Source organism: Microtus oregoni, unplaced genomic scaffold (genome assembly GCF_018167655.1).
Source record: "Microtus oregoni isolate MIOR12 unplaced genomic scaffold, Mior012 000050F_009, whole genome shotgun sequence".
Taxonomy (NCBI): domain Eukaryota; kingdom Metazoa; phylum Chordata; class Mammalia; order Rodentia; family Cricetidae; genus Microtus; species Microtus oregoni.
The window spans coordinates 1-247180 of record NW_024543233.1 but is presented as its reverse complement, the minus strand read 5'-3'; the positions used below and the strand labels follow the sequence as shown (position 1 = coordinate 247180).

The window sequence follows — 247180 nt, the reverse complement described above, 5'->3', positions numbered from 1 at the left end:
AGGTCTTAAGGATTTCCTCTGTGTGCAATGGAATAATTATGCAATAACACCCAGTTCCCCAAACCTAGGAGTAGAGATTCATGTCAACAGTCTTCAGCCTTCCTGAAGAGCCATCACTACCACACAGAGGAGGACACAGACAACGAACAGTTATGGAAGGCCTGATTGTCCCCTATAATTCACTTGTGTCGCTCCCTGCCTCAGAAGCTTCAAGACTGAAAGAGAGGTAGAGCCATGTGTCCCTTTGGCCTTCAGAAAAAGGCAAGGGGTGTGGGTGATGGCACACAGCTGTCATCTCAGTCCCTGGAAAGTGGAGGCAGGGGAATTACTGTAACTCTGAGCTGGGGCTACCTGGTGAGTTTTAGGCCTGCTTGGCCTACTTGATGAGACCTGGGCCCAATAAAGAAGAAGGAGGAGGGAGAGGAGGAAGAAGTAGGAAAAGGTAAGGGTCAAGCATGGTGAGGAAAGCCTGGACTATCAGCACTGTAGAAGGTGAAGTAGGTAGATGGTGGATCGCAGGCCAACCTGGGCCATACTAACTCAGAGGCAGCTGTGTGTGTGTGTGTGTGTGTGTGTGTGTGTGTGTGTGTGTGTGTGTGTAGTGTGAGCAGGCCAACCTGGGCCATACTAACTCAGAGGCAGCTGTGTGTGTGTGTGTGTGTGTGTGTGTGTGTGTGTGTAGTGTGAGCAGGCCAGAGGCTCTTCAGTACTTCCTCTCAAGGGCTCCTCCTTCTTTACCTCACCTACCTCCAATTTCCCCTGCAGGGTCTACAGCTTCGATCTGTCTAACCTTCCCATGCACGTAGGAAATGGGAGACTAGGGCAATGTTACAAAGGACTGGAGACACTGAGATTTCAAGAAGGCATTTGCCCTGCCCCTGGTCAGGGCCCTTTCTGGTGTCAGGCCTAGCTATGGAAGTTTGTCACCTGATCCTGTCTTTCCAGTGAGCAAGAATTACTCAGGAAGAACCCAACCCCCGCCCCTCCCTTGAATGCTGAACATTCTGTTTTTTTTGCCCTTAGGAAGAAACTGGTAAATAACTACATTCTCTTCTGCCAGTTGCACTCCCCTCCCCCGCCTTCTTTACAAAATCAAGGAACTGGGTCATGTTACATAAGTCTGTGTGGTTTTGATGGGGCTGAACATCAAGCTTCAAATTGTTGTCCCACACACATGTTGGAGCAGAGCCCCTGTTCCCCCGGTTAGCATGAAGGGAAGCTGCTGAGTTCCAAAGTCTGGGGAGTTGTTTTTCCATACACTTCAGGCCAGTTTAACCCATGTGACCGACTTGTGGCTCTTCTAGAAAGGCATTAAGCCCTTCAGAGAAGTTACAACTCGCCTAGACAGGCACCCCATGGTGGGATGGGCAGGGGAACTTCCCAGAATCTGCCCTCAAAGCATCAAGGCCAAAGTCCTCCTCCTTTAGAGTCAGCCATTCCGCCAAGCATTTGTTCAGCGGACAAAGCCTTAGAAATCTTGCATAGGTGGCTCACAGACAGCTGAGAACTCCTGAACTTGTGTGGCTTCACCCTAGTGGAGAGAGGCAGGCAGACAAAAACAGAAACCAGTAAGCACAGCAGCAAGGCTGGGAGGGAGGAAGCGGCCTCCCCAAGATCACACAGCCTAGGTCTTGTGATGGCCAATGTCTTTTTCTTTGGTCACTGAACATGTTCTATGGACTGAACATTTAGCATCAGGCCCTGAAGCCAGTGAGTAACAGTCAAAGAACCAGGTATGGTGGCACACAGCTGGAGTTAGAGCACAGAAAAGGCAGAGGCAGGAACATTGGGGTTTCCAGGCTACATAGTTAGACTCTGATTTATTTTCTTTCTTTCTTTCTTTCTTTCTTTCTTTCTTTCTTTCTTTCCTTTTTAGTTTTTTTTTTTTTTTTTTTTTTTTTTTTTTTTTTTGAGACAGGGTTTCTCTGTAGCTTTGGAGCCTGTCCCGGAACTCGCTCTGTAGACCAGTCTGGCCTGGAACTCAGAGATCCGCCTGTCTCTGCCTCCCAACTGCTGGGATTAAAGGTGTGCACCACCACCACGTGACGAGACCCTGTTTGTCAGAAAGACAAATATTTCTGTTCTTGCAAAACTATAATATAATCAAGGAGGCAAACTGTATAAAGACACACATACACACAGAGAGGTGGAGTCCTGGTCCAGCATGTAAAAAAGCTATGTGGCTCAGTGGGTAAGTGTACTTGCTGCTCATGCATGAGGACCTGAGTTTGGGTCCCCAGAGCTCATATAAAAAAGCAGGCCATGGCCATGTGCCATCCTATAAGCCCAGCCCTGTGGGGTGCCCAGACAGGAGAATCACACGCTGGTGCTTGCTGGCCAGCCAGTCTCCTGAAAACAAAAAAAAACAGTAAGGTTCGGTGAGAAAGCCTGTCTCCAGGGAGTCAGTCAGAGGGTGCTAGAGCAAGACGTCAGAGTTTCTCTTCTGGTTTCTCTAGGCGCATGCCTGTGTGCATGCCTGCATGTGCTCACCCGTCCCCCAATACGGACACACAAAGCCTCCGTACAGTCCTAACAAATGAAAGGCTATACAAGCTACAGCTTTAACACACGCACACACACCCTCCTCCTCTTCTTTCTCCGTCTCCTCCTCCTATTCATTTGTGCTTTGAGACAGGGTCCTGCACACCCCCAGGCCAGACTCTGATTGCAGCGGAAGATAACCTTAAAGTCATGATCCCTCTGTGATAGGCAGTCTTACAAATAACTGTCACCAACCTACTTAGTCAACAATACTCTTAAAATTCACAGGGAAGACGACCTTCCAAGCTTTAAAGAATGACAACTTTCCCAGAACAACAACAAAAAAACCCTTTTCAGAGACCAGTGCCAGGTCAGAAAACCCTGGGCTGGAATTGACAAATTGCCGGAGGCTGTGGTCAAGCTCGAGAGTTCGACATTCCCACATTCCCGTGCAACCCTGCCCAGAGCAGCAGCAGGCGTTTGTTTTACCTCCAGGAGCTCCATCAGCTCCCAGCTGACATCAGAAATGCCCTAGCCTGGCTTCTGGAAGGGGGGGGGGGGGAGGGAGGGGAGAAAAGAAAACATTCTGAAATACGCCAGAGCATTCCGTTCTTCTTTTAAAGGCCTTAGGAAAAACAATTCTACTAGAACTTAACCTGCTGACGTGACATCAGAGCCTGAGCAACCTTGGGGAAAGACACACTCAACTCCAGCTCTCTGGAGCCTCCCACATAGATGGGGGGAATGTGTGAAGGATGTGGGGGGGGGAAGAATGGGGGTGGGAGAGATAGCCAGCTCCCCGACTCCTCCAGACCTTTTGCCCTGCCAGATGGGCACAGGGATTGAGAGACACCAGGAAAAGTCACAGTTGAAGAGCCGAGGACAACGCCTGCCCCCAAGGTCAAGGAACATTGCAGGAGAGAGCAGAAAGACTGTAAGAGCTAGAGGATCGAGCCGGGCGGTGGTGGCGCACGCCTTTAATCCCAGCACTTGGGAGGCAGAGGCAGGCGGATCTTTGTGAGTTCGAGACCAGCCTGGTCTACAAGAGCTAGTTCCAGGACAGGCTCCAAAACCACAGAGAAACCCTGTTTCGAAAAACAAACAAACAAACAAACAAAAAAAGCCAGAGGATCAGGGAGTTTGCTACGAGAGCGTGTCTCTTCCTAAAGTCAGAAGCCGCATCCATGAAGTCTCATTCAACGTGGCTGCCAAATGTGAGCTGAAGAAGAGTGGTACCAAGGTTGGGCTGCCTCTGTAGCCAGCGCTGTGCGCACAGATTGCTGCGGTGATGACTTGTCAGATGGAACTGCAGACACAGAATCTGTGGACGAAATAGTTGACACATTACACTCCATTCGAATTCAAACCTTCCAGGCATGATGGTGCATGTCTACCTCCTCGGAACTGGAGAGTTCAGGGCCAGCCTAGGATACAGAGTGAGTTCCAGCCCATTTCATTTGCACGGTGAAAACTTGTCTTGAACATGGACAGAGATGTAGGGTGAGGTCAGGAAGGAAAAGAAGGAGGGAGAGGTGTGGAGGTGAAAGACCCCAGTGGTGGGCAGTCTTTCAGGCTGAGGAGACCCTCCCAAGGAACAGCGAGTCACTCTTCGGATGCAAATAGCAAGAGGCTTTATTCAGTACACAGGTACCTGGGGCGACTTAGTCTCTCGGAAGACAAGCGCGCCTGCAGACTGGGGGAAGGTCTTTTTATAGGAAAGAGGGCAGCAGAAGCAGATTACAGAAGCAAATGCATTGTTAGTGGTCAGTTGGAATGGGGCAAGGGGCACAGGTGGTTTTTCCTTTCCCAGCACAGATGTATGGGAACAGATATCCTGTTAATTGATGTCCTGTCCGAATCTATGGATATAAAGATCCTGTTTTGCAGCCAGGGACCCTGACCTTACTCTGCACTTACAGTCGTTCGTCAAAAGCTTTGTGAAATGACGTTACAGCAGCTAAGCTGGGATCTTTCATAGGGGGAGTTGTCTCTTCTGTGAATTACTGATATTCTAAGTTGGGCACATGTGCTGACTATAGGCATCCTGTTTCCCTAAGCAAACGGGATGTTCTCATTAGAGCAGGCCAGCTGCGGGTTCCTTATTGCTTGGGGCCAGATGGCTGACCGGCTGACCGCAGATATCTTGCCTGGCTTCTCCGCCCTTGTTCTCAAGTCGAACTTCCCCGCTCTAATGTTACTTGTGTTGCTCCAAAGTTTAAGCCTGGCATTGCTGCTGCTTAGCTGTTTGTCTATACTGCGGGGGTCTTTCAGAGGGATACTGAGGGGGAGAGAGAGAGAGAATATCAGCAAAAGGAAAGATACAGAACAACACCCTCCCCCCAAAGGTACAGAACACAATGCATTCTTAGGGAATTGCAAATTAAAAAAAGAATGAGACACCTAGTATTATGGCCATAATCTAAACTTTACAAACATCGGGAGCTGGGAAAGATGTGGAGGTAAAGGAAGTTTGATTCTTCAGTGACTGGGAATGCAAAATGATAAAAAGACATTGAAAGAGTTGTGAAATCGAGTTTATCACAGGATCCAACAATAATACTCTTTAGTATTTACCTAGATGATTTGTAAACGTAGACCCATACAAAAAGACCTTGTACGTGTTTATAACAGTTTCATTCATCAATGCCCAAACCCGGAAGCAACCATGATGGCCTTGGGTAGATGAACGGACAAATAAGTGGTGGGGAATTCTGTTAGCGGATTCTTTTTCAGGTCTAAGAAGCTGTTGAGACCATGAGAAGACAGAGCAGCAAGCAGCTCTTGACCTCTTTGAGAATGGAATGACCTTTTCACAGGAGTCACATATCTGATATCTTGCATATCAAATATTTACATTACAATCCATAACAGTAGCAAAATGACATTTATGAAATAACAATAAAAATAATTTTATAGTTGTGGGGGGTCACTGCAACATGAGGAACGGTATTAAAGGGACGCAGCATTAAGAAGGCTGAAGCTTTATAGGAAGGCTGAGAACCACTGACCTAGAGGAGCTTTAAGTGCGCTATGTGGAAGAAGCCAAAGTAAAAAGGTCACAAACTGAATTATCCTAGTTATGGGACACTATGGTTTCCTTGGAACTTCAGAGCTGGTAATAGTATGCAGGATTTCTAGGAGCTGGTGGAAAGGAGAGCGACTAGGCACAATACAGAGGATTTGATGGACAATGAAAGCCTTCAGGGTTGTATTGCCATGGAACACACACAGCTCAACATTGGCTCATACCCACAGGACACACACACCAAATTTGAGCCCCATGGCAAGCTGTGGCCTTTGGGTGATGAGAGTGTCTCAGTGCAGGCTCGTCAGTGTTGATGCATGTTCCCCTCCGGTAGGGAGTGTCAACAGGCAGTCATGGAGAGAGGCTACAAAAGCGTGACAATGGTATATAAGACAACTTTCTCTACTCTTAGTTACCTTTGCTGTGAGCTTAACACTGCTATAAAATGTAATAGGAGTTCGTTAACCTTTTCAGAAAAGTACAAAGTTGGAGTTTTCAGGTACCTACAGGCCATCTGCCTACTACACTTAGTAGGCAGCGAGAGCAGCCAAGGCTCGGTAAGTGGAAGGAGCTCGCCCAGAACAAATACAGCAAGTTCAATGCAGACGCAGGGTTCGAGTCACACCATGGAGCCTCTCTGTTCTATAGTCGTCAGACCGCCAAAGACCGAGAGTCAGCCCATTGTTTTCTGGTAGACAGTGATTAGTGCACGCTCTTATGAAGTCAAAAGTCAGAACAAACAATGGGAGGCTTGGCAGCACACATCTGTAATCCCAGCACTTGAAAGGTTGAGGCGGGATGATCTAGGGTTCTAGGTGAGCCTGGGCTACAAAACAGAACTATCTCGGAAACAAAACAGAGCAAATCCACAAGCGAGCCACAGCAACCCACAAACTCCAAGCTGTTGGGAATGCTAGGCCTAATTTATGACTCAAGTTCTTCTAACCCTTCAGGGCTGGAGGTGGCCTCAGAGAGCAGAATCAGGAAAGGAGCCCAAGGCCTTTCTTTCCTGGAGGCCTGTTGTTGTTGTTGGCCCTTTTGCTCTCAACTGAAGGCCAGAACAGGACACACATTAAGTAAACTCTTCATAAGGTTGTAGTTATTCACTGCAAGATTCAGGGTTTTTCTTTGTGTGTGTGTGTGGGGGGGTGTTGTTGTTGTTGTTATCATTGTTTGTTTCTTTGGCAGAATCTCTTGGCATACAACCAAGACTAGCCTGACCTTTCAGCTCCTCCTGTTCCCACTTTCCAAACGCTGTGGTTATAGCTATAAGCCAATATATTCTCTGGGTTCCTAAAAAATAGTTTAATTAACATATCATTCTACACATAAGTGGAAGGCAGTATAACATCACAATAAATGTCAGTGTATGCATAAATGATATTGGTCTTAGCATTTCCCTGTGATGAAAATGTGCAAAATCTTCTCTAGGGCCAGGCCTGATAGCACATGAAAGGGACTACAGCTCAAGACCTGTCGGACTACAGCTCAAGACCTGTCGGACTACAGAGGAAATTCAAGACCAGTCTAGGCATTTTTTTGGCACCCTTTCTCAACTTTAAACAACTTTAAACTTTCCTCATTCTGAAATCTACAATGACCCAGAACACTTTTACTTATGTTCAAGATGCAAGCCACCAGGCTCTCCTGTCTGACCACAGTGGTCACAGGAGCCCCCTCCTGAACTTCTCGGCTGTCCCCCTCACCCGGTGCAATCCACACCACACACTTCCAGTCAGAGGAAGTGCTGCCACATGACCTGGCTTGGATCTCCCCTATGGCTTCTCATCTCCAGTGAACCTTACAGCCTGGATCACTGCCTTACAGAATGTCCAGGCCTCGGTCATGTCTGTCCCCTCCGGTGACTCTTCCACAAAAGCCCCCTCCCACGCAATGCCCGGGTCATCTTATATGCCAAGCTGTTCCACTTCTGGGCCTTTGCTCATAATTGTTCCACCTGCCAGTAAGAAGCTCTCCATTAAGGTCAGCCAACCTGGTGATAGCATACTCATCTTTCAAGACAGCAATAGAAAACTTTCCCAACTCCTCGGCTGAATTAGCTATTCCCTTCAGCAGACCATAGAAATCAACACCAGGAATGCCTCTGCAGTGCCTATTATGTCTGGTTTTCTGTCTTTGTGTAGGTAACCAAGTCTATTAGTTTCTGGGTTTATTCTTTTGTTTCTTTCTGCATAAATGAATGGATGTAAATATATGTGTGTATATATATATATACTGTATATTTATATACATCCATACATACATATACATATAATTTTTACTTCTTAGGCAAGAAGGAACATTGCATCGACACACTTTCTGCACTTGTCTTTGCTTTTGCGATGTTAGCTTTAGAACCCTGGGCCTCCTGCACATGCTAAACAAGTACTCTACCACTGTGCTATACCCCGGCCCCATACTTCTTATTTTATTAGCTATATATCCTAGCTGGATGGGGTGGTTCACACATAAAACAAGCACTTGAGAAGCTTGAGACAGGAGGGTTGCGGGTTCTAGGCTTGGACTACCTAGCAAGAACCTATCTCAACAAAGAACAAGTCAAGAAGTCACAGGGAGGATCTGCATTATTTTCACAGCTGCACAGTACTCCGCCATGGGCGTGCTGTGGTCTGTACAGTAATAACTGTTTTGTCTGTAGACATTAAGACGTTTTTATAGTGTTGGGAATGGAAGCCAGGGCCTTAGGAATTCAAGGCAAATACCACCTGAACTACCTCTCCAGCCCGTTTCTAATATTTTGCCACCACAAGCAGCACTGCAATAAATACATTTGCACACATGCATTTCCAGACTTATTGGAGAGAGATTCCTAGAAATGGAATCAGTGAGTCAAAAGATAAATGCACAGATGATCTTGTGAGCTAGTGTCAAATCCCCCTCCGAAGGGCTGAATCAATGTTCTTTCCCCCCAGCACTATGGGAGAATCACCTCAGATATTTTGAGAAGAGGTTTTCTTAGAATGTCAGCCACCTCCACTTCCCAGGCTGCCCCGTCTGTACAGCTGGTCTACAGGAGTGGCCCAGAGAGCCTCTGTGTGCGCAGCCCTGCCCCGCGAGCACTTATCTCTAGCGTTTCACAAGAACCACGGACAAAACCAAGTTTCTAAATTTCTAGGAGCACATTTGCATAGTTTGTCTTTTTCATTCCTTGTTTGGGAAAAACAAAGATAAAACAAATTATAGTGCCTTGAAGTGAGCAAGATAATCCTCCGAAGTCCATTAGCTTGGGAAACATGGAAAGAAGTACAAGGGAAATATACTGCCGTTCCACACTCAACAAGTACCAATTTGCTTGCTTCAAAGGTCCTCATAAGATCGAGCACCCATCTTATAAATAAATAAACCATTCTATTGAGAAATATAATAAAGTCATTTACTGTGCTTCAGGGATTACACAGCGCTTTCACACACATATTATCTCATTTGATCCCTACAGTGGAAACATCTACACAGGACCAATTGCACTGCTGACCAATCTTTGATGTATATTAAATAGTTTGTGGGTTTTAAGTATGATATGTCTACCCAGACTTCAAAGGGTTAACTAACGCCGAACTGGAAACAACCCGGACTTATTAAAGGCACACTGTTGGAGGAGCTTGGGAGCAGGAAGTGGTCAGGAAGCCAAGTGGGCCCCAGGCTCAAATTTCCCTGACCAGGAGCCTCAGACAAATGCAGGTGGAAAGCCCCAACTGCACTGGCTCCTTCCCCATTAATTGAGGCATTTCATAAACAGATTGCATCGTTCTCCAGAAACGAGGCAAGTTAATCATTTCCCTGGATCGAGAGTTCCAAGAGGCCCTTGTGGCTTTATGTGGACCTTCAAAAGAACTTCATGTAGACAGAGTCTGTGAAACTTTTTATATGTGTCTATTAAATATTCACTAGGCTCCCCTGCTCTCATTAATCTCTTTAGAGAAGAGAACCAAGAACTCATCCAAGATGTGTCAGGCATTGAAGAACCCAAGGAGGCATCGCGGGCCACCTTTCTGCCAACTTCCCAGCTGTCCCTGCTTCTCTTTAGATGCCTCCAACCCTCCCCCCCACCTCCACCAGCCTGGCAGCAGATCGCCACCACCAGGAGAGAGCTTTGAAAGAAGCCTTCTCCCAACACCCAGTTCGTGGCCTTGATGTGTCACTCCAAAGTCTGAGACAGCAGACATGGGGTCATTTTTCTCCGGTAGGCCCAGCTTGTCAAGATATCAAGAATAATGTGGACAACATAAAATCTCTAAAGACACCACTTAGGGAAGAAATTAACGGTAGGAGGTGCTGGGATAGACATAACTGGGTCCAAATCCTGCTTCTGTCTTTTATAAGCTATGTGTCCATGGGTAAATCACAGTTACCTTGCTATACAGTATTGCTTTGGGCAATTACCTCTGTAATCCCAGAACTTGGGAGGCAGAGATGGAAGGATTGTAGTGACTGTGTTGTAGGCCTGGCCTGAGCTACATGGTTACAGGCCAGTCTGGTCTACAAAGTGAGACCCTGTCCCCAAAAATAAGTTCTTGCCACTGGGTCATCGACGGTATGCAACTCAAAATAGCTGCTGTGGAGAATAAATACGCCCTTTAAATGTTTTTGTTTTTTTAAGTAAAATGTGGAATGAGGAATTAGGTCAGGGGTGGAGAAGTGATCTAGATGTCCAAGATGTTTGATTCCCTACCACCACAAAAACAAACAAAAAAACTGTAAAAATGTTTAGCCTGATATTGGTGTATAGACTATTGGTATGTCACACCTAAAAGTGGCTTCAGAAAGCATTTACTCACAATTTTTATTTAGAGAATAGTAAAAAGATTTCCCCACCATCTGCAATCCACCTCGTTTCTCCCTCAAACCAAAGAACTGTTCTCGAAAAGCAGGTGGGTGGGTGGCAAGGAAGGCCTGAATGCTGGCGCCTAGGTTTGAGAGGTACCACCAGCCTGTTTTGCTGGCGCAGCCTAAGTGGGTAGTAACGTCCACTTGAAAGTGAAGCCCGAGCCTCGTGGGAGAAACGCTTCTAAGGTCATTTTGCGACTCAGGCACAACCAAGATGATTTCAGGTAAACCTTGGCTGAAAATCATTTGATGTTTATTTCTCCCTAATTGCTCCTCGGCCTGATCTCCACCCCCTCCCCCGCCAAAGAACACTCCTCCCAAGCGTCTAGAGAGGCAGTGTTCATCCTCTTTGGGGTGCTAGCGGAGTTCCAGTGGTATCCGTCCACATCTCTACAAAGTGAGCTGGTGAAGGGAAGAAACTTCTCTTCTGAGCTCACATAGCAGAGGGAAGTTCTGAGGCGATCCCCCCCCCCCACCACCGCTAGCCCCCCTCCAAGGAGGGTGACAAGTGAGGGAGGGGCCAGAAAGAAGCAACCAGGGTGCTGAGCCTCCTGTGGCTGGCGGGCTCCTGAAGTGGTGTGTCAAACAGTAGCCAATCCTATTGCAGCTCGGGTTTCCGGGCCCCGCCCCACCTGACCTCACGTGGCCCTGCATGAGGTTTCTGTTTGCTTGCTTTGGGACCCAGGGAGCACTGGGAGTTCTGCCCAGCTCAGCACTTCGTTAGACTCCAGAGGCAGGAAGGAACTGGCCCGCCCTTTAAGAACGGAGCTCCTGTCTGAGCAACCGCCAGACTAAACAGGGCTGGGATGTAACTGAGGGCTGATGCTGGCTAACTTCACGGCACCCATTCGCCCATATGCCGTGAAGGACAAAGCACTTGGAAGAATGGATACCAGAGTCCCTTTTCCTCCCTGTCTGGGCATCTCTGCTTCCAGAACTCTCTGCGTGTCCCACAATGCACTAGTGAATTTCATCCTACCACAACCCACTTGGCTTTCTTTGCTTAGTTCTCAGTTAACTTCTCTCTTAACGGGAGACTAGAACCAGAAGTGGGATGACCTTAGGCCAGTCACTCCCTATTTCTGGGCTTCAATTTCCTTCTCCGCAAAATGTGTGGGCTGAACCGTGTCTGCTTCCATTCTTGGCTCCCGTCAACCCAGTACCAACCAACAGAGCAGTCAGGCTATATTGCTCCACCCTCCTCCCAAGTAAAAACTCTCTCAGTCTGCAATTTGAAAAAAAGTCTCCCAGGACTGATCCACACAGTTCTTGTCTCTAGCTGGCTATCTACTGTCACCTCCTACCTCTCATTCCCTTGCAGTCAAGAAAGCTTAGGAGGGCATATCAAGCTTTGAAAGCACTCAGATGGAACACGAGTCATTCTCAAGCCAAGGGTAAAAGACTTTGACCCCATCTTTTCTTCCAGAGAGATGGAGTGCATACTGTTCAGCCACACCTTATCTCTTCGACAAGGGTCAAGCTAGCAACTGCCTAAGGTCCTGATGGTTCTTCTCTCCTGAGGCTGACTGGCCTATTTAACCCCTGGTCATGCCTGTGGTCTCAGCTCTAATCACTTTCTTAGATCCTTGGATAAACCCTTCTTGCGGCCCCTCTTTAATGCCCCAGGCAAAGGCCTCCTGTCAATTTATACTTTCCCTGGACATTGCCCTGCTTCTCACAGCTGCAATTGTTTAACATCTGCCTCTCTTGCTAAGCTGTAAGCAGTGTTAGTGTGAGTACATGAGTCACATGTGTCTTGTCCGTGTGTTTTGTTGAGGCACGGGGGAGGGAGGACAGAGGCAGATATGGCCCTGAATAGGTCTGTAATCCAGGCTGGCCTCAGATCTTATCTACAGCCAAAACTGGCCTTGGGTGCTTGATCCCTCTGCCTTCACAGTCCACAAGCTGGGAGTCCAGGCACGTGTCACCGAGCCTAGCTCATTTTTCAGTATTTATCTTTGGTACTTCGTGGAGTGCCTAAAATGAATGGAATGGTGTAGTGAATAAATTAGTGAATGACGAACCTTGCCAACTCAGGTAGCCTACTGTGCCAGCCCCACAGTGCCTGCTTTGGTTGTAGCAGGTCACTGTGTTCCCACTTCTCTGGGCCTATGGTGTGGTGTCAGGCAAGCCAGAAGGACATATCTGGCCTTGCAAGAAACTCTAAAAACCAAGTGTAAAGGTCTATGGTTTATGTTAGTCCCACATTATGCTAATTTTCATGATTTCCTGAGTCAATTCATTCAATAGCTACTGGCTACCTATGGTGGACCTGGCTCTGTCTTAGATGCTGTTAGTCTGACAGCTTTAGTCTTCCCAGACTTCTGAGCATCTCAAACACTGACATATAAATGAACAATTCCTAAATGAGACAGATTGTGAGAAGTGTCCAGGACAGAGGAAAGAGAATTTGAGAATTGACTGTCCTATGGAAATTTAACGAGGGAAAGAGGAGGGGCAGAAAATTGTGCAAGAGGGTAATCTGATTAGTGGCAGGACAGAAAAATCAGCAAGAGGGGAAGATGCCTGTGTCGGGGATCATTTCAGGACAAGCTATCTGTCCACCAGTGGCCAGCAGGACTTGCGTGCTGGAGTGTCAAACCACAAACACCCTTAATGCACCAGAACAGAACCTGCATTACTGGACACCAGAATCACCCAGAGAGCCTTCCCCTTTCCCAGATTCTTACTCAGAAGTTCAGATGTGGGCTCACTGCGTGTGTTATCTATCTGCATTCCTTGGGGTTCAGAGACAGATGGTTTAAAGGGAACACTTGGAGGCCCACTGGTGTTGTGGGTTGGCTGATCTATGTGGGAACCAGTGGAAGCCCAGGACTTTAGTGGGTTCAGAGAATTTACATTGCATCACTGATTGATGCCGTGTGTGGCTGAGTCTAAGGAGAGGGTGGGATTGGGGTGAGTGCAGAGTCTGTGAGAAGGTGAAGGTTAAATGGGGTAAGAGAAGAATGCTGAGCCCAAGACAACAGTCTTCTAGATTCTGGTGACGATTCATTCTCAGGTGGTCTCCTCCATGCCTAGACATGTATGGGATGCCAGAATTACTTGCTCTCTCATTTGACCTTCTACCTATCTGTGGACTCCCGCTCCTTCCATCCTGCCCTCTGCTTTAGTGCTCCTTCCGTCCTGCCCTCTGCTTTAGTGCTGACTTTCTTATTCTTTTTTAAAATTTAATAATTAAGTAGATTTTAGGTGCATAGAAGTTTTGCCTGTTTGTATCCTTAGCATGCCTGGTACCCACAGAAGCCAGAAGATCCCCTGGAACTAGAGTTATAGACAGTTGTGTGCGAACCTTCTTGTGGACAGGGAATTGAACCCCAGGTCTTCTGGAAAAGCAGCTACTACTGTTACACACTGAGCTATCATTCTGACCCCTCGCTCTCCCACTCTTTTTTTTTTTTTTTTAATATTTTTTTACAGTTTATTTAACTTTATTTTATGTGCATTGGTGTGAAGGTGTCAGATCCCCTGCAACTGGATCTTCAGACAGTTGTGAGCTGCCATGTGGGTGCTGGGAATTGAACCCGGGTCCTCTGGAAGAGCAGTCAGTGCTCTTAACCACTGAGCCATCTCTCCAGCCCCTCTCCCACTCTTAATGCAGAATTTGCTCAGTTAAAATCCTTGGACAGCTTCATTTTCCATCCAAACACCTGTTCAAGACCCTTCATCCTCAACTATGCTCTTGAACTTTCCATCGTGTGCCCCTTCTTGCCCACAGGCTGGCGTCCCCTCACTGGAATACCTGTCTGCTCAGCCTCATCCGCTCTGCTCTATTCTCCACATCCAACTCCTCAGCATTCTGTGCTGCCCACCACTTCCATTCTCTACAGGTCCTTTGGCCCCTGCACGCGCTCTCCTCCACATCCACTGCACACTACATTGTAACTTGTCACTTTGGTGTCCTAACTGGCCTCAGACTCAGAAGACTCAGTCTAGAAACTTCCCAAAAGGAAGTTCACAGTCTTATGAGAGGGAAACAGCACAATCGAGCAAGCTACATTTACTGAAGTTCTGTTATGTAATGCCAGGAGTGGAGAATAAAAGGGAGGAAGCGTGGCTCCTATGCTCTTTGAACTTGCAGTCTAGCCAAGAAGACACAAACACACAGGTTGAAATGCAAAACGTTGCATGATTAAATAAAGTCAGGTGTCAATATTCCAGGAAAGGAAGAGAATGAGTAACTGTCACTCAGATGTCTACAGAAAGCATCATGCAGGAGTAACTGGAGGGTGGAGAGACAGGGAGAGTGTGCACAAGATTGGGAAATATACCATCCAAAACTGGCCTAAGTAGCATCTCAGGACAGAGGGGAGGATGCTACATGTGTGATGGTTAATCTTCATTGTCAATTTGACTAGATTTAGAATCACTATGGAAATACACCTCTGGGTATGTCTGTGAGAGGATCTCCAAGAAAGTTTAGTGGAGAAGGAAGACCTATCTTGACTGTGTGGAGCATCATTCCCTGGACCAGAGTCCTGGAATGAATGAAAAGGAGAAAGCAATCATCTTTCTTTGTTTCCTGGCTGAGGACACAAAGTGACTAGTCCCCTCATGTTACCACCGCCATGCCTTCCCTGCCATGATGGTCTATAGGCTCTCAAACCATGATGCAAACTGAATCCTCCCTCCATCAACTAGCTTCTTGTCAGGCATTTGGGCCATGCGACAAGAACATGTGACGAAACCGTGACAAGAGTAAGTAATACAGATGGTTTGGAAGAAGCGGAGCTTAGGGGCTCCAGAGTCACTTTGGATGCTAATGATGTCATCCAATAGAGGGACTGGATGCTAAGCTTTAACTAAGGTTCTATCAGCAGAAAAGCTATGATGCATGGCAGAAATATAGTGGGGAACAACATGGGATACAATGCCAGAGGTACATTTACACTAAAGAAACTTTCTTTTTTTTTTAACCTGGTATCTTTACGGTGGTAGAAAGCAAGGTTAACTGTGAACATTCTGAGCCTTACACTCCAATGTCTATCTTGTGTCCTGGGGTGATGAGAAGCCACTGAAAGGTTTTCACTGTGAGACTGCCTGGCTCACACATACCTTGCAAGCAGATGATGGCTCAGGTAGTATGGAGGGGTCTATAAAGTTTTGGGGAGAAAAGCTGGAGGCTGTGAGGCTAGGCAAGAGGATGGGCAATAGAATTATGGTAGAGGCAGAAATGCATTCCAAATCGGCTGAGGCTACCTTCAAGGGGATTTCATGTGAGGAGCAGAAGGAATAGAGGGGCTACCTGCTGGAAAACAGCCCCCAAGAAGAGCTGAGGAAGCACCCAGTGACAGTGCCATGGCCTCCTGCTACCCAAAGGAAGAAGGCCAGGCTTAGGTGGAAGTGTTTGAGCAGCTGCCATAGCAGAAGCCCGCCCAGGCTTTCCCTTGGCCTGTGGGTTCTGCACACTTCCCTTTTCCCCTGGGCTCCGGCACCAGTCCAGAGCACACAGTGTTCTCCTGAGCAGATGTCAATGTTCTGGTCGGGGTGAATCATTGTCCCTGGCTAGAAGGGCCAGGCCAGATCCAAGGCAATCTCAAAGAACACTCCAAAGGCATCCTGTGGGAATCTGAAGAGAAAGGTTTGCATGGGAGAAAACAGCAGGTGTCAAAACAGTGCTGGCCTTTTATAGAGAGCTCTCCGGCACAGTCCATGGACTGTCGCCCTCCCTGTCTCAGGCCTGGCTGTCATGAGTCCCTAGCACACCCTTCTAGCTCAAACATCATCCTAGGGGCTGTGGAAGTCAAGAAGGCAGGAACCTCTTCTGTGCGCTGATTTCCTGAGCTCTAGCATGGCTGTTCCAACTAGCCTCAAGCCCCATCACTAGCCCATGACCCTCTGTGTTGCACAGGGCTGGGGCTACACATGGATTTGTCAAAGACAGGAGGCTGAGAACAGCAAAGGCTTCTCATCATAGGTTGCATTGGTGAGACACGATCCTTCCCAAAACTGTTTCTGCATTTCTTCAGGATCTCTTGCACCCAGTGGTCTTTCTCAAGACCTATAATGGAGTTGCTAGCACCTTCCTTGGTACCTCTGAAGCTATACAGTGAAGAAGCTACCTAAGATTATGTTTCAAACTTATGTGAGTTCTAGGCTTCATTGGCTGTGGCCCTCAAACAAGCTACCCAACCTCTCTGAGCCAGAATTTCCACTACCCAAGAATAACGCGGTGCTAATGAAGATATTTAAGAGAGTTAAATGAGATCACTCGCATTAAGCACCTGGCCTTGCATCTGACACTTAGTAAGCCTTTAATAAGTGTTAGCTATTAAAATTATCCCCACTTTAATCCTTCATTGATTCTTTTTCCCAAGGTCCCAACTCAGACCAACCTCATTTGGCCATTGTTGCCAGGCTACAACCCTCCCCCCCCCAATTCTTTTATGAGGCTCCCAGTTCTTGCTTGACAGATGGTGGCTCTCCTGGAGTCTTTCACCCTAACCCAGAGCCACTGGCCCCGCACACTTTGCCTTTCCTATCTGGTGCCACTGTCTTAGAGGAAGCCAGAGCCAGAAGGCAAAGGGCAGAGGCCAAGATCAAGCTGGCAAGGCTGGGTGGGGCTACAGGGGTGCTGCCTTTGTCCTGTCAATGAGTTTTCCTTGTGGGAAGGCAGCCACAGAAGGACTAGAACTTTCTGCGAACGTTCAACTCTGACCCAGTTCAAAGTTGGACTGCTCCGGGGTCACTGGTCCTCTCTCCACCGGGCTCTTTGGCCTCTTGTGTGAAAGGAACAAGAAACTCAAAGATCACCGTCTTCATAGACCTCCGCATAGACTGTCACCCTGCAGAGGTTCCTACAGACACACATGTGCCCCAATTTGCACCAAACCCCGAAGAGGCAAGAGACAAAGACAGTCTTGCAAGGGCAAAGGGTCTTGGGTGGAGGCATTTGTTTGCTTTCCAAACTTAACACTAGGTTCTGGCACTTGCCACTGAACTTCAGAGGAATTATCAAAAGCGAGTGTGAAAATATCCCTGGTGTTAAATCCATTAGGACACCTTCGGTTTAACTGGAGCTTCCTTCCTCGGCTGTTACTGCACCTTCGAGGCAGACTCATTAGCTGCTTTCGAAGCTCAAGGAAAAGGGAGAAGCCAAAAGAGTAAAGGGAAAGACACAAATAGCTGCGTCCAAGGCGTCTTCAACAGAGAAAACAGTCGACCGAGAAAATGAGAGAGACCCTATGTTTACAAAAACATCTGGGTGGCGGCAGCGCACTTTCAAAGCCAGGTTGGGCGGGGGGGGGGGGGGGGGGGGGGGGGGGGGAGCCTTTCCATTGGCCCTGCCCAGCTGTCTCGCTCCCACTGGGTACGAAATGTTCTTTCTTTTTGTGGTTGTAACCTCTTTTCCCTTGGAATGACTTGCCCACGTCTGGACCTCAGTCAGGGCTGCTTGCTCCCAGACACTCTCACGCAATAATACATTACCCAGGTGTCCTTGCTGCAAGCTCTACTCCCACGCCCTGCCCACTCTCTTCCCCTCCCTCGGGCCTCTGAAAAGTGACTGCTGTGGTTGGTTCTTGGTTCTTGGTGACTTCCTAGCTCAGCGCTGCCCCTCCCTGATGACCAGCAGCACATGACTCCCCACGAGGTTCAGTGGCTAGCAGGGAGGCCGAAGGCATGTGGCTCTCCACGTGGTTGCCAGACAGGGCGGGCAGGGCAAGCTCTGGGGGGCCCGCCCAGCCTGCAGCTCCTGGATAGTTCTAGATGGCTGGATTGGGGAAGAGAGGCAGCAGGGAGGACTGAAGTGCCCAAGATTTGTCCAAATGTGTTTAACATGCCCCCACTCAAAGATTCCCAAGGAAACAAAACAAGCTCCATTAATAATGGACTTGGAGAACAGGGGAGGAAGGGCCTAAACCCAGAATGTCAGAAATAGGATGTATAGCGGCATTGGGCGGGGAGCCTCGCAGGGGCAGCCAGGGTTGTGGAAGCCAAGCTGAGAGCTTTGGAGCCTCCCTGGATCAAATGCCTTCCACCCAGGCTGGGGCTGGGGAGGTGGGGAGCAGAAAGTGGGTAGTTCCCTAACTTTGCTACAAAGTAAGCTCATTCGGTCGCTCTGTAGGCAACAGTGTGCAGAACCTCCAGCATGCCAGTGAGAGTTCTTTAGGTCTGAGTCTGGGCCCTCAGCTCCCAAACAAGCCTGGCTCAAGACACTCCCATCCCCAATATGTCAATTAAAAAGACAAGTAATAGCGAAAATCAGATGGTGAAGATTATTTTCACTGACCACACTGGGAAAAGGAGTAAATAAAGACGACTTCTCAAACGTGTTGCGTTCTGCATGCAATAGATATATACATAGCTAAGTAGTCGGCAAAGGCGTGTGCTGTAAGGCCATTACTGACCCATTAATGTCTGGGCTCCAGTTTCTCCCGAGAAAGGAAGTCTTCCCAAGTTGTCAGAACAGTGCAAAATCTCTTCCTAGGAGGCAAGTTCCTCCTTGGGACGGCTGCCATCAGGGCTTCAGCAAATCTCTTCCCCTAGCAGGACATCCTGGGGAAACTATAATTCTTTGGGGCTCAATATTTCAGTAGCCTGGTAGCCAGAGAAAGGAACAGTGTCTGTTTTTTAAACTGTCTTCTGCCAGAATGCTAGAGCCTTGAATGCAAACAGACGTGCTGGGTGATTGACGGGAGCACGTGGGGGGGGGGGGGTTGTAGTTAGACAAAGGATTTATACGGGAGCACGTGGGGGGGGTTGTAGTTAGACAAAGGATTGATTTTTAAAGTGCCCAGGTGGTTTGAATGTGCAGCAAAAGTAGAAACCAGCCCTGCCTGCACACCAGCGCCCTGCACCACACCTGAGAGCTCAGGAGAAAGGCAGGGTCTCCCTTGCACGCATAGTGTGCCTGAGGCCCTGGATACTTTCGCTAACACAGGGGAAAGGCAAGGCTCCAGGGCCTGGTCAGATCTGCTGAATCAGCACCTGCCTTTAAAACCAACAAGACGCAAAAACAGTTTTATTAAGATATAACGTCACATACCTTAAGTTTCATCTTTGAGAATTACATTTCTACAGTGTTTAGCCTATCTACAGTGTGTGCAGCCAGTACTTCCAGCATTTTCCATTTTACCCCTCTAGAAAAAAAAAAGTCTCATTAGCAGTTGCTCCCCATTTCCGCCCACCCCTCAGCCAGGCACTCACTATCATACTTCCTGTTCCAACGGGTTTGTCTCCTTGGCTCATTTGCACCTACATGCAAGGCAGTTCAGCAACACAGACCCACCTCAGTCTCTTCCTGTACCCAATGTCCAGTGGACGTGAGAGTCTGGCATTACAAGATTTTCTGTTTTTTTTTTTTTCAAGAGAAGTTTTAAACATGGATTTTTTTGTGCAAAACTCTTACAGATGGCTAGATAGTGTGAAGGTCTCAATGGGACACATCAGGCTGGCCTCAGATGGACAAAGCTCCTGTTTCAGTCTTCCTAATGCTGGGCCTCCAGGCATGTACCACTAGAGACTTTGCGAGGAAAGCCCAGGCCCTAGCAGGACCAACAAGCTGGGCATCCTCCTCCTACTGAAAGGCCCACTAAAGAGACAAGTAACGGCGAAAATCAGAGGCAGGAGGTTTATTTAATGTAGGCAAAACAGGAAGAGGACCAAATAAAGTGGTCCATCTGGTGATTCTGCAAGTCTGTCTTCAGGGTCCTGACAAGATGTTAGGTTTCCAGTAGAGGGCAAAAGGGACTAATCGCCAAAGAGTCCCCAGCCAGGCGTGGTCCTGCCCACCCCTGACCCATAGCTATCTAGGCTCCAGTGTCTCTTGCAAGATGGTCTGACAAGGTGTAGCTACTCTGTGAACTCTCTTCTTTCCTCCTCTGGCTGCCACCAGGCCCCAAACTTTCCTGTCTCTAGAATGTCTCCTCTTGTGCCAGGGCCGTTACAAAATCTTCCACTTTTTAAAAGGTAGCCAACTAGTTCAAATTTTGGGGACACGCTGTTCAAGCCAAACAAACCTGCCTGAGGGCTAGTTTCGGCCTCTTCAGTGGCAGTTGGCAAGTTCTGATGGTCACTGGGTTCCCTCCAGTGCCCACAGTACACAGCCATAGTCTGTGGCCTTGTTCTGGCTGCCACAGACGTGGGGAAAGGACCACTTGGCAACCTCCTTCCTAAAATCCTCTCTTGTCTTATTTCTCTCTCCTCCCAAAAGACACACATTTGTTGAGGACCTACTATGAACTTGGTGCTTTATGTTTTTGGAATCATGCAAATGTTAATAAGAATAATTATGGGTCCAGGCATGGTGGCACACAGCTTTAAAAATGCCAGCACTAAGGAGGCGGGGGATGGGGGGGTCTCTGGGGATGGGGATGGTCCAAGGCCAGCCTGATCTATAGCGAGTTCTAGATGAGTCAGAGTTACATAGTGAGACCCTGTCTTAAGAAACCAACACCTAGCTGGGCAATGATGGCGCACGCCTTTAATTCCAGCACTCGGGAGGCAGAGGCAGGCAGATCTCTGTGAGTTTGAGTCCAGCCTGGTCTACAGAGCGAGTTCCAGGACAGGCTCCAAAGCTACAGAGAAACCCTGTCTCAAAAAAAAAATAAATAAATAAATAAAGAAAGAAAGAAAGAAAGAAAGAAAGAAAGAAACAAATAAACATCTAGCTGGGCAGTAGTGGCTCACGCCTTTAATCCCAGCACTTGGGAGGCAGAGGCAGGAGGATCTCAGTGAGTTTGAGGCCAGCCTGGTCTACAAAGTGAGTTCCAGGACAGCCAGGACTGTTACACAGAGAAACTCTGTCTTGAAAAAAAAACAACAACAAAACATTTATCTGGGCAGAAGTGGTAGAGGTAGGTAGATCTATGAGTTTAAGGCCAGCATGGTCTAAACAGTAAGTTCCAGGACAACCAGGGCTACACAGAGAAACCCCATCTCAAAAAACCAAACCAAACCAAAACCAACCTCAATATCACAGTAAGATCCATTATGATTTTGTTTTGCTTTTTGAAGACAGGGTTCTCTTTGTAGCCCTGGCTGTCCTGGAACTAGCTCTGCAGATCAGCCCAGCCTCGAACTCACAGAGATCCTCCTGCCACTGCTCCCTGAGTGCTGGGATGAAAGGCCTGCACCCCCCACTGTCCAAGCCTCATCCCAGTTTTAAAGACAAAGAAACTAAAGCTCAGAGTAGTTAATATTCCTGACATTGCGCCGTCTCTAAGTGACAGAGACCTAACTCTTTTTGCCTTTCCACATTGCCTCCTCCAGTCTTTACGGGGGCCATGTCTTTCCACCTCTTCCTGATCTTAACCTTGTCTGTTTTCCCCAGAGTCTGCACACAGCTCTCTCATCAAGACTAAACGGTCACCAAACACAATCTCCTCAAATCTGGGCCTGACGGTGGCTCTCAAACCCCAGGCTTGTTTCCCCACAAGTACACTCAAGCTTGTCAAATATGTGGCCTGATATTTACTGTGGAAAATGTGGTCTGCATCAGTGAACTGTGCTCTGTTTTGAAGCCGCTTCCTATCCAGTTGTGGCGGGCGCTCTCGCGATGTGGTGTTTCCCCTGTTTGTGTTGAGCTAGCTTATGTTGTTAGGGTCCAGCACTAACAAATCTCTTGCATTCGTCCCCACTGAATTTCATTCTGGTTTCACAGGATCTCCCTCTGACCCATCCAACTGGAAGTTTCTCCTATCTCTTGTGGGTTTGGCCCCCTCCCAGCCTTCTCTCATCTCCAAGTCACATTGGGATTAGAGAAACTGTTTCTACCCTCCCCTAAGGTCCCAGCTGGTGCCCTGTCTTCACTGCTCTGGAAATCCTGCTTACGCCTCCTGGGAGATGATGGGGGTGAGGGAAGAGAGGCAGACTCTATTCCCCTACTTTGGGGTTATTGGCAAACCTGGCTGTACCTCAGGGTGTCCCCTACACAATGGCTTAGGCTGGAAGCTCTCCTAGGCCAGCCCCAGAGCCAATCTGGTCCCAGGAGGGTGTCAGAGGACCATGAACCTCTTCCCCAATCAGAGGCATCTCTGGTCCTAGCCGACCCTTTGGCAGACTGTCCTTTGGCTAAGTCCTAGCCCTTTGGGATATCCCATTGTTTGAATACTAAGGAATCCCAAGCCGGTTGCTAGGCACAGCTCTCAAACAATGCAGTGTGACAGTTCCCCAGTCGGCCCCAGGGCCTCCCCAAGCCACAAGGGTGTGGTTTGTAGTCTGGGTACATTCTGTACCCTAGTCCGGGGGCGGGTTTGTGGTTGGGTTGCTGGTGCTGTGCAGTGCAGCCCCGCCCATGCTTTTCCTCGCCAGCCACAAAAACAAGCTTAGACACTGAGCTGGGAGGAATTGAAACAGAACGTGTTACTGTACAGCTGGTACCTGAGGCTCCAAGGAGGAGCCACACCTTCCCCTCCCCTCCCCTCCCCTGAGGTGTGCCATGAGTCAAAGGTCAAGTGTGCCAAAAGCTCGCTGGTGCTGGCTCTTTCCCTGCTTTCCCTCGCCTTCTTGCATGGCTACCTGAAGCCACAGGATGTGGCTCAAGGGTGAGGGTGCCTGGCGGTCAATCCCCCGCCCCCCTATGCACACAAGTTCCGAATATGGCTTTCCTTTCTGTTCCAGTATTCAGTGTCTCCTCTGCTAGTTTTTCTTGCCTTAGTGCTTCCATAGTTCCTGCCTCACTAGGACCAACCAGTACCTAACTGAGGGCCCAGAGGGCACTGGGTACTTGGAGCTTTCAGTCATCGCGACAACTTTACCACTTTATGGGAGGGGGCATTCCTAGCTGACACATTTCATACTCCTACGTGCAGGCACTGAGGTTGGCACTTTAGATATCTTTTTAAAACTGCACAATTCTTAGATTAAAAAAAGATTTATTCATTGTATGTGTATGAGTGTTTTGCCTGCATGAATGTATGTATACCATGTGTGTGCCTGGTACCTACGGAGAACAGTAGAGGGTCCCATGGATCCAGGGGTCCTTGACTTCCCTAGAACTAGAGCTACATTTGATGGGTTGTAAACTACCTTGTAGGTGCTGGGATTGAACTGGGATCCTCTAAAGAGCAGCAAATGCTCTTAACTGCTGAGCCATCTGCCCAGCCCTTAGATGTTTTTTTTTTGGAGACAGGGTCTTACATAGCCTGGGCTAGCCGCACACTTCCTATGTAGTTAAGAATAACCCGGCCTGATTCTCCCCCCAAGTCTTGGAATTGCAGGCATGCACACACACACATGCATCCCCACCCCTGGCCCAGTCTATGCGGTAGGATTGAATGCAGAACTTGTACGCTAGGCAGACACTCTATCAACTGGGCTGCATTCAAAGCTCCCAGTATTTTGGTTTTGTTTTTCTTGAGATGGGGTCTCAAGTATCCCAGGCTAGCCTTGAACTCACTATGTAGCTCAAGATGACTTTGACATTCTGATCCTCCTGCATCTACCTACCCAGTGCTGGGATTCCTTCTGTGCACCACCAGATCCAGCTTAGGCTACACGGGGGCTGAAGCCATACATGTACTTTGTACACGCTAAGGAAACGACCAACTGGGTTACATCCACAAACCCTGCTTTTAGGTTCCTGAGGCAGAATTTTGCTGTGTGGCCTCGGTTGGCCTCGAACTCCTGGCAACTCTCATATCTCGCCTCCTGAGCACTGTGACTATGAGCTGGGCCTGTTTGACAGCTCTTAAAACAATTTTTTTGAGATGGTCCTCTCTCCTGCTGGAACGGTTATTAACCCTACTCTTAAGACAAGGGAACTGAGAGAGCTAGAGACACATTAAATACTGTGCACAAGGCCATTCGCTATCATATCGGAGAATCAGAATTTGAACGTGTCTGTTGCTCACGTACAGGACCTTTCCTTCACTTCGGAACCACCTCTTTATCCCTCAGGCCACAGGTAAGGGCACAAAAGCTCCTCTCTGCAAAGCTCTCTGGACAATACAGAGCATTGAGCCCCAGAGAGGAGCGCACTCACTGGAGGAGCTAGGAGTAAATTTGCTCTTTTGCAGGGATTCCCCCAGGACTCCCTGGGAGCTCGACCACACCCAACAGCTTAAGCTAAAATGGTTGACTGTACTTTGAGTCAGGCTAGGTTGTGGGCTCACGCAGGGACCAGGCGGCCGCCCGGAGACTGGGGAGAGGTGGGGGGGGGGGGGGGGGGAGGAAATTCACTGTCCCAGAGCTCTCTTGCGCCCTCTTCAGGCAATATCTGATTATTGCCATTCTTGTCCAAGTCAAAATTTCTGCTGTGGCAGGCTGAGTCTCTGAACTTAAAAGCACACCTGTTCTGTGAACCAGGCTGCTGTTGAACGATTTTGTTTGTTTTTGTTTTAGTCAGTTGTTAGGCTATGTTAAGTGCATAACTCAGGGGCACTGAGCAGTGTACCGTCTGCATCCATGCATTCAACCAGTCTCTGAAAATACCCAGAACTACATCTGTACTGAACATATGCAGACTTTCTGCATTATTCCCTAAAAAATACAGTAGAATGTCTATGTAGATATCATTGACATTGTAATATGTATCATACATAATCTATGGAAGGTTTTTAAAGCCCACAAAAGAATGGGCATAGGTTTGTTTGTTTGCTTGCTTGCTTTAGAGACAGGGACTCTCTACATAGCCCTGGATGTCCCGGAACTTGATATATAGACCAGGCTGGCCTCAAACTCACAGACTTACAGAGATCCTCCTGCTTCCGCCTCCTGAGAGCTAAGATTAAAGACATGTACCCCTATAGCTAGGTTTATATGGAAGTGCCATGCGAGTGTATAAGAATTGAGCATCCTCAAGTGCTTGAAATTCTGGAACAATTTCAAGTAGAAATCCTGAGTGATTAAGACATGCTCCCATAGTCAACGCCACTATTACAACCATCCATCATTAGAACTTTTCTTGCAAACCTATAACTATGATACTAAATGCTATTTTCCTACAGCCCCCCCATCCCTTATAATTGCTACTCTATTTTCTGTCCCTGTGGTTCTGACAACTGTAGATATGATGTGTTACTGGAATCATGCAGTATTTCCCTTGATGTCTGGTTTATGTTATGTCTTCATGGCTCATCCATGTTGCTCGTGTATGAAAACTGCATTCCTTTCAAAGGCTGAGCAATATGTCACACATAGTTATACTGCATGTCCTGCATGGTCATACTACATGTCCTTCCATCTGTCAGTGAACTTTTGGACTGTTTCCATTTTGGGGCGATTGCGAGAAGAACTGGTATATAAGCCTATGGCTAAGTGTCTGATTTCAATTCTTTCAGACAGAGCCCTAGGAATGCATGGTGGAGTTACTCACTTATTCCCTGAAGCAGCCTAGCAGCTCGACTCTCACCGTTTTCTACTGGACAGCTGGCCTTGTTTTCACTACCACGGTACCATTGTTCCACAGAGGGCATAGATGGTGTACGTAGGTAGCTTTGCCCTTCCTTCACTCCCCATTGCCAGTGATCCCCAGAATCAACTGACCAGTGAGCATCTCTGGGCTACATTATTTATGCTTCTGCCTTGTACTTTCTGGTCATATCCTCTCCCTTACAGATCCTGGCATACCTGTTGCTGTCATTGCTGGCTCTCCAATGGACCAGGGTTAATGGGAGCGAGTGTGCAGCCATGATGGTAGACATGGACTCTGGAGCTAGACTGTCGGGACCTGAATCCTGACTCTCTTCTCATGCAAGACCAGACAAGTCCACTTGATTTGGTCAGGCCTCAGGATCCCCACTGGTAAAATGAGAATGATAATCACGATACCTACCCTAAGTAGTTATGAGGACTAAGTGACAAGCACAGTGACATGAATTAAGGGGCTGGTGCAGGGTAAACTCTAAAGAAATGGGAATGGGCATCTTAAGCTCTCCTTCAGCTCACAAGCCCCAAGGCGGTGATCTGAGGAGCTGTCTCAGAAGAATTCCAGGGAGGGCTAGTGTTCAATACATGGGATCACTTCTCTACTGGTTACCCCAGTACTGATGGCCTTCCTAGGACAACACCTCTCCCACAGGAGAGTGAAAAGCTCTGGTTAAGCTAGCGTAAATAGCACAAAGAGCATAGGGCATGGTCTCGTCCCTCACATAGTCTACAGCACACTGCACTACAGTGCGCTCAATAACCTGGTGGTCTTGTTGGGCTCCCATTAAGGGGCCCAACTTGACTCCAGAAAGTTGCCAACAGTAGCTGGCTCTAAGAAACCTCACTTTCTGCTCAGGAACCTGTCACAGAGGGGATACATTGTTTATGCCGGGCACAGTGTATTTCACGCTTATCTTTGCAGATAGCCGTATCTAGTGCGTGTGTCCTGTTGGTTAAAATACCATATTAATAGGGTCTATTAATAGTGTCAAGACCATCTCGCTACAGTCTTACTGGGCTATTCTCCAAGCATTGATTGGGCACCTGTTACAAACCAGGCTCTGTGGTACATAGAGATAATCAAAATAAAATGGCTGCCCTTGAGGCATCGGGACCAAGATAACGAATGAGATATTCCGCAGGCTCTGAGAGTTTGAAGAAGTTCCCTACTCCATTCCCCACCTTCACCCCCCCCCCCCCCACAAACCCACCAATCCTCCTGGAGAAGGCAAGGAAGACTTTCAATGCTGTTTTGACTTTTATGGTCATGATCTGGGACTGAGGCGTGACAGGGAGGGAACAGGAAGTTTATGGATTAATGGCTAAAGCTGGTGTCCAGGATTTGGGGGAGATGCCACTGGACGGCTACAGCTGAAGCTTCAGGAGCTGAGTGAGGTGGCTTCGCAGACACCATGCAGCCAAGAAGGGAGGCCCAAAGCATGAGAAAAGCCCCCCCGGCGGCGGTGGTGCTTGCTCTGTTTTCTAAGCGTCTGAAATGGATCTTGCAGTTTTTCAGCTGCGCGCCCCTCCCCCCAACCAAAGCACTCAAGTTTTACAGACAGAGCTGCCTCTGTGGAAGTCTTCCCGCAGCAGCCAGCAGTGAGAGCCAGGGAGGAGGCAAGCCGGGGCCAAGGAGCTGAGCAGACAAGGCTGCCGGAGCTGTACCTCTCTCCAAGTAGAAACGCTTCAGCTTTTGTCTGTGTCTATAAATTTGGCTTGGTGTTTGGAAACACTAAAAATTAAGCCAGGTGGTGGTGGTGCACATCTTTAATCCCAGTACTCAAAAGGCAGAGGCAGGCAGATCTCTGTGAGTTCCAGGCCAGCCTGGTCTACAGAGTGAGTTCCAGGACAGCCAGGGCTGTTACACACTTTGTCTTGAAAACAAAAAACAAAACACACACACACACACACACACACACACACACACACACACACACCACTACACCTAAAAAAATCTATTATTTAAAACACCCTACCCTCAAATAGGTTTGAAAATGGATATTTTGTTGGGGATATAGTTAAATAGTAGAGCACATGGCCTGCATTCCTGAAGCCCTGGGTTCAATCTGCAAAAGAAAATAAACTCAGAAAATGGCTGTAGTAAACAATAAATGCACACTAAAGGATTTGGGGAGGGGGAAGAACTGACATTATTATGGGGTATATGACCAATAGATGAAGATTTAAGAGGGACTGAAGTGTTGTTGCAGCATTTAAGAATACTGTTGCTCGTACAGAGAGGCTGGGTTTGATTCCCAGGACCCACGGGACAGCTCACAATGGTCTGTAACTCTGCAGTTCCAGGCATCTGACACTTTCTTCTGACCACTGCCAGCACCAAGCACACAGACGGTGCCCGTGTATACATGTAGGCAGTGTTTAGAAAACAGAAACATCTAGACTTCTTAATGAAGGAGACAGAGCAGTAACAGACAATGAGGTAGGAACACTAGGATCCTGCCTAAATTTGGTGGCGCAGATCTGTAATCTCAGCTACTTGTAAAGCTGACCCAGAAGAACCACAAATTCAAGGTCAGGCTGAACTACACAGTAAGACTCTATCTTACAATTTTACTTTACTTTTTTAACCTTTGATTTCATTAGCCAACATTTAAACATTTTATTTTGTTTCTTACATTTATTTTGTCCGTGCGTGGACACGTGTATGGAGCTCAAGAGCATGATGGCGTCTGGGAGTTGGTTCTGTCCTTTCACCTTATCAGGTGTGGTTCAGCAGGTTGGTCCCAGGACCTGTGTGTACCTGGCAAGTACCCTTTACGCTGTGCTATACCCCAGCCCCATCGAAATATTTTCAAAGCTAGTGTGGTCTTATGGACCTATAGTTTAATAGCTTTGTAGTGACTAGGGCTGCTGCTTGCTCTCCTCCCCCTCCACCCTTTCCTTGTCCCTTCCTTCACCTTCTTTTGAGATGGGGTTTCACGTAGTCTAGGCTGGGGAGCTGGGGGAGAGTTCTGGCTTGGATTAACTCTGCATTGTGGATGATCTTTCGTCCTAGTTTCTGAAGTGGCTGGCGTCTGTAGCCTTTGACATGGATGTCTGTGATCCTAAATAGCTTCACTGGGCGGGGGCAAGGGCAAGGGTTAAAGTTATTTGGAGACAGAGGCAGCTGGGTGAGAAATGAGACACCAAGCCGAGAGCTGTCCTTCCTCTCCCATCGGTGACCTTTTCCCATCCACACCACGGGGAGATATTTCCCATCTCATACCCGAACCTAATCCCTGTCCTGGACCAGTGACATCACTCACAAGACCTACTTCTCCTGTTTCTGCACTTTGCTGTGCTAATAAAGAGTTTGTTCTTAAAATCATAATCATGTTTTTTACCGCAGCGTAGTACTCTAGCGTGTATATATTCCATACTTTCTTCATCCATTCTTCCATTGAAGGGCATCTATGTTGTTTCCAGGTTCTGGCTATTACAAATAATACTGCTATGAACATAGTTGAACAAATGCTTTTGTCATTTGATAAAGCATCTCTTGGGTATATTCCCAAGAGTGGTATTGCTGGGTCCAGGGGTAAGTTGATCCCGAATTTCCTGAGAAACCGAAACACTGACTTCCACAGTGGTTGCACAAGATTGCATTCCCACCAGCAATGGATGAGGGTACCCGTTCCTCCACAGCCTCTCCAGCAAAGGTTATCCTTGGTGTTTTTGACTTTAGCCATTCTGACAGGTGTAAGATGATATCTCAAAGTTGTTTTGATTTGCATTTCCCTGATTGCTAAGGAAGTTGAACACGACCTTAAGTGTCTTTTGGCCATTTGAACTTCTTCTGTTGAGAATTCTCTGTTCAGTTCAGTGCCCCATTTTTTAATTGGGTTAATTAGCATTTTAAAGTCTAGTTTCTTGAGTCCTCTATATATTTTGGAGATCAGACCTTTGTCTGTTGTGGGGTTGGTGAAAATCTTCTCCCAGTCAGTAGGTTGCCTTTACTACGCTGCGGTAAAAAACAATGACTTCTCGAATTTTGCATGCAAATGGATGGAAATAGAAAACACTATCCTGAGTGAGGTGTCCCAGACCCAAAAAGATGAATATGGGATGTACTCACTCATAATATGGTTTCTAGCCATAAATAAGGACCACGGAGTCTACAAGAGGTGAACCTAAAGAAGCTAAGTAAGAAGGTGAACCCAAGGAAAAGCATATAGTTGTCCTCTTGGCTAAGGGAAGTAGACCAAATTTCCGGGGAGAAAATGGGATCTTGGGGATGGGGTGGGATGGGGGTAAAGGGAGATGGGGAGAGAAAAGGTAGAAGGGAAGGAGGGGGGACCTGGGAAACAGGAGAATTGGGATAAAGGAAAGGTGGATAGGGGAGCATGGAACCACAATTCTTAGTTAAGGGAGCCAGTTTAGGGTGGGCAAGAGACTTGACCCTAGAGGGGCTCCCTAGTGCCCAAGATGAGGTTCCCAGTTAGTTCCTTGGGCAGCTGAGGATTGGGAACCTGAAATGACTCTATCCTAGAGCAATACTGACGAATATCTTGCATATCATCATAGAATCTTCATCTGGTGATGGATAGAGATAGAGACAGAGACCCACACTGGAGCACTGGACTGAGCTCCCAAGGTCCCAAGGAGGAGCAGAAGGAGGGAGAACATGAGCAAAGAATTCGGGACCACGAGGCGTGCATCCACCCACTGAGACAGTGGAGCTGATCTACGGGGAGCTCACCAAGGCCAGCTGGACTGTGACCAAAAAAGCATGGGATAAAACCGGACTCTCTGAACATGGCGAACAATGAGGGCTGATGAGACACCAAGGACAATGGCAGGGGGTTTTGATCCTACTTAATGTGCTGGCTTTGTGGGAGCCTAGCCAGTTTGGATGTTCACCTTCCTAGATATGGACGGAGGGGGGAGGACCTAGGACTTACCACAGGGCAGGGAACCCGGACTGCTCTGTGGACTGGAGAGGGAGGGGGGGGGGGAGAGGAGTGGGGGGAGCGGGAGAAGGGTGGGAGGAGGGGGAGAAGGGTGGGAGGAGGGGAAGGGAAATGGGAGGCTGGGAGGAGGTGGAAACTTGTTTTTTTGTTTATGTTTTTTTTTCTTCTTTTCGCAATAAAAAAAATTAAAAAAAAAATCATAATCATGTTTATTGTATAAAATAGTAGGGGTTTTGTTGATTTGTTTTTGTTTTTCTAAACAGTGTTTCCTCTGTGTAGCCCTCCCTGAGTGTCCTCAAACTCACTCTGTAGACCATATTGGCTTTAAACATAAAGATTCTATGGCTGCCTCTGCCTCCTGAGTTCTGGGATTAAAGATGTGCACCACCACTGCCCAGCTTGCTTTAAACAAAAAAAAAACTTAGGTTTGAGGAACTGAACTCAGGTCCTTGAGCTTACAAGGCCAGTGCTTTACTGACTGAGCTATCTTTCCAGCCAGCTTTCCTGATGATAGTCATTCTGATCAGAGTAAGGCAGGACTTCAATGTAGTTCTGGTTCACACTTCCCTGATGAAAAAGGGTGTTGAGTATTTTCAGGTTTCATGTACATACTAAATTCTGCATGTCTGAAAGGTGTTTGCATTCAAAAATAGATTTTTTTTTTGTTGTTTGTTTTTTTAAGATAGGGTTTCACTGTTTAGCTCTGGCTGTCCTGGAACTCACTTTGTAGACCAGGTTGGCCTCAAACTCACAGAGCTTCACCTGCCTCTGACTCCTAAGTGTTGGGATTAAAGGCGTGTGCCACCACCGCCCAGCCATTTTTTTTTTTGAACCAGATAGAATCACCCGTGTAGCCCAGGTTTGGCTTGAACTTGTTATTTAGCCCAGGGTTATCTTGAACTCCTGATCCTCCTCCCTTCACCTCCTGAGTGCTGAAATTACAGGTGCATGCTACCAGGCCCAGCAAAACATATCAATTTAAAATCAAAATTCAGCTTCGTGAAATGGCACGTGTGCCTGATGATATGAGTTTGATCCCCAGAACCCCACATGGTGGAAGGAGAGAACCAATCCTATAAATTCTCTTCTGATCTCCACATGCATGAGTTGGTATACACCACACACACACACACACACACACACACACACACACACACACACACACACTCTATTCCTGCCATGTCAGCATTAAGGAGACCGAGGCAGGAGGATTATGGGGAGTTTTGAGGGCAACCTCAGCTACAGAGCAGGTACAAAGCCAACCAGAGCTGAGTAGCAAGATCTTGTTTCAAACAAAAAAGTCATTCTGAGGAAAAGGCAAGTGCTGTCCTCTAACTGCTGAGCATGGTCATCTCTAATGAGGCTCGTGGCAGGAGATTAACAGTAAAACAGTGAAAAGGCTTCATTGTGAGCCGTCCCACCTGCTGTCACTGCTGCAGTTGGCACCTCGGAAGGACAGAGCAAACAGCTAAGTAGCCGGCCTATCGGAGCCTCTGGCTGGGCTTTCCTTAAACTTCTTACAAAGGTCAACTTGGATTTGGATCCAAGAACATTGCTACCAGCTTGGAAATTTCTAACTGTGCAAGGCTCCCTTCTATGGTCAAGAAGCAGAATCGTCCAACTGCCTGGTCTTGCAAGTGGATGGGGCTAAGGGGCTCACTCTCTCACACCAGGGCCCAGGCAGGAATGGCTAGAGGCCATAAAGAAACGAGAGGGAATACTGGACTTGGCCTGGCATGCTGCAATCCCAGCACACGGCAGGCAGAATCAAGAGGATCAGGTGGTCGTCTTTGATTACACAGAGAGTTTAAGAGCAGCCTGGCTAGACGAGACCCTGTCTCAAAACCAAACAGAATTATGTAGAGTTCATAAACTGTCAAAAGCAGAAGGGCCCATAGAGGTCCTCTTGCTTTTATTTTCATTTTTTTATTGGTTTTTTTTTTTTCAAGACAGGGTCTTTCTGAGTAGCCCTGGCTGTCCTGAACCTCGCTCTGTAGACCAGGCTGGTGTTTTCGTTTGTTTGTTTAATGAATCAGAAACCTGAGGCCTAGGAACAGAAAGGAATTAATGGATATTGCCTTGCTGCTTAGTGTCAGGTTAGGATAGACAGAAATCCCAATTTTCCCATAGGATCTTCATGCTCTTTTCTTTGCCTTTTTGGTCTTTCTAACTTTAAGGGACGGTTTCCCTGGTACACAGCTCCTTTCAGTCATTCATCACCATTTGGGTGCTGTTTTGCAGAGATTCTTGTTGTGAAATTCAGACTGACCTGGAACTTGGGATCCTCCTGCCTCAACCTTTTGAGAGCTGGCATATTTAAATGCATATGCATTAGAAATCGAATAAAAAAAAGAATTCATCTCATCAGCATCCGTGGAGGCCTGGCCCAGACTGACATGCCCTGCGTGCCTGGCTGCGAGCTGTAACCTTCAATCCTGGGTGGATGGTAAATGATCCTAATGGGACGGGGGCTGGAGTTACGGCTCAGCAGTCAAGAGCACTAGCTGTTCTTCCAGCAGACCTTGGTTCAATGCCCAGCACCCACATGGTAACTCATAACCATCCATAACTCCACTTCCAGGGCATCTGACACTCTCTTCTGACCTCTGTGGGCACTAGGCTCGCACATGGTACATAGACACACATGCACCCAAACACCTCATATGCATAAAAGAAATAAAAATCTTTAAAATTCTTTAAAAGGGTTATCCTAATATAGATCCAAGTCCCAGAATTTCTGTTCTAGAATGATGACGGCAAGCACAATTGTGTACAGTGAGTGTGGAAGTGAGTACAGGGGCGGGGAGGGGACAGTGACAAACCTAATTTTCCCACCTAAGCTGCAAAGCAGTGAAGGACAATGGAGATAAAGTTTGGAGGGGGGGGATGTCCTAGCTAAGCAAACAAGAGGGGCGTGTGGAGAAACTGCTAGAAAGGGACGGTGGGGGTTAAGGGAGGGGAGCAGGGATGCTGGAGGCAGTGAGTGAACAGCCAGGCAGTCATTTCAATATCCCAACCTCGTCGCCTTCCATAAAGGAGCTCAGATACCTTATAAGGACACACAAGATATGTTAAGACGGTATAAATTCAAGGTCAGCAAAACAGGAGGTGGACTGGGAGCACGGGCAATCACAAGGCTCCAAAGGCATACCATGCTGCCACAAAGGGTGGGCCCAAAAGGTGGCTTTAAGCTCTGTAGCAGCCAACAGGAAAGGGGAAACCTTGCTGTTACACAATTCACAATGTCCAGGAGATAAAAAACAAGCTAATTGCTCAGAAGGGCAACTGTTTTCAGTGCTAAGATCAGACAGGAATTCCTCCCAGGGGCCTCTGAGAGGATGCTGTGGGATACAATGCACAACATCCTTGACGACATCCTTCCAATAGCGGTAGCAACAAGTTTCAAAGGACTGTTTTCATATGGACCCCAGGATCAACTGCTGGTCAGTAGCCCAGTAAAACCAGGCTGTTAGAAGCTAAAAATAGCATATGAAGGTACGGAACAAGGAATCTAGTGCTCACAGGGGTGGGGGAAGGTTATATATAGGCATACGCATGCATGGAAGGTCTCTGCTAGAATAAATTGGAGGGAGAGGAAGTGGATAACTGTGGCCTGGGACAAGAGAGAGAGAGAGAAACTTCCTTTTTATCCCATCATACCAGTTCCTACTGCCTGGATTTTCATTAACCATGGTTTATTTGTTTTAATGAAAACATTGACTAATTGCTAAAATAATAATGGCATTGAGGTTTTGGAAGGTCAGAGAGTTTCATTCCTGGGCTGAAGGCACGGTGAGGGTGTCCAAACATTAGCTTTAATGTTCAAGTAAGGAAAGGGAAGTGACATGCCTCTGGTCTCAACACTCAGGACACCAAGCACGAGGAGATGATTGTGTATTCAAAATGAGTCGGGACTGCATGGGGAGATTCTTGTCGAGTAAGCAGAGGCGAGGAGAGAGGGAGAGGGAGAAAGAGAGAGATGAGAGAGAGAGAGAGAGAGAGAGAGAGAGAGAGAGAGAGAGAGAGAGAGAGAGAGAGAGAGACATTCGGTGTCCCAGTGCCATGGCCCACATCTGCAATATCTGTGATTCAGAAGTTCCAAGGAAAGATCTGGGTAGAGAGAGGCAGGAGAGGAAATTGAGATTAGAATATAGTGTATGAATTTTCAATAAAAACGATGTTTCAGGTAAGCCTGGGCTACAATAAGAAAGAAGAAAAATAACATTTATTGAGCAACTCCTGGGTATCAAGGGCCTTTTTTTCATGTGTTTTATCTCATTTACTTCACATAATCATCCTGTCAGAGACATCTTCCTTGGAGAAGACACATGAGTTTGGACTGCCTTTTTTGTTCCCATAATTGATGTTTAGGATAGATGAACAAGAGGGAACAAAACACGTATCGGCAGAAAATTTTTAAAAGCAGCCATCAGGGTGCGGGGAAGGGGTGCCCAGGACCTACCCACTTGATGCTGCGTCCAGAAAACGTCTTACAGTTTCCTTGCCCAGGCTTGGGGTGGTGACAATTTGCTAGACTTCAATCTCAGGATCCAGATTAATTTAAAATTAGAACAACCCAGTGAAAACCGGGATATCCGGTTAAAGGCATCTCAGAAAAACAAACAAACAAACAAACAGCAAAGAAAATGTTAGTATCGGTGTTGCCTGGCCTTGCTTCTTAAAAGCCACCTCCATACAAGGCAATTTTTCTGGAACCTGGTGCGGGTGAGAGTCCCTATCCTCATATCCTGGCCAGGGTGGAAACAGGTTTGACACTCAGTCCTCGCCGGCCTGGGTGAGTTGGGGCCGTTTTTCTTTGTGGTATTTGGCTGCAGTAGAGCAGTGGTGTTGAGAAGCGTTCTGTCTTGCCAGGCTGCCTCTCTCCTGGTCCCTTGCCTAGAGAAGCTGGATTCTGTTTGGCGTTCTTCTTCTGTGCCCACTGGCATATCTGGCAACCTGTCTGGCACCTGGGCCAGAATATATGAGGCAGAAAGAAAAGCTGGGGTGCCCACGTACTGAGGTCCTGTAGTCCCTAGTCAGCCTTCCTTTTTTTCCTTTAAGACAATAACATTTAAAAATACAGTGTTCAGTGTCGTTCTCTTTAAGTCCTGTGCCTTTATTTTCTGAACCTAGCAACGCTAACCAGGATCCCGATTACTAGCTGAGGTAAGGAAAACACTTTAGGGATTTTAGATGAATCTTCAACCACAAAGAGGGGAACAATAAGAACGTTCTGTCCAACCTCCATTGTCCTTTTTTTCCCTAAACAGAATTAAGCTGACCAGTCAATTTTCTTGCCCAGTTCTGTTAAAGTTTTACTGCGCTCCTAGAGCCTTGGCTAACTTCCCTTTTTGAGTGTTTGCCAGGACATTGAGTTTGTGCTAATGAGGCCCTCTGCTGTCTGCAGAGAGTAGGGCAACTCCATAAAAGCCTGGGCTGGAAGATTTTTCTCTGCAGGGGAACAAGTTAATGAATTATGTCCAATTATTAGAGTAGATGACTCCTAAAGTTAGGTGACTTCTAATGTCCTACTGCTGCTCAATTTCCAAACACTATTTCCATTCTCCTCACAGAAGTGTCGAGTGACACAGTTTGAAAATAAACATAGCAACATAGCCAGAAGGCGGTGGTGCACACCTTTAATCCCAGCACTCGGGAGTCAGAGGCAGGCCCGCCAGCCTGGTTTACAAGAGCTAGTTTCAGGACGGGCTCCAAAATTACAGAGAAACCCTGTCTCGAAAAACAATCAAACAATCAAAAAACAAAATAAAACAAAAAACCAGAAAACATGATTTCAAATTGCAATTTGGATATTAAGTGACAAGCTCTCCCTTTAACACCCAAATTGGGATACTGAGGGCCACATTGAGACCTCACTGAAACGTGACTGGGCATGGTAGCCAATACTATTTAAACTGGAGGAAGGCAGTGGTAGCTGCTACTGTCAAATCTCTGAAGGCCCTGATAAGGACACCAAGATTCAACTGCCCTTCCATCCAAGCTTCCTTCCACCCGCCCACTCGTTGCCAACCTTCCGAACAGAGTTATCGTTGATATTGCCTCCTCGTTGTTTCCGACGAGGGAGTACAGAACAGAACAGAACTAACACTTACCATGGGCAAGGAATCTTACTAGGTACTCCACGTTACAACATTTACAACAGTCCTAAGAACGGCACAAATGGCAAAATCTTTCATCAGCTCAAAGTCAGCTTCCATAGCGGGTGCTGTCCCAAGTGATTCACCTCGGCAGTTGCATCTTAACCTTACAACCCTGGAAAGGTCCTCCTCCCCCACCTCAGGTTTCCAGTATCAGCCTTGGGCTTGCAAAGCAAATGCTTTTACCTGCAGAGCTATTCTGCTTGCCTGCCGCTGTAGTCTTAGCGTGTGTGTGTGTGTACTTATGTTTAATACGCCTGTGCGCGCTTACTCAGGCTTCTTATATCCTTTTACTGAAGCTTCTTTGTGGGGAGCTCTTATCTAAGTCTTGCCATTTAGCTGGCTTTCTCTGTTTCAGTACAGGAAGTAGGAGCCGGAGCACCTCCGTATTGCCGCCCTTTGGGGATAGAAGTGTAGATTCCCACCTACCCTCACTGCCAGTGACATTGGAAGCCTCCTCCTTACTGCTAGATGGGATAAGAACTCCATGACTAGGCTTCCCTTGACACCTCCAGAGGGGAGGGAGGAGGAGCTGTTCATTGCTGTCCCCCACATGGCCTCCATTGGCATAAAAGGGTGGGGAGGGTACTGGCCTTATTCCTGGTGGGTGATAGCAAAAGCCAGAATGCTCCACTTGATCATTCGGTGTTATCCCAGTGAGGGAAGGAAAGAGTCGCCTTATTACTGACGGATGGAGCTGGAATTCTACAATTTCTAATTTCCGTTGTAAAGCTGGAGAGAGACCCTCATCATTATAGTCTGGAAAAGGCTGAACTCTGTTCTCCCATTAGCCTCTACTGGTAGAGTAAGGCTATAGCTTTTACCTGTTCATCTACAGTAGAATAAGCAACATCTAAAATTCTTCACACGAGCACGGTGATACATGTGTATGCATAGCATTTACATAACAATTGAAAAGTGTTTAGGATCAGGAATGATGCCTTAGCAGTTAAGAACACTCCCTGCTCTTCCGGAGGACCCATGTTTGGTGTCTAGTACCTCTTTTGGGTAGCACACAACCAGCTAAAATTCTAACTCCACTGGATCTGATGTCCTCTTCTGGTCTCAGAGGGTACCTGCATACATCAGACACACACACACACACACACGTCTACAATAGACAAAGATAATACGAATATATATTTTTTGCTTGTGTGTATGCCTGTGTGAACGTATTGGGTCTCCTGAAACTGAGGTTACAAATAGTGTGAGCTGCCATGTGGGTGCTGGGAATTGAGCCTAAGTCCTCTGAAAGAGCAGCCAGTGCTCTTAACTGCTGAGCCATTTCTCCAGCCCCCAACAACTATTTTTTAAACTAAGAGAGAGAAAAAACAAGAGTTGAAAAGTATCTTGTTGAGTTTGACAGTTATATTAAAAGAAATGAATAGGAAACAAATAAAAGTCTGAATCCAGATGAGCTGAGGATGTAGCTTGCTCAGTAAACTGCTTGCATAGCATACATAAAGGAACTAGGTTGGAGCCCCAGTACCATGTAAATTGGTCAAGGTAGTGCCCACCTGCAATACCAAAACATGAAAATCAGAAAAAGAACACACACTGACCCCTAGGCATGGTGAGATGTGTCTGTAATCACAACACTCAGCCAGTGGAGGCAGGAGGATCAGAAATGCAAAATAATCCTCTGCTACTTCACAAGTTCAAGGTCATCCTTGGCTACAAAATACCTTGTTTCAGAATACAAAACAAAGTCAAACAACCTAAATTACAATGAAATATGACTACACTGTTGTCAGAATAGTTGCAACAAACACCAGGCAGTGGTAGTGCACACCTTTAGTCCCAGCACTTGGGAGGCAGAGACAGGCAGATCTTGTGAGTTAGAGGCCAGCCTGGTCTACAGAGTTCCAGGACAGGCTCCATAGCTACACAGAGAAACCCTTTCTTAAAAAATAAATACAATTAGTGACAACACCAAACAGAGCAGCTCCAGACAATCAGGCTGGGTGACAAGGCCAGTCCAGAGCTGGGGATGTAGCACAGTTTCATGAGCAAATCCCTGAATTCAGTCCCTACCATTAATAAGAGACAAAAAATAAAGCCATCTCCCAAAGGCTTTGTGCTGTGTGATTCGATTCCAATGGCAATATCTAGAAATCAAGACTCACTATTGTTAGGAGTTAAAGAAGGGGCGGGGGTGGCTCTAAAGAGCAAGACTGGAGCCCTTGTTCTGTATCTTTTTGTTATTGTTTTGCTATTTGTTTTTTTAGACAGAGAATCTGTGTGTAACAGCCTGGCTGTCCTGGAATTCACTCTGTAGACCAGGCTGGCCTAGAACACACAGAGATCCACCGCCACTGCCTCCCAAGTGCCAGGATCAAAGATGTGTGCCACCACTGCCCTGCTCTGCATGCCTTTTTTTTAAATATTTTTTTTGTTTGTATTTCAAAACAGGGTTTCTTTGTATAATAGTCTTGGTTGTCCTGGAACTTGATCTGTAGACCAGGCTGGCCTTAAACTGCCTGACTCTGCCTCCAAAGTAGTGGGATTAAAGGTGTGTGCCACCACCGCCTGACTTTTTTTTTCTTCTTCTTCAGTTTTTCGAGACAGGGTTTCTCTGTAGCTTTGGTTCCTGTTCTGGAACTAGCTCTTGTAGACCAGGCTGGCCTCGAACTCACAGAGATCTGCCTGCCTCTGCCTCCCAAGTGCTGGGATTAAAGGCGTGCGCCACCACCGCCCGGCTTAAATAATTATTTTATATCTGTTTTCCTGCATGTACATACATGTGTGCCACATGTATGCCTGGTGCCCACAGAGGCTAGAAGAGGGTGCTGGATCCCCTGGAACTGGAGTTAGAAATGGTTGTGAGTCACTTAATGTGTGTGCTAGAAATCAAGCACACACTCTTCCTCTGGAAGAGCAGCCGGTGCTCTTAACCGCTGAGCCACCACCTCTCTGGCTTAAGTAACCTGTATTTTGCTTGTGTCAGTTACATAGAGTACAATAATTCATCAGAGGTTACCGTCTAGCCCCAAGACTCAACCAATGAGACTACATGAAATCAAAGTTTCAGTTGCCTGGCATGGTATACACATCTATACACATCTATAATCCCAGCACTTGGGAGACCCAGGCAGGAGGATCTCTATGAGTAAGAGGTAGAAAAATCTACTAAAACACATTTTGTTCAAAAATGCCATAAGGATATATAGTACCTTGAATGGTAGTTTTAAAAATAGATTAAAATGTAAAAAGAAACATTAGAAATAATACCACTACGGGTTGTACATCTAAAGTATTAACTTTCCCTAGGGGGATGTGAATATCTGCTTAGCCCATATAGAGAATACAGCCGACCAAAGAACAGTCTATTGTAGTAACCTAGCATGACGAGTCAATGCGCCTAATTAATATTGCTTATAGGAGCGTGGGCTACCTACAGGAAGTCATATGACCAATTTAAGATGATGAAGCTACCATAGAACCCCCCCCCCCCCCAAAGCTCATTAAGTGCTTAACTAACTTGGGGGATGGGTAGAGCCTCCTTGAGCTAGGGTAGTGCTTTGTGAAGCTCTCCTTCTCTCCAAGCTCCTCAGAAGCCCTCCCTCCTGCTAGGAGGGAATTAGTAAAAGGGGCCATCCTTGCGAGGGTGTTTTGTGGCTAATCCCAGCTGCTTTAAATTCGGGAAAGCAAGAGCTAGGGCATTCCTGGAGAACAGAGTTTCACAATGTTAAAGGGATACCTACATTCCCATGTTTATTGCCTCACTGTTCACAATAGCCAAGATAGGGAGTCAACTGAGAATTTTATTAGCGGATGAATTGTAAAAAAAAAAAAAAAGTTTGGTTTGTGAATGAAACGAAGACATGGTTTTATTGTAGATTGAGGGAGAGTACAGCCAGAGGCATCTGGAAGGATCCATATTGAACTGGTGCGTGAGAGGAGGGGAACGAGAGCATGAACACACAAAGAAAGGAGCCAAGGACCAAGAGAGTAAAGAAAGTCAGGAGAACCAAGAAAGCACCTACTGAATGGCAGGTTTTTATAGGAGAGAAGCCAGGGAAGGGAAGCCCAGTCCCCGGGCCTGAGAAGTTTAGGGTCAAGGGAGCTGGGGTGGATCAGGGTAGAGTGCGCTTTGGTATGCTAATAGGCACCAGTTAGTCATTTGCCTTGAATTCTTTTGGGACTTGACAGTATGTATAAAATAATAAAATATGATTCAACTATAAAAACAATGAAATTCTGTTATTTTCAGCAATAGATAGAACTAACATTGTGAAATAAGTCAGGCCCAGAAAGACAAATACCACATTTTCTTTCTTTCTTTTTTTTTTAAATATTTATTTATTATGTATACAATATTCTGTCTGTGTGTATGCCTGAAGGCCAGAAGAGGGCACCAGACCTCTTTACAGATGGTTGTGAACCACCATGTGGTTGCTGGGAATTGAACTCAGGACCTTTGGAAGAGCAGGCAATGCTCTTAGCCACTGAGCCATCTCTCCAGCCACCAAATACCACATTTTCTGTGGAAATTAAAATCTTCATTTTAAAGAATAGTGAATCAGCAGGCATGATGGTTCCTGCCTGGGATTGCAAGCTACTTCAGAAGCTGATACAGGAGAATTGTTAGTTTCAGGCAAACCTGCACTATATAGTAAAGGCTAGGTCAGCCTGGGTTACATGACAGGAACCTGTATCAGAAAAAAAAAGAGATAGAGAGAAAGCCAGCAGGAATTTAAACCCTGTAAGTCTCAAATGTAAGGACTTGAGGTGCACAGGAAGATGTTGGGCCACGCCTTTAATCCCCACATTAGGGAGGCAGAGGCTGGCAGAACTCAGTGAGTTCAAGGCCAGCCTGGTGCTGGGCGGTGGTGGGGGCACACCTTTAATCCCAGCACTTGGGAGGCAGATGCAGGAGGATCTCTGGGAGTTCGAGACCAGCCTGGTCTACAAGAGCTAGTTCCAGGACAGGCTTCAAAACCACAGAGAAACCCTGTCTCGAAAAAAACAAAAACAAGGCCAGCCTGGTCTACAGAGTGAGTTCAAGGCCAGCCAGGGCTACACAGAGAAACTCTGTTTTGAAAAACAAAACAAAACAAAAAAGATGAGCAGGAGGAGGTGGTGGAATCAGTGGCTGTTTGGAAAGGTGTGGCTGAGGGTAGAAAGAGGGATTTACAAGGGAGCAGCAGGAACTTCTATTGTTCTGAAGCACAGTCATTCACCGACTATTTTTAAAGAGCTACTAGAGGAATTTAAATGTTCCCAGCACTAAGGCTCCGGTGGCAGATGTGTGAATTACCCCCTTGGACTATTTCACAGCCTATCTTACCTGATAAATATGCATGACGCTTCTGTGTCAGTCAGCGAAAGGGAAGAGTGCCTCCCGTTTGCACTGACTTCCTGTTTATTCCCAGTCGGTTCCTGGTGGCACCTTCTAAGTGTGGCTCTTGACTCTGTCAAACTGTTACTTTAGATTATCATCCACTTCCTTGCTGTTGCAGTGGCCTCTACCGTTCATGGCTCCCACATACACTGAAATTATCTCTGTGATGGGGCGGCAGCTTTTGAGAAAGACTTCTTTCCTAGTCACCTTTCCCAAAGTTTCTGCGACACTGTTAGGTCTAACGTTTTGAAAGAAACACAATTTTTCCCTTAGGGCCTTCTTCATTGGCATCTGTTTCTCTCTCTCTTTTAAATTAAATGTCTCATACCTCAATTTTTACCTTATACACTTAATATATGTATTTAAGCCTGTACCCCAGATTCCCTTGGTTCTACAACTTCCCTGTCCTTTCCAGACAGTCCTTCTCGAAGCCAGCTATAGTTGCAAACACTGTAACATTTGGGACGTAGAGGCAGGAGAATGAGTTCAAATGCGTTCCCAGCTACATAGTGTGTTTCAGGGCAGCCTGGGTTACATGAGACGCTGTCCTTAAAAAGGCACAAACAGGGTAGGAATGACAGCTCAGTGGTTAAGCACACTGGCTCCCTTTTCAGCAGCACTGGCTTTGATTCCCAGAACCCAAATGGTGGCTCACAAACATCTGTAACTCTACTTCCAGGGGATCTGATGCCCTCTTCTAGCCTCCGAAGGTACCATGTGATGCACATACACAGACATACAAGCAAGATACATATATGCATAAAAGTGAATATAGAAATGAAAATAAGCACCCAGGGAGAAAAGGTAAAAACAAACAAAAATGATAATCCCTGAAGATACTTAAGGTGGCCTCACTCAGTTGCTCAACTTCACCTTCATGAGGATCTGCAGAAGCTATCCAGGCAAAAATGCTCAAACATCCCAACACACAAATACATAGGTTTGCTATCTTTTCTCTCTTATCCTTGTTTTTTTTTTTTAAATAAATTTTATCATGATCAGACTCTAAGTCACAGTCCTCTTGCCTTAGTTTCCCAAGTGCTAGGATTTCAGGCATACAGCACCAGGCTAGCTAGCTACAGGTTTTACATCCTGTTTCAATCAGTATCTGACTGAAGATGGGCAGAGACCAGCTGAACTGCGGGAAGAGGCAAGGACTAGTCATATTGCCTGGAAAAGACACTGCAACCCCTTGAGCTGCCTGTAGGCTGTGCAGTGTGCTCCAGAGTTCTAGATTTCATGCACCATGATCCATGTTGGGGTGGACTTTTGTGACGCAGCCATCTTTTAGCCATTTCTGCTCCCATAAGTAACTCCTGACTCATATTATTGTAGGTAACCCCAATAAAACTCATTGACTCACCAAGTTGGATTTTGGTATATCCTTAACTTGGTCTGTCCTCGGTCCTCTATCTTGGACGAGTAGGTTTTTCATGTCTCTACAGGAATAGTATCACACAATAGCCAACAAGATGGCTCAGCAGGCAAAAGCACTTGCTATTCATGCCTGGTGATCTGGGTTTAAGCCCCCAAACCCATGCGTGTTTGCTAGTTTTATGCCAATTGGACGCCAAACTAGAATCACTTTAGAAGAGGGAACCTCAGGGGCTGGACAGATGGCTCAGCAGGCGAGAGCACTTTTTCAGAGGACCCAGGATCAGTTCCTAGCGCCCACATGGTGGCTCTCATCCATCTGTAACTTCAGTTCCGGAGGATTTGACCTTTGTGGGCACCAAGTGTGTATGGGATTCACACGGACACATGCAAGTAAACTCTCATACCTCATAAAAACAATAAAAAAGAGGGAACCTCAATCAAAAAAATACCCCTTGATTGAGCTGTGGGCAAGCCTGTAGTGTATTTTCTTAATTAATGTCTGATGTGGAAGGGCCCAGCTTGCTGGGGATGGTGCCACCCCTGGGCAGGTGGTCCTGGATCGTGTAAGAACGGAGGCTAAGCAAATCACAAGGAGCAAGCCAGTAAGCAGCACTCCTCTGCTGCCTCTGCTTTGCTTCCTACCCTGACTTCCCTCAGTGATGAACAAACTGAAACAAACCACAAGTCATTCTTGACGTGTATCACAGCAATAGAACCCCTGAGGCACCCTGGGAAAGTGGAAGGTGAAAACATACAGACTCCACAAGGTTGTTTTTTGTCGTGCACACTCCCCCCCCCATGCACATACACACAATAATAAGAACCAGATAAGGGGGGCTGGAGAGATGGTTCAGCGATTAAGAGCATCGGTGGGGTGGTTGCTCCTCCAGAAGTTCTGAGTTCAGTTCCCAGCAACCACATGGTGGCTCACAACCATTTATAGCAGGATCCTGATCTGGCATGCAGGCTTACATGCAGATAGAGTACTCGTATAGCTAAAATAAATAAATCTTTAAAAATAAATAAATATTTCTTTAATTCAAAGACAGTGCTCATAGCACTATGTAATTTGAGAGAAAAAAAGGGGGGGTGTTTGCAGGGTGAGACAGAAAGGCAATATTAACTGGGGAATCTCCAGAGCTGAGGGATGCTTCTCCCAATGGCAAATAAGCAAGGTTTACAGGTGAAGCCCAAGGCTTAGGGAAGGTGGAGAACCATACAAGGAATGCCAGCTGAAGAGCGAGACAAAGGCGCTCAGCAATGAAGCAGAGCGCAGAAGGGATCAGTGCTGACAAAAGTGCTAGGTGCTGGAAGACTGAAGCAGGAGGATTGCGTTCAAGACTGTATTGAAAAGAAAAAAATGTGTCCAGGAAGTCTTTCCTGATTGCTAAGCCTTAGGAGTGGGATTCCAGAGTTCGCATAGCACCTTGTGTAAGAAATCTCATTGTGTTTCTTATCACAGCAAGCCCTAATTATCCATTTCCCTATTTGTAAACAACAGCTTCCTAAACCGTGGGTCTCGACTCCACATGAGGTCATGTGATTAAATGCCGGCGTTGTAAAGTCAGGCAGCAGTTGGTTACTGAAGGAGCCACAACTCAAAATGAATTCCAAACCAAGCGCCCAGGGAGCCTAAGGTATTCCTGGTGGCACGCCTCTGCTGCATTCTGTACTCTTACTGTCATCTTGGCTCTAAACATACAAGTGCATTTCCCACTGCCGTGCGTGCCATCGTGCTGCACAATGCTGACAGACATTGCCTGAACCATTCTGACTCACACCCGAGATGACCATGAGATGAACTGCAGCGCTTTTAGTCTACAAAGTTTTCTGCTCTTACAGAAATCCATGGTTTAAATATGGAAAAGAGGCCGGGCGGTGGTGGCGCACGCCTTTAATCCCAGCACTCGGGAGGCAGACGGATCTCTGTGAGTTCGAGACCAGTCTGGTCTACAAGAGCTAGTTCCAGGACAGGCTCCAAAACCACAGAGAAACCCTGTCTCGAAAAACCAAAAAAAAAAAAAAAAATATCGAAAAGAGGGTTTTAATAATTTACTCATTTAATAATAATCCTCATTCCTTAGAATGTTAAGTATCATATTGGGGTATCTTTGGATTGTATTGGTCCTAATACTTCATTTTTTAGAAATTCCTGTTTTGAGGCTGGATAGATGGCTTATCAATTAGGTAGGATCAGAGTCTGATCTTCCAGGTGTGAGGTTCAATATCCATCTATGTAACTTCAGTGCCAGGGGACCTAATGTGCTCTTCCGGTCTCAGATTGCACCAGGCATGCACATGGTACAAATGTGTGTGTGTAGGCAAGTCATACATGTAAAATAAAAAAATTTAAAAATTTAAAATCACTAATGAGTTTTACAAAAATTGTTTAAAAAATTGGCTTGGAATTAGGACAAAATTTCAAGCAACCTCTGAAAGGGCCCTAAGCATAGTTCTGCCATTTTATACTCCACATTTCTCTGAAGTGGTGTGGTCAGCGTGACTAGTATATAATCTAGACATCAGTCACTCCTGAAACACCTTAAGGATACCCTACACCTGTAGCATCAAATATTCAGTCAAAATTTAATTCTTCATGTAAAATAAACAAGCAATCCACCTCATCAGAACTCAAATGTTCTTTCATCTTTAATATCACATGCAGTCCAAAGAAATTTTGAAATAAATTTGACCTAGTCTCATTTGTACACTTGTTTATTCACCTATATACCAAAATATTTGGTCGCCTAAAAATATTTCTCAGGGGCCACCAGTGCAAGATTAAGCAGCCTGCTGTTAAGTCACCCCATCTACCATTCTGCTCGGTGGGGAAAATCCTGGCATAAGCGCATCTCTCCATCCTCACTAGAGAAACTTATTGGAGCCATAGTGAGTAAACACAGAAACCCACACCTGATCAACATACAAAAATTGAGAGATTATCTATAGATTACTCAGCCCTATGTAGGGATTACATTTTGTTTTTTGGTTTTTTTTTTCAAGACAGTCAAACTCACAAAGATCCACCCACCTCTACCTCTTGAGTGCTGGGATTAAAGGTGTGCACCACCACCGCCTGGTCAATAGGGATTACAGATTACACCTTCCCCCAAAGCCTCTGGGATCGATCTTCACAGTAGAGGGAGACAGAAAGACTCCAGGCAGAAGTAACGGGTAACTTCAAGGAAACAGTGCTTTCTAGACACAACTGGCAGTTGCATACATGAACTCACGGTGACTGTGACACTGTGCACAGGTCCTGTATGAGCTCAGGCAGGACAGACAAACATCCCAGCATAGTGAGGGGAGCAATGGGCATGAGATCCTGCTACTAGCAGAGGCGCTATTGGCATTTTATGGCTGCTGGGAACAAGAGTGAATTTTCCTTAATGGTTGTTGGGAGCTGTGAACCCCAGATCCTGAATTTCTTGTAAACAACTGGTTTTCCTACAGCTGCTCTGAGCATGAGAACCTCAGGAGTTCCTGATGGCAGGAGAGTGGTTTCTGGTGGGTTTGGCTGGGGTGTGGCTATCAGTTAAGGATCCCTATATAAACTGCCCCTGAACACAATAAAGGGGACATTCTTGGGGCATTCCTGTTTCAAGGATGACCTGTCTCTGTGTGTCTTTCAATCTCCAGCCCCTTGTCCGGTTCACTAACTGTATGGTGGCTCATAGAGCGCAGACAGGTGTGGTGTGCCGCATGGTGTGACCTTTGGTACGTCAATCACACTCCCGGACAGGCCCCACTCAAGAGTAGTTTGGGAATGCAAAGTGTTGCTTGATAGTGGACATGAATTACTTGTAACTAATATATTCCTAACTCTAACACAACCACTAAAAAAGTCTTAAAAGAAATACAATTAAAGTTGGGTAGTGGTGGCGCATGCCTTTAATCCCAGCGCTCAGGGAGACAGAGGCAGGCAGATCTCTGAATTCAAGGCCAGCCTGCTCTTCAGAGAGAGTTCTAGGACAGCCAGAGATACAGAGAAACCCTGTCTCAAAAAACCAAAAAGAAAAAAGAAAGAAATACAGTTAAGGGCTGAAAAGATGGCACAGAGTTTAAGAGCACTGGCTGCTTTTTCTGAGGTCAAGTTCAATTCCCAGCAACCACATGGTAGCTCACAACACAGCCATCTATGATGAAATCTGGTGCCTTCTTCTGGCATACAGGCATACACAGGCAGAACACTGTACATAATAAATAAATCCTAAAAAAATTACAAGAAGTCAGGCAGGCACAGGTGGATCTCTGAGTTCGAGGCTGGCCTAATCTACATAGTGAGTTCCAGGACAGCCAGGGCTATGCAGAGAGACCCTGTCTAAACCACCCTCTTCCAGAAAAAGAAAACGAAGATGGGTAGGTAATGGAGTGAGAGCAGAGAGGGTGGATTTGGGGGAGGGGCGCATGTGATTGAAAGATGTTGTATAAAACTCAAAATAGTAATTAAAATATTATTTTGAAAGTAGAAGCTTCCTGGAGACTAAAGGTACCTCAGACTCTGGAGCCCTGTTGCACCCACATGTGCTTTCTCAGCCAACACAAAGCCTGTTTGTCACAATACACTGAGCTCCTCACATGGGGGATGCACATTCACTAGTCTGCCCATAGGATGTGAACTGGGCACTGTGTTGTTACCATGGCTACTGGGGTGCCTGGAAAGCTGACAGGTGCTTAGGCTATCTCACATCCTACTGCTAAGAGCCTCCAGCCATCTCCAAGCAGTCTCTTCCTTCTCTAGAGCCTCTACTTTGCTCCCCCTAGTGGCAGCTGTGCAGCAGTGACAGGCTTTGTGAGTCTGGTTGCAGGAAAGAACGTGACTACTCATTAGGGGCATATTCTCTGCCAGGAGGCAGAGCAGCAGCCAGTCCAGGGAAAGGAATTAGCTGTAGGGCAGCTCCCCTGCCTGGACGGAGATAGGAGTCCTCACCCAGTGTATCATTAGAGGACTTTTCTCTAGATCTTGAAGAAGGTGAGCAGCATGACTACTTTTGGCCTCCCGCATGCAGGCGATGTAAAACCTCTGCCCAATATACTGCTTACATTAAAGCCCTGAGTCAAACAGCAAGATGTGAGTGAATTCTTGGCAAGCACAAGGTGCATGGGGGAAGTGTCTTGGTCACTGTTCTATTGCTGTGAAGAGACAACATGATCAAGGTAATTCCTATAAAAGAAAGCATTTGGGTCTTGCTTACAGTTTCAGAATCTTAGGCCACTGTCATCATCATGGTAGAGAGCATGGCAGCAGGCAGGGGTGGTGCTGGAAAAGAAAATGCTTCAGTCAGGTGTGGTGGTACATAGCTGTGACTTTAGCGTCCGGCAGCTGTAGGACTATCAAGATACTAAAGCTACATAGCAAGCTTTAGGCCAGCCTATGCTCCGAGACCCTATCGCAAAACGAAACAATAAAAATGGAAAGGAGCTAGGTACGTATGGCAGACAAATGGGTAGAGGATGTGGTAAATATACATAAAGGGGTATTGTTCAGTTATAGTAAAAACAGGAGACCCTGCCGTAGCATGGACCTAGAGGACAGTATAGAAGTGGAGAAAGATACATACAGATAGATCATTTATGTGTGGACTCTAAAATGAAAATACCCAGAGGCAGAGAATAAAACAGTTTGCTGGGGATAGGGTAATGGGGAGGAAATGAGATGAGGTTAAAAGATATAAAGCATGGGCTGGCAAAACAGCTCAAATACAGGCACTTCATGCCAAGCCCGATCACCTGAGCTCAATCCCCAGGACCTACAGAGTAGAAGGACCTGTCTCCTGCAGATTGGTATGTATTCCTGCCCTGCTACTATATAAATGTAATTTTTTTTTTAATTTTTTGAGACAGGGTTTCGCTGTAATTTTAGAGCCTGTCCTGGAACTAACTCTTGTAGACCAGGCTGGCCTCGAACTCAGAGATCCACCTGCCTCTGCCTCCCGAGTGCTGGGATTAAAGGCGTGAGCCACCACCACCTGGCTATAAATGTAATTTTAAAACAAGGTATATAATATTTGTATGGCTGGGCAGCAGTGGCGCACGCCTTTAACCCCAGAACTCAGGGGGCAGAGGCAGGCGGATCTCCGTGAGTTAAAAGCCAGTCTGGTCTACAGAGTGAGTTCCAGGACAGTCAGGGCTACACAGAGAAACCCTGTCTCAAAAACGTCAAAAGAAAAAAGAAAATATTTGCCTGAGTTAGTGGCTCGTCCCAAGCACTAAGCAAAAACAGGTCCTGGGATTCAGGCCGAAGATTTTATGGGCACAAGAAAGCTTGGGAGCAGGCACCTGTATCTGGTGAGCTATCTTGTCAGCCCTAAAAGATCATCTTTAGCCTGGTCTACAAAGGCTAATTCCAGGGCAGCCTCTAAGGCTACAGAGAAAGCTTGTCTCAAAAAACCAAACCAAACAACCAACCAAACAAACAAAAAAAGATGGAAAACTACTGAAGCGTGTGTATCCCAAACAGATTCTAAAAAGATTTACCTTAACAAGATTCCGTTGAGTATCATGCTTTTTACCTGACATGGACAGTGGAATAGAGGGTGGCTTAGCCATTAAGATGCTTACTGCTCTTGGAACCCGCAACTCCCAACTCCAGGTGATCTGATGCCCTCTGTGGCCTCCAAGGGTACCTGTTTCTAAGTAAGCAAACTTTTACATACAAATACACATAAATGCTATCTAAAGTCAACTGTGGTGGCACAGGCCTTTAATCCCACTACTCAGGAGGGATCCACAGAGGCAGGCAGATCAACAAAGAGCACTTGTTTGAAGAAGCTGTGTCCAGGGCCAGGGTGACACTGAGTTGCAAGAAGCAGGGCCAGCAGTTGGGAGACACTAGTGAAATCCTAACAGGTACAAGACTGGTCAACTCTTGGCTTGTAAATGGAACAGGGATTTAACTTGAGGGTGTGTGCCTGCATGTAGCTGTTTTGTCTCCCATTTCAATTTACAAGAGGTCAGGGGAGATGACTAAGGTGGCTTCTTACCACAGATGGTGCCCTGAAGGACTCCAAAGACACATGGCCCTCTTGTACCCAGACCTCTTTAGGTCCTATTGTGTGCGGGTTGCAAAAAGCCTGGGGGCAATTAAAGTGAGTCTTTCAGAACAGCAAGCTCTCCCTTGTCATTTACTTATTTTTCATTTTGTGGAAAGCACCTATCACTAGATTCTCTTCTGAAGGACAATAGAGATGTTTTTCAAAAACTCAATTCCAGGTTTTTCATAATAACCTTCAGTTTTAAGAGTCATGTACTATGAATTGTCCCTAACACTTTTAGTCGGAAAACCCCTTTTTTTCTAAGATGCTCACTATGTGGCCCGAGATACACTTGACTCATATTCATGGTGACCTCCTTGCTCCAGTCTCAAGACCAGGCATGCACTACACCCTTGTCTCCAGCAGAAAACCCTTCTCCAGATGTGGAAAGTGGAGACGGGCTCATCCAGTCTTATGGAAGCATTGGCTTGACAAGCTGTCAAAAAACCTTAGAGGGCCAGTCAGATGGCCCAGCCTCCAGAGCCTGATGACATAGTTTGATGCCCAGGACCCACATGCTAGAAAAGTCCACTCATCAGAAAGTATCATTAAAAACAAAACAGACTAAAATATTCACTGTTGGGAGCCAAGTATGGACGCATGTTTAATGCCAGCACTCAAGAAGCAGACCTCCAAGTTTGCAACTAGCCTGTCCCAGGCCAGCCAGGGTTACACAGTGAGACCTTGCCTCAAACACGATGACACAACCCTCCTCCCACCACTCAATGGTTGCTGGGTCTGGTTCCATGATTTAGTGCCTATAGGCACCTGCTGCAGATGATGCCCGAGAGCCAAATGGTTTAAAAATTCCTCCAAGTTGTTCTGTGATCGCCACATTCAGACTAAATAAATGCATTTTTAAAATAAATGGGAAAAAAACATGAGTGGCACCCGCCTTTAATCCCAGCATTCATGAGGTAGAGGCAGGAAGACCTCGATTAGAGGCCAGATAGGTGACTCTATCTCAAAAATAAATAAAACACAACAAACCAATGTTTAAGACATTAGAGGTTCTCCCACTGTAGGCGTTTGCTTATGGCACTTTCCTTAATGTCACAGGCAGTTGCCTTGCTCTAGGTATAGTTCAAAGTTAAAGAATGACCTCAAAGCCTCACCCTAGCTATTAGAGTTCCAGTCTGGGTCTTAGAGTGAAACCCAGAAATAAAACAACTTTAAGTTGTGTCACATGAGACCTAATGCTACTGCACAATCCTGCCTTGGGCTTAACCATCCTTTTGCCCTGCATAGCCACACTATATATGCTAACTAACAGCCTATTAGTCTTTAGTTATCACATCAGCTGTCCATTACTTCACTTAATGACCCCAAGGCACAATAGTGATGCTGACAATTTTATTAATGGAGCTATAATTGCTCAGTTTTGTTGTTGTCTTACAGTGCATAGCTTATAGACAAAACTATCACAGGTACGCCTGTATAGGAAAAACCTGCTATATAATATGGTTATATAATACCTAATGGTTCCAGGTAGCCAATATGGTTCTTACAATATTATTATCTATAGATAAGTAACTACTGTATTCTGAAATGATGAACCTTGACGCACTGATTCAATCCTTCAGGAAGTAGCATAATTAGCTCCCTCAGCTTCTTCCAGAAAAAAAAAAAATCATAGCTTACTCTAATCCCTCTGGAATCACTTTTGTGAAAAGTTTAACTGTATTACAGCTATCCCCATAATCAACGGAAGCATAATAAAATAAAAACACGATCCAGGTTTAAAAGAACAAAAGACCTACCTAGGCAGTGATGGCACAGGACTCGGGAGGTAGAGGCGGGCAGATCTCTGAATTTCAGGCTAGCCTGGTCTAGAGGAGTTCCAGGACAGCTAGGGTTACACAGAGAAATCCTGTCTCAGAAAGGAGCATTCTCCAACTCTAAAATCACTAAGAATGTCAAAGAAAACACACATTCTTATGTAGTCACACACAAAGAAACCCACTTAAAAATCTTGGAATGCATCATAATTTATGTTGAAATTGTACATGCTTACAATCACAAGTTTACTTTGAAGGGCTGAACTTAAATGCCAAACACTGATGTAGGAGGCAAAATTGGTTCAAAAGGAATAAGAATTTGGATCCCCAGGAATAAGTGGCAGAAACCCAGAGGCATTATGCATCATATAGTTTAGATACACCGCACAGAATTAGATTGCTTCTAATTCTCAGCAAACTTCAAATATCTTAAAGTCTTTCCATTGTTGCTTTGCTTAAAATGTCTTGGAAAAAAATAAGAGATACATTGGACAGGGAGACACCAAAGACAAACTTTCTGCAGAGAAATCAGTAGATGTGACACAGACCAAGTTGCATACATTACAGACATTTTATTAAGTTCTCAACAAGAGACTATATATATATAACACCAAATTGTTTAGCAGAAATCTGTTCAATTGAGAGACCAAATGGATTCAAGGAAGATGAAAATTAAATACTTAAATTAATCAAAGGCACTAAGACACCACCTCAAAGCTACTGCCACAGTGGTAATAGGCTAGGGAAGACTACACTACAGCAAGGTATCTAACGAGAAAGTTAGCAGCTACATAGCAAGAAGCAAGTCTCTTTACACAAGATTATGGTACAAGTACAATGATCACTGAGTCCAAGATATTTTTGGCTAGGAAAAGGTCAAAATGGCTGAAGGTAAAGCCAAAAGGAAAGGAACAGGTATAGAGAATTCAAGCTATAGAGTTAAACAGATAGCAATGGATCAGGCTTCTTCCTCCCAAAGGTTAATTACTGCATTGAGCTACTGCCCCTGCCTAACAGGGTGCTCAACTACTGGAACTATGTTTAAGGATGCTCAGGGCTCTTGCTATAGTTTAGCACAAAACTCTGAAAATGTATCACATATGGGCTGACTTTGTTGCTATGAAGAAAAACCCCAAAGCATTCCCGAGAAATAGAGTATGAGCTCTGTCAATTATGTCCTATGGACCTTGTGGAATATTCTCAATAGTCTATACATCTTTCAGCAGCTGACCTCTAGTTAAAGCTGCAAGGCTCACAAAATAAACAAGCAAGTCAGGATGAAACAACACAAGTAGGACATCCTAGCAGTTAACCACAATCTGTCTTTTTCCAATTTAGGCTAAATTCTAATGTAGCTAATATGGGATGTAAACATCTACACTGGAGCAAGCTGGGTCTTCCGCTGAACTCAAATACCAAGAAATGTGAGGGATGGGGTTGGTTTATTTTCAAAAAGCTTCAGAAGTTATTCTGTTATAAAGGAACATGGCTGAACAGGTAGGAGACAGATTCACCATTGTGGGTTCTTCTGATGGCTTCTGCAAGGATCATGGAGATGTCAATCACCTACAAAGGCAAGAAATGTACCAGGTTAGTATGCAGGGACAGAGTTTGCTGGTCCATCTGCAGCCTAGAAAGCACCCTTACTAAGAATCTAGCACTCGGGCCTTCCTTTTTCACTATAATTACTTAGAAAGAGTTAAGATGCTAGTAATAATGGGACAAATACAAGATCATCAAGACATTGACGCTGTATATGTAGTCCAGGTATGAGTGTATAGCACCTGAAGAGATAGCAATCAAGAGCACTCAATATTCTTCTAGAAGATTAGAGTTCAATTCTCAATACAATCTGTGTAGCTTAAAACCACCTGTAACTCTAGCTCCAGGGAATCTGATGCCCTCTTTTAGTCCTCTGTAATAACCTGCACAAACAATAAATGAATGAATGAATAAAATTAGCCAGGCAGTGGTGTGACATGCCTTTAATCCCAGCACTCAGGAGGCAGAGGCAGGCAGATATCTGTGAGTTTGAGGCCAGCCTGGATTACACAGTGAGTTCTAGGACAGCCATGGCTTCATAGAGAAATGTTGTCTTGAAAAACAAAACAAAAATCCAAAACAGAAAACACTAACAAGAATGAATATGCCTGTAATCATAGTATTTGGGAGGCTGGGGCAAGAGAACTGCAATGAGTCTTAGGTCGCCCCAGTCAACAATGTGCTCTGTTTAAAAAAAGCAAAAAACAAAATTCAAAGATGCTGGAGAGATGGCTCATTTTTTTAAAAAAGAGTGCTTAAGAGCGTTTGCAGAGGACCTGAGTGCTCAGAGGGAAGCTCAAAACCCACCTTTAGCTCCAGGCCCAGGGATTCAATGTCATCTTAAGCCTCTGAAAGTCACATAAGCAAACACAGACAAACTAAAAAATGTAAAAAAGTACACAATGCTGGGTGCAGTCAGATACACCCTTGATCCTAGCACTCGGGAGGCATAGGTAGGTAGACCTTACCTTAAAAAAAACACAAAACAAAACAACAAACAAAAACAAAGAAGGAAGCCAGGCCCTTAGCTTCTTGGGAGACTGAAGCAAAAATGATTTCAAATCGAGGCCTGCCTGGGCTACAGAGTGAATTCAAGGCCAGTCTGGGCAACTTAATGAGAGTATACCTTAAAAAAGTCCAAAGAAAGTAGGGCTCTGGGTCCATTCTCAATGCCAAAAGAAAAAAGAACAGAGGATGGCTTCAGAAATCCAGTGGCTTAGTCCTCACCTACAGGAGCAAGACTCTGGGTTCCATTCCCAGAACAAACAATAACAGATAAACCCAAAGAACTTAAGCTTCACTATTCACACATCTGACCTAACATGCTACTACCTGCAAAGCACTAAAGGAAATTTCTTCTGGATTAACCCCATTCACCTGTATTTTGGAGCAGTGTTTCATCTTATCCTCCTGAGGTATGGTATTGGTGACTACTACTGCTTCAAAGCATGCGTTGTTGATACGGGAAATGGCTGGGCCAGAAAAGATTCCATGAGTCAGGATAGCATAAACTCTGGTAGCTCCAGCTGAGAGAAGTCTAGAGGAAAAAAGCTGATTAATCTGACATGCAACTACAGAATCCAAATTCTAAAGAAGAATACTAGTCTGTCATAGCAGAACAGTAGCTTAAGTAGTTTAAGCACAAACTTATCTTTTACAGGTCTGGAATCTGACAAGGTAGGTTTCATTTTGAAACAATTTTTGCCCAGGTTGATAGTATGTACCATTTTGTGGGTTCACATAAAACACATGTAAGGATAGTATAGCAAGCATTTTCTTCTAATAAGGTCACTAATTATAACATGAGGATCCTATTCCCAAGATCTCATTATTTAAGCCTAAGTGCCACCCCCAACGGTAATCTGCAAAACCACACCTAGGGCAAGAAGTTAACATATTAATTTTAGGGGGACACATACTGGCCATATCAAGGAGAGAAGTCTGCACTAAGCCTTATTATATCAGCAGAACTTACAAAATTTCCAGGGGTAATCTGCGTTCTTTTCCTTTTTGGCTGGTAAAAAGAGAAATGTCCTTCAATGTTATCTGGAAAACTACACGATAAAGATATGGTACCACAAGACTGAGAATCTATGACCCTGAAAATAAGCTTAACCAGGAATATTCGCATTTGACTGTGCTTGCTGCCCAGCCTGCTGACCTGAATTTGATCCCTGGGACCCTCAGGGCAGAAGAAGAGAACCATTCCTAAAGTTGTCCTCTGACTTCTACATGCTTGCCATGGCATGTGCATGTATACACACATACAAAATGAATAAATATATGTAAAGGACATGTATGGATTTCTAACTCATCAAAACAAAAGTCAACAGTGTATAATAATGTAAATATAATTAATGTTGCTGATTGGATGGTTAAAGGGCAAATTTAGCATCTAGAAGTTGTTTTGACTATGCTTGAATTTAATGACTTTAGGTTTTATAATGGCAAACATAATATATTTTCAGTAAAAACTAGATGTGGAATTTGGACCTTTCCGTGATCTAGCAACATGTGATCCAAATACTGACTCACCACAGCTCCCAGTCAGCCACGTCATAAGGGAAACAACCCAATCTGTGGTAGATTATATTACTAAGAAAGGACTTTGGAAGATAGTTTATGTGATAGACTTGACTTTTGATAGTAAGGATATACTTAATATAAAAGCAGTGTCTCTTTATAAAAACTAAAAATCTGAAATAAGGAATACTTATTCACCTGTATGTATTAAAAGCTAACATGATCAAAATATCCCAAAGCTATTTACCCGCTCAGTTGTATTTCAAAAGAAAATCAGCAAAGCAGTAGTTAGCTTCTTCCTTCAACTACTAGCACAACGCCCTGCACTCACTTGTCAGCGGCATGACAGATTGTACCACAAGTGTCAGCCATGTCATCCACAAGGATAGCCACCCTATCCTTCACATCTCCTACTAGCACCATGCGGTCCACTTCATTGGCCTTCTTCCGTTCCTTGTGAATCAAGGCAAAATCCACATTCAATCGGTCTGCAATGGAGGTCACTCTGTAAGATAGAGGTCCAGAGTTAATGATGCATATGTGGCTTCCAATGCCGGAAGTGTAGTTCAGTGGTAGACCGCTCTGTCTAGCATGCGTGAGGCCCTGGGTTCCATTTCTCTTATCCACTTATAGAAAATATTTTTTTTCCTAGTGGAGAATAGTCCTTGAAACTAAAACAGATCCCAGAGCTAAAAGAAAGCAACAATCATTGACATCTGAAAAAACAAGCATTACAAACTGGATTTTATGGATTAATGCCTCTGTAATATCAATGGCAGTATAGGAATATCAAACTTGGGGGCTGGAGAGATGGCTCAGTGGTTAAGAGCATTGCCTGCTCTTCCAAAGGTCCTGAGCTCAATTCCCAGCAACCACATGGTGGCTCACAACCATCTGTAAAGAGGTCTGGCGCCCTCTTCTGGCCTTCAGGCATACAGACAGAATATTGTATACATAATAAATAAATTTAAAAAAAAAAGGAATATCAAACTTATACCATTCATTCTGGGGATGGGGTAGACATACCCTTCACCAATCCTGGGAAGCAGTATATGCAAGGTACATTAGTTTAACAGATTGAAGGCAGAAGGAAAGAGAGACCTTATTAGCTAGTGCAGGAGTACATAGATTGTCCCAATCCCATCATGGAAGACTTGTGATTCTAGAAACAAACAGTGATACGTGAATCTGAAGCTAGGAGTGGAGCAGTGTCCACCCTTTCAATGCATGTCCATACACTCATCTCTCCCATGATGGTGATGAAACACCACCAATGGTAAATAGCAACTTTACCTGGTCACCAAGCTTGGTATTCCTTCTACAAGTACTAGAAAGAAAATTAAACCAATTAACCAGACAAACAGGGCATGTTACTACAGCCCAAATCTTAAAGATAATATAAGCCACATTAAAAGCCTGGTTAGAAGACACTGACAACGAGATACAACACATTCACTCAAGGAGAAAGTCACTCAGTGCAAATGACAATAGGCTACCCTACCCCTATGATGTGTGCCCACACACCAGTGTGTAATCGTTGTCACAAAGAAAAGACTCATGCTTCAGACTTAGTGTTTTTAAATGTAATATTGATCAAACTTTAGAACTATGCCCTATTTCTTTTGTGAACAGAATTTTTGCTGAACAGGTCAAGAACCTCTGACCATAAGAGGTTTGAACCATAACTCTAGGCAATGCTTCTACCTGGATCTAAAGGACCCATACCTTGTGCTCTCTATTACTACTGCTTAGGCATGTAACAGAGGTAACTAATTTACTTAGAATTATGACATCCAAGAAAAATGCACGACCAGTCATCTCAAGTGTTCCGAACTGTTCATGCTTATTACTGGCCAACACATTCAGTCTCCAACAAAGCAGAAAAGAGTTGGGAAAGTAACATGTACACCCTTGAGTGGAGAGCTACTGTGAAAATTACAACCACACTGGTACCCTTACCTACTCTCCAACCCTGCCAAGACAGAAGTGAGCAACACTCAACTGGAAAATCCTCCATCACTATGAGGTAATTAGAATAAAGAATTACAAACTAATATCAAACTTTAAAAAACCTGTTTGATTATTTCAAATTAATTATTTTCTAAGTTCCTAAGAAAGATGTGAAGATGATGCTTAAGAAGTTAAGATGAAGTGTGACCTGCCTATATAGGGATGTCTTTATACTGTCACCTGAATAAACAACTCAAGTTCCCAGTTTATCAATTCCACTGAAGTTACTGAGATTAAAGAGATGGTTGAGAAAGATTTGAACTTTTTGAATTTTTCATGATTTGTTTCACTTTTGGCAAGTTCTAACTTAGTTTTTTCTACTCACCTGAGCCCTGTAGTCCTTCACTCTACTTCCACAATAAGAATATGGGCCATATTTTTATAAGGAATCCACTAAGGAAATCAAGGCTCTCAGTTTACATTATTTGAGCTATAACTGCTAATCCTTGGCAATAAGTTGGATTAAAAAATTTAGGGTCCCGGCTTTAAATGGCCTAACCAACAGCTTTGTAAACCTTACTTACCCATCAATATGGAATTTAAGAATAAACTGATTGCACATAAAATGTCCTATCCTTCCTGATAAAGTTACAGCAGTGTTAACTCTGCAGTGCCAAGTTACTGATGTTAATGTAACAGTCATGGCAATGACTACTTAGGACCCTGTCTATCCTGCCTTCCAAATGACTCAAGCTAGCATAGAGTGGAAACTATATCCAACCCATGTCCTAGCTGCTGGCATATCCAATCTGAAGTTGTGAAAAGGGCACGTCGATGGGAGAACCCCATCATAAGGGACATTACCATCTGAAAGATTTTAGCAGCACATTATTTTTGAAGAATAGTATCACAAACATACCTCTTGGCTCCACCAGCATCAGGTGAGACAATAGTACAGTTTCTCCACTCAGATATATTCTCCCTTATCCACTTTAAGACAGCTGGCTCTGCATATAAATTGTCCACTGGGATATCAAAAAAGCCCTGGAAAAAGAAGCTGGGTCAAGTTTAGCTTATTTATTTCATTTTCTTCTCTTCCATTTATGAAAGGCTAATATAAAGAAAGTGGATTCACAGATAGGTTTCATCTAAGGTACTTGCTGTCAAGTCTGATTGATGGCCTGAGGATTTTGCTCCCTGGGACTCACAGGGGAGAACTGACTACTAAAAGTTCTACATACACATGCTTCCAACACATGTACATCCAAGAACAGAAATCAATCAATCAATGCAATAATTTAAAAAAAGGCTGGTGAGATGGCTGAGCAGGAAAGGAGCCCAAGTCTGATCGTGAGAACCTACTTGGTACAAGTTCTGTAAGTTGTTCTCTTACCTCCACATGCAACACAGCGTGCGTGCATCCGTGTACATATACATGCACGCACACAAAATTTTAAAAGGAACGATTAAGTTCATGGAAAATACCTTACTACAATATTCAAAGTATTGGGAAGGTTAAAAATAGTCCCCTTTCTAGGCAAGATCAGCAATATCAGGCCTTAGCTAACTCACACCTAATCACAGGAACAAAAATGAGCCCTGTAAACAGTCAAGTTCAGCCAAGGTCTATGGATTGCCAAGCCAGTATGTTCAGACTCACAATTTATATACACTGTTTTATGCCACTTGGCGTTTGTGCTGGCCAAACTGATGAAGCAGTATGGTATATATATTTTTGGTAGCAACTACTTATAGTGAATGATTATACAGAATAACCAGAAATCAGGAGATAGGTATTTTAATTCTCGTTGATACAAACCAGTTGTATTTCTCCTCAATTATTTTTTTTTATAGGATGAGTATACACTCCTGTCTCATGCACCTCCTTGTATTGCCAGAAGACTCAAATGGTAAGTGCCGAGAGTTTATACTTTTTGTTTGTTTTGTTTTGTTTTTCGAGACAGGGTTTCTCTGTAGCTTTGGAGCCTTTCCTGGCACTAGCTCTTGTAGACCAGGCTGGCCTCAGACTCACAGAGATCTGCTGTCTCTTCCTCCCAAGTGCTGGGATTAAATGTGTTACCACCACCCGGCTGAGAGTTTATACTTTCAAACAGGGTTTATGCTACAGCACAGGCTGGTTTGGAATTCAGTTTCCCTGGCTGGACCTCCAGGAGCTAAGATTATAGATATGTACCACCATTCGTAGCAGAAAGCTTCTTTAGATAGCATAAAATAAATGTGGTGATTGATTTCTCTTGCTCTGGGTTTCTATGAAAAATCTTTAATGCCTGTAGCTCTAATTTAAGACTGATTACTCAAGGGGAATAATCTTCATAATAGCTACCATTGTATCAGCTACACCAGTTTTCAGCCAAGTATATCAGAATTAATATTTTAAAACCATAACAATGAACATATATTATGCTCAGAAGTAACCTGTCCAAGGTTATGAAGTTAATGTGCTAGTATGTCTAAGAAGCATCCAGACTAGTTGTAATCCTAAAGCCTATGCCCTAGCCATAATACTAAACTGTCTTACTAACTTCTAGCTTCAGCTTCCAGTCTCTAGAATGCAGATGTGCACCACCATGCCTGGCTCTCCTCCCACCTTTCTAACTTTCAGTACTTAGCTTCCTTCCACTGGTACCTGAATTTGAGATGCATGTAGATCCATGGTGATAATATGATCCGCTCCTGCGACAGATAGCATATTTGCAACAAGCTTAGCTGAGATGGGAGCCCGGCTCTGAATAGAAGTAAAGAAAAAAAGAAAAAAGAAAAGCCAAGATGAAAGCAGTTCATTTGCTTGAGAAACATTTACCAAGTACCTATATTGTAAAGACATCAAATCACCAAGAAACTCACGCAGAATGGCCGTTGATCTTTTTCTAAACTGGCTTAGAAGTCTTGACCCTGCTGCCTCAGTCTTTTGAGTGCTGGGATTACAGGCATATACCATTTCTGGATGTTTCCTCACCCAACCGTTTTTTTCTGAGGTTTCTCCCTCTACCCCCATTTTTTCGAGATAGGGGTTTCTCTGCATAGCCCTGGCTGTCCTAGAACTGGCTCTGTAGACTAGGAAGGCCTCAAACTCGGATATCTACCTACCTTTGCCTGGCAAGGGATAGGATTAACCTGATAATAGGTTACCAGGGCACCCATTGCCTTTAATCCCAGTACTTGGGAGGCAGAGGTAGGTGGGTCTGTGAGTTCAAGGACAGCCTGGTGAACAAACAAAGTTCCAGGACAGGTTCCAAAGCTACTTAGAGAAACCCTACCTCGAAAAACCAAAATAGAAAAAGATATATAGGTTAGTAGCCGAGCACTTAAAAGCGTTTGTCAACACCACCTGGCTGTTGATTAGTCTTAACAACAATGAATAACTGTCAGCTGAATGAAAGTTAAAATGACTTAAATAAAATATACAGTATAAATTATATGCCTGTGAGTTCCGGGACAGGCTCCAAAGCTACACAGAAAACCCTGTCTCAAAAAAAAAATCATTTTTAAATGCTCTGATATAACTGATAGCAATGTTCCTCTTTACACGATTCCATTGGTCGACTTCTCTGTTTTTATGCCAGTACCACACTGTTTTCATCACTGTAGCTCTGTAATAGAGTTTGAAGTCAGGGATGGTAATGCCTCCAGAAGATCCTTTATTGTATAGGATTGTTTTGGCTATCCTGGGTTTTTTGTTTTTCCATATAAAGTTGATTATTGTCCTCTCAAGATCTGTGAAGAATTTTGATGGGACCTTGATGGGGATTGCATTGAATCTATAAATTGCCTTTGGTAGAATTGCCATTTTTACTATGTTGATCCTAACAATCCAAGAGCAAGGGAGGTCCCTATGTTAAAAAGATTCTGAAGCCAGGTGGTGGCAGTGCACACCTTTAATCCCAGTACTCACAAAACAGGCAGGCAGACCTCTGTGAGTTCCAGGCCAGTCTGGTCTACAGAGTGAGTTCCAGGACAGCTAGGGCTGTTACACAGAGAAACACTGTCTCAAAAAAAAAAAAAAAAAAAAAAAAAAAAAAAAACAAGATCTGAACTGAAGGTACAGCTCAGTGGTAGAACGCTAGCCTAGCATTTAGCTCTAAGTTTGATTACCAACACTATTTTTAAAAAAATCCATTCATACCTTATCCTTTTTATCCTGGCGGGCATAAGGGAAACATGGGATGACTGCAGTAACCCGGCTTGCTGAAGCAATCTTGCAAGCATTAATCATGATTAAAAGTTCCATTAGATTGTCATTTATCTCACCACACCCACTCTGAACAATGTAGACATCCTCTCCACGTACACTTTCTCCAATTTCCACACTAAAATAGAAAAAGAGAATGAGCATAAACAATAGATGTCACAGCATCAATATTCAGGCATGCTATGCATGCTTTATCGCTCCATGCTTCAGACCTAAGGGAGCACTATAACCAGAAGCAGCTCATTGCCCAGCTCATTCCTGTTCACTATACAAAAACATTCTGAGCTTATGAATGAGACACAGCACGAAAAAAAGGAACTTTAAAGTAGAAAGTTGACTTATAGAAGCAATTGCTCATATGGAAAAGCAAAAAACCCCAGGATAGCCAAAACAATCCTGTACAATAAAAGAACTTCTGGAGGCATCACAATCCCTGACTTCAAACTCTATACAGAGCTACAGTACTGAAAACAGCCTGGTATTGGCATAAGAATGGCACTGAATAGAAGACCCAGAAATCAATCCACATATCTTCAAACACCTGATCTTTATTATTTATTTAATTAATTTATTAATTTATTTATTTATTATGTATAAAATATTCTGTCTGCGTGCATGCCTGAAGAGGGCACCAGACTTCATTACAGATGGTTGTGAGCCACCATTTGGTTGCTGGGAATTGAACTCAGGACCTTTGGAAGAGCAGGCAATGCTCTTAACCTCTGAGCCATCTCTCCAGCCCTCCCTCCCCCTGAACACTTAATCTTTGATAAAGAAGCAAAAAATATCAAATGGAAAAAAGAAAGCATATTTAATAAGTGGTGCTAGCATAACTGGTTATCAACATGCAGAAGAATGAAAACAGATCTATCACCATGCACAAAACTCAAGTCCAGATGGATCAAAGACCTCAACATAAAGCCAGCCACACTGAACCTCATAGAAGAGAAAGTGGAAAGCACACTTAAACGCATTGGCACAGGAGACTACTTCCTAAATATAACCCCAGTAGCACAAACATTGAGAGAAACAATTAATAAATGTGACTTCCTGAAACTGAAAAGCTTCTGTAAAGCAAAGGATGTGGTCAACAAGACAAAAAAACCAACAGCCTACAGAATGGGAAAAGATCTTCACTAACCCCACATCAGACAGAGGTCTGATCTCCAAAATATACAAAGAACAAGAAATTAGACACCAAAAGATCACATAATCCAATAAAAAAAATGAAGTACAGACCTAAACAGAGAACTCTCAACAGAGGAATCTAAAATGGCTGAAAGACACTTAAGGAAATGTTCAATATCCTTAGTCATCAGAGAAATGCAAATCAAAACAACTCTGAGATTCCATCTTACACCTGTAAGAATGGCCAAAATCAAAAACACTGAAGACAACTTATGCTGGAGAGGTTGTGGGGAAAAGGGAACACTTCTGCATTGCTGGTGGGAATGCAAGCTGGTACAATCCCTTTGGATGTCAGTGTGGCAATTTCTCAGAAAATTAGGAAACAACCTTCCTCAAGATCCAGTAATACCACTTTGGGATATATATCCAAAGGATGCTCACTTGTGCCACAAGGACATGTGCTCAACTATGTTCATAGCAGCTTTGTTTGTCATAGCCAGAACCTGGAAACAACTTAAATGTCCCTCGATCGAAGAATGGATAAAAAAAATGTGGTACATTTACACAATGAAGTACTACTCAGCAGAAAAAAATAACGACAGCTTGAATTTTGCAGGAAAATGGATGGAGCTAAAAAACATTATTTTGAGTGAGGTAATCCAGACACAGAAAGACAATTATCACATGTACTCACTCAGAGGTGATTTTTAAACATAAAGCAAAGAAAACCAACCTACAAACCACAGTCCCAGAGAACTTAGACAACAATGCGGATACTAAGAGAGACTACATAGATATAATCTACATAGGAAGTAGAAAATAAAAAAAGACAAGATCTCCTGAGTAAATTGGGAGCATGGGGACCTTGGGGGAGGATTGAAGGGGAAAGGGAGAGGCAGGGAGGGGAGCAGAGAAAAATGTAGAGGTCAATAAATATCAATAAAAAATAAAAAAGCAACTGCACCATATAACTTCATATGGTGGCCATCAGATATGGTATCAAATGTGTTCTCAATGGTGACTACTCTAGTACTGATGCTGTATAGAGAAGACAGCATCTTCCCTACCATAGCGACAGTTCAAACATAAATTACTCATGCTAAAACTAAGGTACTCTACTAGGAATATGCAATAGTGAATGAAACAGATGCAGGCCCTGATCTCATTCTGTGCTAACTACTCTGACCTAAGTAGAAAGTCTTGTTTAATAAGAACTGCAAAGTGGTCTGGAGGGATGAGTTAGTCTTTAAGAACATGAATTGCTCTTCCAGGGGACATGACTTCAGAGGGTTCACAATCACCTCTAACTCCAACTCCAGGGGTTCTGACACCTTTGGACAGACACCTGTACTAATATGTACATACTCTTACACAAACACACTTGATTACACAAAATAAATATTGGGGCTGAAGAGACTGAGTTCAGTTCCTAGCACCATGTCAGATGGCTTGCAACCAGCTGTTACTCCAGCTCCAGTGGGAACTATATACATGTAGTGTGCATATACACATACAGGCAAACATTCACATACAAAATAAAAATCTTTGTAAAGATAAATATTTTTTGAAAAATCCAAAAGTACACTACTCTATTAAGTAGACTATATTTTACAAAAGAATGAAAAAGTTATGCTGATCCTTGGTTTCCTACCAATAAAAACATCTAAAAATAAAGGGGAGGGAGGGATGCTCAATAGGTAAAGTGCTTGTGTGTGACTCTCATGATCCAAGTTCAATCCCTGGAATCCATGTAAAAGGGGAGTAAGAGAAACCAATTTCACAAAGTTGTCCTCTGTGTATGTGTGAACACACAAATAACAAACAAAAACCTTATAATTAAAAATGACAAAACCAGGCTAGTGTTGGTGGTGTGTACCTACAATTCCAGGGCGAAGGACATCAAGGAAGGGTAATGGTGATTTTAAAGGCAGGATAGTTACATAAAAAGAAAGAGACCCTGTCTAAAAAATAATAAAAGGCGCTGGCGAGATGGCTCAGAGGATAAAAAGCACTAGCTGCTCTTCCAGAGGTCCTGAGTTCAATTCCCAGCAACCACATGGTGGCTCATAACCATCTGTAATGAGATCTGGTGCTGTCTTCTGTCCCACAGGAATACATGCAGGCAGAATATTGTATATATAATAAAATTAAAAAAATAAAAAAAAATTTAAAGACTTAAGAGAAAAAGGAAGAAACATCAACAAAACCAAAAGCTAGTTTATATGATAAAAATCAATATCTATTGATAAACCTCTAAGATGGCCAACAGAAACAACTGTGTAGGTAGGGAGGTGGGGAGGATCATCATATGGAAAAATTAAATAAAAAATTAGGCAACTAATACTAAGCTTAATCCGCGAGAGAATTAATGCTAATTTTACAATCTTCCAGAAACAGATAAGAAAACAGGTTCCAATTCAATTTTATCGAGGCCAGCATTACTCAGATACTAAAACCAGATAAAGTCAATATAAAAAGAAAACCATTGAAAGACAGGAGGAGAAAAATAGATGTAGTCATGACAGAGCAAATAGAAAAGACCCTTTTATATATCTTGATGTTTATCTGTGTCAATATACTGATTGTTACAATATACCATAGCTTTACAAGAAACTAAAGTTGGCATAAAGAATTATATCCAGAAAGTTATAAAACAGAGTAAAAAATGTATTGCATATTTTCTCAAATCTACAATTAATACAAAATTCATTTTTGTGACACTGGGAATAAAACTCATTATTTTGTACATGATAGACAAGTGATCCACCACTGAATTATACTCTCTGCTCGCAAAATTCAAATTTATTTTGATTTTTTTTGAGACAAGGAAGGGCTCATGTAATTCAGGATGGCCTGCAATTTATTACAGAGCTGAGAATGACTTCAAACTTCTGAGTCTCCTGCCACCACCTCCAAACGCAGCATCATGCCTGTTGGTTCAAAATTCAGTCCAAAGCCACAGAGAAACCCTGTCTCAAAAAACCAAAAAACCAAAAAAACAAAATTCAGTCTTGAATTGGTGCACACCTATAATCAAGACACTCTGCTGAGAGCAGCTTAGGACAGACAGTGAGCTCCAGGTTAGTCTGGGCCACAGTTTGTGATACTGTCTCCAAACAACTAACTAAAATAACTAGTAAAAATAACTGTGCATCATTCTACCTGTGGATATCACGTAACCACTACTGCATCTCTCAATTAAGGCTGAGTTAAGAGACGCATAAGAAAATGAAGGTTCTTCTGTGGTCAGTCAGAAGAAGCTACTTAAACTGTGTATTTTCTGAGAAGCTATGGAATGCTGTGAGGGAACTTGGGAGAGTTCCAATTTCTGCAGTTAGCCTGAAAAATGCCCAGCTCAGAGTCAGATTTAAGGGTATTTAGTGAAAAGTAATGAAAGCCAAGGCTACATAGTCTGTCTCAAAAAAGGGAGAATAGTTCACCTCCAAGTATTTTCTCCCTAGCTTGTCACCTATAGTCTTTATACTCCTTGGATATATCTTTTTTCCTGCTTCCTAGCCTCTATACTTCTTCCTGATATCTGGAATGTTCTTAAGTATAAATAAATTACCCACTAGGCAGTGGTGGTAGCACATGCATTTAATCCTAGTACTCGGGAGGCAGAGGCAGGTAGATCTGAGTTCCAGGACAGCCAGGACTACAGAAAAATCCTGTCTGGGAGGGGAAAAAACACATACCCATTTTTTAGGTCAGCAATTTACCTTTCCTGGTAGTTTTTTATTAACCATTTGGAACCACTAAGAGAACAGAGCTAAGGATGTAGCTCAATTGGTAGGGTACTGTTTCCCCAGTATTCAGAAGTCTTGGTGTAGATCTGACCTAGGTGTGGGTGCAGCCTTAAATTCCAGGGTGAGGCAGGAACATCAGGCTATATAAGGAATTTGAAGTTAAGCGGCTAAGAGAGGTTGATCTTGCAGAGGACCCAGGTTCTGTTCCCGGCGCCCACATGGTGGCTCCCAACCATCTCTAAAAACAGTTCTAGGAACCTAGCGCCCTCTTCTGGCCTCTGTAGGCATGTTGGGAATAACGTGGTGCACAGGCATACATGCAGGCAAACCACTCATATGAAAAATAAAATATAAGAAAAAAAAAGGTAACATAAAACTATCAATTACTTATTCTCAATAGATCTTATTTGCATTCTGGATCAAATATAAATATAGCTGGGTAGGACGACACATACCAGTAAGCAAAAACACATACCAGTAAGCAAATATAAATTTAGCTGGGTAGGACGACACATACCAGTAAGCAAAAAACTCTGGAAGCTGCAACAGGAGGACCGAGTTAGAGACCAGCCTAGGATACAAATTAAAGATCCTATGTGAAATAGAAAGCAACAACAAAACCGTGGGCCAGTGAGACGGCTCCAGCAGGTGATGATATCTGCTGCAGAGCCTGACAACCTGAGTTCAATTCCCTAAACCCCTGTGCAAGAAAAGAACTGACTCCATTGCACCCCTCAATAAATAAATAAAATGTAATAAAGAACTGTTAGGTGCGAGCAAGGTAGTCCAGCTCATAAAGGTGCTTGCCAGAAGCCTGATCACTCGAGTTCCATTCCTGAAATCCACATGGTAAAGGAAAGCATAGACATTCCAAAGTTGTCTTCTGACCCTCACACTTAGAAACAATAAATATGTAAATTTTTATTTTTAAAAACCATACATTTATAACAGAACTGAACACTGACTAGTTCTTCAATATTTAGGAATTAGTATTTTTTAATGTGTGCATATAGTGTGTGTGTGTGTGTGTGTGTGTGTGAGAGAGAGAGAGAGAGAGAGAGAGAGAGAGAGAGAGAGAGAGAGTTGTGTTTAGGTCAGAGGACAACTTTGGGCATTGGTCCTCACCTTCCACCTTGAGACAGTCTTTTAGTTGTATATAGGGCTGGCTAGTCTGCAAGCTTCCAGGGGTTCCTGTCTCTACCTCCCATCTTCCCAAAGGAACACTTGTGGGTGCATGCAGCTTTAAGTGGGCTCTGGGGATTCAAACTCAAGCCATGTGTTTATTTTGAGGGTTCTACCACAAAAAGTTAAATAGGGGCTGGAAAGATGGCTCAGTGGTTCTTAACAAGAATCTGAAATGGTTTTCAACATTCAGTCCATCACCTGTAACTCCAGTTTTAGGAAATCAGACACTCCCCCCCACACACACACTTTTAAAAAAGGTAAAGTGGTGCCGGGCGGTGGTGGCGCACGCCTTTAATCCCAGCACTTGGGAGGCAGAGACAGGCAGAACTCTGAGTTCAAGGCCAGCCTGGTGCTGGGCGGTGGTGGCGCACGCCTTTAATCCCAGCACTCGGGAGGCAGAGGCAGGCAGATCTCTGTGAGTTCGAGACCAGCCTGGTCTACAAGAGCTAGTTCCAGGACAGGCTCCAAAACCACAGAGAAACCCTGTCTCGAAAAACCAAAAAAAAAAAAAAAGAAAAAGAAAAAAAAGGTTAAAGTGATTCTTCCAGTTATTTTCACCGTTCTGGCTAGTCTCTTAAAAACACACTGTTATCTTATTAATAACTAAATTCTGAAAATATTCTTTTAAGTTCACATAGGTCAGAGAGGTCCAAGGAGGCCTTTCTACAAGAACTACTTGCATGTGTTCCAAATACAGCACTCACTCACTGACCTCGTGTTTATGGTCATTGAGCACTTCAAATGTGGCTAAGACAGCATTTAAGGGGCTAAGGCAAGAGGATCCATAAAGGTCATCCTGGGCTACAAGGAATTTTGAATTAGTTTAGATTACCTGCGGCTTTGAAAACAAAACAAAGCAACCAGGTTGACCAAGAACCCTGAGATCAGCCAGCTTTAGCCGCTAGAGTATTGGAATTAAAGGTGTGGTCTTTACTCTCACTTCCTTGAGAGATTAGATTGCCTGATAAAATGCTTTAGTTCTGTGGCCCAGAGGCATTCTAGACCAAGTATTTCCAACAATTGAGCAACTTCACGGCTAATCCAGTCCACCACTCCTCTCGCACATCTCCCCTCTTAGACCCAGATCTCCATTCTCCTGGGAGCAAGAAGCTGGGTGCACTGATTTCCAACTATGTGTGGTATCAGAGGTCTACCTATGGTTGTTTCAGTAAAGGAATACCATGCGCTCCACACATTCACTTACTACTGTCAGGTTGTTTGATTAGGAGTTAGAGAACAAACAATTTCACAACTGACCCTAGACAGTCTGCTAGGCTTAAATGAGTCTTCAAAAGCATTAAAAGCTGCAAACATGAACCAATACAAAAAAAAAAAAAACCTGCTCAAAATTATTACATTTTTCATGCTATTCTTTATCACTGTGTAAATGACCCATCCATAAAACCTTTGGGAGTTTCTATATGGAAGTCTCTAGAGAGCTGTAAGAAAATAAAAACGTGTTACTTATGCCTCTATCCCTTCATCTGCCAGAAGCCAAGAATACAGATAAAGTAAATCTAAACAAACTTTACCAATTATTGGCAAAATTACTATAGTACTTGGTTCTACAAAACTTAAAACCAAAAAATACTTAAAATATCTATTTTAACAAACTTCTCACTTTTGTAACTACAGAATATACTTCAAATTTTTTACTGGGGTAGGGAGTGGAGCTGAGGAGGAACAGGGTTTACTATGTAGCTTAGGCTGGCCTGGAACTACCTCTACCTCTGTAGATCAGACCTGCCTGCCTCTGCCTCTAGAGTGTTAGGTGTGTGCCACTATTGCCTGGTTTCAAATTCTTTCTTTAAAGCAGATGGGTTATTAATTATGAAACCTCATAATCTAGACTTTTCCGGGAGAGAAAACATTTCCTTTGTCAAAATAAAGTCCAGCCTTTTGTACAATATATGCCAACAATAAGGGAAAGGGCAAAGATTTCCAAACAAGAATAATTATTGCCAGTTTAAACATCTAAAAATACATGACAAATATAATAGCATCATTAGAGGTTAGTCCTTAAGATTTGTGTTCTAGGGAAAGTGACAGTTGGGGCTGGAGAGATGGCTCAGTGGTTAAGAGCATTGCCTGCTCTTTCAAAGGTCCTGAGTTCAATTCCCAGCAACCACATGGTGGCTCACAACCATCTGTAATGAGGCCTGGTGCCCTCTTCTGGCCTGCAGGGGTACGTGTAGGCAGAACATTGTATACATAATAAATAAATAAATAAATAAATAAATAAATATTAAAAAAAAAAAGAGTCCTTAACTGAGTATAGTGGAGGGAGGGAGGGAGGGAGGGAGGGAGGGAGAGAGAGAAAGAGAGAAAGAGAGAGAGAGAAACTAAGTTAAGAGTCCCTGCTGTTTTGTTCTTCTAGAAGACCCAATGTCCCATCAGGTGGTACCCATAACTCCAATTCCAGAGCATCTGGTGCCCTCTTCTGGAATCTGCAAGTGCCCAAACATGTGACACATGCCCCCCCCAACACACAAACTTACACATAAATAAGATAAAATCTTTTTAAAAATTATGTTCTAGCCTGGTGTGGTGTCCAACACCTTTAATCCCAGCACTTGGGTGGGAGGCAGAGGCAGGTTGATCTCTGTGAGTTTGAGGCCAGCCTGGTCTACAGAGTGAGTTCCAGGACAGCCAAAACTACAGAGAAACCTTATCTCAAAAAGCCAAAACCTAAAACAAAAAACGTTCTGAGGTCAGGCGTGACGGTGCAGGCTTGTTAATTGGACCGAGAAAGCCAAGACCAGCATGGTCTACATAGCAAGTTCTAGCCAGCCAGGTGTGCTCCAGGCTCCCCCACCCACATAAAAAAAAAACCACTTAGCAACTCAACACCCAACCTCCACTAACATTTTTGCTTAATAACCAACATTTCAGCCATTTTTCAAAGGCAAACTTAAAGCTAAACCATATTCAGGGCTGGAGAGTCAGTTCAGTGGTTAAGAGCACAGGCTGCTCTAGCGGAGGATTCCCAGATCCCACATGGCACTTTACAGCCATCTGTGACCCAGTCCCAGGGATTGTAGTGACATTTCATTTGTATTTGAATAAACAAAGCTCGCTTGAAGATCAGAGAGTAAAACAGCCCCACTGGTCAGCCTTACAGACCAGAGAGCAGTAACACACACCTTTAATCCCAGTAGCCACACCAGTTGCCATAGAAAGCGGGCGGTATTCGCCTTTATTCCCAGCCCTAGAGAGGATTATAATATGGGAACAGACAGCTCTCAGTCTCATTCTGAGATTCTTGAAGGTAAGAGTGACTGGTTGCTTTGAACCCCAATTTCTCTGAGTTTTTATTAATCGTGCTTCCCACGTTGTGTCAAATGAAGTACGATAAAGACTCAGAGATAGATATTGGGGTTCAACCTGAAGACCAGAAAAGCAAAGCAGTCAGCCACTGGCTCTTACCTCGATCTCAGTCCAACACTGAGTTTTCCTGGAAACTGTGTCTGAGAGGTGTTTCCTCCCATTTCTTCAGGCATTTATTTATTAAAATAAAAGGGAAATGCCACTACAAGGGATCTAACCACTCTCCTGACTTTAGCAAGCACCAGGCATGCAATGCCAGACATATCTGCAGGCAAAACACCCACACACATAAACTAATAAAACAACAACCTAAACGCCTTGTTCAAGCTGCTTTATCAAAATCAGGCAGTAGAAAACTGTGTTCTCTCTTCTCCCATGACCACCAACCCAAATCTAATCTCAGGTTCTGCAGTATGCAGCGGGCTAAGGATTAATACAAGGACAAAACAGTCATTTCTTTTCTGAAAACAGAGGAAGACTCAATAACCAAAAGGGTAAAGAAAACCTCTAAAATGAAAAACACTTTTACCCCCTAACTAAACTATCGTTCTCAAAGTCTGAAGCTGTTTTCTTGAGGCCCAGGAATAATACTGGTCAGAGGTAACAAGCAGCTTGCACTCCTCTTTTGACTAAGGTATTTATTGCCTGGTTACAGATGCTTGTGTTTGCACTAACATTTGCATCACAATTAATAGCCTACTAATCCAGGGGCAGCCATCCGTTACAGATGAACTTTTAGCTAGGTCTAAAAAAAAAAAAAAATTAGGCCGGGCGGTGGTGGTGGTGGCGCATGCCTTTAATCCCAGCACTCGGGAAGCAGAGGTAGGTGAATCTCTGTGAGTTCGAGGCCAGCCTGGTCTACAAGAGCTAGTTCCAGGACAACCTCTAAAGCTACAGAGAAACCTGTCTCGAAAAAACCAAATAAATAAATAAATAAATAAATAAATAAATAAATAAAAAATAAAGCTATAGCCAGGCGGTGGGGGCGCACGCCTTTAATCCCAGCACTAGAGAGGCAGGTGGATCTCTGCCTGGTCTATAAGAGCCAGTTCCAGGGAAAGCTCCAAAGCTACAAAGAAACCCTATTTGAAAAAACAAAAAAAGTTATATTTGGAAATCACTTTGAAGATACAAAACATTCATTAAAAAACAAATCTTATGTAAATTAACTGATGATTTTTTTTTAAAAAAAAATGACCCCTAACAGATGATGTAAGATTGTAGACTGTAGGGGTAGTGATGGCTTCTGCCAGTAATCCCATTACTAAGTAGGCAAAGAGGCAAGACCTGCAGGGGATTCCCCCTCAAAAAGCACCCTAAAAACAAAATCCAAAAAACTCAATGAAAAAAGAATTATGGCCTGTGCTCTTATCTACTGTGGGAAAACAAAACAAAACAAAAAAACAGCGCAGGAGACCTAGAACGTTCCACAGACGGCTGGAACAGGCACTGAAGTAGGTAACCTCTCACATGGTCCAAAAGTGCACGTGGACCATGAAATTGGGGCTAGAGAGCGAGTTTTGTTAGTAATTAATATTTGAAAGAGGATCTCACTATGTGGTCCGACGAGTCCAGAATTAGCCTCAAGCTTGTGGCTGGCCATCCTCCTCCTTCTGCCCAGTGGTGTGATTACAAATTACAGGTGCGTGACACTATGCACACCAGCGCTGGGCGAGGAGTTTTAAGGCAAAGCATCGAAAAAAAACCGAAAAAAAACCCTCAAATTTCAATTCACGTGTAAGTCGTTCCTACATCCCCACGCAAGTAACACCGAGAAGAGGTGTGCCCATAGCAGCATTGGGAAAAGTCAAAAATTCCAATTCCACAATTTAGCTTTCCCCAAGACTTTCGGGATGTCTCAGGATGAGATGCTGAAGATCAAGGATGCTGAGCTAAAGCACCACTTCATCCTACCGCCTCGATTTAAGTTAAGGATGGTTCCGATTCCGCGACAGACAGATTGCGAAGATAGGAAAAGCCGACGCTTGATAATCGAAGGGAAATGGTAACATGTTCGCATACTCAGAATACCAAACCAGAACGCTCCATTTCGAATCAAAAAAGCTTTCCGACTCTAGGAGAAAGACCACGAGGGGGCTATCAGAACGCGGTAGGTTCTCCGATGTGTACCAGTCAAAGCGCCCCAAAGCGGACCGAATCCAGCCTAGTGGTTCCACAATGAAGAGACAAGCCACGTGTCCCCATGGCTGAAACTAAGCGTCGGTACCCCTCCAGGAGCTCCGGGGAGGCCATTACCAGCCCCAGTTAGATCCTCCATCCCCAACCTTCAAATGTAGCATCTACTCCTGCCCCCTCCATCTTGGTTCCACCTAACCGCGCGGCGAGGATAAACGCGACCCTCCGACGACGAGGTAAAATAACGGAACAGCTCACGGGGCAAGCTAACCTCAGCAGCTCCCTTCTGCCTTCCCTCAGCGCCCCCGAACTCCCGCGGCAGCTCCATCCCCCAAGGTCCCGCCACCCGGGCAGGTGAGGTGCACTCGGGATGCCAATTTCGTCCTTACCAGGTCTCCTGGTTGCTGAATTTCTTAGTCACCACCTTGCCTAGCTCCAGGCCCAGGCGGTCAGCAATTTTCTGGGATAAGTCCTGGTGGGAGCTCCCGCTGAAGATTTTGATATTCGGCATATTGGGCAACTACACGGACGCGCTCTTGCTCAGTGGTTGCTGCCGCTGCGGAGACTGGACGCTTAGTCAGCCGGTAGCCTTAACACCTAGCGCACCGCGTTCCTACTCCGCCATCTTACATTCCCGCCCAGCGCGCGACTCTAATTATTGAGTGCCAAGGGGGCGGGATCACAAAGGAAGTGTCCCACCCATCCTTTCAGGATTGGCTGATCCAGAATGAGGGGCGGAGTCTTCCGGTAACGTTGCCGCCCAACTACTCCCTCTGACAATTGGATAGAAGGCTTGAAAGGGCAGAGGCTAAGAAGTAGCCCCGCCTCCTGCTAGCACCGTGTTAGGGCAATGCTAGCTGGAAAGCGTGGAGCAGGTTCTCTGGGTGTGAAAAGCTGTAGGTGGAGGAATTTTACAGACCCTTAGGGCTAGATCTCCGCCCCCCTAAAATGGGAAATCATCCTTATTGTTTCTTTTGTTTCAGATCAAAAAACCAAACCCATCCCATGCATTTTCCTTTAAATATATCTGTCTTAGCGGGATGGTAGTCCTGTGAGTGTGCAGGTTTCTGATCCGGATTTTTATCTCGTTGTAAGTATGGGGTTAAATTAAAGCACGTTTACATCACAAAGACAGCCTTAACGCAGGCGCATACCACCCAAAGGACTTGTGTACCGGCTCTAATTACCAAGTGTGGTTTTTACCTGAAGGGCAAGTCCCAGGGTAAAGTGACTGCAGACAACTCAGCTTGGAACAATGCAGGAGAAAGTTGCATTTTCTTTCTGAGGCTGGAGTCTAGTATGTTTAGTCAGAGAAGGAGTGTGGCTTTTCCCTAATATATAGGTGATAAAATTCTGGTTACCTAATGCTTGGAAGAAGAAAAATTAAAATATTATCCATGAAGAGCCCCGACAGAATCAGCAAAGCATTTAGGTCTGTTTGCCACAATGACTAGGTAGTGTTACTAATGTGACCTTTTGCACACTTTTATTACTTCTATGATGATAACTTGCTAACTGGACCAAAGCAAACTTTATTTTATTTTTTAATTAATTTTTTAATTTTATGTACATTGGCATGAGGGCTTCAGATACCCTGGAACTGATTTTTAAACTCCATTTTCATATTCCAGCCACAAAATAGATATAAAAGAAAAATCAACACAGTTTTAGAATCAAAAATGTCATTACTAAGCTAGTGGTGGTGGCACACACCTTTAATCTTAGCGCTCTAAAGGTAGAGGCAGGTAGATCTATCAGTTCTAAGTCAGTCCTGTCTACAAAGTGAGTTCAGGGAAACCAGAGATATATAGTGAGACCCTGTGTCAAAACAAAAACAATAAACAAAATAACGACTACCAGGTATGGTGGTACATGCTTATAATCTTAACACTGAGGAGACTAGGGCCGGAGGATCCCCAAGACAGCCAGGTACACATAATGAAACTCTGGTCTGGGCAGTGGTGGCACACACCTTTAATCCCAGCACTCAGGAGGCAGAGACAGGTGGATCTCTGTGAGTTCGAGGCCAGCCTGGTCTACAGAATTCCAGGACAGCTAGGGCTAGCTACAAAGAGAAACCCCCCCTTTTCTTGATAAATAGATAAATAAGGTAAATTAGGTAAAATATGCTCTCTGACCTTTAGAGATGGCTAGACATGGATAGATTAGCATCAGAGAACGGACAATGTGTGTGAGTGTGTGGACAGAGGATGCTAAGTGAAGCATGAGTGTGTGTTTGATTTTTGGTTTTAAGATAGGATCTTTTCTATTACAGTCTGGCTTCTAACTTGTATGATCTTGAACTTCTCCTACCTCCATCTCCCTGGTGTGGGATTACAGAAATGCACCAGCATGCCTGGTTTGTGTTATGCTGGTGATCAAGAACAGGACTTCATGCATGCTAAACAAGCCCTTTACAAATGGAGCTACATTCCCAAGTTAGTTTTCTTTTGTTTTGAGACAGGTTTTTTTTTTTTTGGTTGGTTTTTTTCTTTCTTCCTTTTTTTTTTTTTTTTTTTTTGGTTTTTTGAGACAGGGTTTCTCAGGAGCTATGGAATCAGTCCTGGAACTCCCTCTGTAGACCAGACTGGCCTGGAACTCACAGAGATATGCTTGCCTCTGCCTCCCGAGTACTGGGATTAAAGGCGTGCACCACCACTTGAGACAGGTTTTTGACATATAACCCTGGCTGGTCTGGTAATTGCTGTGCCATTTAGGCTGTCCTAGAATTTGAGGCAGTTCTCCTTTGCCAGACTTCCAACCAAGTACCTTACCTTCTCATCTAGCAGAAATGAGACTTTTTGTTTTTAAGATAGGGTTTCTCCTTGTAGCCTTGGCTGTCCTGGAACTCTTTCTGTAGACCAGGATGGCCTCAAACTCAGAGATCCACCTGCCTCTGCCTCCAGAGTGCTGGGATTAAAGGTGTGCACCACAACCAGTGGGCACAGAAATGAGTTCTTGAGAGCTGGGCACAGTGGAATTACCAGCACTGATGTGTTGGGCAGACCTTTGTGAGATCAAGGCCAGCCTGGCCTAATGAGTTCCAGTATAGCTTGGGCTACATAGAGAGCCCCCTGCTCTTTCTATGCATATTATTGCTCTTAAAACCATAAAACTGTCTACCTTTAGGGCTGAAGAGATAGCTCAGCAGTTAAGAACAAGTACTGCTCTTGCAGAGTACCCAAGTTCGATTCTCAGCACTTGCATTTAGGTTGCTTACAACTGCTCTTCCCTCCAAGGGCATCTGTATTCATATGACACACTGAAAACTAATAAAAGCAAATCTTCTAAAGAGAGAACAAGAGAGAAGTGAGGTTTTGAAAAGTATGACTGGGTCATATGTAAGTTATGGTGGGTTCTGTAAATTTAACATAATTCAGAAGAAATGTTCTGATTGCCTATATAACAGGCCCTCTGGAGGGTTGGCACATAAAGAAGGAACAACATGCACTCCTTTTCTCCTGGAAGGCACAAGACACACACAAAAAGCTTAATAGCCTGGTGTGGTGGCATACCTCCATAACCCCAGCCCAGCACTTAGAGGTTGAGAAACAAAATCAAACTGAGGGTCTAGAGAGGATTTTACGAGAAATGGGTTCCACGAGACCCAAGCTGGTATCCTTAGAGGAAATTAAAACAAAAATCAATCAAACAAACAAACAGAAAAAATAAATCAAAGGAGAGGCTTAGCAAAGGGAACGTGTGAAGTGGGAGAGGGTGAAGGAGGGTATGTGGAGAGCTCAGGCGAGAAGAGCAGCAAGAAGCTTGTATGACCACTCATGTATGCTGTGCTTCCTGTTACTGAATCCAGTGTAGTCTCAAAACTGAGCATGGTGGCCCATATCTGTAATCCCACCTCTGTAGGCAAGAGGATTATGAGTTCCAGGCCAGGCTGGGCTATATATAGTAGTGAAACCCTGTGTCAGAAGGAACGGAAGGAGGGGAGGATCAGAAGAGGGAGTGAAGAAGAATAGAGCAGCACCAAACATGTTAGGTGTGGTGCATGCTTCTACTCCCAGACACTGCTGGATCATGAGGACAAGGCTATTTTTGACTTCTAGCAAGTTCGATATCTGCTTGAGTTACATGGGACCTTGTCTCACAAAAGAAAAAGGGCCAGTGAGATGGCCCAGCAATTGAAAATGTTTGCCAGGAATATCTAATAGTCTTAATTTTATCTCTAGAGCCCAGGGTGGAACTTCCAAAAATTGTCCTCTGACCCTCATACCCACACAGTCCTACACACAAATTCTGTGTCTAGGCATAGGTGTGGGCCTGCCTGTGGAGGAGACAGTGGATCCTCCTGGAGCTAGAATGACCGGCAGTTGTTAGCTGCCCAATGTGGGTTCTGAGAATGGAACTCTGGTCCTTCCTTGCAAAAGTACTCTTTAGATCTAACCCATCTCTCTCTAGTCCTTAAAATTAAAAGTTAAAAAAAACAATTAAGAAAACACAGATATAGGTGTTATAAAAGATGTAACTTGCAAGCAGGATTAATGTCCAGGATGATTTGATATCAAGCAAAGTTTTCCAGCTGGGTGGTGGTGGCACACATCTTTGCACCTTTAATCTCAGCACTATAGAGGCAGAAGCAGGCGGATCTCTGTGAGTTTGAGGCCAGCCTGGTCTACAAGAGCTAGCTCCAGGATAGGCTCCAAAACTACAGAGAAACCTTGTCTCGAAAAACCAAAAAAAGAAAAAGAAAAGAAAGGAAGGAAGGAAGGAAGGAAGGAAGGAAGGAAGGAAGGAAGGAAGGAAGGAAGGAAGGAAGGAAGGTTTTCCTAGTCATTCTGGTGGGTGGGTCCTATTCAATCATTCTGAGTGGGCCTTATTCAATCAGTTGAAAGGCCCTTAGAAACAGAACTAAAGCTTCTTTGAGGGGAAAGACAAAATTCAGGAGAGAGAGGGAGAGAGAGAGAGAGAGAGAGAGAGAGAGAGAGAGAGAGAGAGAGAGAGAGAGAGAGGTGTGACTCAGGCCTTTAATCCCAGCAGCTGCAGGCAGATATCTGAGTTCAAGGACAGCCTGGTCTACAGAGTGAGTTTCACAACAGCCCAGATACACAGAGAAACCCTGAAAAAACAAAGAAAAAAAGGCAAAATGAACAAACAAAGCATGTTATCAAAAGATGATTTAGGCAGGTAGACTACAGCTGTTGCCCTTTCTGATAGACCAAGAATTTCAGACCAGTTTAGCCAGCCAGCCCTTACAATGGTATAAGTCAATTCCTTACCGTAAATCTCTTTATACATGTGCCATTATATATCCCTTAATATATACTATAAATCCCTTAATATATCTCATCGCTCTCTGAATTTGGCTGACAGTAACTCAATATTAGGTAGTAAAAGAGTTTAGATGATATTTTGAAGGTGTTGATGGTAAGAGCTAGAGTCCTGATGAGCAGAGATGATCTCTGACCTGGAAGGAAAAGGAGGGAGGCAACACAACTCATTTTGTTCTAGAAAATTCTGAGGGATACCCTCTAGCCTACATTCCACATTTCCAGCTAACTGCAAAGCACAGGGCCATTAAGAGAATTGTGTAAACAGGCTTCTTTGGAAAGTCTCTACCCACCCCCACCCAAAAGGGAATGTTTGTCTGGTTTTGCGTTTTTCCGAGTTGCAGATATTAAGGAGAATCTGAATCCCCACTCTGTTCAGTCATTTCTTTCTTTTTTTTAAAAATATTTTTGTTGTTGCTGTTCTTTTGAAACGGGGTCTCACTGTGTAGTTCCACATCGCTATGTAGATCAGGCTGGGCTTGAATTCACAGAGATCCACCTGTCTCTGTCTCTTGAATTCTGGTATTAAAGGTGTACACTATTCTGCTTGGCATTTCTTTTTAAAAATATTTGTTATTATTTTTAATAATGTGTACGTATCTTTGTGTGGGTACATCCATGTGAGTTCAGGAGGCCAGAGGTGTCAGATCCCCTGGTGGTAGAGCTATAGATGGTTGTGAGACACCCAACTTGGGGTGCTGAGAACTGAACTCGGCTTCAAAGGAAGAGTAACAAGTTCTCTTAACCACTAAGCCATTTCTCCAGCCTTCAGTCATTTCGGTCTTTGGCATCACATAAGAGTTTTTCATAAAGTATAGATGTTACCCTCTGGATTACAGATATGAATAAAACCCAGCCTTGAAACTGAGCATGGTGGTATACGCCCATACTTCCCAAACTCAGAAGGCAGAGGCCAGAAGGTTCGTTTCTTTCTTTCTTTCTTTCTTTCTTTCTTTCTTTCTTTCTTTCTTTCTTTCTTTCTTTCTTTCTTCCTTCCTTCCTTCCTTCCTTCCTTCCTTCCTTCCTTCCTTCCTTCCTTCCTTCCTTTCTTTTTTCTTCTTTCTCTCTTTTGTCTTTATTTCTTTCTTTTTTGTTTTTGTTTTTTTTTTTTTTGTTTTTTGTTTTTTTTTTTTTTTTTGAGGCAGGGTTTCTCTGTAGCTTTGGAGCCTGTCTTGGAACTAACTCTCATAGATCAGGCTGGCCTTGAACTCACAGAGATCCTCCTGTCTCTGCCTCCCAAGTGCTGGGATTAAAGGCATGTGCCACCACTGACCAGCATATTTTTTTGATTTTTGTTTTTTTGAGACAGAAGATCACAGGTTTAAAGCCAGCCTTGGTTATATGGTGAGGCCTTCCCTTGTTTAAAACAAAACAAAACAAAACAAAACAAAACAAAACAAAACAAAACAGAAAACCTGACCAGGGCTGGGGATATAGCTCAGTGGTAGAGCACTTGCCTAGTATCTGAGAGGCCTTAAATTCAGTTCTCAGTTCTACAAAATAAAACGTGCCCCCAGGGGCTGGGGAGATGGATGAGTAGGGAAGAGTGATGTACAAACATGAAGGCCTGAATTGAAACCCCCAGTTTCCATGCAAATATCTGGGTATAGTTGTGTATTACCCCTGCACCCAATGCGGGGCAAGGGGCAGAGCTAGGTGAAGAGGAACTCATCTGCCTTACAGTCAGCCTTACTACTGGAATGGTGAGTGAGATTCCTGTTAAATGAGATTCCCTGTCTTAAGGCAGAGAGGCAGAGAGTGATAACGACACCTAAAGTTTCCCCCTGGCTTTCACAGAGATGTGCTTAATTATGTATACACACACACACAGAGGGGGGGGGGGATAATGTTAACTTAAGAACAATCCCATCAAACCAAAGCATAGCTCTTTGGCTTATAAAGCTTGGCAACCATTTGTAAATGACAGACTTCAACAGCAGAATAAAGAGAGCACTCCTTGTTACACTTTGCAGGTCTAGGAAGGGGCTACAGCAGAACCATCCTTTTCTGCTGTGTCTCTATGGTAGCGTGCTCCTTTAGCATGGAGAAGGTCCTGGCTTCCATCTCCCAGCTCGCGCGCGCGCGCGCGCGCGCGCGCACACACACACACACACACACACACACACAGAGGGTGATGGCTTATTCCTGCAATCCCCGCATTCCAGTATTGTAGGTAGGAGGATAAGGACTTCAAGGCCCCGTTTTGGCCACATGAGACTCTGTCTTTAAAAACACGCAATGGAAACAAATCTTCCCTTTTGGAGTCTGGCCTTTGGTTCTAACATGCTGGCCTCCTTCCAGAATGCACAGTAACCAGCTGGACTTCGGAGTCATGTTTTGGTGATGACTCTAGCTCTGTGGTATTAACATTCTTCCCAGGTTGTTCCTGTTTCTAGAATCCTGCCTTATGTCTCCTGAGGCTGATGTGACCTGTCCATTGCTCACTTGGTCTTCTCAGCCAACTTAAGTCAATGACCAAACATGGCAGGTCAAGGTCTTACTTTGGTAACCATGCCAAGCTGGGTGTGGTGGTACACCCCTTTAATCCTAGCACTCAGGAGTCAGAGGCAGGTGAATCTCTGTGAATTCGAGGCATGCCTGGTCCACGTAGCAAGTTCCAGCACAGCCAAGGCTACACTTGTCTCAAAACAAGTAAGTAAAAACAAAACAATAAAAGCAAACATGCCAGAGAGCTTCCAAAGGACACAACTAAAAAGTCCATCACATCTTCAGAAACAAGGGACCACAGATGCTGCTGAGTTAATTTTCTGTTGGCTATCTACTGCTGGACATGCAGTCTACACTTAGGAGTACTTTGTTTTCCCAGTGAGACACCCTTGGAGAAAACTAAACTTTCATTTGCAATACGTATCAATTGGAGATAGCTTCTGGATTAGGAATGGAGGCATGGGTCCACTCTTTTCAGCTCTAGGACCTATTTTATTTTATTGTTATCCCTTAGAAGCCTGTTAGTTTTATAATGAGAGGCAGAAAGGGGTGGAGCCAGATGTAAGGGAGTGGGGAGGATCTGGGAGGAGTAGAGGGAGGGGAAACCATAATCAGGATGTATTATGTGCTGCTCAGCACATTCCCGGCCTCTTTCCCAGAAATGGAAGCCCAAGTTCTGCCTCCTGACAATGGTGTGTGTGTGGTGGTGGTGGTGGGGGGGGGGGGGAGGAGTAAAGAGCGTTGTCTCTAACTAACAAAAGCCATGATTTTACCCCTTTTCTTAACACGATTCCCGTTCTGAAGGGTTTGTCTCATAAACACCTCGTTTGTTTGTTTTAATCTTAGTTGGGCTTTTGCTGAATTCATTTCATTCTAGGGTTCACGTGAGTTCATGTCTCATGTGTGTATGTGTCGTTGCGTATGGTCAGTCAGTGGCACAGGGAGGTAGACTTATCTCAGAATGTCAGAGATGGCAGGCGTCATTAGATGAAAGCAGCGGAACAAGCAAGCCTTGCAGTTCGTGCCGGTGTTGAACTTTTATGAACTGAAGGCTTGTCCCAGGATAATGACGGAATGATTGAATGATGTTAGAAGTACTTACTTGCATCTAAAAATGCTGAAATGAAAACTATGCTTGCCAGGTGTGGTGGCACAAGCCTTTATTAACTCCAGTTCTTGGGAGGCAGGAGTTCTTCCAGTTCAGAAACAGAACTGGAAGAACCCGAGACCAGGAACAGACTTTATTTCTTTCATTTTATTGTGCTTATTTTGAATAGCGTGTACTTGTGGGTTGCGAGCAAGAGAGCAGTTCCTGTTTCTGAGCTAAAGCTAGCAAGGCACTGGCACTACAATAGCTGTGAATCAAATCAGTCTCTTCCATTGTTCAACAAATGAAATCCTTTACTTTTTACTTCATTCTCTGAGTGGAGGCCTTGTGTATTTCCACTGTGCTGGGCTAGAGAGAGGGCAAGAACGCTTGTTCATGATGGCCAAGGTAATCTAGCATTTGGAGCCTGTAAATCATAACTGGAAGCCAGAAATTGCATTTGCTTCTGAGCACTGCAAACAGCTTGTCTGTACTGAAAACTGATTCTCAAATGTGATGTGTACAGTGCAAGGAGAGCCCAACAAGAACTTGAAATAATTTTTATTTTTAGGACTTAAAAAATAATTTTAACTATTTTTTTTTTTTACTTTATGTATGTTGATGTTCTGCTTGCATGTATGTCTGTGCACCGTGATATGCTTGGTGCCCCCAGGGACCAGAAGAAGGCATTAGATCCCTCAGACCTCAGTTAAACAGACATAATCACATTCCTATGGAGAAGCTGAAACAAAAGACTTCACTATTCATAGAGAAAAACTAAAACAGTGATTGCCAGGATTGGAGAGAGGAGTGGAACTGGAAAGATGTCAGTTGGAGGTTACATGTAGTGATATGTAGTTTTTTTTTTTAGTTTATTTATTTATTTATTTATTTATTTATTTATTTATTTATTATGTATACAATATTCTGTCTGTGTGTATGCCTGAAGGCCAGAAGAGGGCACCAGACCTCATTACAGATGGTTGTGAGCCACCATGTGGTTGCTGGGAATTGAACTCAGGACCTTTGGAAGAGCAGGCAATGCTCTTAACCTCTGAGCCATCTCTCCAGCCCCGTGATATGTAGGTTGAACAAGTCTAGAGATCTAATCCACAGCATGAAGACCATGTAGTTAGTAAAGTTATACTGGGCCCCAAAAAGATGCATCAGTGCATAAAGGTGCTTACTGTCAGCCCTGAAGAGGCAGGTTCAGTCCCTAGGACGCACCGGGTAGAAGGAAATGATGGACTCCCACAAGTTGTCCTCTGACCTCTCCACACTGCTATGCCATGAACATACATGCACTCACAACTTTTTAATGTAGAAAAATATACCATATTAGAGATTTTTGTTGAAGAGGTAGATTTCACTTGCCTATTTAAAAAGTATTTTAAAAAGGAAGTACTTGGGGCTAGAGAAATGGCTCAGCGGTCAAGAGAGCACTTAATTCTTTGTTGTTATGACCCAGGTTTGGATCCCAGAACCCACACTGGGCAGCTCACAGACACCTATATGCCAAAGGATCTAACACACTCTTCTGGCCTCCTCAGATGGACATATGCAGAGACACCCAGACACAAACAAACACACATACACAGACACACTAAAAATCTATTTTAAATGACCATTCTCTTGAAAACCAAGTTAGCTTTGCCTTTCTGTGCCGTGCTGAGGGTAGAGCTCAGAACCTTCCGTGTGCTAGGCAGCGCTTTGGCAACTGAGCTATCCTTCCCAGTCCACCTTCTCCTTTAAGCCTATATGTCGGCGTAGGATAGAAAATTTCAGTCTCCTTTAATTAAATCTCCTTCTAGCAAAGAGGATGAGAGTGAATTTCGATCAGTGGTATGGGTGCGAAGGAAACAAGAAGGCAGGGTGCTGGCCAGAGGCCAGGAAGACCCTTGGGTCCGCCTCCCTGTTCCTGAAAGGGAGTAGTGATCCTCCACGGAGCAGCCCCAGAGCTTCGTGGTTTCCAAAGAAAGGCTGGGACGGAGAAGGTTGTGCATGTCCCATTTGAGAGGAACTGACAGAAGCTGCCTCTGCCTGACAGGAATAGATATTTGGAGGAAACAGGCCCTCAGTCTTGTTTGGGCCCAGTTTCTAGTTGCAGGAGCCCAGCGCAAGCTTAATTAGTTTCTGTGGCCCAACTGCAAATGGGGCAGCTTGATTTGCACTTGTTAAACTGGTACGGCTAGGAGTCAGGATTTTTATAGCTGCTTTTTCAGCAGCACCTCATTAATCCTCACAGCAGCAGAGGGAGGCTGAAGACTCCGTCATCTTCATTTTAGAGAACGGTCCCAAAGAGCTGAAATGACTTGAACCCCATCATCTAGCAAGACAGCCACTGTGCTGAAAATAGAACCAAGCTGGGATTCGGGGGTGAACTTCTCAAGTCGGTCCACAAGTCATCCCTGCTTTGTGCACTGCGGATGCAGCAATCTCCCTCTTGCTAGGGAACCTACATCACCTTACTCTCTGCTCCAGGCTGACCCTCTGCTTAAATCTATTGTAGAGCTAAACATGATGGCGCTTAGATGTAACCCCAGCATTCAGGAGCCACCCTGGGATACACACACACACACACACACACACACACACACACACACACACACAGAGAGAGAGAGAGAGAGAGAGAGAGAGAGAGAGAGAGAGAGAGAGAGAGAAATCTTGTTTCAAAATAACAAGTGTGTAAGGGGCAACATTAGGAGGTTTGTTTGATGGGTATTTATTTATTTAGTTTTTTTTTTTTTTAAGACAGGGTTGCTCTGTAGCTTTGGAGCCAATTCTGGCCCTCGCTCTGTAGATCAGGCTGGCCTCCAACTCACAAAGTGCCTCTTGCCTCTGCCTCTCAAGTGCTGGGATTAAAGGTATGCACCACCACCGTCCGGCTTGGTTTGCTGTGCCTTAGTGTTTCTTCCTGGCTCATTCCTCTAGGGTCTGTATCTCTGAGGTGCTTGATCTCTACTTGGTCTCAGCTTTGTGGAAACGAGTCAGTCCTAGACAGCCTGGCTCTGGGATCTGTGCCACCAGCTCATCTCATTCATCTGCTAGAAATGGAATATATATATATTCTGTCAAAGCATGTCTAGGAATCGGGAAGAATGGAGATGGATGCCATGTAGTTAGGTAAGGAAATGCAGCCAGAGTTATTAGACAGGTTTAGAGTGTATTTGAAATGCTAAGTAATCTTTAAAAGTAGCCAAACAGTCCTGCAGTGGTGGAGCACAATTTTAATCCTAGCACTAGGGAGGCAAAGCAAGTTCCAGGACAGGCTCCAAAGCTGCAGAGAAACCGTGTCTTGAAAAACAAAACAAACCAAACAAGCAAACAAAAAAGGAGCAAAATAGCCAAGTTAAACAAAAGGAAGAAAGAGAAGACAATGTCAGTCAACGTTTATATTTTTCACCATGATTTCATGTTGGTTTTGGTGTTTGAGGGGCGAGTTCTTAGACATGGCAGAGCCTCACATAGCCTAAGCTGGTCTTGAACTCCTGTCTCCACATGCTGAGTCCTGGGATTCTAAGCATGAGTCACCACACCCAGATTTTTTGTTGTCATGTTACTTTTAGCGTCATGATATCTTTTTTTTTTTTTTTTTTTTTTTTTTTTTGGTTTTTTTGAGACAGGGTTTCTCTGTGGTTTTGGAGCCTGTCCTGGAACTAGCTCTTGTAGACCAGGCTGGTCTCGAACTCACAGAGATCCGCCTGCTTCTGCCTCCCGAGTGCTGGGATTAAAGGCGTGTGCCACCACCGCCTGGCAGCGTCATGATATCTTTATTTAAAATACTTAATATGTCATACAAATGGTATTTTCCTTCCAGATTTATATGGTTTTTTATTTCAAGACAATGTTTTGGTAGCTTTGGAGCCTGTCCTGGAACTAGTTTTTGTAGACCAGTCTGGCCTCAAACTCACAGAGATTTGCTTGCCTCTGCCTCCCAAATGCTGGGATTAAAGGTGTGTGCCACCACTGCCCGGCACTTATATGACTTTTGAGACAATCTCATGTGTCAGGAATATGGGCCACACTAACTATGGTGCTTGGCTATGTCAGCCAGCATACTGTCACATACCCTTAGACACTCAGAACCCAGACTGAGGATCATAAGTGGCCCCGTAACACTGGGCAGATGGAAGAAGTTAAGGGACTACTGGTAGCTCACATGCTATTTTGTTTGTGGCTTTGGAAAACACAACTGCTATATTCACAAATGACCATTTCCATAAGCTTGCAACACCCTTGGTTCCTTGGAAGGCAACTGGCACAAGCACAGGCTGGTAGAGTGAGGCCAGGGCCAGGCTGGCTCCCAGCACCCTGCATTTCGCCCTTGCTGGTTATCCACACCTGCTGCGGTTGCCTAGGCCACGAGCAGTAATTACGTGCCATTTTCCAATGAGTGTGGCCGCATTCATGCCTGTGTATCCATGGGGATGCTTCAAATGTGGGGCCAGGCTGAGCACTGAGGAAGAGCAGTTGAAAGCATGGGCTGGGTAGAAAAATGACTATCTTTGTCCCATCTGTGAGATCTTGAGATAGCGACTAAACCTCTGTGGGCTTCAATTTTCTTCTCTGAGCAAGGGGGATAGATGATTATCACCTCTCTCACGGGAGTGTTGTGAAGATAAAAAGGGATCATGCATGTACAGTACTTAGGCGGCTGCCTAGCATATGGCAAATGTTCAGACACAGGGTTTTTTTTTCCTTCCAATTTAATGGCAGGGATAATTTTTTATTAATTTCTCTCTCTCTCTCTCTCTCTCTCTCTCTCTCTCTCTCTCTCTCTCTCTCTCTGTGTGTGTGTGTGTATACTTGTGGGAACTCCTGTGTCATGGTGTATGTGGACGTGGACGGAAACCTTGTAGGATTCAGTTCTCCTTTTCCACCAGATAAGTCTCAGGGATCAAACTCAGTTTACTAGGGCTGACAGCAAATGCCTTCTCCCACTGAGGCATCTTGCTGTGCCTCAAGTGTGTGTGTGTGTGTGTTGCAGAAGGAAATAAAAATAAGCCATCAACACCTAGAGCATCATAGACAAGAGAGCAATGAAGCCACATGGGAGCTCACCCCTGAGGGGTAGGTCTGAATGAAAACTATAGGCCTATGCCTAGGGCATGTCTTCACTGGGGACTTGGTACATGGAAATGTGGGGGCCTTCAGGAGCCACTGGCAGCACAGGTGCCAGTAAAACAAGCAGTCTGTCCCTATGAGAAGGCACCTGCATTATTCCCACCTAATTGTGGTTTGCAGCAGGATGGGGGCTGTCCACCTGAGAGACCTTTTGGACCCAGAGCCGAACCCTCAAACTCACTTTCTCCTGTTCCAGGGAGGACGTCCTCCTTGTTTCAGTTGCTCGGCCCCAGTCTGGCTTTCAGGCTACAGGACTGGGAAGGGGATAGAGTTATTCTTCTCATCGCATTGACTGCTAGAAGAAATTTGATACCAAGTTATAAAAGTACACCCCTTTCCAGTGCTGGCAAATGATTTTCTCCTATCCTTTTGGCAGCAAAAATTCTGGCTGAGGCAGGTCTTTTCAATTCATAGCTGATTAAATTGCCTATTATCCACAATGTCTTGACAACAGCTTGAAAAAAATGTGACTGTGCCAGCCCCGACCAGCCCTCTGGGCCCATGCCAACTGTCTGAACGCATTTTTACTTAATTGGCTGCAGTCAGAAAGGCAGGAGTCAGGTTCTGAGGGAGTTGCATTGCGCCATTGGGTAGCATCAGCTCCAGGTCCCAGCTCCAACTCAAGATGACCAGGAAGATGCTGGTGGGACTATGTCCTCCCCCAGTGCTCCAAGCTCCTGCAGGGAGTGACCCTGGGTCCACACAAAGTGAGACAACAGTCACTTCAGGAGAGTTCAGAAGTTGGGGGAAGAACTTGGTTAAATTCAGCTAAACTGATGGGTCACTGGGTTATAGCATCAACACCTGTGCCATTTTATTTTCAAAGAGGGTTGGCTATATAGCCCTGGTTGGCCGAGAACTCACCATTTAAACTAGGCTAGCCTCAAATTTGGTGTCCCAGTTTCCTGAGTGCTGGGATTACAAGCATGTGCCACCATGCCTGGTTTCCAGCTTCTCTCCTCTCTCATTTCTATCTCTCTCTGAGACAAGGTCTTATATAATCCAAGCCTAACACATACCTACTTTCCCAGGATGTCCCTGAACTGATTCTTCTGTCTCTACCTCCTAAATGTTGAGTTGAGATTAACACCACCACACCAAGGTTTTAAAAATGATTCATTTTTGTTCCTCTCTCTGTGTGTCTCTGTCTCTGTCTCTCTCTCTCTCTCTCTCTCTCTCTCTCTCTCTCTCTCTCTCTCTCACCACACACACACAAGAGTGTCCACAGAGGCAAGAAGAAGGTGTCAGATTATAAGTCGCCTGACATGGGTGCTGGGAATTATACTCCAGTCCCCTGGAAGAGCAGTATGTACTTTTAACTGCTGAGCCCTCCCTCCAGTCCCTCTGCCCAGTTTGTATGCAGTGCTGCTGATTCACCACACCTGGGGTTTTCTTTGTGTGTGCTAACACATCCTCTACCAACTAAACCACAACTCCAACCCCCAGCTCTTCTTCTAATAGAATGCCAGATTGCACAGCCATGTCTCAACTGCATTACCCTGGACTACTGATTCCCTGGGGAGAATGTGTCCTTTTCACATAGTACAGAAGATTGAAGGGGCTCTTTGATGATAGCCATCTAATCTGACATCCATTTACACAGCAGACCTTTATGAAGACCTACTATGTGCTAGTTCTATGTGTGCAAAGATCCAAATATAGAACCGAGTAAGATCACCGGGCTCTGGCAGTGTGACTGGTGCAGGGCCTGACACTCATTTTGGGTGTTATCTACTTTCACTGTAAACGAGTGTTCCTCTATATGCAAACCTTGGTGTCTGAAGCAGCATCCAGAAGAGCTCTGCTATCAGTGTCCATGATTTCTCCCACATATGCATCAGAGAATCTGCAGAGTGGCCCAAACAGACTGTGCTGCCTCCAGCTCCTTCTCTCTCAATTCTTTGCTTCCAAGCCTTTTAGCCAGGACCTCTGCAGACACAACAAATGTAAATTTTCGCTAGAAGGATTTTGTGTGTGTGTGTGTGTGTGTGTGTGTGTGTGTGACTCCTCAGGGCCACTGTATGTGATGTCAACAAGGTAATGGAACTGGATGGAGCTGAAATCAGCAGGTCATGTGTCCTGGGGTTATCATCACTCAGAAGGAGGTTTTTCTACCTTGTCATGGGTAGGCATGCAGCAGGATAACCTACCTGCATTTGTCATTTGTGCAAAGGGACCCTAGAGTTACTGGGAACCCGCCTCTCTCTCTCTCTCTCTCTCTCTCTCTCTCTCTCTCTCTCTCTCTCTCTCTCTCTCTCCCTTGGGTTTTCGAGACAGGATTTCTCTGTAGCTTCAGAGCCTGTCCTGAAACTAGCTCTTGTAGACCAGGCTGGCCTTAAACTCACAGAGTTCCACCTGCCTCTGCCTCCTGAGTGCTGGGATTAAAGATGTATGCCAATACCTCCTGGCAGGATTCTGATACTTCTATCCTATCTAAACCAACCCCACCTCCCACTGCAAAATCATCCAGAGCCTGTTGCAGGAGATTTCCCCATCCTAAATGCCAGAAAACCAGAGCTGAGCTCAGAACTGGTCCTCTAACTCTCAGACTCTTTGATCCACTAGGAGCGGAGCACACTGTGCTTTTGTTGAGACAAAACCCTTCATTTTTGAGGTCACAACTGTGGGGCCAGGCAAACCAGAGGTTCCATGACAGATAGAAAGTAAGAAACATCTTACATTTGTAGCCATCAGGTGTTTTCTAAGAGAAACAAGGATCCACTGTGCGTGGGAGGAGTGGGATCCTTCGCTCTTATCACCCAACTGAGCCCATGTACCAGGGGACAAAGATGCAGGAGGAACCAAGGTCTACTCCCAATTAACAGTTCAAGGAGACAAGGACATCCAGAGAAAGGCACTCCAAAGACTTATTGGGATCATAAGATGAATAGATTTAATCATTCTTGTTGGAAAAACAAGACATAAATTAGTGTAATATATAATTTATATATTTATGTAGTATATATATTATATACAGACATTTAGAAAATGTTCCCTCTCCGTGAGGCTGAGGGAGAGGTGAATGACAGCGATGAAATGACAGAGGCAGGGTCTGAGTGGCGAAGGTGTAGGTAGGATCAAGAAGTTGGGAGAAGAGGAAGACCATGCCAGAACTCTGCTGGCAGTGGTCGGGCGGGAAAGGGTTCCCCACTGGCTGCATCTCTGGCCCATTAAACATTTTGGTCCTGTGGGGGGAGAGACAGGGAAGGGAGGCTGGCTTCTGTAAAAGGGTGACCCTCCTCCTTGCGGGGAGACCTTGCCACTCAGGAGGCTTTATTGCGCGGGGATTACAAGGATAGGCAGGGGCTCGGCACAGTGTACATCTTATAAAACTCACATAAGAACAAGAGATTTCACATAGGCCTCTCACACAGTGATGAAAGAGAGACCGACACTGGGTGGGAGGGTGTGGGAAACAAGCAGTGATGGAGAAGTGGACAAGAAGCAATCTATACAGAAGAAACATTGGCTTTCTTTGCCTCCTACAGTAGGATAACTGTAGGGACTCCGTGTCTTCACTCCCAGAAGGGCTGGGGTGGGGTGGGGGGTGGGGGTGATGGCGGCAGCGGCAGCAGTGGTGGCAGCGGTGACGGTGTTGGTGTTGGTGGTAGTGGAAGCAGCGGCAATAGATGAGTGTCAAGGAGATACTACACTGTGAATTCCCTTCCAGATGGTTCCAGAGAGGGAGAGGTGCTGGTCTGCACCGGGTAAGGCGCTCAGCTTCTTTTCTTAGAGACACAAATCCACAGGGTCAATACACAGCCAAAAGCATATACTCAGGATTAACATATCACGCTAGCTTCCAGAAGTTTAAGATATAGTCATCAACACCCCCACCCCTCCCCCCCTCCCCCCACCCCCCATCCCAATCCGTAGCTACGTCAAACTCCTAACTCTATCTGGTAGAGATGTTGAAAGAGGAGCCACATACCTCAGGCAACAGCTCCTGCACAGGGCTGGGCTGAGCCGGGCAGGCTCGGACACCTGCGCTGGGCTTCCCCAGAGCAGACATTTTCACCAGGTACCTTACCCAAAACAAGTGAGGTGATCTCAGAGGCTTGCTCCCTAATGAACTGAGCTGTCCTGCCCATCAGTGAGGGGCAGGGCACTTTGGGGTTGGCTGGTATAGAGCTATTGAACCTGGGGGCAAGGGCTCCCAAGGCTGCCAGCCTGTTGAGCCAGCCACTGACAACCCGTAGTGGCTGTATTCTGCACATCTCCCACCTGGGCACTGGCCCTTGAAGTGGCTCCTGCCAGATGCTAGGGAGCCCATGGTGGGTTGGAGCATCTGGAACAAGCTCCCTCTCTCCTTGGCTTGGCGCTGTGGCCTACTGCTATTGTCACTGCCCTCTGTGAGGCAGCAGATGCTAGGAGGAGCTCCAGGTTCTGGCTCCCCTGGTGCCCAACTCAGAGCAGGAGGTGAACCTGATGTCACCTACCAGCCCCAGAGAAGAGATAAAATACAACTCTGTGGTGGGCATAAAGGCGAGGGGCCTTTGCCCTCACAGTGACGCCCAGAGGCCAAGAAGGGGTGAGGACACCCAGGGCAGCAGCTAAGCCTGCAGCCCTTAATAAAGAGCCTTGGTCTAGGGAGTTTTCACTCCTCAGAGACTGTTAGGCTCTTGGACCCTGACTGGCCCAACACACACACACACACACACACACACACACACACACACACACACACACACCACAAGATGCAAAGACCACAAAGCTCAAACCTGGGACCAATGGGTGGGGAGGGGACAAGCCTAGGCAAGTGCCCTACTTAATAAGGGTTTTTAAGGAGTGTGTGAATGTGCTCATAACAGTCGATGATGGGGAGCCTGGTGGGTGCCCTGTGGCTGCTGGCAGCGACAGTGGTGGCAGCGCTGGCTGCTGCTGCTGCTGTTGGTGCTGTTGCTGTTGCTGCTGCTGCTGCTGCTGCTGCTGCTGCTGCTGCTGCTGCTGCTGCTGCTGCTGCTGGTTAAGGTTCCTGGCTGTGGACTCCTCAGCTGCACGCAGCAGGAAGGTGTAATTCCTCACGACTTCTTCTACTTTGGCCAGCAGCTCCTGGCGCTGGGCCTCCGAGCGCACGATGAACACCAGCCGCACAAAGGTCTCAATGAGGCTGCTCAGCACCTGGAAGCTGCCTGTGATGGCCGCCAGCATGTGAGTGGGGCTCTTGTCCACATTGGCTACCCGGCGGCAGGAGGCCCGGAGCTCCTTGAACTTGAGAGCTAGCTCAAGTTTGTACTCAGAAATCTGAGAGACATAGGGCTTGGGGGCACGTGCCTCGGGGCTGGCCACACACTGCCGCAAGACTGTCAGCAGCTCATTGGTGTCCAGGCGGGCTGCCAGGAAGCCGTCAGGGAGGCCATAGGCATGAGCCCGTAACGCATTGATTTTAGCCAGGCTCCCCTCAAAGGTGGAAACCCGAAGGTCGATTTCCTGGGTGTGAGAGGCCTCGGGGCTGCTGCTGCAGGTGGCGGCATCCAGGACCTGCAGGGTTCTGCTCACCACAGGCACCACCTGCTCGTCCAACTTCATGCCAGGCAGAATCTTCATGGGAATGGAATAGGAGAGCTCGTCCTTGCCGTCGCTGGCATCATCTGCCATGTCACACTTGCGGTAATAGAAGCAGTAGCGGATAGAACAGCACTTGCTGGTTTCACTGTCCTCATCTAGATCGGCTGGCCTGCGGTATACCTCCTCTGGCAGTGAAAACACAGCCATTTGCCTGGGGCCTTTGCTCTCAGGGGCCACTTGGACGTAGGAGGGCTCTCCAAGAGTTGGTGACTCTGCACGCTTGCCTTTTGGACCCAAGACTAGTGGGAGGCCTGTATCTATCTCCTTGACCTCTCTAGGCAGCATTCCCAAGGGGGGGTGCGGGTAGACATCTGAGGTCAGGGAGGCCCTGTCACCCTGGTCCAGCTCACTGTTATTGTAGCGGTGCATCAGTTTCCTGTAGTTGGGGTCTCCCAAACACTCACCCCCCGAGGCACAGGTGCTCAGGCAAGAAACACCACTCTCAGGGTCTGACCGGCACTCACGGGACTCCAGACTGGTAGAACGGATGCGCTGGGCATTGATGGGACTACCAAGGATCAAGCCTGGGCCAGCTTCTGGCTGCCTCTGGGTAGGCAGGACCCTCTCCCTCTCCCGAAGGCCAGCAGGCACTGGGGTCTGGGCAGCTTGAGGCCGTCCTCCTCGGCAGATGCGCTTGCAGTCACAGCTGCGTCTCTGTTCACGAGACATGCCAGGTCCCTGCTGCACAGGGCTACTACGCAGCTGGCAGCTGCAGCGGCCAGGTGCTGGGGGTTGCAGGTACTCTGTGCCTGAAATATCCCCCTGGCTTGGTGGCTTTAGAAGTTCCTCAAGGAACTCCAATTCATACTGCTTTACCTTCTGCAGCTGGGCCTGTCGCTCATCTGTTTCTTTCTTCTGGCGGGTAGGAAAGGTGGCAGAGAATAAGTTGCGCAGTCGGAAAGGACCTCGGGATGACTTGGGCTTTGTGGGGCCTTCAGAGGCCGCATGGGCTCCATCCAGGGTCGTTTCAAGCTTCCTAGAGGGCATGGTGCTGACCTGACGGCTGGTGGCCAGAGGCCTCATTGGGCTCTGGCCTCTAGGATGGTAGCTGGGGCTGGGGCCACGGGCCAGGCTGCTGGGGCTGTGGCTTCGAGCCTGGCAGCTAGGGCTGTAGCTTCGAGCCTGGCAGCTAGGGCTGTAGCTTCGAGCCTGGCAGCTAGGGCTCTGCAGAGCCATGGGATAGCCAGCCCGGGGAACTAGGCTGGTCTCCTCAAACTTGCTGCTTTTGGATATGCTCTCCAGGTGCCCTTTCTCCCCAAGGCCAGAGACTGTGCTCTGCTTGTTAGGGGGAGGCTTAGCACCCTCTGGCCCAAGCTTGCCTGCCACCTCCCCGGTAGCTTGCTTGCCCACCGAGTCTCGACTTGCTCTGGATAGATAGCTCTTAGGAGGGAAACTTTGAACAGGAAACCTGTCCTCTTGTGGGGAAAGGTGGAGGTTGTCAGGCCGGCTGCTTGTGGATGCTCTGGGGCTGGCAGAGATCTCTGCGCCCAGCTGCTGCTGAGAATTCCGTGTGGTCTCCAGGGCACCAGGGCTCATTTTAAACTTCAGATTCTTGTTGGCATTGCTGCTCATCAGGCTAACTTCTGGCCTGCTCATGGTGACCTCAGGCCTCCCCATGCCAGCCTCTAGCCTTCTCTCCCCTCTGTTGGAGGGTGTTGCCAAGGCTGTGCCAGGAGTGGCTAGACCCTTACTGTGTACTACCTGCTGTAGGGTAGCCGAGATGATGGCTGGGGTCACATTGCCTTTTGGGTCCAGCATAAGCTTAGGGCTCAACCTGACTTCCTTGGGCAAGTTTTCCCTTAGCTCTGAGACCTGCTCTTCACCGAGGGATGGTGTGGCTGCTCTCAGTGACATCTCTAGGCCTGCCCTAGTGTGGCCTGGCCCTTTGTCCTCAGGAACTGGGGGAAGCAGGCTCAGATTCTTCTGCTCACTAAGTTGTGGGGACAGGGCTGGATGCACGGCCAGGGAGTATGTTCTCTCTCCCTGCACCTGGGCTTCTGACTGAGGCAGCTTTCTCCGGGCACCAGGGGGACCAGGACTCTGGCCAGTGACAGCTGGCTGGAGGGATGGGTTGGGATCTGGGGGCCCAAGGGCATAAGGGGCGGTGAGCACAGCCTGAGCTGAGCAGCTCTGGATTCTGAAGGGCAGGTCCTTTCGGGCAAGGAGGCTGTCCTTGTTGAGGTGCTGGGCCAGGAAGTAGGTGGCATTCTGGTGCTGCTTCATGGCCGACATCATCTCTGACATATCTGTGAGCTCTGAAGAGTTGGTTTCATGGCCCGAGTCCAGCGATGATTCAGGAGTGATTGTGGCCAGCACAATCAGACCTAGAGGAACAAGAATGGGACTTGTCACGTTTACTAGTATCGAGGTCTTTTCCAACCATATCTCGAGTGTTCCTGGAGAAGTGGTAGGTAGCAGCAGTATTTCACGCTGGGGAAAACCCAGTCAAGCCAGAGAAAACTGTAGGGCTGAGGGGGAGGAGCCAAGAAGAGTGCGCACAAAGCGGAACAAGATGTGAGAAGGGGGTGTGAAAGGTTGGAATCCAAAAAAAGGAATACCAAAAAAGAAGATCTTGGCAGTTTGGTGGTAAATTAACATGTAAAACAACATGCCAATCAGTGCTGTTTTTAGATTCAACAGCTAGGAAATTTCTGTTAATTGTCCTGAAGAGAGTTGGCAAAGAGAGGTGCTGTTCGGCTCCTCCTCATCTGGCCAGGCCTGTCTACAGTTCTTGCAGCTGAGGCCGTTTAGCCGAGCTTCTCTCTCTGGCAGTCATGTGGGCCTTGGACCTGGACACCAGTTTTGGAGCACCTGATGTGTGAAGACCAATGCCAGCCTGGGTTGGGGACAAACATTCAGGGGGCTACCCAAAGATAAGGTTTTTAAAAAGGTGTGTGTGTGTGTGTACACATATGTGTGCCTTTCAGGAGATGGATTTGCAGACATCTATAATAGAGAATAACAAGCATGCAGCATGGTTCTTCTACCAATTAATAGTTAACAGATAGCTACTGATTATTGATCCCTCACTGGGGGGGGGGGGCGGTAGTGCAACTAAGTGTTCTGTCTGAGTGATGTCATTTAATCTTCATGCTGTGTGTTGCAATTGCCATGGTGACACACCCAAGAGAGTAAGTGCCTTGCCATGAGTCGCACTGCCTGTGAGTAAAGAAACTAGGACTCTGTTGCATGTGCCTCAGAGTTCATGTTCTCAGACAGGCTAAAGACCCCAGCCCTGCGTAGAGATAGCTCTTGGCAGTCCTGATCACAGGTCATTTGGGAAATGAATTGGTCTTTTGGAGCATGTTGCTGTTCTTTGTCTGTTTTTTGGGTCTCTTCTATCTTCCTGTTCCTCAGTCCTGGCCTTGATCTATAGCTATTGTGGGTTCCATGTGCAATAACTGTCTAGAGATATGCGATCATGAGGGACAGAGCTCTAACTAGAACTGCATCTCTTCTCTGCAGCTTCCTTTTTCTTAGACCTAAGCTATTGCTGCCAATTCATTGCCTTTGATATGCCATCGTCACTCAAACAACTGTTTGAAAAGAAGCAGTGCTACCTACTGGACATTCCTGGACCAGAAGAAGGAAGAGTCAAGAAGAAGGAAGACTGGGCTATTTATTACCTGCAGTCTGTTGGGGTGGAGGATGGGGTCCATCCTCTGAAGCAGCCAGGGCTTCTAGAGCCTGCAGAGTAGACACCAGAGCATCATCCAGCTCCTGGGCATGATCTCGTACTGTCCGGGTCTGTACACTGTCAATCAGCGTCACTGGAATCTCATCATACAGGAGCCCACGCAGGTGACGTCCTTGCTCCTGACTTTGAACAGCTCTGCGCTTGGAATCATCCTCATCAGAGCTGTTGTCTCGGAAACCAGGGGGTGGAGCTGCAATGGCAGGCAACAGAGAAGTTGTCTCATCTTCCTCTTCCTCTTCTTCCTCACTTCCTGGTGGTGGGAGGGACATTAAGTCTACCATATTGTCCCGAGAGGAGCCAGGCCTCCCACCTTTTCGAGGCCCCTGCTGCTCCTGGAGTTTGACTTTGCAAGAGTCACAGTAGAAATTCAGGGCTTCAGCCCCAAGGGAATTGTCCAAAGTGTAGGACCGGGCCCTGCTGGCACAAGGCTCATGGTCTAGGCTGGCTGCATCGAAGTCATCAGGAATCATCTCATAACCTTGGCCAGAGCTTTTGGATGTGGGGTCCGATTTGGTCCGGGGTCTGGTTTCTTCAAAGAAGATTAGGTTCTCGTTGACATCTGTCCTGCTTTCTTGCTCCTTCCTTTGTTCCCGCATGTGGAGGTAGCAGAAGCTGACAAGCTCAGGGTCGGCAGGTGGGGTCGCGCATCGGCTCGACTTCCTAGGGCTGGTGCCCACGCTGCCCACATAACTACTCTCCTTTTTCCCCAGGTGGCCCCCAGTGACAGGGCGATGGGCGCTGTGCATGGGATCTAAAAACCAAAAAAAAAAAAAAAAAAAGCATGGTTGAGCCTGCTACTGAGGATGGTAGCTGAGCCCCTTTGCCCCTTCGGCAAAGAGAGAGAGAGAGGAAGAGAGAGAGAGAGAGAGAGGGAGGGAGGGAGGGGGGAGGGAGGGAGAGAGAGAGAGGGAGGGAGAGAGGGAGGAAGGGAGGGAGGGAGGGAGGGAGGAAGAGGGAGGGAGGGAGGGAGGGAGAGAGGGAGAGAGAGAGGGAGAGAGAGAGAGAGCCTACTGCTAGAGATCTAGAGATTAGGGAGAGGGGATCAGATGGACAATGTCACTGCTGATACTGAAAGCAGAGTGAATAAAATGTGATGGCCAGGGATGCAAAAGTCTCATCAGCTCTGAAAAGGGAAAAGCATGCTTTGAGATCAGATACCACAAGATTTTCCGTGGATCTGGCTGTTTGAGAATCTGCTGGAAACATACCTAAGGAGATGAGGTTTGCTTTATGTTTATGTTACGATCTGTTCCTGTTTCTGTCACTGCCCCTATACTCTTTGTCAAGCCATACCTACTGCCAATACTCTGTAGCTCTCCTGTTATCTTGGATCTCTTCTAGTCCAAGAAATTGCTAATGAGAAGTTACTGTGTTTGCTGAGAAGGTGTTAAACCGGCTAGTACAAGCTGAGCATGGTAGCTCACACTTAGAAGACTGATGGAGAAGGACTACCATGTGTTTGAGGTAACCCTAGGCTACACTGTAAGCTGCAGCCTGGGCTATGATATGAGACTGTGTCTCAGAAACCAAGGAGACAAACAAGCAAAAAAAAATCAAAATTAAGCTGGGCGGTGGTGGCGCACGCCTTTAATCCCAGCACTCGGGAGGCAAAGGCAGGCGGATCTCTCTGAGTTCGAGGCCAGCCTGGTCTACAAGAGCTAGCTCCAGAACAGGCTCGAAAGTTACAGAGAAACCCTGTCCTGAAAAACCAAAAAAAAAAAAAAAAATTCAAAACTAAACAGACAAACCTCCAACCTGGCTAGTACAAGTCCCGAGAACTTGCATTTCAAAAGTGCCTATGCCAGGAGCCCATCAGAATTTGTAGTGTGTAAGAGAGGTATGGTGGGGTGTTGTATGTGGAATGAGCATGGGACATGATTCCTATAATCCTTAAAGCTTACTACTGTCCTGTATTCATGCTCTTGATAGCAGGTATGTGTATCCGAGCCCTATCCGCAGCAAATTCTATCTCTGAGTATGTTCTCTATCACACTGTTTTGGGAACTCATCTCACATCATCTAGGAGGCTACACTCAGGCGATGCAAGCCTGATCTGCTAGCCGCAGACAGGTGAAAAGCCATCACAAAGCTGGCCGTGATAGCACATGCCTGTAATCCCACATCTTGGGAAGTGTAGGTAAAATGATCAGGAGTCATTCAAGGAAGTCCTCGGCTACACAGTGAGTTTGAAACCAGTTTGGGATTCAGATGACCTTGTTTCAAACAAACAAACAAACAAACAAAACCAAACTAACTAATCAAGACACGATAAATTACATGTAATCCCATTCTTTATTCCCAAACCAGTGAGGCAGGTATCAATATCCCCATTTAACAAAGGAAGGGACAGACTTAAGGTCACATGGGTTTTAAGCAGCAACCTAAGATTGAGTCCAGGTTGGAGAGGCTTCAGAATTTGTATAGCTAATCATCATGGTGGCCATGGTATTGGAAAACCAAATATTAAATGCTTTTCAAACTCCAGATCAAGGCCAGATCAATGTGTCAGTGTTACCTTTTACTAACACGTATAGCTAGGACAGAAACATATAGTACAGGCACCCAGCAATTGAGTCCCTAATGCATGATGGTAAAACTGGTCTGAATTGAAAGAAGTACCTGCAATTCAAGTAGATAGAGTCTTAAGAATACTGTGTTTCTGAAACTGGCCTTGAACTCCTGCCCTTTTGTTTTCACCATCCAGTACTGGAGAGACTGAGGTAGAAAGATCACCATGAACTAATCAGAGGCCAGCCTAAGCTATATAGTGAGTCCTGGGCCAGTCTTGGCTATAGTGAGGCACTGTCTTCAAAATAAAACAAGGAGAAAAGTAAAAGGAGGCCAAAATACCCCTCAGCTATTCTGAGGCTAGTATTATCTTAATACAAAAACCAAAGAAAGACATCACAATTAAACTATAGACCACTGTATCTTACAAGCAAAATGTCTACAAATATAGACACAAAATCCATCAACAAAATACCAGCAAATGGAAACCAGAAACACATAAAAAGAATTACTTAGCAGTAATTGCATACTAGTGGGTATTTACTGCATCAATGCAAAGTCGTTTTGACATGAAAAATCAATTACTTTAAAAATTTATTTTATGTGTATGGGTATTTTGCCTGCATAATGTCTATATATCACTTGAGTGCCTGGTGCCCACGGAAGCCAGAAAAGAATATTAGACCCCCTGGGACTAGAGTTACAGAGGGTTGTGAGATGTCAGATATCTGCTGGGAATCAAACTTGCGTTTTCTAGAAGGGTAGCCAGTGGTGCTCTTAACCACTGGCCAATCTCTTGAGCCCTGAAAAATCAATTATTAATTCATGCAATATAGCATGATAATAGAGAATAAAATAGACATGCTCATTTTGAAAGGTATAAAAACATTTGAAAAAACCAGAGCCTTATAGGGATAAAGCTCAACAAACTAGACTCCAAGGGAATTTCTTCAACATAGTTGATGGAGGAAGGTCATTGGCTAATAAAGGAACTGCCTTGGCCCATTTTATTGGTTAGAAGATAGGTGGGAGGAGAAAACAGGACAGAACGCTGGGAGGAAGAGGAAGTGAGGTCAGAGTCTCGACAGCTCTCCTCTCGGGAGCAGACGCCTGAGAGAGACGCCATGCTCCTGGCTCCTGGGCAGACGCACGCTATGAAGCTCCGACCCAGGATGGACATAGGCTAGAATCTTCCCGGTAAGCACACCTTGGGGTGCTACACACAGATGATTAGAAATGGGCTAAATTAATATGTGAGAATTAGCCTAGAAGAGAATGGGCCAAGCAGTGTTTAAATGAGTACAGTTTGTGTGTTGTTATTTCGGAGCATAAGCTAGCCGAGCAGGCGGCCGGGGTGCTGGGAACGCAGCCCCGCCGCCCCATTACTACACATAGTAAATGTTATTTGTTAAAAAAGCCCTTGACAGGCTGTGGTGGCCTTTAATCCCAGCACTTGGGAGGCAGAGGCAGGTGAATCTCTGTGAGTTCAAGACCAGTCTGGTCTACAGAGTGAGTTCTAGGACAGCCAAGGTTACATAGACAAACCCTGTCTCAAAAAAACAAAAAAGAAAAAAAAAAGCTTTCCCAGGAGTCTTAGGATATAGCTCAGCTGGGAGTGCAGTTGCTTTGCATGCACCCAACCCTGGGTTTGTTGCCTGCACCACATTTAAAAAAAGAAGAAAGCTGGTTAAAATGCCGCATGCCTATAATCACAGCATTCGGGAGGTGGAGGCAGGAGGATCAGGAGTTGAAGATAATCCTGTCATCTTTGGCTATCCAGCAAGTTCAAGGAAATTTTAGAATATATAAGACTCTGTTTCTGCTAGGCATGAAATCAAAGGGGGGGGGAGAAAAAAAAGGAAGAAACGTGATACATATACACAGTGGAATTGGTTCTGTTTTTTGAGACAGGGTCTTTTGTTTCCAGGGATGTTCTTGAACTTCTGATCCTCTTTCCTCTGTTTCATGGAAGCTGATGTCATCGTTAGATATCATCACACCCAGTTAGTGTAGTGCTGGGGATTGAAGTCAGGGTTTTATGTATACGAAGCAAGCACTCTACCAATTGAGCTATATTCTTAACCCTTGGTGTGTGTGTGTGTGTGTGTGTGTGTGTGTGTGTGTGTGTGTGTGTGTGTTTGTGTGTGTATGCACATGAACAAATGGAGGCCAGAGGTCAATGTTAGGTGTATTCCTCAACTTCTCTCCTCCTATTTTACACTTATTTATTCATTCAAAAAATATTTTAAATTACATCCTCCCCATTGTGTGTGCATATGAATGCGTGTGTGTGTGTTCATGTGCACATCAAACATACTTGCTCATATGCATGCATGCATGCCACAGTGTGCTTATGGGGGTCAAAGGGCAATTTGCAGAAGTTGGTTCTCTCCTTTCATCCTGTGGGTTCCAGGAATGGAACTCAGGTTGTCAGACTTGGTGGCAGGTACCTTTACCAACTGAGCCATCCTGCCAACTCTCTGGTTCTTAAGATAAGGTCTCTCACAGAACCTGAAGTTCATTAATTTAGCTAGACTCACTGGCCACCTTGTCCCACAGCCTCCTGCCTTCGCCTCCCCAGTGCTGGGATTATAGATACATGCCACTGTGCCTAGCCCTTACGTGGGAACTGTGAATCAAATTCAGATCCTTGCTTTCATGGTAAGTAATTAATGGATATCACCTCTCCTTTTCCCCATAACCCTTGGAGGGATAACAAGGTCTGCTATGTATTTCTGACTGACCTAGAATAAAGGAAATGAGTGAAAGATGAGGGGGGTATGGGAGGATAGTGGGGAGAGTTATTGATGAAATTATAACAATATGTACACGTGAAAACGATGTAATGAGAACTATTATTTTGTATGTCAATTAAAAATATTTTTTTGTTGAGACAGGGTCTTTCTCCATGGTCCTGGCTGCCCTGGACCTCACTATTTAGACCACATTGGCCTTTAACTGAGATATTTCCCCTGCCCTGTCTCCTGAGTGCTGGGATTATAGGTATATACCACCATGTCTGGCATGAAAAATGTTTTTTGAAAAGTAAAATATTCGAAAATGTTTGATAAATCTTTAAATATTATACATGATTGCTATAATCACAGATGTCACAAACCAGTGGACAGGGAAGATGGAGAAGGGTCTTGGGCTTTTGTAGGTGAGGCAAGGACCTAGGTCAGGAAATTTGGCCTGCACTATAAGATGACCTTAGTGGAGCAAGATTTCACTTATTTTGTGTTTGGTCATTTCTTGGTTTTGAGATAAGGTCTTGTGTAGCTCAGGCCAACCATGAACTGCTGTGTAGCAGAGGATGGCCCTGAAACTCCTGGTTCTTCTGCTTCTGTCTTTCAAGCTCATTGGCTTGCATACCTCGACTTGCTTGGTTTAAGATTTCACCTCTGTCTGACTCTCAAGCCCCCATGTGCTCACTGTGGCCCCTGCTACATCATCTCAGAATTATTGATGTTATTGTTGCCTGATGTGGGTGCCCCTCTGTATGCTGTGAATGTGTTTTATTACCATAGTTAATATAGAAGTTGCTTTGCCCATGGCAGGACAGAGCATAGCCAGGCATGGAATCTAAGCAGAGATAAAGGGAGAAAGAAGGTGGAGTCAGGGAGAAGCAAGATGTGAGGTAACAAGCCATGAGCCTCATGGTAAAATATAGAATAATAGAAATGGGTTAATTCAAGTTGTAAGAGCTAGTTAATAATAAGCCTGAACTAATAGGTCAAACAGTTTGTAATTAATATTAAGCCTCAGAATGCTTATTTAGAAACTGGTGGGTGGGATATAGCATTCTTATAGTATGCTATAAAAAGTGTTAAATCATTATTTAAAAACGTACTTTCTTTTGAGACAGGGTAACATCCCTGGATGGCCTGGAACTTGCTGTGTAGACCAAATTAGCCTTGAACTCATGCAGATTTGCCTGTTTCTACCTCCTCAGTACTAGTATTAAAGGTGTATGTCACCATACTGAACCTAAAAATACATTATTTATAAACCCATATCAATATAAGAAAATGATTTTTGAGCTGATAGTTCTGTGAAACTTTGAGCTCAAAAGAATAGTTAAATGACTTACTACACATAATGAGTATCAAACACTTGGAACATTTTTTTTTTAAAATAGCAAGACTTGTATACTGAAGTTTGTAAGGCATTAGTGAAACAAATTAGACAAGTAAGTGGAAAAATTCTACATTCACGGACTAGCAGGCTTCATATTGCACCACTGTCAACTTAAGATGGCAATACATCTCGAACTGATCTACTGACTCAACATAATCCTTATCAGAATCCCAGCTGACTTTGTAGAAAATTGACAAGTCAATTCTAAGAGTCACATTGAATCTCAAAGTACACAGAATAAACTAAAACAATCTTGAAAAAGGAGAAAAAGGAATGAAGATAATGATTTCAAAATTTGCTACAAAGCAATAATAATCAAGATAATGTAATATTGACAGTCAGTGCAATAGCATTAAATGTGCATAAACAAACTAACATATTTATGACCAATGGTCCAATTTAAAAATGTACAAAAGTTTTGAATGGATATGTCACTAAAGAAGACACATTGAGGCTGAGGAATTCCATCTGGACGGAACCTTAATCTGGCGATGGATGGAGATAGAGACAGAGATCCACACTGGAGTACTGGACTGAGCTCCCAAAGTCCCAATGAGGAACAGAAGGAGGGAGAAGACGAGCAAGAAAGTTAGGACCAAGAGGGGTGCACCCACCCACGGAGACAGTGGGGCTGATCTATTGGGAGCTCACCAAGGCCAGCTGGACTGTGACTGAAAAAGCAGGGGATAAAACCGGACTCTCTGAATATGGCGGACAATGAGGGCTGCTGAGAAGCCAAGGACAATGGCACTGGGTTTTGATCCTACTTCATGTTCTGGCTGTGTGGGAGCCTAGCCAGTTTGGATGTTCACCTTCCTAGACCAGGATGGGGTGGGGAGGACTTTGGACTTTCCACAGGGCAAGGAACCCTGACTGCTCTTCAGACTTGAGAGGGAGGGGGAGAGGAGTGGGGGGAGAGGGAGAGGAGTGGGGGGACGAGGAGAGGAGTGGGGGGGGGAGGAGTGGGAGGCTGGGAGGAGGCGGAAATTGTTTTTTTCTCAATAAAACAAAAATCAAAAAAAAAAAAACAAAAAAAAGAAGACACATTGAAGGCCAATGAGCCCATGAAAGATGCTCAATATCATTGACCACTCACGAACTGCAAATAAACATCAGTAGCTGTCTCTTCTATCCACTATGATGACTGTAACAAGACAAGTAATAACAAATATTGGTGAAGATCTGATGAAGTTATACTTCTCTACTATTATTGGTAGGATTGTGAAATGATGGAGTCATTTTGAAAAATAAACAGTTCCTCTAATAATTTAACCTAGTTATCATTTGACTGTATGCTCTGCACCTAGGCTTATAATGAAGAGAAATAAAAACCTACATCCTCAAAAAAAGTTGGACATGAATGTCCAACATCATTATTTTTAATAGTTAAAAGGTAAAAGCAACCCAAATGTCTATCAACCAATGAACCAATAAATAAGATGTATTCTATATAAGCATATTATATAATTAAAAGGGAACAAAGTATAGCTGTATGATATAACATGAATAACCCTTGAAAATACTATGCTAAGTGAAATAGCAAAGCACAAAAGACTATTGCATGATAACATTTATGTAAAACACTCAGAACAAGCAACATTATAGAGAGAAAGCTTCAGAGCAGTGGCTGCTTGGCATGGGTAGCAGACAGGACACAATATGTGGAGGGATTCTTATGTTCCTGCATATTGGGTTTTTTTCTCTTTAGGAGTGGTAAATTTTTTTTTTATACTTGGGGTTGAACCTGTTGCATCATGCATGCTCTTTTTACTTCTTATTTTGAGACAAGCTAACAGTAACTTACTCAGGTTGGCCTTGAACTCACTTTATAGCCCATGTAGTCCTTGATATTCCATACTCAGCCTAACCAGTAGATGTGATTACAGGACTGTGCTATCAGACCCAGCTTAAGTGATAAAAATGGTCTAAACTAGATGGTTGCTGACCCTATAAACATGCTAAATATACATTACATTAATATAATATATTTATATATGTATATTTCATATATATATATATATATATATATATTTTCTCTGTGTAATAGCTCTAAGCTGTCCTAGAACTCGCTTTGTAGAGCAGGCTGGCCTAGAACTCACAAAGATCTACTGCCTCTGCCTCCTGAGTGCTAGGATTAAAGGCATGTGCCATTGCTGCCTGGCTATACTAAATATACTAAAAATGGGACTGTACACAGGCATGTTGGCACAGGCCTTTAATCTTGCACTGGGGAAGCAGAGGCAGCAAATTTTTGTGAGTTTGAGGTCAGGCTGGTCAACATAGCAAGTTCCATGCAATCCAGGGGTACATAGTGAGACCCTGTCTCAAAACAAATGGATCTATAAATTTTAAATGAAACATTTTTTTATGGCTTGGAGATTATATATGGATAATTCTGCTTGTAAAAATAAAACCTCTCATCCAGGCATGGTGGCACATGCCTTTAATGCCAGCACTTAGAATAGAGATGAATGGATCTTTGTGAGTTCAAGAATAGCCTGGTCTATATAGTGAGTTCCGGACCAGCCAGGATAATATAGTGAGACCATTGCTCAAAAACAACAACAACAAACAAACAAACAAACTGTAGTGAGCCGGACAAGATCGCCATTACAAGATGGCGCCGACATCCTGTCTTGTTGGAAATAAACAATTCCATATTTGGCTATGCCTTTGAGAGCTGCGTGTCCCCCGCTTCCCGCATGTGCGGTGGATGAGGATCCTTGAGCCTATCCCGATGCGGTCTGGTGTCAGCTGTTGGTGGCAGCCAATCACAGGGCGACCCATGTGCCAATTCCCTATTTAAGCAGCTGCCTCAGTGCCCTTCGACCCTTCGCTTCATGCTGTCTCTCTCCTTAGCTCCCTGCCCTTTCGCTCCCTGCCCCTTCGCTTCCTACCCTTCCCTTCCTGTCCCTCGTTTCCTGCCCCTTTTGTTTCATGCTCCCCATCAATCAAGGGCACTCCAGTAAAGCGTGATCTGAGTGGAATCCTGATGTGGTGGTTGTTTTTTCTCGCCAGTCGAGAAGTCCGCCACAAACAAACAAAAGCCTGATTCCTCCACAGATCTGGGTGTGGTGTCATACTCCTTTCCCAACTTTTCTTGGATCTTCCCCACTTCTTTATCTACCAAGAAATCTTCAAAAACGAAAGTTAAAAAACAAAACCAAAAAACGTGGTGACTTGGCACATGATGAACTTTGAACTCTTAAGAAAAGATTTTTTTTAAAAAGTGTTTTGCATTGTGAAAGGACTTTATGTCGTTTATGTCACGTTATCTTGTCAAATCTCTCAGAAGGTGTGTAGTGTCTATATTATTATTACTCCCCCATTTTAATGACAGGTAAACTGAGGCTGTTTATGTGATCTGTCCATGTATATACAGTGAAGGTACAACAGAGAAGGGATTGGGACCCAAGTCTCTCTGCCTTTACATGCTAGGAGTTTTCTATAGAGCATGTTATTCACCTTTATTTTATTTTTTAAATTTATTTATTATGTATACAGTGTTCTGTCTGTCTGTATTCTTGCTGGCCAGAAGAGGACACCAGATCTCATTACAGATGACTGTGAGCCACCATGTGGGTGCTGGGAATTGAACTCAGGACCTCTGGACGAGCAGGCAGTGCTCTTAACCTCTGAGCCATCTCTCCAGCCCCTGTTATTCACCTTTATACAGATTCAATGTAATCACACTGTGTGGGTTTGATTCATGTCTTACTGGCGGATGCAGGAAACCCTGGATCAGTTGAGGAATTAGTACTTAACGATCCACCCTCCATCCAGGCCTCTGAGAGTTAAGGAAGTGCAAAAGGGCAATAAGCCCTTGGTTTATGATGTGTCTCTAGCTGAAGGCATCATCTGCAGGACTAGAAAAGCTCCAGATGATAACTACCTAGGAAACAACTGAGCCATCAGGGTAGCCACCTGGCAACGCGCTGCTATCAGAGGTGGCTCCCATGGTTATAGCCAATAAGCAAGTGGCAACTCTTGTCTCTTAGATAAAGACTGGAGTTCTAAAGATGGTTGGCTTCCCTGAAGGAAGAAATATTTTCCCATACTACCCTGCCAAGGTCAGGTGATGTCTAGCCCACCACTGGTATTATGACTTCCAGGAGAGAATGTGTCTAGGGAATCTCGAGTCTCCTCTAGACAGGTTACAAGTACGGGGGTAAAGTCAGGTGCATTTGGTTGATGGCTGAGACAGCTTGCCTCTCACCTTGTAAATCTATCTGAATTGCTCATCAGCTTTCCCTAAGCAGGGGGGTGGAGGTGCCCTAGTTTACCCGTCTGTACTCAGTCACTCACAAGGTCGACTCAAAATTGCTTGCAAAGAATAGGGCAGAGAACTGACTAGAATTATGCTAATATATATGCTATGAATATACAATATATACATGAGACATGCACATATTTACACTATACATACAGCCAACACAAGTTTGACTCAAGCAGCTTTGTAGACTTGGCCCCAGTGTATTTTTATAGTGTCGTGTTCATTGGTCATACTCATGACATAGAAGCCTTGCAAGAATCTCATGGTCTTTCTGAATCATCAAAAAAAAAAAAAAAAAAAAAGAAAGAAAGAAAAGAAAAGAAAAGAGTACTATGTTCACTCTAACTTTCTACGAATGTTTCTGGGTGTTTTTTTGGAGGGTGGGGTGGGGGCAGGATCTCATTTTGTAGCCTAGGCTGGTTTTGAATTTGTAATCCTCCTACACCAGCCTCCTGGGTGTTGTGATCATAGACATGAATCACCACACTCAGCTTGCTGGCTTATATGTACATGAAAACTGGTAATGTCTGCATATACATATAGACATACATATGTGTATACAAAATAAGACGATTCAGTGCAGCACAGTAAACTGTTTCTTTTTTTTTCTTTCTTTTTTTTTTTTTTTTGGTTTTTTCGAGACAGGGTTTCTATGTGGCTTTGGAGCCTGTCCTGGAACTAGCTCTGTAGACCAGGCTGGTCTCGAACTCACAGAGATCCGCCTGCCTCTGCCTCCCGAGTGCTGGGATTAAAGGCGTGTGCCACCATTGTCCGGCCAGTAAACTGTTTCTAAACATGTTAGAAAATGTAGAGTGAGTTTCTCTAACTGATATCCTAAAGGGGATTTCCAAAGGCTTATTTTCTTAGGTTACCCAGTGGAAACAGGGACCTCAGGGCTGGGAAGAGATGGAAGCTGTCTGTGTGCATGCATGAGTGTATTCATATAGGTGCATGGGTACAACATGTGCATGGTGGGGGTTGGCTCTCTCCTTCCACCTTGTGGGTCCTGGGGATTGAATTTAGGCCTTCAATCTTGGTGGCGTGTGCCTGTACTGAGCTATCTTGCTGGCCCTGCTTCTGGATTTCTTGCCACTTCAGTGGGTCTTTGGCTCTCAAATGCAGGTGCTATTAGGGCTGCTGCATTCGTTCGATGTAAATGACAAGCGACTTACTGTACTGTCCTCATACCTGAACCATCTGCCATCTTTTCCCCACTAGACTGTAAGCTATGTGAAGGCAACCACCAAAAGGATCACAGCTGTCATGCCCAGCTGTATTCCCAACGTCTGTCATGGCGGGTCCTTGAGAAACATCTGTTTAGCAAATAAGGGAAATGTTTGCTTTGGTCAAGTGCTGTGAGGGAGTGGATTCCTTCCCTACCATCCTCCCATTCTTCTGTTTTTCCAGGTTTGCAAAGAAGCGGTGCTTCCTGCCCCTGGTGCAGGGTTAACAACATCCTTTTGGCCTGGTAGACTGAGTCCTGAGCTTGGCTAGTTAGGAACCAACAGCTTCTCTGAGGCCAGACTTTTTCCTCCTTTCCACAGAGACCGTGGCCTGAGGGGATTTTTGACTTTGGTGCCTGGGAAAAGCCCAGCCCAAGCTGTGAGAACACCTCTTCTTTCCGTAGGCCTGGTGTTGAGGCAGACCTTGAACTTGCAATCTTTGTGCCTCAACCTTCAAAGAAGCTGGGATTATGTGCCTTTACCACTGGGCATGGCTAGATGCCTCTCCGCTACAGCCTTTGCTAAAGGATCATGGTGGGCACTGGAACTTCTGTTCTAGAAAGTAAGTGTGAGCCCATGGAAGAAAACCACCTCAGCTTTGGAAGGTCATCGTAAAGGTCTCCAAGGCCAAGAAGGAACTATGAATCCACTGCAACTTGAGCTGAAGTCCTCAGTGGTACTCTTCTCTTCTTAGTGGGCACAAGAAAAGATGTGCAGATCAGCCTGGCATTTGCTGAATTGGGGTCAAGCCAGGAGGGTCACGTAGCAAGAACACTGTCAGTTCCTGCTATCAACCTGGCACCTAGCCATTCAGAAGGTCAAGAAACTGGCTCCAAACGCCTGCCCAGTCTCCATGGAGGTGCTATCCAGCATAAATTCCTAGCTTTTTGGTCTGAAGAAAGAGGAACAGAGCTTTTCTATTTGCTTCTGCCTCTGAGCTACCTCTTTCCATTCTAAGGAGGAACTTGGTAAAGCTGCGGCACCACAGTGGCTCCTTATGGAGACACAGGCCCATTTGCTAGGGAAGTCCTGAACTTCTGCCACTCTGCAGCTGTGCAAGGAGCTTCTCAGTAATTGCAGGCTTGAAGATGGGGTGGGAAAGTCATGCCTAGCTTCAAGAGAATCCAGGAAAGCAGACCCGGCTTTGACAGAGCAACAGGGAAGACACATGGAAGATGCTCAGTGAGGCTGAAGGGACATGTGCAGCCCGTGTACTGGCCCTGGTGCCACAGTCTCCATAGTAAGGGAAATATTGGCAACCAGCATTAGCTAGGGTGCTGATGGCATGGCAGATAATTGTCCCACAGAGCGGGACTGCATAACCATGCCGACTGCCCTCTCAGAGGGGAGAAACCTGGACCGCTTTCACTATTCCATCCGGTCCAACCTCGACTGGCCCCAGGTTCATCCTTCTGCCTTATCCTTTCTTTTGTCCCTTCCCTTCCTGCTCAGTAAGAGGCACAGTTTACTTGGATGTGATTAGCCAGAAGAGGGCCACAGGTGACAATGAGAATGTGAACAATAGTTTCTTCCAACATCTGACCATCTGTGTAGAAGTTTGAAAAGCCCAGACACTTCTTGGAGCTAGTCATCTGGAGGCTGGCAAACCCTCACCCCCAGTTCCTTCCTGCTCCAATTCAGTTCCTTTCATCTACGATGTGGACAGCAGTTTCTTTGGGACCAGCAATCCTCTTCCAAATCTGCATGTGATGAGCTGCCTTTCAACTGCTGTGAACAGTGACCTGAGATTGAAAGCTGGACCTGCTATGCGTGAGGCAGGCGGATCTCTGTGAGTTCGAGGCCAGCCTGGTCTACAAGAGCTAGTTCCAGGACAGGAACCAAAAGCTACGGAGAAACCCTGTCTCGAAAAATCCATAAAAAAAAGAACAATGTTTAAAATGGGCGATAATGAGCCCTCTAGGAGCTGGGTTTCTATTCTCAGATACCATGATCTCCAGCAGGTGCAGTGAGCCCAAACCAAGAAGGTTTGAAGGTTTAATAGCGGTCAAGTGGCAAGGGTGAATGGAGACAGTGTCCAGTTTATGGCAAGGGTGAGCTCTGGGTGCTGCTTACGTTCTGACAGTGATGCTTGGGCCAGGAAGACTTAGTGTGCATAGGTGAGCAAGCCTGAGATCTAACACATGGAGAGCCCAGCTCTCTGTCACCCTCTGCTCCTCCCACTTGTTTTGAACAGGAGCACCTGGGCTGGACAGCTTTTTTGTTTCAAGGCCTCAGTACCATCACCAGAACATCTCTGAGAAGTAGCCATACTAGATTGCCTAACTGGGACGCCTGCTTAGAAGCTGCATTTGTTCTTTATGGACCCCCCCCTTCTATTTCCAAGACTTCTTTTGGGCATGCCCAGTCTCCCCTACTCCCAGCCTTCAGTGATTTCGTATTCCAGATACTTCTGTCAATCCGCAATATGATGAACAAAAAGGAAGGTCTTATTTTCATTTTCAACGTTATTTCAATGAAGCCAGAAGAGGCACAAATCTCTCCTAGATTACTAAAGCTGTGTCTTAGAGTCAATCTAATCCTTTTTGAGAAAGCTTTTTTTTTTTTTTAAATGTAGTCTTGGCTGGCCTTGAACTCTTTCTGCCTCTGCCTCCTCAGCAGCTGGCATTACAATCATGTACCATTACACATATGTGCTATCATACCTGGCCAGTGCAATTCTTTTTTAAAAAATTTTTTATTTTATGTACATTGGTATTTTGCCTGCTTGTGTGTCTGTGTGAAAAGTCGAATCCCCTGGAACTGGAGTTACAGACAGATGTGAGCTGCCATGTGGGTGCTAGAATTAATCCTGGGCCCTCTGGAAGAGCAGCAAGTGCTTTTAACCACTGAGCCATCTCTCTAGTCCCCCAGTGCAATTTTTTGATTGACTGTATCATGTTATTACCGCTTTCACCTTACATACATCCACGGACTCAACCACAGTGTGTCGTCAATGGCATCCTTTGTGGAATAGGTACATGTGAATGTTATATGTGCTTGCCAGTGAGGTGTATCAGTAGTGTGTGTGTGTGTGTGCTATACTTCTGGCTGTTGCTAAGCAGGCTGGCACTGGTGGCACACGCTGCACACTAGGGCGGTGGAAGCCCCCCTCCATGACTTCAGAGTCTGGAGGGCCTCAGACACACCAAAACCCAAACCCAAAACCAAAACCAAAAAACTGATGCGGAGCCCTACCTGCTTTGACCATAGGAGGTGGAAGAGGCTGGTTGGCAGGCCTGGAGAAGACCATCTTCCTGGAATCCAGCAGAAGGCGGCAGTACCCCGCAATCAGGCAGGCAAAGTTGGTGGCTTCAGGCCACTCCATCAACAGCACCAGAGGCTGTGGAAGAGATGGTTCAAAACATAAGGACATGGAAAGGCAGGAGAGAGGCGAGAGAGAGGCAGGTGCAATTCTGGGAGGACAGCAACAAAGAAAAGACACGGAATAGTTACAGGAAGCGCATTCCAAACCCTTCTCGAGGTCCATGGCCAGGCAGTTTCTTCTGTCACGAACATTCCTTTGTAGTAATGGCTTCTCTAGGCGTCAGCATTAAAGAAGCCTTCGCTCACACATTTAATGAACCACCTTTACTGAAAAACCCTAGAATTATGTAAGACCATGTGACTGCTGTGTGGCTGTATTTGTGTTTGTCAGAGCTCAGCAGATGTGTGGGCCAGCTGGGAGAGTGGGGGTGAAACTGGGAATCTAGGCTAGGGATGGCCTGGAATATCCTTGAATGTAAGCACCTTGGCTGCTTGAAGTATCTTTTGCTCCTCTCCATATGCCCTGACAACATCCAGATGAGTCCATAGGAGTCCTAACTGTGACTTTAGGGACAAAACCTTTCTGCTCCAAGTCCTGCTTAAGCCTTCCTGATCTCCCCTCTATTTCCTGTATTTTCCAAAGTAGCCTGAAAATGTCCACTGGTTTTTCTTTTCTTTTCTTGGACACACATTTTTCACTCTGTAGCTCTGGCTAGTCTGGAATTCACTTTGTAGCCCAGGCTGGCCTCAGACTCATAGCAATCCTCTTGTCTTTGTCTTATGAGTGATGGAATTACATGCATGTGCCACCATGACAGTTTATTCGTCTTCCTTCCTTCCTTCCTTCCTTCCTTCCTTCCTTCCTTCCTTCCTTCCTTCTTTTCTTTTCTTTTCTTTTCTTTCCTTTTTTCAGACACAGTATCTCTGTGTAACCCTGGCTGTCTTGGAACTCACTCTGTAGACCTGGCTAGCCTCGAACTCTGCCTAGGATTAAAGGCATGTGGCTGTTTATTGGTGTTTCTTCAAAGAGCCCCGTGGTCTGGAGCTAAGGGTGGAAGGTTGAACAAGCGCTGCAGATAAATTTCGCTCTGGAAATTCTAAGATCTTATGATATATTAACCAATATATTCCATGAAACATCAAAGATTTTAGTATTTCAGATTCATTTAACCTCAAAGATCTCTTTTTTTTCCTTACAAAAAATTTCATACCAACAGCATTCTTGTTATTTTTTTTTTTCAATGCTAGAGATGGAATCTAGGACCTTGTGCATTCTGGGCAAAGACTCTACAATCAAACTACTCCCCCCGCCCCATTTGTTGCTGTTTTTAAACCTTACAATGGGAAATATTATCACATTCTGCTAATTGATCCTGGAGTTAACTCCTTAACTGTTTCAGAGATTCCTACAATGATAAACAAAACAGCAGTGCACTTTTATGAAACCTTTAAATTTGTTCTATCATTTTAAAGGTGTCATGTGAGTAAGTTGGATTAAATCAAAGTGAGACTGGCTGAGGAGGGAGTCATGGGCTCTGGGTAGCCATGACCTTTTGCGATTGCTAGAGGGCATTGTTAAGAACTAACAGAAAGTCGGGGGAGGTGTAGCAGTGCCCAGCATCCTAGTGTTTGGAGGTGAAGCTAGGAAGACCAGGAGTTCAGGGTCACCTTTGGATGCCTAGTGAGTTTGAGGTCAGCCTGGGCTGCAATAAACCCTGTTTCAAACCGGGGGTATGACTCAGTAGTAGATTGTTTGCCTAACACAAGTAAGCCCCTAGGTTTGATTTCCAGCACCGCAAAATAAAAGCCCAGAAGAATTAAGAAGGAACATCCTGTGTTCTATTGAATATTTGTAGAGGCAGGAGGTGGGTTAAAGTCAGCTTCCAGGGCACAGTTTGATCTATTCAACACACCTTGTAACTTGCTACATTTTGTTTATTTGAGACAGCGGTTTTATTTGGTTTGGTTTTGAGACAAGATTTCACTATGCAGCCCAGGCTGGCCTGGAACTCATAATCTTTCCTCCTCGGCTTCTCATTAACCTTGATGCTTTTGTCAACAGTGATTACCTTCTGCTTGGGACATTCGTCCGTGGTCTCTGTTTCTGTGAGGTGACACTGTCTTCTGGTTATGTGAATCCTGACCATCTTTGCATTGGTCTCTCTCTTTTTAAAGATTTACTTTTATTTATGTCAATATGTCTGCATGGTAGCATACACTCATTCCATTCATACAGGTGCCAAGGAAGGCACAAGAGGCAACAGGTCTTCTGGAACTGAAATTACAGGTGATTGTGGGCTGCCTGGTGTGGCTGCCAGGAAATGAACTCAGGTCCTCTGGAAGAGCAGCAAGTGCCTTCAACCACTGAGGCATCTCCCCAGCCCTGTCCATACTGCTCTTTAGCTAGCTCTTCTTGTGTAGCCTTTTCTCTATGTAGGCTCCAAGCTTCGTCTACAATTCTTGAGTCTTCCCCATGGTGGGTCAGCTTTGACCTCTGTGTTGAGATTCTTGAGTCAGTGTTTCATTTTATTTCCCCTTGAGCCCCTTTCCTTTCTCAAAACATATATAGTGCTATAAGGCAAATACCTTTTTGAGACAAGGTCTCATCCTGAAGCCTAGGTTGGCCTGTATTATGTAGCCCGTATTGGTCCCATACTGCAGAAATTCTCTGGCCTCAGCCTCTAGAGTGTCCCTGCACCCAGCTTGATTCATTAAGTAGTGTTTGAATATCCAGTTCCTGTGTATGTTACAATAAGGCATTTGGAGTGTCACTGAAAGAACAAATTAATGACTAATGATGCGTCTATTAAATTCACGAATTACCATGGGGAGGAAAAAGTCAATACACATTGAGGAGCAATGGCTCTTTTCTCCACTAAGAGAGTAGCCACAGATTAAATGTTATCCAGTCATTATTAGCAAAGGACACTGGTGATGGTTGTACTTCCAGTTAATGGAAACTCCTCAGTCACAATAGATTGGTCAGCCCTACATAAGACAGACAACTAAGAGGGTAGAATGGGGCAGGGGAGTCAGATATGCCCTCTAGCCTCACCCTGTCATCTTTAGCAGAAAGACACACAGAGGTTTGGATGTTGACAGTTGCTGCAATCATTACTGGAAGAACTCAAGATTCACTAGGTGTGACTCAGGGCATTCATGAACACTATGGACATTTCCATTGCTATGACTTTATTTTAGGATCTCACTGACTTTTCCTTACTTCTCAAGCTATGTGATGATGCTGAGATTTGGGGCGGGGGCTCTCAGCCTGGGGGTCCTTGTGTCTCTGGTCCCAAGCTGCTTCCGCTGTGTGTATTTATGCCTCACCTGTGGGTATGTTTTGTCATTCAAATTGTGACTTCTCATAATCTGGACAATAACTTAAGGACCTCCAGTAACACCCTAACTGGCTTTTCTTCTTCCAGTGTCTTCCTACTGCACTTTCCTATTTCTACTTAAGGGATCTTTCTAAAGCACAACTCTTACTATAACTGAGCCTTGTCAATAGCGATGAAACCCAGTTACCTTACAAGAGCGTTCAAGACCCTTCGGGATTTGGACCTATCCTATATCTTCAACCACGTGTCTCATCTTGGTTTATGTCCTTTCCTCATGTCACCACTCCTCGCCTTGTGTTCAAACAATGGCATATACTTTATTTTTTATTAATTTATTATTAATTATATATATTAACTTATTTGCCAAGCTAGTTCATCCCTTCCACACTTCAGCCTGTGTTGCTCCCTCTAGCTAAAATATGCATGTGTTCCATCAAGCCCACCCAGCCAGCTGACACAGTATGAGCCCCTCCTGAAGAGCCAGCTCATCTGACAGCTGTAGTCACTCATTCCAGAACACCACAACCAGGTCCTTGCCTTTGTGGAGCTCACAATGTAGCTGGCAATAAGTCATGCACCAAATAATCTTAGAACCAAATGTGGTCATGAGGTGTGATAAGATGTACGGAGGGAAATTACAGAGTTACCGGAACGTAGACTGTCCGGGAGCAGTGTGTGCATGGGCGTGAACATGTGTGCATGTGACATTCGGTCTCAGAAGCCAGAAGAAGCTCCTTTGCGGCCATGGCATTGGCTGACAAATTGAATACAGGACTATTTGCCCACTGCCTAGGCAGAGTGGCTGACTGGTAGATGGACAGATTGATGGGCTGGCTGCTTGCGGAGCAGTCTCACTCACTTGAACCCTGGCTGACAAACGGGCTGCAGGGCAGCCAGAATGCCAGACAGTCTCACATTTGGATTGTTTAGCTAACTGACTGGCTGCCTGTCTGACTACAGACAGAATTACTGACTGGAGTCTCACTGACTGACTGGCTTAACTGATTTCACATCAGTTTCCCCGTACACCCATGTAGTGCAATATCATCAATAAAACAGCAAGAAGGCAAAGTCCTGTGCTCTGAGAAGGCTAAGCACATCAAGAGGTGGCTCAGGACAGACAGCACAGCCCATCACATTAGTAGCCTTTCGAGGTAGCCAACTGGGCCCCAACATAGGCTAAGCGTGGCTTGTAGAAGGAACACAGATGAGCTTTTCGCCAACAGGGGTGCAAATCAAATTAAGGGAAGGTGAAAAGAGGTTGGATAGGTTTCTTATAAAAGTTCAAAACCACCCATTTACCTTAAATAGGATTTTAATGATCATGATGCCTCATGTAACACTTGCCCATACAGAAAACACTAAAGCAATAAAGCTCAAGGAGAAGAACGGGAAGCATGCTGGGCCAGAGATCCCATGGGACATTCCTTTGATGGTTCCTTTCCAACCTTATGAGCTTCTGTAGCAGCGGAGTAGGGTAATAGCCCTGTGGTGTCTGTTTCAGTCTGCTGTCTCTTGAAGAACAATATGTGAACACTGCCTCATGTTCTCTCTACTATGAACAAGTAAGCTGAGTGAAAACTGTAACTAAATACACCCAGGCCATCTTCAAGTGGAAAATAAGATAAGGAGAATGGAGTTTAAAGCACGAGCCAGGCAGGAGAAGCTACAGCAGGGATTAATTTGACATGCTCCAGCTGTATCTCCTTCCTGGGATGCCCTGGTATAGAGCTGGCTCACTCCAGCATCTCTGGCAAGAGAAAAAGGATGGGAAGCATCCCGGAGAGGCAAGGTTACCAGATGGGGGGTCCGGGAGTCCCAGGGGATCAGTCCATTTGAGTTCTTGCCTCCGTAACACTGGGAAAGGCTAATTGGACAGAGCCAGACAATTTCGAGGTGAGGCTGAATATCGCTTTAAAGCAATGGTTTTCAGACCAGCTGTACATTAGAGTCATCCAGGAGTCTAGAAAGACTTAGCTATCCCTGCACCCACCCCTAGAAACGCTGCTTTCAATGATCTGGGAGGGACAGCCGGAGTAGCCAGTGATTTTAAATCTTTACACATGAGCCGGATGTTGGGGAGAAGGGCATGCCCGTGATCCCTTCATTTGGGAAGGTAGAGGAGGTAGGATCAGAAGTTCAAGGTCATCCTTTAAGGCCTGTGTGAATTACATGAGAACCTGTTTCAGAAACAAAACTGAAAATCTTTGGGCATGATTCTTACAGTTAGTTATTGTGATAGTTTGAATGTAATTGAAATTTACATATGCTCACAGGGAGTGGCACTATTAGGAGTTGTGACTTTGTTGGGAGCGGGTATGGCCTAGTTGGAGGAAGTGTGTCACTGTGAAGGTGGGCTTTGAGATTTCCTATGCTCAGGATACCCACCCGTGTGTCGGTTGACTTCCTGTTTCCTGCAAGTCAAGATGTAGGCAGCACGGCATCCGCCTGCACACTGCCATGCTCCCTGTCATGATGATAATGGACTGAACCTCTGAAACTGTAAGCACGCCACCCCAATTAAATATTTTCTTTATAAGAGTCACTGTGGTCATGTTGTCTCTTCATGGCAATGAAAATCCTAACTTACACTGTCATGGTTGAGACAGCAAACCCTCCCAGAACATTCTTAGGCCATAGTGGGCTATCTATGAAGAAATGGACTAAGTTTGGTTGCTAACTTCCATGTCCTCTACTAAGGAAACTCAAGCAGCTGAAATGGAAGATTCCATGTGTAGTGGTGTACTCATCTTACAGCCAGATTCTCTCCTGTTTGGTTATCTTACATGTATTTGTTCTGTATGCATGTCTCTCTCTGTGCACCAGGGCATGAGTGTGGAAATCAGAGGATAGTTTATAGGAGTTGGTTCTCTTCTTTCATTGTGTAGAATCTGGGGATTAAACTCAGGTTCTTAGGACTTGGTAGATGGCTTCTTTACCCCCTGAGCTGTCTCACTTACCTTCCCGACTTCTTTTTGAGCTAGGTCCTCCCTATATAACCCAGGCTGGCCTTAAACTTCCGATCCCCTTGCATTAGCCTTCTAAGCGCTGAGGACCCATCCTTCCTTCTGGGACTCCTGGCAATTAATAGCTACTGGGGGAGGAATGTCATTTTCTTCAGTAGTGTAGCTATGGATAAATTACTATTGCTCCAGAAAATAACCTTCCACCCATAGTAAGCAAGAAACTTGTAATTAAACTCAGGGAGAGATGGGGGCACTACAGATGGTCTCAACAAGCATTGTTCTTTCAGAAGACATGACCTTGGTTCAGTTCCGAGCACTGACAAGATGGCTAACCACTGTCTGTCACTCCAGTTCCAGGAGACCCAACACCTTATTCCAACCTCTACTGGCTCCTGCTCTACATATGTGGTATGCAAACATGCTCTCAAGCACACAAACACATGCACATGAAACCAAACAGTATTTAAACTCAGTAGGCCACACACAAAAAGAAGTCATGAAAGTTGCATTGGGCCAGGTGGGGGTGGGTGGCACATGCCTTTAATCTCAGCACTTGGGAGGCTGAGAGGTAGTGAGTTTGAGGCCAGCCTGGTCTACAAAAGATAGTTCCCCGGATAGGCTCCAAAGCTACAGAGAAACCCTCTCTTGAAAAACAAAAACAAACAAACAAAAATTTCTATTTTCAGGGCTAGCCAGTTCTTTCAAATAGGCCAAAAATCTATAAACCATATTTTAAGGATACTTAGCTTTAATAAAAATAAAATGTTGAAACCCAAATTTTAAAAAAAGGAAAGTAGTATTGGGGTAAGAGATACATTGAGGTGTGGAGAGATGGCTTAGCAGTTAAGAGCACTGGCTACTCTTCCAGAGGTCCTGAGTTCAATCCCCAGCAGCCCTAGGGTGGTTTACAAACTTCTCTACCTGTAGTCCCATGGGATATGATCCTAGGCATTCATCATCCTTCACAATTGCAACCAGTTCTTTTACCTCTAATCAATGCATTTGTTGATTTCTGTGCTATCTATATTCCAACAAAGCTATTAGCATGATGTTGTCATTCATCTTCATATTCATGTGGAAAGAGATTAAATGTTGCTATACCCATTTCATAGAGTATGGATTAGTAGTCCACAGAGCATACATCACTCATGTTTTCTGGTACCAAAAGCTGGCTGCAAATGGTATGCTTGTCAGTCAATAGTATCTTTATTACAGCATAAGAGAACTGGAGATGTAGCTCAGTTAGTAGAGTGCATTCACAGCTTGCTTACCATTTATAAAATCCTGGGTGTGGTTGTTGGGGCATATTATTTTAACTGTGTAAAGGTGTGTTACATTGGTTTCTGCTGCCTTTGTTAACGATGCATGGATGTGTTGCATTCTTTTATGTTGCATTTGTTGAACTCTGTGAAGCTGTGTTACTTTGCCTGTCTAAAATACCTGACTGGTCTAATAAAGAGCTGAATGGCCAAGAGCAAGTCAGGAGAGAGAAATAGGTGGGGCTGGCAGGCAGAGAATAACTAGGAGGAGAAATCTGGGGACGAGAAGAGTGAGAAGCAAGAACAGGAGGAGGAGAGGAGGATGCCAGGGGTCAGCCACACAGCCACACAGTCAGCCACTGAGTAAGAAGGAAAGAAAGACATATAGAATAAAGAAAGGTAAAAAGCCCAGAGACAAAACATAGTTAAAGAGAAATGGGATAATTTAGGTTAGAAAAGTTGGCTAGAAACAAGTCAAGCTAAGGCGAGGCATTCATAAGTAAGAATAAGTCTCTGTGTATTTATTTGGGAACTGAGTGGTGGACCTCCAAAGAGTAAAAATAAAAGACTAAACAAAACAAAAAACAAAACAACTACATGTGGTGGCACATAAGTTGTGCATGGTGGCACACAACTTTAACCACGGTGCTTGGGAAGTAGAGGCAGGAAAATCATGAATTCATGGCCATCTTATTATCTCAGCTATATAGGAAGTTTAAAGCCAGCTAGAGATACATGAAACCCTGTCTCAAAAGTAAAATAAAATAAGGAAAGGAAAGAAAAAGAAAAATGTAATATATATGAGTACTTGCTATGTGAAAAACCTCATGGCATTGATTTTTTTATTGTCACTATAATACAGGACTCCAAATTTAGTAGTTTAAGTAATACACATTTATTCCTTACAGTCTGGACGGTCAGAGTTTTGATACAAGCTTTACTGGGTTAAAAATCAAGTGCAGGACCATGTCACTTTTGTGGTCTGGAGTTGAATCTATTCCTTCCCTTTCCTGATCCCGGAAGTTACCACACTCCTTGGTTCTTGGTCTCTTCCCTAATGAAGGCTAGCAAGGGTGAGCTGAATCCTCTCGTCACATCCCTTTCTCTAACTTCCAGAGTCTGTTCCACGTAGACTGACTCTATTGACTACATTAGTCCTAGTTGAATAATTCATGCTAATCTCCCTATTTTAAGGTCAGTTGATTAGCAATCTTAATTGTGTCTGCACTTTTTATTCCTCTCTGTCATAGCATATTCACAGGTTCTGAGGATTATGGAATATACATATTTAGGAGAGGATTATTCTACTTATTGTACATGGTAAATCCTATCACAGAGAATAGCATTATGACACCAAGTGGCTAATTCTGAAGTTTTCTTTCACATATTATTTGTTGCTCTTAATGGGGTATACCTGAACCCCTTATCACTTGGTTACACCTCTGCGCACTCATCATCCACCTGACTATTGGTCACCATTCACTCCTAAACTACCTTTTAATGTCTCATCAAGACAACAAACACAATGTATTTATCCCCAACGGTAGTGTCATCTCACTGATGTGGGAGGTCCTTCTGTCTATGTGTTGTTTTTATTGGTTAATGAATAAAGAAACTGCCTTGGCCTGTTGAGAGGGCAGAACTTAGGTGTGTGTGGGGGGGAACTAAACTAAATGCTGGGAGAAAGAAGGGCGGAGTCAGAGAGAAGCCATGGAGCTGCTGCCAGAGACAGACATGCTGAAACTTTTTTGGTAGCCCATGGCCTTGTGGTGATACACAGATTAATGGAGATGGGTTAAATTAAGATGTAAGAGTTAGCCAATAAGAAGCTAGAGCTAATGGGCCAAGCAGTAATTTAAATAATACAGTTTCTGTGTGATGATTTTGGGATTAAGTAGCTGGGAACTAACTAGAGGCCTCCTTACAACATCTCACCACTTACTCATGACCTGCTAGAGTCCTTTTTTTAAAAAAAATTATTTTATTATTATTATGTTCATGGGTGTGAGGGTCAGATGCCCTGGAACTGGGGTTACAGACAGTTGTGAGCTGCCATGTGGGTGCTGGGAATTGAACTCAGGACCTCTGGAAGAGCAACCAGTGCTCTTAACTGCTGAGCCATCTCTCCAGCCCCCTTTTTTTTTTGAGACAGGGTTTCTCTGTAGCTTTGGAACCTGTCCTGGAACTCACTCTGTAGACCAGGCTGGCCTCGAACTCACAGAGATTCTCCTGCCTCTGCCTCCTGAGTGCTGGGATTAAAGGTGTGTGCCACCACCACCTGGCTTTGACCTGCTAGAGTCCTTTACACCTAACACTGCTATTTAGTGCACGTTGGATAAGTGCAGTAGGCAATAGGGGGAGGAATAAGAAAACACATGCATTGCCAGGCAGTGGTGGCACATGCATTTAATTCTAGCACTTGGGAGGCAGAGGCAGGTGAATCTCTGTGTGTTCAAATTCAGCCTGGTCTATAGAGAGAGTTCCAGGACAGGTTCCAAAGCTACAGAGAAACGCTGTCTCGAAAAACTGAAAAAGAAAAGGAAAGAAAACGCATTTATTGTGTGCAACACAGGAGGGGCCAGCCATGCCCATCTTAATACAACACATGTTGCACATCTGCTCCTTGGCTTCACAATTGTCTTGCTTCCGCCCTTCTTTCATGCTGGCCCAAATCAGCTTTCATTCTGTTACCCTTCTGCTCAAGGACCAACAGTACATTCTTACTAATCAACCACATTGAATCTAAATTCCTCAAACTGGCCTGGGAGGCTTTTAACGGACTTGTTCTGCCCGCCCCTAATCTCTCCAATCTCTCCTCTCCTTATTTTCCTCTCCAGCCAAGCGACTATGCTTATCGACCTGCACATATGGCTTGCTTATTTCCGTGCTTGCTCCTTGCCTTTCTTTGAACACATCCCACTCCTCTCTGCTAATTCATGCCTATCACTTCAAGATCCAGCTCAAAACACCCTCTCGAGGAAGCTAGTTCTGGTTAACTCCTTCTCGTTCTTTTCATTTCATATTCCATACCACATTTATCTATGACATTTGCTTCATCCTGCTTTTTTAGAAAGAGATGTATTTTAGTTTTGTATTTGTGTGTGTGTGTGTGTGTGTGTGTGTGTGTGTGTGTGGCTTCCCCGAGAGGGTGAACTTCATCTGATTCCAGAGTTGTGTAGGGGTTCTCATGCTGTGTCAAGGAAGGTCACGCATGCTTGTGATTGTAGTCACCCTGATAAAAGCGTAGTTTTTCTGAAATGTTCATTCATGTTCACCACTGTGGGTGGATCACTTTCAGAAATAAGCAGTGTGCTCCTCACTCGGGAGAAACATACTGAGCCTAGCTCAGCCTCTTTCCTCCCAGACCTCTGATCATATAGGTAGTCTTCAACCTGGGCTCACTCTAATTCATTGTGTTACAATATCCATTTGGAGAAAATAAAAAAAAAGTAAATACATCCTCATGCCCAGGTAGTTCTTCTAACCAATGAAATCATCAGTTTTAGCCAGGCAGTGGTAGTGCACATCTTTAATCCCAGCACTCAGGAGGCAAGAGGTAGTCAGATCTCTTGTGAGTTCAAGGCCAGCCTGGTCTATAGCGTGAGTTCCAGGACAGCCAGGGCTACACAGAGAAATCCTGTCTCCAAAAGGTGGGGGACATCAGTTTTCAGAGTCGGACCCTGGTGTTCTTATTGTTTAAAACCTCTCATGGGATTTCTTTTGTGCTGCTGACATGAAAAACTCACTCTTGAAATGCTGAAGGTTGAAAAACAAAAGCTAAAAGCTGTTTCTCTGCTTTAAACCATGTCTATATCTCTGTGACCCACACTTCCCCGGGCGTGTCTTGTCCTTTTTTTCCCCTTCCCTTACCAGTTCATTTGGCTTTTTACCCGACCACATCTGAGGAGAGTAGCAACCAGTGGTTGGGAACGTGGCCACAACCCAATTAAACATCAGCACCAGGCCGGTCCCCAAACCAAGGAGAATACCACGGATCACAGGTGGAAAGATTAGCATATTAAAGCTTCCTGGGTTTTACAAACACAAAAATAAGTAATTGGTTCTTTTAGAAACAGCAAAACACTCCACTGCTTAATCTGTTAACTACACGTCCTTCTGGGAAATCCTTTAAGAAAGGAAAGCTGTACCTCCCACCGAGAGAGCCTCTGCCAGCTGGCAGGAAGGCCTGCCCCCTGCCCACACTGGTCACTGTGTTCAAACAGGAGAACTGTGGAGGGGGTGGCTGGTCATGGCTACCAGACTTCTGTGATAGCTGCTTTGCCAGTCTGAAGGTGTTGATCTATGGGGAAGGTTCTGAGGTTCTAGGAGAGCTGGACTCTGGGAGATGAGATGGCACGTCGGCTCTAATTGTCCCCCCACTCCCCAGAACCACTGTCAATGCACAGACACACCTCTTACGTAGTTCAAAGTGGATGTTCCCCAACCAATATACAGGTGGGATGGGCAGAGATGGGTTAAGTCATTCATTTCTTTAATCTCTGAGGCAGACAGACAGGGCCTGAGGTGGCCAGAGTCTCCCTCTAAGGCTGCTCCATTTAGCTTGAAGTTCCATGTGAGTGCGATGTCCTTTGTTGACATTTTGCAATGCTAGGGATGGGATCTAGGGTCTTGCCCATGCCAGTCAAGCGCTCTATTACTGAGCTTCCTCACCAGCTGTGAGCTCCCGTTTCCCCCCAAGGGCTGGGAAGATGGCCCAGGGAGCAAACTGCAAGCATGAGAACCTAGGTACCAACGCTAGCATCCACGTAAACAAACAGGGTGGGATAGCAATGCACCTGCAATCCAAGTGCTGAGAAGGAGAATCTAGGAGGATCTTTGGGCCTTGCTGCTCAGCCAGCCTAGCCAGTCGAGACAAAAATGGGCCTGTCTCAAAAAGTAAGGTCGAGAGCACCTGAGGAAGACACCTCTGGACTCCACTTGCATGTGTGCATACACCTGTACACACTGGACACACACATATTTTGAGACAAAGACTCATTCCCTGTGTAGCCAAAACATGCCGTGAAATTTAATCTTCCTCTCGGCCTACCAAGTGGCTATGAATACAGACAGGGTTGCAACACCATACGCAGCTGTATGAATTTCATAATTATTTTTTTAATATTTGAGATAGGAGCTAACTGTATAGCCTAGGCTGAACTTGTAATCACCATGTAGGCAGTAATGCTCCTGCCTCAACTTTTTGAATACTGGAATTACAAGTCACCATGATACCCATAAATTCAAATTTTTGTGTGTGCTATGACAAGAATAATTGTGAAACGATGGGTTAGGGAGCTCCTGTTCTCTGCCGAGAACCTACTCAGGTTAACCCAACCCTTCCTAGCCCTACATAGTGCTGCATAGTAGTTGCAATGAGAATGGTCTCCATAGGTTCATGTTTGAATACCTCGACATCTCCAACTGATAGTGCTGTTTGGGAAGGATTAGAAGGTATGGCCTTCTCGGAGGAGGTGTGTCACTAGGGGTGGGTTTCGAAGTTTCAAAAGCCCATATCATTCCCAGTGAGCTCTTCGTGCCTTCTACTTGTGTCTCAAGATGTGAGCACTCAGTTACTGGGTCAGTGCCATGCCTGCCTGTCTGTTGCCATGCTCCATGCCATGACTGTCATGGACTCTAACCCTCGGAAACTGTAAGTGACAAGTAAACGAATTGTTTTATAAGTTTTCTTGGTCGTGCTATCTTAATGACAGCAATAGAACAGTAGCTAAGGCGTGCTGACAAACCATCTTAGATTATCTAAGTCCTAGAAGGTGGAGAAGGGAAATATGAAGACAAAGAGTTCTATGGAGAAGTCATTTCAGAATCTCTGAGCCTCAAATCACATGCTCCAACTCTTTCCTTGTCCCCCAGGGCTGTTCTGGAAAGAAGCGGCACCTCAAAGAAGTGCTCACCTTGGCATCCATGATGCTGGTCTCCACTCGGGCCACGCCCTGGTTCTCCCGGAACAGCTGGATCTTGCTGATCTTGCTGAACTCGGACAGCACAGTGGTGAGGTTGGTCTTGAGGTCAATAACATGACTGATGCCGTGACGGGGTCCCACCAGGAGAGTGGTGGCTGACTGCTTCTCGTCCTAGTGCCCAAGTGTGCCAGGCAGACAACGTTCACAGACAGATGTGGAGAGAAGGACCAGGGAGAAGAGGCAGTGAAGAAGAGAAAATATGTATTATGTAGGTTCTGCTGGAGTACGTGAGGAGTAGGGGAAGGGAGGAGAAATACCTGAGGCTCAGTGCCAAGGTTAAAAACGCAACCTTGAGAGGAAAACAGTCTGGAACCTCCCTGGTACAGGATCCTAGATCCTCAGCCTAAATCACCCCTTAGCTACAGCAATAAGTTAACTGAGCAGCATCAGGGCTGGCTCTAACAAAATTATAAGGTAGGTGAAGTATGTCCTTTCTAGTGCTTTTGGAGAACTCTCCGTTATCAAGTACCAAGGTACTTTTCACAGTTGTTGAAAGCCATCCAAAACTCTTAGCCAGTGCTTTTGCCTGACTAGGCAGCATTATGTCTGGCTTTTACCCACCCTCCACCAACTTGCACTTCTCACCCTGTGCCAAAGCCATAGTGAAAAAATAACTTCGCCTAAGGCATGCAGGGTTGTTTAGGTGCTTAATGAAGGGCTCCCTAGATTTACCCTTTAATAGGTACTCCAGCAGCCTTGACTCAAAGGAACAACCAATAGGCATTTGAGCAATGTCAGGCTGGTGGAAGAGAGATTTCAGGGTGTGTGTGGGGGTGGAGGGAGGGGCCAGGGGGCTTTCAGTGATCTCCAAATCCCAGTGTATAAATGGCTGCTCCGAGGTCTGACAGGCCAGATTCCCTTAAATGGGGCAGACAAACTCCTTGAAGTCATCAAACCTGAGCCTTCCGCTGACCCACTCCCTGCTATTAACATCACCCGGGAACCGCTTATGTCTGCCTACAGGCACTGTGATAAGCAGATTTTCTCCAGTGTGCCGTGCTAGCACGACAGCGTGTTCCACAGGGCATGACAAGCACCTGAAGCCAATCAGCAAGATGATTTGAATTTCCTTCTACCAGAGGCAACTGGACTGGAGCAGTCTTAGGGACTGTGCCAGCTGAGCCTTAGCCCAGAGCATCACAGTGCAGTGCAGGTCCTGAGTAGGCAGGGGGCAGTATGGAGAGATGGGAAACCGGGGCTAGGGGACTATGGGAGTTGTGTACATGTAGAGGCAAACAAACAGGGTTGGGGTTGGCAAACTCTGGCCCACGGGCCAAATATGGCCCCTCACCTGTTTCAAACACCTCAATGGTGAAAAATGAAAACTTAGAACATTTTTAAAAGTTGGAAAGAAGTCAAAAGAGCCATATTTTTGACACATGGAAATTCTTTGAAATTCAAATTTCTGTGTCTCTAAATAGTTATTGGCAGGGTGTAACACCCATTTGTTAACACGCTGTGGTTGTTTTCATGCTAACACAGCAGTGCTGACTGGCTGCTACCGAGATCCGTTTGACCCACCAACAAAAGGCAAGCATATTTTCTATCTGGCCCTCTACAGACATGGGTTGTCAAACCCTGGAATATAGGGAAGGGGAACAAAAGGATTGATAATGGGCATTGAAAGTAGATGGAGTTGACCCCCATTATCTATAGGGGACTGCTTTCATGGGTGCTTAGTTCCTACATAAAAGGACATAACATTTGTATATCGTTTGCATGGATATTCTTATGTACTTCTTAGAAAGGGTCTTATATATGCAGGAATGGCCTCGATCTTGAACTTGTGATCCTTGTTCTTCAGCCTCTAGAGTGCTGGGATTACAAGCATGCACTGTCATATCTGACCCTAATGTATGCTTTAAATCATCTCAGAAATCTTACAATACCTAACATAGTGCCAATACTGTATAAATTGTTGTTATACTATTATGTCTAGAGAATAATGGCAAGAAAAATATCTATACATGCTCAGTACCAACACAGTTTTTTTTTCTTAGACTATTTTTGATCTACACTTGGTTGAACCCATGGATGTAGTGGATGCTTTGAATATGAAAGCTAACTGATTTTGTCCCTCCAATAAAGGGCTGGTTCCCTCCCCTTGGCCCCACGCTCTGCCCCTCCCCCAATCCCTTAGTCCCACTGACCAGTCCTACAGTGTTGAATAAAACACCAGTGAAGGTCGGAAGTTCATTCAGAATTCGAAGGTACTGGAGCTTTGCTTGAACGGCGGAGCCCTGTGGAAACAACCCACCTTGAAATAAGAATCTAGAGGAGCAGAGAGAAACATCCCACATCCTCCAAGTGGAGGCTCAAGGTCTTATGGCAGGAGCTAGTCATCAGCCTACTCCATGGAAATGAGAAAGGCCTGGGTAAAGCTGGAAGGAAGTTCCCGCTCGGATGGCTTTCACCTTCAGCGTTCCACCTACCTCCCCGAGCACTCCTCAGACCTCTTGGTCCCAATACCTAAAGTAGCATTCGAATCTGTTGGTCTTTCAGTAATTCAAGCCCCTTTCCACAAACTCTGACATCCACTTAATCTATGCACCTCTCCTAAGTTCCTTCAGATCCTTAGAGCCTCACTGATAGTGCCACATGCAATCATGGGGTACCACTTAGTGCTTTCATACTGAACACATCCAAGTCCCAAGCTTGTTCTTCATCTGGGCTTCCAGGTCTCCGCCAGCATGTCTGGGGCAACTGAGCTAGAAACCTGTGAGGGACACAGGACTCTCCCTTCATCCTGTCATCTGAGGGCCATCAGTCACCAAATCACATTTATTTTACCCCCTGACTTCCTCTTGAATGGATCTACCTATTTCTTTTGCCTTATACCGTTTCTTTGACATTCCTTCCTATATCAGGGCTTTGGGTACTCAGCTTCGTCCCCTCAGTTACATACACCCAGTGTTTGGTAGTGGTAACATCCTGAAACAGTAAATTTAATCACGCCAGTTTCCTGCTTCAACTCCTCCATGGCTCCTTGCTGTTTATAGGATTGTGTGCAGCCCCTTCCTGTGACACAGAAAGCCCTCACAGAAAGAACTGGTTCCTGCCATCCTCCTGTCTCTGCCTCCGCCAGATTTGTGTCTCATATTCTGTGGCTTTGCATAGGCTGAACCGTTTATGTCCTTTCCCCTGCTACCACGACTCACCTGGCTGGCTTCTATAGAGAGAGATCTCCTGGTGGAGGGAAGTTTTCCTCTTAGGACTGCTTCTAGCAATTCATCTAGACAAGCTCTTATGTGTCTATCTTTCACGTCTCAGCTCTGGTACTAAATATACCAGTTCTCCCTCTCCTAGCCTGGGCTTGGCATCTGTCTCTCCTGAATACTTGTCGAGTACCAGTGCCTGCTGCTTTGTGTTGGGAATTATGGTTTTATTTCCCTACTTGACTGTGCCCGACTCAAGGGCTAAAGCCAGGCTTTCTTCAGCAAAGCACTGGGGTGCATAGAAAAAAAAATCTTTGCTGTGGAGATGGTGGTGAGCACTGGTGCTCTCAGCCAAGAAAAAAAAAAAAACCATTCTGATTAAGCATGCACAGTAAGGTGGGAATGGCTTAGCTCTCTGGGGAAATTTGCATCTTAAAAGGGAAGCTAGTTGGTAATTCAAGAAATCTGGAATGGGTGGCATATATAGGGTGATTGTGTCTCCTGTCTACATCTGCATGCCGATTCTAGTATTTGTCACCATCCTCCAGCCTCTTGGGCAGGAAGCACAAGCAGATGGCATCTTAGCGGTCTAAGAAGGCCCAGCAGGGCCAGGGGAGGTGGGGAGAGAAGCCTCTCCGAGGTAAAGACTGCTGCCTCTTAGTATTCAGAAGACAGCCCAGCTCTGCGTTGCACCTTCATCTCCCAAGATTCTCTGTTTTAGGACTGACAGATTAGGAATCTCGTGAGGGACAGAGCAGTCACTCTCATGGAAAATCTGTGCCTCTCTTAGGAGCCAATGCCTTTCACAGGACAGGTGCTCCATTAGGGCTAATTGGCAAAAGACCCCAAGCATGACTTTCTTTATAGCTCCTTTGTTTTGAGGACACAGTGGCTTGCAGTGATGTGTCGCTAAGGCTATTTGAGCAATGTTTGAGTTTGGAGCAAACTCCTTTGCATAGCTGCCTCACACCTGGTCACCCAAGATGTGTACCCAAGTCAGGAAGAATGATGGGGTGTGCACCCAAGAAGGAATGGCTCAGTGTGCACCCAAGAAGGAATGGCTCAGTGTGCACCTGAATCAGAAGAGTGCTCGAAACCCCCAGGGTACCATTCAGGACCTCTCTGAGGCCTCTAGAGTTTAAAGGTAGTGCCCGATGGCCTCCTCTGGGTGGGTACCTTGGTGCTGCAAGAAGGATGCATTTGGTGGGCCTTCAGTTGTTGAGAGAGAGACTTCCGAAGGTTCTTCTCTTTGATGCCCTGCAGGAGGGAGGGGGGAAGAAAGGGTTCCAGGCCCCACTCCTTCCTAAAAACAGAAGAAGAGCAAGAGATTAGTGAGAGAGACAAAGTGGGAACGAGGGAGGGAGATGGTCAGAAAGAACCTGAGTAACTCCGAGAGGCAGAGATGGAGAAACGGACTAGGAAAAAGAGAAAGAAGGGGAAGGACAGGCAAACTGTGGCCGTGCATACCCTACCGGTAGAAACCATAGCTTGAAAGCATGGGAGGTTAGGCATCAGGAATTCAAGTTCTTACCCCCGTAGGATGGCTATGACCTTGAAAAGCAGAGCAGAGCTCAACAACTGCACCTTCTTATGGACAGCAATTTGTCCCCTCCAGGAGGGCCCTTTCACAACTCACTCCACGTTCTTGAGTGTGATCTTCTGACTAGGCCGAGTAGCTGAGACAGTGATATAGATGTGGAGGGCAGCAAGATCCAAAAGCATCTCTGGCTTGGGTTCCATTCCAAAGCGTTCTCGGATAACATCATTACGACTCTGTGAGAGAGGGCAGACCGAATCCATCAGTTAAAGGAGACATCGCTTCTTTCTTTCTCTACTCCCCAGCTATGCCCTTGGATCCCAGAAAAGAATCACGCCACCAGCAAGACATAATGATTCAAGTGAAAGAAAGGGCTACTGCCCTTAGGGAAGAGACAACAGGGGAGCCATGGGTCACAGAGACACTACGTGCTTGTTTCAGCAAATATTAGATGCTCTTCTCAGTGGCAGGTCACACAACAGAAAGACACAGTGGGCAGAAAACTCCGGGTTACTGTACAAGTGAGACCTGGTTCATTCCCTTTCTTTCTTCTGTTATAAGAGAAATGTCACCCTTCCGGGGTGGGGGTTCCGTACTCAACTACTAGCCATACCAGACTCTTCTAATAGTCCAGATGAGAATAAGGAAAGAAAGACAATGGGAGAGGCTCTCTGTGGGACTCTGTTCCAGAAGCCCAGGGTGAGAGATAGCTTGCAGGGATGGAGCAGACATTCTGTTCCTTGAGATGGCAAAAACATTTTGCTGCCCTAGAGGGAATACCTTGTAGGTGATAGTCAAGAGTATGATAACCTTCCAAACTCTAAGGCCAGCACCCCAGCTAGCAATGACTCCACCTTCATTTGAACAGTTGTCCTTTGCTTGAGGTTCTACCACAATGGGCCTTGGGACTAGGGAGTCACAGTGGTATCACTCTAGCAAAGGAAAAGAACAGAAAAAGGATTCTTCAGCCAAGAGCGGTGGCCTCACAACTGTAAATAAATCCACTCTGGAGGCAGAGGCCTGAGAATTGGAAGGCCAGCCTGGGCTACACTGTGAGTTTTAGGCTGACCTTGTCTATAGATCAAGACTGTATCAAAAGTGGGGGAGTGAGAAGAAAATGAACACTTAGTGTTTATCTATAAAGAAAATCTAGTAGAATCTACAAAAACCCATTAAAACTATTCGTTGAGTACAGCAAAGTTGCAAGGCATAAAAATCACTGTAAAAATGTATTTCTATATGATACCAATGGACAATTGGAAATTGAATTACAAATCTAAATCATTGCTGAGTATGGTGGCTCATACCTATAATCCTGGTACTTTCGAGGCCAAGGTAGGAAGATGGCTCACTAGTTCAGTACTAGCCTGGGCTACACAGCTCCAGACCAGCCTGAGTTATATAGAATTAGACTATGTCTCAAAAACAGCAGCAGCAACAGCAGCAATAAAGATAAAAATCATTTATTATGGCATCAAAATAAGAAATAATTAGGAATAAATGTGACAAAATATGTAAAAAAATACATTAAAAACTTATAAAACTGCTGAAGAAAATGAAAGACCTCGATCAATGTAATTTGCTCATGGGCTGGAAGACTCAGTATTGTTAACAAATCAATTCTCCCTTAATCAATCTACAGACTCTGCACAATTCCAATCTGAATCATGGTAGGATTTTTAGTAAAAATTGACAGGCTGATTCTATAATTCCTATGAAAAATGCAGAGGACCTAGAATGAAAACAATTTTTCAAAGGAAGAACGAAGTCGGGGACAAACACTACTTGATTTTAAGACTTATTATAAAGCTCTAGTTATCAATAGTGTGTGGTTGGCATTGGGGTAGACTGGCAGATCAATAGAATGGAATAGAGGTTCAGAAATAGACTACAGATAGACTGACAACTGCTTTCCCACTAGATCTAGATGTTTTATTACTTACACAGACTGCTCTGTAATAAAAGTATGAAGACAATTCAGTGAGGAAAGGATAGGCTTTTCAATGAGTGGAACCTCAACAAATGTGTGTCTATATCTACATGCCAACATGCACACACACATGTACGCACACACATGCATGAATATACACAGATACACTGGATAGACAGATATATCCTAGATATGATACCAGAAGTACTATCTGTAAAAGAAAAGATTAACAAACTGGACTTCATCAAAATTCAAACATCTGCTCTGTGAAAGACACTGTTTAGAGACCAAAAAGGCCAGACACAGACTGGGAGGAAATAATTGCAAATAACATATCCAACAAATGACTTATTTCCAGAATACATAAAGAACTCTCAAAACTTGATAATAAGAAAACAAATAACCCAATAAAAAGGCAGCAGATGATTTGGACAGACATTTCATCACGGAAGACACACAACAGTGAATACATGAAAAATTATCCAACACCACTAGTGACCTAGGAAAATGGAAATGGAAGCCTTAAAGAGACAGTGCTGTATAATACTAGAATGACTAGGGTGAAAAAAAAAAAAGACTGACTACACCAAGAGATGATAAGACTGGAGAAGCTAAAATGTAATATGTGATGGATAGGAGTGTTAGATGGTGCAACCACTTTGGAAAATAGCATTAGAATTTCTTTTAGAAAACAGTCAAACCATCCTTTTATTAGTTATTTACTCAAGAGCAAAGAAAGCTCACATCTATGCGAAAACTTGGGCATGAATACTCATAGAAATTTCATTTGTAATTGTACAAATCTGGAAGTACCCCAAATGTCCATCAACATGTGTAACCAATTCTGGTTCTGTGAATATTACTCAACAAGAAAAATGGCTGGGATGTGGTGGCGCACGCCTTTAATCCCAGCACTTGGGAGGCAGAGGCAGGTGGATCTCTGTGAGTTTGAGGCCAGCCTGGTCTACAGAGTGAGTCCAGGACAGGCTCCAAAGCTACACAGAGAAACCCTGTCTTGAAAAACCAAACCAAACCAAAACAACAAAACAAAACAAAAACCCAAATAAACCTGAGGAAAACCACCCAGTTCAAAATAAATATACGTATCATATGGTTTAATTTACATAAACTCTTGGAAAGGAAAACAAATCTATAGTGACAGAAAGCCAGAAATCACAAAGGAGCCCAAGGAAATGTCAGTGAATATTGAATATGTTCAATATTTTGATTGTGGTTGTGGCTGTGGGTGACAATTTATTGTAGTATTCACTTTGAACATGTGCAGTTTGTTATGTATCAATTAGACTTCAGTTTAAAAAAAAGCAAAAATCAAAAAACTGATTTTTAAAAAAAGGAATAATCCAGATGAAGTTCATATTATCACAAAGTGGAGAAATATGCTGGGCACGATCTTACCATCAAATTCCAAAATATGAGAACCGAGGCAATCCCCAGAAGTTTGAGTGAAGAAATTCAGGACAAACAAAATGAGAACTAAACTAAAAACCACACAACCCATTGTCCCCCCTAGAGGTTTGGCCGAGGAACACGAGGCTGAGAAATGTTCCTAGCATTTTAGGTTGTCAGAAAGGGCAGAAAGGACAACTGCAGTGTCTCTCATTGCAGTCCCAGGTGTCACTCGCGGAAACAGAGAAGTTTGGTTTTTTATTTCTTTTTTCTTTTTCTCAACAAGGACTGCATATGTCCTGTGGGTACCTAAAAGCCAACATGGCCTAAAATGAACTTATCCTGTCTCCAAGCTCATGACACTCTTTATTCGCCAATGTGAAGACTGATACCATCTCTACCAATACTCAGCCAATCCAAACCTTTACATCTCCCTGAAATCCCACTCCAAATACCGCATCGTTCACAAGCCTGACTTTGGGCATCACTTTTCCTTTGGCTAATGACCAGGTGACTCTCCTTTTGGCACTCTTACCCACTCCTCAGCAGGATTTCTTTACCTTGAATGCACTTTAGAATAAGTTGAGATAATTAGAAAAACACAAACTCCCAGACTTGGGGTGAGGCAGAACAGATTTTTTCCCAGATAATTGTAAAAAAAGCCTTTTAGATAGTTCATTTTTTTTAAAAAATTATTTTATGTGTGTGTGTGTTTGCCTATGTAATTGTCTGTATACCATACACATGCCTAGGCCTTAGGTCCCCTGGAAGTGGTGTTACAGATGGTTGTGAACCCATGTGGGTACTAGGAATTGAATCCAGCTTTCTTCAAAGAGCAGCCAATGTTCTTAACCACCAAGCCATTTTGCCAGCCCCCTCCCAGATAGTTCCGATGTTCAGGTAGGGTTAAGGAACCACTGTTCTGGAGTGGTTCCACTGTCTCCAAAGCTTTGGCATGAGGTGGAGGGTATTCAGCTCTCATGGAGACCTGGATGTGGTTGGTGATACCTGTCTATAAGTCCAGTACCTGGAAGTTGATGGTGGGAGAATCAGAGGCTCAAGGTTATCCTTAAGGTACATAGTTCATTTGGGGTCTGCCTGAGCTACATGAGACTCTGTTGTTTTGTTTTCATCTCATTGAGCTTGTTAAAAGAAATAATTGGTATAAGGCCCAAGAATCTGCATCTCTAACAAGCTTCCAGTTAATGATGCTGTTGGTTCAGGGTCCACATTCTGAGAAACACTTCCCAGCTTCCGGAATCAAGTCTGCTCTCCGTGGCCTACCAAGAATTCACTCTCTGGTTCTCAGCTCTCCGATTTCATTTTCTATTGCTTCTTAAACATTACATCCTGTACTGAAGTTGCAAAAATCACTTGCATTTTTTTTCTCATCAGCATGCCGTTGAAAAGGCAAGGGCTCTTGCTTGGGATATGACCCCTCTTTTCCATCTTACTATGTAGCAAATATCTACTCATTCTACACAGCTAAGAGTGTACACAGATCTTCTCCTCTGTGAAGCCTTCACTGTCTTTCTCTCAGGCAGGGCTGGCAGACTGCTCCCTGGGTGTCATTATGAACACTGAAGCCTGTTGTGGTTCTATTTAGGAATATATGAACTCTGGTGAGCAAAGTCTATCCTTTCTGCCCCTCTGATTGTCAGGACCCAGGGTATGGGTTCAATAAATATTTCTGGATGGAGTGAGATCAGAACCACCTCCTCACTGAACCTAGGTATTGGTGGTTGACAGTTCATGGAACCCAAAAGAGCTTGTAAAACCTTGGGATTCTGTGGAAGCACCAGAGTTCCTAGGGTTGCTCATTTCTGAAAACTATTGGGCTCTGGTGGACAAGTAGACGATACTTTGACAGTCAAATTCAAATCAGCCAACTTGACACAATGAACTCCAATAGGAGCAAGGAAGGAACGGGCCTTCAGAGCAAGCTAAAGGTTGAACATACAGAGCAACTCCATTGTGATGGCAGAACAGCCTGCCTGCTTGTTTCTCCACTGGTCTATCTTTGTGTCCCCAAGCCAGACTCTACCTGGATGTATAGGTACTCGAAAGCAGCAGGATCCCGACGTAGCAGCTCCATGGGGTCTTTGGGAAAGAAGCTTATTCGGAAGAGGCATTTCATCCCATGATAGTGTGTCCGCTGTACCACCTAAAACCCCAGGAGGAGAGGGTGGAGAAGAAACCATAGAATTAATGACTGTGACGGGGCAGGCAGCTTGGTGGCTTCTTAACGTAGGCTTAGGGATAAGCTAGGCTGTTGTTTCCCACTCTTGCTTCCTGCCTGGCAAATTCATTTCGAGAATTCCTCTCTCATCTCGGGTTTTACTTTCCCTGGTTTTAGTTGTCCATGGACGACCTCAGTCAAAAATAGAAAATTCAGGAAATAAACAATTCATAACTCTTACTATAGTATAGTTTTATAACTACCCTGTTTTTATATTGTTAATTTATCAGTGAAGCTTATTTTTTGAGACAGGGACTCACTTTGTAGACCTGGTTGGTCTGGAATTTGCTATGTAGACAGGCTGGCTTTGAACTCACATAGATCTCCCTTCCTCTGCTTCCTGAGTGCTAAGATTAAAGGCATGTGCCACCATACCTGGCTGTGACTAGAATGTCTTAATCACCTTTTAAGGACATAGTCTCTATTAAGAATGAGGTCTACGAAGTAGCTCATGCCTATAATCCCCGTACTTGGGAGGCTGAGGCAGGAAGATCATCACAAGTTTGAGGGCAATGTGGGATACATAGCAAGACCCTGTTGTTTCATTGCCCCCAAAACAAACCGAGTCTAAGTGCCAAGAGCGGAGTTAGGGAGAGCGGGCTCCTGAGAATGTATCAGATTCTTCTTGCAGACAGGCTTAGCATCTAACAGACTAATTGATGTCTAGAGAGTTCAAATCAAAGGCTGGGACCTCTTTTGGAGATACAGATGAAGCATGCTGGTAATTGTTGAAGGTGGAGATGGATAATAGGGTTTATCATATGCTAGTCCATATATATTGTGTATGTCTGAAAATTTTTCATAATAAAGAAGTTTGAAATTCCATTTGGCACAAGCAGCCCATTTGACCCAGAGGATTGTTTCTTGGCTAGGATAGGAGGTGCTTCAACTCTAGGCAGATACCACCTTTCCTTTCCTACCCGGATTGTATTTGAGCTGAAACGTGAATGTTTCCTTTGAAAACTGCTTTCTTTTCTGTGTGCATCTGATTTGTTTGTTTGAGACAGTGTCTCCTGTATCTAAGGCTGGCCTTGCACTCAAATTTGTTGTTTAATCAAGGATGACTTTGAATTTCTGATCCTCCTATCTCTACTTCCAAGGGTTGGGATTACGGGTGCACATCACTGTGACCCAGCTTATACAGCAATAGGGATCAAAAGGGTCTGAATGCTGGCTAAATATTGTACTAACAAGCTTCATTGCCAGCCTTGTTTCTTTGCTTTGTAGCCCAAGTTACCACAGTACTCTTTATGTAGTCCAGGCTGACCTTCCAGATTCTCCTGCCTCAACTTCTTATGTACTAGATTCCAGAAGTGTGCTATCATGCTGGTCTGGGTTTGATGAGTTTTGTTTGGCTTCCATACACTTTCTAAAAGCTATTTTTTCTTAACTGTCCCCCTTCAGCTCTTTTCTACCCTATCAGGGAATGCTGAGTGGCCCTGCTCACCTCTCTGATGCTCCCTGGTCATTTGATATGGGTGGCATCCTATATAACAATCCTATTTTAAATAGTATTTTCCCATACAGTGTGGCCAGAAGGATGAGCAAGTTTGTCCTCCTCTACTTTGGAAGATGATGAAGATGATGTGCTACCTATTCTGACCCCACGCAGTTCATTCCCAACTACCACTGAGTCTATTTCTGACCTTTTTGTATCACGGCCCTCATCTAAGAGGTCAATTTTCTTCTTAGAAAGCAGAAGTGGCTAGCAGGCAGTGTTTCCAGGAAACAGGAGAGTTGCCAATAGAGACCAAGACAAATGCCTTTGTTAGGTCACAAAGGATATTGTCAAAGGTTCTCTGGAGATGAATAGTAAGCCCCTCAGGTAAGGCTGGACTGTCACTCAGAGGAACAGTGATGTTCAAGTCTTTTGGTTCTACTCACAGCAGTACACACACACACACACACACACACACATAAACACATACATATAAGCACATACATACACACACACATATATGCATGCATTCACATATACTTGCATACACACATATACACATATGCACACATAATACATATACATACATAAATACCTACATACAGATATATACACAGACATATACATACGCACATTCCACCCGAGGTTGGAACTGTGACTTCTGAGAGCTGATTGACTACATACACCACGATGAATTTTCTAGTTAAGCAGCTTCATGGGTACTCTTATCTAGCACTGGTTACATGCAGCAACACAGCCAGGATAAAGGGGTGACTTACATAAGCCAGGGACTGCTTGTCCTGGAGAATCAGGAACTTGTGATTCTGTTCCGGCCCAGTATACTCAAGGACAAGAGCAAAATGCTCAATGTATCTCAGGGAGAGACGGTCCTGTAAGGTCACCATCACATCCTGTAGAAGAAAAAGAGCCTTGAGAGGGGGCGTCTTTCTGACTCTAAGTTACTCAAAGTAATGAATACATGAGGAAAAACTGGGAATTAAAAATTAAATGAGAAAATATTGGAAATCAAGCACAATAGTCCTGTGGAAAAGGCTTCGGGGTGGCCCAGATATGAGTTCTGGGACCAGTGAAAGGCCTTGTGCATGTTGTCCAGTGGCTTGGGCCCTGGGGAACACCAAAGGTTCAGGAGGTGAATGTATGTGTCCCCTCATTTCGTCTGGTCAGACACCTGGTAAGTGACATTTCCCTCCTCCTCTTGTCCTGTCACCTCATCCCTCCCTCCTCCTATTCTGTCTTTCCCTCTATTCGAGAACGCATGTCCTGAATGCTTGTGGCATTCAAGCACCGTGCTGGTTTTCCTCTCCCCTCTCTTAAGTCAGAATTTTCATTTGGGTTTGTCTGTCAACTCTTAGGAATGAGCAAAAGCCAAAGCCACATTTCGGTGATTAAAAAGTATACTATTTCCGGATTCATAATCTAAATCAAATGGCTTGAGCTACTGGCAAAATGTTCATTTTTGGCCATAGCTAGCTTTTATAGACGATCAATTTAGCAACTTGAAAAATGTGTCCACAAAGAGGAACAATGCCACGTGTCTGCAGTACAGTCATAGATCTGACTACTTTTGAGCTCCGTCTGCTCTGCTGCCCTACTTTTAATACTAGGGCGTCTGAGAGCATATTGGTGGGGGCTGCCCAAATGTCAGCTTTGGGGCGTCTGCCATCTATTTGCTGTGGCTTCAGCATACACACTGCGGTGTGTACGTTTACAAAGTCAGCATGCCTTAACCCTCAAACCTGGAGGGAAGCAGGCTGGGGAGTTCAGAACTCTCCGACGGACAGAACTGCCAAAGTATCCCCTCTATGTGAGATGCTCAGTCACTTGAGCAAAGGACCACAAAGTGCTGGGCATTTGAGAGGATTTCTTTGTGCTATTCACACAGTCACAGAGGCTTGAGCATCACTAGAATCCTGGTACAGATAGACGCGGGTTTCTTTGCGGTTAAGTGGCATTGAGATTGTGGACAGCCAAGCCACTTGTTGTCAACTGGTGTTAAAGGTGTAACTGCCACTATGTGATACTGTCACTTCATCCAGGTACCTCTTTGTCACAAGTGGCTTGAAAGGCTATCAGGGTTCTAATAACTAGCCATGCACCTTCCCTGAGGTGCAGAGTGAGCCTGAGTGTCAAAGGTTGGCCCTGCCTGGATGCCACATCCGTAGTGGCAGTGAGAGGTAGGGAGTGCTCGAAACCTCTAAGAAGAAGAGAGGTTGGCCAGTGCTCTGGGCTATTGACAAATCTACAATGAGTATATTAACACCTGAAGAAATGCCAAGGAAGATTCTGGCATCTAGGTGGTCTAGTTCTGTCTCAACATTTCCAAGACACTCCATAGCCGAGACAGTGCCATAGCTTCCTAAGACACTTGGGTCTTAGGCTCCTTAGAGATACCTACCTAGGCCTAAGCTTTCCAAAGAAATTTTGGGTAGGACAATGATTTCAGGGACTATTCTGTCTCCTGGAGGACACTTAACATCTCTGACCTTGAGAGACTAAATGCCAGTAGCATGACATACCATGGGATGATCCCAAAATACTTTTAGATATTCCTCAAACCAATACACGAACAATCTGTAAAGTTTAGTAGAAAAATACTGGGAAGGCCATTCTGAACACCTTGTTCCTCTGAACAAGGTTTCTCCTTGTAGCACAGACTGGCCTTGAACCTGTATTTTCTGTATTTAGTCTCCAGAGTAATAGGTTTACAGGCTTGTGTCACCATGCCTGATGGATTCTTTATTTGTAAAGTTATCTTGGCTCTTGCATGGGAGCCGCAGGACAGCTGTGGGCAAGGTAATTTTCCTGGGCAGGTGTCGTGACTGCCCAACAATTTGGGAAGCACTGGTTGTATAAGAACATTCATCCCTGGGATGGTATTCTCCCAGCAAGAGTCCAGAAGAATCAGGGATAGATATTTCTGTCCCAGTGCAGAGTGAACCTCAGGGTAAAATTGCATCACCACCTCTACTCTTCAGGACTAAGAGAATCACTAGGACTTCATGACGCCTGGCTGAACTGTTAAGAATCACAGTTCAGTAATTGCTCTTCCTGTGAAAACAATAGCCAAAGGGCTATGGCTGGACTTCTCAAATCTTGCTTCAGTGCCTAAGATTTTGGTTGTTGTTTAAAAAGCAAGACAGGGCTAAGCTAATCTCCCAAGAGATCACATTTGTTTATTTTGGTGTGTAAACTTGCGTAAGTGTTATTGTATCAATATAGATCATATTGGCTTTATAAATGATTTAATGATCTTCACATGGCTTAGCTCCCAAGAGTCCTGAAGGACCCAGTGTAGTATGAACACAAAGTAGTTGACAAGCAGATGTGCATTCATGTGCACGTGTGTGCATGCACACACACATTTTTTTTTACACTATTTAGCGCACAGCTGAGCATGCAATTTTCTACTGCCAGCCTCAGCTGAGGGTTACATTTTTGCAGCCCCACACTTCAGAGCACAGATCAAAGGTAATCTTGTCCCAGCAGTCAGTGAAGCCACTGTGTGCAATTTCAAAGGGACACAAACAGCTACTCTAGGTGAGGGGTCTCCCTATGTACCTTAACAGTGGTCCGGCCATCAAATGTGAATGACTTGATCTGCCCATTTTCTAGAAAAACCTTCAGGACATTGGGGATGAGGAGGAGAGCTTCCTTCTTCATCATTTTCTGTGGACACACAGGAAAGGGAGGAAAGTGGGGGTTTGTGGAAAGGAAGGGAAAGAAGGTGAGAGAGGTAGGGAGCCAAAGGGGTGTGAGAACAAAGAGAGAGGAAAGACAAGATCAATAATAATGCTACGTGCAGATCAGAACAAAATCCCCAAGAAGACATTTAGTCATATCCAAAGTCCGCTTCTCATTTTCTATCATGGTGTATTTGCATTCTGCTGCAGTCTGAAGCTCAGTAGCATCACAGAGCACTGGATCAGTAGAGATCGTTACACACAGCATGAAGGTTCATGAAGAGTCTGCTCTGGGACTACTTCACACAGCCCAGTTTATCTCCAGATGCTTCTTTTCCCACTAGGACCTTCCCAAGCCCATCTTTATCCTGCCATTCTCTGGTGCTTGGGATGGTGCACAGAGCCTTGCCCATGCTTGACGAGTACTCTGAGCCACTTTGCTTTCTCCTTAGGCTGCCCTCTTTCTTTTTCTTTGACTTTTAGAGATGGGTGCCACCATGCCTAGTTCTTCAGGTCCTTTTTGACCTGGATCCTGTCTACCCCTCTGGATTCATGTCTTATTATTGCTAGAAGCCTTACTATGTCTCTAACAATTCATCATTCCTTGCCTTCTCCCTTTCAGGGCTCTCAGTGTCTCTCTCCCTGTGACACTAAGTGTCCATAGCACACATACAAAAATCATTCGGAAAACCAAAACCACACTCAAATATTCCCCCAAACACTTCGAAAGGGGGTTTCATTGATCCTGATTTAGAACTACTGGCAGAGCCCATTTCTCAACACCTGATAATTCCTTAGTAGAAGCTTGCTGGGCATAGGGCTTCATTTATAAATGATGAATGTAAATTTCCCAATGAACAGAAATTCAATTCAATAATGGTCATTCTCCCTAGCTTCCTCTTTCTCTCCCTGGCAAACTCCTGTTCAACCTTCAAATTCAAGCTCAAATAAGTATTTTGTAAAGCCTTGGTCCAATATCATGGGATCTAATCTTCCCATGTTTTCCTATAGCAACTTACTTCTTTCTCAGTGACACACACACATATGTACACACACACACACACACACACACACACACACACACACACACACTCACACAGCCCTTTTGTGACAAGGTCTTTTGTGACCAGTTGTCTAGACTGGTCTCAAACTCACAGCTCTCCTTTTTCTAACTCCAAAGTGCTAAAATTACAGGTATGAGATACCATGCATGATAATCATTTATTTATTTTGAGACAGGGTTTTATTATACAGCCCAGACTAACTGGCTATATAGCCTAGGGTGGTTCCCTTTTTTTTAAACCTCTGAGTACTAGGACTACAGACACACATCATCATTTAAAGAACACTTGTCATTTACAATCAAGCAATAAACTCAGAGCACAGAGACCACATCTAGTCATCTTTGTGGTGCCAACAACGAATAGCATGCCTGGAAAATAGTTGGTGTTGGAGAAGTGACTGCTAAATGAATGAACGATGGGTCCTTGCTATGTGCTTACTTGAATGATTAGATTCACCAGGAGGATGCACACAGCATGGACCAGCAGCAACCATTCTACGGGTACTTGTAGTGTATGGCCAGGTTCTTTAACTAAATGATAGCCACAGAGCCTCCATTGCACACTCAGCTGATACTGAACACCCAGGGAGCTATAGCAAAAGTAGAGGTCCCGAGATGGTAAAGCGATTGAGAGGTACAGGCTGGTAGATCGCTATGAGTTGGAGATCAGCCTGGTCTACATAGGGAGTTCCAGGACAACCCAGGCTATACAGTGAGACTCTGTTTGAGAGAGAGAGAGAGAGAGAGAGAGAGAGAGAGAGAGAGAGAGAGAGAGAGAGAGAGAGAGAGAGCGCACAGGTCTAACTTGCACTCTTCCTGTCATCCCCTGACGTGTCTGGATGTTATGAACCTCAAACAAACTAGCTAGTATAAGGCAGGTGAAGCTTCTATGTAAGGCTAATTGGGTTCTGAGTTTTGAATGAGATAGTTGGTATGGATTATCAAAGAAGCCTGGGTACAACAGTTCAGATCCAGCCGCTGTTGTGGACAAAGTATCAAATAAGCAAGGCCTCCTGAGCTTGGGTGTAGCTGACAGTGATGGGGAGCCAGGAGGCAAGTTTGGAGGGGGTCAAACCAAGGAGGAAAGCCATGGGTATCAATTTGGAAATGTGTGATGATGATGTCCAGGCTGCTCTGATTCTGAAAGGCCCCATTCCTGCCAGGCCCAGGCCCGGCTCCCCAGGCTGATGACGCTCAGTGGTGGCGAGTTTTATTTAGCACACTGGGTTGGACTTAGATAATTACTTAATTGATTTTACTTAAAAATAGAGTTGGCAAGGAACGCCCACAGGATTTATTTTTGTTCCGGCTGCTTAATAAAGCCTTGGAATACAAGGGGAAGGGGATGATGGGGCAGCTTGGAGTCACCTGGGCCTGGACTCCCCAAATCTCAACAGACAGCTATGGTGCACACAGACAGCAACCATGGGGGCTGGAAGACAGATGTGTTTTCTCTCCTGGACAGAGTCTCAAGCCAAGCTTGGTGCCTGTCTGAGAGGGAAGTAAACTCTGGATAAGTTCTAACTGCCCTGTTGTGGGCGGAGGTATTAGGATGGTTGAACTAGACGTGGCTCGTCATTCTGCCTGTGGCCTAGCTGCAAGGCATGGAACTTGGAGAATGGAAGGAAGAAAGGGAGAGAAGAGGCAGAGGAGAGCAGGAGTTCTTCACTGACTGTCCGGCCTTCACTGGAGTTTTGAGGTGGGATGGGCTGTATCCGTCCATATTTGCAAACTCAATGCTTATGCCCTCAGAATTGTCAACAGTTCAGGACACCAATGTCTCATCAGTGACTTGGACCTTGCAGTCTGTTTCACTCTGACCTACAGGGCTCCATCCTGTTCCCTCTCCATGCCAATCATCAATCCTCACATTCTCTTTAGCCATTTCTCTTGGGATTAACATGGATCCTGAGTGTTAATCAGACCGTCTTCTGGTTGTCCAAGTCTTCCTCACACAGGAATACCGGACGTTGTGGGCTGGGTTTGCAGAAGAGAGGCACGGGGGAAGAGAAGATGGATGATACTCCTGCCCCCGCATCTTTCTTCCGGGTGGGGCTACCTCTGAGAACTACACAAACGCCCAGCATCCTGCTCATTTTTCTGCTCATTCTGGGACTGCTGTTATGTCTCTCAACAACTGCAGCTGTGTCTTAGTGCATACATGATCAGGCTTCCGGACAGCCCATCTCACCACTGCCTACAAAAGCACCCCAGTGCTTGCTAGCTGCAACTGTCTCTCCTCCCTCCGGGACATCACCAACTTCTACAGATTTCTGGGGGACTCTGTACCTGCTGTACACACTGCCTTCTACTCTCTGCCTACCTTTTATTTTCATATGCACATCTGGGGTGGATGGCTCACTGCATGCACACCCCACAAAAAGACAAGAAACCCGTGGGCTGGCCATGAATCCCTAGATTGGCAGCTGCGTGCCATGGGCTCCCACCTTAGCTGCTATTTGAGATGATAGCACACAGCATGAGAATTTCTATAGTCTCAGTCTGTACCTCTTGGGCCCACCCCACCCCCCAGAAGGTAGCCATTGGCAGGGAGCAGGTATTCCTTTTGGATCCCTTCTGGTGCCTAGGAAAACTTTAGCGACTTAAGGAGAGTCTGTCATTTCTGGTAGGTGGCTACCCATCAGCACAGTCATCTCCAGTCAAGATGTGGAATTGCAGGGCCACTTAAATGTGAAGAGAGTTCAATTTCACCAGCCACTTGTTCTCTGGGTCTTCACAAAACCATCACTTTCTCCCTGCTTCTATCAAGCAGCCAAAAGATGTTTATGGAACACTTGCCCTGAGTGTACGCTCTTGTGCTCTGGACGGAAATTTCTCTAAGCACCATGAAGATCCAGAGTGAATCAATATGTTGTTTTCCCTCCCTCCCTATCCTCTCTGGATGCTACACACTCCTCTCTCTTCAGTACCCGCTCGCTCAGAGCACAGCGATCCTTCTGCTCCAACCCCTGGGCGCCCACTGCCAGAAGACCTGATTGAGACCTCAATAGCCAGGTTGATTCTGGCCAAGGAGAGAGGAGGGAAGCCAAGGCTGTACTTACTGCATCTGTTTCTCCAACTGCCACCTGCTCAGAAAATCGGACCTTTGCAGGATTGGACCTCAGCTTGGCCTTCTTTGCAGCACTGATGAAGGCAGATTTGGGAGACTGGAAAAAGAACAAAAGACTGGTGAGGTCTTCATTCCTTTGTAATGTTAGAGTTAAGATGTCTCGGTGCAACCAAGTGTGGTCGTACATAACCGCTATCCCAAGAACTCAGGCAGCTGAGCATGCGGACCGTGAGCTTGAGACCAACCTGGACTACCATTGTGACACACTGTCTCAAAAATAAACTGTCCAAGTACAGAGCTATTTGCCATACTGATCCATGAGTCAATAGCTAAGTATTGATTACCTATTAAGTGGAAGGTAATGTGCTATGAGGCAATGTGCTAATTGTCTCCCTGAATGATTGATTGGTGTGTTGGATAAAAGCTGGACATGAATTGAATTTGGATAAACTGAATCCCATTATGAATGTTCTAAGCCTAAGGAGGTTTGCAAAAAAAAAAAAAAACAAAACAAAGCAAAAACACTCTCCAGTAATCATATACAGTGAATTTTTACATATTTGGTTTTCTTAATATGAGATTGACTTTAATGGTAGACTTTATTGTGTGTGAATACACACTTCCCAGAGGATTTATAGAAACAATCTTATTCATCTCACAGATATGCTCCTAGAAAGGAAACTTTTCACAAACAGTTTTGAGATCTGCGAGAGAAGAAACCCAGCCCTCCGAAATGACTCGTCCACACTTTCTGAACTCTTTGGGAAGAGAGATAGGAGCGCTTTAGCTCAGAGCCCCTGGCTTCCTGCTTCTCAATGCTGTATCACTTTGTTTACACAGTTCTACAGAAATGCCCAAAGAACCAGCCAGGCTCTCTTATTCTTGAAAACTTTCCCAAAATTTCAGCAGGAAGCATGATTAACACACACTGTAAAGCACAGTCAGCCCTTGTTACCCACAGCTTTGCATCCTTGCATCTCGACCAGGCACTGATTAAAAATACATGAAACAACAACAATATCAAACCCTCTGTACTGAGCACGTACAGACATTTTTTCTTGCCTTCATTTCCCAAACAACCCAGTGTAACAACTATTTACATAGTATTTACTGTGTATTCAGAATCTGAAGTCATCTAGAGATGATTTGAAGTATATTAGATGATATGGGCAGGTTCCAAAAGGGCTTGCGCATCCATGGATTTAGGTATCTATGGGGATGTCCTGAACCCAATCCCCTGCAAAGAACGACGGAAGTGTTCTTCAGATTCTAGTTTTCGGCGGAGTTTCAGGCAGCCTAGCAACCAGGAAATACAAGAATCACACTGAAGGGCATTCTTTAGGGGTATTTACTTCTTTATTTATTTGATTAATTTAGGGGCATTATCATTTGCTTGGCAATGTTCTAGGTGATGGGGGGATACAGGAGTAAGTATGACTGACCAAATTCCTTGGCCTGATGGTCTTTATGGTGCGACTATTCTATCAGGAACAGAGGCAATTACGTGTTTTTTTTTTTTTTTGATAGGCTATCACTATATATTCCAGGCTGGCTTTGAACTTGTGATACTCTTGTCTTTATGTCCTAAGTGCTAGGACTGCAAATGTGTAGCACTATGTCTAGCTAATAAATATCTTTTATGTAGAACATAACTGCTGTAGTTCTCCTTTCTGCAATTTTATGTTTTTTTCTTTTGATACAGGGTATCATGCAACCCAGACAGGCCTTGGACTCACTATGGAGCCAAGGATGACCTAACCCCACTATCCGAGTTCTGGAATTGTAGGCATGTGCCATTATGCCCAGCTTCCAGTTTCACTGTAGTTTCAGTGACTGATTATTAACTTCAGTTCAAAAGTATAACATGGAAAATTCCAGAAGCAAACAATTAACACATTTTAAATAAAATTTATTACAGTACATTGTTATAATTGTTCTCTCTCTTTCTCCCCTCTCCCATTTTTTTTTTTTTGAGACAGTCTCTCTGGTAGCCCTGACTGTCCTGGAACTCATTCTGTACAACAGGCTGTCCTTGAACTCACAGAGATCCATCTGCCTCTGCCTCCCGAGTGCTAGGATTAAAAGTATACGCCATACTTGTCTCTTAATAGCTTTATTTCATAATGTTATTGTTGTTAATCTTTTACTATGCCTAATTTATAAATCAAATCTTATTCTCTCTATATGGAAAGGATATATGGTTCTGTATTGTGCATGTTATAGGCATACACCTGGGGCCTAGGAATATCCTTGCAGATAAGGAGGTACTACTGTAAGAAAAAATAAAGCAGGGCATAGAGGACTACACAAGCGAATGGCAAGGATGGGTACAGCAGGCTTGTTATTTCAGCAGTTTTGAGACCTGAAATTGCATTATTCTTAACTTTGCACTAGATCTAAAATAATGAATGTTCTCTACACTGTACTCTGAACAGCATCGCACCATACTCTCTCCCCCCTCTTGCTCCCAGCTCTTAGTAACCACTGTTCTACTCTGCTTCTGTAGTTCTCCTATTTTTGGATTTCAGATATCAATGAGATCATCAGGTCTTTGTCTTTCTGTGCCTGGCTTATTTCATGGAACACAATGTCCTCCATGTTCATCCATGTAAGAAATGACAGAATTCTCTTTTGATTCTCCTTGCAATGCTGAAAAACTGAACCCAGGGCCTTCAGAAACTTTCCTTTCTTTAAATCAGAATAATATTCTGTCATATAGATGCACCACAATTTTTTTTTGCCTATTCTGTCTGTGGACACTTAGATTGATCCCATATCTTGAAGATTGTGAACAGTTCTATAGGGAACATGGGTATGAGTATCTCCTCAAGACATTGCTTTTTATTTCTTTGGGGACACATGTATTGGATACAAACACACATGTACACATACACAAACACTTTCAAGGGGAGGGGAAGCATTTTACATATTCCGGTTAGGGAAGACATTATCTGGGAAGGTGACATGTATCAGAGACGTAAGGGAAACAAGGCAGAGATTGTGATGAGGTTATTCGGAGAGAAAGAGGCTTCTGAGGCAGGCATAGGATTGAGGTGGATAGGAATACAGTGCTAGAATGGGGACCAGAGGGAGTGTGCCCCAAGAGGCAGCTGAAAGCTGAGTCATGCAGGGCCTTGTAAGTCATGGTGGGAACTCTGGATTTCATTCCACCGGTGAGTTTGAAGAAGATGGGGTGTGATGTATATGTATGCTTCTGGCTGCTGTGAGGAAAATGGAGTGTAGGAGGCTAATGGGAAGACCAGTTATGTGTGGTTAAATGCAGTTATTTGTGATTGCAGAGAGAGACTTAAAATGTAATGCTGGCATGGGCTAGGATGATGGGAATGAAATGATCAAAGTGGGTACATATTGGACGCATTTTGAAGACTGAACTGAGATTATACATTGATGGGTTAGATATGGGGAGTGAGAAAGAGAGAAGTCCACAGGAAGAGCAGGGTTGTCATTTACTGAGATGAGGACTGAGGGCTGTGTCAGGTTTGGGAGCACTTTAAATGACCTCTCCCATGGGCCTTGCCATAAAGCTTGAGTCCTTCAATCAGGAATTCCTTTGTATTAAACCCCAAAGCTCCATGGCGGCTGCACATTAAGGCAGTACATTAAGCTATTATATACCATTTACGCTGTGGCTAGGATTCTCTTACTGGACCAGCTGCAGGAGGGCTGGGCCCTAAGAAAAAGACACATCAAAAACAAATTGTCCTCATCATGCCAGTTTTGGGCCTAGCTATGTTCGATGGGGTCAGCAATCACATCTCCCACAGAGCACCGATCATAAAAATTCACTTCTTCTACCAAGTCCAGCAGGAAATCCAGCACTGGGGCTTGGTTCTGGCCAAATGGAAGAAATGCTCAGAGGAGGTTATAAAAGCCTCCAAAGTCTAGGCCCCACCCCAGGCCCTGTGTCAGGGCCAGAATATCAATATCAGTCAGTGTGTGTATGTGTGCACATTTGTGCGCACCAGGTCCAGAACATCAGTGTGTATGTGCGTGCATGTCAGGACCAGAACATCAGCATGTGTGTGTGCGTGTGTGTGTGTGTGTGTGTGTGTGTGACATCAGTGTGTGTGCGTGCGCCAGGTCCAGAACATCAGTGTGTATGTGCGTGCATGTCAGGGCCAGAACATCAGCATGTGTGTGTGCGCGTGCATGCGTGTGTGTGTGTGAGAGAGATATCAGTGTGGTGTGTGCCAGGGCCAGAACATCAGTCAGTGTGTGTGTGTGTGTGTGTGTGTGTGTGTGTGTGTGTGTGTGTGCCAGGGCCAGAAAATCAGCATGTGTGTGTGTGCATGCATGTGTACGTGTGTGTGTTTTGAGAGTCTCGTGTCCAATATTTTTTAAAAGCTTCTGATAGTTCCAAACTGCAGCCAAGGAATTTCAGACTTCTCATCCTGAGGCACAGGAATGAGGGGCAATTTGGTGGCAACAGAAAATATAAAATTGAGACTGGAGATGGATGCTGAAAGTGATTACAGTAGTGATTGTTGATGAGATCAATGCCTTTGTATGTTGCACATCTGGGTGCTCAAATTCTGGGGGTGTGTGGGGAGGGTGCTTCAGGCCTAGACAGAAGCAAAGGTAATGGGCCTGCTAAATCTGTAACTTTCTCTGTTTGGACAACTCTGCTTGATTCAGTTTTCAGTAGCCTGTTTTTCACTAAGGAGCAGCAAACACGAAGCTGGTGGGCTTGGTCATAGCTGTCCATTCACCCCCTTTCTCTAAAATCACTTGCAATCAGTTTACTCCATGGTACAGAGTGGAGCAAGGCATCTTTGGGACCGGAGTGGGTCACACGGTCTATCCTGTTTTATATGTGAAACAGAGTCTCAGAAAAAGGAGGCTAGGGCTGCCTCAGTATATCCAAAGAGGCAGAACTCTATTTCCTGACTGTCCTCCCTGCAGCAGGCTGAAGTTGGAAGTCCACTCCTGACATTTCATTCACAGGCTCGCATTCTCCCTTTGTCCTATGCAATAGATTTGCGGGAGGACCATGTTATTTTATGTATATACACATATGCAGAGGCCAGCAGTTTTGCTGTTCCTACAAAACAATTCTAAATCACATCCAGTCCTAGGAACGTTTATACTACCACAAGGAAAAGATTCAGGTATTTACAGGAGCAGACCCACAAAGGACGCAGAGTTGCCAGAGTTTTCGGGAGTTATAATCATTTCTCTGTGTCTGTTTCAGAGCTATTTTCAGCTTGTTGATGCCTCGTTCCTCATTGACCCTTGTCATCTTGGTCCCGAAGATTCCGTCCTATTCTGAGTCTTGAGTCTCAGTTGCCGATGGTGACTCACTCATTGCCTGCTGCTCTCTGCTAGATGTCACAGAGTCACGTCTAGCCTGATGCTTGGATCCAGGTGAGGTCTGACTTCCAGGCGGATACAAAGTAGCTCTCAAAGGTCTTCCTGTCCCACCTCACCTGCTTAGCTGTGGGGCCTGAAGTTTACAATACTTTGACTTAAAACATCAAAAAGTGCAAGCCAATCCTTTAGGGCCCAGTGAATGATAGATCTGCCTGCATTTATAAATAAATTTTGATTTGATCTTCACTTATGTATCATCTGTGGCTGCTTTGGGGTTAATGTGTTTATTTTACGAATACTAAAATATTTACTATATAGCTCTTTACAAACATATTCAGCCCCACTATTTCTACAACTTGCGCAATAATAAGAACCACTGGACAATAGTTATTAAAATACAAAAACCTAGACCCATGCCCATGCCACTTCGAAATCAGAATCCCTGAGAGAGGGGGGCCCAAGAATCTATACTGGTGAAGATGTCCTAACCCATTAAGCATAGATTAATTGAGTACCTTAAAGATGAAACATCTGAGCTCTTCACTGACCCTATTTCTCCTCCCGGCATCTGGGAGTCTAATTTTGCAACAAGCACCCTTTCTGGCTAAGATGAATTTTGGCTTGAAACACGGGACTAGAATTGCTAAGTACCTCTGGGGCCACTGCAAGCCCCTTGAAGCAAATATGAAGCCAGAAGCTAGGTGGAATAAGGAATTGAAGAGAGAGCCTGCCTCTCCCTCCGGGCTGAATTCAGCAGCTGCTGATTCTCTGAGCATTTTTTTTTAATTTGGTGGCTCTATTAGTACAGATTTCAGGGTTGTGATCACTCATATTTTGGTCGAAGTCAAGTATATAGGGGCCAAATGTTACTATTTCATGACAAGAGAGGGCTCCGGTTTTATAACTTTTTTTTGATGCATAGTAGTTATGCATATTTAGGAGTGCAGTGTGATATTTTGATGCATGTATACATGCACACTGATCAGATCAGAGTAACCAAAACCTCACTCTTGTCATTTCTTTATGGCAAAATCTTTCCAGTCATCTATGGCGGTATTTTGAAATATACACCCTTATTAACTACAGTCACTCTGTGCAATACTATGCCACAACTTATTGCTTCTATGTAGCTGCAGAATTCAAAAATGGTGCTATCACAAGAGTAGAGACGAACATAGCGGACAATGAGGACTACTGAGAACACAAGAACAGTGGCAATGGGTTTTTGATCCTACTGCACGTACTGGCTTTGTGGGAGTCTAGGCAGTTTGGATGCTCATCTTACTAGACCTGGATGGAGGTGGGTGGTCCTTGGACTTCCCAAAGGGCAGGGAACCCTGATTGCTCTTCGAGCTGATGAGGGAGGGGGACTTGATTGGGGGAGGGGGAGGAAAATGGGAGGCGGTGGCGGGGAAGAGACAGAAATCTTTAATAAATAAATAAATTAAAAAATATATTAAAAAAAAGAAATAAAAAAGAAAAAAAATGGTGGCTACCAGAGGCTCAGAGGGCAGGAGACATTGGGAGCAGTGGGTGAAGGCTACGTTTTGATTCCTGCAAGAGGGAGCTCAGGCTCTTTCCTGAATCTTTACTGGCTTCCTGATTGGCCTTTCTGTTGCCTCATTGTCTTTGACACCGGAGCCTACTTACAATTAATTCCCATGGCAACCACTGTGGACTTCTAGGATAAAGGAAGGCCATCCAGGTTAGGCCAGATGGGAATCAGGCTGCCTGCCTTTCAGCACTCAGGACTACCTAGTGATGGATGTATCCTCTCCTGACTTGCCAGCTTCCCTACATTTTACCCAGCCTCATTCCTCCTACCTCCAGTATCATCGCTGGTGGTACTTGGTGATTTCGGTTAGCTCCCTGCACAAAGTGGGCTTGTTTCCACTTTAGGCCCGCTTCACACCACCTCCTCCTCATTCCTACCTTTTGGAAACTCCAATATTCCTTTTGACCGGCTACATACTGTCCTGTCATTAAAACCTAGCTCTAAGCCGGGCGGTGGTGGCGCACACCTTTAATCCAGCACTAGGGAGGCAGAGGCAGGTGGATCTCTGTGAGTTCGAGACCAGCCTGGTTTACAAGAGCTAGTTCCAGGACAGGCTCCAAAGCTACAGAGAAACCCTGTCTCGAAAAAGCCAAAAGAAAAAAAAAATCTAGCTCTAGCAGAGTGTGGTGACACACACCTGTAATTCTAGTGCTTAGGAGGTAAAGCAGGAAGGGGAGCAGGAAGGTTTAGGCCAGCCTGTGCTACAAAATAAGACTAATCAGGAACAACAGCAACAACAAATCTGAAAAAATAGAGCAAAGCAACAACAATAAAACCACTCCAATTCTTTGTTCTGGACTCTTCCTCGGGTCTGCAGTTCACTTTCTTGCATTTCCTTCAATATTTTGGTTAATCAGCTGCCATAGTTTATCTGCTCAATCAGGTTCTAAAAGATAGTATTTAACATCATGGTGTCTCTTCTAGCACCAAGTGCATGGTAGACTCAACATAGAAGAGACTGGTTTGACTGCTATAATTAATAATGAATTAGTTTATGAATCCAGAAAGTATGATTTGGATGCTCATCATCTACTGAGAACCACACCTCAAAAACACAGGACTAGAATTGCTAAGTACCCCAAACTGCTCCGTGGAAAACCATTTCTATAGTCATTTTCATTATTTTGAGCTGTTTCTGGGAAGATGGCTCTAAGAAGAAGGAGTTCTGGCTCTTTGGGTTGCTCTTATTTGACCCTCCTTTGGAGGTAACTATCTCTATTTGCTTTATTAAGGCTATTCGAGGTTACAACCTAGTACTTTATTTAAAATTTAACATTTGTTGAGGGCATATCATGTGATAAAGTCTACAGATATCATGATTAATAAACGGTCACGGGGAGCTAGTTGGTCATCAAAAGATTAAAGAAAGTCTTAATGCATGGATATATATGCAAGATAGGTGGAGGCATGGTGACCTCTTCCCACAATGGTCTGCTGTAGTATAATTTATTCTGTTAAGAGGAAAATGTCAAATGAAAGAGACGAGAATCATTTGGGGGAGCCTTTTCAAAAGTCCAAGACCAAGACCCCATCCCCAGATCTTGTAATTCAATTAGTTATGGCTAAAACTTGAACGTAAATGGTTTTAAGAGCTTCTCTGATGGTTCTGAGGAATAGTCAGGGCCAGGAACCATTACCAGGCACCAAATGAAGGAGCAGACTTTAGACCATTCTCAGCCAGAGCAGGGAGGAGCCTTAGAGATTATCTGGTTCAGTGCTTCCTAACTCCCACTAATCATCACCAGAACCACCTATGGAATGCCTTTATAAATAGTGAGTTGTCTGCTCAATCCTAGACCTAACAGAGAGCTATTTTCTGGAAGATTTAGTAATCAAACGTTAACATGGCAAGATTCCATTAAGAGACGGTAGTCTCCTTGTACCTCTAAAATGCTAAGTTTCTGCTTGATATGGGGGTATAATATTGAGTGTATACTGGGACCTTCAAGAAATGCTCACTATAGTCTGAGAGAGAAGACTGTCTTAGTTGAATATCGGTATATATTGAATTAGTTGAATATTGTTCTATACAGCTGTGAACACTGAATTAGTGTGTGGTAAACAGTTGCTGGGATATTCACATAGATTATAATCTTAAATCCTGAAAAGAACTCACCCTGGCAGACTTTATTTTCTTTATTTCAGGAGGAGAAGCTGAAAATCACGACTGTTAAGTGTCTTACTCGATGCCACCTCATTTATAGGTTCCAGACTCAGGACTCAAGTTCTACTAACTGGTCCTACAGGAGAAGCATTTCCCACACTGCATCACGTCCTCCTAGCTTCATCCTTTAGGGATCTTTCTTTCACTCTCACTCTATTTGAATTTGTCTCTCTCTCCCACCTTGGGGATTCACTCTGTAGCCCACACTGGCCTAGAACTATGTCGCTAAGGCTGACCTCAAACTCACAGTGATCATTCTGCCTCAGGCTCCCAGCACTTGGGATGCATGAACCATATCCCTGCTCCTCTTAGTATCTCTTTATGAGGACTGGCATAAGAAAGCACAATGCTCACTTCCTTACTTGACCTTAGTTGGGAACCATGTATCAGACAATCCACAATTTCATGTCCTGCACATGTTCACAAGTAACCAGGAAAGCACCAAGGATATTGACTTGGGAGGTCATAAATAAAATCCAAGACCTAGGCAATTTTGTGTACACAAAGCCTTCAAGAAGGATGGACTAGACATGCATGTGTGCAAGGCTGCCTTTCAGTTGGAATGTACAAATTCGGCTATACTGGTAATTGAATATTTAGGTATTCTTTTGCACTGGTTGGTAAGTAGCTGCTTCCTTAATTTTCCTGGGTGCCACTTGACTTCTTCTCTGAGAAAATTTTACAAATATAAAAGCAGATAAAGGGTTAACATCTGGTTCAACTAGGAGACTTCCAAGACTGGTTGGTTCCTAAAGGTTTTGATTACTACACCACTTCTATGCTCCTACCACGTGCCAACCTACTCCTATGCTCCCAGGATTTGGGGAGAACAAAGCCAAGAACTAGAATGTGGGCTACCCGAGGGCAGGAGCCGTGCCTGTTTTCTGCACAGCTCTTTTACCAGTCTATGTAAGTGGCCAGAATAGCAGACATTTGAGTAATGTTCCATGGGTGAGTGAATGAGTTAGAAGCTCTCATCCTGGTTAGTCAGGCAATTCTGTTTGAAAGATAGACATAATCAAGCCAGGTTTGAAAGGAAATGAACACTGTTAGAAGAGATGTCAGGTAACACAAGAATACGCAGAAGGGCAGTAGGAGCTAAGAGATGCACAAGGAGAAGGAAAGTAGCCTGGCCATCACAAAGGGGCCACGAGGTGGAGAAGCTGTGGCATCAGATGTGGGTAGAGTGGGAGGAAGGTTAGGATGGATATGGGGAGAACATTAGATTCTCATTCTGCATAGCACTTTAGTTGAGTTCGAGTCTAGGTTGTTGAGATGGCTGGAATCTGGGCTTCCTTCCTCCAACCAGTATTGATTAACACCTCTTTTGTGCCAGATGCTGTTCTAGGTGTTTGGGATAGAGCAGTAAGAAAACATAGTCTCCACCCTTTCTACTGAGGGACATAGGTAACAAATGTATTAACCTAATGTTTCAAGGGAGTGTAAGATGATAAAGCCACTTTGGAAGACCAATCTGGTAGTTATTTAAACTAAACACACACTTACTATATGACCCAGCAATCACACTCTTGAGCATTTATCCCAGAGGAGTGAGTTCTTATGCGCACAAGAAACACAAATGTTTATAGCAGCTTTATTCATAATAGCCTCAAATTAGATGTAACCCAGAGGCCCTTCACTGGTGGATGATTAACTAAACTGGTGTGCTCACACCATGGGATACTATTCTATAATAAAGGCAACAAAATATCGCTGCACACAATTTGAATGAATCTCAAGGGCAATATGCTGAGTGAAACAAAGCTAAGTCCCAATGGTTCCATGTGATATTATGCCATATTGTTCCATTTTCGTGGTATTGTTGAACTAATACAGAAATGGAGACTAGATTAGTGTTTAATGGGGATTTCAGATGGAGTGGGAGGAGAAGGTGTGTCTATGTAAGGGCATCATTAGGAATCTTTCTGTTGTAGAGTTTGCCAGCATTTTCATTGTATTGGTGGATGTATACCACTGATAAATTCACATGAAACTGTGCACACGTATAGGAGCAGTGCTGTAATCCTGAAAAAAAGTTATGTGTGTTTACTCTTTTTGGAGCAGGGTCTAGATATGTAGCTTACGGGTGATGCCTATTATTGGCTGTTAACTTGACTACATCTGGAATGACCTAAAACCCCAGTGGCTGATTACACCTGTGAAGAATTTTTTAAATTAAGACCCACCTTAAATCTGGGCCACGCCTTCTGCTGGCAGCCTGTATAAAGGACATGGGAGAAGGAAGCTTGTTTTCTTTGCCTGCTTGCTCTCGCCTAGCTAGCAAGTCCATCCCTTCATTGGCATTGGAGTAGACACTAAAGACCAGCTGAGACATCTGGCCTTGTGGACTATAAGTTCTGTTCCTCTAGAGAACCCTGACTAATGCGTCATGCTGCTTTCCTGTCACACAAAATTTCTTTCCTCAACTTTTTTTGTTTGTTTTCAAGACAGGGTTTCTCTGTGTAGCAGCCCCGACTGTCCTAGAACTAGCTCTTGTAGACCAAGCTGCCCTCGAACTCAGAGATCTGCCTGTCTCTGTCTCCCAAGTGCTGGGATTAAAGGCGTCTGCTAACACTGCCCGGTGCCTGAACTTTTGAAGTGCTGAGATTGCAGGAATGAGCCATTGATTTCCCAATTTGGGTATTATGTTCTATAGTTATCGAAGATGTAATCATTAGTAACAACAGGCTATATAATACATACGATGTTTCTATATTAATTTTGTAACTCTCTGTGATTACAATTAATTCAAAAGAAAATGATTTAAAATACAGTATTTGTTCTGGACAGTGGTGGCACACACCTTTAATCCCAGCACTTGGGAGGCAGAGGCAGGTGGATCTCTGTTAGTCTGAGGCTGGTCTACAGACTGAATTCCAGAACAGTCAGGGATATACACAGAAAAACCCTGTCTCAAAAACCCAAACCAAAGCAAAAACATCAACAAAAAACTGTTTGTGACCAGCAGAAAGCAAAGTAAATGAGATTCCTTAAGATATTCTGCTCTACTTGTAGACTGGAGTGAGCCTAGCATAATCATCAGAGAGACTGCATCCAACAACTGATGGGAGCAGATGCAGAGACCCATAGCCAAACATTAGGCAGAGCTAGGGGAGTCCTGCAGAGGAAGGGGAGGAAGAATCAGGGGATCCTGAGGGGTCAGGGACACCACAAAAACCTGGTCTTCAGAATCAATAGTCTGAGACTCATTGGTGCTCTCAGAGATAAGGGAGCCTGTAGGGGACTGAGCTAGATTCTCTGCATATATGTTATGACTGAGTGTAGCTTGGTGTTTTGGTGGGACTCTTAACAGTGGGAGTGGGAAAGAGTCTCTGACTCTTTTGCCTGCTCTTGAGACCCTTTTCCTCCTACTGGGTTGCCTTGTCTAGACTTAATATGAGGGGAGTTGCCTAGTCTTTTTTGTTGTTGTTGCTGTTGTTTGAGACAAGGTTTCTCTGTAGCTTTGGAGCCTATCATCCTAGAACTAGCTCTAGAACTAGAACTAGCCTAGAAGAGGCTGGCCTCGAACTCACAGAGATCCGCCTGCCTCTGCCTCCCAAATTCTGGGATTAAAGGCATGTGCTACCACCACCCAGCTACTCTTATTGGAATTTGTTAGGCCTTTTTGGTTGATATCCCTCAAGGGGTGGGGTTTTCTTTTCTGAAGGGAAAAAGGGGAGGAGTGGATCTGGGGAGAAAGGAAGTATGTGTGTGTTTGGAAAACTGGGAAGAGTGGAGGGAGGGGAAACTGTGGTTAGGGTGTAATATATAAGAGAAGAATAAAAAAGTCAACACAAAGAATAGTTTCTGAACTTTGAGGAAAAATTAAGCAGTATCCAGAGATAATGATGGGTAGATGCTATCTTAGAAAGGATAGTCAAGCAAAGCATCTGTGAGAAAGGTGACATTTGAAAAGTCCAGATCAACAGAGTAACTCACAATGTAGCTCTGGTCAGAGTAGCAAATTCTTTTTACTACTGGGCTCAGGGAGAGTGGACAGAGACCCAGGCTGGCCTTGAGCACATCATATAGCTGAGATTGCCTTTCAACTGATCCTCCTCCCTTTGCCTTCTGAGCACTGGGATTATAGGTGTGGACTATCACGCTTGGCTCAGCATAGTAAATTCTAGCCTTACAAAATGCATGCTTTGAGGGTAGAACTAGTTGCTGTTTTCAAGACAGGGCACGTAGGGCTTGACTGTCCATGGCTCACCAGGCAACTGCCCATTGAGCAGTCAAGTGGGAAAAGACTATTCATAATACCCACAGAGGGCTAGGGTTTGTCTTTCAGAAGTAGACAAATGCACATACCTAAGGCCTGTTTGCCTGGTGCATTGTGCGTGTTGTAGTTAGTGTGTGTGTTATATGTGTGTGTTGAACATGTGTATATATGCAAGTGCCTGTGTGTATATGTGTGTGTTCACATGTATGTGTAAGCCTGAAAAGAACTTGGCACCATAGAGCAAGGTAGTGGTTCCTGGATCACTCTGAACCATTCTTCTTGACTTTTGAGCCTAGGCTTGCACCAGTGCTCCATTTCCGGCTTTACATACAAACATGCCTCTCATTGAACAATCCTTCTCTCTGTCTGTGTCTGGTGTCTGTGAAATCCTGCCCTTTCTTAAGGTCCGACTTTGGTTGGGTCTCCTTCAATGGGGCGGGCCGTCAGTGCTACGGTGCAAGAAAGTTTTATGACACTATTTCCTTTCTGGACAGATGGGCTGGAGGTGGAGTGAGGACTGGAGATTTTACACATGGAAGGCTTGCACCTGGGTCTGTGATTTAAGTTAAGGTTGCTGTAAGGATATATGCTAGTGAGGGACACTGACAAAACCCAATCCCTAGGAGAGGGAAACGGGAGATTGTCCTTCTAATACCAGTTGTGTTGATTATTATGACAATGCATTTTTAGCACACATTGTCCACCTTCAAACCTCGATTTACAGATCAAGGAACAGATTAGAAAAGGGGACTCCCTCAAGGCTACACAGCCAGCTACTGAATGTATCGGGAGATAATTGATGTTCTGGTCCTACTGTATCTCACTGTGTAACTCTGGCTGCCTTGAAACTGGGCTAGGGCAACTTAGAAATCACAGAGATCCACCTTCCGCTGCCTTCCAAGTGCTTGGGTTAAAGGTGCGAGCCAGCCCACCGGTATAAGTTCATTTTCCCACTAATTAATTGTTTGTGTGGTCCTGGGAGTCAAACCCATGACACTGAGCATGCTAGACAAATAGTTTATCGTTATCATCCCCGGCCATTCCGGCAATTTTATCTGAAGTGCTTCAAATACAGTGCTAGGTCTCACACGTCAAAGGTCAGTTAGTCTTTATGTGGATAAATAAAAGCACCCACTACCTGGCAGAACGTCATGGGAGATGGTCATGTGCAGGTGGAGCATAGCAAAAACATGGTGGGAGACAGACTCTAAGCTGAGGCAGGTGGGCAATTTAACTTGGTAAAGCAGAGGACATGTAACAGAGCACAGCACTGCAAATCTTTTCAAAATCTTCAGCCCTGGATATGGCAGTAGATAGCATGTTTAAATTCACTCCTAAATCTGGGCCTCTCTGGTCTGCTCTACATTCTTATCCCTCTTCCCTCCTAGGTCTCTGATCCCTTTTCCATCCTCGGCTGCCACTTGCCAAGATGGAGTCATGTCTTCTTAGGCAGGAGGCAGGATGAAGGGCAGATGACACACAGACACTCACCTGGTGAGTGTGCAGAACTGTAAGAACGACAGATTCCTTAGCACTCCTACAGAGAAAAGAGGGAGCAGGAGAGCAGTATAGCATGCACTAGGTATTCATCTCGCACAAGAAGCACCACCAGAATGTTCCCCTGGGTTGCATTCCAGTATATGGATTAGGACAGAGGGTAATCTGAGGATCTGCATGGATGCCTCGCCGCCGATCATTTGTGAAATCGGACACAAAACCGTCCATATTAGTTCACAGGGCGCCCAGCAATGGTATTAGCGTTACCTCTGGGGTTGCCATTTTTCAGATTTTCTTCTCATAGTCCTTCTCACATCCGCTGCAGAAATCACTAAGCCGTAGGTGTGATTTTATCTGTAGGCTAGAAAATTCTCAAGGAAAACTACAGGCCTGAATTATAGAACTCAAAGGGCACACAGCCGGAGAGTCCTGGGAACCATGTATGACGATTATTGGCAATTTGGTATTTAAGCAAGAAGAAAAACTCAAAGGAAAGACCCAAAGGAGGTCATTTGGTCATTGTGACTCATACTCAGCAGATTTATTTTAATTGAGGGACCAAAAAATGAGAGCCAAGGAGCAAGAGATGGAAGCCCAGACTCTCCAGATAGCAAATATTCAAAAGGATGAAGAATCCAAAACTCTTCCAACCAGAATTATGCCAAGGATCAAAGAGGCTGTGGGGTATGAAAATTCTCTCGCAGGAATACATAATCTTTTAAAATAGCCGAGTGAAATGGGAATAATTTTCCCTGAAGGAGTTTTCCCTCTCCTTGTTGGCCTTTTTCAGATGTTTACAGGGACAAAGGCATTCAAGGAGAGTCCTGCTGGCTCTGACACCACACACCTACAATTCTAGCACTTAGGTGACCGAGGTGGGAAGATAATGAGGCCATGCTGGATTCCATAGCAGGACCTTGTCTCAAATACCACCACTGCTGCCACCACCTCCACCACCTCCTCCAGCAGCAGCAGCAACAACAATATCAAAGCTACCTTAATTTTGGTTATTCATTTTTGCCTAAGACTCCTGCCTAAGGACTTTAAATGAACATTTCCCACATTTGTTGAGGCAAAGTCCATTGATCAATCAGCTCCAAGATCTTGGAAGTTAGTAGAACAAAGAATTGTATTATAGGAAGAATCTTTGGGGGAGCAGTTTATCTTGACTAGGGAAGGGACATGCAGTCACCTACTCCAGTCTGCCAGTTTTCTCCTATCCATTACGAAGAAAGCCAGTTTTTACAATGTCTTACAGGGGTCTCCACAATCTGTATTTATCTGTCACAACGTTCCCCACATTATCTAATCAGACTCTTGGGATGTTTCCCCTGTTCCTCCTTCAGGGCAGACACAGTTCTCTCTCTCTCTCTCTCTCTCTCTCTCTCTCTCTCTCTCTCTCTCTCTCTCTCTCTCTCTCTCTCTCTTGAATTTTTGAGACAGGGTTTCTCCGTAGCTTTTTGGTGCCTGTCCTGGAACTAGCTCTTGTAGACTAGGCTGGCCTAGAACTCACAGAGATCCACCTGCCTCTGCCTCCCGAGTGCTGGGATTAAAGGCGTGCGCCACCACCGCCCAGCCACAGTGCTCTCTTAAGGGCCTTAACACTAGCTCTTCTTTCTCCAGTGTATTTGCCTCCAAGTCTTCCTTCCCATGTCCCATTCTCAATAAAGTCAATACTCGGCATTGTGTTTAAAATTACATTTTTTTTTTTACCATTGGTCCCAGCAATTTGGTCTTCTTTACCCTATATATTTTCTATTCTTCAAATTTTTTTTATTTACTTATTTATTGTGCATACAGTTATTCACCCTGTCCACTGTTTGTGGTGTTTCTTTTTACTATACTGCAAATGCTAATAAGCCAAGACGTTTTGTGTCTTGTTCACTGTTGTGTCTTCAATGGCTAAAGTAGTATCTGGGGCATAGCAGACAACAAAACATATTCATTGAATGAATGGATGGATGGATGGATGGATGGATGGATGGATGGATGGATGAGCCATTAGCACCTGAGTTATCAAAGGAGGAAGGTTTGTTTGGGCACAGAAGGAGCTCCAGAAACCCTCACCAAATGAGACTACTTTGCTCTCGACCACAAAGACATCAAGTAGAAGCAAAGGAGGACTTCTGAGGGGGACATAGCCGAACGAACTCCAGCATATACTGATGGGGTGAAAGGGAGCTCTCCCATACTGGTCTGCTAGTGGAGAGCAAAGGGCCCAGTGAGAAGAGTGGGACAATACAATGGACAAAAGTCATCAGAGAGCAGAGACATTTGGAGGCATTGAGCTGCAGGGGGAGTGTGGCAAAGAGCTATTCTGGACTTCGGGACAGAGCGTTCCAATACCGCTCAGGCAGTTGGAGAGTGTTGTGCTACACACAAAATGCAAAGTCTGCTTCTAAAAGCCAAGGAGTGTTTTCGGGGACAGGCAGGCTTCTGGGAGGTCCAGAAAGATGAATAGAAGGAAGACACTCTGAACCAAGTACAGTAGAAGGAGACAGAAGCAAAGATGAAGGCAGATTATGCAAGGCAGAAAGAGCAAGTGAGTGAGTAAGCTTGAGAGACAGAGAGACAGAGAGATAGATGAGAGACAGGGAGTTCCCCAAACAGGTTAGCTCACTGACTTCAGCCTCCACTTCTATCCTGTGTTTCTTCTCAAGACAACTCTGCAAAGGTGTGAGAATGTGGTGTGGGAACAAGGAGTGCGTGTGTGTGCGTATGTGTGCATGTGCGTGCGTGTGTGTGCATGTGCGTGCGTGTGTGTGCATGTGTGTTTTTGCTTGCACTGTGCTTATCTCAGAGTGTTCTTTTAATGGCATATTGGATTCTCATCAGTCACTTGGCCTGCCCCACTGGACTGTAACTCCAAAACTCCAAAGGGCTTGGATGCGGAGACAAGTTGGGGAGGGCAGAGCTGAGGCTGGAGCAGAAAGGCTCTTTTTTGTTGATTCATGCGGCTGGCAGAGGATATGAGGCCCGTGATGACCCTTACTGACGGATGCCCACTAGCCCCGGCTAGAGCTGATCTGCCTGGGAAGGCTGCTCTCTAGGGCCTTGAATAGTGGTAGCCCTTTGCCACTGGTGGGTCACAGGTGGGGACATGGCTCAGCTCCTGTCAAGGCCCCAGAGGCCCCTGTTACCTGATGAGTTCTATGAACCTCTCCCTGGGGGCTTCACTCACGTCCTCCTCATTAATAGCCACAATCTGGTCACCAGTCAGGAGCTTGTCCTCAGAGGGGCCTCCTGCAGTGGAGAGGAGAGAGGCATGAGGGCTCAGAGTGCTGCCAGGGAAAGGGCAAGCCTGGGCAGAAGCCACATTGCCTGAAGGCGGCAAGCCAAGAGAGAGAGAGAGAGAGAGAGAGAGAGAGAGAGAGAGAGAGAGAGAGAGAGAGAGAGAGAGAGAGAGACTCTAGTAGAGGCCTTCAGATGATGCAGACTGAGGCAAGGTGGTGGAGGTGTTGCTCCAGCTTGGGCTTCTACGCATGGAGGGCAGAGGAATGAAGAGAGAGGACGGAGTAGAGAGCAGAGAGTAGAGCCTATTTAACACAGCATGACACAGGAGCAAAAGGTCCTAGGCTCAGGTGCAGTTGTTAGGTGTCTGGTTGGCTTGATTCTAAAGAAGGACAGAGACTTCTGTCTCATTTGAGGGGTTTCTTTAGGCCACATGAACGACTTCTAGACTGCTGGAAATGGTACAAGTGGCAAGAGTAGGGGAAGGAATCTTCTCACTTGAATATTATTCATATTTATTCTGGAATGGTTTGGGCATTCATGTGCTTGGAGATAGGGGGATTGATTTTGAAACTTAAAGGGCTTCATTTTTTTTTTTCCAACACTGAGAGGTGCTGTCCCCTACAAATGTATAAACAAAGTACAGGTCCCCCCCCCCCCCAACCCCGGGGTAGTAGGAAATCTGCTTGCTGCCTTCCCATCTCCAATGGTAAGGCTAAGAAATGATCTGTGGGAAAGGTACAAGTCTTGCTTAAGGCAAAAGATAGGGACAGAGAGCTGTCACAGACGGTAATGCTTCTGCTATCTAGGAAACTTCCTTCCTTCCTTCCTTCCTTCCTTCCTTCCTTCCTTCCTTCCTTCCTTCCTTCCTTCCTTCCTTCCCTCCCTCCCTCCCTCCCTCCCTCCCTCCCTCCCTCCCTCCCTCCCTCCCTTCCTTCCTTCCCTGAGAAAAGCTTTTCAGAGACAGAGAAAGAAGTCAGATTCAGCATGACTCAAACCCTAAAGAAAAGCTAAATGGTATGTCCCACTCTCAAACTGCCCTTGGTTACTATTTGTGGCCATTTTGAAAAGGCCAGATCCCAGCTTTTCTCTTCACAAAGAAGTGCACCGCTCATTTACTTCTCGAACACATACATAGCAAATATGTCACCAAAGGCACAGGCCTGTAATCCCAACTGCTGGGGAGGCCGAGACAGGAAGATCTGAAGTTCAACGGTGCTGGGGCTACTAAGTAAGTCCAAGGCTAGTCTGGGAAACTTAGCAAGACCCCGAGTCAAGATAAAAAAGTGAAGTCAGTCAAGAGGTGAGATTTTATGGCCCAGTATACATGGGGTCCAATCCCAAGTGCAAAAATAGTCACCTGACCATATCTCAGTGGCTCTGGCACCTGGGACTCGTGTGTGGAGGACACCTAAGCCAGCACAGCCTGCAGGAGTCACCAATGAAACAGCAACAACATCGGCGAGGCCATGCCTCATAACAGTTCCGTGATTTCGGGAATTGTGGGTATGGGGTTGACAATCATATTCTTGCAGCTCCGAAGAACTGCGCTCTAATCCTGTAGTTGTAATTTACTGTGTGACCTTGAGTGAGATGCCTAGTGGCTCCCAGTCACTTATCTGTTAACTAAGAAGATGACAGTACCTATACATCATAAGAATGTAGGGATGGCAAATGAGTTGATGAACATACAGTATTTAAAATAGCCGATTAAGTCAGGTAAAGTGGCCCACACCTGTAATCTTAGTACTTGGGAATTGAAGGCAGAAGGATTAGGAGTTCAAGGTCAGTCTTAACTATGTGGCGATTTAAAGGTCATTTTACATTGCGTAAGAATCTGTCTCAAAAAAAAAAAACAGAACAAAACAAAGAATACAAAATAGCTGATCACTACCCGTGAGAGCTGAATAAATGATGGTTATTGGATCCTCCCAGGGATAATTCCTTCCCTTTGTGTCAAAACCAACTATTTTTGTCTAGGGATGTAAGGCCGTTGGTGGACTGCTTGCTTCGCTTATGCTCGGCCATAGGGCTCACTCCCCAGAACCACATAAACTGGACGCGCTGGTGCATACCTATAATCCTAACACTCGAGAGACAGAGGGAAGACAATTACTTTAAGGCCAAAGCCAGCCTGGGCTACATAGCTGATATCAGGCTAGCCAGGAACACACAAGACCCTGTTTCTAAAACAAACAAGTACAAACGCCAACAAAATGAAAATAACAACCTCTTAGGTGGAGGCTACTTTCTTTATTTCCCTTCCTTCTTCTCCCCCTCTCCATAGCTTGTAATGGAAGAGGCCCAGCTTCCTTCCTGGGCCTCCGGCCTGTACATGTCACTGGTGATAATGATCTATCTTTTGCACAAATGGTTTGTGGGCCTTCGGAGCTATGACTGACACTCTATAGGATTCTTCATCTTTTCTTATGGCCTTATATGGGCTCAAATATCCTCTGCATCTAGTAGCTGCGTGAATCAGCCCATCTTTTACATGGTAGGGCCTGTCAGCCCCTAGCTGTTTTGTGACTCTATCATGGGACTTTTCTTTCTTTCTTTTTTTTTTTTTTAAATTTAATGTGCATTGATGTCCAGTCTCCTGGAACAGGGATTACAGACAGTTGTGAGCTACCATGTGGGTGCTGAGAATTGAATCTGGGTCCTCTGGAAGAGCAGTCAGTGCTCTTAACCACTGAGCCATCGCTCCAGGCCCAGGAATTTTCTTTTCATCCCTTCACCTCCTTCTGCTTTAAGACAGGAATGAGATAGAGGAGGGTTTTGTCCAGTCTTCAAACTCTGTTTACTTTGAAGTTAAAGTCGGGGGCTCCTGGTGGTCTATTGTTAGACTAAGTTTCACTTATTCCCTCTTCCCAAGACAAATTTGGTTTCTGATCAGAAGACAGAACTCTTTTGCCAACTGTATGGCTGACTCAGGAGCCTTAGGTTATCCACAGACTCCTGTATTGAATTTTGTTTACTTGTGCCCTCTAGTTGAAGAGAGCTTACAGAATTTTTTTTCCTTTTCCTTTGAGGATAGCGAAATTCATCAAATTTCTGCAAGACCAGTTTGTAATCTGCTGCTCCTTTTTACTGACTGAGCCACTGTTGTAAACATCTCAAGCCTCAGGCCTAGCCAGTGAGGAATAAAGCCCTTTCCTGTCAATGGAAAGAGAATTCAAACACAACAGCGCTTGGGCTCTATCTCACTGACAATGGCAGGGGTTCATACTTGGGGGCAGGGTGCTTCTTCCTTTTCCTATCCCATGCATTCTCTTTCAAGCCCACCTTGCCCCTCACCAACTCAGACAGGCTCTGAGCAAACGCTTGTTCAGCTGCTTCCTGGTTGAGTGGCCCTTCTGTGCCTCAGTTTCCTCATTTGTAAAACGGGAGTGGTTCCTCTTACCTTGCCGGCTTGGCTGTGAGAACTAGACAAAATGATTTCTTTTCCCCTTTGGTTTTTTTTGAGACAGGATTTCTCTGTGTAACAGTACTGGCTGTACTGGGTTCACTCTGTAGACCAGGCTGGCCTCAGACTCACTGAGATCCACCTGTCTCTGCCTCCCAAGTGCTGGGATTAAGGGCGTGCGCCACCACGGCCTGGCTGAGAGCTAGACAAAATGAAAAAAAAGGACATAGAAGATGCTTTGTCAATGGGAGCTTTGACTACTGCCAGTCTGGCCTTGAGACAGTTCGCTCTCCATTTCCTATCCTACCAGGGGTCTCAGTCCTGATTCTGGTCTCCACTAACTCATCCTTCGCATGACTTGTCTCCACAGCCTGAAGATAAAATTCTTTGTGTGTATGTGTGACAGGTAAGTATGGACACACGCATGCCATTGTGCATGGGCGGATGTCAAAGAAGAATTTTGTGGCTTTGACTCTTTCCTTCCACATTTATGGACTCCAGGGATCAAACTTAGGTCATCAGGTTGGCACAGCGAGTGCTTTTCTTCGCTAAGCTTGTCTGTCTCTCTGGCCCCCAATTCTTGAGGATAGGAGCTGTGTTTTGTGCTTCCTTGCGGCACTGCTGGGCTTAGAGTAGGCATTCTATAAATACTCGTTGAATTAAATTGAATGGTACTTTCGTATCCAAGGTATGATGTATCTCCTATGCATGCTCTCTGCAAAGGCAAGGTTTTTTTCCCCCAAATCCTCTTAATTGCAGCCACCTCGATGGATTGGTATTAGTTGACAAATCTTTACCCACGCTTGGTAAATTACTTAGTAAGCCCATATACTTAGAAGCTCTGCTCTCTGGGAAGATACGTAGGTATTGGAGACAAAAGCCAAGGGTTGGGGACACCCTCTAAGGGGCACCTACCTGGCCTCACAGATCGAATCACCACAGGCCTCTCACTGCCGGCTACGAAGCCAAAGCCATATATAGGGTCCCGGTGGATGGCCACTTGTCGTAGTGTCTCTGCTGGCAGCTGTACACATTCCATATCATTTGCACTCTTTTCCTGCATCACATGACTGGGGGAAGGGGAAGATTGGAGCAAAACAAGATGCAAAGGGAACTAAGCCTCAACAGCAGTTGGGAGGAGCATCAGTTCTGGCTCTGGCTACGATAGCTGGGAGATGGAAGCTTAATTTCCTTCATGCTTTGGGAGTAGTAGAAGCGATGACAACCTCGCAGTTCATACTGGTAAGAGGGAGCTGGGTGGTGGAGGGGGAGAAGCTACTTGTCTTCAGGAGAAACTGGTGACATGGGAATTGCAAGTCACACTCCTTCTCTATGATGCTGGGACTCTACAAGAAGCCTACATGCAAATGCAGTGTTCTGAAGTCAACTGGTATCACCTATCTTAATTGGCTATTAACTCCCTCAAGGAAACGAAGCCCCCCAGGGAACAGACCATGAAAGCAGGCGAATAAGTGGGAAAGGAAATGTGAAGTCATTCTGGAATGAGGCGCAGCTTCACGAAGTCCTCGTGCAATTTTAAACTTTAATGTCTATTAGGTGATATATAAAAAGGAGCTATTTAGGTGGCATATATAAACAAGCGTGCTAATGTTCGGGACCATTACTTTACACAATTGTACATAATGCCAACTTATTTCACTTAATGGGACAGCTGGAAAATGGCTCCTGTGGCCAGAAGGGGAGCATCTTCTTGAGGTTGCTGGCAGATCTGAAACTCAGTCAAGCCTGGGGAAGAGGAAACACTTCCCTCACACCTGGGGGGAGAGTCCACATCATTCTCTCAGCACCTACAACTTAAGCTCCTGAAGGTAAGCCATTCCCCAGAGCTGTATAAAGTTTCTACGCCAAGGGCCAGGGTGAGGCATATTTCAGGCATTTGGATGAAGAGTCCTGGGTAGTGGGGGTGTGAATTTGAAAGTGAAGTTTGTGGGGGCACTGAGTGATAGGTACACCTGAGAGAGAATAAAGTAGGGAATGGTGGTCTAGAAGAAGGGCAAAACAGGCAGAGATGAAAAAGAGAGAGGACCAGGGCCAAGGGACTTAGGTCTTAGCTACCTGATTTGACTCCCCCATACCCTCAGTCTTTCAGTTATGGTGGATGAACCTAGGTTTCTTCCCTCACATATCTGTTCTCTAGAGCAAGAGTTCTAGCCAGTGCTCTTCAAGACAGATGACTAGGACAAGGTTTGTAAAGATGTGGGAGGCTTTGACTCTGAGAGCGAGGCATTTGTTGACTAGCTAAGAACTCCAAACTCTTCGGTGCCAGGTGGGTTCTAACAGCTAGCTTGTTTATCAGGAGCTGACTAACGAGAGCAGAGCTTTAGAATGTTTGTGGGGGAGGCGAGGCTTGGAGTAATTATATGAAAGATAAATGAGAGTCCAGCAAGGCCCCCGCAGCTGTTTCCATCGCAGCAGACCAAGGCTGATAGGAATCAGCAGCATATGCTCTAGCTGTACCCAGTGCGGCCTGGAGACCGTCTTCATCCCTCAGGGAGGTGGAAAGGGATGTTAGTACCGGGCAAGTCTCTAGACAGCAAACTTGGAGGTCTCTAGAAGGCAAATTTAGAAGTTGGCTCCCTCCCGTCTTCCTACCCTAATAAGACAAAGGGACACTTTCTAACAGAAAGGCATGAAGCAGCTGGAAGGTGGCTTGGCTGTTGTCCTGAATAGGTATTTTTGGGGTACAGGATATCTTTGAGGGTGACCTGAGGTACTTCCCTGACTTCTGTTCAGAAGGAAGCCAGAAAGCATTGTCTTATGCTGCCATCTTGCCTCAGCCTTGAGGTTGCCACTCAATTGAGCCTTTGTTTCTGCTCCCTAGTCTCGAGGACAGTAAGAAGCCCCTACTTGGGACTCCATGAGCTGGTTGCTGATGTGGGCATCCACTGGGGTGGGTTGGATGCTTGAGAACCTGTTGGGCTGCACAGCCCCTGGCATGGGGAGCAAAGAGACTGCAGGTATGCCATGGAAGTACCTGGAACTGTCCTGTACTCACCCTCCCATCCCAAGGACCAACAATCCAGATTTGCCCTTCCTTTTCATTTCGTGAAGCTGGGGACACTTCAGCCTCCAGTGGGTCTTGAGGTACCACCATTACTGATGAAAACAATCGCTCTTGGAGCCAGAGCAACTGACAAGTCGAAAACCTTTTGTGACATGTTTTCCTTTATTCTTCTGACTCACATCGGCCAATCAACGAGTATTTATGGAGTACCGACTCAGGCAGTCCAGAGCCCTGAGGACAACAGAAGCTCTAGGACATTGGCTTCAGAGAGCTACCAGTCCAGCTTGAAAGGAAAAGGCAAGGGTCCAATGCACACAGGAATTAGAGTGTGATTGAGACCAGTAGATGAACTTGACAACCAAGTCAACCTTGTATATTCAGAGGAAAGGGTGGAAAAGCTGGAGAAGGTGCTAGAGAGGGTGTGGGAATGGTTCTGGCGGGCTAGGAAAAGACACACTGTGGAGAGAGATGGGAACCCATGCTCTCTCTCACAGGAGACCCAGCTATTCTCCCCCATACAAGGCACATCTCCAGGTGAAACGGAATCATGCTTTGTTCCTCACTAGAATTGTTCCTGAGCTGGCTAACTGTCCCTAGCTGGAACCTTCTCAATTCTACAAGTGTACAATGCCTCACGATGCCCAGGCCTTCCCTCATATCTTGAGGCAGGGGAGAAACCTCTATTAACAGACCTAGGAGGCCACTTTCTAATCCAATGGAAGGTCTTCCTTCCCTCCTGAGGGCTGCAGCCCAGTCCCTCTGAAATTTGCTAAGCGTCTGTCCCGAGACAGGAGTGACACTGGAGGCAAGCAGTGATGGATGACAGGAGCACAGCTGGCCAAGGGTCACATGACCGCCTTCCCAGGGAAACTAGGCAATTTGACTTTGAAAGCCATTTGACTTCTGGTCTCACCAAACAGGGTAACCCTGAGAAAATTACAAAGCAGCCAAAGCTCATGAGTCCCACCCCCCCCCCCCCGCATTGCTTTCTTTCTGACATCTGCTATTTTCTTCTGTTGTTTGCCCCAAATATGCAACACCTTTATCCTGTGCCCTTTGATACACAATGTCTCTCAAGTATCTGCTCACCCTACACCAGGGTGGCCCTCTTCATTCAGTGATCCAAGAGAAAGTTCTAACCTTTTCTTTCCTCCTCATAGTAACAAGCCTTTAGGTCCACGTGCTTCTTTGCATACTGACACCTATTACCTCACATCCGTTATCTCCTCACAGCTGCTATCTGTCCTGCCAAAGAGGTGAGGTTACCACTCCTCCCCGAGTCCTCAAGGTAGAAGGAGCAGACACCCAGAGAGACGGAGCACATCCTTGGTCCAGCTGGGGCCAAATCTCCTTGGCAAGTCCCTAAATCCCAGCACCATCAACTACATGCTCTCGAAGTCCTGGATCCCTGATTACCCAGAATCTCCAACCCTGTGAATAGTAACATGTCATGTCCTGGCCGGGCCTGGATGCTTGGCACACATGATAATTAACCCGTCTCTGATCCTGTTCCCTTTCTGTTGTTGGGAGAATGAAATGAGATCATGGTTACAGAAGAAAAGCGCTTAGAAGGTTAAGTATAGCATGCGATTGTAGAGGAGACAATATTACGGGTAGCATTATTCAAGGTGGCCGGAGGAAGAGAGAAAAAGGGAGCCAAAAATGAACCTTCACCCAAAGCCATTGCAGCTTTGGGGCCTTCCCACGCTCTTTCTTTTAAAGAGACAGCTCTGCAATCAATGTACTCTGCTCCTTTGTTAGCGGGGCAGCCCATTTCCTGGCCCAAACTATCAGACAATCTGACTCCATTTGAATGCTTTGATTGCTTTGTGAACCAACTTGACCTCCATCACTGGTCAAAGAAAAACCAGGAGCTGGAGTTCACACTAACAACTGTTGCTAGGCAGGATGAGGCAAAAGACAGATGAACTGACAGGGCAATGAAATGCGTCTGTGCTAATGCTCTATCTCTCTGTGCTTTGGGGCAGGAGGACTAAAATGTTACAGTTACATTTCCAGGCATTGGCTTTTAGTTCTCGTCCCTCCTGGCCATTGGCTTTTTTTTTTCTTTACATTTGGTTGGCTCCTTGGGGAGTCTTGTCATTCTCCTTGAAACTGGCAGGATTTGGAGCCATGTGGCGCCAATTAGCCCTCTGATTCCAGTAACTGGAGCCTGACTCTCCTGGAAACTCCAAAGATTCAGCACAGCAGGCAAGCAGCTGGGTACCTATGAGATGCCACGGGCTCCAGGTGGCAATAACGGGAGTCCCATCTCCAGAGCTCTGCAAGAGCAGCTCCTCTGGGTGGAAAGCTCTTTCCCTTGGAAAGGTGCTTTCACCCCTCATTTTAGCTAGCTGCGTCTTCCTATGGAGTGCTGCTCAAATTTTAATGTGCACATGGCTCATGTGGGGGGTATTACCAAATTATTCCGAGGCAGCCAGTCTGTAGTCAGCTCTGACAGTCTGACCTATTCCAGGGTGATGCCACTGCCGACTATAATTTGGGATGCAAGGCTGTTATCCTTAGATAATGGGAGACCCACAGGCAGATGGGAGGCACTGAAATGCTTTTACTCTGGTTTTTTTCACCATTGAAGGTCCCAGATAAAATGTAACTGCTGCCAGGGGTAGTGGCATGCATGTGTAATCCCAGGAGTTGGGACAAAGAGACAGTAAAATCAAGAGTTCAAGGTCATTCTCAGCTACAGAGGCCAGCCCCATCTGCATGAGACCTTGTTTTGAAAATACAAAAAACCAAATCAGTAAAAACCCATTATCATCTATCATGGACACGTTAATTTTTGTAAACAAGGCTCTGGATGGCTGAATCAGATATATCTGAGGGATAAATACGGAGAGCTCAAAACATTTATGAAATGAGACAGGCAAGGTCACTTTGGGGCAAGGAGAGAAAAGATATGGATCGATTTGGCTCTACTGAAGAATGTGGTCATCCCAAGGACTAGAGACATCCGGGAGTCAGGTAGTTAGATACAGCAAAGTAACAGAGCTAGGAGTTTATTGAGGACTTACCATGTTCCAGGATCTATTGACATATTACCCTCCTCCATCTTTATGGCAACCTCCTGAACTTGACTATTTGACAGATGAGGAAACTGATTTGACAAAAGAGATCATATAAATTGCTAAGGAATGTCCACTTAGAAGCCATGCGGAACTCAACATGAACCCAGGTCTGCCAATTAGTCTACGATTTTTGTCAAGAACCTATGAGCCTAACAGATTATCAAAATGTTATGAGGTCACCTCGGTGGACTGTTCCTTCCCAAGTGAAGGGAGGGCTGTTTCAGTGCTGTCGTTAAGAGTAGCCATCTTGGAAGCCACTATGCCAGTAAGCAACATCAGGGATGGTAGGCACAGAACTGACCTCCTCTTATTAGTGGAGGATACATTATAAGATCAAGGTTTTTCTCACCTTAAATCAAAGTTACCTTAAATCAAAGATAATATCAAACTCTCTATATATTGTGGTTATTTTTCTGTATGTACATCACTATGAACAAGTTTAATTTAATGAGTGAGGCACAGTAAAAAAAAAATAACAATGATAAAAGAGAAGATGGGTTTATTGGTACACATCGGTAATCCCAGTACTACAGAGGTTAAAGCTACAGGATGAGGAATTCTTGGCCAGTCTAGCTACATAACGAGTTTCAGGTCAACCTGGGGTATACAGTAAGAGTCCTGACTAAAAGGAAAGAAGAGAGAGAGAGAGAGAGCGAGAGCGAGAGCGAGAGCGAGAGAGAGAGAGAGAGAGAGAGAGAGAGGAAGAAGGAAGGAAAGGAATGAGACTTCCTTCCTATAACAATGTACTTGTGACGGTTTGAATGAGAATGGCCCCACAGGCTCATATATTTGAATGCTTGCTCTCTTGTTGGTGAAACTGTTAGGAGTTGTGGCCTTGTTGAAGGAGGTTTGTCACCAGGGGTAGGCTCTGAGGGTTCAAAAGCCCCTGTCAGACCCAGTTTCTCTCTCTGCCTCCAACTTGAGGATCAGGATGCAAGTTCTTAGCTACTGCTCCAGTGCCATGCCTAACTGCCTGCTGCCCTCCTCCCTGCCATGGTGGTCATGGGCTCACCCTCTGAAACAGTAAGCAAGCTCCCAATTAAATGCATTCTTTTAGAAGTTGCCTTACTATGGTGTCTCTTCACAGCAACAGAACAGTAACTAAGACAGTACTATAATAAAAATCTCTTGAAGGTATGAATTGTTTACTCTTGGGATCTTTCACTTGGCGTTGTTGGGCTCTTGTTAAATGAAGGCAACTAAAACTGCAGAAAGTGAAGCCATTGGCTGAGAGGGGGTTACTGAAATGACCTGTCCATGATCTAATACCACACTTTGTCCCTTCCTTTGTGGCCTCTGGAGCTCCTAGTTAACAGCTTGCTCTCCTGTACCCTCAATTTTTCTTCTGAAACTGCCATCTCCTTTCCAAACTGAGACTTGAGGCTAGCTCTTTCCAATCTGTCCTTCTGTTTCTGTGTCAGTGGGTAGGGGATAAAAGAAAGCAAAACCCACTCCCTTCCCTTGATGGCTGGATGTTTTAAGTGTTTTTGGTGCCTTGGATGGTTCCCCTCTCCTCATTTTGGATCAGTCATCTTAGCCAAAGAAAGGTGAACTGGCAGGCCTATGACTCCAGACAAACATACTTAGGACTGGTCAGCTGGGAGGGGAGCTCGGCCGGCAGGAGAAAAAGTCTACCAGGCATTTATCTCGGGTCAGGAGGGTGAGTAACAGCTCAGATGTTTCCTGGCTTTCTTCTGGATCTGCGGTGCCTTTCCTCATCTGTCTGCTTGTCAGGGATCTGTCCAGCTCCTAGCCCCTCATTTTGAAGTGGAAGCTGCTTATTTTTGAAAATTGTTTTTGTTTCTCTCTCTCTGGGATCTCAGCTGTTCAGGACCTGCAGGGGAGGGGCTCTCTTTAGGCCATTAGCTCTTTCTTCTGAAATGCCCCCTCCTTTCGAGGCACCTGCTTCTTACCAGCCACCCTCCCTTCCTGGTGTTACCTGTAAACTTTCCTGCGGGCCCCAAGGTCACTGAGGACTTTCATTCCTAATCATATGTGATTCCCCCCTCCACGCTTTTTAAAAAGAAGTCTTGGTAGAATATACATAACATAAAATGTACAGCTTCAGCCATTCCCACTTGTACAATTAGTCCTGTGACATTAAAATCACTCGCATTGTTTCGCAACTCTCGCAACCATCCATTTCCAGAAAGCTTTCCTCTTCACAAACGGAAACTTACGTGGTCGGCATATTTCAGAGAGAAGAATGTCTTCAGGATTCAGCCATATTGTAGCCTGTGTCGGCACCTCCTTCCTCTTAAGATTCAATCATATTCTATGTATGCGCCACATTTTATTCATCTGTTGATGGACACTGATTGTTCTCAACATTTGCTTACTTCGAATAATGCTGCTATGAATACAGATGTAGAAATTTCGGCCGCATCCTTGATTTCACTTTTAGGGGGAGCATACCCATGTCTTGGTTTCTCCTAAAGGCTCATGTCTCCAGGTCTTGGTTGCTATTTGGAAAGTGATTAAATTCCAGGAATCTGAGTCAACCAAAGGATCGATCCCTTGATGGATATATAATGCGATGGTGTTATTGGGAGGGGGTAGAGCATGGGAGGTGGGGGCCTTGCTTGAATGAGTAAAGAAGTCTCTAGAAGAGTACTCCAGAGAGACACAATCTTGTCCCTTTTTTGCTTCTCTCTTTGTTTTCTGGCTGCCATGGTGTGTGCACCTTTCTCCATGGTGCTTCTGCTGTACCATGGGCCTAAAGTCAGTGGAACCAGCCAGTTGTGTACTGAAATCTATGAGACCATGCTACAAAACAAATTTGTCCTCTTTTAAAATTATTTCTCTGAAAGAAACATTTCGTGCAGCAATGAAAAAGTGACTAACCCAACTTAGAAGTGGGATTCCCAGATATTAAGAGAACTCTAATTTTCTTTTAGGAATGGCCATAGTATTTCCTACAGTGGGTACACCACTTCCCTCTAGCTATGACTTCTTTTCTGCTTATTGCTTTGTTTTTGTAATAGCTATGAAACGGTGGGCCCACTCCTACTTTTGATATCACTATTGGTGAATTCAACATCTACAAGGTGATAGGGGAAGCCACTAAAAACAAATTCTTTCCCTGAGCTCCCTTCATTGTCAAACCTAGACACTATCAAGTATTGTACTAACTCTCACATCTCCAGTGCTGACACCCCACTATATACTATGCTCTCTATTCTACTTCCGGTTTTCTTCCAAAGGGTTCCCATTGCAGGATGCAGCAGAATGTATGATGATAACTTATTCGCTGTCCACACTCCCTGTAAATCTCCTTCCCCATTTTTTCTTGAGCCAACTTTCTATCTACTAGCTCTCAAATATCAGATAGTCCTGCTTATTCACCATTTTTATTCTTCAAGCTCTTTCTTAGCTTCAAGTCCTCTTTTCTACAGACTGTAAATTTTTGGTCTTCCACTATGGTAATTCTCTCTCAAACACCTTCAACACTTCTTTCCTCTCCCTCTGCCAGAATCGCCAGGTAAAACCTCACCCTTGATGAATGCAATCCTATGTAGTCTTAACAGTTGTTGGAGGAAGCTTCAGACAAACTATACAGCTGGGTGGCTGGCTCTCACGCTAACCTAGTGATCTTAAATCTGGTGCCCGTTTTCACTGATGGATGGCCACTACTTTCTCACTCTCTAGTATGCGTCTTTTATAGCTCCTCTTCTTTTCTCCCAGTCTTCCTATCAGCTCAATTGGAAACTTCAAGATTTCTCAGCTGATGAGGCAAAAAAGGCAGAAATTATCACATAGATCACCCCCATCTCACTACCATTAAATGGATACACCAACACATGTATACAACTTTACCTTGGTAAAGTGAAGGATTTTTTTTTTTCTATCAATGGCAAACCTTGTCCCTTATGTCCTGGTATCAACCTCTCTCACCTTAACAAGCATTTTACCCTCTTGGGAATCCACTCACTCTCTTCCTTAAGATATTCATTTCCAAAATCATGCTGCCGTGTTGATGAAAACTGTCTATCCTTATTAAAACAAAACAAACCCACCTCCTTCTACTACACAATCTCTTGGAAGTTACTGATCCATTTCCTGCTCCCTTTCACAGAAAAATTCCTCAACAACAAAACAAAACAAAACAAAACTTCCACACATACTTTCTCATCTCATTGTTTCCCTCCTTGATCACGGAATGTCTGGCTTTCACATCCGTCACCCCACTTTTGCTCTTTTAAGGGACTCTTCTGTCTTCCATAGACATCCACTCTCCAGTTCTGCCCTTCCACCTCTCACCAAATGTAGACAAAGATGGCTGCTCTCCCCCTCTGGAAATGCTCTTCTGCGTGGTTTCTGTGACTAGTTCATGATTGCCTTTCTACTTCTCCCATTACTTTTCTATAGTCTCTTGTAGGGTTTTCTTTCTTCCACCAGCACTAAATCTTGGAGTTCTTTGGATCGCTGGCCTGTATTTCTCCTTCCTCTCTCTTCTCTTTCCTGGGGTGATGCCATGTAGCACCCTGGCTCTAAATATAACCAGCATGTAGATACTCTCTCCAAACTTACATTCTACTCAGTCTTCTTCAGGAGCGCCCTCAAACTCTTCGACATTTCTATTTTTATATCTCTCAGGAATCTCAAACTTAATGTGGCTGAAGCCGAACTCTTGATTTTTTTTCCCTCTAAAACCTCATTCAGCATTCTTCATCTCTGTGCACGGCACTGAGTCAAGCTGGAAACCCGAGTCTTTCTTGAAGCCTGTCTTTCCATCTTCAACCCTGACATCCAATTTCTCAGTAAGTATTGTCAGCTGTCACTTCAAAACACATCCAGAATCTGTCCGATTCTCTCCATCTCCATGGCTGTCACTGATGCAAGTCACCATCAGTTCTCCTGTGGATTGCTGCATCTGCCTCTTTATTGGCCTTCCAGTATCACTGCTGTCCCCTTCTAAATTTGACATTTACAAGTGTTGCAATAGTTGAGACTAGAGCCAGTAATTCCCTTGTTTAAAACCCTTCAGACATTCTCCATTGCTGGTAAATAGTATTGAAACTTATTTTCCATGGCTCACCTGCCTTCTTCCCCAATGCTATTCTTATTATTGACTATTACAATATGGCCCCATTAGCTACCTTTGAGTTTCTCATCATACCAAACAAGTCTTTGCCATTTCAAGGCCTTCCCACTTTGTATTCTATTTTCCTGGAAACCTCTTTCCCTATTTTCCACATGGCTGATCATTCATCCTTTATTTCTATGCTTAAATATCACTCCCTCACAAATGCCTTTCCTGGAAACTGCTCTATTATTGTGACCTGTCATTTCCTTCATGAGACTCATCACACTTCAGAATTATGCATTTTGTGGCTCTTTTGCTATAAACTCTATGAATTGGGATTGGGTCGCTTTTGTTTAACAGTATACCTATTATGGTGTTTGGCACACAGTTGGTGCTTGCTGTTGTTTTCCAAGTGAACGGGTGCATAAGTGAGTAGAAGTAATTTTGAGGCACACAGAGTAGAAGTCTCTGGCCATTCCATACAATCCATTGTCAATGGCCACTGGGTATGGTTCACCCTGTGAAAGTCAGATCCATAGATGGTGATCGTATTGGTCAGACTCTTGTTTCTATATTAGATACCTGAGAAAAACAATCTAAAAAGAGGAACACCTATTTTTGGTCCCTGGTTTTGCAGGTTTTAGTTCATGCTTACATGGTATGCACTCCATCCTTTCGTGGAAATCTCTTTCCTCATTCTTTGCATGGATGCTCTTTCATCCTTTAGCTCTCTGCTTAAATATCATCTCCTCGCATAGGCCCTGCTGCGTTTCAGGCTTGTGGTGAGGATGTGGCTTATGGTGGAGAGAACGTAACAGAACAAAGCAACTCTTCTCGTGGCAAACAAGAAGCATAAAGACAGGAAGGGACAGACGACAGGACACATCTGTGCAGCATATGTACCCATTGACCCACTTCTTGCAATGAGGGCCTTTTTGTCATCTCCTCCAAAACCATAGCTTTATGAAGCTTTATGAATACACCAGGTATTGATGCATTGATCAGATTAGGTATCTTAGGAACTAATCAGATCTGCCAGTTGAGCACTAAACCTTCAATTTATGCATCTTTGGGAGATATATGTCATATCCGAATCCCGGCAGTCGATCTGGTCCCAAAGAGACATTCCTCAATGTATCTGGCCAAAGACCAATGTAGGGAGAGAACGGAGTCCAAGCAAGAGTCCAAGACTACAATACGGGGGGGGGGGAGAGACAACAGGGCTACAAGTCCCTTGAGGGTTAGAAATAGAACGGGTATGCAATCACCTTTTCAGAATGGCCAGAAGCAGTGGGGTGGGTAGGCAGAGTCTATGGTTCTTCCCACTCCCGAGAGTCCCTGGGTTGCTGAGTTGGTTATTTTCCTTGTGCTAATTCCCTCTTCCTTCCCAGGTCTTTATGGCCTTGCAATTGCCTCTTCAGTTGAGCCTGAAGAAGCATCTTTGGGAAAACTTGTTGTTATCTGGATTCTTTTCTTTGATTGTCTAGACCAGCTTTCCCCCAGTGGGCTGCAATAACTGTTATCTGTCATAAGAGGGAAAAGAGTAGTGTCCAAAGTCATCTGTTCTTCTACAAACATTTGGGAGCTTGGGGTGATTTTTGCCAAAGACCTGGCCTAAAATGTCTCTCAAAGGAAGCTCTAGAGGACCCTCTCTGCAGCTGCCCCCTTGCCTTCCTCTCTTCTCCTCAGGGGCTATGCATGCAGTAGATCCCGACATGCTGCCTAATAGGTCCAGACATGCTCCTAAACTCTCCTTGTTGGGCTTGCCAGTCTGGTGACAGATGTTAGGGCTGTTCCAGATGTGAGCCTGATGCCATATGGCATTCTGGGTCACAAGATCTGAAGCCGCTGCCACTGAGCTGTGGCAGAGTTAGTGGGGGAGATCCTTGCATTTTAGCCCCCTCTCACCTGTCACTGGCTGAGGCAGTGAGGGGGAACTAGAGCGATGAAATATTCATGGGAGCTTGAACGAGTTGTCATGTCATTCTAAAGAACCCTGGGCACCCCAGCCCCACCTCCGTGTTCAACACCAAGTATTTCTGAAGGAGGCCAAGACAGATTGACTGAGCCAGAGGGAAAGAGATGAGGAATGAAGGGGAAAACAAGCAAGAAGAGAAGACAGCTGAACAGGAAAGGGGGCCGTCAGAGCCAAGAGGGAAAGAGGCAGTGACAACATGACAGAGGAGAAACAGGACAGAAAGACCTTGGAGACCTTGAAGGCAAAAGGACAGGCTTAGGGAAGGCAAACATTACAGACACCATCTCTAGTGACCTTAACTTTTCGGAGGCCCTTTCCAATTCTTCCCTTGTCCTCTAGATGCCTGCCAGTGGCCCCCAGTGTTATCATTAGGGCGTCCACTACCGCTCAAGGACCATATGGCAATGAGAGCCTTCAGATAGGGCACTTCAGAGGACAGAACTCTTCTGGAAGGAGAATTGCTATTATGCCAAACGGACAGTATGATGCTCCTACCCAGTTCAGATGGGGATGCAGTGGGCAAGTAAGAAGTGGGAAACACTTATGAGGGAAAGGCCCAGGATACTTTGCTGACTTAGGCCAATTTTCCAGGCACCAGAAACTGGATTTTTGCTGTGAAAGAGGAGATCAAGGGAAGCCAAACAGGACTGGGAGAGAACTGTAGAAAGTAAGAGGGCATAATCGTGGTGAGAAAAAAAATTAGAGTTGGCAGGGAAAGGAACAGCAGGCCTGGATTGTTCCCCTTGGTGCACACGTTCTTTGATGCCAGGCTGGACCATAGAGCTCTGGCACAAAAAGCCAAGCCAGGAGAGGGTCCCTGGCTACCCAGTTTTCTTTCTTCTCTTGGATCCCAGCCTTTAGTCTGTGAAGGGCTGAACTGTAAACAAAGCTTGGAGGACAGACAAGGGAGCAGGTGTGGTCAGGAGTTTCTGGGAACTTCCCAAGTAGCTGCCTCCAGCAGCAAAGACCTGGGACTCATATAGCACCTCCCTGGGGCATGGTTGGCAGGCACTGACTGCACAGGGCTCTGGGCAAAGCCTCTAGAAGTTAAAAGAGGGCCTATTCAGCTGTTGGGCTGTGCCAAGACCCTTCTCTTTATGAGACTGCTAAACATCAATGGCCTAAGCCACCAGCCTTGGATGCCCCCAGCCTCTGATTTTGGTCAACTCCAGGACAATCTCAGAGTTGGCAAGGACCATGCAAGTTATTTACTTGCTCTTATTGCACCCCTGCTAATTTCCAGAAACAGGAGGGGAAGGCTAGGACTGCAGCTGGGTCCTGGGGGATGCGCCAGACCTGGGACAGAAGAGAGGGAGGGCACAAAGGACAGGCCCAGAGACCAAATCATTCAGGAAATATGTAGCAAAAGGCATGAGATGAACTCAAGTACAGGCTAACAAGAAAGCAAAAGGCTATAGTTAACTCAGTGAGCAGGACTTTCCCACATTCTGTCTCTCATGTCTGACTTTGCAGGGGCACAGGATTCTCCCCTCAGTGTTTTCTCAGGGAGCTTCTGAGAAGACAGTAAAGTACATCTCTACCCTGGTGCGTGGCCGAGATGCCTGAAATGGGTGTCTTCAGCATAGGACTTATGACCAACAGGCACCAGGCTGACGTGGGAGAGAGCAGCCCCTAGCTCCTTCTCATGTGTCACCTCAGACCTATTCAATCAGTCCACCCCAGATGCAAGGCAGAAATTAGGTCAAGAAGCCACTAGACAATGGAAAGGATGTGAATAGAGGCCTGGTTAACTCCTAACACCCTGCCAGGCGGTGTCCAGAGATGTTAACTGCAGCCTCAGGACAATGAGACACCTTTTATTCTGCCTAATTGCATCTTCCTGCTGCGAGAGAAAAAGGAATTTTAAGGTCTTTCCTGAACTGGGGTCAGAAAGAAAAGTGAAGTTGATGAACATTCTGCCTAAGAATAAAAGCAACAGGCAGAAATACCTGCCAAATGCTACAATCCATATAACCATAGAGGTGAGGCATAGAGAAAGGGATTTTGGGGAAGAAGGAAGGCTCTCCCTAGAAAAGGAAAATGGAGCATACAGTCATGGAGAGCCAGGAGACAGACTGTAATGAAGGCTAAAATGAGGAGAGGAAAGGAGGAGGAGGGTAAGGGGGAAATACAGCGAGGGACAACTAACAGCAAGACCACATGAACACCTACTACAGTAGAAGCTTCTTAAAATATATACATACAAGAGAGAAATCTAAAAAGAGTCATCAAATAATGGGGAGGCAATGCCCCAACTAGACATCTTCCACCAAGTGAAACCCCCAGTACAAGGAATAGGTTGCATCTAGTTGAGTCATTGGCCAAAGGGGTCCCATGGGAACCCCCAAACAACCCAGGCGATTGCCAAGGCTGTTGGTTGCTCTCCACAAACTGATGGTAAGGCCCTACTGCTGAAGATAACACCTATACAGCTCACTGAATGTGGCAATGTAGAGCAGGTGCCTACCCTTACTGACCAGTGTTCATGGTACTGGAAGTACTCTGTATGCTACCAGAGGAGAAAGGTAACCATCAACCCAGCCATAAACCCTGTGACCTACAACGGTGACCTGCCTGTAATAGTGGCACAAAAATTGTGGGATTAACTAACCACTATCTGATTGGATTTAAGGCCCACACCATGAGATAAAGCCTGTGCCGACACTGCTCTGGTGGCCAAGAGCCTGAGACTCGGGAGGCATGGGCCTAGGGAAAACAAATTCTACTGTTCTGCCAAGGGAGCACTGATAAAATGACTCCTAATGACATTCTGCTATACCCATAGGTAAATGTCATATTCAGCCATTATCAGAGAAGCTTCCTTCTGAGGTAGATGGGAACAAATACAGAGACCCACAATTGGACAACACGCAGACAGTGAGAGACCTTGAAACACTCAAACCTAAATGGGATGTCTCCATCAAATCCCTCCCCTTGGAACTCAGGAAACCCTGCAGAAAAAGGGGCAGAAAGATTGTAAGAGCCAGAGGGGATGGAGGACACCAAATGAACAAAGTCTTCTAGACACAGCAGGACATATATTCATACGAACTCACAGAGACTGTGGCAGCATGCACAGGGGACGCATGGGTTCAGATGGGGCCCCAGTGCCGAGAGGGGAAAGGACACACACCCCCATCCCCACCAATAAGCTATTTAATTGACAACTGATTACAAAGAAAAAACAGTTTTCTCTAATGGAGTCCCATTGCGTATAAAAAACACACTTAAGGGCAGGCTCCACGCCCAACAGTAGATAGTCATCACAAAATAATGTGGTTTTGTAGATTTTTTAAAATCTCATATCGCTTTGTTTGGGCACTTTTTAAAACCTCACTGGTTTTTTATACATATTATGGCTTCCAACTTTGTGGTTTTATAGGGTTTGGGGTATGTGTGTTGTGCTTTTGCTCTGTTTATTTTATATTTTGTTTTTTTTTTATCTACCTGTTTGTTTTCTAAAGAGAGAAAGAAGGGTGGAGTTGGATATGTGGGGTGGTGAAGAGGATTTGGGAGGAGATGGGGAGGGAAAACCATGATCAGAATATATTGTATGAATTCTCAATTTAAAAAACTAACTTACTTAGTTACTGTACCCGAGTAGCCTATTAACCAAGAGAGCCCTTTCCTGAGACTTCAGGTGTTGGCATTATAGTGTATTTTGTTTTGATGGATTAAGCCCCACAGAGTCAGGGCTTTCTTGAAGAATAGTGCAAGTTCTCTTTCTGTTCACCTTCTTAGAAAGGCAAGGCTGGCGTAATTCCTTGCTGTGAACGAGGGGCTCTTCTCTTCGGTTTTTGGATAGTATTAACTCACTCCTTCATTTGTATATGCACCAAAAATTCGTCTTCTCTGTACCCAGCCTCTCCCTCCAGGGAGACTACAGTCTTAATGTGGAGACAGTCATGTAAACAAACACAAACCCACATGTTACCTGGCTGCACAGAGGGCAGCAGCAGACGCTGCGGGAACACAGAGGAATGTATCTCCCAGCAGAGTTCCCCTACCCTGGCAGCGTGGGGAAGGTGAGAAGGACATTCCAGGAAAGGAATGTCAAATGTGACAGCAAATGAATAGTTAGGAAGAGTCAGCAAAGAGGGAGACCTCTGGGTACTTAAGTCACTGCAATTAGAAGAAATTACAGAATAAATTCAAGCAGAACTTTAACTTGAGCACAGTTCCCCACTGACTCCTTTCACGTAGCTTTATGAAATGATGCAACAGACTCGGATGAGAGCGCAGAGAGGAGAGTCAGAGCCCTGCAAACACTGGGGCTGCCAGCGCATCTCTCATGCACCACCCGGGAACTATCCATGGAAGGCCCCTCTCGTAGGAACAGCAGGAAAGGTAGGCTGACAGCAGGTTCCATAAGATCCAGCCATAGTCCTAGAGACCAAAGGCAAGGAGCTCACACACCCTATTTTGTCCATATTGAAGAGGGTCTATTCAATGCTAGCTCTCTGGATGTGCTGGGGAAATAGTAGCAAATCACAAAGAACCCAATTAAAGGGTTAGATATGACCCAGGAACAGCCTCGAGGGATTTAGTTACATATAGATTTCAGCTCACAGGGACCATGCTGGGAGTGTGGTGCAACAATGATATTATGCATGTATAGGCTGCAGCTTCTGCTACTAAAGTTGTAGTTTCAAAACAAGAACCCCCTCTCCTTAGAGGATACAAAGACAGTTTTGCCCATCACTGCAAATACGTTTAAAAAATAACCTCCTAACAGAAGTACTCAGATAGAGCCATAATATTGGATTAATAACCTCAAGTCAGTAAACCAGACACTTGTTTAATTAATAAAACTTATAAAGCATAACAACTTATTGATGTTACAGGCATGGCACTTATTGCAACAACAAAACCCAAATCCATCCGGAACACTCTAGCTTCTTCTGGAAGCCTGCTCTCCACCAATCTATGCAATTCCGGCTTTAGTGTAAAAGGAGCTGAGAAATGAGAAAGACAGTGCCGAGTTCTGGGCAGCCAGCTGGGGAACTGCAGTAAGAACAAACTCCTGTTTGCGAGCACTGATCTGCCAAGGGGTGGGTCCAGCTCGCTCTGGGTTTGCAGTTATTGGATCTGGATTCGAAGCCCAACTCTTAAGCCTCAATTTCTTTATCTATAAAGTGAGAGTCCTCATAGGACGCTCTTCAAAACGCCGCTACAAAAATTTAACACATGAAATATGCTGGCAAAGTAAGTGCTCATTTATAGGCGCTACTAACAATTATTATTATCATTGGGCATCAAGTAATAGGATCTGCGGGGTTGTTCTGGCCCAGTGTTTGTCTTTCTCCACAGTTTGTAATTGGGGTGATTTGGAAAATTGATTCAACATTCATTAGGACTGGGCCCTGACTTCAGAACTACAGAATTAAAATAAGTTTTGCCACAGGGAAATCAGCCTGGTTTTTTTTTTTTTTTTTTTTTTTTTTTTTTTTTTTTTTTTGGTTACTTCATCAAAGTCAGCTTGTCATCATCATGTGTCCCAGAGTTACCAATGGGGATGTGTATGAAGAAAGATTAAAGAGGTAGGGTTAAAAATCCTACCTCTGCCTTTCACTAGTTGTAGGGTCATGGCCTCAAAGGCCTGCCTCTCTCTGCCTCAGTTTCCTCTTTTGTCAAATATGAATAATGCTAGTATTCACCTTACAGGATTTTTGTGAAGATAGAACAGAATAATGCAAGCTCCAAGCAAACCACAGCTAGTATTGTTATTATTGCATATGACTTAGTATTGCTGGGAGGTTAAGAGCTTAGTGAGCCAACCCATGTAGCTAAGGGTGGAAAAATAGAAGGGAGGTAGATACTGGTCTTTGTGATCTCAGGCCTGACACCCTCTGAATTTTACAGTCAAGAGAGAAATAGTGACAGCTATGTTCCTGCCCATTCTCATTTGCTAATGGATGATACGTCTGTAGATAATGTACCACCAGGTGGGTACAGTGGTCATGGCCCTCAGCCTGGCCGTGCTTGGAGGACACTCAGGTCTCAGCTGTCCCCTCCCCACAATGCAATCAGCATCCGCTGTGCACCCTCCCCTACCTTCAAAGCCCCCCCCCCCCTGCAACCTGGGGGACGGGCAATTAGAAGCCCAGATCTTTCCCCAATGGACTCGCAGCTGCTTGCAAGGGGAACCAAAGCTCTCACCTGGAGAGGATCCTAGAGGATCTGGCTGCTGGCAGGGGGCTTGGGTTCCAACACGTAGAGGGGCTGCCCTCCCCTCCAGCTTTCGGCTCTCCTAGCCTCTCTTCACCCTCTTCGCTCCAGCTCCCCGCCCCCCACCCTCAGCAGGAAAACTTCCCGCTCCTGCTGCCACTTTGCAATCAACATCCAAACCTTTGTCCCGCATGCATCTTGCCTTGCAATTTCCTGCTCCGTGGCACCGCGAACCGACCCGAGGGCCTCTTGGCAACTGGAAGGAATCCTTGGGGGGCTCGAGGTGGAGGATGGAGAGGAATGCCACCCCCCAAAGCGCCAACGCTGTAATCCTCTGTCCCCTCCCAGGGAAGCTAGGAAGGGAGTGTGCCCAGAAGGAAGGGGCGCGTGCCAGAGCTGCCCCCAAGTCACTCTGAGGTAATGAGGACCCTAACAATCCCCGCGGACCTCACAACCCTACACATGCCTGGCTATATGACCCTTTCCCAGGTGAGCCCTAGCCTGGCTGCTGGGGTCTCAGTACTTACTGTTGGGGACCCTTTCCAGCCCCTGGTTGCGTGACTGCTGCGGAGCCAGGAACCCTCCCGCGCGCCGTCTCTCCTGCGCGCTCGCGCTGCCCCTGCCTGTGCCCAGCGCAGACACTAGCAGCAGCGGCGGGCGTCTGTAGGAAGAGAAAGATCACGCCTGCCTTAGAAACCCAGCCCCTGCTGTGACCAGAATCTTAAAGAAGGAGGCGACTGGCTCGGCCCAGAGCTGGGGCTGAGGTGATGAACTAAGCACAGAACTGGTAAACACTGTCTTAAACCCTCTTTTCCACCTGGATTCTGGCCTCACGAACATTCTGGTGCCCCCGAGGGACCCCTCCCTCCAGGAACAGAGGTGTGCGGATAATCCAGCTGCCGCTTGGCTGAACTGGACGCTGCTTTGCATTCATTTCTCATTCCAGAGCCCTCTTCATTGTACAGAACACAAAACTGAGGCTGGGGGAAGCAAAACAAATGCCCCCTGGATTTCAGGAGACTCGAAGTGGTGGGGCCAAGGATAGAAACCACAGGGATCTTAAATGAGGGGCACAAACTCCACTTTCTATTCCTGCAAAGTAGCATTTGAAAACCAGTGTCTTTACCTCTCCTTTCTCCCATTTTTCTAACTGGATGAAGGACATCCTTCTTTAGCACAGACAGTCCATTTCTTAGCATTTGATAGGTACCTACTATGTGCCAGGCTCTATGGGAGACAAAAAAAGGTGTGTGTGTGTGTGTGTGTGTGTGTGTGTGTGTGTGTGTTTGTCTGGATCCAGGTGGTCTTCTCTGAGACAGGTTCAGAGTCTCTGAGGTCTGAAAGAGGAGCATGCTCAGATCCTAAAGATGAGAGCAGCCAGTGTTCTCAGGTAACACTCACAGCAGATCTTCAGAGAGCCACTGGTGGGGACCAGAGAGAAGCTTCTAGAAACAATTTGGGGCAGATCTTGCAGTGAGGCTGATTCTCCTTCCTGCTACTGGATTTAGGGCCCATGGGACCCAGTACTCTGTGAAGGATGCCTGGAAGGCAGCTTTGTTAGGAGAGTAAGCCCCATTGCTTTCCCTATAGGTGTCACACTTGCTTTTCTTTGGCATTGACATTAGTGAACTGGGCAAGATCATGTACTCCTCCCTTCCTGGTCAAAACGATCAAATAATGTAACATATTTGTTCTATTTTAATTGCTTAAAAAGATCAGTAGAGGTGGGTGTAGTTGGTCATATCGATAGCCTCGGATATTTTGGAAGCTGAGTATAGAGAATCACGTGAGCCCAGGAATTCAAGGATAGCCTGGGTGATATGGTGAGACCATTTTTCAAAACAACGAAAAGAAGAACCATTGTAGAACTTATCTTTCTCCCTTCCTTGCTTATCCATTCAGCCATTCATGCAGCAAACATTTATTAGCTTCTCTGTGCGCTGGGTGTGCTAGGCACTGACCTCCATAGTCCTGTAGGAGAGTCCACCTTGCAAGGCAGAAGGATCACAAGACTGGAAGTTAGGAAACATTTAAAATCCGAGTTCTTTGACTAAATGACTGCGTGACCCTGAATGAGTCATGTATTCCTTTGAGACCTCAGTTTTCTTGTTGGTCAAACAGGGATAATAACACCTCCAGGCCAGCTTTCTGGGGGTGTTTGTGATGCTGGAGGGAAGTAATGGATGTGAAGGAGCTTTGAAAAGTATAAAGCCACTAGACAAATGTCAGGGATTAGTCTGTCTCCAAGATGGGAGGGGGTTACCGGGAGGTAAAGCTGAAAAGAAATCCTGCCTGACTCTCCCAGATTGATTGCACTGAATTTCATCTTTCCAGAACTACCGAGCCTGCACCGAGGCAGTCCCTGCTCTGAGAAATAGCACTCTCCCTCAGCGGTGCCTCTGACACACCAGTTAGTAATGATCTGCCTTAAACTGGGGAGACTGTTTGGGGGGCTTGAATGGAGCCAGCAGAACTGTCCTGGCTCTGGATCTCTAATGAATGGCAATAGCAGCCTCCTCCTCCTCCTCTCATGAGATTATCCAGCCTCAGGATTGCGAGTGTCTTGAGGCTCCCAAGATACCTTCCATTCAGAAAGCACAGAGCTCATGTCAGACAACAGATGCTGGTCAAGAGGCTGAAGGCTTGCCTTTGCTCTTAGCTGAGGTTCTGTGTTCTGCCCAAGTAGCCGAGACCTGCAACAAAACTAGGAAGAACTCTGGGAGGGTCTTTCTCTTCTTTAGCTCATTCCTTGGACTACCCCAAATATCTCTACAATCTAAATTACAACATAATTGTATCTACAGGGAAGGTTTCAGGACTCCAACAGATCAACAGATACCAAGATGCAAGGATGCTCATCTCCCTTATTTAAAATAACACAGTATTTGCATATAGTCTATGCACATCTTCTTGTATACTTTAAATCACTTCTATATTACTTAAAAATCCAATACAATGTAAAAGTTATGTGAGTAGTTGTCATACCATATTGGTGAGTGAAGAATGACAAGAAATAAAATTCAACACAAACATAATTCTTTTCAGCATTTCTTTTTTTTGTGTTTTTTGCAAAAGAAGCAAGATTTTATTCTTTGGATCATTTTGACTGACAGTTGGTTAAATCTGAGAATCTAAACCCCAAGGGCACAGACTGTAGTATGTCTGCTATGCAACTGGATCTTCAAGACACGTTCCAAATTTCCAGGTGCACTCACCTTTACCCACCCCCGCCCCTGGCTATGTGAGGCAAGGAAACAGGGAGTCCTGATAAGCAAAACCAGTTCCTAGGCAAATCTGCTCACTTCTTCCCTTCCAGTCTCCCTTCCTGTCAGATTGTCATCAAGATCTGGCTCTGAGAATGCTAGAGCTGATAGAAGATTAAGGGAAGGCCCGGGAACCTAGGAAGCAGAGCCAAGCCCAGAGCTGCCCCGAACAGCTCTGGAGAACTAGAAAGAAAGCCAGAGGGACGCAGTGCAAGCACTTTGGCCTCAGGCCACAGCACCTGCAACAGGGTCCCTGGGGAAGACGCGGAACAGACACAACCCACACCCAGCCTGCCTTGGCAGCCATAGAGCCCATCCCTCTTGTGGCTGGGGCTCTTCCCGATGTCTTCATAGATTCCCTTGTCACATCCATTTCGCCCAGGCTGCTTCTCTTAATAAAGTGCCCCTGCCGCCACTCCAGACAGCCTGATGTTATCCTTCACTCTCGCATCCTTCTCCCTCGCCAGCAGTGATTCAAGCTTCCTGGGTTACATTATAGTTTTCTGGGCGAAAAACTCCCTGGGTGTCCACGCTTGTGACTTGAGGATAGCTTAGGTGCATTCGCAATCAAATTCTCTTTCTTTACCTCAGCAACAGTGGTCTACGCCCCAGATTCAGACGCTTGCCCTGGGTTCTTTGCCTCTGTCTGGCCTGTATTTTATCTCTTAGACCAGTTGCTGCTGTTCTCTTCAAGCCTACAGCGTGCCTCTAATTTACAATGCCTTTCCCTCAGCAACTGTCAACAACGCTCCCCATCCCCTTGTTTATACTCGATCCCCAAAGAGTAGAAAGCCTCCAGATCCAAAATTTCCGGCACAGTGACAGGCAATCAAGGAGACACACTTGATCACATGGTGTTTACCTATGTGTAAGGCTGGCCCTGAAGATATTCTGGCATTTTTGCTCAAATATAATGAAGAGCTGAGATAATAGCAAAGAAGGAAAGAGAAACATCCTAGGCTGTGAACATGGACATTTTGCTGTTCACCTCAGCTCTGGCAGCAAACAGACATCTCTGGCCTTACACTTTCCCTTTCTAAGTCTCGCTTTCCCCACACATTAAATGATAATGCTGTATTAGCTGATTCCATGGTTCCTCCCTGCTTAAATAAACACAGACTCTAAGCTCTGTGACCCTGGAACTGCTCTTCTTGTAAGGGTAGGGTTCCGATCACAGGGCAGCAGGTATATTAGCACTATTCATGCAGGGGAGTTAGACAAAGGGTTGGCACTGTGACCATGGACCCCATACTGCTGCTGAACAGTTTGGGCACTATCTAATGTACCTTTGTTATAGAAGCAAAGCAGAAAAAAAAATGGTCTCCTGGGTTTCCAGAGGTGGGTATCTGCCTGAGCATCCTAGACTCATTTAGGAATAATTCCACTAATGGAGGATCAGGGTTGACATTCCCCTAGGAAACCCCCGTCACACCATCTTACCTGAAAAAGACTACATTCCTTTTTTAGTGATTGGTAACCAGCTGCTCCCCCAAAGGCCTTTGTGTGCACTCCCGACTGGCTTCTGGCCCAATATCTGCTCTCCACAGCCCTGCTCAGATTGTCGGAGCTGCTCATTCAGACTGCTCAGTGCCTCTGAGAATTTTTAATATTGCCCTGACCTAGGAGTCCACTCTACTTCACTGTCCCTCACTTTTCAGTTTTCTTGCTTCTAAAGATTTGTCAGGGCTTTTCTGAATTGAGGGATGCTTGACTCCCTGCCTCCTAGTCCATGGCCCCTGATCGTTTTACAGAACAGAGAGAAAGAAGATAGCCGTGGTGGGAGGAGGGGACTGGCAATGTAGTTTCCAGCTCCTGCCCTGGTGACCCTCTGCTTGGTGATCTGGGTCCAGTTGCTAGAGAATGAAGGCAAATGTATTGACATTGGAGGGATATGCCTCCTTGTTCTTACTACCTTGCCACACTGCTGCCCTCCACTTGCTCCCCAGGTCTAGGTGGGGAGCTTCCCCTCTGCCTTCTTCTTCCTCCTATCTTTCTCTCCTGGGTAGCTCACACCTTATCTTCTGCTTCCAGTCAGATAAGCTCCCTAGCACCAGAAGTCTCCCTCACTTGGCCCCTCTTCTTCCTCCCTCTGAGATCCCACTTCCTTCTCCCTGTCAAGGCCTAGCAGCTCCAAGGGCCTAGCTTTGCCCCTGGTGTGTGAATGTTCTGTTCTCCCTGGGCCCAGTATTAATTTGCTCTCATTTGTGAACTGCATTGTTAACGTGCATGGCCTTTCTCCATGTGTAATACTGCTTGCTCCCTGCTGCCTCTCTTGCCTTCCCACCCACATCCTTCTTAACCTTGTAATAACAGGGCCTCCCTTGTGGAGAGAGGGCTGGGCCTCTGCAAAACGCTCTTATACACTACGTAGTGATTTGCCACAGCCTCACAAACACCAGAGCAAACCATTCCTGTGGGATGGGTGAGGAGATCAAGGCTCAGAGAGGTGAGAAAGAGTGTGTGTGTGTGTGTGTGTGTGTGTGTGTGTGTGTGTGTGTATGTGTGTGTGTGTGTGTGTGTGAGACAAATAAAGCAGGATGTGAAATGGCCGAGAGGGCTTAGAGACACAGCTTGCTCCCATAGCATCCCACACATTGCTCTCTAGGGTCAGATGGAGTTCTTGGGAAGGTGGACGTATGTTCACACTAGGATCTGAATTTTGGATTATGGCTGTGTGACAGGGGGTCACAGAATCTCTATAGGACAGGCCCTTACACGAGTAGTTTTTAAAAAACTTCCTATGCGCAGCCAGGGTGAGAGCCAAGGACTAAAATGAGGAAGTGGGGAGAAGAAGAAAAAGAAGAGAAATGAAGGCGGGGCCAGGGGGCAGCGGAGAGGAGTGAACGAAAGGAAAAGAAAAAGAAGAGATTTGGCTTAGCAGCCTACAGCTCTGTTGAAAACCTTGAGCATCTCTAGGTTTGCCAGAGGTAGTAGTAGAAATTATGGCCTCAGTCTCCCTCCGAATTCTGCTTGAAATCATTCTGCAGGCCTTTCCAGTCCCTCCTCAGCCTTCGGCTGCCTTTGTAAATCATGGCATAAAGAATAAAGGCATTCCTCTCCGTGCGTGTGCTCTTCAGCTGTCTAAGTGTGTTTAGGCTCTTTTGTCTGCAAGCAGGAGCTAACCTGCCTGGGTTACAGCATTGGGGCTATTGAGGGCTGGGGGTAAAGACTTCCCTGTGAGTTAGAATCTTTAGATTATACATTGAAAATACTTGGAATAATAATCATCTAAATAGATATCATGCATTAATCACTTATATGTGACAGGTATCCCAGTATGTGACCTAACCTTGTTCTCATAACTATCTTCTGAAACAGGTATTGTTTTTATACCTATTTTATGTATTAGGAAAAAGGAGACTCCAGTTACTTCATTCAAAATTCACCCAGGGAAGCAGGGGAACTTTGTTAAGCTTGCCTCATATTTTCAATGACTTTTGAAATGATTTACTTATTTAAATTTTTTTACATACAAAATATTTTGATCATATTTTCTCTCCCCTAACTCCTCCCAGGTCCTCCCTACCTCCCTAACAACCCAATTTCATGTTCTCTTTAAACCCCTTCCCTATCAAATAACAACAAAAAAAAAATCAGAACAAACTATGTGTGTGTGTACATGTCTGTATGTCTATAAATGTGTGCATTGCCCACAGAGGCCAAAAGTGGGTGTTGGATTGCCTGGAATTGAAGTTACAAATAGTTGTGAGCCAACTACTGTGGATGCTGGGAATTGAACCCAGGTCCTATGTGAGAGCAGCAAGTGTTCCTAATCTCTAGGCCATTTTCTAGCCCCTTAATGATTTTTTTTATTGTTAACATATAAAAATAAATTGTTTTTATTGTTAATATATGAAAATTGTCCTGACAAGATGGCTGCCAAGACTGATGACCTAAGTTTGATCCCTGGAACCTACATAATGGAAGGAGAGCACTAAATTCCACAAACTGTCTATACACACACACACACACACACACACACACACACACACACAAATCTGTCAATAAATAAATGTTATTTTATTGTAAAAATACTTAGATCTCATGTGAGGATCCACATTTTTGGCTTCTCTTGAAAAAAAAAAAACCAACATCCTACTGGTAACGCAGTGCTTTAAGGATCCACCAAATCCTAATTTGATGGAACTGAGTGATAGTGTCCCTGTTGGATGAGAGACTCTCTGGGTCCCCCCAGTGCCCTTCGTTCCTTCTGTAGTCTCATTATAGGGTGAAGTGTCAGCTTCCATTTACTATTGTACTTAAACTCCTGGGCTGTTTTTATTAAAAGAACAATTAAAAAGGGAAAGAGAACACTCCTTGGGCATGATATCTGATCTCCTCCTAATGAGTACATTGACTCTTTCAGTCTTGGCTGTTTGGGCATCTGAGTTTATAATCCCATCTCTCCCCTCTGTCATTTCTTTAACGTGGTGAGAGGATAAGCTGAGCGCCCCTGTTACAGATTGGTCCAGAGTCGTCTCCTCGGTGGAGGGTGCACCCATGTAAGCAGTTGGAGTTACAGACAACCTCTGACCCATGTAGGCAGGCCTGGAACCAGCAAGGAAGAACAAGTCCCCAGAACCTCATCAATGGAAGAGAGCTGAGTTATACCTCTGAGACTGACGGACTTGTTCAGCTTCTTGTCGATCATCTATGAAATGGGTAGAGTGGGAATAACATTACCCATTATCAATGTTATTTATATTACTAATGTATGTACTCCATGGTGATATTATGAAGAGTATATGTGATGTGCCTGGCTCCAAAAAATTCTTAATAAATGCTAGCTATTTTTATTCCTATTATTCTTCATGTTGGTTTCTCTTGTTACCACCAACATGCTTTCCTTTGCTCTCTTCTCTGTGGCTGTTACTGTCCTGAAGATGAACTCCAGAAGCTGATGCCTACAACACAAATGCTCTGTCACTAAGATGCATGCCTGCCCAGCCCACACCCCAGCCTTTAACATACGGTTTTGCCGAAAAGTGTCATCCTGATGTCGATAATGGTGCCAAGTAGAGAAATCTGTTTACAGATACTTCTTTCTGGGACAGTGTTTTTTTTTTTTTTTTCAGGGCCACTCGTGGAAATTTGGGGTGATATATATTTTTTTTTTTTTGGTTTTTCAAGACAAGGTTTCTCTGTGTAACAGTCCTAGCTATCCTGGAACTCGCTTTGTAGACCAGGCTGGCCTCGAACTCACAGAGATTCGCCTGCCTCTGCCTCCTGCGTGCTAGGATTAAAGGCGTACGCCATCCACCGTCTGGCTTGGGGTGATGTTTTACTGAGCAAAATTGCATTTACTGCTTTAAAATGGGGATCACACTAAGTGTCTCCTTTCACACTTACACTTACTTTGCTATGCCTTTTCTCAGAATGCTCTCTGCCACCTTGACTGCCTGGAAATCTCTAACATCACCTTCTAGACTCAACTGAAGTCACCTTGCCTGAGAAGCCTTTCTAAACCTCATCTTTCCCTAGGCAGAATTAAATAGCCTCCATTAGAACGTGTGTTCTTGGAGGGCAGGACAAGACCTTTGTTTTGCTCACCATATCCCCAGACCCAGTGTTTTGCTTTTAATTTTTAGACAGGCTTCACTATATAGACTGGCCTGGAACTCAATATGTAACCAAGGCTGGCCTTAAACCTACCATCCCGCTTCTCACCCTCACCATTGCTGGGTTTGCAGGCATGAACCACTACCCCTGCTCTTAAAAAAATTTACACTTACTGATTTCATTTTGTGTGTATGAAATTTTTGCCTGCATATATGTCTTTGCACCATGTTTGTGTCCCATGACCTTGGAAGCCAGAAGAGGGTGTTGAATTCCTTGGAACTGGAGTCACAGACGTTTGTGAGTTACTGTGTTGGTGCCTGGAATTGAACCTCGGTCCTTTGGAAGAGCAGCCAGTGATCTTAACCGCTAACTCATTCCTCCAGCCCCAGTGAATCTCCTGTGAATGAACGGGCAGGGGAGGGGAGGGGAGGGCACCAGATCTCAGTACAGATGGTTGTGAGCCACCATGTGGTTGCTGGGAATTGAACTCAGGACCTCTGGAAGAGCAGCCAGTGCTCTTAACCTCTGAGCCATCTCTCCAGCCCTCGGGCAGGGGAGATTGTGATGAAGAGGACTGTTGGAGATACGTTAGCAGTCCCACTTTCTGGGGGTGCAGCTCTCTTAACTATCTCTGTTGAACATCCCATGTTCTTCCATCTAAGATAAATCTCTTTTCTAAAATTTTCTTGTAAGATCGGTAAGCAAAACCAGTTTGGAGCTTTTCTAAACTTGTAGCATGCCTTCATTTTTTTTGGGTAGGCATCACCGTGATGGATACAGATGCTTCTCCAACCCAGGTTTTCAGAGGGTCCCCTGAAGCATTAGGAATTTCCTGAAGATCCCTCCTGAGCACCAAAGAATGGGGGCTTTATATTCTCATTCTCTTTAAGATCGCCTAATAAGTCTTTCTTCTCAGCACATATTTGAATTTCCCATGCTTCTACCTAAAGGAGATGTGTTACCCTGAGATGTTAGCTACTTCTGGGTGTAGTTCTAACACCCCTTCAGTCACTCCCCCAGTTTGTCCTCTAAATCAGGCAAGGATTTTCTTCAAATGATTGGTTGTACCAGTCTCTTGTGGAGATTGGGCTAATACAGTTTGGGTCACCAAGCCTGCCAGTAGTCATAAGAGTAACATCTGATAGTCATGCTCACCAATCGCTCCCATCCCCCAGTGTGGTACAGTAACCATCTCCACCTCAAGGTAATTTTCCCATTCTGTTTCTTCCAGACACAGATCACGGGCATGCAAAAACAATTTGAGAACCATTAAGTCAAAAGTACATCTTTCCAAAAAGGCCAGATGATCCGGAGTCATTTAAAGACACCTTGGTGCTTCTGTCTCAGGAGGAGTTAATGTCACATAAGATGGCTGGCACTAGGCCAAGCAGTGCTCTGTGCAGGAGCCCTCCAAGTGGAGAACAGATGCCCTAGGATTCAGGGTGTGCCAGAAGATCCAGGTGAGATTAGGAGACAGTGGGAAGACCAAGGAAGTAAGTTTCCATAAAGTACCTATCCCAGTACTGTGTGTATATGCACTGGTGCATGCACGCACATGAGTGTTAGCGCGCGTGCACACACCCCCAAACATAGGCAGGGCCACAAGTTGGCAGGAAAACACCACCCACACTCTTGCTATAAGATCCACATGTGATTTGCCAACAAATTGCAAATTAACCTCCTAGTGAACAGATTAATGGTATTCATGGTAATTTACAGTCCAAGTTTCATAGCAACAGACTTTGAGCATTCTGGTTGTCTAAGAATTCAAGGATTTTTAAGTTCCTGGAGACATTGCAGTAATTAACCTAATAAGCCTATGCAAATTAGCCCCAATTTGACACTGTCATTTCTGAATTCAATATCCAAAGTATTGGCTCAGAAGGTTGCTGGTTGCTGCTCTAGATCCTTGGCTTAAGGTGCTAAGATGACAGATGCCAGTCTGCGTTTGTTGATGCAAATGAGGCCACAGAGCAGAACTCCCCATCAGGCCAAGGGAAGGACCAGACAATTACAAATGGTCTTCTGCACGACAAGGAGAATGGAATTGATGCTCTGGGAGAAATGATGATGGGGCACTAGTGGATCTATCTGTATAAGACCGGCAGGGGTATTTTAAGGTCCTTGGTTTGGGACACAAATCTCTGGTGTGTGCAGGAGTTTGGACTGAAGGTCAAGAAGAAGCAGCCTTTTTGTGGCGTACTGCCATGTGCTACTGAAGGGTTTTTTTCCCCCCAGAAAGATCGGTTTCCTAAAATAAACCCAGAAGCTGGGATTCCCAGTTTCTTCCCTAGGAAGGTGAGGTTTAATTGGCTCTGTTGCCCATTCTTAGCAAAAAAAATCACAGAATATGCTCAACTCCCTCATCAAATTAATCAGCCTAGAGCACAGCTTGTGAGCTCTCTCCGTAGGTGAACTAGTTCCTATCCAATAATGTGTAGCTTCAGGGGGTGGCCACTTCTCCTTACCCTCACAGATCTCCATACTTGACCTCCTTCTTATCAGATCTCTTGAACCCCCAGGACTCACTAGGCTCCTTGGTTAATCTTTTCTATGATTTGAGCTCTTCAGGGCAGAGCAATGACAGACAGAGGAGAAAGCATCACTGCCTAGCACTAAGTGCGGCTGCCCAGCTTAGCAGTCCAGGACCTTTCAAAAAGCCTTCCTGAGTTTTCATTTGGGGTAGGGGATGAACAGGGATATATTGAAGAGAAACTGTTCAGGTCACCCATAAACAACCTTCTAGTGATGGGTTAGTGCCTGGCACTAAGACTTCTTTCTATAATGCGAAGCCTGATAAGGTAAAGATGAAAGCAGCCTCACTACAGGTGAAGAGCATACACTCCAGGGCGATAAGATGCTTGCCATTTATAGCAAGGTCCTTCGGTGATTACTATCTTTAACTGTCTTTCTCAGCAACTGTTAGCTAAATCAGTATTTGAAAAGCACTGGAAGGCCTTCTTGTAGCTGCTGGCTTCCGCTCTTAAATGTGTACATCTAGCTATCCTCCTGAAATGATGCTCATCGCTGACTTTGTTCTGGTATCCCTCCCCATTCTAACTATGCTTAGGTCCCCTAGCTGCCAGGGCGCAATCCACCTCTAAAAATGTTTTGTAAGGGCTGGAGAGATGGCTCAGAGGTTAAGAGCATTGTCTGCTCTTCCAAAAGTCCCAAGTTCAATTCCCAGCAACCACATACATGGTGGCTCACACCCATCTGTAATGGGGTCTGGTGCCCTCTTCTGGCCTGCAGACATACACACAGACAGAATATTGTATACATAATAAATAAATAAATATTTTGAAAAAAATGCTTTGTAAGGTGTTGCTCTTGGTGGCGGGTTACTATGCAGTCAATGCTGACTGGAACTCACTAGCTGCTCTAGAACTAACAGTCTTCCTGATTCAGTCTCTCAAGTTCTAGGATTAAAGGTGTGTGCAACCACACCCAACCTCCCACCCATTTTCTTTGACTGTTAGGGATACCTTGTGCCAGCTGCATTGGCTCCTAGAACTGCAGGTTCAGGACTTTGAGGTTCTACAAGAGGGATGCAAGTTGGTATACATGGAACTATTATGTGAGTTCTCACATAATGACTCACAATGATGATGACAATGACAGCTTTTGATTGGGGAGCAGTATCTGAGTTCTCAAATAATGATCAATGATGATGGTGACTTTTAAATTGGGGAGCTCTGACTACATCCTAGTCACTTTACACAGGCTGCCCATGCAGTGACTCATTCGATTTTCATAACAACTCTCTGAACTTGAGTCTTCCTATTTTCCTTGTAAAGATAAGGGCACTGAGGTCAAGGTTTAATTAACGTCCTCAGGATCACACAGATAATAAGAGACAATGCTAGAAGTCAAACTCTGGCCAAGATATGCCAGACACTTAAGCATTTATCTTAAAGCATTGCACCAAATTACATATCCCTGTTTTCCGAGCATTAGGCCAGTGCGAGAATGATTAAAGAAATCTATATTTATTTTAAGATATGTCTCAGTGTGGTAGTACATACCTGTAATCTCAGCTCTCAGGTGGCTGAGGCAGGACTGCCAATTTGAAGTCAGTCTAGGCTACACAATTAGACTGTTTATAAATAAACACAGCCACAAATTTAGATGAATTCATCACCACTATTCATTTCTCAATCACCAGATAGTAAGAGTAAAACTGCTGTGAAGAGGCACTAGAATATGGATGCTTGGCTTTTGTCATTTGGGACATGAACTACTTCCCCTCTGTGTCTTCTTACCTGTGAAGTCACACATCTCTTACCTGATCACCTGCTATTTTATCTCCAAGGCCATGGCCCACTCTGTAGATATGACACAGGCAGGGAACCATGTTGAAAGCTATCTTCATAGTCAATCATTCATCATACAAATAGTTATTGAGCTTCTACAACATGCCAGAGGTAGTGCTTGAGCCTCAGGATAGATACTACACTAAACAAAAGATTTAACAACAACAAAAAAGCTCTGCCCTTGTATGCCTTGCATTCTACTGAGAAGACACAGACAATAAATAAATTTGTAGGTACAATTCTATGCTAGCGCAGAAAATAAGTCTTTGGGGGAGAGGGGAAACAAAGGAAGAGAAAGACAGCAGAGAAGGCGGCAACTGAGCAAAGTGCTGGAGGAAGAGAGGAAGTGGGTGTTGTAAGCACAGGGCAGCGAGTGTGAAGGCTTGAGTAGAGCATACTTAGTTTAAGCAAGCACCGTGAAGAAGACTGGCGTTGCTGGATGATGGGGTATGAGGTGGATTTTAGGAACTGGCTCTGTTGGTAATTCTTCAAGTCAGCTATTCGGATTCCTGGAATCTCAGTTGCTTTCAGGGTAGCCCTAAAATGATGAGGCAAACACATGTGTTTAGTAATTTCTTTTTGGATTCTTTGGTGACTTCTGTGATCCTTCAGCCCAAGGAGTAAAGGATACAACTTGGAAGTTCTACAGACTGGGACTCGCTCCAAGGTTCTACCTCTTAGCTGTGCGACTTTCTACTTCTCCGAACCTCAACTTCCTAATCTAGATAAAGTGATAATGCAAATAAAAGTGCCAGGACCAGTGCCAAGTATACAGAGAATGTTCAAGAAATAGTAGCTGCTGGTATTTATTTTCACCTAGCAATGAATGACAGAGTTAAGTCTATGTGACCTTGCTGAGCTGAAAGGTCCATGGATTTCTAGCAGGGGAAAACCTCCTAATCCATGGCAACAGTGGGTTATCAGTAGAGAGAAGACTTCCTGTAGAATAATCCACTATTATGGAATGTGCCCTGATAGTAATACTTAGAAGGGTTAGGAACCATTGTGGTTCACTTTTCAGTGAGTTTGCATGTCCCTTTAAAGGATGAGACCCTGGACCATAGCACTTCTGGTATCTTTGAACTACTGAGAAATTCGGATGAAGCCTCAAATCTCCTGTATGATGAGGTGTTTCTATAGTCTAGTCCCCTTTACACTGTTGTTTCTGCTTCAGTGGGAGTATGAGACAGGGCAGTCAGTGGGGGTAGGAGACAGGGCAGTCAGTGGGAGTAGGAGACAGGGCAGTCAGTGGGAGTAGGAGACAGGGCAGTCAGCGGGGGTAGGAGACAGGGCAGTCAGTGGGAGTAGGAGACAGGGCAGTCAGTGGGAGTAGGAGACAGGGCAGTCAGTGGGAGTAGGAGACAGGGCAGTCAGTGGGAGTAGGAGACAGGGCAGTCAATGGGACTATGAAAAAAGTCAGGAGCACTGTTTGCCCAACAGTGGGCAGCCTCAGGAGTTGGCATTCTTCCTCAAGTTCAAATATTTTTAAGTGCTATCCTTCTGGTCATTTTATCTAGTCTCCCTAGTCTCTAAACACACAATCCTGTCCGGCCGCAGAAAGTGGCCATGACAAAGACACCCGTGATAACCTTCAAAGAAACCACCCTGAGACCTTTGCCTGTGTCTGACCCAGAGTCTAGGCACAGATGGACCCACTGTACAGAAGAGTTGCATCTCGGGCAATTTTCTTGCAAAAGCAATTTTCACATTCCAAAACTTATTTTCCTTTTAACTTTTAACATAAAACTGGAGAATTTTTTTCCTTCATGGGAAGAGAAAGAAAGAAAGAACAGGAGAAAGAAAGAAAGAAAGAAAGAAAGAAAGAAAGAAAGAAAGAAAGAAAGAAAGAAAGAAAGAAAGAAAGAAAAAAACCAGGGCTCCAAGACTTAATAAAAATCGTGTTTATGAATGCAACAGAGCAACACACTTGAAAATCACAAATATGAATGGAAAAAAGAGAATTTTCTTATAAAATATTAACAATGCCCCCAAATGAGTTGCAAGATCTGAATACAAAATAGCTAGTGTTATTTTGATGTTTGGCACAATAGCTTAAAGGCCTAAAAGAAAAACAACGACAGCTTAACTGAACAGAACACACCGGACTGAAAAGTTGCCTAGCTTCAAGAAAATTGTCTTTGTAATGATTTCCAGCAGGGGATCATGGAACATTCTTTGCATGCTCGGATTCTGAGCTCTGGCACCCAGGAGAAGCTGCTGGGTTTAAGAAACGAACAAGTTGATTTGGGCCAGAGAACAGACCAAGAAGCCATGGCATTGCTTAAAATGCCCCGGGAAATGAGTTAATTGGGAACAAGGGGGATGGAAGGACTTTCTGGTGACACAAGATTCAGAAGACATGGAACTGCTGTAAAATCAATCTTTGGGTGTCGTACAACCAACCAGTCCCCCAGATTATAAATGTGGGGGTTAGCCCCCATTTCTTTAGAAAAAAAATTCTATGAAGGACTTTCTAGCCTTGGTATTTCTCTGAAGAACATTCCTGAAGAGGCTATATAAAGGGGTCCTAGGGACAAAAAAAAAAATGTTTGAGAAATGCTATCTACTCTAAATTGGTGCCGCTCAGAATTTAATGCGCAGACAACTCCCCTGATGATCTTGTCACGATGCCAGTTCTGGCTGGGAAAGTGTGGGGTGGAGGCTTCAGCTCCTGCATGTCTAACAAGCTCCCAGGTGATGCCTATTCTGCCAGTCCTCAGATCACACTTCAAATGGAAAAACCTCTAAATGTCCGTTTGGAGATTCATGACGCTCATTAGTATATTAAAAGCTCGGCAAAATCCTGTAGTAGAACTTAGCTCATCTAACTCAGTACTTATCAAAGTCATTTATACCCAGAAACCCTTTTCTCCCCGTGGTACCTATTAATCCCTCACACGTGGAAGACCATAGAAGTCAATTTTGGAAATGCTAATCAAGCTAACACTACTTCACCTGGAGTGACTTTTCCCCCTCCCCGCAAGAATTGTACATTTGGGGTCATGGCCACAAACCCCATCTGTCCCCATCTGTAACTACCTAATAGCACTGCAAACACAAAGATTTACCAGGGCTGCGAATTACTATTGGTTTTCAAAGTCCAATGAAAGAAAAATATCCCCAAACTCTATTTACCAGCTTGCTATACTCACTACTTTCCAAAGTGCTTCGCAGCCTTAATGTGGCTTGAGCTGAAATAAAAGAAGGGAAAAGTAAAGACATTTACAGGGGAAAGGAGCTGGCATTTTCAAAAAGAGAAAAATGGGATAATAGGCAAAGAACACTGAAATCAGACAGGAGGTAAGGGATTCAGGTGAGTTAGGGTTAGGAGAAAGAAGAAGGCCCTGCTAGGAGATGCTGGTGGGCAGGGCCCACTAGCAGTTTTGTCATGAAGGTAATTTGTGCTTACAGAGTCCTGCTGGACCAGATGCAGAGGAAGAAAATACAAAGAGAAGGATCATCTTGTTTGCCAGGCTTCCATCTACAGATATTAGCTGCTATATTTTTTCAAAGTTCTTTTATAAAAATTGATTGGCCCAGAAGCCCTGTGAGCATATTCCCTATTCTTAAGGCATGGACTGCCAGATGAAAATAGTCTTGGTCCATCAGGAGGGCATATCCAGTCACATCCATGGTGGTCTGCTCTTCCAGCCCCATCCCAGTTAGGAGATGGCTTTGAGACATTTCCAGTCATCAGAAGCCAATGGCAGGCAACAAGGTTAAAATAACTCAAGTGTTATCTTCATCACCCATTATTGTTATTAAGGGAATTTTAGCACAAAGGAAGGCTTTGACAGCCGATATGATGACAAGATGACAATGATCACGATGACAACAATGGTGTTACTGTTCTTGATGAGGAGGGAACTTTGGTAGTTGATGTCAGGAAGCATCACACTTTGAAAGGTGCTAGGGTGCTGGGTTTGAATCCTCATGCTGGTACCTAATAGGAACTAGTATCAGTTTCTCAGTTGTAAAATACATTCCTACCGATGCGAAAATGAAATAAATGGCCATGTGTGCAATAGAGGGCCCAGTGCCTAGTCCAGTAGAAGCAACCACAGCTCTCAGTGAGTTAGCTAGTGATCAGGCATCTTTGACATTTTTTGAGATAGAGTCTTAGCTTGTCACCCATTCTGGAATGGAACTCACTATGTAACCCAGGCTGGCTTTAACTTATGGAAATCTTTCTGATTCAGCTTCCTAAATGCTAGGGTTAGTGGAGAGAGCAACCATGCTGGATCATTGTCTAGTAATCTGAAGGAGCATCGGGAAGGAAAGTATAGAGTTAAAAAGTGCTCTCACAATCCTATCTGGGAATCTTATACATGTCTGTAGGACTTACATACATCCCATGCATTTTCCTGTATATAACCATTGCATATACATGGTAAATAATGTGTTTGGGTCCATATGCAAAATGAGCCTGTTTGTTGAGTAAATTTTCCAGTATATAGAGATTCATAATTTAGGGCTTAATGTGTTTTTGCCCACCCTAGATGGTACCTTTTATTTCAAGAAGGGTTGTTCAAAATGTGAATTCATAAAATCTTCTAGGCCAAGCTGTTAATGTCAGGCTTGAAGGTCTGAGTCACCATCAAATCCAAAGCATGTAGCTCGGAGGCTAAGGTATGACAGTGCACAATAATTATCTACTGTCTAAAATGTTACATTTTCATCACAAAGCATTTTTGTAGCAAGCCTTTCCCTCTTATTCCCCCTTCCCCCTACCCATCTCCCTCTCTTGCCTCGCTTTTAGGTCATGAATAAGGATGCTTTCATGTGCACTTAGAAAAATCTCGTCAGCCTGCAAATGGACTTAATTTGAATATTAGCCATAAGGGCTAAACACCCACAAGTACACAAAGACTCCCTCAAGTGAATACACAAACAGTCACTCTCCAAACGCTTTGCCAGCTCTGGGCCTCCTTTGCAAGATCTGGGTCCTGCTTCTTCAGATGGAAATAGAAGAGCATGTCTTTGTGATGGTTTCCAGAGCCAGTGGAGATAGAATGAGGAGACCGTTTTGGGTCCTTGTTGAAACCATGTGGATCTGGGGTGAAATTTCAGTCATAGCACCAGCTGGTTCCAGAATCCTTTTTGGAGAGGGAATTGGGACTGTTTTAAAAGATTGTCTTAAGCTGATTGCCTTGACTACTTGGATAGGCACAAGACAGGAATCGGAGGTGAGAGCTTAATACTGTTCAGGAACACTGAGGGGTTGTGGAAGGAAGAAGAGGAGGTGATGGTGACGGAGGAAGGGGAGGAGAAGAGGAGGAGAATAAGGGGGGCAGGGAAGGGGAGAGGAGGAGAGGACAGGAGAGGACAGGGGAACTGAAGAACAGAATGGGTAGCTGGAACCTGACTAAGAAAATGACTGATGGAGGAGGGTCATCTTTCTATCTGTTGTTTCATTGGTTAAGTAATAAAGAAACTGCTTGGCCTCTAATTAATAGGACAGAAAATTAGGTAGGCGGAGTAGACAGAACAGAATGCTGGGAGAAAGAAGCTGAGTCAGGCAGTCACCATGATTCTCCCACTCCAGACAGACGCAGGTTAAGATCTTCCCTGGTAAGCCACCTCATGGGCTACACAGATTATTAGAAATGGGTTAGATCAATATGTAAGAGCTAGCCAATAAGAGGCTGGAACTAATGGGCCAGGCAGTGTTTAAAAGAATACAGTTTCCGTGTAATTGTTTCAGGGCATAAGCTAGCCATGCGGGCAGCCGGGTGCCAGGGACACAGCCCGCCTCTCCCTATTACAACAAATGACCAAGGGATTTCTTAGGCCCAGGATTCTAAACTTTAATGTAGTTGTCTTCCCACAGCTACCTTCTACACCCACTCCTTGGGGAAATGGTTATTTGGGTGGAGTTAAGGAAGACAGTAAAGCTCCACATTTTGGTGGACTTCGAAAAAATACAACAAGTAAACCATTTAAACCCACAATTCCTCAATGCTGGCTGGACATTCGAATCACACAGGTGAAGTATTTAAAATCTAGCAATGGCCCCTAGGACCTTCCCTCGTTGACTGATTTAACTAACCTGGATGTTTGCTGGTACTCTTTGAAGAGTGTCAATACACTCTTCCAAGCTCCTGGGGTGCTTCTGACTGGCAGTCAAGATATAGCACCATGATGGAAGCAAGCTCTTGGAGCCAGAAGTCGTTGTTAGGGATAAGGAGAATGGAACTCCTCCCTGCGAACACGCAGGACATAGGTCTTGAATAAATCTTAATGTCTGGCTTCAGGAAGGGCTGAGTGGTGTCATTCTTCTGGACGTCCCTCTCAGCTGTCCAGTTTCCCTCCCTGCCCAAGCCATGACAGCTCTCAGCTCAGTCCATGGCACTTCATCTTGCTCTGGACATCTCCGTTCCCCCTTTCCTATTATTTGGGCTCTAGTCGATTCTAGACAGAGTCAAATTGACAAGCAACCATCACACAAGGCAATGGCTTTCCAAATGAACCTAGGACAGTCCTCAAAACACTCTGACTGCTGGCAGGCTAGCAGGCTGTTAGAGGAGGGTACTGGGGAATCCGGCAGCTTCTGGTCCTCAAAGGTGGTAAAGAGATTGCTATTCACTATCTATCTGAAGCTGGACTTTCCTGGTCTTTTCTTTACACTACCTAAAGCAGTGCTGGAGCTGGAAGCCTGAGAAATGTCTAGAACACCCAGGCCCATGTCTATGAGATCCCTGGAAATTACATCCAGCAAAGATCTAGCTTCCTGGGTCTCTTTTTCACATCCCTCCATAGTGCCTTCCTTCCTCACTTTGACAGATCCCATTCATCTCTTCAACCCCCCCCCCCCACTCCAGCATTTTATGCAGCTCAGAGTGAAGTAAGCTCCAAAGACCAAGTTACCAGTTAAAAGCTCACTCCGTCGTGGGCAAGGCAGGAGCCAGCGTTTTAGCAGCAGTATAACTGCAACCAGAGAAGGCAAAAGCAGTGAATGGCAGATTGCAGATGCCAGTTCCCTAGCTTTTATAGGCCTGGGCCTGAGGGATGGATCATCCTGTCTTACCTCCTGAAGCTAAATGTGACAAACAAGGGCTCTGCTGTGGGAAGCCATTCAGTAAACCAGGACCAAAGAGGGACGCTTCCCTCGCCTCATATCCGTGCCTCCCTCCACTCCTGCCCCTCCACTGGGGAAATGACTTAAGGAGGAGAAAACAAGGCTGTCCTGAAGCTACCTGCAGGGACAGGGTGACCACAGCTCCCTTTCCCAGGATAACTTTCTCAGGGCCACAAGCAGAAATTGAGTAGACCAGGTATAGCAGGCTACAGCTTGTCAATTTGTTGATTTCAGAACATCGCAGATACCTTTCTTTGTAAAAATTGTTTATTGTTGTAATCTGTGTACATGATGTATGGATATACATATGCCGCAAGGCCCCCATGGAGGTCAGAGGACAACTTTGTGGGGTCTTCTTTCTCCCTCTGTCTTTATGTAAGACACAGGGACTGAACTCAGGTCACCAGGACTATGAAGCAAACACCTTGCCCACTGAGCCATCTAGACAGTCCCCAGACATCTCACTGGCTCCCAGAATCCTTTTATAATGAAAAAAGAATTAAATTACTTTAAAAAACTTTTTATTTACTCTTTGAGAATTTCATACATGTTTACAATGTGCTTTCATCCACCCACCCCGACTCGGTCACCTCCAGCACCTACTAGAACCACCTCACAGTGAGTCTCTCTCCATTTCATGTACTCTCTTGTGGTATAATTTAAAAGGGTATTCTTAAAGGAAAAACGCTGGTAATGCAGCCATTTCACTCGCTGGACCTGATGCGTCCCTTGGCAGAATTCTCAACGTGTCCTCATGGCTCTTCCACCGTGTGCCAGAGGCAAAGACAGCAAAGGTGAAGAGGACCAGGCTGCCATGGCGTGTCTTGCCTCACGTCAGGTGTCTATACGTGCTCCATCATTTCACTCCCATCTTTGCTTCGGGCCCTTCCCATCCGTGACTCACTCCATACTCCGTTTTTCTACTCATAATGAGCTTTTTGCGATGTTATTATATATTTTTTTAAATTGAGACAGGGTTTCTCTTTGTAGCCCTGGCTGTCCTGGAACTCACCATGTAGACCAGGCTGGCCTGGAACTCACAGAGATCCACCTGCTTCTGCCTCTCTGAGTGTTGGGATGAAAGACGTGCGCCACCACCGCCGGGCGTGATGCTGTTTTTTGTATTTATTTACATCCTTTCCACCTTTCACTCACTTCCCTGCATTTTAACTCCTCTGGTCCAAGTAGTGCTTCCAGTATGTGCATGAATGCAGGATGCGGGACCATTTACCAGAGCACTGTCAAGTTAGAGCAGGGCCACATTCCAGAAGAATTGTCTATCATCCCCCAGCAGACATCAACTACCAATAGGCTCCTTGTCTTGGTGAGCCTTACCTCCATCCTCAGTTCAGTTTGGACTGGTTTACTCTGGCGCATGCAGCTACAGCTGCTGTGAGTTCGGGTATACAGCGGTCCTCTTACCCTGAAGACACGGATGGTCAGCAGTCCACCGCAGACTCTGCCTCTTGTAGTCTGTCTCCTCTTCTTTGATGATCTTGAAAGTGTTGTGGTTTTTTTTTTATTATTAATTTTGCTTGTTTTTGTGGTGCTGGGGATTTGAACCTAGAACCTTGAACATGCTGGACGAGTGCAATATCATTGAGCAGTTAATTATTCACAGACACAAAGACTTTTCTAAAATTAAGTTATTTAGTGTAAATGTATGTGTGATCTATGTGGGCATATGAGTTTCACAGAACATGTGGGATACGAGGACAGCCAAGGGAACGAGTCCGTTCCTTCCACTGTGGGATCAAAGAATTGCAGTTAGTTAGGCTTATGCAGCACTTTGACCCATCGCATCATTCTGCTAGCCCCTAAAGGTGTGTTTAAAAACCTAGTAAACCAGCCGGGTGGTGGTGGCGCACACCTTTAATCCCAATACTTGGGAGGCAGAGGCAGGTGAATCTCTGAGTTCGAGGCCAGCCTGGTCTACAGGGTGAGTTCCAGGACAGACTCCAAAGCTACACAGAAGAAACCCTTTCTCAACAAAACAAAACAAACAAACAAAACACCAAAACAACAATAAAAACAATTAAACCATTTTTTTTCCAATTAAACAAAAGAAGAAACCTGTATATTTTCTAACATGATCGAACAAAACTCAAAAGATCACTGCATCTGACAGGCCTAAAACATTTGATTTGGTCTAGGATCCTTTGCTTACTAGCTGAGAGATGCTTCTATGGGAAATTTCTCTTTGGCCTCAATCTGCCCCACTTCCGCAGAAGAAAACCCCAATCGCACTGGGGCCTGTGCAAGGACTCACAAGTCCTACCGAAGGCTTCTGAAGAACAGATTTCCCAGTAGAGGAACCCAAGCTCCATGCATCAGCAGCTCCTTCCACTCCCCAGCACTATTCTTCTGTTTCCTGCTCACCACATTTCTGGGTTGAGTTGGCCCGTTGATGTGACTGAACTAGAATGTCCCTTTTAGGTGTGTGGTTCTTGCCTGAGAATCTAGAAGAGTGGGGAGGTAGACATTTCTAACGGTGAACAAGCAGGAGCTGGGATTTCCTTCTCTTAAGAACTCCCGTGTCTTCCCCAGAAGAGGTCCTTGGTCTTGTTTAATCAGGTCATTTGGAATTCATATCCACTCTAGGAGGTTATCTGCACTGTTAGAGGATGCTGCTGGGAAATCTGTGCCCACAGATACTGTTCTTGAACCTTCTAAAGATTCCGACCGTCTAGGATTTCTCTGGGGTTGGATCTCCCTGGTCTAAACAGTCCTTGAAGAATTCCACAATCCCAGACTTCTGCTTGGGTTGTCTCCTGTTAGTCTTTCTTTCACTGACTCCTCCTGGCCAAGAAAGGAGCTCTCACTAGAGCGCCTGTCCCCTGCCCTAGGACTGACGCAGTTTGTCAGGGCTGAAGATTAATGGCAGGCACTGAAGGACTTCCGTATCTTTTCTTCCACTGTCTGCCTCCTTCTGACTCCAGGATCTGAAGAGAATGCTTAGTGTTCCATGCATATTCTTATTTCCTCAAGGTTTTTGATAGTCCTCCCTTGAGTTGGCTAAATTGAGGAAGAGAAAGCGGAGAAACCATTGACTTCCCTTTTCCAGTGCGGAAGGAAGCCTAAGAAGGCTGGCTCTCTCCTTGTTCTCTCCCCACTGACTGACCCAGTGCTGATCTTGGTCCAAAACCCCTTTCTTCCCCAGATTGACTCCGCTGGGCAATTTGCTTCAGGTCCATCTTGCAGCATAATCTGCAGGCTGGCACATGCGCGGCGGGCAGGGGGCAGTACAATCAGCTCATTGGAAGGCTGTAGTGTCTGGAAGGTCCTGGAACAGAGGCTGTGAGCACGGCCAGAAGGAGATACATTGGTCTCAAGGAGCCACCTGCTTGCTCAGCTGCCTTCACAGGGCGTGCAACTCTCCAGTTTGATCTAGTCATTTCCCTACAGTGCGGGAGGAGTCTTAACCTCCCGCATGATTGAGCTCTCTAGATGACAGTGTCTAGCCACTGTCACACTTTGTGCTCCTTGTGTATATGTATCGTATATTATATATACAAGTATACATGTATATGTACATACACACACACACACGTGTGTGTGGAGCAGTACTACCAGCTATTCAGAAAGGTAGGCAAGGAACAAGAGGAGGGAGCTCCATGGAGAGCCCTGCCCCTACTTGCCCCATATTTGGGCCCCATCAGCAGAGGGTGAGCATCTGTTCTCCCTGAGACAGTGGATTCCAGAGGGGTAGCTGAGAGGGCAGGGGACAACAAACAGTGGACATAGCAGTCAGAGTCTGAGTTCAGACAAATGGTTAGCATATTTTTACCAGGAAGAACAAGAGGCATCTAAGACATGCTGTGGCTAGGGTAAACAGGAGGGCAGAGCACAGGGGTAGAAAATTCTGGGCTAAGTGCTGAGCAATCTGAACATCAGCAGGACGACGAGACCTAATCTGGCCAAGACGATAAGTGGCAATGGAAATCTAGTCTACACTCTTCTCCCGAAACCACATGCTCCTCAAAAAGCTAAGTCCATCTGGGTTCTCGTTGGCAGGGCACATGATTTGAGAAGCAGAGCATGGTCTTGGTGAAAGCCTCTGCAACTGTTCGGAGTAGCTTGAACTGCAACACCTCACTGTTCTCCTCCTCCATATTGGGGCTCAGGAGACTGAGCTGTTGGAGACTGGCCCACATCCTATCATCTTTGGTTCCGGAGCATGGAAAGGCTATGAGTAGGGGCAATGGAGAAAATGGCCAGGTCACCAGACCAGTGGGAAGCTGTGAATCTGAGGTGAAGATTCAATTTTCATTTTGAGGGGATTATTTTCCAGAACCAAAAATGTTTTAACTATGTTTTATCTTACTGTAAAAGTAATACATGTCTTTTGGGTCTTTCAACACCTCCCTTCCTTGGGTTCCCTTTCATATGCCCTGCAACTTAACTTTCCTGCCCAGTGCTGGGTGGGAGTCCAATCCAAGCATGCTCTTTGGGCATGCTATTCTTTCATGTTCTGCTCCGGGATGAAAATAAAGCTATGATACCATGATACTCCCAGTTTCCCTATCCATACAATGGAGGCAGATTAAGGCCCCTTTCCTCCTCTTAGGTATCTTGACCCTTAAAAGCCTGTGTTGCTTTGTGTCTGGCTCCTCTTCTCCAGAAACCTGATAGAGGAAGCTGAGGTTAGGAAAACTGTGCACCTTTGGGAAGAATCTGGCAGCCTCCGTGCTCAGAGTTACAGGTAAGAACCAGGAAAGTGAAACGCAGTTCAAAAAGCTCTGACAAGACCGAGGGAGATGGCTAAGCCTGAAGTCAGCCAGCAGCTACTTACTAACAAGCACTGCACAGACAGTATCTTCATCACAGAACGGCCTTTCTAGTAAGCTTCTGCTGACAAAAGAGTGGGAGGGGGAGCAGGCTGGAAAGAATGTGAGGACCTACTGGGCCTTGGCCTGACTCCAGAGCACGGCCACCTTGCTGGGGGAAGACAGGGAAGGGGATCTGTTTTGTCAAGGCCACATTTCAATTAGGACTGCCTGGCGAAGGTACAGGAGACAACAAGAGCTCTCTGCTCCGGAAGGAGGGTGCTGTTTGTTTACTTGCACAATGCATACAGTATTATGATTCATTTTCAAAGGACTGGATTAAACAAGGTATGGTGGTGCATTCTTATAATCCCACCACGTGGGAGATGGAGACAAGAAGTTGATGAGTTCAAGGCCATCCTCAGCTGCACAGTGAGTTACACGGACAGCTAAGGCCAGCTAAGGCTATGTGAGACCTTGCCCTTTGTTTAAAGACTAGATTAAGATTCTGGGGGCTGTACTTCGACTAATTAGCTGGGTGTTGTCGGGTCAGTCCCTTCCTCTCAGTAAGTCCTGCCTTATTTACATGCAGTTACATACAATACTAGGAAGAAAATGGAACCAAAAAGCACTCCCTTCTAGTCTCTATTCAACACATTCATTTGTTATACCCATCCTGCACTGGCCCTTGTGAGCAGCCAGATTTCATCCAGACCCAGACTCAATGATTTTGGAACATGGCTATCAAACATGACACAGGAGGAGATTTAATTTCCTAGAGCCTGAAGTCCTAGAGATTCAGGAGAATCTCCAAGGATTAATTCTGGCTAGCTTTCCCATGACCAGTTGGGCAGGTTTATTCAATCTAGCTCACTCTCTATTTGTTCGCTCTCTCTTATTTGCTCCCCCCTTCTCCCCATCCTCTTGGTGGCATTTATCCTTTATAGTGATTGATGTAGACACTAGGCGAAAGCTTGCCAAGGGAAAATGCAAATTATGTCCCTGTCCCTTTTCTTCTCTTCTGCACTGGGATGGTTGAGAGTCCTTCTGTCTCGTGGGGCTGAAGCTGGGCAGGTGTATCAAAGGAGAAGCAGGGACAAAGTGATCCCCACAGAGTACCATTCATTGTGTGCTTAGGAGAGCTGGCCTGCAACCTAATGACTCTGTCTGTTGAGCTCCGAGCTAAGCCTCACACTCTGCCAGCAGAAAGATGGGCGATGCCTTCTTTCTCTGAGCATGTAACGCTGACGGCGCTAGTGCCTTGTTACATCCCCTATCTCCCTCAAGAGCAAAACCTCAAATGACCAATAGATCATACGGAAGTGAGGCTAGGTGGTTGGTCCTTCCTGCTGATCTCTCTCTCTCTCTCTCTCTCTCTCTCTCTCTCTCTCTCTTTTTTTTTTTTATCAAAGTTAGGGCCATTTACTGCTACTGTCATGCATTTTAGGCCATGTTGTAGAGAGGCCTACTGACTCCCACCTCTGAGATATGCAGTTTGCTGAGATGTGAAGATCAGGGCTGGATGGCACAAAGCTAATGTAAATGAACTGATGAAAACGTCAGCCATGTCTTCTTTCTCCCTTCCTTCATAGATGACTGACAAGCACCACAGTGACCTGTTGGGGGCATGACACAAAATTTATCTTCCTCTGAATGATTCAGAAACGTCAAGGTACCCCTAATCATGAGCTGAGGTAGCTGGAACCTAAGAACTGTCTGTATAACAGCTTGCCCATCATTCCTCCCAATCAGCCCCGGTAGACGAGTGCTATGGCTCGGCCATCTTACCTGTCAATGAACCAACAATGAGCAGCCACACAGTGACTCAGCCATTGCCTCCTCTCCACCACTGTGCTCCAATCTTCCAAGTGCTCTTGGGACACATGACTCATCTTCAGTACAATCTGGGTCAGCTACAGAAAGCTACGTGTCCACTTCTCTATAAGCCTACTCACATTAAGGGTTTCTTTTCTTTCCTCCATTTACGATGACAAATATTTGTAAATATGCAGAGCACTAAATTTAGACATAAGACCAGCACTGTCATTTCTTTTTCATTGATGTACATTCATTGTACATGGTACTGAGTTTTATACAGACAACTTTCTTCTAAGTGTATAAGGTACTTTTATCATGTCAGTAATTTCTTTTATATTTATCACCTAGATCCGACATTTCCTAAGATTTTTGCCAGTTTTGTCCCCTATGTCTGTCTCTTTCCTCTCATATAATTGTGGTAAAATGTGCATAGCAAAATTTACCATTGCAACATTTTCAGTGTACATTTCAGTGACATTAGTTTTTTGCTTTTTTTTTTTTTATAGTGATGAGCCATCTCCGGAAATCAAGCTCTGAACTCGTTAAGCAATAAATTCACACCCCTCTGACCCTACCTATGTCCTTTTAAATGCTATGGAATTTTAAAGTTCCCAACATCATGGTACTTCACTCCCTAAATATTTGGTAATTTTCCTCCTAATATGAGAACAGTCCTACATAACCGCAAAACCAGTCTCACATTTCAGAAATTAAACAACCATCTACTCTCCAGTTGGCAGGCTCTTTTTATATAAACAAAGGAACCTACACCTAAAATCAGGAGTGAGTCACATATAGCCATTTCATACACCATGAAATGCTATGTAAATATGAGACATTAATAATCTCCTTAGATAATTTTGAACGTTTGTTGCAGCTCGAAAATTCAATTAGTGTTTATGATTTTTCCCAAGGGTTCTGCCTCCCTAGTAGCTGATGTGGCCAGAGGCGCACCGAGGCAGGGAGACAATTCCTGTGGGTTCAGGTAACGGCTTTCATTTCAGCCCAGTCCCCTCTTTCCTCACAGCTGATTAACAAGAAACAAATACATCAAATAAATCTGTACGAGTCTCAGCACCATTATGCCACAAAGGAATATAATGGCCATAAAGCCGGTTCTCAGAAAGAGAGAGGAGCCTTAAGCCCTTGGCAGCAGTCAGTGGAGGCTTCAGCAGCATTGGGTGAGGAGGGGACAGACTGCAGCAGCCGACTTGACCATTCATCTTGCAGGATGGAGAGATTAAGAGCGGATGTGGTGCCCAAGGCCCTCAGCCCCACTCCAGAACCGTACCCACCCTACCCTAAGGCAGGCTCGAGGCTCTGTCAGCACAGCACAGAGCATAAGCCCCTCACTCGTTCAAGCTCTTTCTGTCTCTGTCTTTAGAGATCTGTAAACAGCCACCACTCACTTAAGACTTCAGCTGCATTTTTTTTTTTTTTACCCTAGCCATCTTAACAATCAATTTCTGTATGATTGCATGGCTCGGCTCTTCAGTCTAGCGAAGCCAGGCACCGAGTCAAACATTTTCTTTTTCTTTATTTACACTGTGTCTTGTTTCAGAGAGAAGTTAAAATGAGGAGACAAACATTTAGTAAACAGCCCGAGCCAGATGCTCAAAGCTGCACTAGGTGTTGTGCAAAATTCAAGGGAGAACACATGGGTTGGCTCCCCCCACCCCTCTGTTGCGTTTACAGTTCACTTGGGGACAGAAGACTCTCAGGAAGCAACTAAGCTACAACTGTACCAGGTTAGGAACTGGAGGCCCGGGCACCAGGGGCCTATTTTCAACTCAACTCCTAGCCAGCTGTGGGTGTGATCTTGGGACTTCAATATTCTTAGCAGTAACCTGGACAGGTCACATACATGTATATGTCTGTTTGATCAGAGTCAGAAACTCTGAGTCTGGAAAGATTGGTCTTCTGAGGCGATGAGATGTGGGGAGTCAAGGGAGAGATTAATCATTTTGTAAAACCTTTCTTTTTGACTTCTTATAATGAACATGTTAGCATCGTGTTCAAATAAATCTAGCATTTAAAGACATGGTTGTATAAAACTAGTTACCCCCTGCTCGGCTCTAGCCATGGTCTGTGCTTATCAGTGATTGGGGCAAGCGTTAGAAATGGGAGGCAGGAATGCTCATTGGGGAACTCATAATCAGGGAGGCCTTCCTGGAGGAGGAGGAGGAGAGGCTCTAGGCAGACCTTGAAAGCTGACATGCTTTGCCTTGGTAGAGGCAAGGACAAGGCATCTTTGGCACAAGATTGGGATGAGTAATACATTGGCAGGGACCACATAGGGAGTGGAGGGCAAAGATGAGAATAACTCCTAAGGCCCAGATGTATCCGTGGTTGGGGAGCATCTTGAGGTGGAGGGCAAGTCTGAGAGGGAGAACACATTAGTTCAGTTCTCCTCTCCAGGGGGCAGTCCCCAGGCCCGCTTGCTATTGGAGCAGCTGCAGAATCTGGGCAGCGGCAGGTCTAGAGGCTCCAACCTGGTGCTCTTGGATCATGGAGTAAGCACAGCACTTGGGGATTAGCTAATCAATGTCGTAAATTCATCTCCCTTTTCCTGGGATCTGTCAGGAAGCTGATTAAATGCTGTGTGAGTGGGATTTGGCTCGGATGCAAGCCGGGAGCTTGGGGCTGAAGTTTTTCAATGTTCAGCTCATGCATAAAATTCATAGTTTATCATTACCCAGACTTGCTTCTCTAGAACTATCCAGATGGGAATATTTCTATATGACAGTCCCATCCTGGGTGAGCTGGTTGCCTGGCCTCTCTCTCTCTCCACAATTCTGTTGGTGGTCAGGGCCCACCCTATATCTGTCTACAGCATCACAAAACTAGGATCATAACTACCTTAGGGCAGCCAGCTGGTTCTTCCTATTTCAGGGTATCTTAATGGTATTCCCTGGAGCAAGGCCAATACTCTGTGCCTCCAGAATTCTCAAGGATACATGCTACTACTGCCTACCCTTCTGCACCAGGCCCTGGTTAGACTCCTGCTGGCTGTCTTTGCTCTCTTTCATTAAGGCCCAGGCTCTCAGGCATCACCTAAGCTGAGAATTGAATCCTACCATGGGAGTGGTGTGTGTGTGTGTGTGTGTGTGTGTGTGTGTGTGTGTGTGTGTAGCTTTTCCTTTACCCAAATCCTCAGCCTGATCAGATGAAATGATTCCAGCCAATAGGCAGATGATAAATGTCCAAGAGAAGGAATCAGGACATGACTGCTAACTTCTTCGTGTTTTTTATTTTAATGCTTCCTTTCCCTATATTTGCTCTAAAGTCAGTGGCTTCTTTAATCTACCTGATTCAGGACTGTCCACCTCTTGTCTCTTCATTGATCAAATCTTTCCAGGTCCTGTTTGCCTCTAACTGTGATTTTGCTTACAACTGCAGCAACTGCAATGGAACAGGAAAGCTTGCATTCATCTCTACCGTTTTCTCAGAAGAATAATGACACCAGCCATAGCAGCTACCCTTTATTGTGGAACTGTTGGAAGCCAGGTTTTGTAATAGTCCAGGGACGTCAAAGTGAGGACCCTGTCTGAGCCCGCAACTTGGCCCGGTGGTGTAGACACAGATATTGACATCGGCGCCAGCATATCTATTGAACATGACTAAGCATTGGTGAGGTTCTTTGCAACCACACTGGGATATAAGAGTTGACTGATTTGGATGGCAGCAGTATGCCCTCAGGGTTCGCAATCTATGAGGAAATGAGACCCACAGTAAAGTCTCAGCAAACCAAAATCCAGTCTATTTTAGTATCTTATTTATCAATTGACCAAATATATCTCTCCATTCAGCTGTTTGAAGCAAAAGGCGAAGAACAATGAACTAGCCAGCATGAAGGAATATTTCAAGAGATGGTCTGAGTTCAGCGCATATTTTCCCTGTTGTATAAAACATATCACGGTTCCACTTTACAATAGAGGAAATCAAGGTCAAAAAAGAAAAAAAAAGCCACTGTCCAAAGTCAGCCGCTAATAGGTGGCTTCACTGTGAATGGAGACCGTATGTATTGGCTGGCTTCTAGAATTTAGTATTCTGCCTGCTACCACCTCTCTGGGATGCTAAGCATTAAGGCAGATATTTAGAAAGCAATGTCCTTAATCACCAAACACAGAATCTATGTCACTGGGCCTCCCATTCTAAGGCAAGAACAGAGGTTTCACACTTTGTAAAGAATTTCATCAATGAATCAAAATTAAAAACCTTTCATTCACTAGAAAACCGAGTTGCCTGCCCATTCTCAAATTTTCTGCACAACAGAGAGTTTGCTTCGTCTTATAGACAAGTCTCCTTTAGGCATCTGGAAACAATAGCTGAGCTGACATTTCATTGGCTCAGGGATTCTTCTCAAACCAATGATTGCTTCCTCCTTTGGATGTTGTTGAGGAAACAGCAGCGCAGGCTAAGGCTGGGGCGGTGGAAAAGGAGTCACACACACACACACACACACACAATGAAAAACAAAGAACCAAAAAACCAAAAATGCAACATCTAGCCAGGGCCCCAGGTCCACGGGCTTTGTAAAGACCCACTGATACCAGGGCTCACTGTATATGTTGTCCATGTATGTGTAATGCATTCGTGCCTCAGAAGAGAACAATGTTCCTCTCTATGAATAGACTTACATGCACACACACACACACACACACACACACACACGCACGCACGCACGCACGCACACACACATAATAGATTCATTTGGTATCCTCTACTCTAAATTCAGAGTGTGTCCTGCTTCTTGATGGAGGTGGGCCTGAACATTCTCTAAAATAAGACTCTGGCACACACACCCTTCCTGGAATCTCTCATATCCTCCTTGGGCTACTGAGTACAGAGCACACACAATCACTCTTACCTGACCAGCTTAACTTACTACAGCCATCACCCGCTTTTCTTTGTTTTCTCCTCCTTCCTTCCTTCCTTCCTTCCTTCCTTCCTTCCTTCCTTCCTTCCTTCCTTCCTTCCTTCCTTCCTTCCTCCCTCCCTCCCTCCCTCCCTCCCTCCCTCCCTCCCTCCCTCCCTCCCTCCCTCCCTCCCTTCCTTTTTGCCTTTTCTTTACTTTCTGCTGTTTGATCTCTTATCTTTGCTGGCACAGAGCAGACGTTTTGTAAATGCTGTTCATTAGTAGCAATGGTACCACAAGGTGGCTTGCAGAGGAATTAATTGGCCTTCCTCTATTAATCCCCAGCACCACCTGGCCCCAGGCAAGCTTCACCCAAGGAATATGCAACCTAAGTCTAAACCACAGGAGAGAAAGCCTCATAGTCCTGCTACCAATAACATTGCTGACCCCAGGCTCTTCCTGTCTGACATCCCGGCAGGCACTGGTTTAGGATTGCTCTCCATTTGGCCTTTTAGAGTTACTATCTTTACATCTCCCCCATTCCTTGATGAGTCTCTAAATCCTTCTCTTCCTCAATTTCCTCTTGAATTTTCCTTATCCTTTAGCTTGGTCCTTGTGCCTCTTTTTCTTTGTTCTACCTTTTTATTCTTTTGCCTCCTTCTCTCTAAGCTAGCCCTCAATTCTGGAATATTCTTTATCTTTAATTCTTTGTCTCAAACTCCAAAGAGTCTAAGCTTTTCATTTCATGAAGTTTTTGTAGAAGAAGGTGGAGCTGACTTGAACATTGAGACCAGGACAAGTTTTGTCCAGGCCAGATCCCACTTCCCTAATGCATATTCCATGGTAATAGGAAAGGGAGCCGTACCTGCATCTTTGGGAAGAAGAATGTGCTCTTGGGCCTTAGTATTTTGAATGAGACAGATGGACTTGCTCCCATTTCTGGGCTTCAGAAATCGGTGTAGAAGGAAATTGGCCATGTGTCATGTCTCTCTGTTTCTCTGTGCATCTCTCTCTGTCTCTCTGTCTCTGTCTGTCTGTCAGTCTCTCTCTCTCTCTCTCTCTCTCTCTCTCTGTGTGTGTGTGTGTGTGTGTGTGTGTCTGTGTGTGTGTGTTGGGGATGAGTGTGCCATCACATAAATGAGAACCTCTACTTCTGCCTCAAGGAGATTGAGTAGAAACTTCACTGCAGGTTTAAGTTTTTAAGCCAGTAAAAGGTTACATTATCTGAATCGCAAAACCTTCTGCTTTTGTTAGCCAACCTCTAACAATGCTGTTCGCCTCCATGTCATTTTGAAATCATGTTGGGAGCTATTTGACTGTAGGGTAGAATAGAACAAGGATGGACTTGAGACTATGATAGATTTGAGTGAGGTTCTCAGCTCTTGCTTATTAACTGTGTGTTCCTGAGCAAGGCATCCTACCTCTCTGAGCTGCATTTCTTTCTTAAATAAACTGAAGATCCTTAGAATGCCCAACCCCTTGTATAGTATACATACTGGTAGAGCCTCTGCAAAAGCACACACACACACACACACACACACACACACACACACACACACACACAGAGAGAGAGAGAGAGAGAGAGAGAGAGAGAGAGAGAGAGAGAGAGAGGTGGATAGACAATATGCAGATGTGTCTTCATACATGTCTGTATATGTAGATAAATCAATAAGGCTTTTGGATGTTTCTTGACTGGGGGGCCTGATGGGGGCAGGGTCACAGAGAGACATAGAGCAGAGATAGGCAGGTGGAGAGAGAGACAGATGGAGAGAGGGGGGTATTCTAGAGATTCTGATTAATCTGGAAAGTGGGGAGAGGTTTGCCTCTTTGGGCCTGGGTGCTCTGAGTCAGAACTGGTATGTCTTTATTGCCGCTTTATCCTCATTAGTTCAGTGGTTTATCTCAACAAGCCTGTTAGCTAGAGACTATTTATCTCCATTGTACAGACGAGGAAATGAAGGCACTAAGACAGAGACTTACCCTACACTACAAGATCAGCAAATAGCAGAGTCATGATGAGAACAGGAGCTGCATTTAAAAGGGGAAAGCAAGTGTCAGGAGGCATTTGCTGCCCTTCTGCACTGTCTTTCCTAAAGCTGTGTGCCCTCCCCCTCCCTACGGTATCAGAATGATGGGGCCTAAAGCAGATTACACAGTCTTTCATCCTAGTTAGAGGAACTTGCCACCCTGCAAGCGGCGGCTTGGAGTTAACAAGATGGCCAAGGCAAACTCAGCAGAAATGACAAACCCTCCTGTTTCAGCCCCTTGTGTGAAGCTATAATTAACAACTTTCCCAACCGCAAACAAATGCAGCTGCTGAACCTGCATTCCCTTTACCTGTTTCTGCTGCTACTCGGCTTCCCAAGCCTCTTCTCATTTCCTGCCTCTTTCTCTGCCACACCTACGGGACTGGACTTTGTGGAGAATGCAAATAATACCTCTGTATGATGAATTTGCACTAGGACCCAAGGAGGGTCCCAAGACATTCCACAATGCTGGTTGTTAAACATCTTCCAGGTACCACCTCAGCTCACCTTTTGGATCCATGTTGCTTGTTTGATGTCCAATATTTTTGGCTACTACTAAAGCTAGTAACCGATTAGACAAGTGATTCTAATTTTCTACTGCACTAGCTGTTCTCCCTTTTTAAATCTCCTGTCCTCACTATTTATCTATTTGTGATAGGTAGCAATTTAAAAGGACCCAAATAATCCCCACTTTGGGCCATATACTCCTTTGCAATCCCCTCCTACAGTGGTTGATCTGGTCCTGGAGATGCATTTGGAACAAGGGTTGAAAGAACATGATTTTTATTATGAGAGAGAGGGAAGTCCCACTATGTAGCTCTGACTGACCTGGAACTCACTATGTAGAACAAGCTAGCCTCAAGCTCATAGTAATCTGTCTGGTTTTGCCTCTGCCTCTGCCTCTGCCTCTGCCTCCCTAGTGCTAGGATTAAAGGCATGAGCCACTCCTGGCAAGAACATGCTTTTTAAAATATAACTTTACTTTTAGTATCTATTCATTGTACAGAGTGATGGGTTCTGTAGTTGTTTTCATGCAACTCTATTAAATACTTTGATTTTATATGTATGTATATATATATATATATATTCATCTCCTCCTTGTTACACCCTCCTGTTCATTCATTCACCTCTCATTCATTTCTCCAGATATTTTCATGTTCACCTTAATGTCCTCTATAAGTATATGATGATTTTTGAAGATTTTTTATTTTATTTAGTGTGTGTGTGTGTGTGTGTGTGTGTGTGTGTGTGTGTGTGTGTGTGTATGTATGTGTGTGAGTGTGTTCATGCATGCACATATGTGGAGGTCAGAAGACAACTTTCTGGAATTGTTTCCTCTCCTCCTACTACATAAATGAAGGGAAATAAATCCAGGTCCTTAGGCTTGGCAGCAGGTCCTTGGCCCCTTTACCTGCTATGCCGTCTTGCTGGCCCTGTGTCTGACTTTATGTACCATATGTAGAGGACCCAGAAATAACCCTACACAGTTTCTTCTTCTTCTTCTTCTTCTTCTTCTTCTTCTTCTTCTTCTTCTTCTTCTTCTTCTTCTTCTTCTTCTTCTTCTTCTTCTTCTTCTTCTTCTTCTTCTTCTTCTCCTCCTCCTCCTCCTCCTCCTCCTCCTCCTCCTCCTCCTCCTCCTCCTCCTCCTCCTCCTCTTCTTCTTCTTCTTCTTCTTCTTCTTCTTCTTCTTCTTCCTCTTCCTCCTCCTCCTCCTCCTCTTCCTCCTCCTCTTTCTCCTCCTCCCCTTCTTCTTCTTCTTCTTCTTCTTCTTCTTCTTCTTCTTCTTCTTCTTCTTCTTCCTCCTCCTCCTCCTCGTCTTCTCCTCCTCCTCCTCCTCCTCTTCTTCTTCTTCTCCTCCTCCTCTTCTTCCTCCTCCTCTTCCTCCTCTTCTTCTCCTTCTTCTTCCTCCTCTCCTTCTCCTTCTCCTTCATCATCATCATCATCATCTTCTTCTTCTTCTTCTTCTTCTTCTTCTTCTTCTTCTTCTTCTTCTTCTTCTTCTTCTCAGAGATGACAAAAACACACATTGGAGACTTACTTTTACTTGTATAGAATAATACAAGTGATGAACCAAAACTCCTGAGTTAAGGTTATAGAAAGACTCTGGCTTCTGCTTGGCTAGCTTATGCTTGCTTGTGCAGTCTCCCCCTCTCAAGCCCTTCTATCAATCATAGTGGAGGAAGCAAGTTGCCATGTTATGAGCTTCATAGCAGAGAGGCCCACATGGCACAGCGAGGCATGGAAAACCTCAGTCTACCAGCCTGTGAGAAAGCAAAGCTTGCCAACAACCACATGAGTGGGTTTGAAGGCAGACCAATTGCTCCAGCTGGTGTCTATATACTGTAGCCCTTACCCACCGTGCGAGGGCAACCTCACGAGGGGCTTTTGATTCAGAACCAGCCAACTAAGCTGCCCCCACATTCCTGACCTACAGGTAAAAGTAAAGTTTTGTTGTAACTGCCTAAATATGGACACACATTCACACAATAGTAGAAGTTTAAATGTCATTCTGGTCTATTCCTTCAAAGTTCTTCTTGATTCTGAGTGATAATGACTAAAGGCCTAATCAATGTTTTTATTGTGAGATAAGAGCATACACTAATTCAATAAAAATATATCACTCTCCAGATTACAAATAAGTAGTGGGAATTTTAGGTGCTGATGGGAGGCTAATTGAAAAGATTATTGGCCAGAGGGCCCACATTTACTTTGTATATCCTGGGTCCTGGCCCCAGGTAATATAGCTTCTTCAAACTCTCAGATGATCAGACCTTATCCCAAATAATTTGAATTCATGGCAATAACCAGTCTCTTCCTTGCATAATAATAACAAAGAGTTTTTGAGTACTAAATAAGTCTCAAGCATTGTTCTAAGTCTTTCACAATTATTGGCATTATGAGGAAAAACAGGCACAGAAGGAGCACTTAAGGAAATTGTCCAAGGGCTGGAGAGATGGCTCAGAGGTTAAGAACATTGCCTGCTCTTCCAAAGGTCCTGGGTTCAATTCCCAGCAACCACATGTGCTCACACAGCCATCTGTAATGAGATCTGGTGCCCTCTTCTGGCCAGCAAGCAGACACGCAGATAGAATATTGCTTACATAATAAATATATATTTTTTTTTAGAAGAAATTTGTCCAAGTCCAGAGCTAGTAATGGGGAGAACTAGGATTTGGGTTTGGGCTCATAGACATATTACACTAGGGACACTCTCCTTTCTGCAGCAGGAGGAACTGAAGTTACTGAGAGATAACAGGAATTCTTCCTTTCCTTCCTTCTTGTATTTGCTTGTTCAGAAACTTACAGCAGGCTCTCCAGCTGACGGGATCAAGTTCAGAGTCTTCTTCTGGATCCTTACACTATACAGCCCTACCCTACATAGCTTTCTGTCCTCTACTTTACATTCTTTGGCCCAATGCCCGTTACGATATGCCTAAACCTCCCCACTCAGAAACCATTTTCTTGATTTTGCCTGACTGAAAAAGCTTCAGTGTGTTTTTCAAAGGACTATATATGACAGCTGAAAGGTCTGATGATCCAGTCACATCGTCTGGAAAAATCTTGAAGAGATTTCCAGGCACTGTACCAGGCCTTTACAATTTTTAAGAAATTAATTTCATTATCACTATGATCATCATTATCATTTGAAGGGTTTTTATTTTTGCACAGAGTCTCATTTAGGTCAGGCTGGCCTAGAATTCATTGTTAGCTGAGACTGGCCTTGAACTCTTAATCCTCCTATCTCCCAAGTGCTGGGATTACAGGTATATACTACCACGCCTAGCTTAGAGAGCCTTTCTGTGGTGTAAGTGAAGTATTCTCTGTTACGTTTTATCATGACCCTGTGCTTCTTTTCTTTTAAAAAAGCATTTTAATGCAAATAGTGATAATTTATGCATTTACTTTTGGTTATGTAGTACTAGTGACTAAATCTTTTATATGCTATGAAAAAAGCTTCAGCTATTTGTTTACTTTTGTCTTATTACATTTTAATGTGTGTGTGTATGTGTGTGTGTGTGTACCCACGCATGCGTGCATGCTCATACAAGTCAGTTCTCTCCTTCCACCATGTGGGACCTGGGGATCAAACTCAGGTCATCAGACATGAACTGCCTTTACCCACTGAGCCATCTTGCTGGTCCTTGTTTAATTTTAAACCTGAGCTGCTGCCCTTGCAATGTATGCTCTAGGAGGGCAGGGCTTGATTTGTCCTAATGCCAATGTTTTCCCAATATCTAGGACAGGGCCTGGTATATAAGAAGAACTCAAGGAATAGTCGTTGGTTATGTGGAAATAAAATCACCAGGAAGTTCTTTCATTTGTGTATTTTCTTTTTAGAGCAAGACAAATAAAGTCTTCTAAAGTCTGAGGCCATGCTTTGTGAGCCAAATTCTTGGGATGTGTTTCCCATGTCTCAGCATCTTCAGCCATATAACCACACAGCACTCCTGATCAGGCTGCCAGGGGTTGAAAGAAATACAATGGGCCACCCCACCAAATTCTATTCCTGACCTTTCCGAAGAAGTTATCGAGAAAAGCTGAAGGTGGTGAGGGAGGGAGGAGTGTTATCAGGTTGTCCACATCTAGGTAGTTGGGGGGGGGGGGAATCTAACCCTGAGCACAGAGAACTCAAACAAAAGAACAGAAGGGCATACATACCATGGTAGGTAAACAAGAGAACAGAAGGGCATATGTATCATGATAGGTAGAGCTAAAGTCTACGTAAATATGTCTGAGTAAAAGAATTCTTGGTCCCACAAAAGGAAGAAGCATTTTGTATCTGAGTTGCAAGGTAATCAGGATATTTTGAAGCTACAAAGAAGTCTAAGAGTCTGTATAGGAATATGAGACTACTATTGAAGGCCTTAATGTGGGAGGGGGAGGGGAAGAGAGAAAGGAAGGGGAGGGGGAGCGCAGAAGAGAAAGAAAAAAGAAAGAGAACACAGTGAGACTGGGCTTTTCACATCTAAAAATAGAAAAATCTTGTGTGTGTCTGTGTGTGTGTGTGTGTGTGTGTGTGTGTGTGTGTGTGTGTGTGTGTGTGTGGAGTGGAGGGGGACTCATTTCCTAACTTTAATGCGGTGAGGTGACAGAATAAACTGCCTAGCAAGGACGTTGAGTCACTGGTATTAGAGGCATTCAAATGTCGTGATCAAATCCTAGAGGCACTATCAGTACCAGGAAAACCTCCTGACTGTTGGCAACGGGAACAAGCGGTGGGGTCTGTCTTCAGAGGCCAATGTTCATACATGTGTACACCCTCCACCGCACACACATTTGCACCCTGAATAGAAAAAAATAAATGAGCTCCTCTCATCTCCTTGCAGCGTTCATTTCAGTGGTGGTGAAAGAGCTACTGCCCTCCAGAAACTGTGTTTCCTCTCCCCAGCGACAAGCCACACCTGTGATCCTGATAGACCTCCGCAAAGATCCTCCTTGTGTACCCCTAGGCCTCCTCAATCAAGAAACATCGAGAAACTTTACTGATCTACCTTTATATAGCTATGTGTGGAAACGTGTCTGCATATTCTCTCTGTGTCTCTGTCTGTCTGTCTGTCTGTCTGTCTGTCTGTCTCTCTCATCAATTTCAAAAGGTTTTAGCTGGATTCCTACAACCCGATAACCTCTGAGAATGCCCCCTCCCGCCTTTCTGAGTGTTCAGTTCACTATTTCTATATTTTCCTTCGAGACAGCTTAGACATTATTTACCTCAGGAGGTATTGGTAACACTTCCTCAAATCCCATTGCTGACCACAGAAGAGACCATTTCTGCTCAGAGGCCTCAGGGAGCCAGTCCCATGTCTTGCCCTTTGTCCTTGTCTTTTCTCCCACCCCATGCTTTCCGGCTTCTATTTGGCATCAATGAACCCAGAGGCCTCCTGAGTCTCCCTGAAAAGAAGAGGAAAAAACAAGACCCAAATGAAATGGATCAACTAGTAGACTGAGAAATCGAAAATGTGCCAGAGGCTCGGAGAGGGAGATGAAGAGCAGCAAGGCAGGAATGAAAGTGGAAAGGCCCCAGCTGAGAAGCCAATGACCACAAATGGCCCTGCAGGGTCCATGCCCAGCCAAAGCTGCTCTGCTTTGCTGTTCATTGTTGGCTCAGGGACAAAAGCATGACATCTACTGGGGCTGGCCAGCAGCAAACAGTGAGCTAGAGGGATCTGATCTCCAGCATCCCATCTTGTTCTCAACTCCATTTCGAGGTTTCTCCTCCCAGGCTCCTAAGCTTTCTTCCTGTCCCACAAGCCTCGGTCAACCTCCCCTTCAAGCAAATTCACCCCTCTCTGTCCTGTTTCTGCAGAACCTTGAGTGTTGGGGGGGGCATTTGTGTTCTTGGGTATGAAGTGGGGGATGCCGTGGCTGAAAGATGCATTCTCCAAAGCTGTTACTATGGTAGGTTGAAGGATGAAGAGAGGAGGGTGGTAAGCAGTAGTCACATACATAGTGGAAGCTTTAAGTGATGCTAGCAGGCTTCTTCTTTATAGCAGGTTTTCTCAGAGCCTTTGATTCTGCAGTGTGCATTTTGCAGCTATTAAATGGGTATATAGCATTTCTCAAACATACTTGGCCAGAGACTCTTGAGATATGGGTGTCAGAGCAGCTTATGTGATGGTCATGTAAACTGGTTGAATTTTCTTAATAGCCCTTAAACCCCAAACCTAAAACAATATCTGCAATGACTAGAGAAGACAGTGGCTGTTACACTGGATCAAATACTAGGCCATAGAAGAAGACATTAGTTACAAAAGACCCCAGGGATGAGCTTGTGTTTTGTCACATATTCTAGGAGATTGCCACTTGCCACTAGTATACTATAGCTCTCAACTACACTAATATATACCCATTTTGTAGGCTCCTTGGGATATAAATATGCAGAGATAGAGAGAGCTCTGCATTCCCAAGCCATGTCTCTTTTTCATGTCAAACTCGTGGGTGATTGCAAGTTCTCTCCAAATCATCTGATTTTTGTGATTTTGTTCTTCACTGATGCTGGTAGTCTCCCAAATTTCAGTTTAGAAAGCTTCCTGTCTCAAGAAGGGTCAGCTGTAAGCATGGCCTCTCCCCGTGCCCTAGGTTCTCCAGTATGGGTCCGTGAATTAATCACCACTTTCCAGTGAACAGAATAAGATAAATGGAGACAGTGGAGAGAACTAGAGGGCTGTGCTTACTCACACAGCCCCTCTGCTAGCCTACGAAACAGCCTAACTAGATGGGTCCCCATCAGGGACATCTACTAGATCCCTTTGAAACAGCCGAGGTGCTCTTCAACTGGTAAGTTCAATGAAGTAGACATCAAAATGCTCTTTTGAACAAGGTGACTACTGTGGTTTCAATATGAAATGTCCCATGTTTACCAGTTCATGCTAAAAATGGGGATGCTTGTAACATATATGCAGAGGGCTTGGTCTTCTTGTGAGACTCCTAACAGTGAGAGCAGGGGCTGTCTCTGACTCTAGTGCCTGCTTTTGGGACCCTTTTCCTCCCATCGTAGTGTCTCATCTAGCCTTAATAGGAGAGGAGGTGCCTAGTCTCACTGCAACTTGATATACCATGGCTGGCTGATATCCACGGGGAGACCTGCCTATATCTGAGAAGAAAGAAGAAGATAGAGGAGTAGATGTGGGAGAAGGGAGGACTGGAAGGAGAGAAAGGAAGAAGGGACAACTTTGGTTGTGATGTAAAAACAAACAAATATGAATGCTTAGTCCCTCTTTTGTGGAATTATTATTTTAAAGGATGTAGGACTGTTAAAACATAGGACCTGGCTGATGGAAGAAAATCTCTAGGAGCAGGTCTTTGAAGTTTCTACTTGCCCCTGGTTCTGGTACATAACTCTTCTTGAGGGGTTAGAGAGATTGCCCAGCTCGGTCCTTAAGAATGTGTATGGCTTTTGCAGAGGGAAGAGTGAATTCAGGTCTCCACACCCACATTGGCCAGGTCCAGGGGAATCCCATGCTCTGGCCTGCTTGGGCACCTGCACACATGCACATGCCCCCACAGCCTCATGTATGCATGCACAATTTAAAGCATTGAAAAAACTCTCGGCTTCATACCAGCTGCCGTGTGAGGAGTCTCTGCTCCATGCCCCTGCTCTATGAACTCTGCCATGCCTTCCTTGCCAAACTGGACTGAAATCCCCCTGAAACCATGAGTCAAAATAAATTCTTCTTCCCTGAAATTGCTCCTCCTCCAGTCACTTTATTTTGGTTGCAGTGACTACACAGAATTGACTAAAACAGAGATTTAATCCTGGGCAGGGATTTCTTAGCTACCTGAGACAAAGAGGATTTTGCTCACTAAACATTGAGTTCTCCAAAGGTGATACTAGCTCCTAATAAAAGCAGTCTGGCCTCTGTGCTCAGTGCTGCTCAGAGCCCCCAGAAGTACCATGCTCTGTGCTATAAAAGACCCTTTAGAGCAACCACACAAATTAGAGTGTAGCCAAAGGGAAGTCATTAAAACGCTGTCAGGTCAATGGTTGGGACCTGTTCTAGGACTTAGACCCCTGTGGGGAACTATAGACCCTGAGGCAGGACATGTAGAGATGACAGTCAAAGTTGTACTTAAATTTCAGGAAGTTCCTGGGTGTCTGAGTTAAGCCACTCAGCTGTGGAAGCACGGTCTCCAAAGGAGTCATTGAACAAACTGGGAAACTTAACACTCGCCTCCCTCATGAGAGAAATATAAAAGGACCCTCAAAATTGAGAAGATGGTCTAGCTATATTCTGAGAGTTTAAAGTGGATGCCATTTCTAGGGTTGGTGGCACATACCTCTAAGCCCAGCATTCTGGAATCTGAAGTAGAAAGACTACAGGCTCAAGCCCAGACTGGTCTACACAGCAAGACCTGGTTTAAGATAACAATAAAGAGGCTGCCAGGAGAAAGAGGGAAGGAAGAGGTCAACCTAAGACTGCTTTCTGGGCTGGGTGGTGGTGGCTCACACATGAGTAATCCCAGCACTTGGAAGGCAGAGGTAGGCAGATCTCTGTGTGCATGAGGCCAGCCTGGTCTACAAAGGGAGTTTCCAGGACAGCCAGGGCTGTTATACAGAGAAACCTTGTCTTGAAAAGCCATCCATATCAAAAATATTTTGCTAAAACATTTTAGCGCATACATGTGGTTCCAGCATTCAAGAATTTGAGGCCAGCCTGGGGAACATAGTAAGACTTGTTTTAAAACAAAGCGGGGCAGGGGCAAACAAAAACAAAATGTTCTAATGTCTCATGTGACTTTTACATCTATGGTATGGAGGGTTAGGAGCACACAGTGCTGGTGAGAGTTAGATATTCGAGAGGGAGCCTGGACTAGATCATCTCTACAGTCCTTTCCAGCTTCCCATTGCCATTCCCTCCTATTCGCATGCATCACTGTGGTACCACTGACGTCTGTCCTAGTGACTGCAGACCACGGTCCTAACCCCACCCATCATCAAAGGCCAACCTGCAAGAGCTGATCAAGGATGGCCAGAAACTCCGGAGGGCCTGGCCCCTCACTCATCTCCCACCATCCATCAGCACATCTCACCAGCCCCCTCATCAGGACTTTCAGGGTTTGTCTGGTGACAGCTAAGTTAATCTGATAAACTAATCGACACTAATGGGATCATGAATGCTAATGAATGAATGTGTTACCTTCCCAAGTGACATATTTGCATTTTAACAGAGGTCTTCTGGAGATAAGGCTTTAACTCAGAGGAGTGATTAATGGTGAAATTTGGGCTGTTTGGCAGTCTAACCGAGGAGATAATTTTGGAAAGGGAAGTTCTTTCCACCTTTCACAACGGACCATCTGCTAGAAAGAGGAAAAAAGCATGTCCCTGCCCTTGAGGGGTTTATAGTTGATCGAGTTGGGAAATTATCATGGTTAACATTTATTGAGTCTCCACCAAAGTGCTGGCCATTTGCTAAGTGCTGAATAAATATTATCTTTGAACCCTCACAACAAAACCCTCTGAGGTGGGTACTTTGCAGATAAAGGGACTGGCCTCAGAGAGGTTAAGTAAGTTAGTACTGCATTTCATTGACACTACGAAGCTGTCGGTGGCAGCAGGAAGCAACACGGTGGTCTCCCGCCTCAGGTTTCCCTAAGAAAGTAAAGAAAAACTGCTGCCAATTAAATGACAATGTGCTATGGATAGTAAGACACATCTTACTTTCAGAAATGTTCAAAATTTGTCTTTGAAATCGTCAAATACATTTCAGTAAGTGGCAAAGCTGACTTCAGAGTACACTTCCTGCTCAATGCTGTTTATAGAGCTCAAATAAAAGAGCAGGGGGAACACTCTGAGCTAGCAACACAATAGCAAGTACATATCAATATTTTTAAACAGAGTAAGTCCAAGGTCAATAGCAGGACATGTTGTTGATGGAGGTCATGAACTGCAGTGGACAAGAGAAAAACATGGGGTAGCATTTGCTTCCAGTAGAAACCTAGCTGAGCTCTGTCTCGGGCCGAAATGAGGAGTGGCAGGTAGCAAATTACTCTCAAATCACGTTTTGAGACCATGGCATATTGGTTGTATTTGTTAGAGTGAAGGGATTAACCAGGGAAACTGTGAGATGTACTTTAGTGACACGGAGATAAGAAGAATGAGCAGGACTCGCTGAACATAGCGGACAATGAGGACTACTGAGAGCTCAAGAACAATGGCACTGGGTTTTGATCCTACTGCACGTACTGGCTTTGTAGGAGCCTAGGCAGTTTGGATGCTCACCTAACTAGACCTGGATGGAGGTGAGTGGTCCTTGGACTTCCCACAGGGCAGGTAACCATGACTGCTCTTCGGGCTGATGAGGGAGGGGGACTTGATTGGGGGAGGGGGAGGGAAATGGGAGGCAGTGGCGGGGAGGAGGCAGAAATCTTTAATAAATAAATAAAAAGAAAAAAAAGAATGAGCAGGCAGATGGTCCTGAAGCTGTGCCTTGGCTTGACGATGGATAGTAGTCTCACAAAGATCCATATATTAAAACTTAGGTCTCAGGGTATCTGTACCTAGAGGTCTATGAACCTCTAAGAGGTTGGGCCTTAGGGGAAGCTCTTAGGTTGTTGGGGATATATCCTGAAAGGTGATTATGGGACTCCTCCCTCTCTTCCTGTCTCTTTCCCCCCTCCCACATTCAGTCTCCCAGCCCTCCTCTCTGCTTCTTGGTTCACAATGAGCCTTTTGTTCTTCTACGTGCTCCAGGATGTATTGCTCTTTCAAAGGCCAAAGCAGTGAAGCTACAAAGTCTTTGGCTGGAATTTCCAGAATCTTAAAAAATAAACCTTTTTATCTTTATAAGATAATTGCTCCAGATATTTCATTATAGTGATGGTAAGTTGACTGATCTGTCCAGGATGAAAAGTTTCCAATTTAATGTAATGGACAAAGGAGATAATTATGGATTCTTGTTGGTTAATTCCAACCCATTAGGGAAAGTTCATTCTGGCCACTAATCTCGAAACTAGGGGCTTCCTAAAATGATAAAGAAGCAGCATGAAAACAGTCAACCTTGAAAACATAAATGCAAGTAACATTATAATATTAAACAGATTATACATACAATAACATTAATGAAAAATGAGGGCATAAATTTGAAGGAGTGTAGGGAGGGTGGCAGGGAATATGGGAATGTTTGGAAGGAGGAACGGGAAGGGAGTGTAAATGCTGTAATTAAAATACATTCTCAAAAATAAAAAGGAAAGCGAAACAGTTTCACAAGGGAATCCCATCATCAGAGGCAGCAGAATTCCAGGGCATTACATAATTGACTTCTCAACCTTTTCTTGATGTCCTGGTCTCTCTTCTGTGGAAGAGGAAGTTGATGAGCCATAATGGCTGCATAAGGCTTGAAATCTCTAGCCCAGCTACTTAAACATGGCCCCTTCTTCCGTCAGCAGTGGGTAGCTCTATAGCCTGGATAATGCCTATCAAGTTTTTGTTGAGTTCTTGCAATGTCTTGGAGGACATGCGAATAAGAAAAAGGTCCCAGAAGAGCTAACTTCCTAGCTGGGGAAGAAAGGAAATATATAGAACATTGGAGCAATATAAGATGGTAGAATCTGTTATTGAAATGTGTTCAGATTCCAAAAGCAGGGGGAATTGTGGATGCCTTGTTTTCTTCTGTATTTGAGTGTGTTCTCAAAGTTTCCCATTACACATATTGGTATTGCTTTTATAATTAAAGAAAGCTGTTATGAAAAAGGAAGTGGCAGCTAATAAGGGCTTAAATAGTCAGGCATGACTTCACAGCAGATGCTAGATTTCAGCTTGTTGGGCAGGGGAGATGATACAAATATTGGCACGGAAGAAGGGGCCACTGTGGGCAGAGGAAACAGCAGAAAGAAGACTGTAGAGAAAGGAAATGAGAAGAGTGAGCTGCACTAAGGGAGAAGCCAGAGAAGAGGGGAGCCTGAGAGTTAAAAATGTAAGACAGCGATTTCCTTAAAATGCTAATAAATAATTGTGTTTTTATTGCTAGAACAAGATACCAGAGACAAGCTCTTTTTTATTTAGTTCATGGTTCTCTAAGTTTAAATTCTTACATCTGGTGATGGATTTCTTGCTGGCAACATTCTAAGGTGACACTATATATTACGTGGCAAGAGACAAGAAGGGTGTATGTGTATGTGTTGGTCTATGGTGGTCTCTCTCCCTCCCCATCCTCTTATAAAGCCATCAGTACTTATTCACTCAGGTGTCACCCTGATAACCTTACTAAGTCCTAATGAACTTCTTAATGCCCCACTTCTAGACACCATAGTTGATGGTTGCCTCACAATGGGGATGAAGACCTCAGAAAGGGGACTGATTCAGCTTCATTACACAAATCATATCCAAATCTGAGCAAATGCTGAGGCCCAGCTGTTGTGGAAGGCAGGCTCTGAATCCCAGGGAATGAAACTCTTTTTTTAATATATACATATATATATATATATATATATATTAAGGAAAGAGCTCTTTGTAGCCTTTTGAGCAGGGAGTACCATGATGAAAGACATCATTAGGAGATTCTTTTGGCAGCAGCTTTGGAAGACAGGCGTAGGGTGGTGGGGATGGACACAGAGGGATTATTTAGGAGGTTGATGTAGCAATCCATCTGTAAGCTTATGAGAGATTGGCCAGGATAATGATGATAGAACTGGCCAAGAAGAGATGGATTCATTGGGCACCTTTGGGAGACTGCTAGTGATTGACTGGATAAAGAAGCAGGGATGGATCTAAGTCTTGAGCTATTGAAAAGTGATGGTGACGGCAAAGAGAAAGGTTGGAGAGAGATCCTGAATTTGTTTGTAGCTATGGTAAATTTAAAATGCTGGTGAGGACCAGTGAGGTAGCTCTTCAGGTAAATGCATTTGTCACAAAGCCTGGTGACCTGAGTTTGAGCCCTAGAATCCCCATGATGGAGGAAGACAGCCAACTCCTGTAAGCCGCCCTCTGACTTGGACATGTGTGCCGTGGCATGAGCACTCCCACCCACAAACAAATAAATGAATGCAAATATAGTTGCATATATGAATATATATCCTAAATTGTGTGCTATATATGTGTATATATGTATATACATGAGTATGTGTGTCTGTTTATTTATATATGTGTATATACACACACACACACACACACACACACACACACACACGTAATAATAATGAAATGGAACTGGGTCCTGGGTCAAAAGTTAGGTTGGATCATTTCCAGAATTCATTTAGAATTTCAAACCAAGACAAGCTATGTGTAGAAGCATATGAGGAGCAGGGATAGAGGAAGGAACAGTAGTAGACCTAACTGCCAAGTTTGATTTGGACTCTGTGGCTGGTGGTCTCTACAGCATGTAATGGCAGCAGGCTCGTGCTCTGTTTAATGATCCCTCCCCCTCCTTTATCTCTGTCAGTGAGTGATTTCCGATTTCTGTACATATTAGAAAGATTCAACTCAACTGTAGGTAACAAGATGAATATGTAACATTTGCTTTATTAATCATACCTGAATTGTCTGATTTCACTGATGGTGGCAACAGAGCCAGCAATTCATATGACACCCTTGCCAGCCACATGCCATAGCAAGGTAGCTGAGTCCAACCCCCAGAAGCAAGATTCAGACTTCTGGGCCATGTTCATGTAGGATTAGAGGCAAGTCTCATTGCAAATGCAACTGGGTACTTCAGTCTCCCCTGTGTCAATGGTTAAGCACCTGAAACTAACTTGCTTGAGTCCAACCGAGAAGCAGAATGATAAACAGAACAATTATTGTAAGGAAAATATATACTATAAGGGGAGAAAACCATGAAAACAGATATTTTTCCGGATGGAGACTCCTTACCACGTATGTGGTTGGGTCTTAAGCCAGCTGTTGCCACCGTAGCCTCTTTTATTTCATCATCTCCCAGTGTGTTTTTCCACGCGAAAGGTAATAAATATGATAACCCCCCTAGTCAGCGACTTGCATTCTCTCTTCCCAGTCCCTCACTTGCATAAGCATTTTTTCAATCTGGACACCTGCCCACTTCTCAGCCACCCTCCTCCCAACCCGCCTCCCCCCTCCCCCGCCTCAAATCAGCAACCAAAACACTGAACAGAAACCTTCAGCAGGGAAGTGATGGAGGCTGCCGGTTGACAGACTCCGCAGTGCGTGTGTGCATACGAGAGCACATTACTGCATGTGCGTGCATGTGCTCATCCACCAGTCTAGCCATCTGTTCCTCTGTTTCCCCAGTGGATTTGTATCAAAATCAAAGACAGGCCTGTCTGGCCGGGTGGTCCTGCCTCCAAAGCAGAGCTCCCTTGGTGGTTAGGAGCCCTGAGTCCGGGCAGACCTGCTCCACTCGTTCATCTTTCTAAGGCATCAAATAGATTTCCACACCATGAGGAGGATTCAGATCTTACCCATAGCATGTTGCCTGCAGTTCCTTACCTTCTCTGACCCCAGGAAAGCTTGGGGACTGGGCCCAGCTAACTGCCTAGAGTTGCCATTCGGCAGGCTGGACAGGCAGGGGCAGGCCGGTGGGGGGAAAAAAGAGCAGGCAGAGACTTCTCACCTCACTCTTTCACCTACCTGTGGCCTCCTCCCGTAGCTCTCCACACCAGCTGGAACCCCAGAACTCCAGCTGGCATGAAAGTGCTGTGGTAGCTCTTGCCATACCCAGGCACAGGTGTGACCTCCACTGGGACGATCCCCAGTGCCCAGAGGAGTTTTCAAACTCACTCTACCCAGAAGTTGAACCATGTATCCTTCCTCCCAACAGCTCACTGAGCTCTTGGGCCTGCCTGAAACAGACCAGACTCAGTATTCCCTGCTTCCAACCTTTGCACCTCAGCTTGGCTGTTGTCTTTATAGGATTCTGCAGCCAGATTCCTCATGGCTTACTCCTTAAGTCTTAACAATGAAGGCTCCTTGGCAAATCTTTTCTTGGCATGATTAACTGCTTAGCCCTTTGCCATCCGAACTCCAATGGCATTCTGACCCCTGCAGAGCCCAATAATGGGAGGCTATGAGGAGCCGGAACCAAGCCAAGAGAAAGTGCTTAGTAGTTTACTTGCGGCGCCAATGTTTTCTGTACCCTCTGCATTTTATGCTCATCTTTATGCCCACCACCCTCAGTCTCATTTGGATTGAGGTAGTGTCTAACAAGACGTGTGCCATTTCTCCCCCTCCCCTTCCCCCATGAATTCTGCTCCCTACTGTTTGACTAAGTATCCTAAATCAACGCAGGCAGGAAAGCTCTCTAGGGTGTCTCCACGTCCAAACTCCTCCTTCTGAGAGCCAATGCTCTCCAAATCTTGGGCCCTTTCCCCATGCAAGTATCGCACACACAAGGCATCTCCAACCCCACTGTTTCTGCTAGGCAGACCTCCTTTAACCCTTCTTTGGTTCCCCTGAAGTTCCCACCTTCAGCCTTTTCCCTGCAGCCCCCTTAAAAGCCTGCTCCTCCCCTAGTCGGACATCTCAGTTTCACAGGTTATGTAAAAGGCAACTCAAGTTCAACCTCTTTGGGAAAACCTTCCACCTCTGTTTCAGCCTGCACTTTCGTTCTCTCTAAAACTTGATCCCCTGAGGCATTTCCTTTCTAGAGTAAATAATGTGGCATCTAATTCTTGTCCATCTTGTATTATTTGTAGATGCTTCCTCCAAGTAAGAACTACTTTTTTCTGTGAAATTATGAGTCTTTATAGAGCAAGGTCTTTGCTTTTTCCCCTTTTACCAAAACATGGGCAGAGGGATAGATCCAGGAGTGCGTTATCAACTTCTGTTGCCCTGCCTTACCTCCAAACGAAGGGAAGAAGAGAAAATTGAACACCCTCTAATGAACCCCTGTGTCTGTACCCCCTCCTCCCTCCTAAAATGTATCCAGGCAGCAGAGCAGCCCAGGCTGCCAGAGAGGCCCCACCAGCCAATCTACTGTCAGATCCCAGCTTCCTGAACACCCCTACCTCCAAAGGGTTTCTGGGCGATCAATAACTCTGCTTAAGTGATCAATCTGCAACACAATGGGCTGCAGGGGCCAGTGTTTGATTAACTGGAGAGAATAAATGTATGCAGGCAGGCAGCGACTGAACCCTGAACCGGGAGAGGGAGGAAGCTAAAGAATGAGCCAAGGAGAAAGATGAGCTGGGGGGAGGGGGGGACAGGAAAGGGTGTGTGTGTTTAAGAATGAGAAAGTAGTTCTTACCTGATCCCAGTAAACAGCCTAACCATGTTTCTGACCAAGGTAGGTAAATAATCCTGGTGCTTTCTGGGAACCTACTAACTAGCCTGGGGCTGCTGGGCAATTCTGTAGCTTGACCTAAACTATTGCTAAAGTCCACCGAGGTCTACACAGACTCCATGCTGGCTGGAGAAAGAGTGTGATGTGCAGACTTCTGGCTAGCTCTAGGAAGGACTTGGGGTGACTATGCTCACCTGCTGAGTCTATAAGAAAACCCAAGCACTGGAATCTTCTACTCTTCCACCCAAGCCTGATGACTCAGAAACCTTTGATGTTATGGGAGATAGGCTAATCCTTACAGGGTATTTCAGCATTATCTGCTCTCTACCCAGAGGTGTACATTCTGTTCTTTCTCCCAAGACCGTGAGGCTGAAGGTTTAATTGGGTAGTTAAAAATAAGGAGTGCCTTTCAGATTTGTTTGAGAGGGTCCAAATATCTAAGCTGTACTACGGATCAAAAAATGTTCAGGGAAATATAATGTTATCCGGAAAAAACAGCAGATGGCTTCTTACTGCGAGAAAGTTCCTCCTTTAATCTAACCCTGATTCCTGCTGCTCTCATTAAAAACACGTTCTTCACATATGACGACATCCCTGTTCTCTAGGTGATGCAGGCGTGAAGCCTTGGAATCATCTTTCATTCTTCTTCCTTCTCTCATCCCAGTTATCATCAGTGGGTAAATCAATTTCTTCTGCCTCCAACACTACCTATCTCCTTCATTCTGTTTCCATCCAACTGCTGTAAAAACCTCTTAACTGGTCTTCCCATCCCAGGATGAGTCCATTTTCATCAATCTACTGAATAGGGATGGGGAGGAGAAAAAAGAAAAAAAAACATAATGAAGCCAGGAATTAATTCCTATTTACAGAGAATGAAGGGAAGAACAGAATAGGAGAAATGACACTAAGAAGCCTAATCAGATGATGAAAAGCAAACCAGAATGCGGGGCATTGTGCAAAGCAACCAAGTCAGAGCAAGGGGCTATTGAAGGGGCCTTGGAAGCCAGAATGGCCAAATTCAATAAGTGAAGTTCTCTTGGCTCTTGATTCAAACAAGCCAGTTGTACAATAAGTTTTGAGACAATTGACGATGTCTGATTAAGGATTGGGTAATGGATGCTATAAAAAGATTGTTGTTACTTTTGTTAGCTCTGTGAATGGTACTGTGGTTATGTGAGAAACAAATGCTCACTGTGAAAAGCTGCGTTAGGGATGAAATGATGTGATTGACATTTGGGATTTCTTTTCAAATACTTCTGTAAAAGAAAGGACAGATGAAGCAAGCATGGCCAAGTCCTGATGATTGCTTTTATGTGGGAAATCATTATACAAGTATTGTGATACTTCTCTTCCTGTTTAGAGGTTGAAACTGTTCATAAGTAAAGAGCAAAACCCATAGTCATCCACTATTTCCAAGCCTACCTTCCTTGCTTGAGAGTCCATTCCTATCCTACTCTGTAGAGCTATCCCATGTTCTTTCTCAAGTTCTATCTGCCTGAATTTGATTTCTTCCCTCACGTGTCCATTCCCACACTCCACTGAGCTCCTCAGCCAGCATCAAGTCTTTCTTCTATGCACCAGGTCCTATACCACACAAAGATGACTGAGAATGAGGACAGGGATTCTTGTTTCCTCTAGATTCTCTCTGATGATGTGTATGAAGAGATGTAATAGAACCCCCTACTCATAGGAGACAACAAATACCCAAACCAATTCAACAATGTTTATTTGGCACCTAGTATGTGTAAAACATTGGATGCTTTGGGGGCAAAAACAAAAGATGAAAAATATTAGATTCACTGAAGTCATAATGTAAGTAAAACAAACACCTATAGGAAGCTTTACTTGTGTGTAAAGATGAATAAAGGATTCAAGCAATTCTAGTGGAATGTGCCAGTGATGTATTACCAAATGCATTGTGGAGATGGGCAGAAGAGGTCAAGGGAAGGAGGAAAGAGGGGAGGGGTAAAGAATCTCTCTCTCTCTCTCTCTCTCTCTCTCTCTCTCTCTCTCACACACACACACACACACACACACACACACACACACACACACACACGGGGGGGGGGAGAGAGAGAGAGAGAGAGAGAGAGAGAGAGAGAGAGAGAGAGAGAGAGAGAGAGAGAGAAAGAGACAGAGACAGACAGAGAGAAAGACAGGGAAAGACAGAGAGAGACAGAGACGACACACAGAGAAACAGAGGTCACTTGTACTTAGAGAAGCCTTCCCCAGAGGAGGCAACTGCATGTAGACGTGAAGGACAAGGATGGTGTCATTTGGATGGGAAAAGAGAAGACTCGTGACGAGCAATGGCATGAGTGAAAAGGCAGATGCAACAATTGTATATAAAACATGCTTCGGAGACTGTGGATGGACTCAAGGGTCCATATGGAGCTATGTTTCAGAACCACTTGGGAGAGCTTGTTAAAATTCATATTCCTGGACTCCAGCTGCCAGACCTACTGACTCAGAAGCCCAGGCAGCTGCATTATAATAAGTACCCTGAAGTCATTTGGAGACACATTAAAAATTGAGAATCAATGATGTGGATAAAAAGTGAGAAATAAAGTTGAAAGAGTACATAGGATTAGGCTGACTCAAGGAAGGCCTTGAATGTCAGGCTAAGGAAGTTAAAAAATTTCCCACAGGCAATCAGCTATCATTCTCAAGCATGCAGAGCAGAAGTGTCTATGAATAATGGATCTTTCTGAATATTAATCTGGCAGGGGTGTATATTACAGGCAGAAAAAGAGAGACTGGTGAAGGACAGACATTCATAGTTGCAGAGGGCAGAGGGCAGAGGTGGTCTGGGCTTCTCGTCTGGGCGACTAGGAGGCTTGTGGTAGCAGAAAGGTCAGAAGAGCCCGTCATTGTTGGCAGTAAATGAGGTCAGCTTGTGAATGCTGAGTGCAATGTTAATGTTAAGTCTAAGATGATGGCAGACCACTTAAATCAGGTGAGTCATTCAGCAAGTAACTGTGGGTACATGGCCAAACCTCAGAGGCAAGGTGAAAACCCATGCTACAGAAGTGGGAATAACTAGGGAAGATGTACAAGGGGAAAGCCATGATGCAACTGTATGCCTGCTCCCATAAAGAAGTGGGGTTAATCCCAGCACTCGGGAGGCAGAGACAGGAGAATCTCGGTGTGTTCGAGGCCAGTCTGGTCTACAAGAGCTAGTTCCAGGACAGGCTCCAAAGCTATACAGAGAAGCCCTGTCTCGAAAAACCAAAACCAACACTCCCACCCCAGAAAAAAAAAGAAAGAAAAGAAATGGGGGAGCAAGGGGAGCTCCTTTGCTGCTGGGCAATTCTGTAGCTTGACCTAAACTATTGCTAAGGTCCACTGAGGACTACACAGACTCCATGCTGGCTGGAGAAAGGGTGTAATGTGCAGACTTCTGGCTAGCTCTAGGAAGGCCTGGGGAGCTCCTCTCTGAGGAGAGGAGGCGGGACTAGCAAGAAAGAGGACTAAGGAAGGCTCACAGGAGTAGAAGGAGGTTCAGATAGTGCAACCAGGCAGACAGCTCTTTCAACAGCTTGGGGAGGCTGATATGGCTATTGCCATAGTGGTACTGGTGCTCAGAGAGAAGTCACTAGTGATGTACTCCACACCTCTCCTTTTCAAGCTCACTAACACAAATATCAAAACAAATTTATCTATTTACCCAACTGTCTATCCACCCTCTCATCCATCCATCTGTACAGTTATCCACTTTTTCTTCCTTCACCCTGTTGCTGTGCCTATGCGTGTACTCCAATTTCAAACTCACTTTTCTGACTAGAAGGGAGAAGGAACTATTGTGAATAGGCTATCAATGTTCCACTCTAAGGTTGGTGTTCCTGGTCTGAAAAGAGGAAAGAATGGCCAGTTTCTCTTCCATTTGCTCCCAACCCTGTCCCTTGGGCCTTAGTCTTCGGATTTCTCTGCAGATGGCAAGGTTCAGCTCATTTTGAGAATGCTCCATGTTGGCTGCAGAAAACACAAGAGAATGTTTATCTTTTTGAGTTTATGGTGGGGAGGCAAACTGAAGTCCCTGAAAGAGAAGGAAGATCAGGGTTTTCTGTTGCGAATGCTAATGGCTTCAAGGCTGGCTCACAAGCTGAAGCTGACTTGGGTGTGGCCAGCTCATGGTATTTGCTCAGCATCCATAGTTACCATCTCAGTCCCCAGAGAAGGGATTGCTAGGTTCCATGTGAAGGTATGGACCCCTACAATCCAAACATGTCTTATTGCGCTACCTGCTTACAAATTCGATCCAAGTATGGATGGAGGTAGGGGGAGTGAAACAGATGAAGGAAGAGAGATAGAAAATGTGTGTGTGTGTGTGTGTGTGTGTGTGTGTGTGTGTGTGTGTGTGTGTCTGTATTTTCATGGTTTCAACTGGTTTGGAGATTCAAAAACAATGAGAGATCCTTTCCTTTGCATCTGTGCTGACCCTTCATGGTTCCTTGCCAGGGTAACCATAGAGCCCTCTCATTTATGCAGATAAATGGGTGGGTGGATAGGCTCTTGTCTTGCACCCATACTCCCACCAAGAGCTGGCCTGGGATTACTGTAGTAAGGCCGTGCTGGTCCAGTGCTTTCCTTTACCCATTTCTCCTCAAGACTGTGGCTGCCTCACTCCAGCTCCTTCCCCATTTGCCACCCTCCCAGCTCCAGGGCTTTCCTAGCCTGTAGATATCACCTGCAATCCCAGAGATTTTGTGTTGCACCTTGCCAGTCTACTGCTAGTGCTTCCAAAGGATGGTGCTGGTAGCAACATCCCTTGGGCAGGCCACGTAGCTCACTTCTCAAGCCCGCTGGAATGTGTCACTTCCCAGAGGGAGAGTCCCCTACCTCGTTCAAAATGGAGTTTGCAGTCTGCCAAGAGTTCCCTAGCAGAAGCCCCACTGCACTGTCTGAAGCCACCGTGCCAAGGCATTAGCTTGGGGGCACTTGCTGGCTTTAGGCCCATAGATTGGCCATTCTGCAGGCCAGTGCAGCTCTGCAATACGTCCAGAGCCAGGAGTCTAAAGCACCCATCCCCTATTTTCACCAGCCCTCTCCCTTCCTTGCTCCTTCCCTCCCTGGCTCCCTCCCTCCCTGGCTCCCTCCCTCCCCTGGCTCCCTCCCTCCCTGACTCCCTCCCTCCCTGACTCTCTCCCTCCCTGGCTCCCTCCCTCTCTCCCTGGCTCCCCCCCCTCCCTCCCTCCTTCCCTCCCTCCTTTCCCCTCTCTCTCATGGCCTTCAGCCCCCACTTGCACAGCAATTGTTGGGTGTGACATCTCCACACACAGCAATGTTTCTCTCTTGCTTAGAGCATATGCCCCTCCCTCCTCGGGATCCTGCAGTGGTTCCCAACTGCCTCTCAAATAAATTTAAATCTTATCTTTGTGGGCCTTAGAGCCCTCCATAATTGTATCCCCCCCCCCATCGCACACACCACATGCACCGTGTACAATTCAGGTTCAGACATATGCACAGCAGACACTGTTCACAAATGCTCCTGGCTGGAGCTGCCACAGGTGCTTTTAAGACCTCATCCAAAGAGTCACTCCTCTGCCTCCTTTTAAAATGGTAAATGTTACCTGTGAGGTACAGGCAATAAAGTCCTATCAGCTATTAACAGCTTGCCCTGGCACGGATTCTGTCATCAAATTTGACAGAGAAAGGAGCAAAGCCCCGCCTTAATAGTCTAGGGGGGCGGGGGAAGGGACTCGGAGCAGTCCAGCATGGGGGGGGGGGGGAGGAAAGGGGCTCTGACGTCGAAGCTATCTCTGTCACGATTTTACCCAGGGCTACAGTCTCCGCGTCTCTACTTAAATCAGACACACTAGTCCTTGCTCCTCCAACCTTGCTTCCCTCTCCACACACACCTTTAGGCTACAATCCTCAGGCCAAGCTACTAATTGGTTCCTTCACATGAGGGGTAAAACATGGAATTGAGTTGACGCAGCTTGTTTGTTTGGGCATGGCCAAGTGTTATCGAGTTGCCCCTGTGGAAGAGCTGAGAGCCCTTTGCTTCATGGAAACAGTAAAGACTTCCCAGGAAAGCTCTCTCTGCTCCCAGAAAGCTAGAAACTGAGTTCCCCCAGTTTCTCCTGCAGTGAGCTCAACCGGCAGGGCAAGGGAAGGAGGGTCTGGGTCTCCCAGCAGCAGGCTTTTGGGCTGAACTGACACATTCGGAGGGACCCGTAGGCTAAAGTGTGCACACTGCTTACCCCATCTCCTGATGGAAAAACTCACTTGGTGCTTTACTCTGAGTCAGCAGAGTTCCCCACCCTCCACTCCTGAAAAGGGCGCCCCCAAGGGAACCTTGCTCTTATAGCAGTTTCTTCCTTGGGCAGCAGGCCAGAGACAGCCCCGCCCTCCACAAGAGCTGCAGGATGCTGAGGACCCCCCCCCCCCCCCCCCGTTCAGGGCTCTGAAGCTGGTCCAAGATGCCAAAGGGAGGGTCAGGTCTGGCAGAATTCATCCTCTACTGTGACCAAAAGCTTGTCAGTGGCAGCTGTGGGGAGGGGGTTATCACCTGCTTCTGAGGGAAAGTGTCAAACATTCGCCTGTGCAGTTTCAATGTGTGTGTGTGCACTTGCTCAGATGTGGAGGGGGCACGGATATAAGACTTGGGTATGCTTTTTTTCCAGAATGGAGTTCTTAAGGGCTCTCGTAGAAGTGTCCACAAAAGCTTAAGGGGTGGGATAGTATCTCTCTCTCTCTCTCTCTCTCTCTCTCTCCTCCTCTCTCTCTCCCTCCCTCCCTCCCTCCCTCCCTCTCTCCCTCCCTCCTTCCCTCTCTGTATGTGTTTCTGAACCACCCGTGTGTGTCTGTGTGTCTGTCTTTGACCCCCCCCCCACCGTGTGTGTGTGTGTGTGTGTGTGTGTGTGTGTGTGTGTGTGTGTGTTGGTAGAGAGCAGCAGGTACTGGATCTGCAGTAATGTGCAGTTGCCATGTAGTTTCTTAGGGACACTCTAAGAAAACACACACACACAAACACACACACACACCAAGCTCCAAAGCACCAGGCTGGAAAAGAAATGTGTGTATGTGTACATATTTCAGCAGAATTGGAGGGGTGCATGTAGTTGTATATGTTTGGGTGACTGATTTGTTAGCATCAGGGTGGAAGGGTGCAAGTGCAGATGTTTGTGTATGTGTTTCTGTGTGTGTCTCTATGTGTGTCTGTGTGTGTGTGCGCGCGCGCGCCAACGCGCCTGTATGTTTCGTCTTTGGATGGGGGGTGACTGTGGTTGAGAGCGCAGCGAATGTGGTGCGGCTGTGTGTGCGTGTGAGTGTGCGTCTGTGTCCGCTTGTGAACATGGCCCCAGGAACCACGCACATGCTTCAGATAGCTGTTTCTGGCATCCCCGGGGCTAGGGCTTTGCCGGACACCCCAGCTAAGTGGCCCACCTTCCAGCAGCCAGGCCCCGCATCTCACCAGCTCTCCCAAAGGCGCCCACAGCCCCAGCGTGCACACAAAGGCTCCATAATGAACGCGCTGCATTCCCCTGCGCTGGGCTCCTCACCCTGCACCCGGGGCGGCCAAGGCGAGCCCGCCAAGGCTGAGACTCACCGAACACCGGGTGCCCAGCCCGCCGCTCCCCTTGGCCGCGCAAACTCCAGGCGGCCCGACGCTCGGCTCCCCCAACCCTGCCCCTGTCTCCCGGGGGCGCCCAAGCGTCCATCGCCCCCTGAGCCGGCCCGGGGCGACCCACCACAGCCACGACCCACCCCTGGTCGGGCAGATCTGCGGGCGCGCCCCCCTAGAAGCAGCGCGCTTCTTACCTTCCTCCTCCTTCTTCTCCTCCTCCGCCTCGGCGGCGCGGCAGCGGCGGCGCAGAGGCGGCGGCGACGGCGGCGGGACTAGGGCGCCGGTGCCCCGGAGCCCGGCACGGGCGTGGGGCTCAGTGGCGTGGAGCGGCGGGGTGGACGGAGGTTGGCGGGGCGGCAGCAGCTGGCCCGGGACGCGCGGAGCTGGCGCGCAGGCAGCGGGCTGCGGGCAGGCTGGCAGCGGCGCGCGCGGGCTCCTCGGGCGGGCTCCATGGCTGCGCCGCGGGCGGCACCATCTCCGTGGCTCGCTCGTCGCTCTCCTCGCTCCAGGAGTGCGGCAGGCTGCGAGGTGACGGATAGCGCCGAGGCGGCCGGACGGCCGAGGAGGGGAGGGGAAGGGGAGAAGGGGCGGGGGAGGGGGGAGGAGGGAGGAAAGAGGGGAGCGCAGAACTCGGGGTGGGGGGGGCCCTCTCCAGCGCCTCTCGACCCTCGAGTGCTGGCGTCGGTTTCCCCGAAAGGGAAAGCAGCTTAAAGGCGCAGCAACTGGCTCGGGTCACAACTAAAAATAAACACAAAATTGACAATTGGAGAAAGAATTTCCCAAGACACGATCCAGCAACCCAGCCACCCAGCTAGGCTCTGCCTCACTTCTTGAACACGACCATTCAGGCTGGGCTTTGCCGGGAACTGCTGGCAGTGAAGAGGGCAAACCAATTTCTAAAGTGAACCCGGGAAAGAGGGTGGGGGGAGGAGAGGGGAAACTGCAGAGAAGGGGCAGTGGCAGTGATAGATTCGGGGGCCTCCATTCTCTGCCCCCCCCCCCCCCCCCGACCTTGCTTCTCTCCCCTTGTTTGCTTGCCTTAGGCTAGGGATGCCCTCCCTGCAGCTACCCTCCTGGTCACCAACGCCAACATCCTCACGCACCTTGAGTTTCGGGCTCAGGTTCCTGCTCGCCTGCTTGCAGAGCCTCACCTCAGCACTGGAGCATAAGCAGCTTGGAGCCCTGGCCCAGCCAGGGAGCCCACCTCTGTGAGAGAGCAGTCTGCCAGCTGGCAGAGGTCTGCTTGGAGCATGCAGTTGGTTTGGTGAGAAGGGAAGGAGGTTAAGGTGTGTGTGTGTGTGTGTGTGTGTGTGGGTGTGTGTCCACAGCGTGTGTGCGTGCGTGTGTGTGTTCACCAGCGGATGGAGGGATGGAGGGGAGGGTCCTGGACAAACACACACACACACACACACACACACACACACACACACACACACACTCCATGCACACACTCTGAAGGAGAGCAGCTAGGCAGGCACAGCACAGTGCCTGATGAATGATCTCAGGGCATTTTTTAAGAGACACGTTGTGAATACTAAATGTACAGCAATGGAGATTCTAAAGAGAGCTCTTGATATCCCAGTGGGCACCAGCCCCTTTAGAGGAGTTTTACGGACCAAGAAAAAAGCTACTCAGTGGGGACCCAGAGAAACGGGGAAGCTGAACAGTGGAATCTGAGACAGTGGGTGAGATTGAGGTCAGAGAAGACAGACGCAGTGGAGTTTAAGACCCTCTGGTGATGCCAGATCCACCATGCAAATTCGTAAATCTCCAAGCATTAGAGGCACCTGGGAGAGACAGTTAACACTGGCCCCTCTGGGCCTCAGGAGTTCTATGGTGAAAAGTGAGTCCTCCATTCCCGTGATCCTGGATTCTGGAAGGGAGGCTGTTGGTAAACAAGGGCCCATTCCAGTTGGAATCTTTTTCTTCCCTCTAGTTTTACTGAAGCACCTGAGAGAAAAGGTGCTGAGACTGCAGGCAACTGTTAAGAGGATAGTCTATGGGATACCCAGGGCACAGAGGAGAATTCTGGGCTTGAGGATGGGGAGCTGTGGCTCCCTGCAGCTGGGATCAGCAGTAGAGTAGCTGACTAGCAGATTTAGCTATCCTTCTACTGAGCACACACACGTTTTGCTGTCTTCCTGGCAGTTCTTACCTTGAAAGAAAGGATGGAAATTCCTCCTTGCATCCGGAGGTCTCTGTGTCTGTTGGGAGGGGGGGGCGTGCCTGGACTGGGAAAACAAGCTGATGGATTTATCAAAGACAGATGATGAGAGACAGCGAAAACGTTTCAGGGAGAAAAGCACATCACATTCCTGACAGATGCAAGGCAGACTCTCTAACAAGAAGATGCTCTCAGGGACACTACATGCATACACAGGGACACATGCAGAGTCATACATGAAGCACAGGCACACCAAGTAGTGCATACTCACACACACACACACACTCACACACTCTCTCTCTCACACACATATCTAGTTAGAGAAGGGCGCAGTTTGAGAAGCAGGAAACAGCTGGCCTCCTCTATCCAGGAGCTAGGGAAAGAGCTGGACCAGTTTTTCAGTATGAACAAATAATATTTGCAGCCAGACAGGGCCTGGCTACTTTTCTTCAGGGTAGTGTTTCAAGTGATGGGATCCCTACATAAGGTCCCTTGATTCTCATCCAGTCCCGTCTTTGTTATCAGTAACAGATACCCAAGTTGGTGTTTATCTGTGCTTACAATGACACTCACTGGTTAGTAACTTAATGGAATGCATTTTCTGGTTCGGATTAAGCCCTCTTTTGCCGCAGAGCTGGCTCACTCAAAGCATATGCTGAAGCT

General features: G+C 45.3%; 2 protein-coding genes across 7 annotated transcripts; both read right to left on the bottom strand.

Moving 5' to 3' along the window:
* Positions 1-52471: 52471 nt before the first annotated feature.
* LOC121436940 (ribose-phosphate pyrophosphokinase 1) lies at positions 52472-74658 on the bottom strand. Its single transcript, XM_041636842.1, has 7 exons — positions 74416-74658; positions 62439-62622; positions 60942-61040; positions 59214-59338; positions 56676-56849; positions 55199-55358; positions 52472-53845 (listed from the first exon to the last, which is right to left on the bottom strand). The coding sequence occupies exons 1-7, from the start codon at positions 74535-74537 to the stop codon at positions 53753-53755; spliced, it is 957 nt and encodes a 318-aa protein (XP_041492776.1). The 5' UTR covers positions 74538-74658; the 3' UTR covers positions 52472-53752.
* Positions 74659-91835: 17177 nt separating this feature from the next.
* Positions 91836-245579, bottom strand: LOC121436942 (FERM and PDZ domain-containing protein 3). 6 transcript variants are annotated; one of them, XM_041636855.1, is made up of 15 exons: positions 186944-187073; positions 168049-168203; positions 163637-163739; positions 160491-160536; positions 145720-145824; positions 141473-141580; positions 138673-138804; positions 136261-136380; positions 130979-131115; positions 130519-130645; positions 128338-128427; positions 126119-126298; positions 112569-112713; positions 97162-97983; positions 91836-95859 (listed from the first exon to the last, which is right to left on the bottom strand). In XM_041636855.1, the coding sequence occupies exons 2-15, from the start codon at positions 168194-168196 to the stop codon at positions 92732-92734; spliced, it is 5391 nt and encodes a 1796-aa protein (XP_041492789.1). In that variant the 5' UTR covers positions 168197-168203; positions 186944-187073; the 3' UTR covers positions 91836-92731. The 6 variants fall into 6 exon arrangements, with proteins under 6 accessions (XP_041492789.1, XP_041492787.1, XP_041492786.1 ...); XM_041636853.1 differs by lacking the exons at positions 160491-160536; positions 163637-163739; positions 168049-168203; positions 186944-187073 and adding exons at positions 244548-245091; positions 245457-245579; XM_041636852.1 differs by lacking the exons at positions 160491-160536; positions 163637-163739; positions 168049-168203; positions 186944-187073 and adding an exon at positions 218937-219051 and having other exon boundaries at positions 91836-94189; positions 94352-95859.
* Between the last annotated feature and the right edge of the window lie 1601 nt (positions 245580-247180).

Bases quoted from the DNA above. Each gene is read 5' to 3' on its own strand.
- LOC121436940 (XM_041636842.1), bottom strand. From the start codon at position 74,537: ATGCCGAATATCAAAATCTTCAGCGGGAGCTCCCACCAGGACTTATCC. The intron at 62,623-74,415 runs GTAAGGACGAAA...TTTCTATTTTAG, and splicing joins TTCAGCAACCAGGAGACCTG to TGTGGAAATTGGAGAAAGTG. The intron at 53,846-55,198 runs GTGAATGGGGTT...TTGCCTTTGTAG, and splicing joins AACACTGCTCCAAAATACAG to GTGATTGACATCTCCATGAT.
- LOC121436942 (XM_041636855.1), bottom strand. From the start codon at position 168,196: ATGCAGGAAAAGAGTGCAAATGATATGGAATGTGTACAGCTGCCAGCA. The intron at 160,537-163,636 runs GTAACAGGGGCC...TTTTCTCTGTAG, and splicing joins AGGTTCATAGAACTCATCAG to GAGTGCTAAGGAATCTGTCG. The intron at 138,805-141,472 runs GTACATAGGGAG...TTTCTTCTACAG, and splicing joins ATGGCCGGACCACTGTTAAG to GATGTGATGGTGACCTTACA.